This window comes from Cetorhinus maximus, chromosome 22, assembly GCF_964194155.1.
Source record: "Cetorhinus maximus chromosome 22, sCetMax3.hap1.1, whole genome shotgun sequence".
NCBI classification, from domain to species: domain Eukaryota; kingdom Metazoa; phylum Chordata; class Chondrichthyes; order Lamniformes; family Cetorhinidae; genus Cetorhinus; species Cetorhinus maximus.
Genome location: NC_135900.1, coordinates 38,284,390 through 38,551,073, shown reverse-complemented (window position 1 = coordinate 38,551,073; position 266,684 = coordinate 38,284,390). Strand labels below are relative to the sequence as shown.

The following is a 266,684-nucleotide window of genomic DNA, read 5'->3' as shown; positions in this document are numbered from 1 at the left end:
TAACTCCCATAGCCCGGCTCTCCCATATCCCGCTGCATTTCTACCAGGACAGCTGTTTTTCGCTCTTCTTGGTGTTATGCTATCCAACTAACGATGACCAGGGAAAGTATTACATTGGCGACAGCGCCTGTTTCAAGGGTTTCCAAAATGGCGCCGTTGGGTCATCTGTGGTGGTATCATGATCGATATGTTGCCGAAAGCAATGGGCAATTTGCAATGGCTTCTCTGACCATGCCCCCGCCCCCGCCATGTAATATGTCTGGTTACCAGTTCAGAGGGAAAACGGCGATGCTACCGGAGTAGTGGGTCCGGACATGCATGTTTTCTACAGTTGTCGGCTTCTCACTTCCCCAGAGCAAACTAGAACGGCCACCCAGCCGAGGGATTTCTTGTTACGTGTGACCCGCTCATTATGAACCAAAAGCACGAGCATTGCATTTGTTGATATGGAAGTGGTTAGATACTCCCTGCTTGGAGCCATGTTAAGCTGACCAGAAGAGACTCTATGTATATATTTTTGCAGGCAAGCATTGAGCTCCGACAAGAAAAAAAGAACTTGCACATGTGCAGTGTTGTTTTATTTTAATTCTTTCATGGGATGTGGGCGTCGCTGGCAAAGCCAGCCTTTGTCTCCCATCCCCAATTGCTCCTGAGAAGCTGCTGCTGAGCCTTCTCCTTGAACCGCTTCTGTCCATGTGGTGTAGATACACCCATAATGCTGTTAGGGAGGAAGTTCCAGGAATTTGACAGCGACAGTGAAGGATGGTGAGTGGTTTGGAGGTACTGTTCCCACGCATCTCCTGCTCTCGTCCTTCTAGGTGGTAGAGGGTTTGGAAGGAGCTGTCAAAGAAGGCTTGACAAATTATGCAGTGCATGTTGTTTATAGTACACACTGCTGCCATCAGCGGTGGAGGGAGTGAGTTTTTATGATGGTGGATGGGGTGCCAGAGAGCTGCTTTGTTCTGGATGGTGTCAAGCTTCTTGAGTGTTGTGGGAGCCATACTCATCCAGGCAAGTGGAGAGTATTCCTCCTGACATCACACTCCTGACTTGTGCTTTGCAGAATAATAGAATTGTTACAGCACAGAAGAAGGTCATTTGGCCCATCATGTCTGTGCTGGATCTTGGAAAGAACATTTTATGTACTGCCACTCCCCCGCCCTCTCCCTGTATCCCTGCATATTCCTCTTTTTCAAATATTTAGAAAATTTAGAAAATATAGAAAAATTTACAGCACAGAAAGAGGCCATTCTGCCCATTGTGTATGCACCAGCAGAAAAATGAGCTGCCCAGCCTAATCCCATAATTTCCAGCACTTGGACCATAGCCAACATTACAGGACATCAGGTGTAGATCCAGATATCTTTTAAATGAGTTGCGTGTTTCTGCCTCTACTACCCTTTCAGGCAGTGTGCGCCAGACCCCTACCACCCTCTGGGTGAAAAAAATCTTTCCTGATCACCCCTCTAAGACTCCTACCAATTATTTCAAATCTATAGGTCCTTCCCATCCACTCTATCCAGGCCCCTCATAACCTTGTACACCTCAATCAATTCTCCCCTCAGGCTCCTCTGATCCAAAGAAAACAACCCCAGCCTATCCAATCTTTCCTCATAACTGTACATTTACAGTCTTAGCAACATCTTTGTAAATATCTTCTGTACCCTCCCTAGTGCAATTACACCCTTTCTGTAATGAGGTGACCAGAACTACAGTACTCAAATTATAGCCTAACTAGTGTTTTACATCACTCCAGCCTAACCTCCTGGTCTTACATTCTATGCCTCAGCTGATAAAGAAAAGTATTCCATATACCTTATTGACCTGTCCTGCTACCTTCAAGGATCTGTAAACATGCCCTCCAAGGTCCTTAACTTCCCCTACACCTCTCAGTATCCTCCCATTTATTGTGTATTCCTTTGCCTTGTTTGATCTCCACAAGTGCATCACCTCACACTTTCTGGGTTGAATTCCATTTGTCACTTTTCTGCCCACATGACCAGTCCATTGATATCTTCCTGCAGTCTACAGCCATCCTCCCCACTATCAACCACGCAGCCAATTTTTATGTCATCTGCAAACCTCTTGATCGTGACACTCCTACATTTAAGTCCAAATCATTAATATATACCACAAAAAGCAGGGGACCTAGTACTGAACCCCACTGGAATCAGCCTTCCAGTCACAAAAACGTCCGTCAACCATTACCCTTTGTTTCCCACCACTGAGCCAATTTTGTATCCTGCTTGCTACATTCCCCTGGATTCCATGGGCTTTTATTTTTTTTAACCAGTCTGCCATGTGGGACCTTGAGTTAAGCCTTGCTAAAGCCCATGTCGACCATATCAACTACACTACCCTCATCAATCATCCTTGTTACCACCTCAAAAAATTCGATCACATTAGTCAGACATGATCTCCCCATAACAAATCCATGCTGACTGTCCTTGATTATTCCATGCCTTTCTAAGTGACAATTTATCCTGTCTCTCAGAATTGATTCCAATAATTTGCCCACTACCAAAGTTAAACTGACTGGTCTCTAATTACTCAGTCTATCCCTCACTCCATTTTAAAACAAAGCTACAACATTAGCAGTCCTCCAATTCACCAGCACCACACCAGCATCCAGTAAGGATTGGAAAATGATGGCCAGAGCATCTGTTATTTTGTCCCTGGCTTCTATTAACAGTCTGGGGTACATTTCACCCAGCCCTGGTGATTTATTCACTTTCAAGGATGCTAATCCCATTAATACTTCCTCTCTCCCTATGTTTATCACATCCAGTATTTCACACTCCCCCTCCTTAACTACAATGTCCCTCTTTTGTGAAGACAGGTGCAAAGCATTCATTAAGAACCATACCCACATCTTCTGCCTCACCACATGGATTACCTTTTTAGTCTTTTATGTGCCCTACTCTTTCCTTAGTTATCCTCTTACACTTAATGTATTGATAAAACATCTTTGGGTTCCCCATGATTTTGCTTGCCAATAGACTTTCATACCCTCTCTTTGCTTTCCTAATTTCTTTTTTTATTTCACCCCTCCACTCCTTTTGGCTTTCTGTAATATTGAATTCTCGGTATTTGACGGAAGCTTTCCTTTCCTGTCTGTTTGTACCCTGTAAGCTCCTTGACATTCAGGGAGCTCTAGATTTGGCCATCCCAGCCTTTTTCCTTTTGGGAACATGTTTACTCTAAACCCCTTGAATCACCCCTTTGAATGCCCCCCACTGCTCTAACATTGATTGACCTTCAAGTAGCTGTTTCCAGTCCACTTTTGCTAAATCACTCCTCAGCTTAGTAAAATTGGCCTTACCCCAATTTAGAACTTAAACTCCTGTTCTATGTTTGTCATTTTCCATAATTATGCTAAAACTAACTGAATTATGATCTCTACCACCAAAATGCTCTCCCACTGTCACTTCTTCCACTTGCCCAGCTTCATTTCCAAAACTAAGTCCAGAACTGTGTCCTCTCTTGTTGGCCAAAAAAGTTCTGAATGCACCTTAAGAATTCTGTTCCCTCCATTCCTTTCACACTAAAACTATCCCAGTTAATATGGGGATAGTTAAAATCTCCTATTACTGTCCTGCTGTGTTTGCACTTGTCATAGATTTGCCTACATAATTTGTTCCTCTATAATAAAAGCAAAGTGCTGCGGATGCTGGAGATCTGAAATAAAATCAGAAAGTACTGGCCTCTGCATTCCAGGTGCATTCACTAACTTTCTGCCTTCCATTTCCATTTCTGATTTTGTCCCATCTGAATTCACCCTCAGGTTCCCGCCCCCCTGCCAAACTAGTTTAAACCCTGCCCAACAGAAATAGCAAATATGCAGGATTATCAGAAAACTGAAATTGATGTAACCAAAATAAACACTACGGTGATTATTCTTTAGATGGGACAAATACAATTTTGCAAATCAACCAAATTGGGTCTTTCAATTTGATCTGACAAATTGGAGCATCCATCGAGGTTCTAAGGATCAAACGCGTAACCGACCGGAAAGCAATTTCTAAAAATTCCTGCTCTTTTATCTCCCATTATGGATGAAATGGAATGTACGTATAGGTAAAGTTCAGTCTGATCGTTTGGAAGGCTTCTAGAGTATGATTTGTTTCCCCCACTCAGAAAATGAGGTGAGGAGAATGATTTGTCGTATTGTCTGGAAAGCTCGTTCCCCGAGCGTAATAAAGCTTTCGAATAAACATCTTCAAGGACAAAACTTTCTGCTATTAGTCAATCGTCTGCACCGAATGTAGACTTGCTTATAATACACATATGATTACAATTTCCTGTTAAATTACAACCTTATTGTGTGATGAAGTTTGAAGTAATGCAAGGTCGGGAAAAGTGTCATGAGAAATTGATGCAGAACAACGACAATGTAAAGATGTCAGGCCTACATGTTATATTTAAAATAATTCAGACTGGCCGTCTGCGGTTCCCCAGCTAAATGAAGGCCACCTGCGTTTTTTATGGCTTTCACCCTCCTAACTCTGACTTTAGAAGTACACATGGAACCTTTTGAACTGCCATATTTAGAGGTGTTCTGGCAATTTCTAAAGTCCAGCATTTTAATTACTCACCCTTACAACTTCAATCTTCCCAAATCTAAAAGTTACCTCTGAAATATTAATATAAACCATGAAACATGATGATTATGACAGTATGCTTATAACATATGAATACATCACATAAATTAATAGATTGGTATTTACAGCAATTATTAGAGCGGTGATTCCCAAACTGTGGGCCATGACCCCAAACGGGATTGCAAACAGCCAATGAGGTTGCAGAAGTAAAATTATGTTAATTTGATACAGTGTAGTATAATAGTGGGCTTTAAATATTGCTGCAGACATTGGGACAGCTCTTCCTCCAGTGACACGAAACAGAACAAGCCAATACACTGAGCTGGGAATCTGTGTTCTCAGCTGCGGTCTTCCACAGGGCGTTGCCAAGTTGAGCAGCCTGATGGTGGATGCAAATTTTATCAATCGTGCAGTAGAACTGCTTGAATAATCCTCAAGACAAATTCTGCAAATCCGAAGCCCTGAAGGAAACTCTGGTCCCCATGTGGGCAGCCTTCCCTGAGCGCTCAAAGTCTCGACACGTGAATCCGTAGCTCCGGAACTTTCTACAGTGGATAGTTTCCCTGCCCCCTCACCCTATCCCTCCAATCACAGCTTTACTTCCCCCACCGTGCTCGCTGGCACTCCAGTCATAGTCTCGCCCACTCCACCAGCCCATCCACAAGCTTGCACATCTTCCAATCACTTTCCCGCTCTCTACTGCCGCGCATGCTGTTTCGTTCGTTTTGATGCTGCACTATAAGGAATCCAGGTGTGACAAATAAGTCGACAGCAAGGCAGTCAAATTGTAGCAAACTTGGCAGAACCACAAATGGGCATAACATTTTTTCTGGATGGCAGATTTTCCTAAAACAACAGAGAGTCAGAGGTGGCATGTAATTGGCCCTTGCTATCAACCCCATGGTATGCATGACCAGAAAGAAGATTAATTCAGTTGATGTACAGATTGTCTGTGGCCATATACATCAAATAATGCAAGCTAATGCCTAATCACTTTGAAAGGTAGGAGGGGGCACGGGTCGCCTCATCAGCTTCATTTCTCACCAATTCACCATGCTATGTTTATTTGGAAGAAGATGGAGATTTGACAAATGGCTTCTTAAGGACCCATAATATCTTCTAGAGACTTGTTGTTTACTCCCTCAATACAGCCATAAACTGCAAATTTAATGAGACATATATCTATACTAGAGCCCTTAAAGTCAGTAATAACAATCAGAGGTTCTAATGTTGTAGAGGTCAGAAATGTCTTGCAGCAGTTCAGGAAGGCAGCTATCATCACTTTTTCAGGGCAGCGATTGCCAGCAATTCCCACATCTGAAGAATAAATAAAATACTGGACAAGACATCCGAAGACATAGTAGTGTATTGAATGGTGTGCAATTTGCCATGCATTGAGGAGTTGCAGCAAGAGGATGAGGAAGTTCTGCCACAACTGTTGACAGAGAAAGAATGAAGGTGAGCCTGAAGCAATGGATTATGAAGCCCAGTTTCAGCTGGGAAGACTTACGCACTAGGCTGTAATTGACAGAATATTTAACCCAAATCATCCAAGCTTCCCACTGCATAATGAGTCCTGTTCACATGGCATTCGATAAGGTGCTGCACAGGGGCCTCGGCTTTTTATAACCCTTAGACCAAGAGACAGAGATTAATGTATCTATGTTTGCTGATAATACCAAACTAGATGAGAATGCAAGCTGTGAAGTGGACACCAAGAGGCTGCAAAGAGGTATAGTTAGGTTAAATGAGTGGGCAACAAGATGGCAGATGGAGTGTAATGTGAGGAAGTGTGAGGTTATTCACTTAGGCTGTAAGGATAGAAAAGCAGTATATTTTTAAAAAGGCATGAAATTTATAAATGTTGATGTTCAGAGAGACTTATATGTATGTGTACAAATAACATAAAAAGTTAGCATGCAGATACAGCAAACAATTAAGAAAGCAAATAGAATGTTGGCCTTTATTGCAAGGGATTGGAGTCTAAGAATAAGGAACTCCTGCTACAATTGTACAGGACTTTGGTGAGACTACACCTAGAACACTTTGCAATTTTGGTTCCTTAATTGTGAGAAGTTATACTTGCGTTGGAGGCAGTACAGCCAAGGTTCACTAGATTAGTCCCTGGGTTGAGAAAGTTGTCTTATGATGTGGGCTGAGTAAATTGGGTCTATATTCTCTAGAGTTTAGCAGAATAGGAGGTGATCTCGTTGAAACATTCAAGATTATGAAGGTGCTTGAAAGGTAGATACTGACAGGTTGTTTACCCTGGCTGGGGAATCTAAAACAAGGGTGCAGAGTATCAGGATAAGGGGGCCATAATTTAGTAATGAGATGCTCACTCAAAGAGTTGTGAATCTTTGGAATTTTCTACTCCAGAGTGCTGCTGATGCATCATCATTGAAGACATTTAAATGTGAGACAGATTTTTAGTCTCTCGGGGAATCAAGGGATATGGAGAGCAGGCGGGAAATTGGAGTTGAAACACAAGATCAGCCATGATCATATTGAATGATGGAGCAGGCTCGATGGGCTGCATGGCCTTCTCCTGATTCAATCTCTTGTGTTCTTACGAAGTAAAGAAAATAAATCTGTACTTATTGGTGCAGAAAACAGGCTCTGAATATTTAGAATGAAATCAAAACTATTTTAACAGTTAATTAACAGATAATTATTTAGAACAGAGATGAGGAGAAACTTCTTTAGCCAGAGAGTGGTGAATCTATGGAATTCATTGCCACAGAAGGCTGTGGAGGCCAGGTCATTGAGTGTATTTAAGACCGAGATAGATAGGTTCTTGATTGGTAAGGGGATCAAAGGTTACGGGGAGAAGGCGGGAGAATGGGCTTGAGAAACTTATCAGCCATGATTGAATGGCGGAGCAGACTCGATGGGCCGATTGGCCTAATTTCTGCTCCTGTGTCTTATGGTCTTATGGTCTTAACCGAAAATCGCACGGCCAGGGCTTTTGGACACGAATGTTGTATAAAATTACTTCCAGGGGAATCTATCCACTAGTACAGTGAGTCGACTGCAATGAACTTAGTAAAATTAAAATGGGGATAGGCATTATTAATTTGCCAGTGGTCTCTTTCTCTGTACGTCGCCTACACAGTTTGGTAGTTCCAGCTCACGGTCAGTCTTTCCAGGCACCTATTTAGCGGACAACAGTCTCGCTAACTTATCCTCATGAACGGTTACTAGAGAATTTTCAACAATGTTGTCAAAGTACATTCAAGGATGCAGAAAAAACGGTAATTGTTAAAAAAAATTAGTTTGAGAGAGAAAGCGGTCATGTGTGTTCGGTTTCCTTTAGCGGTTGCTCTGATGGCTATTTCTTGGGTGATTCGATTTTTTTCATGTGACTGGTCCAGACTGGCGGTTGCTTCATTCCACTGCATTGGTGACAGTGAAAGCTCTTAAAATCTGTATGACGTTACAATTTACTTTCTATAGTACCCATTAAAGTAACCTGCTCCGGAAAAAATCGGTTTGGTTCTGAAGATATGACATTTTAAAACGTTTAAATGATTTATTCACGAATGACTGATTGTGCCTGTCCCATGTTCCTTGAGAAAACGCCTTTGGGTGGCTGAATCAGAGAGCTGGTTTAAGGCAGAAAATGGTTGAAATTCTCAGGTTCCAAATAACTTTCGTTGTGGCTCTAAACCTGTTCGTTTCCCCCCCTCCGCTGGTCCACCACCGCCCAATATCAATTATCATTCTCATGCGAGACCAATGGCATGCAATCTGTTTTAGAGCCTCTGTTAATGTTGCATTAGTACTCAAAAAAAAAATCTTTATTGGAACTCAATGGCATAGTTTTGTGGCATATTGTCTTTTCCCCTCTGGGACCTAGGAACATATTCAAGTCCATGAGAATTTAAAAAAAATCTCTCTGCTTTCTTCCATGCAAATCAACTGGAACAGTTATGATTTGGCGGTCAACTTGTCTCAGTGTTGTTTTATTTTACCCTCACTCTGGGACAGGTCACAATTAAATTATCATCGCAATGGTGAGTTCTTGGCTAAGATAAGAACAGCCAGGAAAAAGGATTTATTTTTTCATAAGCATTCTATTTAGTGTTGCATAATCTGCAGTATTAGCTCGACTTTTCTCATCTTTGATTGTTTTTTCCGGAATTAAATGGGTAAGAGCAGATAGGATTGACGATATAACAACTTGGTCACACCATGTGTTATCATTGGGTAGTCCTCTTTTCATAACCGTTATAGAGCTTTGATAGACTATTGTAGGGTGGCCGAATTGTACGATTATTGTTAGAGTTGATCAGCAGACACTTCTTGGGTGGAAACTTAAAGTTTATTTACAATTTCTCAGCAGTAACTAGAGGTGTGCTTTCAACTCCAACTCTATTTCTACACTGACTGCTGAGGTAGCCCATGCTACTCTCCTATTGGTTACTACACATCATGTGATGTTTGCCTCACAAATATTATTCTTAAAGGTACATTACACACTAAATAAACCATAATTACTACATTCCTCCCCCCTTAACTCAGCTATACATATTATATTTGCAAGTAAATATTTTTCAAGACAACATAATATTTACACTGGGTAAGGAATTTACAAGTTCAGTTTCTCAGATGGTTTCCTGGTACGAGTGGAACGTCGCAGCTCCACAACTTCAGATGCTTTGCCAGGAACCTCCTTTTCTGGAGTTGCCTGAACACCAGGTGCTTCAGTGGGCACTTGCAGTTCTGTATCCTCAACTCTTACAGGAACATCAGGCATGTCAGTCTTAGGTTGAGTATTCTCAACAGAAAACACAGACCTGGTCAGATCACTGATGGAACCAAATCTTAGTGATTTGTCTCTCTTCATTAAATGGTCCACATGTTTACAGATGATCTGGCCTTCCACCTCCACGTGGTAATATAGAGGTCCAGTCACTGCACTTATTTCACCCGGTAACCACTTTGGCCCTTCCCCGAAATGTTTCACGTACACCGGCTCTCCCACGGTAAACTTCCTTTCGCGACTATGCCAGTCATGTCTAGTTTTCTGGCTTCCCTGACTCATTTCCACCTTCCCCTCTATATTCGGCATTATTAAGCTCAATCTCACCCTGAGATGGCATTTCAACAATAACTCCACAGGTGTGGCACCTGTTGTTGTGTGAGGGGTAGTCCTGTAATGAAAAAGAAAGCGTGCTAGCTTGGTTGCCAAGGAATCCCCAGTTAGCTTTCTCATGCCTGCCTTGAATGTTTGAACCACCCTGTTGGCCAGTCCATTTGAGGAAGAGTGGTATGGCACAGTTTTCACATGTATGATACAGTTGAGGCTGATAAACCATTGAAACTCAGCACTCGTAAACACCGTGCCATTATTGGAAACGACTACTTCTGGTAGTCTGTGAATGGCAAAACTCTGACGTAGTTTCTAAATTGTATCAGCCGACATTGGTGACTCATAAACGTCCAACCATTTTGAAAGGGCATCGGCAATGAGCAGAAACATTGTTCCCAGGAAAGATCCAATGTAATCAATGTGTAACCGCACCCAGGGTCTACCTGGCCCCTCCCATGGTGTAACAGAGCTGTCACTGGCAACTTTTGCAGTTGCTGACATTGTACACAGTGCTTCATTAAACTCTCTATTTCACCATCCATCCCAGGCCACCATAGATGGCTGCATGCTATTGTTCTCATTCGGGAAATTCCTGGATGGGCACTGTGTAGTTCAATTAAAAGCAGCTCCCTTCCCTTTGAAGGAACTATCACTTGTGCTCCCCACAATAAGATGTCATCCTGGCTGGTTATTTCATGTCTTCTGTTGAAGTACAGTTTCATTTCATCAGATGTGCGCTCCTGTAGCACTTGTTCTCATACCTGAGGTAGGACTGGGTCCGGACTTGTCCAGTCTCTGATCTGTCAAGCACATACCGGAGAGGAATCTAAGAAATTTAACAGTAAAACAAGTTCCTGTGGAACTGGGATGTGCTCATCATTTTCTTGTAAAGGCAAATGACTAAGGGTGTCGGCGTTTGTGATTTCATTTCCAGGCCTATGTACGAAATGTATTCATATGCTGCCAAAATTAATCATTGTATTCTTGCTGAAGCTATGGGTGGTATAGCCTTGTCCTCACTAAACAATCCTAGCAATGATTTGTGATCTGAAACAATTGTAAAATGATGGCCATGTATGTACTGGTGAAATTTCTTGACACAAAAGATGATGGACAGGCCTTCTTTTTCTATCTGCGAGTATCCCTTTTCCGCTATGGTGAGCGCTCTTGACACATAACCTATTGGCTGTTCCATGCCACCATCCTCCAATGAGATAGCACTTCTCCCACTCCGTAGGGAGATGTGCCACATGCCAGCATCAATTCTTTTGTCTGGTCATAATGCACTAATTGATTGGACGAGTGCAACAATTGTTTCATCTTTATGAAAGCTTCTTTCTGTGCACCTCCCAAGACCAATGTTGGTTCTTTTTGAGTAGAGAATGCAGGAGCTAGCAGCATAGACAAATTGGGTAAGAATTGTCAAAAGTAGTTGATCATTCCTAAGAATGATTTGAGCTCTGAGGCATTCTTTGACGCAGGTGCCTTTCACTTTCTCCTCAGTCAGGTGGCGGCCCTATGAATCTACCCAATGACCCAAATAGATTGCCTCCCTTGCTTGGAATGTGCACTTTTCTTTTTTTGTAACGCACTCCAGCTTGCAAGAAATGTTTTAAGACTTCTTCTAAGTTTGCCAAATGCTCTTTTACAGTGAATCCTGTCACCAATACATCGTCTAAATAGACTACCACCTGGGGCAGCCTCTGCAGTAAACTTTCCATTGTTTTCTGAAAGATGGCATAAGCTGAGAAGACACCAAAAGGCAATTGTGTATATTGGTACAACCCTTTGTGGGTATTGGTTGTGACAAATTCCCGGGAGGCATTACCCAACTCTAGTTGTAGATAAGCATGACTCATGCCAAGCTTTGTGTACATTGTCCCTCCGGCCAGCTTGACATATGGGTCTTTGATTTTAGACAGGGGTACCTGTCTAGCTTAGCTACTTTATTAACCATCAGTTTGCAGTTTCAGAAGTTTGGACGCTCTGGTTGGGTTTAAGGACGGGGACTATGGGTGTTGACCATCCTGAGAACTGAATAGGGTGTGTAACATACAGTTCCTTCAGCCTGTTCTGTTTAATGTCAACTTTTTCTTGGAGGGCATATGGCACCTGGCTTGTCTTCATGAAGTGAGGAGTTGCTTCCGGATCCAAATGTATCTTGGCCTGCGGGCCCTGGATTTTCCCCACTTTGTCTTTAAAGATAGTGGCATCCTTTCTAAGTAGCTCTGGTAGCCCAATTGCTCTTGACTGGAAAATTTCAGACCATTTTAACTTAACTTTAACCAATGTCACCTCAGGAGACTTGGCCCTTCACCTGCTACCACCAATTCATCAAATTTTTTTGAACTTGGGGCACTGGGTGCTGTCAAACCTCAAATCATGCTGTAGGTTTTGCTCCCACAAGTACTCAAGAGGATCGCTTGCCTCTTCTCTTCCCCCATAATCTAATTTTCTTGAAAAAAGAACGTGAGGCATTCTATGTATTGAGATGAATCGTCTGTGGCTAGTTCAAAAGGATCAATTCTCCCAAATTGTGGCATTTTGAGAGAGGATAATTTCTTCAATTCCAACGGAGCTTGCTACTTACAATCACTGGGTGAAATATAGTACCAATTTCTTTCTAACTTGATTTCTTCTGTTCAATCTTGTTTTATCCTCATTGCCAGTTTGTAGTGGGGTGGCCGATTTGTACTATTAGTGATACAGTTGATCAGCAGACATTTCTTGGGTAGAAACTTAAAGTTTATTTACAATATCCCAGACTGATGAGGGAGGCAAGGGAGGAGATTGCAGGGGCTCTGACCCAAATTTTTAATTCCTCTCTGGCTACGCGGGAGGTGCCAGAGGACTGAAGAACAGCTAATGTGGTTCTGCTATTTAAGAAGGTTTGTAGAGATAAGCCAGGGAACTACAGGCCAGTGAGTCTCACATCAGTGGTAGGGAAACTATTGGAGAAATTTCTGAAGGAGAGAATCTATCTCCACTTGGAGAGGCAAGATTTGATCAGGGATAGTCAGTATGGCTTTGTCAGAGGGAGGTCATGCCTAACAAATTTGATTGAATTTTTTGAGGAGGTGACCAGGTGTGTAGATGAGGGTAGTGTAGTTGATGTAGTTTATATGGATTTCAGCAAAGCCTTTGACAAGGTCCTACATGGGAGACCTATAAAGAAGGCAAATGCACATGGGATACAGGGTAATTTGATAAGATGGATTCAAAATTGGCTTAGTTGTAGGAGACAGAGGGTGATGACAGAAGGATGCTTTAGTAACTGGAAGCCAGTGTCCAGTGGCATACCACAGGGATCTGTGCTGGGTCCCCTATTATTTGTCATTTATATAAATGACATAGATGACTATATGGGGGGTAGGATTAATAAGTTTGCGGATGACACAAAAATTGGCCGGGTGGTCAACAGTGAGATTGAGTGTCTTGGGCTACAGGAAGATATAGAAGGGATGGTCAAATGGGCAGATAAGTGGCAGATGGAATTTAACCCTGAAAAGTGTGAGGTGATACACTTTGGAAGGAGTAATTTGACAAGGAAGTATTCAATGAACAGCATTGCACTAGGAAGTTTTGAGGAACAAAGGGACCTTGGCGTGTGTGTCCATAGATCACTGAAGGCAGAGGGGCAGGTTAGTGTGGTGGTGAAAAAGGCATATGGGACACTTTCCTTTATCAATCAAGGCATAGATTACAAAAATAGGGAGATCATGTTGGAGTTGTATAGAACCTTGGTGAGGCCACAGCTGGAGCACTGTGTGCAGTTCTGGTTACCACATTATCGGAAGGATGTGATTGCACTGGAAGGGGGTGCAGAGGAGATTCGCCAGGATGTTGCCTGGGATTAAACCTTTAAGTTATGAAGAGAGGTTGGATAGACTTGGGTTGTTTTCGTTGGAGCAGAGAAGACTGAGGGGCGACCTGATCGAGGTGTACAAGATTATGAGGGGCATTGACAGGGTGGATAGAGAGCAGCTGTTCCCCTTAGTTGAAGGGTCAGTCACAAGGGGGCATAAGTTCAAGGTGAGGGGTAGGAGGTTTAGGGAGGATGTGAAGAAAAACTTTTTTACCCAGAGGGTGGTGACTGTCTGGAATGCACTGGCTGGGAGGGTGGTGGAGGTGGGTTGCCTCACATCCTTTAAAAAGTACCTGGATGAGCACTTGGCATGTCATAACATTCAAGGCTATGGGCCAAGTGCTGGTAAATGGGATTAGGTAGGTAGGTCAGGTGCTTCTCACATGTTGGTGCAGACTCGATGGGCCGAAGGGCCTCTTCTGCACTCTGTTATTCTGATTCTGTGATTCTGTGAATATACTCAGCAGCAACCACATGTGTGCTTTCAACTCCAATTCTATCTCTGCACCGACTGCTGAGGTAGCCTGCTGTACTCTCCTATTGGTTACTACAGATCATGTGATCTTTCTTAACAAGTATTATTCTTAAAGGTACATTACACTCTCAATAAAACCGTAATTACTACATAGACATTTTAGTCCTTTTTGAGAGATATTGAGGAACATTGCCAATGCTAACGATGGGCAGGATTTTGGGTTGTTGGGCGGACACGGTTGACAGGCCCGGGAGCAGCCAGGAAACTGTCTGCCACCCGCGATCGGCCCTGACCATGATTTCATGCTGGCAAGCCAATTAAGGCATGAAACACGTCTCTGCACTGGCTAAGAAGGGCCAAGCGAACTGGGGGCCTGTCGGCCACCAGGCCCAAAGGCAGCCGGTTTAAAAACAGTTCAGGCAGCACGTGGAATGCTGCCATGGTAGGTTATCTGTTCTGCATTCCCAATGGAGTCGAGTGTGGCTGGACACAGCAGACGGGAGGGCAGGTTGGGTAGGCACTTGGCCCCCCGCTTTTCCGACGCGTGCCCCGCCGTTCTTCTGGAGGAGGTGGCTGCCAGGAGAGACACCTTTATCCCCAGAGATGGGAGAAAGAGGCCACTGCACCTCACCAAGAGGGCATGGGAGGAGTTGGCAGCAATGGTGAGTAGCCATTGCGTGGTGTGGTACACATGTGTGCAGTGCCAGAAGCGCTTCAATGACCTGCTGCACCCAGGAAGGGTGAGTATCGTGTTGGCATGGGTCAGAGTGCAGAAGTGTTACGGTCTGGCCGTCCCCCCTGCTGTGGAGCTCAGGGGTGCTAGACTCTGAGTGCCAACTGTCAATCACGCTGGAGCTGGCCAAGGGGGTGAGCCCTGACTGCTTGGACTGAGAGCCTTGTGGCTCAAGGGCCACGACTCGGATGTGCCCTGGGAGGTTTTCCTCAGCTGGGGTTGGCCAGGCTGCAAGGGCACTGCAGGTAGAGAGTGGATTAATCATTGCTCCTCTGTTCATCCAGGATAAGACAAGTCATAACCAGGCAGAGAGACCATGTACAGTCAGAGGGCAGCCCAACCTTCTGCTGCTCAGCAGGTTCGAGCAAGACACCCTGGAGCTTGAGAGCCAGCACACTCCACATGCAACTGGGCCTGGAAAGGCGGGGAAGCCAGACGAAGGTAAGAGTGCAGTGCACAGAGGTGAGACTTTCAGCTTATGCAACCATTCTAGTGTAGTCTCCTCATTGATGTGAGCCTCGAACCTGGAGTCCCCATTGATCATTGAAAGACGATGGCACCATGATCTCCATTGTCTCACCAGGGTACCTGGCATGCACAGTGACAGTGTGATGACTTTAACTAATAACGTGTCCTTGTTCTCCCTTTTAGGTTCACCAGCAGGCTCTGTGGACCCCAGAGGGCCACGTCTGATGCTGGAGGACCACCAAGCTTCTGTTGCACCTGCGTCATACCATCTGTCTGAAGCAGGCACCACCACAGATACCAGCACCTCGGTGGGCATTAGATCGGTGGCTAGTATCTTGGTGCACATTGGTGAGGGCACTTCACACTCGATTAAGGTGCAGGCGGAGGCAAGGAGTGCCCAGGGCGCTGACAGTCGGAGGACCCCTGGGAACCAGGATGACGCTCAGTCAAAGGCAGGTGATGAGCCTCTGGAGTCGCCCATTAGGCAGCAGATGCTGGATGTCCAGTGGAATGTGCGGGAGGATCTGGCGGAGATCCATGAGGGTATGTGTGCCATGGTGTCCTTTATGGAGGAGTCCATGTGGAGCATCAGTACTGCATTGACCCTCATGGCCGAGCACACTGCCTCCTCCATTGACAGAGTGGCGACTCTCATGGAGGGGCAGCTTCAGGGACAGAATCAGGGGTTCCTGGGGTTGTATTCGGGCCTGCAAGCCCTCACACAGGCACTGACCTCAGGTGGTCAGTGCCAGTGTGGGAGATGGATGAGGCACCCAGTATCCCAGCTAAGCGCCCTTCCATCAATGGTGACCACGGAGGTCCAGAGTTGGCGCACGAGCTGCCTGTCATCTCTGCGGCTCTTCTCAGGGTGCTCTGGATGACGGCAGCAGCTCCTTTGCCCCTCTGCCAGTGACCATGGCATCTGTGTTCAAATGAAAGGGTCCTTTCAGACATCCGGGATGGAAGTGGCAGCCCTGGCATGCAGTTGAAGCTGATATTTGGTAGCCAAGCTGAATGAACGTTGGATCAAGGTGCCCCTGCCTCCTTACCGAAGTCTGTCTCCATGACCTCAGCATTCTCCGCACCGTACCCTTCTGACTCAACACTGGATTCATCATCTCTGGCCTGTGCAGCTGTATCAACGTCCCCTTCCTCCAGTGGATCCCCCCTTGCTAGTGCCAGATTGAGGAGAGCGCAGCATGCGACCACAATCAGTGACACCCGCTTTGTGGGGTATAATAGTTCTCCCTCTGAATGACATTGGAAGTGCATCGTGAGAAAACCTATGGTCCTCTTTACCACTGCCCTTGTGGAGGCATGACCCGTACTGCAACACTGCTCTGCCTCTGTTCTTGGGTGGCGGAGAGGCGTCATGAGCCTCCTCTTCAACAGATAGCCCTTGTCACCCAGCAGCCATCCATCCAGTTGGGCTGGAGCACTGAAGAGCCTCAGCACCTGGGAGTGCCTCAGGATGTATGCATCATGGGAGCTGCCAGGGTACCTTGCACAGACTTGCAGAATCTGTATCCTGTGGTCACACACTATCTGCACACTCATTGATTGGAATCCCTTCCTGTTGATGAAGGTACCCGGCTGACCTGCTGGTACCATAATGGCCACATGTGTGCAGTTGATGGCACCCCAGACACGGGGGAACCCAGCCTCTGGCTCGCTCAGCCTGGCTGGCCTCGCCTGTAGGGTAAAGAATAAAGGTCAGTACCTGCCTGAATGGAGCTTCTGTCACCAGCTTGATGCAACTATGGACAGCTGATTGGGAGACTCCACACAGACCCCCCTTACACTGTTCCAAAGAAGCTCAATGGAACCTCCAGGAACAGCACCTCCTCTTTTAATTAGGCACTTTCCAACCTTTTGGACTCAGCATTGAGTTCAACAATTTTAGACCATCACCACTGCCTGTATTTTCCAGACAGCAGGTGCTGGTAATAATTCTGCTGCTGCTTACAGTCCCTCCAGATTCATCTTTAGTTTATTTAGTGGCCCCATACCACACCCTTTCATCTTGTATCATTGTCTTTTTGTCATTTAATCACTCCTACCTTCCACCCTGTCACAGGTCTTCCCTTCTGTTCTTTCATAGCCCCCTTTTTCTCTGCCTCTGCTCTGGTTAAAATCTGTTACAACTGTAATCTTTTCCAGTTCTGATGAAAGGCATTTTGGGCCCGATTTTAATGCTATGTAAGTGCAGAGGTTTTAAATTAGTTAAAATCTTGTTGTTGACTCTGTTCTCCATTCACAGGTGCTGCTTTATTTTCTGAGTATTTCTAGCATTTTCTGTTCATATTTCAGTTTTCCAGCATCTGCAGTATTCTTTTGTACAATTTCTAGTGTCTAAAAGTTCTAGAATAAACTGTCCATAATTCAGTACAATTGGCATTCACTTAGTACTTTCACTAGGAAGGCTATATACAAGGATGGTGTAGCAGAAGTTAAAAAATTGCTAGTGCAATGTAGAGGGTTTTCCTATAAGGTTAAGGTACATTGTTGAGGCACAGCAGAGGAAGCATTTAGTCAACTGAACTGCACCATTTCGTACTCCTGGAACATCCACCGAACTTCCACCAGCAAGGCCCACCTTGGTTACACCTTGTTCCCTAAATCTCCAAAAGTCCCATCCATTTTATCTTCTTTTTGAGCAGCGAAACAGCTCTCGCCAGCATCCTGGTTGGTTGCTAACATAGCCTTTTCCTGCTCTTCACAGAAACTGCACTGTCTTTCTCTTGGCAACTCTGTCTCCCCAAAAAACAAATGTCCCTTTTCTGTGTCAAGTGGTGAAAACTGTCACTTTATTTTCAGTAGGTTTCAGTGAGGTTTCTTTTCCACGACAACCAGATCACACGGGCCTGTCTGTGGACAGAGGTTTAGGCCAACATCCCCCATTATCCAGAACATTCCGTTTCGCCTTAAATTAAAGAAGACATTTTAAAACATAAGCATTTTGTAAAGTCCTGCATTCGTATCTCAGTGTCCTCTGGTTCGCGACGCTTTTGTCAATGGGAACACTTTCTCCCTATCTACTCTGTCCAGACCCCTCATGATTTTGGACATCTCTATTAACTATGCTTTTAACCTCTTCTCCAAGGGGAACAGTCCCAATTTCGCCAATCTATCCACTAACTAAAGTATCTCATCCTTGGAACTATTTTCGTAAATCTTTTCTGCACCCTCTCCAATGCCTTCACATCCTTCCTAAAATGTGGTGTCCAGAATTAGACACAATATTGCAGTTGAGGCTGAGCTAGTGCTTTATAAAGGTTCGCCATAACTTCTTGCTTTTGTACTATGTATCTCTGTTTAGAAATCTCATAGGAACTTAGGAACAGAAGAAGGCCAATCAGCCCATTGAGCCTGCTCCGCTATTTAATACAATCATGGCTGAACGAACACTTCAATGCCTTTTACCCATACTATCCCCATAACCCTTTATGTTATTGTTAATCAGAAATCGATAAATCTCTACCTTAAACATACTCAATGACTGAAGCCCTTTGGGGTAGAGAATTCTAAAGATTCACAACCCTCTGAGTAAAGAAATTTCTCCTCATCTCGGTCCTAAGTGGCTTTCCCCTTATTTTGAAATCATGTCCCCTGGTTCTAGACTCCCCAACCAGGGGAAACATCTTACCTGCATCTACCCTGTCTATTTTGTAGGTTTCAATGAGATCACCTCTCATTCTTCGAAAGTTTAGAAAATAGAGACCCAGTTTCCCCAAACCCTCTTCATAAGACAGTCCCGCCATCCCCAGAACAAGTCTGCTGAACCTCGTTGCACTCCCTTTATGGCAATAATATCCTTTCTGAGGTAAGGGGACCAAAACTGCACACAGTACTCCAGGTGCAGTCTAATCAAGCTTCTATACAATTGAAGCAAGACTTCACCATTCCTGTACTCAAATCCTTTTGCGATAAAGGCTAGCATTCCATTAGCCTTCCTAATTGCCTGCTGCACCTGCATGTTAGCTTTCAGATCCTTATTGATGAGGACACCCTTTGTACATCTACACTTTCTAATTTCTTACCATTCGTCATACCCAATATCATCTCAGGAACCATTTTTCCCTAATTAACAGCATTCTCAACCTTCCCAGCCACATTCAATGATTTGTGTACATAAACCCCCATTCCACCTCCTGCACTCCCTTTTGTTATGTTTCCTTAATTTTATATCGCCTTTCCTACCAAAATGTATCATTTCACACTTTGCTGCATTAAATTTCATCTGCCACATGCCTGTCCATTTCACCAGCCCGTTTGTCTTCTTGAAGTCTATCATTACTCTCCCCACAGTTCACAATACTTACAAGTTTTGTGCCATCTGAAAATTTTGAAATTATGCACTGCACACCCGAATCCAGGTCATTAATATGTATCAAGAAAAGCCGTGGTCCCAATGCTAACCCCTGAGGAACCCTACTATATACCAACTTCAAGTTCAAAAAACAACTATTCATATTATCTGTTTCATGTCACTCAGCCAACTTTGTATCCATGCTGCCACTGCCCCTTTTATTTCATGGACTTCAACTTTGCTGACAAACCTGTCATGTGGAACTTTATCAAAAGTCTTTTTGAAGTCCACATACACTACATCAACTGCAACTCACCAACCCTCTCTGTTACCCCATCAAAAAACCTCAATCAAATTAGTTAAAAACAATGATGTTATCGAGCTGGAAAGATTGTTTCCATGAGTGATGGGATGGGATTGATGGGAGTGATGGGGTTGGCACGGGAGGAATGGAAGGAATGGAATGCGGGTGGCATGAGAGGGATAGCATGGGAAGGATAGAATGGATTTGGAGGGGAGGATGGTATAGGAGGAGAGGATGGCATAGGAGGAGAGGATGGCATAGGAGGAGAGGAGGAAATGATGGAAATGGTTAAGTGTGACAAAATGGCGGGGGATTGTTATTTGATGCAACTCATCATTCAAAAGCTATCCTTTGTGCTAAAAGTGAAGATTCACTAGATTTTAATGAAAATGTTTTAGAAAAGTTGTCAAGGAAATTAAAAGAATACATCAGTGTTGATTCTGTAGACTAAAAAGATATATATCCTCCAGAGTTCCTACACAGTCTAACTCCAATGGGCATGTTTCATGTCTTGGGTAAAGTAGTTCATTGGCCAACGGAACTCTAACAGCATTCTCAACCTTCACGCCTTCCTATGTTCTCCTCAATTGCTGCTTGCAACCAATAATGGGGAGAGACTGATGTAAGAATAAACAGTGATGGTTTATTGAGACATAGGACAGAGCATCAAATCATACATGCTCACTCAGAAACCTCCAGAACTAGACTTACAGCTCCCAGTTTCCCATGCTGTACAGTGATTCATCAGTCCTGTCACACGATCAGTACACTTGCATTCTCTTAAAGGGACAGGGTACCTCACTTTACCACATCCCTCCCCCTTTACTTAAAAGTACAGCTAACAAGCTTAAAACACATTAACTATTTACACAATAACTATTTACAGGTCAAGTCTCTCAGGAGGCCTTCTTTGATGGGTTGAGCGTCGTAGTCCAACAACCTCGGTTGGTGTTTCCGAGACCTCCTTTTCAGGGGCAGTTGCCCACTATGTCCCTCAGTGGATGATTTCACCATCTTCTGGGTGCAGTCACGTTCACTCCTGCTGTCCCTCCCCTCCAAGCTGAAGCAGATAAAGGGCAACAAGCATAAAGCAACACAGCAATGAGCTACGTGATGCGTGAGGAGAAAGAGGAAAAGGAAAAAAAAAATATTATTTTTGTTTTTCTTTCCGAGGGCTGTCAATAATTTCTCTTTTTCTTCCTGCGTGTCCTTTTCTAGGGAGCACTGACCCGTATCTCTGCCTTCTCCTTAATTTCGCTGTTGGCTGGACTAGACTCAGGCGCGAGCTGAACATGAATGAGCTCAGTTATTGGGTTTTCCGACAGCTCTTCTGATAATTCAGGGCCTTATAGCTTTAAAACTTCAGGGCTTTTACACTGCTGCTGCTTCAGATCTTCCAACTCTTCTTCATATCCTTTTCGTGGTACAAATTGGGAGCTGATCAAATTTTGTAGTGCACGAAAGTTCTGTAATAGATTTTCCATTTCCTTTCAAAGGATGCTGACTTCTGTTTGAACTCTGTCCTGGTGGAACACTTCTACAGGCTTCTCCCGTTGGGTCTTTGCATACTCATTTTTTCTTGTAGCAACACTTCTGGTTTCGAATTGGGAACTTAGTGGGCCCTCAAGATTTATCTCTCGCAGCCAGTTCCTTCCGAGGAGACTCAGTCCCCTACCTGACATTACAAATAGGGATAATTTTGCAGACTGTTCCTCATACTGCACCTTAAATTGAAATACCCCTTTCACATTTATTTCTTCGCCCGTGTATATCCTCAGCTTTGCGTCCGAAACTTCTAACTTCAAAGGATGGGTTCCTTTACTCACATATCTAAATGTATGCTCTCCAATGATGGACATCGATGCTCCCATATCAATTCCCATCTTAATGGGTTGTCCGTTAACTATAATGACTACTTGGATTGGCTCGGTTTTACCCACTTTGAGGTTATATAATGAATGGATGTCTGATTCTATTTCTTCTGGCATATTTCATGATTTTTCCTTCTGCCTTTATAGTGTTATTTTAGCCTTTCTCTGCAGTGCTGCCTTATGTGGCCATAGCAGTGGCAGAAAAAGCACTCGACTTGTTTGAGTTGTCGTTTGCTCACTGGAGACCTGGATGTATTTCTCTCATTTATTTGTGGGTTTTCACTGCAGTACCATTGTTTCTCAATGGTCTGGAGCTAGAGAGCATTTCCCATCTTTCCGTAGAGCCAGAAGTTTTTGCACCTTTTATTGCCAGATTGTACCACTCAGCCAGGTGGACGGTGCCATTTTGTGTATCTTTTATAACTTCGGAACTTCTAATAGCACTCTCCACCGCGGTAGCTAATTCTAATGCCTTATTGAAGTCTAAACTAGGTTTGGCTAGCAAACGCCTTTGGATAGTGTCATCTCCAATCCTGCATATCAGCTGGTCTCTCAACATATGGACGATCTGAATTCGCAATGCTCAGTTAATGCCTTTGAAATGGCCACATAGTCAGCTGTTATCTTTTCTGGAAGTCTGTTCCTTGAATTGAACTTGAAGCACTGCATAGCAACCGAGGGCTTTGGTCTCAGGTGGCTCTGTACAATTTTTATTAACTCGTCGAAAGTCTTCGAGTCTGGGGCACTAGCTGACGTAAGGTTGCCAATCAGCCCGCACGTTTTGCTCTCGCATGAGGGCAAAAGAATTGCCCTCTTCTTCTCCTCCCCCATGATGTTGTTAGGAGTAAAAAAGAACTCTAGGCGTTCAACATACTGAGAACAGTCATCTGAAATGGGGTAGAATGGATCGACATGCCCAAACTGCAGCATCGTGAATGACTGCAAGGGGAGTGCACTTCCAATAGGCTTTCCAGGTAATGATGAATTTAGAAGTTTGGCTTACCGCAGAGTCGCCCTCTCTCTGGGGTCTCTTATAATTTTCTGTCCATTGCCATTTTTCATGTATTTGCTAGTTTAAATGTATTGTCGCTTTAAGAGCAGTCTCTGTTTTTTTAAACTCTATCTCTGCAGCTGTCGACTTTGCTCTGCTGGGCTTTGCGCTCTTTTCGAGTTTTGGCGGGATCCCCATGATCGTGATTCTGCAGGGTTTTTTCCTTTCTAATTTTAAACTGCGGCACAGCTTTCTGCTCCGATTGCTGGCTGTCACCTATTTTATAAGTTAAGTACAGATGCTCTTTCCAATGCTTTGTTCACCCATTTTGAAATTTATTTTCTTTTGGTCTTTATCCTCATTGCCACTTTCATATCTTAGGTAAATGAGTTTGTTGGCCAACCAAACAGTAACTGCACACTATCCTATGTTCTCCTCAGTTGCTGCTTGCAATCAATAATGGGAAGAGACTTATGTAAGAATTAACAGTGGTGATTTATTGAGATATAGGGCAGAGCACCAGATCATACACGCTCACTCAGAAACCTCCAGAACTAGACTTAAACTCCCAGTTGCCTGCGCTGTAAAGTGATTCGTCAGTGCTGTCACATGATCAGTACACTTGCATTCTCTTAAAGGGACAGGGTACCTCACTTTACCACAGCACGCCACCGCACAAACTTAGGATCAAGGAAAGAGCAGCTATAATGTTTCTATGAAACTTGAATCGTAAAAAAGGACCTTGCCATGCAGCAAGATTGGTAGTTAGGAAGCTGTTCTTTCCAATGATAGATGATGAAATTATAACAGGCAGATTTAAAGAAAATAGAGTGTTCAATCCTTGATTAATATTGAGTTCAGCCTGATAAACCTGCATTTTTTTACTCAGGAGAAAACTGTTCCCAATTAGATTTTTATATTGTATGACTATAAACAAGTCACAAGGCCAGACTTTTGACAATTTAAATTCTTGGGCCTGTTTTCACACACGGACAGCTTTATGTTGCTATTTCCAGAATGAAAAGTTTTTATTCTGTTAAAGTGTTTGGTGAAAGAATAACTAGAAATCCTGGCCCAGATCTTTCGATCAGTGTCAGAGAGGGTGTGTCTGACACTGACTCCGATTTGATCAGCCCACTTGCTGGTTTACTCTGGAGCCTTTGCACCTTCCGATGCCGGCTGCAGCAGGGATGCAGGGACAAAGACAGTCGTAAGGCAAATTGTCGAGTGTAATTCCAGTGCAGCTACACCCCCTTTTCTTGTTATGAACTGAAGACATGTCCCTTAAGGTCTGTCTTCAGTTCATTGATTTACAGTGCTTTAAATGGAGCTGTCAACCTCAGAAACTGCGGAGACTCACCCCACTGACATTGCTAACTTCCCCTCACCCCTCAATAATGTTCACCACCCCCCCTCACCCCTGACAGCGTTCATCCCTCTTTCACCCACAACAGTGTTCACGTCCCCTCACTCCCTTTCATCTCACAAAAAACCTGAAAATACTGAACGCCCACCCATCCTCCACTGTTGACTCTTCTGTTATTAGCCAGATAGGAGCCAAGAATTCTGAAGGCAAGGTGGGGGGGTGGTGGTGAGCTCTGTCTGGGGGCACTGATAGCTGGCAAGGGGTGAGCATTGCCCGGGGTGCAGGACGAGGTGAGCATTGTCCGGAGGGGTGGTGGGTGGGGGAGGGTTGGGGTGGGGTGGTGGCGGGGTAAACATTGCTAGGAGGGTGGTAAACATTGGGGTGGGTGGAGGGGTTAACATTGCTGGATGAGGGGGGTGGTTAACATTGCTGTGGGTTCTAGAATGCTTTGACACTCCAATTGATTTACTTAGAGCTACACTGGTTTTATACCTCCTATGAAAAACTCTAAGTAAATCCTTGTAAAAACCAGAGTAAATATAGCCCAAACAGCCCATTTCTACGTGGTTCTGGCCATCTGATCCCACTGTCATTGGAATCCCGGAGCAGTCCGGGTAAAACTGACAATTGGAACTTTAAACTTCTTGCGTAAGTACCACAGGTATGCATATGTTGGGACTTCCTTGGGGTCCCGAGGCACAGCAGCAATATAAGTTGAGTTGGAGGCCTCTCCCCATATTGGAAGATTTGGACCCCTTATTTAACATACTGATGCTACAAAAATACAAACTTGACTGCAACTGTTTTGTGGGTCTCTGCTAGTCTATCAATAATAGGCCATAACTTCTGGCTAACGTCGGAAAGCGCTGGCCTGCGGGAATTAGAAGAAATAACAACCTACTTACCTGGTCTTGAAAATTACGCTGACTCTTCCGTTCGCTGGAGCTGCTTGGGGCCTGCATCGAATTACTCCTTGCAGGCCCCAGTGAATAAGTGCAGCTCGGGCAGATTCAAGGAGGCCATTTCCCCTTTTTTACAGCACTTGTTGCCATAAAGCAGGTAAGTTTAAAGGGAAATTGACAGGCCAGGGGGAATGTAAGTGTCTAAGGTAAGTGGATAGGGTTTGGGGGCTGGGGTTGTCTGGGGATGGTCCAGAGGGGTGGGTCGGAGAGCCAGGGTGGTGGGGGTTTGGCTCAGAGGTACGGGAAGAAGGGGGTTCCATCAGAGGTCTGGGTGGGTGTAGGGGAGTCGGTCAAAGGTCCGGTAGGAGGGGACAGAAATCCATGGGCTGGGGGGGTGGGGTTTAACGTACGGGAGCGGGGGTCCAAGGCCTGGGGGAGTCGTGGGGACGGGGTCCAAGGTCAGGGGTGGGTGGGTGGGTGGGAGTTGGAGGTCCATGGGGTTTGGAGATGTTGCGGTGGGGTTCATGGGGGGGGGGGCTCCGAGATTGGCGGGGAGAGGTTAGTCAAAGGTCTGGGGTGATGGGGGTGACGGGTGGTCGGAAATCCGTGGTGGGGTGGTGTGGGGGGGTCCGAGTTCTGGAGAGGGATGGGGGATGTCGGAGGTCTGGGGGTGGGGGGAGTGGTCTGTCAGAGGTTGAGGGTGGGGGATCAGAGGTCAGGAGAGTGGGGGATCGGAGTTCAGGGGGTGGGGGGGTGGCAGAGGTCGTGGGGTGGGGGGTGTCGGAGGGAGATGTGGGAGGGGTCGTTAGGGTGGTGGGGGAGTCCTGTCGGGGAGTGGTCAGAGGTGTGGGGTCAGTCTGGGTCTTCACAATAGTTACTTAGAAGTTAGAAGAGGTTTTAATTCTTCTAACTTTTTCTGAGTAACTATTGGTATAACCCTGGCAGAATCATCTGAAATTTGCAATTTAAACCACATTTTCTAATGGTTCCCAGCGCAGCGCAATTGTCCAGAGGAAGTGTGCACTTCTTGGCAATTGCCATGCAAACCCTTACCTGGGAACTTCCAAGAGGGATTCCCCAGCGCATCTTTGGGGTACCCACCAAATCAGATGCTGGGGAGCTCGGGAGTTACGGGCCAATATATTATACAAGTTTTGCATGAACATGCACTTCCTTCCTGTCTGATATTTATTTCTTGTAACACATCATATGTAATGAACTCTTAAGCAGGTTATGGCTAATATGCTACATCCATCATACTTTTTCAGGCACATTTGCATTTTCTTCAATGTTCCCATTCATTTTAATGCGGTATTAATTCAGACCTCCTGGTTTAACCTCCAGTCTAGGTGGAACCGTGAATGTTATACACCATGTTATATATACATACTTATGCTTAATTTTGACTCTCTGGAGATGATCACATGATATGGTCTTCCAATTCCAGTTCCCCAGGTTACCGTGTCCCGCTCTGCTATTTTGTTTGGTGCTGGCCGCATATTTTTCTCCTGTTCAGTCCTTGCTATTTTTACTGATTATACCATTCAAGCTTGCAGTCTTGGGCCACCAGCTTCCCACTCCTCCCTTGCCTGCCTGCTCAGTTTGCTGCATTTTGCTTCTGATTTTGCACTTCGGGCCATGACCTATATTTCATTTGGCCTCCACCTCCTTCATTTAATCTTTGTGGCCATTGGCATCCCACTCCCCAGATTTGTTTGTTATGGCCTGATTCTTACTTCACACCTTGATATCTGCAGTCGACATATCTGCTTCCACTTGGTTTACTCTGCTTGTTAGTGTCAGGGTTTGAGCCACCTTTGGACAACTGCAACGCCACTGCCATCCTGCCTCCAAATTCATGAAACCCTGCCCCCCGCCCAACTTTGTGGCTGCCTCTAACAATCCTTAACCCCCTTAGCCAATCAACTGCTGGGAAATAGGCTTCTAGTTTTGCAACCTAGAATCACTAGGGTACCAAAGGAAAATAAGCCTAGCTGGGCGATCCAGAAATGTGTTTAGGGAGGAGGGATAAAATGTATCCAGACAAGATGCAGAACATGGTAGAAATCACACGTGGCAACGGAGAAGAAGAAGGACTCTATTCTTCATACAGATAATGAGGTGCATAAAAAAGGATGGGGAACACAAGGTAAATGACTGAATACATAATTAAATGGCTAAATACTTAAAAAAAAAAGAAACTATAAGTCTTTTTCCTGAATGTGAGTGAGAAACAACTCTTGCATCCGGAAATTTGGGGCACAGAAATGCACAGGGAGGTGAATGAGTGAGAGAAACTTCTAAGTGTTTTTGCTTCTATTAATCCTCCTATTGCTCTTGTGTGTTTGTGCTTCTTTTAGTTTTACACCCTCTCTGATGTTTTTAAAACAAAGAACAATAAAGGTATGGAGTTGTAACAAAATCCACCACAAGAGACTGTGTATGTGGTCATGGGAAAGATTTTTGTCTTGCACCCAAGATATAAAAGTCTGTTTCTCAGCACATATTTAGGAAAAAGAATTATAGTTTATTGTTTTTAAAGTATTTAGCCATTTAATTCTGTATTCAGTCATTTGTCGTGTATTCCCCATCCTTTTTTATGCTCCTCATCCTTCTTGTTCTCTCTAGCCACTTGTGATTTGTACCATTTTCTGTATCTCATTGTCTTGCAGACATTTTATCCCTCCTCCCTAACCATAAATCTGGACCGCCCAACTAGACTTATTTTCCTTTGATACCCTAATGATTCTATGTTAGAAAACTAGAAGCCTGTTTCCCAGCAGTGAATTGGATAAGGGGTGAGGGATTGTTGGAAGCAGTCACAAAGTTGGGGGTGTTAATTTGGAGGCAGGATGGCGGGTCTGCAGGAAAATGAAAGCCAGAAAATCATGGACAACAAGTGGGCCAACGGCATAGGAGTACAAGGTGGACATTAGGTTAACTCTTTAATCTTGTTTAAAAAATTCAAAGCTAGTTTTTTTCTGATCAGTGCTGCAAAACAAGCTTTCATTTTGTTAAGGATAGAAGTTTGAAGTGGGGGAAGGGATTAGGAATGGATCACAGGTCAGGAGACTATGGGTGGGTGGACAAAGCGGGGTAGAAAGGGTAGAGATAATTATGAGAAGGAGTAAGGGAAGATAAGGAGGGGGTGTATGCATAATGTTGGGGAATTGTGATGGGAGAATGATTTTCTGAAAAGAGAGACATGTTGCCCAAAGTTTTTGTCTTGCACTCATCAGGATAAACACACGAATGCCAAATTTTAAACGGTCACAACAATTTACACCACAGGAGAAAAGGGTGCTGACTGGTTAGCAAGTCAACTCTGATTGGCTGAGGCATTGTCATGGCGAAAGCAATGGGGAATTATAATTATAGGCTCCCCAAGTTCCCAGGTAATTGAATCAAACATCATGTTCTTTCATCATGTTCATAATCAGCAGAGTACAGACCGTACTAACCAGCCCATGCTTGCAAAACCCAAAACAAAACATCTACTGTTAGATGTGATCCTGTGGTTGAGCAGCACTTGCTAAACAAGCCTGAGTCTGCTAATAGCTAACAACCAATTTAAGATAATCAGTCAAGTTTGTAACGTGGCTTATTTACACTTGCTAGAAGGGACCTACATTCATGTGCAGGGGCCCAATCTCTATAAACAAAAGGATTACGTTCAAGCCTTGTGCCTTTTTATGAATTACCCAGCAGTTTGGGGAACTCATAGTTACCCATTGCTTTCTCTAATCAGAGCCACCGCCAATCAGAGTCAACTTGTCAACCAATCAGCACCCTTTTCTCCTCTAATATAAATTGCTCTGATTGCTTGAAATTTGGAATTCTTGCATTAGTCCTGGTAAGTGCAAGCTGAAAAGCTTTAGCAACATGCCTCTCTTTTCAGCAATATTCAAGTGCTAGATTTGCTGACTACAAGGTAGACATTTTTAGATCTAAAAACCTGTCTCCTAGCTCTGTACTTGGAAACAGGCTAAACGTTTAAGGACTTGGGGAGGAAGAGGGAAAGGGAGAAAAAGAAAGAAAGGAAGATGGACAGCACCTCCACAGTGTAAAAGTCTTTCAGTACTGCACAAAAATGTCAACCTGGATTACGTGCTCAAGGCTCTGGACAAGGCTCTGGATGCAAAACCCTCCATTTGGAGGTCAGAATCTTATTACTGAGCCAATGTTACTGCCTAAATGGAGGTGTAAAACTAGCACTGTGGACCCACAGCCATTTGTAGAAATCACCTGTTTGTCATTGCCATTATAATCAACCAGAGCAGGGCCATGGAAAATCTATAGGCGGAATTTTCCGAGGTCACTGGCGGCGGGCATGATAGGTGGTGTGCGCTGAACATATGGCGCAACCTGCTTCACAAAGGTGTGAAGGCAGGTCGTGATCGTCCGCTCAGCCTGTCAATGGCAGGCTGCGTTTCCCGCCATCGGTTGATAGGAAGCTAATTGTCATACATCAGCATATAATTAAAGGGCCATCCCACCAGGCTCTTGGAATCCTGCCGTATTGTCCGTCCACGTCGGCAGGAAAGCACACCGATATGTTCCACAACAGCACACAGGTGACATGCACTTGGTGGTCTTCACTTTGGGGGAACTGAGGTGAGTTAGCAGCAGCTTGCCCATTGTGTACAGGCCTCAGGGGCACCAGGGGGCGGGGGGGCTAACTGATGCCTGGCCCCGGAGGTGACTGCTGAGGGGCAGGGTGGCTTTCCGGAGGCAAGTGCTGGCAGCCTTGGAGGCGACTGCTGAGGGGTGGGGTGTCTGGGGGCAAGTGCTGGCCAGCTTCAGAAGCGACCCTTGTCAGTGGGGGTGGGGGGGTCAAGTGCTGCTCTGGCGCTGCATCCCGTGCACAGGGGTCAGGGTAAGGAGGGAAGTGGCCACGCATTAAGGACACCTGTATAAACTGACCATGCCTCTGCAACTGAGATAGATCAGGCGCAGCCACAGTGATGTGATTAGGGTCGGGCTCCTAGCCTGCCTGCCCATGCAAGCAATGCGGTGGCACCAAAGGGCCACCAAGCACTCTGTACCTTACTCCCCCAGCCCCCTTCCCACCGGCACAGACTTCGAGTCCGCCACCACTGTATTGGACCGCGGAGCAGTTGGACTGCACACATTGTCCAATCTCCTCGCCAACGCTGGCCATGTAGCAGTCACTGCTGGAAGCGCTCACAGCCCCTTGCAATCTCAGCAACCTGGTTTGGACCAGTGTCCCCCATGTCGCAGGCTGACAGGGCAGTCATGCAGCGCACTCATCTCTGGCCATCGAGGGGTGACCATCACTCTCCAGGAAGCATTAAGGGGCGGTCACACAGGCCAGGAAAAGTGCTAAGTTCAGCCATGATAATCACGTCTCTCTCTTTCCTGCTGCAGGAGGACCACGTCAGGATCATAGATCCTGGTGACCTAGCTGTATGCCTGATGGCCTACAGAGACTGTAGAAGATGGAGGAAAGAGTGACTGAAGCTTCTGGCTGCGCAAAGGCAGGAGCAGCAACCTTTTGAAGAAGGGGCAGCAGGTGCTCCCACTGTCCAGGAGCGACAGTGGATTGAATGTTTTGCCTGTCGGGCGGGCGGGCCCAACCCAATCTCCAGCTGACGGGGAGCCGATCCCAGCCGGAGTAGCGGGCCCTGCCACCATTTTAAGTGGCTGGGCCAATTAAGGCCCGCCCAGTGTGACGTCCACCGGGAAACGCTACGTGCTTCCTGTGCGGGTGGAGGGCTGATTCCCCAAATGCAAGAGTGTGCTCTTTCGCGCATGCGCATGAAAGAGCGCACATCTCCCTGAGGCTAAGTGCAGCCTCAGGGAGATCACTGACAGGTTTTCAAACTCTAAAAATAGAAAAGTAAAAAAATCATTAACATGTCCCCCTCATGTGACAATGTCACACGAGATGGTACATGTTAATAATTTTCACAAAAACTTCAATAAACTTTTTTAAAACCTACATGAAACCTCATCCCGCCGGTGAAAGCCCGCCGGGGCTCCTGGCCTGCCCAGCATCCTTAAGGTTGGATGGGCAGGTCCTTTAATTGTTTTAATTATCCTGTCAATGGCCTCAATTGGCCATTAACAGGTCGGTGGGCAGACAGCTGATCGCGCTGTGCCCCCGCCCTCCTGCAGATTTAAATGGGGCGGGATGACGTCAGGGGTTCCAGCCCAGTGAGTGTGGCTGGTTGGCGCCTAGCGACACCTAGGGTTTATAGACGCCGCCTGCCATTCTTGCTGATGACCGAGAACCAGTGTCGCTGACGACTGCACATGTCTAGGGACCTGGTGGCTCACATCTGCCACTTACTGCAGGATTTGGCGCCAAGGGGACAGGGAGGGCATCCACTGCCAGTGGCTGTGAAAGTGACTGTGGCGCTCAATTTCTATGCCAGTGGCTCCTTTTAGGGCTCCACAGGTGACCTCTGTGGCATTTCACAATGCCCCACCCACAAATGCATCCATGAGGTTACCGATACCATCTTCTCCATGGCACACAACTTTGTGCATTTCACCTGGGACCGGGATAATCAGGATACAAGGGCCATTGGATTCGCCCTGATCTCAGGATTCCCACAGGTGCAGGGTGCGATTGACTGCACTCATGTGGTGCTCAGGTCTCCGTCATTCCACTCGCTGGACTTCATCAACCGCAAGGGCTTCCACTCATTGAAAGTGCAGCTGATATGCGACCACCAGAAACGCATCCTGCAGGTGTGCTCATGATTTCCAGTGAGTGTGCATGACGCCTACAGCCTGAGTTGCTCACAGATCCCTGCAGTCTTCCAGGGTCCACAGAGGCTGCAGGATTGCCTCCTTGGGGACAAAGGCCACCCGCAGAGGCCGTGGTTGATGACACCCATGCGGTGGCCTTGAACTGCAGCAGAGCGACCCTATAATGAGGCTCATGCAGCAGCTCGCAACTTGGTGGAGCAGACCATTAGGATGCTGAAGATGTGGTTCCAGTGCCTAGACTGGTCTGGTGGAGCGCTGCAATACTGTCAGCAGAGGGTGTCACGCATCGTTGTCGTCTGCTGCACCCTTTACAACCTTGCACTCCAACGGGGTGAGGAACTGGCTGAGGAGGAGATGGAAGAGCTGGAGGTCTCCTCGGATGAGGAGGACGCCGATGGGGATGAGGGTGAGGGGTCCTCGGTGGTGATGATGACGGGGATGATACTCCTGCACTCATCTGGCTCGGACTCAGCAACGTTCTGGCCTCCAGCAGTCCTCCAAGTGCCGGGGATCTGGGAAGTCCCTGTCTTCGCCTGCTGTGGATCAGAAAGTGCAATGTGCTCACCAGATTGTGATCCCAAAGCTACCCTAAAGCTTGGTCCCACTGAGGTGTGTGTCTCTGCACTGGTGGAGGGTGTGGGTGAGCGCTGTGACGGGACTTCAGGGAGGGTGTCTCCACATTCCTCTTGAGAGGTTTCTTCAGGGCTTGATTGGAGGCCCTGGGTCATGGACTCTGTTGGCTGTTTGACAGATGTGCCTGCGAAAGCAAGGGGAGATAATTAGAGAATGGCAATGGCCTGTGAAAGAGGATACATCACTCACAGCATGGTTGTCTGATGGATGTTGCATTGCTGGATCCTCACTTGGTAGAGCAGCGCCAGCCTCACCGTCAGCACAGGACCGGTCCCGGTCATTGCTGGCCAGCTGGATGGCTGTTTTCAAATTCTTTCAGAATTTTGATCTCTGGCATCCCTCCACCTGTCTGCGACCTTTCCCTTCTGTTGTGGGCCAGCTTGCCCTGCATGGACAGAGATGGGGAGAGTGTATCAGGATGCCTGCTGGGCCAGATGATAAGTATGCCTGGCCTATGTGGGTGGTGAGTGGTCCTATGGATGGGCTGAGGACAATGCAGGTGTATGTGAAAGAGTGAATGGTGATGGACCTTGCACTGGCAGTGAGTGAGGGCCCTGTGGATGTGTGATGGGTTTCTGAGTGTGTGGGTTGGGAATGATGAAAAGTGCGACTTACCCTGGCGGGATGTAGATCATTCATCCTTTTACGGCACTGGGTGGCTGTCCTCCTCTGCAGGGCATTTGCGCTGAGCACTGCTGCCGCTGCCTCCTAAGCCAGATTGGCATGTTGCTTCCCATCCTCTGGACAGAGCAGGGGGTAGACCACATCCCAGCAAGCCTCCACGGCATCAAGCAGTCGCTCAAGGGACCTGTCGTTGAAGAAGGGGAGCTGCAGTCTTTTTTCTTTTGCTGGCCATGTCTCCCAGGCAGCGATGGTGAGCTGGTGGCAATGCGCGCTTTGCTGGCAGCTGCCTTTTAAAGATGGCGGCCAGCATGATGCAACAGCGGGGTGATGGTGGGCGGGCGAATGAAAGCGCCCCCGCCATGGAAACGGTGTGTTTCGCGGCAGTGAATATACAATGATGTGGGCTCGGGAAGTTATGGCGTGAAAACCTGCCATTTTCGTCAGCGGGTAGGACTCCATTTTACCCGCCCACTACTGCACTTAGTGCATTATGGGAAAATTCCACCCCATGTATCTACATCTATCATTCACACAAAGATGTTGCTGTCTTCACATGGAATTTGCAGAGCTGTTGTTATGTTTTGACTATTATGTTCGGTACTGTGTTTGTTGTGGATATAGGCTGTAGTGTATGTGTTAAGTTTGGATCAACAATCTCCATTCACTATGAATCAATTGTTGGTATAAGAACAAAAAGTGCTGGAAAAGCTCAGCAGCATCTGGAAACAGAGTTAACATTTTTGGTTGGTGACCTTTCATCAAAACTAAAGAAAGATTAAAATGTAAGGGTTTTTAAGCTAGTGAAAGCGGGGAGGGGGCAGGAAGAAAAAAGGAGGTCTGTGATAAGGTGAAGGCCAGGAGTGATTAAATAACAAATGATTTCATGATGCAACAGCCGAAGGGAGTGGGAATGGATATAGTAAAGAAACAAAGGTTATGCCCAAATGAGGTGTGAAGTGCTACACAAAAAAAATCTGAATGCAACAAGAGGGCACAAAGGAAGAGTCAAGACAAGACCGACTCAGCAAAAAAAAAAAATGAAATAAGAAAAATACACATAGAACAAGATTGAGGCAGAGGTTATGATCTGAAGTTGTTGAATTTAATATTGAGTCCAGACGGCTGTAGAGTACCGAGTAGAAAGATAATGCGCTGTTCCAGGTTGGCAGGTTGGATTTCTATGTTTGGATCAGGGTTCATTGGATTAGGCTTTAATCTGAAGTCAAGTCTACAAGAAATAAGGAATGCACATATATTAAGATACATATTCAGTTGTATCAACCTCCATCTGATTGGCAATCTGCTTAAACAATGATTACTTGATGAACGCAATGAAAATCTATTTTATATGGAAGTTCACAGAATCATATTTGCATATAGTTATCTGACCCATGTACTGGCAGTTGGGATAGGGTCTTTGTGCTCATATTTTGGAAAATGTTATTTCTGAGTTCTGTTGGGATATTGCATTTTGAAAATTAATTGTCCTTTTTGCGTTTAAAGCAACAATATAACATTAAAGAAAAGTAATAGCAGCAGTTCTGGTGCAGCTGGAATCAATCAAAGCTTGCCCCATGAAAAATGGTATCACTCAGCTCTTACCATACTGTTCTCAAGGTCACAGCCTTTGATTAAAAAAGGTAAATAGGAAATTAACTAAATTCTCTATACATCAGGTACTCAGTAGTCTTTGCCCTAATTTTAACTGCAGTTCAAAAGCTCAAAGAGAGATAAAAGCATGTGTAAATATCTATGTAATTGTTGCCAAGCACTTCCCGTTATTAATAATGGTTGTGATGTGAATCTAAAGGTACTTATTATAAAAACATTAGATGATGAGTGAGTCATCATTTCCCGAGGGAGTCCATTCTAAGTTTTTATTGTCCCTGGAGAAAGGCTATATTTAAAACAGTTTACTGAAGCATAGAATTGAATATATTGAACTTTCATCCTTTAGTGATAATTAGTTTTAAACATAATTGAGAATAGGGCGGTGAAATGCCCCAAGATGTTTGCACAAAGAAACTTAATGGACCCAACTTTTCCCTTTAGGGTGCAGGTGCAATTATTGTCGCTGCACAAATTTTCCATCCGGCACAGAGCTATGTAAAATTCCTTAACATTGCATCGCTATATCAATAGCATCACTTACTTTTGTGTACATGTCAAGAAGTAAAAGGAAAGTTTTCTTATTCAACTCCTCATGCAGTAGGTTGTCCACATTTGCATTGGAAATTTCAGACCTTGTATTTTATACCTTTTTATAACCATAAGTAGAACTGCTAAATTAATAGGTTATAATTGTACCAGCTGAGTCAGAGGTCATTTGAGAATGTTAAAACTGAGACACTCATCGAAATATATGTAATTCAAAGCTAAGTCCACTAACTATTGTTTAGCTAACTGACAAAGCACAGCAATATGCATTCTTTTTTAGAGAAATATGAAGACATTGGGCTGGAGTTGAGGGGGGCTGGGGTAAATTGGATGGTGTAGTTTATTTTTTAGATACTACACAGCCAGCTAACACTCAAATGGGGCCTGAGATGCACATGCATACTTCCAATGGGAAATGCACAGCTACCATCCTAGTGAGGGAGATGCGCACATGCCTAATGAGCGCTGTCAGCATGCAGAGCAGGCAGATAATGATGCAATCAGTGTGCAATGCTTATTTGACATCAGTGCTGCCATTTTCAAACTGCACACTTCAGCCAACACCTTGCCTTGACCTCGCATTACCGAACGCAATGTTAAATGGAATGATCAAACCCCACCAACTCCAGATTATTACTTCTGGCTGCTGGTGCCATGGTTTGTGCTTTTGGAACTTCTCACGCTTGACTTAAGTTTGTATAGTCTACAGGGAGTGATCTGGCTTGGTAGGGCTTTCTCTGGGATTTGAACATGATTGGGAGAATGAAGGAAATACACACAAAGCAGAACAAGCCGCTAGAAGAGGGTAGAGAAGGAAGAAAAAAAGGGCTATCAACAGGAGGCAATATCCTCCTGAGCATCATCATTGTGGCTCAGTGCCATTGTCTTGTTTCAACTTCAGTGAGGACAAATGCATGAGATGTCTTCACTTCATTAGAGAGGTTATGGATAGAATCTTCCTACTACAGTATCCACCATTGCAACCTCAAAGCAGGAAAAGAATAGCATTGCTTGTGGCTGTCAAGATGACCATGACCCTTATCTTATATGCATATCTACTTCCATACTGCTTCTGGAGATTTAAGCATCATCCCTCAGTTTGCAGTCTACTGTTGCATAAGGGAGGTCACCAAGGCTGCCTATATACAAAGAAACACTTTCACCTCATTGCCTCTTGCCAGAGACAAACAGGTGGAAAACGCACAAGGGTTAGCATGGATTGCAGGCTTCCACATGTGCAGAGTGCCATTGACTGCACGCATATAATCTTGTGTGTGCCTCACGCACTTGGCCATTTTTCGTGAACTGAAAGGGATTTCATTCCCTCAGTGGGCAGCTGGTGCATGACCACAGCTAGCTCATCATGTAAACCTGATATCCAGGCAGAAGTCACAATTCCTTTATTCTGAGCAGTCCTCTGCACCATCTGTATTTGCCCCACCATGGCTACTGGTCAACAAGAAAAATGCTCATGATGTGGTCATGACTCCAGACCTAACCCACGTGCACATGCACAGCATGCCTACAATGAAAGCCACGATGCCACAAGGAACCTTATAGAGCATACCATCACTCTCTTCAAGCTGTGTTTCCACTCCCTGAACCATTCGGGAGGAGCCCTTCAGTACTCAGCTAGCTAAGCAGGTACCAAGATTCGTACAGCCTTATCATTATGAGGTGGTGGCAAGGGCTGTTCCCTTTCAGGCAAGAGACTGAACTGCAAGAGAATGAGGAAGAGGAAGAAGTGGAGGAACAGGAAATGGGAAGGAGGATACAACATAGACAGCCCCTTTCTGCCTGGGGCTCTCTGTGATGCAATTATTCATGAGCGATACCAGCAGCCTGAATTACAGCTTCCATTCGCCAGCAATTCCACATCCCTTACCTTTCACCTATCACTGTTCATCATATCATCCTTATTCTGACAACACAAATATAATAAACATCGGGAAATGCACATTCCAATTTTAGAAATTTAACCTTTATATAGTACAAAATAATCATCCTTGCATTCCATTAGTGCCTGTTTTCCATGTGCCTTTGCCTATCCTAGAATTCCTATGAAGGGCTTCCCCGGTGGCTGCAATATGGGTGGTGTAAGGGTGCTAATCTTCAATTGAAGAAAATGCAAGTGGCTTTGGAGATCAACCTTGGTCAGCTCTGCGAAAAGGGGGCCTAGCTTCAGACAGTAGTCTCTCAGCCCTGGCAAAAGCAAGGGCACGGGCTGAGTTACACGGATGGGAACAGAAATGCTGTCATCCTGAGAGAGGACAGCAGTTCATGTTACATGAAGCTACTGTCACTCTGCTGGGATTGTCTCAACAGTCCTACTGATCTGTTGGGGAACAGGTTGCTGAATTAGTGTGACAGCAGTATCTAAAGCCATGTAGGCAGCAGTCTGATTTTCCACTGCAGCACTCAGGCTTTTGACGGAAGCTGTTTGTGCTGCAATGGATGCAGTGACATCAGTCGTTACACACTACATCATGTTGTGGTCCATCGGTGTGCTGATGGAAGTACATGTTGCAAAGGATGGACTCCAAGCTCTGCTTGGAGTTGGTGTTGGACTCTTACAGGTTCCTTGACATGGTGCGCAGGCTTTCTGTCAAACCTCTCAGTGCACCATGTACACCCAAAGTCTTTTTCTGTAACCTGACACATCCAAGTCCTCATCTGACTCCTCGGCAACAGAGCTCATGAGTGACCTTGCCCTCCAGCAAGCTAGCACCTGCATTATCCTTTATTCCTTGGCGTCTGCACACTTGTGTCCATTGTTGCACAATGTGAAGACCCCTCCTTTATTCTAGCCTCTAAAATATGTGATAGTTCCAGTTCTTGGGTGTCTGAAATGAAAAGGGGATAAGGAATGGGTTGTGATGAGAGAGGAAAAAGGAAGAAATGTGTGCTTGCATCATCTGCAGCTTGTGAGTCAGAGGGATTGTGGGATGAAGGAAAAGTGGATAAGAGAAGGGGGATTAGGTATGCAGATACCCAGATCATTAAACCCTCCATCTCCGCCAGTGGCCATAGCAAGAGCAATGCCCCTTCCCATGATGACCAGCACCGTCTCCTCCATGGGGTGTAAACCATGCAGGTGGATTGTCCTCCTCCAGTTCTTTGCTGCTGTCTCCTGTTATGCGTTACCTTTTATTGAAAGAAAGTGTCAGTGAATGCCCTGCAATATGTTTGGGTGATGTGGCTGTCACGATTGATTAGCTGCCAATGTGCACAAGCTGTGAGTTGTGTTAATGATCCTTCAACAACACAAAATGTGTGAGGGTGAGGTAAAGCCATTGAATTGAAGGGTTGAGTACTGATTGACAGAGATTGTTGTGGATGTAGTGAATTGAGCAGTGGATAGTGGTACATTTGGTAGGCTATGTCGCATGAACTTAAACTCACTCATCCTGACAACTTGCTTGAAATTGTTAAACTTCTTCCATTGCATCCATGTTCTTGGAGCTACACCCCGTGGATTGCCCTCCATATACTTCTTCCCACTGCCTCCTAAGAGTGTGTTTGGAGGCCGTCCAGAACCTATGCGAATAAAGAATATCTTCTTCTCTCCACAACTTGCAACAAGTCAACCAATGCCACGTGTGAAAACATTGATCACGCTTTCATATGCTCAGCCATTCATCAAAGTATCACAGCAGAGATTCACTTTTCATTAAAAAACTCACTTCTTGCAAGCAAAATACATCTCCCATTTATGAGATGTAGACTGCCTTTGAGTAGTGCCATCCACTCAAGATATGTGATATAAGGGCCCCTGCTGAAGCATGCAGCCAATGAGCAGCACAGTTAGCATGGCTGCAAGCAGCAATCGTTCAAAACAGCAAGCAGCATGAATTTAAAATGTTGCCTTCAGTACAATGAACAGACATGGATTAAACTGCTGCTTTCAGTGGTTATCCAAGTTGACCTCCACTGTACCTGAATAAGTTCTTGTGACACTGTAAATCAGGAATCAAGACCATGTGTGACCTTCAGGTGAAGAAGGGTTATAGATGATTAGGGTACATAAACATAATTTTGTTGCCATTTTAAAGTCATACATATGTCCTAATTTTTATATTTCATTATAAAGTCTTGGGCTGGATTTTCCTCTTGGGAACACATTTTGTGAGTCAAGCAATTTTGAGGCTTGTGAACTGCATTCCCGACTAATGTGCAATGTTGTCCAGGAATTTTCTCTTTTCCTGCAGGATTCGGGTTCACAGTTTGCAAACCACAAACCAGTGCTGGAAAAGTGTGGGTGCAAAGGAGTGTGGGTGCAGAGGTGGGCTGGTAAAGGGCGCCATCAGCGCAGCTACTAATATTGTTTTAGGGCCCTTAAGTTACTTCTCCCCCCACTCCCCGCCTCACTCCCCCACACACTCCCTGCCACCCCGTGCCGCCTCCATGTAATATCAATGGAAAATATTTTACATTCCTTGGGGGAGAAAATAAATCTCTCATCATCTATTAAAAGCCTCCATCAAACACACTATCAGTGATACTGAGAAAAACATGCATTCTATCATGTGAAAAAAAAACCTTTGAAATACTTGTAACCTTATTAACTTGTGTCAAAAAACCATAAACCACATTGTTAGGATCCTTGGCCAGACCCCAGGATGTGGGGGGGGTTCCAGTTAGGGACCAATAACATTTTGTTTAAAGTAGATAAAGTCTGAGAGTCAAGACGCTTACTATGTGAATAAAGCCACAAGATTCCACGGGTTTGTAACTAACAAAAATAAACTTTACTATACAAGTTCAGAAAGATAGAACAATTAAAAAAATCTATCTCTACTTTAACAGTCAGGTTTAAGTATGAGGTACATGTGAATTAACAGGCGAACTGCGGTTGGACACATCACACTACATGATAGATGACAGATGTGACAAAAACAGATTTCTTGGATTTCTCAACAACCCGTCCAGATGTTTGTCACATTGTGAGCCAACCAATCTCACTGAAACTTCATCTTTCTCACACGGGTTTCCAATCTCCACATTTGAAGATCTTGCCTTGGAATTCTCTTCAAAAGTCACTCCCATTCGGACGCCTTCAACAACGACCCACCTTGCAGGATATCCATCTTGCCTTCTGAGATCCTTTTACCCTGGATCTCCAAGTACACTCAAGCTTCACTTTCCATGCACAATCTCAGGATTTCGGCTGTGCCAAGCATAACACCACTGCTCCAAAGGAGTGCCTTTGCCCCAACATCCCGCAGCATGGAGTCACCAAACTTCGGCTGCCTTCTCGGATCTTCAGATCTTCACCTTCTCTTGTGCCCACTTCACTCAAAGTATGCTCCCTGCAGCTCTTTCTTGAATTCAAAACCTATTACTCTGCTCCTTTCTTTAACTTCACATACCGGGAACTATTCCTGTCCCCTGTCTTCATCCCTTACCTCAGACTACCTTTCGGACCTCTCCTTGTCCCTCTTCCTGGTTCTGGACCTACTCCCTGTCTCCCTCCCGTGTCTTGCTCCCTGGAACTCTTACAATGGCATTCCCTTCCAGGTCATCTGACCTGCCTTTTCGCGTTGTTTTCTCTTTTCCCTTCTGTGCAGCTATGCAGGGCCAGTCCCCGGCTTGAAGAACGTAAAACTAACTGAACTGCGCATGTGCAGCCATTTCCCAGCCGGGGCATGCACAAGAGGCTCATGGATCATGGGAAACGGAGGTCCTGATCCACAAACTAAAGTGGATAAGTATTTGAGTTTCTTAACATCAAAGAGGCAATCTGTTATTACAACCTCTTAAAACTGCCATTCATTCTCAGGTGAATGGAACACCTACTGTGCTGAAACCCATTAGCACTTGAAACTTAGCCAAGCAGAATAGGCATAGCCATCCAAACAGTAGAGTACTCTCTGAGATGGAAAAAACATAAGATGCTCATTTCAATTTCTAAGCAGAGTGCCTATTAATCAGCAAATGCAAGCAGGTGGTTATATATTTTCAAGTGTCAAACGCAGTTCTTTTATCAGTCAGAGTTGTCACTCTATTTAAAGCACACTGCAAAAGATGAAAGTACAGACTGACGCTATATTTTTTAACACTTTTCACTGCATTATGGTACTTTCTTGATTGGAAATGTACTGTCATGCATGTGATCAATTAAACAATTTTGGTGAATGTAAGGGTTAATATACCTTTACAGGACTGATGCCTATGATGCATTTAAAATACATCAACATTACAGTACCTAATAGTGACATTTGAAAGTGTGAAAATATTTTACACTTACCTTTCAGAACATTCTTGACTCCTCAGCAGGCTTTCCATTTACTTCACAAACTCTCAGACCTGGCACGCTTTTAATGGGCTTCCAAAACCATGCACCACCAAACAAAAATGGTGTGCGGAAGAAAGTCTGATTTTCATCCCTCATGTAAAATGGGAACCCGACCTCAGTGGGCATGGGTGTACATTTTGCACACTAAGCACTTCCAACCTGCAAAAATGTCTGATGAAAATAATGTGGGGTCAGGAGTGCAGTGGAAAGTCATATTTCCTCCAAAAAACAAAGCGTGGTGCACCGAGATATGGCTTCACATCCAGGCAAAAAATCAGCCCTTTATGTCTACATTTATAAAAGAAACTCTGCTTAAACTTTTCATGACACAGTTGGAACTCCTGCCAGAGTGGAGGGAATGTGGAGTGGGGGATAGAGGAAAAGATAGCAGAGGGGTGGAAGAGAAGGAAAATGGAAGGAGAGACAGAGAGGAGGAAAGGCATAAGGGGGGGACCCCACACTTCGACATCACAGTGTCAGATGTAATATAACTTGTAGTACATACCAGCCGATTCGCTATCTCTCACACTCTAAGCTCAAAATGAGTGTTTACTGGCGGATATAAATGACTAAACGAAGCAGGTATCCCCTTTCCAAAACTCATCAAAGGGTCAAAGAGAAAGCAGATTAAAACCATAGGAACCAGGATAAATCCCTGCCAAGGCACAGGCCGGGTGACTGGAAGCGCTGTACATGTGGTCCTGATGACATCCCAAACCATGCTCAGCACCGTCCATCACCCTTGGAGATTGCAGCGTTGACCTCAGCGGCAGCAGCACAGCGGCTTTTATTCCAACTCTCATCCACTGCAGCGAGGCAGTGTTGAGCTACTCCGAACTAGTTAACATCTTTAAAACCAGCATATAGCGCATAGTGTCCAACCTGCAGGGTAAGTCACTCACTTGCTGTGAGTGTTTTCAGTCCCGGGCAATTGAAACCCTCCGATTCTTATTTTATTTTTCTTCCAGCGTGCATTTGCAACTAACATTTGCTTAACGTTGGAAGATGAACAGTCATTCTTTTTTTAAAAGTTGAGTTATTTATTGCATCATGTTTGTAATTTTTAAGGAAAAAATGTTAAGTGCAATGAATGTTCTCGATCTGATGTTTAGGCCAGAATTTTCCAACCCTCCCCCTCTGTGGTGGGTTCCCTCACAGTGGAGCTGGCACGCCATTGAAATCTAGGTTCTCATCGGAAGGACCAGAAGATCCAGCTAGCGTGAGGGGCTGGAAAATTCCGGCCTTAAAGTTTTCTCCAGTTGGGTTGTGGTGTGTGTTAGTAAAAATGTTATAACGGAATCCCAGAGGGATCATTGATTTCTCCTTAACAAAAGGAGAACCAACAATTATGTTCAGCCTTGGAAGCAAAGTGTAGTTGTACGTGCAACATAGTTATCACAGTCAACAGTGCAGTATGTGCTTGTAACCTCATCTGCTGCTTCAGTAACTCAGTAGCTGGGACGCTGCTGATGCTCCTTTTCACACACATGCTCAGGGGCTCAGCTGTCAGTGGAAACTTGTCTAAAAATGTTATGGGGGGCCCACACAGTGTGATTTGCCCTGGGCCCTGCAGGCCCCCCTCTAGGGACGGCCCTGAGGATGGGAGATTGGAGTTGGGGGATAAAAAGAAGAGAGGGGAAGGAAAAGGGAAAGTTGGAAGAATGGAGAAGAATTGGATGGGGAAAGGAGGGAAGAGGCAGGGAGATGATCGCTTCCTCTACAGCTTTGCAAAAACATGCCTAATATTATAATTACAATAAAAGGTGTTGAGAAACTCCTCCCTAACATTAATCCATCTAAAGCTTGTGGTTCTGATAACATCTCAAGCCATCTTACTGCACCTAAGACTGCTGTAAGTGAATTTGCACCAATGTTATAATATATCTTTCAATGATCCATAAACAAGTGAACTAACCATCAACTGGCTATGAGCTAAAGTCTCCCAAATGACAAGAAAGGGTCCCCTAATGATCCAGCAAACTACCAATCTATTTTGCTTACTAGTATTTGCTGTAAGTTATTACAACATAGGATTGATAGTCAGCTAATGAGACACCTTGAAGGGCAGAAAATCCTTGTTGACAAACAGCATAGCTTCGTAAAGCTAGATCAACAGAATCACACAGAATCCACGATTTGACCTATAACCTTGACAATCACATCACCACAGATCTAACTATTTTAGATTTCTTCAAGGCTTTTGACTGTGTACTACATACAATGGTACTGTACAAACTAGATTATTATGGAGTCTGAGGAAATACTATGCAATGGATAAAAACTGGGATTACCAAACACCAAAAAGGTCACAGTGAATGGGGAAGCCTCAAACTGGGGACCAGTCTTTAGTGGCATGCCCCAAGGTACCATCCTGGGCCCACATTGTTTCTCCTCTTTATAAATGACATCCAGGATGGAATATCAAGCCAGATCAGACTCTTTGTAGATGACCGCTTAGTCTACATAGCCGTTACTGAAGCAGCAGATGAGGTTAACCTTCAGGAAGATCTAAATAATCTCATCAAATGGGCCAATATATGGGGAATTAGGGATGGGCAATAAATGCTAGTCTAGCCAGTGACACCCACATCCCATGAATGAATAAAGAAAATGAATTTCAACATAGAGAATTGTAACATAATGAGAATCAACAATAATTGATGTCTATCAGTACCCAACTGTACAATGCATGATTCACCCCTTGAAGTTACCAAAGAATGCCATTGTTTAGAGATCCACATTCAACATAATTTAAATATGCAGCCTCCAAGGCATCCAAATGCTTGGGTTCATGAAATGGAACTTCAAGTACAGTAAAGGAAATGCTTTGCCAAACATTGCTTGGACATACTTAGGTATGGCATGGCCACTTGGGACCCATGTATTGCTAAAACCAATACCCTCCTTCAGAAATTTTGACACCAGGCAGCTCATTTCGTTACAAACAATTATTCACAAGATTCTAGTGTCTCTCAGTTGGTCACGTCACAAGGCTGGCAAAGACTCTAGAACCAAAGAAAAGCCTACAGTTGACATACCTCTATAAAATTTTGAATGAACAATTAGATATTTCTAAGCAGTACATCAAGCTAAAAAGTGACCAAGCTCAAAGAGTTCATAACCAACAGCTCCAAATGTATACGCCCCAATGTGCTTCCTTTGCTACCCCTTTTTCCCAAGAACAATTAAGGACTGGAACAATCGTCCACAAACCTTAATCTCCATGCTCTCCAAGGATTCATTCAAAGAAAATCTGTTGAGCTTTTAAATTAATGTGGCCATCTACTGCACTCATTTTGCACTTGCTGTGAAAATTCCCTGGTGGAAGACTACGGAGGTACACCTTACCAAGTACAAAGTAACATTCCTTTTCAAGGGCCTGGTTTAGTGAAAGATGAAAGGAGGCACTCATTGTCATTGGTACAGCCAGCCTAACATTCAACTGAAGGATTAATTATTCTAACATGAATTTGTTGAGTGCTAATCAACAGTTGATTATCAGGAAAATGTACAGTCAACTGTTACCGCTGCATATTGTGAAAAATAATGCATGCATTTCCTGTCCAGCTTCTGTTGTTACAATTTTTGACTACACTTTTATGCCAACATTTAACATTGAAACTGCTTGTGTAAACATTTAGATGTGCATTATTACTCGGGGTGGGAATGGAGAGTGGAGAGACAGAAGTAGGCAATGACCCATCTGGTACTCAGGGCATGAGGCCTGGGAGATTTTGATTGACTGGATCTCATTTGCATCTTCTGATATTGATTTCCACTGAAGATGGGAAGGTTGACAGGAAAGCCAGCAACATTACTCAGGAAGAGGAGGTTGAAAATGGTCTCAATAAGCAAGCAGTGAAAGTAAGCCTCAAGCAGAGGAGGCTGAAGGTCTCCATTTGAGACCTGATTTAAAAAAAACTCAGTGTCATATTCACAAACTCATGTTCTGCCATTCAGTGTGATCATGGCTACTCTCTATCTTAACTCAATCCACCTGGCTTGGCTCCATATCCTTTTATACCCTCGGCAATTCCATTGATCTCAGATATAAAAAGATTTACGGCAGATTGAACGTGTCATGCTGACCAGAAGTGTATTAGAATAGTAAGGCCAAGAGGGACAAAGGTATGGATGACTGTTTTAGCAGTAGCTTAGCTGACGATGAGCAATGTCTGATAGATGTTACTGAGGTGTAAATAAACAGGTGCAAATACGTGGTTGGCAGCTTATCTCGGGGTCAAATATGACGTCAAAGTTGCAAGCAATCTGATTTGAAATCAGATTGTTGCAAAGGAGGGATGGAGTTGGCTTGGGAATGAAATTTGTTAAGGGGATTGAAAATAATGGCTGTGGTCTTCCCAATGGGAAGAAGTGGGTTCGAATTCATGGGACATTGGCACCAGTACTGGGGAAAGAGGGAGCTATTCCTTTCGGACGGGCTCCACTTGAATCATGCTGGAACCAGTGTCCTGGCGAATTGCAAAGCTAGGGTCGTAGATAGGGTTTTAAACTAAATAGTGGGGGGGTGGGTTCAGTTGCATGGAAATATAAAAAACCAAAGTTTAAGGAGAGGGTAAGAGTGCAGATTAGTGACGAGGCTGATTGCTATCAAAAAGTGAAAGGAAGGGACAGAGTGTGTGAACGCCATATTGCACCAAAGAATCATATAAGAGTAGGGAAAATTGACAATAGGGCAAACTTAAAGGCTTTGTATCTGAATGTGCATAGCATTCAGAATAAAACTAATGAGTTAACAGTGCAATTAGAGATAAATAGGTATGATTTGGTGGCGATTACTGAGACGTGGTTACAGGGAGAACAGATTTGGGAGTTGAATATCCAAGGGTACTCAGTGTTTCGGAAGGATAGGCAGGAAGGAAAAGGAGGTGGTGTAGCTTTGTTAGTAAAGGAAGAGATCAGTGCCATAGTGAGGAATGATATAGGCACTGGAGAGCAAGACGTAGAGTCAGACTGGGTAGAAATAAGGAAAAGCAAGGGAAAGAAGTCCCTGGTGGGAGTAATCTATAGGTCCCCAAACAGTAGTTTAGCAGTAGGACACAGTATAAACCAGGAAATACTGGGAGCATGTAAGAAAGGCACGGCAATAATCATGGGTGATTTTAATATGCATATAGACTGGACTAATCAAATTGGCAAGAGTAGCCTTGAGGGAGCGTTCATAGAGTGTATTAGAGATTGTTTCTTGGAGCAATATGTTGTGGAACTAACCAGGGAGCAGGCTATTCTGGATTTGGTTTTGTGTGATGAGATGGGATGAATTAATTATCTCATAGCAAAGGATCCTCTAGGGAAGAGTGATCAGAGCATGATAGAATTTCAAGTTCAGTTTGAGAGCGAGAAACTTGAGTCCCATACTAGTGTTCTGGAGTTAAACAAAGGTAACTACATAGATATGAGGGCAGACTTGGCCCTAGTGGACTGGGTAGGAAGACTACAAGGTAGGACAGTTAACAGTGGCAGATATTTAAGGAGATATTCAATTCCTCCCAAATAAAATATATCCCAATGAGGAAGAAAGATGGTAAGGGGGAAAAAGCATCCATGGCTAAGCAAGGAAGTTAAAGATAACTTAAAGGCAAAAACTAAGGCATACCAAATTGCAAAGGTCAGTGGCAGGCTGGAAGATTGGGAAACTTTTAAAGATCAACAAAGGGTTACTAAAAAATAATAAAAATAGCAAAGGTAAATTATGAAAGAAAACTAAGGCAAAATGTGAAAACTGATAGCAAAAAACTTCTACAAGTATATAAAAGGAAAGAGAGTAGCTAAAGTGAATGTTGGTCCCTTGGAGGGCGAGACTGGGGAGTTAATAGTGGCGAACGCAGAAATGGCAGTGACACTTAATCAATATTTTGCCTCAGTTTTCACAGTGGAGGACACTAGTACCACCCCAATAGTAACAGGTAGTGCAGAGGATATAGAGGAGGAACTTAGAACAATCACCATCACTAGAGAAAAAGTACTGAGCAAACTATTGGGATTAAAGGGTGACAAGTCCCCAGGACCTGGTGGCCTACATCCCAGGGTCTTAAAGGAAGTGGCAGCAGAGATAGTGGATGCATTGGCTATAATATTCCAAAATTCTCTGGATTCTGGAAAGGTTCCAGTAGATTGGAAAAATGCTAATATAATGCTCCCATTCAAAAAGGGGGGGGAGGCAGAAAGTAGGAAACTATAGACCAGTTAGTTTAATGTCTGTCATTGGGAAATTGTTGGAATCCATTATTAAGGAAGTAGTAATGGGGCATTTGGAAAGTCAAAATGCAATCCATCAGAGTCAGCATGGTTTTATGAAGAGTAAATGGTGTTTGGCTAATTTGCTAGAGTTCTTTGAAGATGTGACAAGCAAAGTGGATAATGGGGATCCTTTAGATGTAGTATATCTGGACTTCCAGAAGGCCTTTGATAAGGTGCCGCACAAAAGGTTAATACACAAGATAAGATCACACGGAGTTAGGGGTAATATATTAGCTTGGATAGAGAATTGGCTAACTAATAGAAAGCAGAGAGTCAGGATAAATGGGTCTTTTTCTGGATAGCAAGCTGTAACTAGTGGGGTGCCACAGGGTTCGGTCCTTGGGCCCCAACTATTTACAATATATATTAATGACTTGGATTCAGGGATAGAAGGTACTATAGCTAAATTTGCAGATGACATCAAAATAGGTGGGAAAGTAAGTTGCAATGAAGAAATAAGAAATTTACAAATGGATATTGACAGGTTTGGTGAATGGGCCAAAATTTGGCAGATGGAATTTAACTTGGATAAGTGTGAGGTTATCCATTTTGGTCGGAAAAATAAAAAGGGGACTTATTATTTAAATGGAGAGAAACATCAGAATGCTTCAGTGAAGAGGGATCTGGGTGTCCTCATGCATGAATCGCTGAAAGCTAGTATGCAGGTGCAGCAGGTAATAAGGAAGGCAAATGGAATCTTGGCATTTATTGCTAAAGGAATAAAGTATAAAAATAGGTAAGCGTTGTTGCAACTGTACAAGGCATTGGTGAGACCGCACCTGGAGTACTGTGCACGGTTTTGGTCCCCTTACTTGAGGAAGGATGTAGTTGCACTGGAGGCGGTTCAGAGGAGGTTCACTAGATTGATTCCAGAGATGCGGGGCTTGTCTTATGAAGAGAGATTGAGCAGCTTAGGCCTATACTCGCTAGAGTTTAGAAGGATGAGAGCAGATCTAATTGAGTTATATAAGATGCTAAAGGGGATAGACAAAGTAGACGTGGAGTGAATGTTTCCCCTTCTGGGGCATTCTAGAACGAGAGCCCATAGTTTTAGGCTGAGGGGTGGTAGATTTAAATCAAAGATGAGGAGGAATTACTTTTCGCAAAGGGTCGTGAATCTGTGGAATTCACTACCTCAGAGTGCAGTGGATGCCGGGATGCTGAATAAATTTAAGGAGGAGGTAGACAGATCTTTAATTAGTAATGGGTTGAAAGATTATGGGGAGAGGGTGGAAAATTGGAGTTGAGGCTGAAATGAGATCAGCCATGATCATAATGAATGGCGGAGCAGGCTCGAGGGCCTACTCCTGCTCCTAGTTCTTATGTTATGTTCAATGTTTAGTCGGAAGAAATTTCTGCTGATCTAGGACTGGATGTTGGATAGGAAGTCTGACAAAACCTATCTGATATCAAAAACTTCCTCTCCTTTATATTCTAATTCGTTAGTTATAAAGGATAACATTGCACAAGCTTCGATTATTTTTGGTACCTGATCACTACATTTCAGGCAGTAAATGAAGCCCGCTTCGGACCACTCCTATTTCTAGCTATTCACCATTTAAATAAACTTTAGATTCAAAATGGATGACCTCACACATACTTGTCTTGAAATCTGTCTGTCACAGCTTTGCCCATTCACTTGATCTAACAATATCTTTTTGTAATTTTATGCTCCCATTTACACCGTTTAGTATACTGCCAGTCATTGTGTGAATGGAAAACTAGGATATATATTTTTATTGTATTACTAATGTCAATTATAAATATAGTGAATAGTTAAGGACCCAGCACAAATCCTTGGGACACCACTAGTCATATTCTTCTGATTCGAGTCCCACGCTATCATGCTTTCTACCACCTAACCAATGGAGTTGTTGAATCAAACTGCTCCAAAAAAGTACAATAAGAACAAAATCACTTGGCATCAACCTAGGCATTGAGTTTGACATGTCGAAGGCTCTCCAAGCCCAAGAGGCCCAGCAAAGCCTTTTTCACCTATGCAGAAATTGGTGGAGCTGTCCCATAGACGAATGAGGCTACTGATTCTGTCTAATTCACAGAAGCATACCTATCAGTCAATATCCCAGCCTCCTATATTGGTTAACCCTGTCCCTCCAGCAGGACAGGTCTGCCAGAGTGACCTTGGAGTTCTTAATATTGATTCCAGACTCTATGAAGTCTCATGACATCATGTCAAACATGGGCAAGGAATACATCATAAATCTTAGAATGAGACTGCATGAATCAGATTTAATCTCCATTTTAAATTTAACCCTAGCTGGTTAGGTTACCCAGGCCTCAGGAAGAGAGGAAAAGAATGCTTACCTACTTCCCTCCACCCCTGTGATTGGACAAACTCCTTAGCCAAGATCTCTCCTGAGCCGCAATCTCTCATCACTCCCCTCAATCTTCCCGGTCCCTCCCTCCTTTGGTGCTCCCCAGCCCTTTTGATCTTCCTCCTGACCCTTTCAATCTCCCAACACCTCCAATCTCCCTGCTGACCCCCAGCTTCTGATCTATACCCCCACTCCAGCCTTTCCAATTTCTCCCTTCTCTTTGCTCCCCAGCTGCGATATGGTGCCGTTGGCTTACCTGCCCATTAGACAGTCAATCAGTCCCTCAGTCAGGTCCTGTGTTTACTTTGGCAAGACTTGAGGGAAGTTTGTTCTTCCAACCAACAGCACACATCCCACCTCCAAGCTAACTTCAAAGTCAATGGGTGGAATTTTCTGTGCCCGCTGGTGTCAAGCGTGTTTGGCAGAGTGAGCAGACAATATGGCGAGAAGGCCAGAAATTGGTTTCATGACATCGTGAAACCAGTTTGCAATCATCCACTCAGCCCGTCACTGGTGGGCCACATTTCCCACCATTGGATGACGGGAACCTCATTGTAATACATCTGCATATCATAATAAGACCTGTCCACCGGGGAGGAGACAGCAACTGGGGAGGTAGGTGTTGCGGGGTGGAAGGCATAAGGGAAGGTGTTCGGAGGGGGAATGCAGTGCAGAGAGGGGAGGGAGTCCAGGGAATGGAAGGATCGTGGAGAAAGGAGGGAGTCTGGGGGAGAAAGGAATGCGGAGAGAGGAGGGAATCCGGGAGGGAAGGAGTGTGGAGAGGGGAGGGAATCCAGGGAGAGGAAGGGGTGGGAGAGTGGAGAGAGTCCGGGGGAGGAAGGAGTGCAGAGAGGGGAGGGAGTAAGTGTGGAGGAAAAATTAAGGGTGGAGAAAACAGTTGGGAAGCGGAAAGGAGTAAAGCTGGAGGAAGTGGTAAGACTGGAGGAAGGAGTCGGGAGGGGGAAGGATTAGGTGGGGGGGGTGGGGGGGAGTCTGGGGGGTGGATGGGGGTGACAAGGGGGGAAGGAGTTACAAGGGAGAAGGAGTTCCGGGGGAAGGAATCCCAAGGAGGGAAGTGGTCCGGAGGGCGTCCGTGTGAACGTGCAAGGGAGGGCTCTGATGGGTCCATGACTGCTTCCTGGGGAGCGAACTGAGGGTGGGCATGGTAAGAGAGATTGGTGACCGTGACCAAGGGCAGAGTGAGGCGGTAGGGTAGGAATGTGAGTGTTCGACAGTAGCGGTAGAAGGGACAGCGAGAGTGATTGGTAGGGTCTCGGAGGCAGACGCGGACCCTGAGGGTGGGAAGGAGGAGTTCGGGGAGGTTAAAGTGGATGGGGGTGGGATTTTCTTGAAGGAAGGGAACGTGTGCGTTCACCTGGACATCCCCGAAGGAAAAGGGTTGTGGATGGTAGGTCGCAGAGGGGAGGTAGAAGGGGGATCAACAATGATGGGGAAATAAAATGGGTGATGGGGGGAGGGGAAAGGACAGGGTAGCAAATTAAATATAGTATCGCCACCATGCTATCTAAATCGAAAGTGAAATGACAGTCGTGGTGGGCGAGAACAGATGCTGCATGGGAGTGTGATCATTGGGTGGGTGGGGATGCAGGTCAGCTCAGATAGACAACTGAAAGCAAACCCCAGCAGGAAGCATTGAAAATGCTCAGGACATTGAAGTGAGTGTGATATGGGAAGGATCTGTATGCGTGGGAGAGTGCTTGCACAAGGCTCCGAAAGGTCCTGTCACACATACTTCTCCCTCCAGAATCACTCGTTGGCCAGCTGCTCCCTCTGCGGTGACAGAGGATGAGGTTGAGGGGCTCAAAGACAAAGGGGACTTGGATGGAGAGGATGACCCAGAGGTTTCCAGCTGCCGCTCCTCCTCTCTTCGGGTACTTGGGGGCCATGGCCTGACTCCTTGAGGGGAAGGAGCATCTGGAGGGACATCAAGGTGTCCCGTTTCCCTCTCACATTGCCACTGCAGGAACTAACCCATGGCTCCCGCGATGAAGTGCAGGTCTGCACACACCTCTGTGTTCTGCTGGACCAGGGTCTCCATGGTGTCCGCCATCCTTCCCATGGGGACCTCCATATTTGCATATGTGGGCAACATGTCATTGGAGAGCAGGCCAACGCACTCCTTCGACTCACGAGCCACTCTGTTGAAGGCTTCCAACAGCCCTGTATGATGTTCCCACGCCTTCTGCTGACTCTCCAGGATGAGTTGGAAGGCCAAATCCAGAGGTTTGTCACCTGACTGGGACCTCACAGATGCCTCTTCCCCAGCAGTCCTCCGAATTCTGAGGAGCTTGGCCACACCTGCCTCCTCCTGCTGTGAACAAAAGTGTCCATGCAGTGACCACCAGATTGTGTACCTGAGCCTGCTCTAAATCTAGGTCCCACTGAGGTGTGTGCAGGATGTGGGTAAGCGCTGAGACAGTTCTTCCAGGCTGCTTATTTCCAGCTGTTCAATGGAGGAGGTGTCCTCTTGGCTGGAGGTGAAGACGTAGATGGAGCTGAGGGATTAGCTGGCTGAGGGTTTCGGTCGTTTGGCAGAGCTCCCTGTGCACCAAAGTAGAGATAATTAGTGCATGGCAGCAGAGTCAAAAGCAGGATAGAGAGCACTCACATTTGCATTGATTGAGGGATGATGTGGTGCAGGATCCTCATGTGGGTGTTTGCCAGTGACCTCACTGTCACCACAGGCACAGTCCATGTCCTACCAGTCAGCGTGATGGCACACACCTCAAAGTGAGTGAGGGGCCTAATGTGGGCCACTCGACCCCTGGTCTGGGACCTCTCCCTACTGATGTGAGCAGGCTTCTCTTGCAGGAAAACGGATGGAGAGAGTGTGAGCAGGTCACATGGCTGGTGTGGATCAGATTGATGCCAATAGCACAGGGTTTGATCCCCATTTGGGCTGGACTGGATTTGGGTCCTTCCTCCTAGCCTTACCTGTGGTGGAGATTGCGGTGCTGTGCCTTTGTTCAGAAAACTGAAGAAGATAAAGATGAAAGTTTCAAGTGCATTGTTCCAGTCCAGTTTGAAAGTGGTAGAGAAGTGCCCAAATTTAAGCACTGACACAAAGACATTCCATCTGCCATTCCTTAGTCATTTGTTATCATTGTCTTTCCTGGCATCCCTCAAGGGCTCCGCTGATTCCTTTGTCAGATGTTATCCCTGAAATTAATTACTTAAATGAAATTAATCTCATGGAACATAACCGATCACAGGATAAGAATGTAGAATGTAAGATTGGATAGATATGCTGAACTTTTACTGAATTTACTTTTGGAATTGGGGTGGAGAAATCAGGGAGAAAATTTCCTAACAAAGATCAAATTAATTGGATCGGGTCCATAATTGATCAGATTGTATAAAGCCCATTGGAAAGGCTAAGCTTGATATTGCTTGACCACACCAGGAATTTCTGAGGGCTTGCTACTGATCCCAGAGGCATGTGAATTGGGTTTCCGCTGCACTTCCTGTGAAGTTACAAAGATGGTGAGGAAATTTCCAGGCTCAGTTACTATCATGTGCTTAAACTCTGCTGCAGTAGCTTCTTGTAGAAATTTGTTGTTCAGCAAACTAATTATGGTGTTTTTGCATTAAATAATCCCATAAAGATGATGAAAGAACACTGCAGCTTTTTCCAAGATTTTTTGAAACTCAGTGAAAAGAGAAATCCATTGTGGATGTTAAAATGTGATCTACAAAAAGCACTGTACAAACTAAATGTTTGTCAACATGAAGACTTCTATCTGAAAGAAAGAGTTGTATTTATATAGGGCGGAATGGTCCCAGATTTGTACTAAGTGCGGTAGTGGGTGCGTAAAATGATGTTTCGCCCATTGGCTGCGATGTGCCATCCCAAACCTGCCGCATTACTTATGCATTCCCGGGAAACTTGCCGTTTCCATGGCAGCCGGGCTCTCATTCGCTGGCAACTTCATCACGCTGGGCGCTTTATTTAAAGTCCAGCCGCGTGCACACATCAGTGCTTCCAACCCATGACTGCCGTAGGGAAAATGTCTTCAAAAGCCAAAAAGACTGCAGTCCCCAGGTTCAGCAACGCGTCACTGGAACGTCTTTTGGATGTCGTGGAGGCCTGTCAGGATGTCCTCTACCCCCGCTCTGGCCGCAGGATGGGCAGCAGCATGACCAACCAGGCTTGGGAGGTGGTGGCAGCTGTGGTCAGTGCCAAAGCTCTTCAAAAGAGGACCGCCATCCAGTGCCGCAAGAGGATGAATGATTTCCTCCAGTCCGCCAGGGTAAGTCACTCTTCTCATCACTCTCCACTCACGCTCACAAACCCAGCACACAATCACAGGGCCCTCACTCACTGCCAGTTCAAGGGACATATCCATTCACTCTCTCATGCACAGCTTCATTGTCCTCATCCCGTCCATGGGACCACTCATCACCCACACAGGCCAGGCATACTTATTATCTGGCCTAGCAGGCGTCCTGCTTACACTCTCTCCATCTCTATTCATTTAGGACAAGCTGGCACACAACAAGAGAGAGGTCACAGACTGGTGGAGAAATGCCTGAAATCAAGGTCCTCACAAACTTTGAAAACAGAGCCATCCAGCTGGCCAGAGACGATCTGGACTGGTCCGGTGCTGACAATGAAGTTGGCAGTGCTCTAACAAGTGAGGGTCCAGCAGTGCAACATCCATCAGACAACCATGCTGTGAGTGATGTGTCCTCTTTCACAGGCCACTGCCATGCACTAATTATTTCCCCTTGCTTTTGCAGGCACATCTGCCAAACAGCCGACAGAGTCCACGACCCAGAGCCTCCAATCAAGCCCCAAAGAAACCTCTGAAGAGGAATCTGAAGGTACCCTCCCTGAAGTCCTGTCACAGCTCCCACCCACACCCTCCACCAGTGCAGAGACACACACCTCGGTAGGACCTAGCTTTAGAATAGCCTCGGGACCACAATCTGGTGAGCACATCGTACTGTCTGATCCATAGCAGGTTGCAGCAGGGACTTCCCAGGTGTCTGGCACTCAAAGGGCTGCTGGAGGCCAGAACGTTGCTGAGTCCGAGTCAGATGAATAGCCTCTGGACTCGGTCATGTCACAGTTGCTGGAGCTGCAAAGGCAAGCTCGGGAACATCAGGAAGGGATGCCTGCTGCACTCCTCAGATTGCGGGGCACAAAGGAGGAGTCCGACTGCCTTCATGATGAGGTGATAGCACCCGCATGCCAATGCACCGAGGTCAACACTGGTAGGATGGCTGCCGCCAGGGAGACCTTGGGCAACTCCTTTGCTGATACCATAGTTGGCCTCCAACAGTGTGTACACGAGAGGGGTGCAGGGCAGATTGATCTCACTCCACCTACCCCTTCTCCTCAAGGAGTCAGCCTGAGGCCCTTGGGCACCCATAGGGAGGAGGACCAGCAGGTGTCCCTCCTGGGGCCATCCACTCAGGTGACTCCGGGAGTATCCGGCCCATCCAAATCCCCTCTTCCTGTGACCTCCACAGCTCTAGCTCCACAGGCTGAGGAGGGAGTAACTGCCACACAGCAGGACCTTGAAAGCAGGCCAGGGCCCTCCAGGTCTCGGCCCTCAAGAGGACACCCGCCAAGGTCATGACAGTCAGGGCGTAGAGTCAGCAGGCTGCCTCTACCTCCGCTGTGGATGTCTGGGGAGCACCAAGACGTAGTGGCAGGGGTAGGAAAGTTAAGAGATGTAGTTGCACAGCCTGGGCATGGGTGTTAATCACTTGTACATAATGTTCACTATTGTCAATAAACTCCCAAGAGTGTCTCTCTGCCTGTGGCTCCTTGTTCTGATCAGCAGTGTTCCTGTCACTCAGATGTGAAACCTTTCTGCGCAAGATAAAGGCAGGTGTTTCAGTCCAAGGCTTTGTGCAGCCTTCAGACCAAAATGATGGTCTGGCCTCACACTCCCTGGACACATTACTGATGCCTACACGCACGGGTGTCATCAGCCAAGACCTCTGCAGGTAGCCCTTGTCCCCAAGGAGCCAACCCTGCAGCTTCTGTGGACCCTTGAATTTGTCAGGGATCTGTGACAGACTGAGAACGTAGGAGTTGTGCACACTCCCTGGAAACCGTGTGCACACCTGCAGGATGCATTTCTGGTGGTCGCACACCAGCTGCACGTTCAGCGAATGGAATCCCTTCCGGTTGATGTAGTTGACCATGTGTTGTGACGGAGACCTGAGCGTCACGTGAGTGCAGTCAATGTCATCCTGCACCTGTGGGAAACCTATGATCTGGGCAAATCCAATTGCTCTTGCATCCTGGCGGTCCCGGGCAAAATGCACAAAATTGTGTGCCCCCATGAAGATGGCATCTGTGACCTCATGGATGCATTTGTGGATGGAGACTTTTGAGATCCCACAGAGGTCACCTGTAGAGCCCTGAAAGGAGCCACTGGCATAGAAATTGAGCACCGGGGTCACTTTCACGGCCACTGGCAGTGGATTATCTCCATGTCCCTGTGGCACCAAATCCTGCAGCAGGTGGCAGATTTGACCAACCAGTTCCCTAGACATGCACAGTCTTCGGCGACACTGGTTCTTAGTCATCTGCAGGAATGAAAGGCGGCATATATAGACCCTGGGTGTCGCTTCGTGCCAACCAGTGATGGTTCGCAGTGGCTCTTTGGTGGCTTGTGCGGGAGCCCCAGCCGCCCCTTCTTCCTGAGGGTGCTGCTCCTCCTTCTGTGCAGCCAGGTGCCTCAGTTGCACTCTCCTCCGACATCTTTGCTCTCTGTAAGCCATGAGGCATACAACTAGTTCACCAGGCTCCATGATCCTGATGTAAGAGAGAAACATGTGGTTAGCATGGGTGTACTAAGGACCTGTCCTGGTTAAGCCTGGGAAGGCCCCTAAATGCTTCCCAGAGAGTGCTAGCCACCACTTGGATGGCCAGAGTTTAGTGTTCTGCATGGCTGCCTGAAACCCCATCCACCTCCGCCCCACTCCACCTGACCGATTGGCAGCAGCTTTGCCCATTGCACTGCACACTGTGCTCTCAGCTCAGGTACAAGCATTCTCTTAACCCGCACTGCAAGGCTGCGCTGTTAGCTTGAACCATCGGGGAGACTAGTCCAAACCAGGATGATGACATTGCAAAGGGCTGTGAGTGCCTCCATCAATGATTGCTCTATGGTGAACTATGGCATGGAGATTGTACAATGTGAGCAGTTGTCCAGCTGTTCTGCCGTCCACGAAAATGCTCATTAGTTTGCAGTCTGTGCTCGAGGAGTGAAAAGCTCTGGAGCATTTGATGCCTCTGCGTTGCTTGGGTGGGCAGATAAGCTCGAAGCCTGACTCCAATCATGTCAATGGGTACACCTGAACTGTCTCAGCTGCAGAGGAATGGTCACTTTATATAAGGTGTACCTAAGGTGTGGCCGCTTCCCTTGCCCACTCTACCCCCCCCCACCCCGAATGCATGTGCACTACATTCAACTGCAGGGCAGCCCTAGACCAACTTCCCCAAGTCACCTCAACCGTAGGGCTGCACTTGCCCCCACCCCCAGTCATCTCAGCTGCAGGGCTTCCCTTCCCTCACCCAAGTAACCTCAACTGCAGGGCTTCCCTTCCCTCCACAAGTCACCTCAACCGCAGGGCTGCCCTTGCCACCCTACCAAGCTTGAAGTCCAACAGGCGACCCTGGTGAGCGCTGTGCAACGTTACTGTGTACTCACCTCCAAGTTCCCCTCAAAGTGCAGCCCACCAAGCGCACGCCTTTTATATGCTGTTGTGAAACATGTCGGCGGGGGGTGGGGGTGGGGGTGTTACAATTTTGGCGGGCAGGCCTAATAATGATATGCAGATGTATTACAATGAGGTTCCCGACGTCTGATGGCGTGAAATGCGGCCCGCCACCAGCAGGCTGAGTGGACGATCGCAACCTGGCATCACGCGGGCATGGAAAATCCTGGCCCTAGTGTCTTTCACAACCACCGGACGTCTCAAAGCACTTTACAGCCAATGATGCACTTTTTTTAATTGAAGTGAAGTTATTGCTTAGAAGTAAATAGTTGGAACACAAATTTGCTTCTGTTTTTATTTTACATTTTAAAAACATGCCCAAACAACACCAACAACAATTGTAATTATAACATGTCTCAAGGCTTTTCACGTCGGCATAATCAGCCAAAATGCACAGCAAGCCAAAAAAGCAGATGTTAGTTGAGGTAACTAATTAAAATTATTTATTCTGTCACTGGCAAAGCTGGCACTTATTGCCAATCATTATTTGGCAATGTTGAATAGCTTGTTGGGCCATGTCAGTGGGCAGCTAGGAGTCAACCATGTTGATGTGGGACTGGTGTTATATGTATGTCAGACTGGGTAAAGACAGTAGGTTACCTTCCCTGAGGGACATTCATGAACTCGTAGTGTTTTTAAGACAATCTTGCAATTTCATGGTCTCTTTTACTGATACCAGCTTTCTATTTCCAGATTTCCTTTAATAACTGAAATAAAATTCTCAAACTGCCATGCTAGAATTTGAACCAAAAATTTGGTAAAAGAGATGGATTTTCAGCAGGGTCTTAAAAGGAGCAAGTGTGGTTTAGGGTCAATGTTACAGAATGCGGGACCTAGATGGCAGAAGACAAGGTTGTTGATGGTGGGGTGAATGGAGGAGGGATTCATAAGAAGCCAGAATCAGAGGAAGGGCAGGGTGGGTGGGGCTAAAGGAATTTATAGGTAGGGAGGAGGTGAGGCCATGAAGAGATTTAAGCATTGGGATGAGAATTTTAAATTAGAAGTGCTGGGAGACTTTGGGCAGAATTTTAACATGTAGACCTGCTCATGGCAGGGGAGGCTGGTGGTGGGTCAGGAATCCAAAATTTGCTTGAGTGGGCTTTGCTGTGGTTTTTTTTAGCTCAGCCACTGGAATTAGCATTCAGCTTCCAGCAGTTTCTGTGACTTTTCATCAGAACAGTAACTTCAAGGGCAGAAATTTCCACCGTCAGGGGGGTTGTGCGGGGGCAGGTGGGGGCGGGCGTGAACCCGATCGGCGCCTCCGATCGGGGCTGCGCCGCCATTTTACGTGGGTGGGCCAATTAAGGCCCACCTAGCGTGATGCACGCCCGGAAGCGCTGAGCGCTCCCTGTGCAGGTGGGGGGAGTGGGGGGGGTGCGGATTCCCTGAGCTGGGGCCTGCGCTATTTCGTGCATGTGAAATTTTAAATAAAGGAAAGAAAATATTTTAAGACATGTCCCCTCATGTGACAGTGTCACATGAGCTGGGACATGTTTATCAATTGTTTGAAATTTTTTCATTTAATTAATAAACCCTTCATGAAACCTCATCTCGCTCGTGGATGAGGTTTCATGAAAAATGCGAAGGCCACCTGGGCTCTTCGCCTGCCCGCAAACCTTAAGGTTGGACGGGCAGCATTCTTAACTACTTTAATTACTTTTTTAATGGCCTTAATAGGCCTTTGACAGTTTGGCGGGCACGCAGCCAACTCAGCTGTGCGCCCGCCGAACTGAAAATCTAAATGACGTGTGCAGACGTTGGGACACCCGCCCGACGTCATCGTGCATCGCTTTACGCGTTGGCGAGTGGGCCCCACCCCTGCTCGCTGACCTGACAATTCTTCCCTAACTCTCTTTTTCTCTCCACAGTTGCTGCCTGACCTGCTGAGTATTTCCAGCATTTCCTGTTTTTATTTCAAATTTCCACTATGCACAGTAGTTTGCTTTTGTATTACTGGTTCAGAAAAGGCTTTCTAGTCTGTCAATTTCACAGCCCCCATCAATCCCCACTGTACTCTCACCTTGTTGACCCTGGTAGGTTTTAGACAGCTCAGGAAGCTCTGGTGCACTGGTAGGTAAAGTCAGAATGTAGGGTTAAATCTTCCTTCAATTGGCACTTTACATATTATGATTGCCAACCCTCCAGCCCCACAGTGGCTTAACACATGCACCACTTAAATGTGGAAGTGAACAGAATAATATTGGGTTTCCCACACTCTGACATTTTTTTGTTGTTGTTACTTCACTGCCCACACGCACAGACTCCTGCGATCTATCGCCCCACCCACCATTTGCAGGTTAAAATTCCCTTCTTTAGCTTTATAAGTTGTAGTCATGAAGCAGAAATCTAAACCATTTGGGTTTGTCAAACCTCACTTAATGTTTAGTGAGGCTTACTATTTTTGTGAAAGGTATATAATCTGATTTCTATGTGGCTCCCTTTTTTGCTTCATCATTGCCAAGATCAGATTTTCAGAGCAGTGAAGGTTTTTGAGAAAAAGCAGCATCATAGAGTGGAAGCCAATTAAAATTAATACTGTTTTTGTAGTGAAGTGTTCATGGGTGCATTATTTTTCCCCAAAAGACAGTGGCTGTTACAGGATTTAAGTGAGACTACACAGGTCTGCAGCATGATTCATTTTAATAGATTTGCAAGAGATCTTACTGGTTCTCTTAAGGCCTGACTTTTGGCAGTGACCTTGGTAACTCAGCAAAGATCACATTTAAATGCCTGCTCATTACATTCAAATTTTCTGTCTTTGCAGCATGTCTGTCTGCAGGCAAGTTTATTTGTTTTACAATTTTGTATGATGGATCAGGTTTGTCAAAGTCCATAATGAACAGCGTGGTTTGTTGGGCAAGTTGAATTCAGACTCTTACAGCCCCATTCTTGTCTTCAGCATACAAAACAAATGGTATCATAAAATCATAGAAACTTACAGCACAGAAGGAGACCATGTGGCCTATGGTGCCTGTGCTGGCTTTTTCTCTTGCTTTTTCCCCTTTTGTACATATATTGGCCTGGATTTCGTGTTTAGTGGTGCAGCAACATGCTCACCACTAACCTTGAACAAAGCTGCACACAAAGATCTAGTCATCTTTGTAATGTGGATTTCCCCTCTGCCAATGTTAGTTTGATTCTGGCGCCAACTCAAGGGGTCATAAAGCAGGTTAGCAGCCAATCATATTGAAGTAATCTCACAGACAGCAAACCAGGAAGTAAAATGCAATGATTTCCTTCACTTTTAATCAGATTTTACAGAGTGAAATAAATGATTGGAGCATTCACATTGGATTAATGTAGAAGCTGAAACATCATAAACTTGAACTTTCTTATTTTAAAAATATGTGGATTTTTTATATCATAATGGAGAAATTTGATATTCTACTAACATAAAGTTTTTCAGGGCCAGTGCGTTTGTTCAGCAGCAACCGTGAGCTTGGTATACCGTTAAAAATACAGTTATGCCTCATTCAACAAGGTGGTAATTTTTTTGAGGGCTTCGAAAATAAGACTAATTGCCTAAAAGGGTAGGTTCTTGTCAGTCCAATGATTTCTATTTGACTGCAGTCTTTGGGTACTTCAACAATGCACTCTATAGAAAGCATAAAATCATTGACAGCAACTTCTGGATTTCTGCATTTAACTGCACATGTATGGACTCCAGGAATTGCTGCCAGTTTTGGAAATGTAATGATGATGAGCACTGACAGCTTCACATTCGTTACTACCACATAATCTGGGCCATTGAATGATAATATGCTATGAAATTTTTGTAGTGCGATTATTGAATAGATGATAGTATAAAAGAAAGTCCTCTGTAAGTATATGACAAAGTAAAATAAATATTATCAAAGAATATCATTGCTTTGTAAAAACACAAATGCGTTAAGATAAATGCTATTGTGCGCGATTCATCTTTGTTGTTGCATTCATCTTTCCTATGTAAAATAGCTACTCCTTTGAAATTACATTATAAGCATATGGGTACACTGATAAGCACAGGAATTCACTATTCAATCATCTAAAAATGAAACAGTCAGATTAGGAATATTTTCTGTAAGGTTGCACAACAGCCAATGATCAGTGAGGTTTACTAATCATGAGACTTAGGTTGTTTTAGTATGAGGGACAAAGATTAAATTAGCGCAATACAAGCATCACCTGCGGGAGAGCTGTGCACAACTTGTTCTTCCAATGATAATCTTGAAGCTGTAATTTACTTCCATTACAGGCTTGATTTTTCTAGTATATCAGATGTCCATCGTAACCAAACAAATCAGGTGTCCACTGAACTCAAAAGAAAATTCAACTTTGGTGGTAGTGCAAAACATGCTGGTGAATATGCATTTCATATTACACCCCACCAGACTATTGGCTGTGGTGTAGATGGGCTGCCGATTAAGTATCTGTTAGGAATTCCTGCTGTGAGGCAGGAGAGAGCGTTGCTGGTCCTGGGAGAAGATGTCGATAAGAGGAGTCAGGTGAGTACTAACTGTAATAGTTGTCCAACTGGTTGCTGACACTGGAAGAGATGGCCCATGATGGGTCTTCCATAGGAATATGTAGAGATTATTGCTGTCTTTTCACTTTGTAATGAAGGAGTACACTTTCCAAAGTTAAGGCTGGAAAAGCTTCATAAGACACAGCCATGGAGGTGGCAGCATCAACAGCTCACATTTTGTATGGACTCGGATTAGCATAATGCTTCAGAGGATGACTGATAAGACAATTTACCAGAACCTTTGCCTTTCCGCTTATCCTCTTTCCACCCATCTCTCAGAGTGCAATTGAGCCTTGTCCAGCATCCTCACAGCTGCAGACCATGGCATGTCATGGCAGACCAGTGTGACTCAGAGGGAGCAGGCCAGCAAGGTAGTTTTTGTTTGGGATCACAACATGCCATGTGTGAGTGACAGGAACAGATGCCAGGCTGTCCTTTATTCATGCAGTCTGATTCCCACCCCCCCCCGCCACCGAACATCTGGCATTGGTGAGCTAGAGAACATGGTTTGCGTATGTAACCAGACATTTGTTCTGTGTGAAACTAATCAAAGCTGGAAGCCTTATGTGCCCATGGTTTTTATTTAATTGTCATGCCAGAATGTCACAAAGAAGGCCAAGTGCAGGAAGAGCAGGAGGGGTGGCGCCACGCTCAAATGACCAGCACCTCCTGCTCCTCGTCGAGACAATGGCAGACATTATACCCAAGAGACAGCCAGAAGCTGCCCACAGCCATCAAGGGGGCAAGGCAGGAGATAACGTCAACCATGCGCACAGCAGAAGACCTGGATATAGTGTAGGAAGAGGTTCCATGATTGGCTGCACTCCAGAAAGGTGAGTTGTTCATCAAAAACACACAGAGGTCCAAGTGATGGTTCACATCTGAATGATGAACCTATGGTGGGAGACTTGGCACATAGCTCCCCTATCACATGGAGGGTGTATGTCCAAGCTGCTCTTATAGGTGTAGAAATGTGAATGTCCACTGCGATGCACTGTCATATTCAAGAGACTTGTCCCTGGCAGCACTACATAATAAGGTGACATCATTCTGCATGTTTTATTTGCAGGACAAAAGAATGCACAAGGCCAGGGAGATGGCCTGGACTGGGGGAGGATCTGCAAGGCTATGGGCCATTCGAAATGTTGAGAAGGCAACCATTAAGGTAGCAAGGATGCCCTCTCAGCTTATTATCAGGGATGGAAAATCGCCTGTAGCAGGTGCAAAAGGCAGTGTTAGAGGCACTTTGGAACATGGTGCTAATGGTGGAGATGATCCTGTTGGTGCAGGGGAGATAGTAGTGTAGTGATAATGTCACTGGACTAGTAATCCCAAGGCCCAGGCTAATGCTCTGGGGATGTGGATTTAAATCCCACGATGAAATTAAATTCAATTAATAAAATCTGGAATTGAAAGCTAGTCTTAGTAATGAGACCATGAAACAATCATTGATTGTTCTAAAAATGTCCTTTAGGGAAGGAAATCTGCCTTCCTCACATGTGACTCCAGATCACAGTAAAGTGATTGACTGTTAACTGCCCTCTGAAATGGCCTAGCAAGCCATTTTGTTCAAGGGCAATTAGATGGGTAACAAATGCTGGCCTTGCAAGTGATGCCCACATCCTTTGGAGGAAGGAGGACAGTCACGGTGATGCTCCAGTAGGCACTGTGGTAGGGCCTCAGGAGTCACCTTTTAGGGCAGAGTACTTGGAGCATCAGTTGCAGATGTGTGGACATCTGGTGGAGTTCCTTGAGGCAATGTGAGCTCATGCACTTTGAGTGGAGGAATCATTGCAGTGATGAGCTCGACCTTGTCTTGGGCGATCGAATACATGAACTCCATGATGTGTAGTTACTGCAGTACTGTTGCCACATACAATCATATTTGAAGGACGTGAGTCTTATTGGCTCTCTTGGTATAGTGGGCATGGTTTGACTATAGGCGCAAGGCGGTGTTTTCTCGGACTCTTTGACAGCCTGTAACATAAATGTGCACAGTCCAGGTTGTGAAGGACTTCATATTTGTGGACCATGTGACTATGTTGAGGCCGAGGGTTATGATGGTAATGGTTTCAGCCATGTTGATGGCATTGACTTCCAATATGGCCAGAATTTTCAGCTCGGTGAGCAGGGGCGGGGCCTACTTGCTGAGGTGTAAAATGACGTGGGGTGATGTCAGGCGTGTGTCTCGACGTCACCGCATGTCATTTAGATTTTCAGTTTGGCGGGTGCACAGCCGACTCGGCTGCGTGCCCGCTGAACTGTCAAAGGCCTGTTAAGGCCATTTAAAAACTAATTAAAGTAATAAACTGAGCCCAGGTGGCCTTCACATTTTTCAGGGAACCTAATCCACGGGCGGGATGAGCTTTCATGAAGTGTTTATAAATTGAATGAAAATTTTTATAAAAATTCATTGACAAGTCCCCTCATGTGACAGTGACCTGTTTGTCATGCAGGTAGTCCTGTGTTGTAGCTTCACCAGGCTGACACGCCATTTTTAGGAATTCCTGGTGCTGCTCCTGGTTTGCCCCCCTGCATTCTTCATTGAACCAGGGTTGATTCCCTGGCATGATCGTGTTGGTAAAGTGAGGGATATGCCTGGTCATGAGGTTGCAGATTGTGGTTGTATACAATTCTGCTGCCGATGACGGCCCACAGTGCCTTATACATAACACAATGGAGGGTATCCTCAGTGTGAAGGCAGGGCTTTGTCTCCACAGGACTGTGCGGTGATCATTCCTACCAATATGTCATGGACAAATGCATGTGTGACAGGTAGATTGGTGAGGATGAGGTCAAGTAGGTTTTTCCCCTCTTGTTGGTTCCCTCACCACATTCCACAGACCTAGTCTAGCAGCTATGTCCTTTAGGATTTGGCCAGCTTGGTCAGTAGTATGCTACCAAACCAGTCTTGGTGAAGGACATTGAAGTGCTCCACCCAGAGTACAATCTGTGACCTTGTCACCCTTAGTGTTTCTTCCAATTGGTGTTCAACATGGAGGAGTACTGATTCATCAGCTGAGTGGGGTGGGGGCGGATAGCTCTCCCAGGTGTTAGTAAGGAGGACTTTGCTGGGTCAGAAGGTTGGGATTGCATTGTCATTTCTATTGCCTAGGCCAATGCTGGGTGGCATTGTGGGCTTTGTAGCAGTTTGATGCAATTGAGTGGCTTGCTCGGCCATTTAAGAGTCAACTGAATTGCTGGGGGTCTGTAATCACAAATAGGCCAGCCTAGATTTCCTTCCATAACGGGCATTAGTGGGCCAGATGGGTTTTTATGACAATCAGGAATGGTTGCATGGACACCATTACTGAGGTTAGCTTTTAATTCCATATTTGTTAATTCAATTTAAAATCCACCAGCTGCCATGGTGGGATTTGAACCCATGTCCCCAGAGCATTAGCCTGAACCTCCGGATTATTAATCCAGTGACATTACCGCTATGCCACCTCATACCCCTAGAAATGGGAATAGACAAGTTGAGGAAGGTGAAGGAAGACTCTGGGCCATGTGAATGTGAGGGAGGTGTGGAAATTGAGGCAAAATTGATTAATTTTTCTAGAGCAGGGAAAGAGCAGGAAGCAGCACCAATAGATTCATCAATGTACTGGAAAAAAGAGGTGAGGGATGGGACTTGAGTAAGACTGGAACAAAGAATGTTCTACATATCCCATGAAAAAGCAGACATACCTCGGACTCACACAGGTCCATTGCAAACTACTCTCCCATCTCCAACCTCCCTTTCCTCTCCAAAATCCTTGAACATTTTGTCACCTCCCAAATCTGTCCCATCTTTCCCTGACCTGCATGTTTGAATCTCTCCAGTTAGGTATCCATCCCTGCCATAGAAACAGTTCTTTTCAAAGTAATAAATGACATCCAACATGACTGTAGTAAAGGTAAACTTTCCCTCCTCATCCTTCTCGACCTGTCTGCAGCCTTTGACGTTTGACCACGCCATCCTCCTTCAACCCTTCTCCACTGTCATCCAGCCGGTGGGACTGTTCTCATCTGCTTCAACTCTTATCTGTCTAATCATAAGCAGAAAATCACTTGTAATGGCTTCTCTTCCTGCTTCTACACCATTACCTCTGTTGTCCCCCAAGGATACATCACTGAACCCTTCTATTTCTCATCTGCATGCCGCCCCTTGGCAACATCATCCAAAAGCATAGCGTTAGTTTTCACATGTACGCTGATGACACCCAGCTCTACCTCACCATCACCTCTCCCAACTCCTCCACTGTTGCTAAATCATCAGACTGCTTATATGACATCCAGTACCTGATGAGCAGGAATTTCCTCCAGTTAAATATTGGAAAAACTGAAGCCATTGTTTTTGATTTCCGCTCCAAACTCCATTCCCTAGCTACTGACTCCATCCCTCTCCCTGGCAACAGTCTGAGATTAAGCCTGTCTGTTTGCAATCTGGTATCACATTTGACCTTGAGATGATTTTCTGACCTCATCCCTGCACCATCACCAAGACTGCCTATTTTCAGCTCAATAATGTTGTCTGACTTCACCTCTGTCTCAGCTCATCTACTCCTGAAACTCTTATTAATTCCCTCATTACCTCTAGACTTGAGTTTTCCAAAACATTCCTGGCTGGCCTCCCACATTCTACCCTCCATAAACTTGAGGTCAACCAAAACTCTGCTACCTGTGCCTTAACTCATGCCACTTCCCACTCCCCTATCAACCCTGTGCTTGTTGACCTACAATGGCTCCCGGTCAAGCAATGTCTTGATTTTTAAATTCCCATCTTTATTTTCAAATCATTTCATGGCCTTACCCCTCCCTATCTCTGTAATCTCCTCCAGCCTCACAACCCTCTAAGATATCAGTAGTCCTCTAATTTGGGTCTCTTGAGCATCCCCAATTTTCATTGCTCCACCATTGGTAGCTGCACCTTCAGTTGCCAATGCCCTCCCTACAACTCTCTGTGTTGCTTTCCTCCTATAAGACATTCCTTAAAACTTGCCTCTTTGACCAAGATTTTGGTCATCTGACCTATCTATCAGCCCTGACTCAGTTGGTAGCATTTTTGCCTCTGATTCACAAGGTTCGAGTTCCACTCCAGGAATTGAGCGCAAAAATCAAGGCATCAACACAGTAGAGGGAGTGCTGCAATACTGGAGGTGCTGTCTCACAGATAAGAAGAGAAATCAAGGCCCCTTTGCCTGATAGGGTCGATATAAAAGATACAATCAACTATTTCAAAGAGCAGGGGAGTTAACGTCAGTATCCTGACCAATGTTTACCTCTCAATCAACATTATATTAAAAAAATTATCTAGTCATTATCACATTGCTCTTTGTGCTGTATGCAAATTGGCTGCTGTGTTTTGTACATTACAACAGTGACTATACTTCAAAAGGGCTTAACTGGATGTAAAACGCTTTAAAATGTCCAGTGGTCTTTATTTTTAATGTGGTTCGAGGTTAAGTTTTGTTTTACAATGCTCCTGTTAAGTGCTTTGGAATGCTTCAGGCACCAAATAATTAAAAGTTATTGTTGTTCCTTTTTTTTTGGAGGAGGTGAGTGGAGCCAAAGGAGAACTTGTGTAATTAGGTACAAGTTCAGCCAGGCCGTGGAGGGTGGTGGTGTTGGTTGATGGCAACTGTTTGGGCCTCTGTGCAAGAAAGAAGCGTGGGGCTATCAGGAAAAAAACAATATTTCAGGCACAGAAGACCATTCAGCCCATTGTGTCCATGGCAATTGAAAAAGTTATCCAGTTTAATCCTACCTTCCAGATGTTTATCCATAGCCCTGTAAGTTATGGCACCTCAAGTGCATATCCAAGTGATTTTTAAAAGTGATGAAGTTGCTGCCTCCAGCATCCTTTCAGATCGACCATGAGTCACAGACCCCCACCACCCTTTGAGTGAATAAATAACTCAACTCCCCTCAAATCTTTCTACTAATTAGTTTAAGCCGATGCCCCCTGATTACTGACCTTGACGGAAATATGTCCTTCGTATCCAGTCTCCCCACGGCCCCTCATAATTTGATGCACCTCATTAAATCTCCCCACAGCATCCTGTTCTAAAACAAACAATCCAATCTTTCCTCAGGTAAAAATTGCTATTCCTGCCAGCATCTCTTCTGCATCCTCTCTACTTCTATCACATATTGCCTGTAATGTGATGACCAGAACTATGCACAGTAATCTGTGGCATTACTAGTATTTTATACAGTTCTGCAATAATCTCCTGATATGTTATGCTTTGTTTTGTACCGAAGTTTGTCACTTACCATGAATAGCCCATCCACACATTTCTTAATTGTAAATCAGCTACCAACAATCATTTTTTTTTAAGCTATCAGGGTTAAACGTTTCCAAACCATTATTGTCAGCCGAGCAAACATTAAAAATAAAAGGTAATCGAGCTGAAACATAAATTATGTTTCCCTCGCCATATAAGCGATCTGACATGCTGAGTTTTTGCAGCATTTTCTGTTTATAGATTTCCAGCATCGCAGTATTTGGCTTTTGCACGAAAACCCAAGGCATCAGTGATCCCTGTGCTGCCCTGGTCAGTTTTTGATATCATAAACAGCATATATGATAATTCTTTGACATGATGATGCATTATTTTTGGATCTTCTTTTGTTCTATTTAACTTTCTTGCCAGGGCTGCTGAACAGTTAACCAAGTGAGCTCCATGTCTCGCTGGAGAGCTGGCCACGTGCATTGCTGCAAGCACCGTGTTGGCTGCGAACGCTTCCGGGTAGGAGGGCGCGAGCTCGGAGCCATCACAACGGCTGGCGCGAGGCGGGCGTTGGGGAGCGAATAGGTGAGCAGCGCCCTTGCCCCCCCCCCCCCTCCCCTACTAACACCCACAGGGAAACAGGTGAGCAGTCGTCCGTCCCCCCCACCCCCCGGCAGGGAAACAGGTGAGCAGTACCCCTCCTCCCCCCGCAGGGAAACAGGTGAGCAGCCCTCCCCAACACCCACAGGTAAACGGGTGAGCACCCCCCCTCCCCCAACACCCACAGGTGAGCAGCCCCACCTTTCTGGGCCGCACAGGTGAGCAGCCCGCTCCCAATCCTGTTGACCCGTCCCTGGGCCACGCAGGTAAGAAGTGAGGAGCTCTTTCAGTACACCCCTGGGGCCACATGAGCACAGCGTCTCTTGTTACTGACTGTGTTGTTAGCACTTGCAACAGGAGGCTGATGGAGTGAGTCCACTTGGTCCTGTGCCGGAGAATGTTAGTTTAGTTTTGGTTTGTGACCCTTCCTGGGAGGTTGCAGCACTCACCCACATTGTTCAAAAGTCGTTGTCTTTCTATGTTGTTGAAAATGACATTCAATGAAATGGAGCAGGAAAATCAGGGCAATAAACCTAAAATAACATTTATTGTTAGGTGATGTGATTCAGTTTCTTTTTCAGTTTGTAATTGCTTCCATGTATCAAATATCTTCAATGACTAATTTGTAGAAGTATTTTACCTCTAAAGTGGAGTTCACTTCTTTCTGTAATGCTTGTTGTCAAGTAATACATTATACTTCTAATTTCTGTTTTAAAATATTTCAGCTTCCTGGAACCAAATGCAATATTTATTGTTTAGGCTTCTTCCCCATTAAATATGGATCTACTTCATAGGCCATTGCTCTACCTTGCTTGACTGGTTTGAGGATCCTGTACCTCTACTTTCCAGTAACTCTTGCCAAGAGGCAGGCTGTGGCAACCTCTGTAGCATGCATGAAAAGGTCTTCCCACCTGTAATTAAGAGCTTTTTAAATTTTACTTATGGAAGCTATGAAAGGGTTATTGGACCATGAACATTTTGCTACAGGGAACAACTGAGGTAGAAACCATTGCATTCTTTTTACTGGAAAATTTGGATAAATATTTGAAGTACAGAGATTTGGGGAGAATGTGGGACAGACTTTTGTTATAGCAAAGAGCAGCTTGGACAGATACAATCCATATCTTGCTCAGAGTATTGGGATGTAGCTACGGAATAGTGCATTTCAATTTCACAGCTGGCTGTAAGCATTCTTGCCCTGTAAATTTCTATGGAATTGTTTTTTTGGCAGTTTTTCCTGACCTGTGTTAGAATAAACATTGCTGGACACCAGTTCCTTTTTACCCAACTGTTGGTGGACTATTTTACCATAAGGGTATGGCAGCCAAGCTAATTTCTAGTATTGGCTAACATTTACATATGCACTTTCCATCAGCGGTCCTAAGTCAATGTTAGAAGCCTCTGCTCACTTCCTCAATCTACCTGGTTTTAGCTTCCTATTCCCAACATTTATCAGTGCTCCCTCTTAGTGGAAAAGCGGCCAGATATCATTGGTCAACAGGCAATATCTTTCCCAACGGCTCAGTAAGTAAACATCACATGTCGCTGATCAATGCAAACCATCGGGTCCCAGGTTCAATGTCAGGTCTGTGTTCTTAAAAAACAAAGATGAAACTCCAGTTTGTGATCCATACCTTGCCAGGATGTTGAGAGGTAGCTGAGGATAGTTTGCTGTGAGGATTTGATATGCTACAATTTATTCAAAATATATAGATGAACCATGTCTGAATCAATGGAAGGATGGCTACTTTGCTGAGTTTGCTCATACCTTTGTTATTTTGCATCCTGCATATTGGTACATAGTATGTGGGCAAGGCAGTCAAGAAAAATAATTGAAAAATGACACTTAGCCACAAAAGAGCTATATGTGCTTTGTGAGGTACAGATTGGGTAACTGATTTAGAATCTTGCTACAGCTCTGGCCTAGGCTTGAGTGGAAAAGACTGGCTATAATGAAGTACTATTAGACATGAATTCTGGTAAATTTTCTAATGGGAAAAGCTAAATACTGCACTTACATTGTATTGACTATTTATTGCTGCTCTCTATGTGGTTTGTGCACTGATACATTGTTGTTCGGCACCTGACTGTAGTGCAGCAATAAAGTGTGGCACCCTGGATCTACATCCACAACAATTAGGTCCTGGTTAATATAATGCCCGATATAATATAATGGAAGACATAAAATTGTGGCAGCAGATGTCAGTGAGTAAAAACCCAAACATTTTAGATGGATTTAATGCAGGATGAGATTGGAAAAAAATCAACCTGCATTCGGGCCTGAGAAAGAAAAACTGAGTGACTCGTGAAAATGAAATGGCCGCTGCCACAGCAATGAATGCACAGCTACAGCTTGTAGTGAGTCGGGAAGCTGGTGATGTCATTGAGGCATTTGAGAAGTTAAACAAAAGTGCAGATTGACATTCAGTAGCTTTCTAAATGGCACTAGTGAAGTGGAAAGGATCAGCTACATCTTTTTACGGGCAGGAGAGAATAGGTTATATTTGTTTAATAGCTGGGAGATGAGAGAGACCTACGGTAAAAACCTAGATAAAATTTTTGATGAATTAAACACACATCTCCAGCTAAAGTCTAATTACCAGATCCACCAATATGAATTTCAAAGTCGAAGATAGGAGCCAGGTGAACCGGTTAACAATTTTGTGACAAGATTGAAAAATGCAGCCAGAAAATGTATAAGGAAATGGATGAAAGGCTGATAGATCAACTACTTTGGGGTTCTGCACAAGCTCACACTATCACAGTCTGTAGACATTGCTAGAGCACATGAAGCCATGAGTAGACAGATGAACATGCTGACTACCCAAACAGCCAGCCTTCAGTTAAGTCAAAAGAAAGGTAGCAGGGGTGATGCAGTGAAACAGCAACAAAATAATGCACACCAGACAGAAAGATGGATGTGCAGGAGCTGTGAATGACCACATGAGATTACAGACAGAAGGAAGTATTCTGTATTTGGATCAAATTGTAGAGCTTGTTGAAAGCCCAATCGCTGGATAAAGATGTGCGGAACCAGGAAAGAAGATAGTAACTGAGTTATTAGAGAAAAATAGGGTCAATGAGAAGGAATAGAAAACAAAACATCTATACCTTGAAAGATGACAATGAGTTTGAGAGCACAATAGGCATAGGAACCATAGAACTGCATGAAATGGCTGGATGCAATAGTTCCCAGAGAAAAGAAATTCACACAATCATTCAGATCAGGAAGAGGGTGAGAAATAAGCCACAGCCATAAATCTGAAGGTGAAGATTGATATCGGAGTGCAAAGCAACATCATCCCGCTCCGACTATGCCAGAAGATGTTTCCTGAAAATTTAAAAGGAACTGGTCATCTAAGGAAAGATGGTCTGAAACTGAGCAACTTCATGTTGACGGTCTATGGTGGAATTGAGGTTCAACAGCTAGGAACAACCCAGGTTAAAGGGATATACAAAGGAAAAGAGACGTTCTATGTCGCTAAAACAGATGGTTTTGCTATCCAGGGTTGAGTAGTTGCGAAGAGCTGCAGCTTATCCCGGTAAACCATGTGGTGAAGGAAGCAACGCTGAGGGTTGTAGGTAGTACAGCCATTGAAAAGTGCCTCTCAATCGGAAGCAACGAATATCTGATACAATTGTATCCAGGGTGTTTTGATGGGATAATGGGATGCTTTGAAGATTTTGAGTACCACATCATTATCAATCCAGCGAAGAAACCAGTGATTCATCCCCAAAGTAAAATACCAATAGAACTAAAAGGAAAGCTTGAAAAAGAGATCCTAGAGTTGGAAGAAAAGAAAGTGATTGCCAGAGTTTGAAAGCCTACAGATTGAGTAAATTCCATCATGCTGAGAGAGAAGCCTAATGGATGGCTAAGAATTTGCCTGGATCCCAAAGAACTTGAGCAATAAGGAGGAATCACTACCCTATTCCATTACTGGAAGAGATCACACCAGCACTGGCAGGAGCAAATGTTTTCAGCAGGCTTGATGCCAGAAATGCCTACTGGAATGTGAAGCTTGTTGAGGAATCTTAACTGTTGATAACATTCAACACACCCTTTTGTTGGTACAAATTCCTGCATCTATCTTTTGGCCTCAAAGTGAGCCAGGATGTTGTTGGCGGCTTCCCTTCGTTCTTGAAGGTGGCCATTTCCTACAGGTGTAGAAGCATCTGTTGTGCATTGGAATGTGGCTGTGGAGCCGGATTGCAGGCCTGCACAGCTTTCCACTGTGCGGGCAAGGAAGAACTGTCTGATTTTGTTGGGATTTCCCCGTCTTTCTAGCTTTCCTTTACTCCATAGCTGCCTGTATTCTTTGCTGTTCAAAGGAAACAATGCCACTTCTTGAGATTGCTCTCCAGTTAGTTCATTCTTGTGTATTTTTCTCCCATTCTGGTGGACATGCCACATTTTCTGATGTTTTCCTTCAAGGAATTCTTGAACCTTAATCTCAGCCTACCTCGCATACATTACCAAAAGGTGTCATGACGACACCCAAGGTCTAGACATTGGTACGAGACCTGGTCATTACGAGAAGACATGATCTGCTTGGTGTTCTCCACACCCGCACTTACCACAATGCAGATTGCAACACTGACCACCCTCTTGTCACCAGCAGAGTGAAGGTGCAACCCTGAAAGTTTCACAGCTCCAAACAAGATGACCTGCCAAGTATCAACAGCACTTGTGCAAGCAATGATGCCAATTACACGTACTTTGCACTGTTGCTAGAACGATAGCTACCCACGAAGGTTTTATCGGGAAGCGCCGATGATGGTATTGATGAAGCTTAGATGTAATTAAATTCAAACATCTGTGAAGCACCATAAGCATCATTTGGTAAAGACAGAACCCGCAGCTAGGATTGGTTTGAAACCTACTCAGCTGAGATTATATAAGTCATTGATAGAAAAATCAAAGCCCACACGATGCACAACATAAATCCAGCAGCTAAAACCCTGCACAACCTGAAAGTGGCTGAGGCAGATGAGGGAGATACTGCGCAAATAAACACTAGATCAACTTCTGTCAAGAAATCCAAACTGCCTGTGACAATGGAAATCTACGAGCCATGTATGAAGAGGGCACTGGGCCCTGCCATCACCAAATTTGCCCCTCTGAAGTCAGCAAATGGTAAAATGCTCACCGACAGAAGTAAGCAGATGTCCCACTGGGCTGAATACTACTGTGAGCTTACTCCTGTGAGTTGGACATCTCCCAGTCTGCACTTGATACTTTCTCAGAGCTTCCTGACATGAATAAGTTAAATAAAGAACCCTCGTCACTTGAGACTGAAAAGGCCATAGACTGCTCAGCAAACAGAAGGCCACCAGTCCAAGATGGAATCCCAGCTGAATTCAAGCACGGAAAGATCCATCTATTGCAGACCTTTATCACCACCTCCTTCTCTGCTGGATGGTGGGCTCCATTGCACAGGAGATGTGTGACGCCAAAAACAAAGGCAACAAAGGAGATTGCAACAACTACAGGGGCATCTCGCATCTTAGCATCATGGGGAAGGCCTTAGCTAGGGTCATAATTAAAAAACTCCATCTACTTATAGACTGTATCTGGAAGCACAGTGCTGTTTCTGTGTGGGCAGATTCTACTGTGGACATAATCATCTCTTTACAAGAAAAGTGTAGAGAACAGGACACATCTTTTTACCTTATTTCCATAGATCTCACCAAAGCATTTGACACCATCAACAGAGCAAGGCTTTACAAGATTTTAGGAAAAATTGGCAGTCCACCAAAGCTCCTCGGTTTCATCTGCTTCTCCCTTGACAACATGCATTGCATTGTACAGTTTGATGGCTCCACTTCCACCAGTTTAAGAGTGAAGGATGGAGTGGAACAAGGCTGTGTCCTAGTACCCACTCTGTTTACTATCATCTTCTCCATGCTTCTGACCTTCACTTTTCCTGCAGATATAGAAGAAGCCTACTTGCATACTAGGTCAGACAGCAGACTCTGCAATTTGTTAAAACTGAAAGTGAAGTCAAAAACACGACATCCTGATCAGGGAACTCCTATAGCCCGACGATGCTATGCTACTTGCCTAAATGGCAAGTCAGCTACAAAGACTCATGGACTGCCTGTCCCATGCCTATAACTTGTTCTCCCTGACTGAGCATCAAAAAAAACGTGGCCATGGGACAAGGTGTTGCATCTCCACCTCTGATCACATTAAATAACACCCAATTGGAAGTGATTAGGAAATTCTGCTACCTTGGCTCCATAGTGACAGTCTGCCCCTTGATACACAGTTTGATATGTGCATCGGCAAAGCACCTATCACCTTTGGCCAACTCATGAAATGCGCATGGGATAACACCAAGCTGACCCTTAGGACCAAGATAGTTTATAAGGCTTGTGTTCTCAGCACCTTGCATGGCTATGAAACATGGGCGACTTATAGCTATCAGGAAAAGAAGCTCGATGATTTCGACCTTCGCAGACTGCAGTGCATATGGGTGTACCCTGGCAGGACAAAGTCATGATATGGGTGTCCTTTCAAAGGCAGAGCTCCAAAGTGTGTTGGGGCTAATCAACCAGAGGTGGCTTTGGTGGATCGCATGTCTGCAGGATGGGAGGCAGTCACTTACCCAAAGACGTCTTGAATGGTGAGCTAGCCGGAGGTAGATGACGAGTGGGGCGCCCAAGGCTCCGCTTCACGGATGCTTGCAAGCGTGACATGAAGGTCCTAAATATTGACTATTGCACTTGGGAGTCACTGGCTGACGAAAAAGGGAAATAGTGACATGTCCTGTGAGCTGGCATGCACTACCATGATGCCCAGTGGCTACAGCAGCTTGGCAACAGGCGCCAATGCCAAAAACAACAACCCGCAATGTCCCTTGGCAGCTTCATGTGCAACGCTTGTGGCAGAACTTGCCCCTTAAGGGTTGGACTTCACAGCCTTCAGCAAAGATGCACCAAATGAAGACACCCACCCAAATGGATTGTTTGCTGCATGTCCATCATTTCTCATAGATCGAAGGATGATAACAACAATGGTCGTCAGTGCTAGAAATGGCTGAAGAGCTAAAGCCATTGAAAATTTATCTTTCACTTGTCACCAATTTTTAAATAAAAGATAACTACATTGCAGAATATCAAGTACTGGCGATTCTTCTATGAAAGTTTTGACTTAGCTGGCAAAAACAACAACCTGCATTTATACAGTGTCTTTAATGTAGTAAAATGTCCCAAAGTGCTTCACAGGAGTGCAATCAGACAAAAATTGACACCAGGTTAATGTTAGATAGATATTTGCGACTTTTCTGCAAGACAATTGCCTGTGACATGTTTATTTCAGCTCCTAATTGAAACACAGCTTAATTTAAGAAAACTCACTGAAGTGGGAAATTTCTGGGTAATTGTAGCTAGCAAAAGGAGCAATAAAAACCTTTGCTGCCCAGTTCATACATCAAGTCTCATTCAAATTCTATCTGGTTAGAATGGCAAAGAAAATGTTTTTCTTCTTCTCCATCTCTGGATTAATAGTCAGGGGCAAATCAGGTAGAGTTCCCATTCCAGATACTTGTGGAAAACATAGATGTGACAACAGGATTGGGCTTGATTATGATGTTTCTCTCCTTTTGCCATGCATAGCATTGTAACCTTTACTTTTCAGCTTGATAGAAATGCTTTAGTCTGCTGGCCTAATGTTTGGAATAGTGTGTTTAAAAGTAAATTGTACAGCCAAAATACTGAAGTGAAAAGTTTCTGAAAACAAAAGGAAATGTGTTATGCTACATGATTTAAGAACCTTTTTCATTTTTAAAGGCTCTTACCAATTCTGTGTACTCCTAGTGGGTGCACATAATATAATCTCGAGCAAGGTCTTTGGAATGCTTGTTCAATTTAAAACATTCTACAGTGCAACAGTGATTTCAAAGAGAAGGGAAATTGTGCATTTTGACAATGAAACTGAAATTTCAGAATCAAAATTACTATTTTAGATTTTTTAACTTGTCACCTATTGAGATGTATGGGGAATTCTTATGGTTTTATTTTTAAATTACTGAGGTCTGGTATTATAGACTATCATAAAACATAATTTTATGTGAGATAAGGTTGATAAATTTTTGGATATGCCAATGAAAATGCATATAATTTTTAAAAACTACTATGAAAATATTTACGAACATTTGTATTTTTATTGAATGAATATTATGGTATATTGAAATTGCAAAAGTATGTAAAGTAATATTGTTATTTGATCTTTGTAGGTGCACAGTGAAGGATGGATGATGATGAATTTGGAGGATTTGAAGTATGTATTAAAGTGTGCAGAATAAGTTCATGTGTAGCTTTAGACTCTGCCTTTTTGCTGGGTTAAATATTGGACATGTACCATACAAGTGATGGGTGGTACAGTGTAGTGGAATCGTGTGGTTTGTTTTTGGAATCATGTTTTGAATTCAGCCCAGACATATGGGAATAAAAATCTCAGCTAGCTTAAGGCAATGAAGGTTTGAATTGGATTTTGGCAGTCTTACTGCAGTTCCCAGAAGAAACTGGTACACAGAATTGCTTTCACATTTGCTATAAAGGACCTCATTCTGGCTAATTACCAAGACAAGGTGAATGTTAATTTCTTCTGGAGCTGCTTGCGGGGGGGGAAACCAAATGCTTTTCTTGCATCTCCTTATAGGCTGCCCTTATATTTAAGAAGGGACTCTGGATGATATTTTTTTAATGAAAAATGCTTTTAATTGATCTTGACCTGAATTATATTTTTGTGCTTGTCAAATAAAAATTATTGCTAGGGAATGGAACCCATTTCTGTTTTTTTTTTACACACACTCTTGTCATTAGCAGACTCCAACTCATAAACATTATGGATGGAAATCCCTTTTCCCATTGCCGCAAAGATGTGGTTGTATCCCATCCTTTAGTACACCAGCGGGATTCTTTTTCTTTGTGCACATTAGCCAATGTGTGAAATCCTTAGTTTGTAAGCAATTTTCAAGTGTGGCAAATGAGTTGATTGTCCAGTTAATTTCAAGTGAAATTCTTGCAGCCAGCAGAGAGAAGAATGCTTCATTCCATCAGTCTGGCCTGGATTTACACTCTGGCCTTTCCTCTTTGGAAACAATGTGCCAAAACTTAATGTATCATCCAGTATATTAAAAAAAAGTACATCTTTTTCAGCATCCCCTCTATTTACTGTGGGGTGCCATATTGAAATGCGAGGGACTTGAAGCATTGCACTGAAGATTGTGTTTTATAGAAAGGCCCAAAATGTACGAACATGTGAATTAAGAGCAGGAGTAGGCCACTTGGCCCCTCGAGCCTGCTCTGCCATTCAATAAGATCATGGCTGATCTGACTTTGACCTCAACTGCGCATTTCCGCCTACCCCGGGTAAGCTTTCACCCTCTTGCATATCAAGAATCTATATACTTCTACCTTAAAGATATTGAAAGACTCTTCTTCCACCACCTTTTGAGGAAGAGAGTTCCACAGACACTCAACCCTTTGGGAGAAAAAAGTTCTCCTCATCTCTGTCGAAAATGGGCGACCCCTTATTTTTAAACAGTGACCCCTAGTTCTAGATTTTCCCACAAGAGGAAACGTCGTTTCCACATCTGCCCTGTCAAGACCTATGTTTCAATCAAGTTGCTTTTTACCCTTCTAAACTCCAGTGGATACAAGCCTAGCTTGTCCAACCTTTCATGACAACCCCTCCATTCCAGGTCTAGTAAACCTTCTTTGAACTGCTTCCAATGCATTTACAAGACTAACCGCTTCCTTGAGTGTACGTAAATTGACTCTTATGTTAATCTTGGAGTAGATTCTCTCCTCCCACTTGGCTGAAACTGAAATTTATTGAGTAAATTGTTCACATTGCAAGTGTTCGTATTAGTTTTGAAAAGGAAAATCAATCAACCCCTCGGAATAAAAGTTTTTTTTCAATAGAAGTAAATAATTGGCAACTCAGCAGAACTCCTTTGATTGGGAATCTTCACAGTTTTCTTCTTTCTGCCCCTTCCCAAGCTTTGAGAGACAATTGTAGTAGCCAACCCAGCTCAGATCCACTAACACAGCACAGACTGCATGTTGTCTCTGTGATCTTGCTGGTTTGTATGGCTCTGCAACACTAAACAGTGAATTTACCCACTGAACCATCAGGGGAGGCATTATTTTTATTCAGCACAGCACAGAATGTTTTCATAGCTTTGAATATGTGCCTTGAAGACAGTGCGACACAAAAACATTATTGTAAATGTATGAAATTTAGATTACTCTTGGTGCTCTTGTTTTATCTGGTGTTTACTCGCATGGGAGGATAAGATATTTCTTTGACAGCTATTTGGAGTGCAGTTTGGAAGCTAGTTTTGCACTGAGGGCAGAGGATTCAGTCCATAATGAGCAACTGTGTTCAGAAATATCACATCAAGATTGACTTCAGAACATTTAACATGCCTAACTGTATTCAGCTGGACATTTTATAAACTGGGTTCCAAGTCAGCTCCAAGCTAACTTCAACCAAACACTTTCTCATCTTTCATTTGGATTTGCCTTTCTATTCTGAATAAATTTTGATGACTCTTCATTCTTTTGTTAAATATATTTAGGAAGTAAGTTAGCACTGCCAAATTGAACTGTGCTTTTTTAAAAAAAAATGCTTAGGCAGCAGAGAGCTTTGAAGATGGTGAAATGGGAACACAGTCAGTCTCACCAGCCATTCCCTGGGCAGCATTTTCTGCTGGTAAGTGAATCTCATTGATCTATTGGCTCTGCTCTGGTTGCTTTAGACCTATTTTAAATAGTACATTTTGGTTTGGATATATTTTGCACTAAGCCTTAATTTTGAAAACAGAGAACTGAGTAGCTTTGTTGTACATATATATTATGAAAAGAAGAGTTTGTATTTAGAAAATGTAACCTGTCACATGGTATCTCATCACTTGAATTTAGCAGGTAACTGTCATGTGGTGCCATAAATGGTTTATATTTCATAACTTTGTGCTTGTCCTTCCTGTATTGCACTGTGTCTGGAGAGCTCATGTTTGTTTTGTAAATGTGTTATAATAATTAATGTTGCTGCTGTAAACTCTTAGGGGTAGGTCTCGTGACCTTTTATACTGATTGTTCAGCATACTGATGTTTAAACTAGTTCTTAAACATGTTCAGTTACTATAGACTGATAAAATTTCTTCCTGCCACCAATTCCCTGCCTCCCTCTCCACCCCAAAAAAACTGTTGTGCATCATGTGCACAACAATGTCTAGTGTTGCCTATGTGTCAGCATATTTGCACTGCAGTCCAACAATTGCCATTCAGTGATTTTATTTTTTACATATAATCTTCATAAATTCTCTTCAGAAAGTAGTAATCCCATTAGCTGAAAACCCATTAGCTGAATTTGGGGGACATCAATACTAATGTTAGACATAATCTTTAATTGGGTCTGATTTAAATGATGGTGGTATTTGCAGCATTTTGTGGTTTTTTATGTTTGCGGCATTCATTTATTTTCCATTCATCTCAAAATTTGGAAATTTGTGGAGCAAATGTATATCACTGTATATGTCTTAATAAGTGGGTCATGTCTCCCATTAGTTCCAGTCTCTGTAGTTAACTGCACTGCACTGAAAGTTTCTCTTCTCAGTTCTTTTATGTACCTTTGCTCACATTCCTTCACCACTGTCCAGATGCCTGCAATCTGTTTTGCACACTGGGGTCATGAACTGCAAATATGTATATATTAATCTGGCCACTGTTGCTGTAAGCAGTCTGAATTTCCCTAGATTAAAACCTTTTACTTTACTTAGATGAGTTAGAAAAGACTGGAAATTGCAAAAATCAATTATACTAATATAGATATGCCTACCTTCACTGAGGTAAGTCATTAAATTCATTAATGTACAAGTGATTTTTTTGGTCCATTTACTGGTTGGAAATGGCAGCTTAGATGAGCCTTGCAAAAGTTCACTAAAAATGCTTCGACAAAGTTTTCAATTGTCTAACTTGTAGTAGGACTTAGTTACGATTTGGATATACTTAATTCTTAGTAAATGTTGGCATTACATTGATGTTTCACATGAAAGAAAAACCCATTCATCTCTGCTGCAGGACTATTGTATGGCTATATGATAGTTCAGAATGAAACTAATGAAGAATATTGCAATGAGTGATGTTGATACTGTGGGTTGAAAGAGTTGGTATTGGAATAATTTCAGATATTACTGAGGGAATGCTTATTTTCAATGCAAGTATTTTTCTGCTGACTTTGTATCATTTAAAAGTACAGGTATCATGCAATCTTGGCATTAGATTTCCTTTTAAGTAATGATATATGCCAAGAGTAAACCTTGTACAAACATTGAACAGGATATTTTGATCAAGTATCAGCAATATTGAATTCAAGTGAAAAATGCCCCAGGGTTGCATGTGGTCTTTTCAGATTTATAGAACATGCAGATCTTTGGCAGTTGATTTGAATCACTCATGGGGAAAGTGAGTATGAAATTGAATGGGGGTATTCAAGTCTTGATTCCTGGAGTTAACACCTGTGTAGGTGAGTGGCTAGGCTGGGGTTTGAGATGTCCTGTAGGGAAGCATAATTAAATATGTATTCCTGTAATTTTGGTTTAGAGGTTTTCAAAAATTCTGGAATTTTAAGTAACATGTATGCTATGTAAAGAATAAAGGAACTTCAGTTACATTTTGGGCAGGCCAGAATGGAAAGGGGCTCAGTCGTAACCCTGCAATAACATAACTGTTTCTGATCTATTCTGAATTCTGTACTAAACCCTTATCCAGATTTTAAATGGATTCCAGACCTGCTAATAAGTGATGTTCTGTGCTTTTATATACAATAACACCTGCATGTTTATTCAGAGGAGGCCATTGCCTGCCTATGCTGTGCTTGTTGAGAATGGGAGACTGGGAATCCTGGTCTTGAACACATCAACAAGGTGTGCCGAGCTGTATTTTGGAATATCAATGAACTGTAGCAGGGAGCAAAGGGAAGCAAGTTGTCTACTCAGTTCTGATCTTTATATGCTGCACATAGAGATCCAGGATTGGGGCATGGGACCTGCCTTCCCTTGCACCATGTTGCTGTTCACTGCTACTTCAACATTTGGTTCAATTTCACATCCACATGTTAGCAACCAAAATTCTTTTTTCTATATTTTTTTTCTTCTCCACCTTTTTTTAAACCATCATCTTGTGCTATATTCCATTGCACTAAGTGGCCAAGCAGCAAATCTGTTCAAGTTCCACTGTATGATTGGCCACTGTTGTATATGTTAACACCTCAGGGTGATTAATCTTATCCTTCTTCCTTTCTTTTTGACTGGTAGCATGGCTTAGCTCCTTTTGCCCCTGAATTAGAAGATTGTGGGTTCAAACTGCACTTCAGAACTTAAACGTCTAACCTAGATTGATATTTGCATTATTTAGGTTGCCTTTTTTCAGTTGAGTGCCTCTCCAGCAGTGTTTTTTTTCCTCCCCAGAGCATCTACGGACATGAGGCCAGCAGTCATGTGATTTCTTTTGATACCCAGTCCTGTCTCTCCTCTGCTCCCTTTGACCCCTTTACTGTCTCTGTACTGTCAGCCTGTTTATCCAACATCCGGTCTTTGGTGAGTCAAAACTTCCTCCAGCTTAACGTCGAGAAGACGGAAGCTATTGTCTTGAGCTTGTGCTATCAAATTCACTGCCTTGCTGGTGACTTCATTCCCCTTTCTGGCTATATTGCCTCAGGATGAACCATGCCATTCACAGTTTTAGCTTCCAATTCAATTCTATTCTGAGCTCTAAACTCTACATCTTATCAATCACTTGACAGTGTTGTGTAAATCCTCCTCTACCTTTGCACTTAGACTTCTGAAAATCCTATGTGTGATGGATCACCTTCAGATTTGATGACTATAACATGCTCTTTCTTGGCTTCCTATCCCCCACCCTTCATAAGCTCTAGCCTGGCTAAAACTACTGCTGCACCTATCCTTGCCTCACATTAAATTTTGCTTCCCATCGTCGAGTCTTTGCTGACCTATACTGATCTCCCTGTCCTACACCACATTAAATTCATAATCCTTCTCCTCATCTGTAAATTCCACCATGCCTTATGTACACACAAATCTTAAGTTTTTAAATTTCTTCATGGGATGTGGGCACTGCTAGGTAGGCCAGGATTTATTGCCCATTCCTAATTGCTCTCGAGAAGGAATGGCGATATATTTCCTAGTCAGGATGGTGAGTGACTTGAAGGGGAACTTCCAGGTGCTGGTGTTCCCATCTATCTGCTGCCATTGTCCTTCTAGGTGGTAGTGGTCGTGGGTTTGGAAGCTGCCGTCTAAGGAGCCTTTGTGAGTTCCTGCAGTACATTTTGTAGATGGTACACACTGTTGTTACTGTGCGTCGGTGGTGGAGGGAGTGAATGTTTGTTTGTGGATGTGGTGCCAGTCAAACGGACTGCTTTGTCCTGGACGACATCCAGCTTCTTCAGTGTTGTAGGAGCTGCACTCATCCAGGCAAGTGGGGAGTATTCCATCATATTCCTGATTTGTGCCTTGCAGATGGTGAACAGGCTTTGGAGAGTCAGGAGGTGAGTTACACAAGATTTCTAGCCTCTGACCTGCTGTTATACCCACAGTATTCATATGGCTAGTCCAGTTTAGTTTCTGGTCAATGGTAACCCCCAGGATGTTGATAGTGAGGGATTCAGTGATGGTAATGCCATTGAACATCAAGGGGCGATGGTTAGATTCTGCCTTGTTGGAGATGATCATTGCCTGACACTTGTATGGCATAAATGTTACTTGCCACTTGTCAGCCCAAGCCTGGATATTGTCCAGGTCTTGCTGCATTTGAACATGGACTGCTTCAGCATCTGAGGAGTTGCGAATGGTGCTGAACATCGTGAAATAATCAGCGAACATCCCCACTTCTGACCTTATAATGGAAGGAAGGTCATTGATGGAGTGGCTGAAGATGGTTGGGGCTAGGGCACTACCCTGAGGAACTCCTGCAGTGATGTCTTGGAGCTGAAATAATTGACCTCTAACAACCACAACCATCTTCCTTTGTGCTAGGTATGACTCCAACCAACGGAGAGTTGTCCCCCTGATTCCCATTGACTCCAGTTTTGCTAGGGCTCCTTGATGCCACACTTGGTCAAATGTTACTTTGATGTCAAGGACGGTCACTCTCTCTTCACCTCGGGAGTTCAGCTCTTTTGTCCATGTTTGAACCAAGGCTGTAACGAGGTCAGGAGCTGAGTGGTTCTGGCGGAACCCAAACTGGGCATCAGCGAGCAGGTTATTGCTAAGCAAGTGCCGCTTGACAGCACTTTTAATGACCCCTTCCGTTACTTTACTGATGATCGAGAGTAGACTGATGGGGCAGTTGTCCTGCTTTTTGTGTGCAGGACACACCTGTGTAGATGCCAGTGTTGTAGCTGTACTGGAACAGCTTGGCTAGGGGCGCAGCAAGTTCTGGAGCTCAAGTCTTCAGCACTATTGTCTGGATGTTGTCAGGGCCCATAGATTTTGCAGCATCTAGTGCCTTCAGCCATTTTTTGATACCACGTGGAGTGAATCGAATTGGCTGAAGGCTGGCATCTGTGATGCTGGGGACCTCCGGAGGAGGCCAAGATGGATCATCCACTGGGCACTTCTGGCTGTTGCAAATGCTTCAGCCTTATCTTTTGCACTGCTGTGCTGAGCTCCTCCATCATTGAGGTTGGGGATATTTGTGGAGCCACCCCCTCCAGTGAACTGTTTAATTGTCCACCACCATTCACGACTGGATGTGGCAGGACTGCAGAGCTTAGATTTGATCTGTTGGTTGCGGGATCGCTTAGCTTTCTCTATCACTTGCTGCTTGGCACACAAGTAGCCCTGTTTTCTAGCTTCACCAGGTAGACACCTCATTTTTAGGTATGCCTGGTTCTGCTTCTGGCATTCCCTCCTGCACTCTTCATTGAACCAAGGTTGATCCCCTGGCTTGATGGTAATGGTAGAATGGGGAATATGCCAGGCCATGAGGTTACAGATTGTGTTCGAGTACAATTCTACTGCTGCTGATGGCCCACAGCGCCTCATGGATGCCCAGTCTTGAATTGCTAGATCTGTTCGAAATCTATCCCATTTAGCACGGTGGTAGTGCCTCACAACACGCAATCCTCATTGTGAAGGTGGGACTTCGTCTCCACAATGACTGTGCGGTGGTCACTCCTACTGATACTGTCATGGACAGATGCACCTGTGGCAGGCAGGTTCGTGATGATGAGGTCAAGTATGTTTTTCCCTCTTGTTGGTTCCCTCACCACCTGCCGCAGACCCAGTCTAGCAGCTGTGTCATTTAGGACTCGGCCCACAGGGGTACATCCACAATGCTATTCGGGAGGGTGTACTAGGACCTTGGTCCAGCAACAGTGAAGGAACGGCGATATATTTTTCCAAATCAGGATGATGAGTGGCTTGGAGGGGAACTTCCCGGTGGTGGTGTTCCCATGTGTCTGCTGTCCCTTATCCTTCTAGATGGTAATGGTTCTGGGTTTGGAAGGCGCTGTCTAAGAAGCCTTGGTAAGTTCTTGGTACACACTGCTGCTACTGTGCGTCGCTGGTAGAAGGAGTGAATGTTTGTGGATGGGGTGCCAATCAAGTGGACTGCTTTGTCCTGGATGGTGTTGAACTTCGAGTGTTGTTGGAGCTGCACTCATCCAGGCAAGTGGAGCGTAATCCATCGGACAGGCTTTGGGGAATCAGCAGGTGAGTTACTTGCCGCAGGATTCCTAGTCTCTGACCTGCTCTTGTAGCCACAGTAATTATGAGGCTTGTCCAGTTCAGTTTCTGGGAATGGTAATCCCCAGGATGTTGATAGTGGGCAATTCAATGATGGTAATGCCTTTGAATGCCAAGGGTGATGGTTAGATTCTCTCTTGCTGGAGATGGCCATTGCCTGGCACTTGAGTGGCGCAAATGTTACTTTCCACTTGTTAGCCCAAGCCTGACTATTGTCCAGGTCTTGCTGCATTTGGGCATGGACTGCTTCAGATCTGAGGAGTTGTGAACGGGGCTGAACATTGTGCAATCATCATCGAACATCCCCACTTCTGACCTTATGATGGAAGGAAGGTCATTGATGAAGCAGTTGAAAATGGTTGGATCATGCACTCGGCACTTCTGGCTGAAGATTGTTGCAAATGCTTCAGCATTATCTTTTGCACTGATGTGCTAGGCTCCCCCATCATTGAGAATGGGGATATTTGTACAGCCTCCTCCCCCAGTGAGTTGCTTAATTGTGCACTGCCATTCACGACTGGATGTGGCAGGATTGCAGAGTTTAGATATAATCCACTGGTTGTGGAATCGCTTAGCTCTGTCTATCGCTTGCTGCTTATGCTGTTTGGCACACAAGTAGTCCTGTGTTATAGCTTCACCAGGTTGGCACCTCATTTTTGGGTATGCCTTATGCTGCTCTTGGCATGCCCTCCTGCACTCTTCATTGTGCACAAAAATTTAATGTACTTAAATTGCCTGTGCACTCCAAAAAAACAGCGGCTTCATTGCTTATGCACCTTGCCTATGCAATTTTCTCCCATCCTATGTCCCTTTCTGAATGCTTCGATTCCTTGACTCTGGTTTCTGTGCAATTTCCCTCCCTTCACCCGTTCACTGGTGGCAGATACTTCAGTTATGACTATACTTTAGAACTGCAATCCTAAAACTTACTACCCCTCTCCACGCCTTTTAGAAAGATCCTCAAAGTCGATCTGTTTAGAAAAGCTATTTGTCACCCCTTATAATTTCTTGCTTCCTGGTTCAATAGTTATTTCTTTTTGTTAATTGGGAATTATGTTAAAGGTGCTTTATAAATACAAGTTACTGAAATGTTGAACCTATGTCCTGCCTCCTTGCTCAGGTGAATGTCAAAAAAAACATTGTGGTACTACTCAAAGAAAAGCAGGGAGATCAGATATTGTTAAGATTTCCATAGAGCCCATTAACGTTTAAAGAGAAATGTGAACAGAAATTACGGCACAAGATTTCGTGTTTCTAAACAAAAACAAACTTTACTGTATATAAAAAAAAATACCAAAGCAAGCACTACTAACGTAACACTATAGTTTGTTAAGACTTAGAATATGTTCATTTCTCTCTCTGGAATTCACCAAGTATGCCACAATTCTCTGGAATTCACTTTAATCTGTCCTCAGTGTTTCAGCTATTCGCCGAGGCATGAAATTTCATGGGGATCCTTTCGTTAACATATGGCCAACCGATCTTTCAACTTTTCACCAAAAAGACTGTCGACTTCTCAGTTCATGCTTAAGCTTCACTGCATTCTCCAAAGCTAGCTATTTGTTTTCGACTTTGAAGATTACTGTAGATTTCTTCCTCTAGTTCCAAGCTAGACAAATCTTCCAGTTCCTTTTCAGTCATGAACTCTGCCTCCCAAACTGAACTTGACCATGTTGCATGACGAGTGATAAAGATAGTATTTTCTCTGCTAAAGGTGCAGGCCTTGCTAACATTTATCTCTTACTGCTTCAACTCAGTGAGCTACAATTGTCTCTGTCTTTCCTAAATTGAATTGCTGGCTGCTTCCTTCTGTCAGCAAATACACATACATATAAATTAAAAAAAGGAACCTCCCTAAACCCCGCAGCCGATCCCCATAACAAGGTGGCATACATGGGATGTTCCAGACAGAAATGTCAATTAACTATGTTTTATCTTCTAAACAACCTCTTTGATTCTGGGACCCACATGGATAATTTGCATCTCTAATGAAGTCAGAGTGATTCCCTTCAGCTGGAAAATTGGAGACAGTAAGTCCAAGTCAGTCCACCTGCCATTTTATAGCACTCTCTTCTATTCTGACCTTGTTAAACATGCACCGCTCACCCTTTGAACTGTTATTACTCGAGGTGGCCTGGCAATTGTTAAAGCCCAGCATTTTAATTACTTTACCCTTACAAATGTCATCTCCCCAAAGCTAGGGGAGCTAGGACACTAGATGATTCTGAGAATATATAGAATTACATGGAATATACAGTGCAAAAACAGACCATTTGTCCCAACTTCTAACCGTCTTATAAATTGGATGAATCAAGTTGGCAAAAATTGCTAGGAGTTGAGTTCTTAGAGTGTATTTGGGGCCGTTTCCTCAAACAATACATTCTGGAACCAACCAGGGAATGGGCTATTTTAGACCTGATAATGTATAATGAGACAGGATGAATTAATGACCTCATAATAAAGGATCCTCTTGGTAAGAGTAATCTTAACATGATAGAATTTCACATTCAGTTTGAGGGTGAGAAATTTGGGTCTGAAACTAGTGTTTTAAAGTTAAATAAAGGCAATTACAAGGTCATGATCAGAGTTGGCTAAATTGGAGTGGGAAAATAGATTGAAAGGTAAGATGGTAGAGAAGCAGTGGCAGATATTTAAGATATTTCATAACTCTCAACAAAGTTGCATTCTCTTGAGAAAAAAAGATACTACTAGAAAATTGATGGTTAAATAAGAAAGGTATGGATGGTATAAAATTGAAAGAAAATATTTACAATGTTGCAAACATTAGTGGTAGGCTAGAAGATTGGGAAAATTTTAGAAACCAGCAAAGGATGACTGAAAAAAATTAGGAAAAACTGGAATATGAGAAAAACTGAGAAATATAAAAACAGACAGCAGAAGTTTCTACAAGGACATAAAAAGGAAGAGAGTAGCTAATGTAAGCATTGGTCCCTTAGAGGGTGAGACTGGGGAATTAATAATGAGAAATGGCAGAGACTTGGACCAAATATTTTATATCTGTCTTTACAGTAGAAGACACAGAAAGCATTCCATGAATTGTAGAGGATCAAGTGGCAAAAAGGAGAGAGGATCTTAAAACAATCACAATCACCAGAGAAAAAGTACTAGGAAAGCTAATGAGATTAATGGTTAACAAGTGCCCTAGACCTGATGGCCTGCATCCTAGGGTCTTAAAGGAAGTGGCTGCAGAGATAGTGGATGCATTGGTTGTAATCTTCCAAAATTCTCTAGATTCTGGAAGGGTCCCAGCGGATTGGGAAACCCTAAGTCTAACACCGTTATTCAAGAAAGGAGGGAACCAGAAAGCAGAAATTATAGGCCAGTTATTTTAACATCTGTCATTGGGAAAATGCTGGAATCCATTACTAAGAAGCAGGGCATTTAGATCATCAGAATACAGTCAGGCAGAGTGAACATGGTTTTGTGAAAGGGAAATCATGTTTGACAATTTATTGGAGTTCTTTAAGGATATATCAAGGAGGGACGTAAAGGAGTATCAGTAGATATCATGTCTATGGATTTCCAAAAGGCATTTGATAAGATGTCACATTAAAGGTTACTGCAGGTTACAGGTAAAACGGATGAGTTAAGGGTGAGGATTGACGTTTGGAATTGTGATATAGTAGCCATCACTGAGACGTGGTTGAAGGAAGGGCAGGATTGGCAGCTCAACATTCCGGGATATAGAATGTTCAGGTGAGACAGAGGAGGTGGTAAAAGAGGAGGAGGCGCTGCATTATTAGTTAAGGAGTCAGTTACTGCTGTAAGGAGAGATGATATCTTGGAGGGGGCATCGAATGAAGCTTTGTGGGTAGAGTTTAGGAATAAAAAAGGTGTTGCCTTATGAGGAAAAGTTGAGCAGGTTGGGCACTTACTCATTGGAGTTTTAAAGAATGTCTTTGTTCCCGTGTTAGCATAAAACATACATTTCTCCTTTATGTGTTTATATAGGTGTTTCTTAAATGGAACTATGCTATTTGCCTCAACTACTTGAGGCTGGGAATTCCACATTCTAACCGATTTCTGGGTAAAGAGGTTTCTCCTGAATTCCCCATTGGATTTATTAGGGGCTCTCATATTTATGATTCCTAGTTTTAGACTTGCCCAAATTTGAAACATCCTGACTGTTTACCTTGTCAAATCGTTTCATAATCCTAAAGGTCCCTATCAAGTCACCCTTTATTTTCTCTCTTATAGAGAAAAGGGCCTAGCCTGTTTCATTTTTCCTGATGGGTATAATCTCTCAGTTCTGATATCATTCTTGCAAAACTTTATTGGACCTTCTCCAGTGCCTCTCTGACTTCTCTTTAGTATGGAGACCAGGCGCATAACACAATGCACAAATGTTGGCTCTAGTTGTGATGGGAATATTTAAGCAGTTGCCCTGAGGATTATACTAAATGCTATGGAATGCTATTAATGCATTGAAGATAGTTCAAAGAGCAAAAACCAGGATAATTACAGGATTTGGAGCTCCAAATTATGAAGATTTGCTCTCCGAACTGCACCTGTTTTTATTAGAAAAGAGATTGAAAGGATATGGTTCCGATCTTCAACTTGATGAAAGGCATAGGTAATGAAGATAAAAGCAGACTATTTTAACTTGTACATTAAGCACATAGCTACAGTGGTGGTGACTTACTCACAAGAGCAATTCTGTAACTTGAGTGTCAAGTAGCTTATTGACTAGAATGAAAAGTTGTTCATTGCCTGTATTTATTGTGCCTTAGGGTTAAATGCTCCTTTATAAAGAAGAAGAAATCACTGTGATGTTAGGGAAAGTATCTATTGTCTTCTGAAGTCAGTTGTTAAAAAGGAAGGAAAGTCTGTTAAGCTCAATGAATAGCAACAGTTCTACTATATGATGGTTCTTTGCTGCTTGCATTATCTTTACCATATGAGAATAAGTGCTTTCATTGAAGGCTGTACATTGGGAATAATAATGGTACAATAAAAGTGTAGATACCAAAATTATTTTTTCTATTAGTTCATAGGATGTGAGCAACATTGGCAAGGCCAGCATTTGTTGTCCATCCCTAATTATCTTGGAGAAAGTGGTGGTGAGCCGATGCCTTAAACCCTTACAGTTTATGTGATGTAGGTACACCCACAGTGCTGTTATGAAGGGAGTTCCAAGTTTTTGATAAAATGACAATACAGTTTCTGGATGGTGTATAGTTTTGGGGCAATGTGCAGGTGGTGGTGTTCCCATGCATCTGCTGCTGTTGTCCTTCTATTGGGTTGAGGTTGCAGGTTCGGAAGTGCTGTGGAAAGAGGCTTGGCAAGGTGCTGTAGTACATCTTGCAGATGGCGCACACTGCTGCCACAGTGAGCTAGTGGTAGACAGAGTGAATATTTAAGGTGGTGGATGGGATGTCGATCGAGCGGGCTACTATGACCTGGATAGTGTCGAGCTTTTTGAATGTTGTTGAAGCTGAAGTCATCCAAGCAAATAAAGATTATTCCATCTTGTCTCAATGGTGCTGAACACTGTCCAATCATCAGCAAACATCCCTACTTCTGACCTTATGATGGCGGAAGGTCACTGGTGAAGCAGCTGAAGATGGTTGGACCAAGGACACTACCCAGAGGAACTCCTGCAGCAATGTCCTGGGACTGAGATGAATTGACCTCGAACAACCACAACGACCTTTCTTTGTGCCAGGGATGACGTCAATCAGTGGAGAAACTTTCCCCCATTTCCCATTCATTCAAATTCTGCTAGGACTCCTTGATGCCATGCTCTGTCAAATGCTGCCTTAATGTCAAGGGCAGTCACACTCATCTCACCTCTTGAAATTGGCTCTATTGTCCATGTTTTGACCAAGGCTGTAATGAAATCTGGAGCTGAGTGTCCCTGGCGGAACCCAAATTGAGCATCGTTGAGCAGGTTATTGCTGGGTAAGAGCCATTTGAAAGTCCTGTCATTGACACCTTCCATCACTTTGCTGACAATTGGGAGTAGACTGATAGGACAGAAATTTGCCAGATTGGATTTGCCCTCCTTTTTTTGTTTGACCTGATACCAAGAGACTGCAGAGTTCCCGGGGTTGCTCCCTCCCAAATGTATACCATGGTCCCTCTGGTGGGTTTATCCTGATGTTGGGGCAAGATGTATTCAGGAATGTTGATGGAGGGGACTGGGACATTAGCTGTAAGGTATGATTTAGTGAGTATGACAATTGTCACTGTTGTTTGACTAGTCTGTGGAACAGCTCTCCTGGCATAAATCCCCAGATGTTAGTGAGGAGGATGCTGCAGAGCCGACTGGGTACGATGTCCTTTGTCGTTTCTGGCGCCTAGGTTGATGTTTAGGGTCTGTCGATTTTTAACCTTTTTCAGCTTTTCTGTAGCTGTTTGATACAACTGAGTGACTTGCTAGGCAATTGCAGAGGGATGCTAAGTGTCAGTCATGTTGCTGTGGGTCTGGAGCCACAGCTAGATAGGCCAGACCGAGTAAGGTTGGCAGATTTCCTTTGAGAAAGGGCATGAGTGAACCATGTTGATTTTTGCAACAATCTGTAGTCTTATGGTCATCATTATTGAGATTAGCTTTTACTCCAGATTTCTTAATTAATTAAATTTAAATTCTACCAGCTGCTGTGGTGGGGTTTGAACTTGTGTCGCTGGAGCAGTAGTCCTGGCCCCTGGATTACTAGTTCAGTAACATAAACACTATGCTACTGTTCCTGTATTCTTTGGAGGAACTGCATTTAAAAAAAACACAGAATTATGGATTTAAGCTTAATTGTCATCAATTTTGGTTTGAATGGCGATCTGTTCTATTTCATTATTTTGAAACAACCTTCAGTAGAAAAGTAATGATTAGAAAACACTTCATTTTTTTCAGCAATTATTAAAGCTGTATAGGCTACCAGTTGGGCAGCTTTAATTTGTAAAATTGGTGTATTTTGTAAACTGGTAAAATTTAAATAACAAATGTAAACAATATATTCTGGAAATGCTCAGCAGGTCAGGCAGCATCAGTTTCTCTCTCCATGGATGCTGCTAGATCTGCAAAGTATTTCTAGCATTGTCTGTTTATATTTGAGATTTCCAGCATCTGTGGTATTTTGCCTTTTGAATTAACTTTACATAGTGGTTTGGGTTAGTGTTTAAATGTCATTATCAACTGTAAAATACAAAAATTGACTTTCTTCAGTTGCCATGGATTCATTTGACTGAATGGCCTCCTTCTGTACCATAATGACTTTAAACTGCCAGCTCCTTGTCTTGATGGAAATATCTGGGTGTTACTGGGGGAGATGGGATGATGAAGGTAGCTGGGAAAGTTGGCAGCAGAGTGGGAATTCAGATTTTGGTTGTTGCATTACAGTCTATGTTTCTAATATTCTATAATGTCTATCTCTGGCCAGTGGCAGGAGATTGTAGACCTATTTGGTAGGCAATAGGGAATTCTTTGCCCTCTCTCACCAATTCATGCTCTAGTCTATCCTCTATAACTTCATGAGGATGAAAGTCTTTCACAATGTTATTTTATGGCAGCATCATAAGACTCAACAGCACTTAAAGGAGGTGAAAACATTTTGTGTGAAGTACTCCTTTATTGCCCCTAGCCCAGATCAGGCAAGTGATGCACAAATATCAACTTGGGCTCAGTTGCTAGTACTCTTGCTTACTAAGTGAGAAAGCTTTTGGTTCAAGCCCAACTCTGGAATTGAATATTTAATCCAGACTGACGCCAAGTGAAGTTCCATCTTTCAGTTGAGACCTTAAACCAAGACCCATTTGCTGGTTCAGTGATGGGAAATCAATAATTTGATGCTGCTATTAAAAAAAAAGCAGAAAGTTCTTCTGGTGTCCTTGTCAAGAATTCTCAAATTTAACAAATACAAAATATTAGCAGATCATTGCAGTTTGAGGTACTTTGCTGAGTGTTTTGGGATATCCTGAGGGCATGGTAAAGTGCTATGTAAATTAGTCATTTTGTGCTCCAATTTTGTTCCAGATTTGCTTGTGCAATGGATTCAATTCATTATGAAAATTATGGTATAAACCACTGACCCTCTGTCTGATCCAATTTCACCACTTCTACAGAGGATTACTCTTCAGGGAGCTCTTGGCCAAGGAGTGAAGCTGTGTTGGCTCTAGTTTAATAGCTGGAATCGAAACAACAGCCTGGAATACAATATTCATTTTGCTGTGCATTAAAAACTCCCACTGTTGGTGTGAGTGTGAATCAGACACCTCAGCTAGGGCACAAGCTCCAGTAAATGGATGTAGTGCATCTATATTCATTGTCCTTTCTGCATATACGGTGTTCCATCTTCCTTTGAAACACTGAATGCTGTTCAGTGTACACTTGCGTTTAAAATTTTGTTTACTCAGAAAGGTAACCTGGCCAGCATAAGTTAGGTGGCAGTGTTTAATGTACCTCGTTTGCTGCAACTATGGAAGTATAATAATCATATATCATTTTATATGGAAGCAAACTCCCCTCCATGAAGATCTGTCATTTTACTTGCCAAGGGATCTTTCAGCTTGGCCTCTGAACCTGGAAACTTCAGTAACAGATGACTGGTGCCACATACCCAATCAGTATTGAAGTTTATAGGCTTGGAAAGGAAGAAATGCTGTACTATATTGTTCCCTTCGGAGCTGCTTGCTGATGGAATCTTTAGTTAACTTCATCTGGCATGCTGTTACATATGAAGACCTAGACTAATGGTTCTCCATGGAAGAGAAGAACTTTGAACTTAAAATGTCACATGCCAGGTAGACTATTTTTGAAAATTAGCCTAGGTATTTGGGAGGCGAAAGGGAGAGTGAGAGAGGATTGTTTTACACCAAAAACATTACATAAAATATGGCAGGAATTTGTGGTGTCACTTCAGTATTCTGTATCAAGACTGGACATTAAGCTTAATAGTTTTTTTTGCTGTGCTCCTTGAAGGGCGAGATTTTCAGATGACTCTTAAGAATAACCTTTATCACTCTATTTTGAAGCATTGCTGACCAGTGGGATGTGAAGTACTGGACTCTTGGGTAAATGCCTAATTTTAAAATGAGCTTTTTTTTCCTGCCACTGAAGAAAATCTATTACAAACTAAAATTTAATGAATCTGCTCCTTGTAGTTGATGAATGGATTCAGATATGTACAGTTTCAAAAAGAAAGTAGTACTCTGCTTCTTAATGTGTTAGCTCTGGCTCAGTCGGCAGCACCCTCATCTCTGAGCCAGAAGGTTCTGGATTCAAGTCCCACTCCAAGGGTGGAATCTTCTGCTTTGAAGTCTAAGTTTGGTGGCGGGTGCAGCGTTGGAGTGATTCCTGCTGGGGTGGGGGTTGCTGGTGGGGTACAGCAGACCACGAACGATCTTTTGTGAACAATAAATATTTATCCATATGGTGCTTGCTTATTCTCGCCACAGGGCTGAGCAGGAAGTCACCATCCCCGCCGTTATCTTATATGCTTAAAGGTTCAGACACCATATTTAAAGGGCACCCGGACAGCCATTCACTCACTGCAGGCCAAGAATTCTGGATTACTCATCCAGGATGCCACAGAGAACAAAACAACATACAGCCCCACAGTTCAGCGAAACCTCCCTGCAGACTCTCCTCCAAGCTGTCTAGGAAAGGTGGTTTCCCTGGGATAGCTGCATGAGGCCCTCCCAACTGACCACAGTGGCCTGAATGGAGGCCACAGTGGGGGTTAGCGCCTGTGGGGTCCAGCACAGAAACACCCAGCAGTGTCGCAAGAGGATGAATGATCTTCCACGCTTCGCCAGGGTAAGCGTACCGTCTCCTCTCACTGCAAATTGACAATCTCATGAGGGCATCAGGCAGTGTAAGTGTGCGAGTTACAGAGGGATATCACACAGGAGTTTGAGTTGCAGCACTCGCCAGCAGATGGGACATCTGCACTCAATGTGTGCCAGTCACTTTATGCTCTCAAACTCTTATCAGTTGCAGGACAACTGGCTTCTTTATCACTTACTGGTGAGGGCTCAGCAGCTGCCATTGCATACGTGCATCTGAACTGCTCATGCAACCATTGCCATGATGATCAATCCTTCTGTCTATCTGCAGGTGAAGAATGCCCACAACAAGCGCAAGCAATTTCCCGCCCCACCTTTCCCAGACACTACCCCTCCCCCCTTCCCAGATACCCTCTTCTACCCACCATTCCTGGACACACACTTCTCTCCCCACTCTTCCCGGACACGTACTTCTCTCCCCACTCTTCCCGGACACGCACTTCTCTCCCCACTCTTCCCGGACACGCACTTCTCTCCCCACTCTTCCCGGACACGCACTTCTCTCCCCACTCTTCCCGGACACGCACTTCTCTCCCCACTCTTCCCGGACACGCACTTCTCTCCCCACTCTTCCCGGACACGCACTTCTCTCCCCACTCTTCCCGGACACGCACTTCTCTCCCCACTCTTCCCGGACACGCACTTCTCTCCCCACTCTTCCCGGACACGCACTTCTCTCCCCACTCTTCCCGGACACGCACTTCTCTCCCCACTCTTCCCGGACACGCACTTCTCCCCCCACTCTTCCCGGACACGCACTGCTCCCCCCACTCTTCCCGGACACGCACTGCTCCCCCCACTCTTCCCGGACACGCACTGCTCCCCCCACTCTTCCCGGACACGCACTGCTCCCCCCACTCTTCCCGGACACGCACTGCTCCCCCCACTCTTCCCGGACACGCACTGCTCCCCCCACTCTTCCCGGACACGCACTGCTCCCCCCACTCTTCCCGGACACGCACTGCTCCCCCCACTCTTCCCGGACACGCACTGCTCCCCCCACTCTTCCCGGACACGCACTGCTCCCCCCACTCTTCCCGGACACGCACTGCTCCCCCCACTCTTCCCGGACACGCACTGCTCCCCCCACTCTTCCCGGACACGCACTGCTCCCCCCACTCTTCCCGGACACACCCACTTCCTCCAAAACTTGAGCACAAATATCTAGGATGATGCTCTGCTGCAGTGCTGAGGGAGTGCTGCACCTTCAGAGGTGCTGTCTTTCAGATGAAATGTTAAACCAAGGTCCTGTCCACCCCCTTGTGTGGATGTAGAAGATTCCCACAGCACTATTCCCAGAAGATTTGGGGAGTTATGCTGGTTCCCTGCCCATTGTATATCCTGTCAATTGACATCCCAAAACTAAATTATCTGGTTGTTATCACATTGCTCTTTGAGGGAACTTGCTATGTACAAATAGGTTGCTGCATTTCCCTACCTTATAACAGTGACTATGCTTCCAAAGTACTTCATTTGCCTGTAAAGCACTTTGGGATGCCCTTTGCTCATGAAAGGCACTATATAAATACAAGTCGTTCTTTTTCTTGTAGCTTTATATGTTTATGATATCACAAGTTGCCAATGTGTTCAGAAACTATTTTTGTAATTGTTATTTACATATAATCTTGTTACCTTAATTTATCTCTCTGATGCTTATAATGTCACTGGATCTCTTTGTATTAGGGCCAGCAGTGGAGCTGGCACAAAGTTCTTCTGCAGATATTATCATGGACCAGACTGCACAATCTGTTGGAAACTACACTTCAAAACCCGCCCTCTTTCCAGAAGATGAGTCTGACTCTACCCTGAGAGTTGAATCAGCAGACAATGCCTTTGTGGAACAAGTGGTATCAACAAAAAAGGGAAAGCATGTAAGTTTACTATTGTATTTAAGAAAATTGATAACTGAAAAAAAATGATGTGCAGACTACTTAAGGATCCCTTAATTGATTGGTCCAGTGATGCATAAGTTATACAATATTATCATAGGTACTATCCACTTCTCTGCTCTTGCGCAATATGTCCTGTTCTCAGTCGTACAATCTGGGGGTTAGCTGACCTTTGCAAGTGGTGAAGAGAAAAGCAGGAGAATCATCCTGTGCTCTCACACTGATCAGTTAAGAAGATGCATTGACAGAGAATTGGAGCAGGTAATTAAATTAGAAAGGTTGTCTAATATGAAAGATCAAGAGAGGAAAAATAACTAGAGAATTCCACTGAAGAAAAATCGATCAATTGAGAACAGATAACATGCAATATCATTCTCAGAGTTGTGATTGGGGGCAGAAAAAGTGTCCTTATTGTGGGTGATTTTTTTTTGAGAGACAATTTGTTACTCCTGAAGCAATTGCTTGTTTTGTAAATTATCTTGCATGAGAGCCTATTTATAGACATTGAAAATCATTATAGTAATTATAATTATAGCCCATGGGGTGTGGTCAGTGTGACTTTAGAAGTAGAGAATATATTAAGCCTGCTTCCAAAATGTATGCTACCTAATTTAAGCTGTTTCTTTGGTAAGTGCTTGGGCTCTTTATGTGGCAGTTTTGGATGTAACTGAAATACTGTGGTTTTGATTTCAATTATGTCATATAAAGCTTTTTGGAAGTTGTCTGCTCCATAAAGTGGTCCATTTAAACTATGGTTCAAATACACATAGTACAAACAATTGGTTTTCTGTGTAGCAGAGGTGGGCAAGGAGGAAAGAGATGAATATGGAATTCATTGCCACAGAAGGCTGTGGAGGCCAGGTCATTGAGTGTATTTAATACTGAGATAGATAGGTTCTTGATTGGTAAGGAGATCAAAGGTTACGGGGAGAAGGCGGGAGAATGGGGTTGAGAAACTTATCAGCCATGATTGAATGGCGGAGCAGACTCGATGGGCTGAATGGCCTAATTTCTGCTCCTATGTCTTATGGTCTAATATGGTGACATGCTAATCTTCCCTGACCTCATGATGTGCTTTAATTTCTTTCCGCACTTTTTTATCAGGTGTGAGGGAGTAAGGAGTCAGTGCTATCTCCTTGCAGGTGACCTGACTGATGCCTGGCATGGAGAAATGCTTAGGGGTGTGAAGCTTCTGTCTTGTACCTGTTGGGTGTGTACGGTTTGGGCATGTATTAGATATTCAACAAAGGCTATTGTGTCGCTTTTGCTCGCTAGCCTAGCAAGCCCATTGGGTATAGCCGATAACTAAATGGGCATGCTGATGCTATTTTAGACTGATGCTGATGGTTCTATATCATTAGGAGATTTGGTGGAAATAGCCAGCGCAACCATTTGTCAGCTGGTTACTTTGGTTCCAGACAGTATCCTGCTGCTGCCAGAAATCAGTGGAGTGCTTTTGAAGAGTTGAACCATTGTTGCATGGAGATTTTTTGAGGGGGATGGTCAGCAACTTATACAGTTTCTATACTAGAGTTGCAAGAATATTTAAATTAACTTCTTTTTATATTCATTTACAAAAGTGGGCATCGCTGGCTAGGGCAGCATTTATTATCCATCCCTAATTGCGCTTGAGAAGGTAGTGGTGAGCTGCTTTCTTGAACCACTGCAGTCCCTATGGTGTAGGTACACCCACAGTGCTGTTAGGAAGGGAGTTCCAGGATTTTGACCCAGTGACAGTGAAAGAACAGCGATATATTTCCAAGTCAGGAAGGTGAGTGGCTTGGAAGGGAACTTCCAGGTGGTGGTGTTCCAGTGTATCTGCTGCCCTTGACCTTCTAGATGGTAGCAGTTGTGGGTTTGGAAGGTGCTTCCTAAGGAGCCTTGGTAAGTTGCTGCAGTGCATCTTGTACATGATACACACCGCTGCCACTGTGTCTTGGTGGTGGAGAGAGTGAACGTTTGTGGATGGGGTGCCAATCAAGTGGACTGCTTTGCCCTGGATGGTGTCAAGCTTCTTGTTGGAGCTGCACTCATCCAGGCAAGTGGAGAGTATTCCATCACACTTGTGACTTGTGCCACGTAAATTTTGGGGAGTCAGGAGGTGAGTTACTTGCCGCATGATTCCTAGCCTCTGACCTGCCCTTGTAGCCACAGTATTTATATGACTAGTCCAGTTCAGTTTCTGGTCAATGGTAATCCCCAGGATGTTGATAGTGGGGGATTCATCGATGGTAGTCCCATTAAATGTCATGGGTTAGAATCTCTTTTGTTGGAGATGGTCATTGCCTGGCACTTGTGTGGCGCGAATGTTACTTGCCACTTGTCAGCCCAAGCCTGGATATTGTCCAAGTCTTGCTGCATTTGGACATGGACAGCTTCAGTATTTGAGGAGTCATGAATGGTGCTGAACACTGCAATAATTAGCAAACATCCCCACTTCTGACCTTATGATGGAAGGAAGGTCATTGATGAAGCAGCTGAAGATGGTTGGGCCGAGGACACTATCCTGAGGAACTCCTGCAGTGATGTCCTGGCACTGAGATGATTGACCTCCAACAGCTACAACCATCTTCCTTTGTGCTAGGACTCTAACCAGTGGAGAGTTTTCCCCAATTCCCATTGACTCCAGTTTTGCTAAGGCCCCCTGATGCCACACTTGGTCAAATACTGCCTTGATGTCAAGGGCAGTCACTCTCTCCTCACCTTGGGAGTTCAGCTCTTCTGTCCGTGTTTGAACCAAGGCTGTAATGAGGTCAGAAGCTGAATGACCCTGGCGGAACCCAAACTGAGTGTGATTGAGCAGGTTATTGTTAAGCAAGTGCTGCTTGATAGCACTGTTGATGACCCCTTCCATCATTTTATTGAAGATCGAGGGTAGACTGGTGGGGCAGTATTTGGATGGGTTGAAATTGTCCTATTTTTTGTGTATATGACATACCTGGGCAATTTTCCACATTGCTGAATAGATGCCAATTAACCCAGGAAACTTATGTGCTATTACTCCTCTTGATGAATAACTCAGCTATGATGTAACAATGGCATAATTAACTTTGAGGTAATTCAAGACAATTGACTCAAAGTTTCTTTCACTGTAATTTCACCTGACTACTGGTGGGGAATCTTACTGGTTGGCAGCATATATCATTAAATTTGGGTACAGCTGCATTTGGCTGACGCCCTCAATTGGAAGTGCAAAGTTGGAAAATTAACTTTAAAATGTCTATGCCCAGAATAAAAAAACAAATTAATGATGGAAATCACAAATGACATTGAAATGTTAACCCTTTTGGTGTTGGTAGGATTTTCTTAACATCAAAGTAAAGCCAGCAAAATCATAACCTGATTGTAATTGTAATTCAGAATCCTATCAAGTAAACAGCATTCAGTAAACTCTTTTTCTCCAATGTTTTGTTCAGTGTGGAAATTTTGGGGGGAAAAGTGGAGAACTCAAATAAAATCAAATGCATTAAGTTAAATGATCTTTCTGTTTTACAATAGTTCATTTTTTCACCACTTGTTGAGTTGTTCATTGAAGCAGGTCAGAAGAGACACTCAGTAGCTTGCCCCTAGAACCTATGCATTTGACTTGGATAAACTGTATGGTGCTCTGATTAGATTGCAGCCTTAGGTATTGTGTGTGTCCAGTGGGTCGATGTGATGAGTCTAGTGTGCTGATCAAGGGAGTTAATCATGCTTTCTGCTTTTGTGTGCTTAATGTGTAAGCCTCTGCCTGTCAGTACACAGCTTCTCTATCGGCAAATCCTTAACTGTGCCTCCTCATGGTGACACATGGAAATTTGGTTCCTCACAGTCCTAGGCTAAAGCTTCAGAGGTTTGTCCGCCAGACATGCTGTGTGCAGGTTCACAACCATGCCCTGGCACTCATGAACCAAGCTCAGAGTTATGGGCAAATAGCTCCGTTGTCTTGTGGATACTGCGGGAGAATAAAGATTAAGGGAGTAAACTCTGAATATCCGGAATGGAACCCAAAGGCAAACTGATATCTAAATATGCCATCTTTCTGGCAATTCTTGAAACCAAGCTGCCGTCAAATGTCATGCTTTGCATTCCTTTGGACTCAACTGGGGAAGTTGAGAGGGGAGCCCTGAAGTTTGGGCAACCCAATGTCTCCATAAATTTTGCCCAGGCTTACGTCTGCAGAGCAGTAATACAACACAGAAAACAGCAGTTACAAGTGATAAGCCCAACTCAGTTGGCATATAGAATGGATGCTGCAGGCTGTCTCAAACGATGGGAGGGACCATTGTGTCTCACTGGTCAGCTGCCGTCAACCTTAAGCTGGGTAGCCCGGACTAGTAAGGTGCTGACCTGCTTATGGCTCATCTGCATCAAAAGATGCTTGGAGTTTATGGATTCTGCTCAAAAAGTGGACCCAATCCATCGCACCAGGCAGAAAAAAAGATACTAGCTCTTGCATTGGCAAGCAAGAACATCAGGACTATGTGAATGGGACTGACAAACAACTTTCGTGTGTTTTTGACTGGCTGCAAGACAGCTGTGATTGACATGGAATTTGATGGGCTGAACAGCGATATTGCATTCCTACAAGTGATTAGGCTCGCCAAGAGCAGATTACTGAAAGAAAAACATTACACGTTCATCTGGCAGGGGAAGAGGTCAGAGGAACACGTGAGCAAGGTGTAGGCTTTACTGTAAGGAACACTCTATTCTAGATAATAGAACACCTCACAAATTATTCAAAATGTATTCTCTCTATCTACTTATCAATTCCAAGAGGGCTAGCTAACCTTATTAGTATCTATGCTCTAACGTGTGTTCCACTACAGAAGTGAAAGACCAGTTCTATGAGGAGCTTGACACTGCCAGAATTCCTAAGACGGAACGTCTTTACCTATTGGAGATTTCAATGCGAATGGCCACAGACCATGAGGCATGGCCCTATTGCCTTGGATATCAAGGCTTAGGAAAGATAAATGAGAATGGTTAAAGACTACTTGAACTTTGCTGCCACCACAAGCTTTGTGTAACACCACCACCTTTCAGAATAAACCATGCCAACTGGTATTCTGGAGACCAAGATCAAAGCATTGGCACCAGCTAGATCTGATTATCACCTGATGTAACTCTCTGAACAGCATTTTCAACATATGCAGCTATTAAAGCACTGACTGGTACAGATCGCTCCCTGGTGTGCACTAGGGTTAGGATGCAACCCTTGAAGCTTTTTTTCATTCATAACAGAAATGCCATCCTCATATCAATGTCAGCTATACTCCCTACCCAGATAAAAACAAATAGTTCCTTGATTTGATTGAACAGATGCTCTCTGACATTACTGTGCAGAAGCAAAATGAATACGCTCAGAGGCACCATCTACAATACCGCAAACTCTACATATGGGAAGCAAGAGCGGAAATATGCTGACTGGTGGGAGGGTTATGTTACTCTCATGGAAGCCAAGCAGTTTGATCTCATTAATTACAAGCAATCCGAGTGAGAAGACTCTGAATGCATTATGAGCTGCTCGAAGTAAAGTCCACCAGACCGCTAGGTGGTATGCCAGTGACTACTGTTAAAACTTTTCCAGAATATCCAGACTTTGACACAGCAATGCTGGAGGCATGTATGAAGGGATCAAAAAGATGACCGGCCCATCAGCCAAGAAAAGGGCTCCATAGAAAGGTCATAACCGACTGTAATAAACAGTTGGAGAGACGGTTGGAAGAATACTTTGAGTTGTACTTGAGGGAGAACACTGTCACTGAGGAAGCTCTAGACATCATAGAAAGCTTGCCTGTTATGCAATAGCTGGATATTGAACCAACAGTGGAGGAGCTTGGCAAAGCTGTTTACTCGTGTGCTATGGGCAAAGCTGCAGGTGCTGATGCTACATTTCCTGAACTCCTAAAGCACGGGAAACTGCCATTCCTGCAGCACCTGCACAAATTTCTGCCTCTGTTGGAAGGAGGGGACAGTGCCCCAGGATATGCGTGATGCAAATATTGTGGTCCTGTGCATGAACAAGGGCAACTGCAACAATTGCAACAAATATTGAGGCATCTCCCTGCAGAGCACTATGGGGAAAAGTATTTACCTGTGTTTCCCTTGTCAGACTGAAATCCTAGGTGAACGCATGTACCCCAAATCCTAGTGTGGTCTCAGAACTGGAAGATCTGCAATTGACATGATCATCTCAGTCCGGCAATTACAAGGGAAATGCCATGAGCAAAGGAGACCATTAGATAGTGTCTTCATCGATCTCAACAGGACATTTGACCATATAAGTAGAGAAAATCTATTTAAGATGCTGGAGAAAATTGGCTGCCTGCCGAAGTTGCTCAATGTGATCTCTTTCATGACAATATGATGGGTAAGGTCAATGGTGCAACATCGGAATCCTTTGAGATCTGCGGTGGGGTCAAACTGGGTTGTGTTCTGGCACCAGTGCTCTTTGGCATATCCTTCTCTTTTCAGCTGTCATATATCTTCAGGTCATCCACAGCGAGTGTCTACTTACATACCAGAGCTGACGGAATGCTGTTCAGCCTTGCTTGCCTGAGATCCAAGACAAGTTTGTGCCAAGTTCTCATCAGAGAGTTAATCTACGCAGATAATGCCGCACTAGCATTCCATATCGAGTAATATCTTCAGTGGCAAATGGATAGATTTTCTCATGCCTGTAAAGATTTTGGTTTGATCATTAGTATCAGGAAGACAAATGTCATGGTCTAGGATGTTGCCATGCTGCCATCGATCAGCATTTATAATGTGATGCTGGAGGTTGTGAAAAGCTTCACATAGCTAGGCTCCACAATCACCAGCAATCTGTCAGTTGATATTGAAATCAGTGCACACATTGCAAAAGCTGCAGCTGTCATGTCCAAGCTGAGCCAGAGAGAGTAGAACAACAGCAACCTGACTGAGAACACCAAAATGAGTCTAACAAACCTGTATCCTCAGTGCACTCCTCTACAGTGGTGAGACCTGGACAACATATGCTAGGCAGGAGAAAAGGCTGAACAATTTCCACCTTCGCTGTCTCAGATGTGCTGTCAGCATCTCTTGGCAGGATGAGGTCACCATCTTAGAGGTCCTGGTGTATGCTAATTCCATTGGCATAGATTTATTGCTAAGCCAACAATGTCTGCGTTGGTTCAGCCATGTAGACCGGATGGATGACGACTGTATACCCAAAGAACTTCTGCATGGTGATATGACCATTGGGTCATGACCTCCTGAGCACCCAAACCCCCACTGCAAGGACACCTGTAAGTGAGATATGAAGATGGCGGACATTGACAGCTGAGATCCAGTTGCTGACAGCTGTGGCCTCTGGAGGCTGACTGTTTGGAAGGGCATTGGAAGAGGCAGGCAGAATCGAAAAGCTCAGCTGGCTGAGAAGAGGGCAAAGAGAAAACAGGTCAGCAAATTGTGCACCTTCTCAGCCCACTGTCTCCCTCTTCAGCAAATGCATCAGAGACTGCCATGCCAGAATGGGGCTCCTGAGCCACACCAGGCAAGGCAATACTTAACAAAGAGTCGACCACCACAGCGCAAACCATCATTTTGTGAGACAGAAGGCTGGCATCACAATTAGTTATTATGATCAGTTCTAATCACCTGAGACATAAGGTAAACATTGAAGGTATAGAGGTGGTGCACAGAATAACTGAGGCTGATTTCTGGCATCAGATGATTGAGTTATAAGGAAAACTGGAGCATTTTGAACCATTTGCACTTTTAAAGAGCTGACTATGGGAGGACCTCGTAGAAATAGTGACTTCTATAGAATAAGTAATTTAAGTTATTACAAGACCTTGTGATCAAAGGGTTTTAAATCAAACTAATGCAGCCAAATTTAGGAGAGATATTGGGAAATTCATCTTGCGAAATGGGATCTGCACTCGGACTTTTGAGTAGAACAGTGGAGGTAAAAATTATGGACTCATTCAGGAAAGAGTTTGAAGTTGTCTAGGTTTTTCTGGATGGGTGAGGTGGAATACACCAGATGGCACTATACTTTCATATCAATGTTGTGGAAAAAATTTTCAGAAATTTCCCCAGTCTTGCGGCTGGAGAAGTACCTTGTACGCGTTGCCCAGGCAGCCTAGTTGAGATCGAGAACTATCATTCTCTAATGCAGTGCACTATTACAATTTACTTCGGGGAAGGGATGCAGTACAATATGGTGGCACCTCCTGATCCAATGATTTAATTTTGAAGCAGTTGCATAAGCAATGATTGGTCTGAGGAAGAATCTTAAATTTAAACAGAAGTATTAAGTCAATGAATCTTTGTATACTTTAGGAGTGCTATACCAGGTTCTGTCCCTATTTCATGCATTTCCTGGAAAGACAAGGTGGCAAATTTAAATGCAGCTGTGTAAAAATAATGGCCAAAAGCAAACATTCAAAGATGCAGGATTAATGTAGTAAGGTACTCTGAGAAAATCAATGTTGGAAGACTTTTGTTACAATAAGCCTTTCAAAACTGCATTCTCATATCAGAGCCAAAACTCTACATAGATATATATATGACAGTAATGCAGAGCTATAATTCCATCTCATTTTCTGGGTCACATTTAAAATCTTCCTCACTTTTGAGTTTCATTCAGTTCAGCAGCTGGCATTAATGTTAAACATTTTGTGCCTACTGTTTACATTCAATGCTGCTAAATCTGTGTGCGAAATGTCGCAGCTTTGCAGGAGGAACTTAGCTGCTTGTTCCTAGTGTATATAATGAATCATTGGTAAAACCTAATTCTCATTTGGTAGCTCAGGAGTCACAGATCTGTTTCAAAATAAAAGTGGCAACACTACAGATAATTTCATGTTCTAGTATTTGTCAGATTATGAATTTATTTTTTATTTTTGTTGTTTCTTTATCTTTATAGTGTGGAGTTCAAGTTAATCATTAAATATGGTTTTATACTGAAAATACAGGTTCAGCAGACGTCCCAACTATCACTGAACATTGTATCTGTACCAACAAGCTTATGTGAAGAAATAGACCCACAGCAATCTGCATCTGCAGATGTCCTTGCAGGCCACGTGGTGCCGATAGAAACAAACAAAACTGAAGCACGCTACAAAGAATCACTAGAAAATATGGAAGCAAAGCTTTCTGCTGCGGAAGAGGAAAAACTCAGAATGAAAGAGGTACTGTTATACTGTGTATAAAAGTGTATGTTGTGTTTCATAGTCATTGGTTAAAGAATATTCCACAGTTAAATAGAAATTATTTTCACTGGGAAGATGTTCCTATATGGTGGCACTTAGCAATATTGGGTCTGAACTTCCTCGGAGTGGCAATCAGTGTTGGATTGTTGGTCCATGTAATAGTTACCCAGAAGGAAACGTGGTTTTAATAATTCTAACTTTTTCTGGGTAACTATTGGTGTAACCCAGTCGGAACCATCCCAAGTTTATAATTTAAATCGCATTTTCAGATGGTTTCCAGTTTAGGACCATTGGCCAGGGAGGTTTGCACTTCTGGGCAATTGCTGTGCAAACCTTATCTGGGAGCTTCCGAAGGGGATGGGATTCCCTAGCTCACCTTTGGGGTAAACCCCCACCCTAATACGACGCTGGGGAGCTCTGAAGTTACAGCCCATTACTTTAAAAGTTAGTTAGTAATTGTCTGAAAATTTGAAAGCTGTAAAAGTTAAGGGACAAGTTTCAAGAAAGATTTTTTTTAAAATATCATTGCGTCTCCTGTGATGTTACTCAGAGATATTTTGGATCTTTTAGCACAGTGTTCTGTATAGTTACTTAACATTGATCTGATATTATGACCTTCTTTATTATCAAGATCTTGGCTGTTTCTTGAGGGCTTTATTTATTTGACTGGGTGACTGAAAAGACTCGGGGGGTGGCTACTTGGCTGCAAAGCTGAGGTTGGAATGGTTCTGCTGGACAAGGCCAAACCTGTTCCACTGCGTGCCACTTGTCAAGTGTTTCGTTATCCCTGAACTGCAAATCTGGGAGTCCAGGAGAATTTGCTGCCACTTGTGTGTCTGGTGTGCATGACTGCGTTAACGTTTTTTTCTGCCAAAGCTACTTTGTGGCCTCCTGTGCCTGTTGCTCTTTTTTTTTGTTCTCTCTACTTGTATCACTGTTTTGTCTCTTTATTTTGGTGTCTTTCTGACTCTATCTCTCTTTCCCTGTATCTTTACTGCTTTTCCTGCTTTTCTCTGTAACTCTATCTTTGTACTGCATTGGCCTCTACTTCAATGATCTCTGTTGCCTGCTTTCTGTACATTCTGTTAGCTGCTAGCATTGCCTTTTCCTCCAAGGCTCTCATTTAGTGGGATCAGAAACAAGTGGAGAACCATGGGGAAGAGGAAATGTGAGGGATAATGTAGAACATCTGGAAGTAGCATAGGTGTGTGAAGTTGGCCATATGTACATACCTTTGGTTTGTTGCCAAGTACGTTCTTTGCTCCGGGCCATAAACAGTTGGACTTGGCTCTGTAGAATAGGAATAGGGTACATTTAGTTATGTCTGCTAACGGAGGAGGTACATGGTTGAAGCTGTCGGTTTTGTGTGTGTTGAAGGAGTCATTGGAAGCTGACATGGGGAAGTTTGCCAATGTTTAAACCTTTGTGTGCTAGTGTTATGACTGATGCAGTTGGTAAAGCTGAGTTATTTAAAAATCCCAGAGAGAGACTTTAAACAACTGTCATAACCTATAATTTTAAGTGTTATGTTTGAGATGTGACTCTAAGTTCAGGAATCAGCCCACCAGTTCTCGAGGTTTTACATTAGACTAAATGAAACATTTTATTAATTTACACAGGTTAAAATATATATACACATGGCTTCAAATTGCTACTATTATAACTCTTAACAAATTCCCAAACTAATCTCCATTAAGGCAACAGCAACCCATAGACTTAACAAAACACCAGGCAAAGCATTTTCACCTTACGAATTCAAAGTGAGGTTCTTTTCACTTTGGTTCCTGTGGAGACAGTTGGAGGCTTACAGCTGCCTTTTGATCTCAAATTGCCTCTGCTCTGCACACCTGAAAACTGCTGAAGTTATACCTCCCCCAGCCCATTGAATCTAAATTCTCATTGTATCAACAACCTCTGAAGTAAACCTCTTTAACAATAAAACCTGTTTCATAGTACCAATATTATTAGTAATATAAACATATTGCTTGGTATCTGCTAGATAGGTGTCAGTGTTCACCTCACTTCTTGAATGCTGTATTCAAAAACTGCAAATGCACGCTATTTCTCTTACATATCAAAACTAGTACACATCAAAGCACCCTGACCTAGATGGTTTTAATCCAATTAAGACACACCCACAGACTAAACCTCTATTTTAAAAGAAAAATATTTTCCAATAATATATACATAAATAGCTGCAAGACAGTTCATAAGAGTCCATTCTTAGTTTGACATGGTAGGGTTGGTTAAGGACTGTCATGATGGCTATATCTCAAATTTTATTTTTGTAGAGGGAACTTTTCTTATGCAAAATGATTTTAGTGAATAACAAATGTAGCAAATAAACAATTAGAAGAAATTAACAATAAGAAGAAAATTGGGCATTCTAAGGAAAAAATGACTGACATTTACTACCGACGCAAATTTATAAATATAGATTCTTGAAAAGAACAGCATTCAATCCATGTCACAAAATGCAAGATATGCTGCAAGTTAGCTTGTAACCACTTCACTTTGTTTTCCTCCTTTTCACTTTGACCTCCTGGGCTCATCATCTCCTTAAGGCAAGAGAGTGGGATTAGGCAAATCTGCTGTCAGGCCACTATCAATTGTACTTTAACCAGCAATGGACAACCTGGTAACTTAACCCTCCTGGTAAGGAAACACTTTTCCTTTGCACAGCTGTGTGCTGAGATGGGAAATCAGCTGAGAGTGGATGATCAAATTTCATCCTATCACTCTGGAATTGACATGAGCTGGGACTTTGATCTGTTGTGCCGCTTTCTTCTCTTACATTTAGAAATTTCTTATTTCTCCCATGCATTTTTCCGTATCTTCCGTGTTCTAAAGCTGCAAGTAATAGTTTATTTAGTAGTTGAAAGCAGTGTCATTGGCAGTGGCATATATTTCCTGAATAGCAACTCCGATAAATGCCTGTCACTGCGTTTCTGATGCTAATCTTAATGGTGGTTTTCATTTGATAGGATAAAGGTTGAAGCTACAAAAATGTTGTTCTGAATAAAGATGAAGAAAGCTATGCAAGAGTATTAGTTAGAATAATGTACAAAGTAAGGTGCTAGGACAAATACCGGTGTTTGAGCTGACAATAAACATCAACTTTTGTCTTTCTTGTTGTTTGGATCAGTTTTCATTTGCACATTAACTTCTTACAAACAACTAAATTTTAGGGTTTATATAGCACAGTGTGCCCATGCCTGCAGAAAAGGGAATTACCCAGCCTAACCCCACTTTCCAGCTCTAGGTCTGTAGGCCTCTAGGTTATGGCATCTTATGTGCATACCACATGTGCTTTTGCCTCCACCACCCTTTCAGGCAGTGAGTTCCAGAACTCCTCCAACCTTTCGGTGAAAAGAATTGCTCCTCAACTCCTTTTTAATTACTTTAAATCCTTTTGCTAATGGAAAAAGGCCCTATCTAGGCAACTCATAATTTTATACACTCAATTAAATCTTCCCTCAGCCTCCTCTGTTCGGAAGACGAAAATCATGCTGTGCAATCTTTCCTCATAAGTAAAATTCTCCATTCCTGGCAACATCCGCATAAATCTCCTCTGTACCCTCTCTACTGTAATCATATCCTTCCTGTAATGCAGTTATCAGAACTATATGCAGTACTGATGCTGTGGTCTAACTGGTGCTTTAAAGAATTCCAGCACAACCCCTTGACCTTAATGAAAGTATCTTAACCACCTTATTTACTTGTTCTGCAACTTTCAGAGATCTATGGACATGCACTCCAAGGTGTTTCAGAATCCTACCATTCATTGTGTATTCCTTTGCCTTGTTTACCTCCCTCAGATCATCATCTTGCACTTAGAACCATAGAAAAGTTACAGAAACGAAGGAGGCCATTCGGCCCATCTTGTCCATGCCAGCCCGAGGACACCCAGGTGCCCTTTCTAATCCCATCTTCCTACACCATAGCCCTGCAGCTTACAGCACTTTAGGTGCAGATCCAGGTACTTTTTAAAAGAGTTTAAAGTTTCTGCCTCTACCACCAACTTGGGCAGCGAATTCCAGACACCCACACCCTCTGCGTAAAAAAGTTCTTCCTCATGTCCCCCCTACACCTTCTGCCACTTATCTTGAATCTATGTCCCCTGGTTCTAGAATTCTCCATCAAGGGAAACAATTTTATCCTGTCCACTCTATCTATTCCCCCCATAATTTTGTACACCTCAATCAAGTCACCTCTCAGCCTTCTTTGTTCGAAAGAAAATAACCCCAACCTATCCAATCTCTCCTCGTAGCTACACTTTTCTAACCCTGGCAACATTCTTATAAACCTCCTCTGCGCTCTCTCCAGAGCTATTACGTCCTTCCTATAATGTGGTGACTAGAACTGCACACAATACTCCAGTTGTGGCCTCACCAGTGTTTTATACAATTCCAACATTATATCCTTACTTTTATATTCTGTACCTCTGCCAATGAAGGAGAGTTTTCCATATGCCTTCTTTACAACCTTGTCTACTTGAATTGCTGCCTTCTGTGTACTTTTCCGCTAAGATCTCTCACTTCATCTACCCTCCTTAGTATATTCCCATTTATTTTGTAATCCTTGCAACTGTTTGACCTCCCTAAATGTATGACCTCACACTTCTCTATGTTAAAATCCATCTGCTACTTTACCACCCACTGCACCAACCCATTGATATCGTTTCGGAGATTATCCCCTACACTATCCACTACTCGGCGAATCTTTGTGTTATCTGCAAATTTCCCAATTGTGCCCTTCACATTCACGTCCAAATCGTTAATATATAACACAAACAGCAAGGGTCCCAACACCGAGCCCTGTGGAACACCATTTGAGACAACTTTCCATTCGCAAGGGCATCCATCGACCATTACCCATTGTTTCCTGTTACAAAGCCAACCTTTTATCCAGTTTGCCACATTACCCTGAATTCCATGGGCTTTTACTTTCTTGACCAATCTGCCATGTGGGACGTTGCCAAATGCCTTGCTAAAATCCACATACACAACATCCACTGCACTACCTTCATCAATCCTTCTTGTCACTTCCTCAAAGAATTCAAACAAATTTGTGAGGTAAGACCTTCCTTTAACAAATCCATGCTGACCATCCCTGACTAGTCCATGCTTTTCCACATGACAGTTAATCTTATCTCTCAGGATTGATTCTACTAACTTGCTCACCACCGATGAAAGACTAACTGGCCTATAATTGTTTGGCATTTCCTTTGATCCCTTTTTAAACAATGGAACTAGGTTTGCATTTCTCCAGTCCTCCGGTACCTCCCCTGTATCTAGTGCAGATTGGAAAATCATCCTCCAAGCATCTGCTATCTCCTCCCTGACTCCCTTCAGCAGCCTCGGAAACAATCCATCCGGCCCTGGTGACTTATCAACTTTCAAGGATTTCAACCCTTTGAGTACTTCCTCTCTCATTATGACTATCCCATCCAATATCTCGCAGTGTTCCTCCTGGACTACTATATCTACATCCTCCCTTTCCTTTGTAAACACGGACAAAATATTCATTCAAAACCCTTCCCACAGCCTCTGCATCTACACACAAGTTTCCATCTTCACCTCCTTAACTAACCTTTTAGCATTAATGTATGGTAAAACATGTTTGGGTTATCTTTAACTTTACTTGCTAATCTTTTTTCATGCCCTCTCTTTGATTTCCTTATTTCCTTTTATACTTCGTCCCTGCACTTCCTATATTTGTCTAGGCTATCTGCAGTGCTTAGTTCTTTGTGCCTACTGTATGCTTTCTTTTTCTGTTTGATCTTCCCCTGTATTCCTCTAGACAACCAGGGGGGTCTAGATTTGGTAGTACCACTCTTATTTTTATAGGGGACATGTCTGCTTTGTACAATTAGGATCTTGCTTTTTAGTGCTCTGTGGATTCAATTCCATTTGCCACTTTTCTGGCCACCTGACCATCTGTTGATATCTTCCTGCAGAATACAATTTCTTTGTCATCGTTAACCATATGGCCAATTTTTGTAACATCTGCAAACTTCCTAATCATGCCCTCTACATTTAAGTCTAAATTCTTAATATATACCGCCTCTAGCCTGGAAGGAACCCGAAACATAAAGGTTCATTGCCATAGCCGTTGACAGCGTTCTCCTTGGCCTGCACTTGTGGTTGAAGCAGTTGAGGAAGTCCTTACTGAATTGCAGACACCTGCCACTTTGCTCCCTGCTTAGGATAAAGCAGAACACCTGAACACCCTCATGGATATGCCCTCCTGCTGAGAGCCATTCTACTCCTCTTCCATCTCCCTCTTCTGTGTTGCCACTTGTCATTCGCCTAGCATGTATTCAAAGGGGAATGCCTATTACTTCAACCATGTCTAGGAGGTTTGTGCTGAAACCTTTAAGTCAGGACCAAGTCCGTGAGCATCTGCTGCAATACTCTCTGTAGACTTTAGCCACTTGAAAGAACTCTAGAAAGCACCTAACACTTCCATAATTTTAGCACAAGAGCCACTAGAAATCAGTCAGCAATAAAGGTAAAAACAAAAAGCTAAAAGCTACTGCGGATGCTGGAAATCCAAAACAAAATAAAAACAGAATTACCTGGAAAAACTCAGCAAGTCTGGCAGCATCGGCGGAGAAGAAATCAGTCAACATTTCGAGCCCTCATGGCCCTTCAGCAGAACTGAAGCATAGTTTCAACAAGGGAGAAATATAAATTGGTTTAAGGTGGGTGGGGGGGAAGAGACACATTGAGGGTGTGGTGTGAGCAGATAATCAAAAGATGTCAGAGACAAAAGGGTCAAAGAGGTGTTGAAGGTGGTGGTCTTTGTCTGAGAAAAGTGCTAATTAAGAATGCAAGACAGGATATTCAAAGTACAGCTCTAGTGGGGGTGGGGTGGAAAGACTAAAGGTTTTAGTTTTAGATTTAAAAATAATGGAAATAGGTGGGGAAAGAAGAATCTATATAAATTATTGAAAAAAAAGGCGGGTGGGGGGGGAAAAGAAACGGGGTGGGGATGGGGGGAGGGGGGTTTAAGATCTAAAGTTGTTGAATTCAATATTCAGCCCAGAAGGCTGTAAAGTGCCTAGTCGGAAGATGAGGTGCTGTTCCTCCAGTTTGCGTTGGGCTTCACTGGAACAATGCAGCAAGCCAAGGACAGACATGTGGGCAAAAGAACAGGGTGGAGTGTTAAAATGGCAAGCGACAGGGAGGTTTGGGTCTTTCTTGCGGACAGACCGCAGCAATAAAGGTAGTTGATGATCTCTTCAAATGGCACTGATAGGGCACCTGCTTGCTGCTGAACAGGTGTTCAGCCTGTGTGATTAAAAGAGGACATTAGCTGGAACATTGAGCACCAAAATGGTACTGTTGGAATCATATTCAACCATTATAGACTGATTGACGTAATGATTTGCCTTTTCTGTATATTTCTGGCAGATGCTTGTGTATGCGGCAGCACTTTCACCAATATGGCGTCTGGCGCAACTCTCACTAGAAATATTCGGACACACCGTGAATGCTGTTTTGGACTTTTAAGACCACCTATAGTACCCAAAAGAATGGACGCTCTGTATCTGAGTTTTGCAGCTGAAGTCTCTGAGAAGTGACCTTGCAGAAGTATTTGAGATTGTTAAGGCTATATGAAAGGGTAACACTTAAATTCAATTGTGAGAGTGGAACAAGAGGACTTGCATTAAGACAGCTAAAGAAGGATTTTAGGACTGAAATCATGAAATTTATGTTCATACAAAGAATGATCAGTGAATAGAAAAGGTGGTGAAGGGAAAACCCTAGAATGTTTTGTATCGCTGGGCCAATTGATTTCTTTTTCAAGAACCATATTGTGGGCATAAAATCACTCAAAAATCTGGTACACTTTTATTACTGTAATATTTGTCTGCACTGCTAATCTCTCCCTACTGTCAAGTGTTAATTTTAATTTTACTTTTTCTAACATGTTTACTTTATTTAACATATTTTATGTGTTTCGCAATAGTTTCTCTCAGATTAAACTTTTTCCTTAACTCTTTTAATCTCTTTCAGTGCTAGCGCATTCCATTTTAGAAATGTGATCTAGTTTCTAAAAATTATCATTTGATTAATTGGCTAAAATTTGAGTCCGAGTACCCCACCCACAACCCCCCATCAAATAGTACTGATATGGAGATTGGTGGGGTTAGGTTGCAGACAGGGCCCTGTTAAGGGGCCACAATTATCAATATCAAAGCCAAGAAGAGTTATTGAGCGTACACCTTGGCAGCATTACAGTGCTTACACATGTATAATGATCTGTGGTCCTTGAAGCGTTAATATGTGAACCAATGAAGCGAAAGATATTATTAAGAGTGGATGTTTCAGAATCTTTACAGTGCAGGAGGAGGCCATTTGGCCCATCTCTGAAAGAGCATTCTACCTAGCCTTACTCCCCTGCCTTATCCCCATAACCTTGCACATTCATTCTTTTCAGATAGCAACCCAATTCCCTTTTGAATACCTTGATTGAACCTGGCTCCACCACTCTCTCAGGAAGTTTTTTCCAGACTCTGACCATGCTCTGGGTGAAGAAATTTTTCCTCATAACACTTTTACTCCTTTTGCCAATTATTTTGAATCTATGCCCTCTAGTTCTTGATGCTCCCATGACTTGATTTGATTTTGTTTTTGCTACAGAGGAAATTGGAATGAATGTGACTCTGCCTTGGGTTTTGTACAGAGTATGGATAGTGTGGCACAATGTTTATTGTCCATTCTGAGATCCGAGTTTTGTGTGCATTATGGTGTTCCTTCAATTTTACTCACTCCTCACCATGCAAGCATTGCGAGTTAATTGATATTTTTGATTTTTATTTTATTTTTAGGACTTTGGTAATGTGGAAAAATCTGTGTTTGTTTTCAGTAGTGTCATTGTGTAGTACTTAAAACATTTTTACAGTTTGTACTCCTGAGATTATGGAAGATAGCAAGTTGGGCAAAGTGCAAAACTGGTCCTGTTAAAATTCTTCTGACAAATGAGTGTGACACAAAGAAACTTGACAATTTTTGAGGAGCCACGCTTTATTGAAGCTTGGCCCTTCAACTATGCACAAAATATCTTAAAATATTTACCTTATGGGCAGGATCTTTAGGTTGGCAAGCGGGGGTGGGGTGCCTGCTTGCTGACACGTAAAATGACGTGGGATGACGTTGGGCGGAATTCCTGAAGTCACTCCGCGCCATTTCAATTTTTAGGTCGGCAGGGGCGCAGCTGAATCAGCTGTGCGCCCGCCGACCTGTCAGCAGCCTATTGAGGCCATTGACAAAGTCATTGACCTCATTACTGGACCTGCCCATCCAACCTTAGGGTTGGCGGGCAGGCCAGGAGCCCTGGCGGGCTTCAGAAAAAGCATGAAACCTCATCCAAAGGTAGGATGAGTATTCATGAGGGTTTTAAAAAATTTAATAAATGTATGATTTAAAGTGATGGATATGTCCCAACTCGTGTGACAGTGTCACATGAGGGGACATGTCAGGGAAATTTTGTTTTTGTACCTGTACCATTTTTAAATTTGGCACCCATCTCCCTGAAGCAGCACTTAGCACTTGCCTCTCAGCTGAGGGAATCCCCGCCGTCCGCACGGGGAACACATAGTGCTTCCTGGTGGACGTCACGCTGGGCAGGCCTTAATTGGCCCACCCACGTAAAATGGCAGCACGCCCCCGATTGATCGGAGGCGCACCTGCCCACACCCGCTCCTGCACTTCTCCCCCAACAAGGGGAAAATTCTTTCCTATAATTCTGTGGAAAATGCTATCAAAACTATTCTTTGATAGTTGAAACTTAGACCTTTTTCACTGAAAGTATAAAATCCTTTCTTCTCCCTCCTTGACCTCACAGATTGTGTGCTACCTGTGGCAGAGAGTGAGACTACTTGTTGCAAAGGTATTGTTTAGTATTACTTTTCTCTTCAACATGGGTAGGAATATCACCCAAGTCATGTGAAGAGTTTGTAGCAATGATCAAGCCTTAAGACTGAGGTTGGGATCTTGGTGGAGTAAGGGATTGAACCCCCATTTCTCCACTGTGTGGCATTGTACCACCCAATTAAACACTGGAAATTATTTTTTTCCTGTGACATTCCATTCCTTTGCACTAAGAAATTATGCCCCAGATTTTGGCCTCCGGGTCATTGGAGACTGGATGTATCCCCCAAGATGCGCTGACTTCGTGGGAATTGGCTGGGAAGTTTGCATTTCCTATGTGCAATTCTCCTAGCACCCTCCAATGAAATCTCAGTTCAGATTTACTTACCTGAATAACTGCCCAAGAAATGTTAGACAGAGAAATCATAGCCTAGCTCCTGGGCAACAAACAACTATTGCCCCCGATCCAACCTGACTATCCCCACCATCTGACTACCCATCCCCCGATCCAATTTGACAATTCCCCAAGATCTTATTCCTCCCTGACTCTCACCTGTCCCCGGCTCCACCCCCCCCAACCCTGACTAGCCCCCACCACCTGACTTCCCCTCCTTATCTGCCGACCAAATCTGACTAGCCTGTGAACTGACAAACCCTCCTGACCTGACAACCCCTGCCCCACCTCTCCGCTCTCTTACTTACCCAGCTGCCACCCTACCTGCTTCACCCGCCTCACCCACTTGCTGCCCCACCCACCTGTCCGCTCACCTCACCCACTCGCCCACCTCACCCACTTGCCCAATCACCTCACCCATCCTTCCACTCACTCACTTATTCACTAATATACTGAGAAGCTTGGGGATATTTAAACACTTAGCAGAATACGGCAGCTAATGCTGTGAAAAGGAGGCATGGCTTCTGCGCAGATTCTCTTCACTGCTTTCTGCAAGGATTTCTGCATTGAGTGTGTTCTGCAAGATCCTCCATCGGAAGTCAGAGCCTTTTCAACATAAATGGGTAGTTTTCTGTTTGATCAGAGTCTGATGTGGGTTCTGACTTTCATCGGATGTTTTGGGCCTAATATTCTGTCCAGTTGATGCTCCTGTAGGCTGATGGTGCTAGTATGTTGTCTGTTAACATAAGGTGAATTGACTATGAGTGGACAGCAAATCTGATCCATTCATTGGATTTTACCAGACTTGATAACTGCCTTTAAGCATTGTATTTACGTTTGGTATAAAATTGGTGTGTTGGATACCATTGCGTACTTGACACATTCTTAAATGGTGTACCTTTGTACATTAGTTTCACATCTCACTAAGTCCTGTCAAATCTGAATAACCATTCATTCTCCTCTAAATCCGTTTCTCTGAAAATTGACTTCTCCTCAATGACAAGATCAATTCATTACTTTGCTGTTACGTGGCATCGTAGAATACATAGCCTCTCCAGAGATCTTCCCAGGTAGTTCCCAATTTTAGTCGGGATAAATAGAGGAAGTGCAAGGGTGGGGTGGATTGGATGAAATGCTTCTTCCTCATGTCAGCGGAACGGGAAGGATGTAAAAGAGGGCGAATAAACTTGTGTCACTATAGTGTACTTCATGATAAGCAGTCCAACAATGGCATTGGAAGAGACCCTTTTTGGTGAAATTACTTCTGTGAAATCTGCATGGACCAACATAGGAGGGTGTTAAAGGAAATTAAAATTCGAGTATAATATGTATATGCAGTGGTCTCTTACCACAAATTAACAAAAGCGAAATTGATATTTTCACTGCACTTGATACATGACTTTCTGTTGTCAAATGATTATGAATCTTCTCATACATTGCATGACTGGCAGCCATGACAGACATAATTTAATATATATAGCATAGGGTAATAAATTTTATATTCTTAAAGTATGGCTGCATAGGATTGAAGTTGAGTTTAGTTGTGTTCTTTAAATGTAAAACATGAAACCAGTCTGATTTAAACATTTACATTTTGATTTTTAAAGCGTTTTTTCAGTTGCTTTTGGTGCTGTAATAAGGTCGATTTGCATATTATAGTCCTTTACTCCATGATTATAAATTTTATTATGTAGTGTCAAATTCATAACAACTTGGCTGTCCAACCATTTGACTTTGTGAGCCATCTATGAAAGTACAATGGAGCTTCAGGGGCCACATATAAAAAGTTAAAATTTATATTCTATTACGCTCATAGATTGGTGTTCTGATTTCATATTTATGTACTGTTGAGGCAAAAGCATTTTTTAAAAATCTCCCCAGACCACAAGGTGCACGAATTCCAAACAAGACAAATCAGGAACTAAGCAAAGGCAAAATTGAGTTGATTTTAGGACCACCTTGCCAGCCCTTACAGGTTCCATTTGGCTCTGCTTTGTAGGCTGAGCTCATCGATGTGACTAGTGCTATTTCTACTTCAGACTGACTTGGGTCTGCAACCCTTGACTGACTCCACATAAGCACGTAGGTTATTTCTCCAAATCACAGTAGCCATAACATCCCCATTATTCAGATCATCCCCAACAGAACCATTAATGGTATCAGCGTAAGGACCTCAACTTCTTTCACCCTCAAACATGAATTATACTTTTGCTGTACTTCAACCAGCAGTGAGAATGTGAATGTGGACAACCTTACCATTTAGGTACAGGTCATTCTGCATAATATTTTGGTGGCTTTGCCCATTCACCGAGGTCAGACACAAATACCATTTGAATTTATTGATCACTTGCAAAGAAAACAAGTGGTTAACAAATTGTTTCCAATCTGATCAGGTGAAATGGTTTTGTCATTGACCAGTATTCACGTATTAATGCCAATTTGCCTTATACCAGCCACTTTGTAGCTGGAAGTAGATACACTAGCAGAATGGAATATACAACACTTCATACTGGGTTATTTCTTTAAGTGAACCTGGCTTTATACCCAAAAGTATCATAATAAAGAGAAGAGAACAGAAAGAACCATGTGAATCTAGTCCATTTTGTCTTACCTATTTGATATTGTGTGACTTTGAGAACATAGTATAGAATGTAGGTTAGTTAATTTTCATAGGTTGATGATTTTGTTGCATATGTATGTGGCAAACTATGTGTTTTGTGTTCTTGATTGCCAGATTCTTCTATTTGTTTTTTAAAAGGAATTGCAGGAGATGTTTGAGAAGTACTCAAAGTTAGAGGAACATCTGCAAGAAAAAAAAGCAGAGGAACTTTCATACGAAGACCAATACAGTCAGCTCCAGGTAATTAAGGCTTGCATAAGTACATGAATAATATTTGGATTAGTAAAATATGCAGTTTGCACCATATTTGCAAGGTCTGAATTGGTCATGTTGCACCCTTGAATCGCCATTGACATTGTTTCCTAATTTTAAAATGGTCACCTTTGACATTTGGAGGAACTAGATTGTTCTGTGGCTTCAGTACAATTTGTCAATTTAAATGCATATAAGCTACGCTAACCCTGTTCCTTTGGGAAAGGGCATAGTGACTCATTTGAATTGTCAATTGTATTGACTTTTTAAAAAAGAGAGAAGGAAAGTATTTGTAAAGCGCAGCACTCTAGTGCAACAAGACAAGATACATCCCTTGTGTTTACTGATTCACCCCTTTGTGCAAGTAAGTTGAAGCTGGATTTTAGATTTTTGCTTTTAAAGTATTGGAATTGATAATGCTGTTAAGTTAAAAATGTGAAGTTTCAAGGCAGCTCAGTGACACAGTTGCAGGTCACTGTTTTATTTTCATAATGTCCTCTCTAGTGAGCTTCCTGCCAATTTAAGAAAGATGGAAGGAAGAAATGATGGATTTTCATAGTGGAGGTGAAAAAAACAAAAGATGACCACAAGTTACATCCAGGGTGTTTGCACCATCAAGCTGCTGGAGAATAGGTTATCCTGGCTACCAGCAGGTCAATCAGAAGTAATGCTTGTACAGAAAAGAAGAATCCTGGAAGTTTGGCCTCGTGATATTTTTTGACAGCTGTACATTGTTTTATGTGCCACCTAATATTTACTCCTCTCCTTCCAAACATTATGTTACTTTCTCACACCTCCAACCCATCAATTCAAGTCTACATCAGATTACTCTGGAAAGGTAAGGTGTCTCAAAACATTTGAGCAGGTGAAGCTAGCTGTTGCACGCTGTTACTATTCAATAACAACACAAGTGGTATTCTCCACTAACAGGATGCTGGCATCTAGCCAAAAGATGTTCTGCCTAACGCACAAATGAGAGATGTGGTATATGATTTTCAGAGCAGGTGTGATGCTGGGTATATCAGCTGTACATCCCAGTGATTGGTGGATCGTATCAAACAGCACTTCCCTCCGGCTGTTCGCAACAGGCAAAGTACTGACTGTACCCAGCCAGGCTGTGCTTGCAAAACTCAAAACATAGTGTCCAACATTGGTTGTGATTCTGCGATTGGACAACACCTGCTAAACAATCCTGATTGTGTTAAAAGTTACACTGAAAACTAATTTAAGATTGTCAGTCGGGCTCGCACTGTGGCTCACTTAAGTTTAAAAAGGTTATTTGTTTTCACTGTTATGACACAGCAGTTGGTAAAGCTGAGTTATTTAAAAATCCCAGGGGGAAACTTTAAACAACTATCATAACTTATATTTTTAAGTGGTATGTTTGAGATGCAGCTCTAAATTCAGGAATCGGACCACCAATTTCCGAGAGGTTTTATATAAAAATACATGAGACATTTATTAATTTACACAAGTTAAATATATACACATGGCTAAAAATTACAACTATCATAACTTTTAACAAATTCCCAAACTAATCTCCATTAAGGCAACAGCAACCCATAGACTTTAAGCAGACACCAGGCAAAGCATTTTCACCTTATAAATTCAAAATGAGGTTCCTTTCACTTTGGTTCCTATGCAGACACAGTGGTAGGCTTACAGGCTTTGATATTACATTGCTTCTGCTCTGCACACACAAAACTGCTATCTGCTATACCTAGCACATCTCATTGAATGTAAATTCTCATTATATCACCAGCCCCTTTGAACTCTACCTCTTCTAACAATGAAACCCCTTTCGTAGTACCAATTTTATTCATAATATAAACATTGCCTGGTCTCTGCTAGCTAGGTGCCAGATTTTACTCCCCTTCTTGAATGCTCTCTTCAACAAAATGCAAATACACTCTACCTCTCTTACTTATCAAAACTAGTATACATCAAAGTACCCAGACTAGCTGGCTTTAATCCAATGATGACATACCCACAGACTAAAAAAAAATTTCGTTATATACACTAATAGCTTCATGACATCACTATTAACTTAATAAAGTGCTAACCGAAAACAGGAAAAGTGTTAATTTTGAGTTTGAAAATTTGTTTCTCTGGTAGGGCCCTGCTATGAATAGTATTATGATAAACATCAACATAACCAGTGCACATACCACAAGTAAGCAATTGCCTCATAACCTATGATTGATTGAAAATCTAACTAGAAGTTAATAAAGTTATCTTGGTCTTCCTGATTTTTATTTTATTTATATATTATTCGTTCATGGAATGTGGGTGCTGCTGGTGAAGCCAGCATTTATTGCCCATCCCTAATTGCCCTTGCGAAGGTGCTGGTGAGCCACCTCCTTGAACCACTGCAGTCCATGTGGTGTAGGTACACCCACAGTGCTATTAGAGTTCCGGGATTTCAACCCAGTGACAGGGAAGGAACGGTGATGTATTTCCAAGTCAGGATGGTGCATGGCTTGGAGGAGAGCTTGCAGGTGTTGGGTTCCCATGCATCTGTTGCCCTTGTCCTTCTAGATGGTAGAGGTCGCGGGTTTGGAAGATGCTGTCAAAGGTGCATGTTGTAGATGGTACACAGTGCTGCCACTGTGTTGGAGGGAGTGAATGTTTAGGGTGGTGAATGGGTTGCCAATTAAGCGGGCTGCTTTGTCCTAGTTAGTGTCATGCTTCTTGAGTGTTGGAGCTGCACGCATCTGTGGAAGTGGAGGGTATTCCATCATACTCCTGAATTGTGCCTTGCAGATGGTGGACAGGCTTTGGGGTGTTAGGAGGTGAATTACTCGCCACAGAATTCCCAGCATCTGACCTGCTTTTGTAGCCACAGTATTTATGGCTGTTCAGTTCCTGGTCAATAGTAAGCTCCAGGATGATGATGGATGAGTAGGAAATTGTTAGTGGAAGCAAATCACTGCGTAGAAGTGATTGCAGGTACAGATAGACACATAGAAACTAGGAGCAGGAGTGGGTCAGTTGGCCCTTCCAGCCTGCTCCACCATTCAATATGACCATGGCTGATCCCCTATCTCAATGCCATATTCCTGATTTCTCTCCATGCCCCTTGATGCCCCTAATATCCAAAATAATTATCAGTTTCTTTCTTGAATATACTCAGTGACTGGCCTCCACAGTTGTGCTGTAGAGAATTCCACAGGTTGACCACCCTCTGAGTGAAGAAATGTTTCCTCATCTCAGGCCTAAATGGCCTGCCCCGTATCCTGAGACTGTGGCCCCTGGTTCTAGACTCCCCAACCAGGGGAAACACCCTCCCTGCATCCATTCTGTCTAGCCCTGTTAGAATTTTATACGTTTCAATCAGATCCCCTCTCATTCTTCTAACCTCTCATGAATACAGGCCCAGAACTCTAGCGAATACAGGCCCAATACAGTGAATAAAGAGGGATTGGTTTCAATAAAACTTGGCCCATGTCCAGAAAGGCTCATAGCTATTTGGCAACTCATCCAAGGCCAGTTTATGGTCAGAGGTAATCCCCAGGATGTTGATAGTGGGGGGGGTGGGGGGGAGCGGTTCAGTGATGGTAATGCCATTAAATGTCATGGTGAGATGGTGACTTTCTCTCTTGTCATCAGAGGTGGTCATTACCTGGCACTTGTGACATGAATGTTACTTGCCACTTATCAGCCTAATCCTGAATGTTGTCCAGGTCTTGCTGCATATGGAACAGACTGCTTCAGTATCTGAGGAATCGCGAATGGTGCTGAAGGTCATTGATGAAACAGCTGAAGATGATTAGGCCTAGGACTACCCTGAAAAACTCCTGCAGCAATGTCCTGGGACTGAGATGATTGATTTCCATCAACCACAACCATCATCCTTTGTGCTAGGTATGACTCCAACCAGTGAACATGTTTCCTCTGATTCCCATTGACACCAGTTTTGCTAGGGCTCCTTAATGCCACACTCGGTCAAATGCTGCCTTGGTGTCAAGGGCAGCCACTCACCCCTTGAGTTTAGCTCTTTCATCCATGTTTGGACCAAGGCTAAATGAGGTCTGGAGCTGAGTGGCCCTGGCGGAACCCAAACTGTGCATCACTGAGCAGGTTATTGATGAGTACGTACCGCTTAATAGCACTGTCGACGACGCCTTCCCTCATTTTGCTAATGATCAAGAGTAGACTAACGGGGCAATAGTTGGCCGTAATGGATTTGTCCTGCTTTTTGTGGACATGACATACCTGGGCAATTTTCCACGTTGCTAGGTAGATGCCAATGTTGTAGCTGCACTGGAATAGCTTGGCTTGGGGAGTGGTTAGTTCTGGAACACAAGTCTTCAGTACTTTTGCTGGAATGTTGTCAGGGCTCATAGCCTTTGCAGCATCTGGTGCCTTCAGCTGTTTCACTCATGTAGAGTGAATCGAATTGGTGGAAGACTGGCACCTGTGTTGCTGGGGACCTCAGGAGGAGGCTGAGATGAATCATCCACTTGGCATCTCTGGCTGAAGATGTTTGCAAATGCTTCAGCTTTATCTTTTGCACTGATGTGCTGGCACCCCCTTCATTGCAGTTGGGGATATTTGTGGAACCACCTCCTTCCAGTTCGTTGTTTAATTGTCCACCACCGTTCATGACTGAATGTGGTAGGACTGCAGGGTTTGGATCTGATCCATTGGTTGTGGGATCGCTTAGCTTTGCCTATCACAAGCTGTTTATGGTGTTTGACATTTGTGGAGATAGAATTAGAATTAAAGTTTCAGATTGATGACCCTTTGTCAGAAATTGAGAAAGTTAGATACATAATGGGTTTTAAGCAAATACAGAGGCAGGGAAAGGGGAAAGAACAAAAGAGAAGGCTGTGACAACGTGTAAGGCAGGAGAGATTAAATGACAAGAGGGATGATGGTGCAAGGCAAAAAAGGGTGGTAATGGATGGATCCCCAAGAATCCCATCCATTCTGTAACTGAATATACTAGTGCTGTCTGATACACCCTTGGTGCTGAAATTCACCATCCAGTTGAATCTCATATTCTTTCCCTGTCAAGCAACTGTTGCCCATTAACTTTCAAACTAAGATTGAATATGTTCATCTACAGCAATTTTAATAATATAGTTCTCCAAATAAAAACTTATAATTCAAGACTTGTTAATGTCACAATCACATTTAAAAACTGAAGACCTTTCTGTTCTTTATGTACACTAAATAATACCTCACAAATGGTTTCCAATGGAAATTTAAAGTTTACAAAATAGACACGGAGAAATATAAAAGACCTCCAAACAGTTTCATCAATTCAAATTATTCTTTGTATAGACTGGAAAATTATATTGTTGTATTTTGGCTTGCATTGTAAAATGATTTTGCAGATGTTGGCTGGTTACCAAACATCTTTACTAAATAACTGATTTTCAGGCTTGAGTAAGTGGGTAAGATTTGCTTTTGGATAAATTACCTTTGACATCTTATTGTAAACATGCCTCCCTTCTTTATTCTTTAATTAGCCATATTATTTCCCTGCATTTTAGGTATAGGTTGGAATAAAGAGGTGTTTTGGGGGACCCGGGGCGCGAGGTGGTGATGATGGAGGAGAAATTTTTCAATGCCATTCAATTTGAAGCAGTGCAAATATTGGAAATTCCAGTGAAAATTGGGACAAAAGCTTAAATATGTTGACTGAGACACATGGATATTAATTCCTGGCAGTCCCCAAATCATTCTTTAAAAAATAGGAATCTTCTGAGGAGAGGCAATGACTGTCAGATTGTTATTCTGCTCCTACTTGTACTATGACTGAGCTCTGCATTTCTGGCCTTTTAATCCCGTTTCTTCAGGAATGCAGAGTGTACCTCCAGTCCAGCTATTTCCTCGTAGCGGATTATTGTTGACAGAAGACAAGCCATGCCCCCATTTTACAGCGCTAGCTGTCATATTCTTGTAAGTGAAAGTTTAAATGCCCAACAGCTTGTGTTAATTGTGCTATTTCCAGCTGTTTCACAGTAGAAAATATGATTTTTAGAAACTATAATTATTATCCTGAGGCCTGCAATTCTAAATCAAATGACTTGCCATTCATATTTTTAGTAATCTTTGAATGAACACATTGAGACTGACGGAAAAACCTGTGCATTTAAGATTGCCTCTGAAACTGCACAGTCTCACCCCACTTACATTGCGAATGCTCCCTCACTCCTGACAGTGTTCACCCCCTCTCTTACCCCTCCGATAGTGTTCACTCCTCACTCCTCCAACAGTGTTCAGCCTCTTTCACCCAGACAATGTTCTCCTCGCTCCTGCGCCACCCCCCCACCCTCCAACCGGTATCCGGGCCCACCCACTGGTGTCCGGGCCGCTCAGCCCCCGCCCCACTGGTGTTCTAATCCTGCACCCTCCCCACTGTATGAAAAACGGCCCCAAACCCCACCTCCGCCCCCCGACAACACTGACTCTTCTGACATTGGCTGGACAGGAAGCAGGGTTTCCAGATTTGGGATGGGGGTGCGGGAGGGGTGAGCACTCTCCAGATGGGGGGAAGGGAGGGGTGAGGATGGTCAAGAGGGGTAGAAAGGGTGAACACTGTCTGGAGGGGTAGAGGGGGTGAGCACTGTTTGGAGGGGTGTGGGATGGGGAAGGGAGTGAGCAATTCTTTCCAAGTTCACTGCTAGAGGAGACAACCCCTTCTATTTTCTTGGCCCTTCACCTTGCATGTATAGCTCTGTAACCTGGATAATCTTTTAGCCATCATTAATTGCACTTGTGAATCAGGCAAATGCATAATCTTGTCAACAGAAAGGCATCTTTGTGGCCTTATCTTTGTCCTCTCATTACTCCTCCTCCTTTGAAAATGGAATACTCCATTCATGTACATGAGATCATAAGATGCAGAAGCAGGCCATTTGGCCCATTGAGTCTGCTCCGCCATTCAGTGAGATCATGGCTGATCTGATAATCCTCAATTTCACTTTCCTGCCTTTTCCCCATAATCCTTGATTTCCTTACTGATTAAAAATCTGTCTATCTCAGCCTTGAATATACTTAACGACCCAACCTCTACAGCCCTCTGCGGTAAAGAATTCCACAGATTCACTACCCTCTGAGAGAAGAAATTCCTCCTCATCTCTGTCTTTAAATGGGTGACCCCTTACTCCGAGATTATGTCCCCTAGTCCTAGACTCTCCCACAAGGGGAAACAACCTCTCAGCATCTACACTGTAAAGCCTCCTAAGAATCTTATATGTTTTAATAAGGTCGCCTCTCATTCTTAAACTTCAATAAATACAGGCCCAACCTACACAACCTCTCCTCATAAGAAAACCCCTCCATACCTGGGATCAACCTAGTGAACCTTCTCTGGACTGCCTCCAAGGCCTGTATATTTTTCCTTAGATAAGGGGACTAAAACTGTACACAGTATTTTAGGTGTGGTCTAGCTAGCGCCTTGTATCATTTTAGCAAGACTTCCTTATTTTTATACTCCATTCCCTTTGAAATAAAGACCAACATTCCATTTGCCTTCCCTGCTGAACTTGTATGTTAACCTTTTGTGATTCATGCATGAGGACTCCCAAACCCCTCTGTGCTGCAGCTTTCTGCAGTCTTTCTCCAATTAAATAGTATTCAACTCCTCTGTTCTCCCTGCCAAAGTGCATAACCTCATATTTTTCCACATTATATTTCGTCGGCTAAGTTTTTGTCCACTCACTTAACCTGCCTATATCGCACTGTAGACTCCTTGTGTCATCCTCACCATTTGCCTTCCCACCTATTTTTGTGTCATCTGCAATCTTGACGATAGTACATTCACTTCCTTCATCCAAGTCATTAACATATATTGTAAATAATTATGGCCCCAGCACTCCACTAGTTACAGGTTGCCATCCTGAAAATGCTCCCCTTATCCTAACTTTCTGTCTTCTATTAGTTAGCCAATCCTCAATCCATGCTGATATACTACCCCCAACACCATGGGCTCTTATCTTATTAAGTAGCATTATGTGCGGTACCTTATCGATTGCCTTTTGGAAATCCAAATATATTACATCTACTGGCTCCCCTTTATCTATCCTGCTTGCTACCTCGTCAAAGAATTCTAATAAATTTGTCAGGCATGATTTCCCCTTCATGACGCCATGCTGACTCTGCTTGATCATATTAAGCATTTCTAAATGCTCTGCTATTACATCCTTTTTAATGGACTCTATAACATTTTCCCAATGATGGACGTTAAGCTAACTGGCCTATGGTTACCCGTTTTTGTCTCCCTCCCTTCTTGAATGAGGGCGTTACATTGGCAGTTTTCCAATCTTCTGGGACTTTTCCAGAATCTTGGGAGGTTACTACCAATGCTACTATCTGTGTAGCTACTTCCTTTAATATCCTAGAATGCAACCCATCAGGCCCAGGGGACTTATCAGCCTTTAGTCCCATTAGTTTCCCTAGTACTTTTTTCTCTAGTGATAGTTATTGTATTGATTTCCTCCCCTCCTTTTTTCCCCTTGATTATTTAGTATTTTTGGAATGCTACTAGTATCTTCTACAGTGAAGACTGATGCAGAGTATTTATTCAACTCCTCTGCCATTTCCTGATTCCCCATTATTATTTCCCCAGCTTCGTTTGCTAAGGGGCCTATGTTCACTTTGGCCTCTCTCTCCCTTTTTATATATTTAAAGAAGCTCTTACTGTCCGTTTTTATATTACTTGCTAGTTTACCCTCAAAGTTAATTTTCTACCGCTTTATTATTTTTGGTCATCTTTTGTTGGCTTTTAAAACTTTCCCAATCCTCTGGTTTACCAATAATCTTTGCCACATTGTATGTTTTTGCCTTCAATTTGATGTTATCCTTAACTTCCTTGGTTAACCATGGTTGGTTTATCCCCTTCCTAGAATCCTTCTTCCTCACTGGGATATTTCTTTGTTATGAGTCATGAACTATTTTCTTAATTGTCTGCCATTGTTCATCAACCGTCTTTTCTACTAAACTCCTTTCCCAGTCCACTCCAGCCAACTCTGCCCTCATTCCTTTGTAATTACCCTTATTTAAGTTTAGCATAGTTGTTTCCGACCCAAGTTTCTCACACTCAAATTGAATGCTAAATTCAACCATGTTATGGTCAGTGTTTCTTAGTGTATCTTTTACTCTGAGATCATTTATTAAACCGGCCTCATTACACATTACCATATCCAAAATAGCCTCATCCCTGGTTGGATCCACAACATATTGTTCTAGGAAACTGTCCTGAATACACTATGAATTCTTGCTAGTTACTAACTTTACCAATTTGATTTTCCCAATCTACATTAAGATTAAAGTTACCCATGATTAATGTACTGCCTTTTTTACATGCCCTTATTATCTCCTGATTTATTCTCTGTCCTACAGTATGGCTACTGTCAGGGGGCCTATAGACTACTCCCACCAGTGTCATCTTCCCCTTGTTATTTCTTACCTCCACCCATATGGATTCTGCATCTTCCAGTCCAAGATCATTTCTTGCCATCATACTTATTCCGTCTCGTACTAACAAAGCTACCCCACCACTGCTCCCTTCCTGCCTGTCTTTTCGAAAAGTCACAAATCCCTGAATATTTAGTTCCCAGCTTTGATCTCCTTGTAACCATGTCTCCGTAATGGCTATAAGATCATACCCATTAACCTCTATTAGTTCTGTTAATTCATTTATTTTGTTCCGAACACTATATACATTTACGTAAAGAGCCATTAATTTGGCCTTTTTACCATTTTTTCCCCCTTTGATCCTATTTGCTGCTGTTTTTTTATGTTTTACATTCTGTCCCTTCCTGTCTCACTCTGGGTATCATTGCCTAAATAGCTGCCCTGCAATACAGCCATATCCTTTTACTTTGTAAGTGTACGTATCCCCTCCCCAGAATCCTCCCCCCCTCCATTTAGTTTAAAGCCCTATCTACAGTCCTAGTTATTTGATTTGCCAGGACACTGGTCCCAGCACAATTCAAGTGAAGCTCGTCTCACTGGAACAGCTCCCTTCTACCCCAGTATTGGTGCCAGTGCCCCATGAATTGAAACCCATTCCTCCCACACCACTCTTTCTGCCACACATTTAATTCCTTGACTTTATTTACCCTATGTCAGTTTGCCCATGGCTCAGGTAGCAATCCTGAGATTATTACCTTGGAGGTTCTGCTTTTTAACTTGGCTCCTAACTGTTCAGATCCTTTCAGCAGAACCTCCTTTCTAGTCCTATTAATGTCGTTGGTATCAACTTGGACAATGACAACTGGATTCCTCCCCTCCCACTCCACGTTTCTGTCCAGCCCTGAGGTGATATCCTTAACCCTGGCAACGGGCAGACAACACTGCCTTCGGGACTCGCACTCACGGCTGCAGAGAACAGTATCTATCCCCCTAATTATACCGACCCCTACCACTACTACGTTCCTATCTCCTCCCCCCACTTGAATGGTTCCCCATGCCATGGTGCCATGGTCAGTTCGCTCATTCTCCATGCAGTCCCTGCCCTTATCCACACAGCTTGCAAGAACCTTGTAACTGTTGGACAGTTGCAGGGACTGAGGCTCCTCGAACGCTACCCCCCTGGGTCCCCATACCTGCTTCACCTGCAGTCACATCCTCCCGTCCCTGATCACAGATCAAATTTGAATGACCTCATCTGAGGGGTGTGACTGCCTCCTGGAGCAAAGTGTCCAGGTAAGTTTCCCCCTCCCTGATGTTGTGCAATGCCTGCAGCTCAGACTCCAGCTCCTCAACTCGAATCCGAAGTTCCTCGGGCTGCAAACACTTACTACAGATGTGTTCGCTCTGGGTCACCAGTATCGATCCTATATTTAACAAGCTATTTTTAAGAAAAAGAGAAAAAAAAGACTAGAGGCCTAAACACAAACTAAAGACCTTACTTTTACTTTAAAGCCTAGAAATACTCACCAATCCGCTGCTCTCCGCACTCTTTTCCCTCTCGTGAGATGGCCTTTAATGGCCTCTCGTCTCTCTCTCTCCACGCTCTTTAATGGCCTGTTGTCTCTCTCTGCGCTCTTTAATTGTCTCTTACCTCTCTCTCCCCGTGCTCTTTAATGGCCTCTCGTCTCTATCTCTCTCTCCGTGCTCTTTAATGGCCAAAATATATTGGATGATATCCGGGTTTCAGCCAGAAACTGCAATGAGAATAGACTGGTTCAAATTGTATTTATGGTTGGGGTTGAAAGTTGAAATTCTCAACTTCCACCAAATAGTGCACCATGTTGATAGTACAACTGGGCTTTCCAGAGGTAAATGATCTATCAGCTTTATAAACCTTGCATCTTCATGTGCACCGTTCCTTTTTTAAATGTTTAATCTTGTAAATGAAGAGAAGGAAAAGGCATGGTTAAAAAGGAGCCATTTGACCCAACAACTTCAACCCTCTAGAATTTCAACTTTCACAGCCTGGCCAACAATTGCCAGTTTATAATTAAAAGTGGGTGCAACTCATACCAGTTTCTACCCCATGTTCTTTAGATAATTAGTCTTATGAACTGTTAATATTTTTTGTCCATTTTCATAATTACCTCTGTTTATCATCTAGCCTTTGAGCTTTCTATCTGAAGAATCTTAAATAAACTCAGATCCCAGACAACAAGACATTCATTTGGCCCTGCTTTCACCTGGACAGTTGTGCATTTCATTCTTAAATATTGATAAATACTGCCCCAATGCCAACTACATCTATTTTTATTTAGCTGATGTAGAGAATCATAGGTCATGAATTCTCAACATGAACTTTTAAAGGAACTTTGTAACACTACTTTTGTCCTCAAGTACTTAAACTACTACTTGCTCCAGTTAAGTGATGCAAGAATATACAGAAAAGAAAGGCTGCCAGCCAGTTAGTTGTGTAATTGGAGTCGTGATAATGTTGCTTAGTGACGTGTTAATGTTACGCTGAATGTTCCCTATGTATGTCTGTTTCTCATCAAGTACGGATTAAATATGATTCAATGTTAAGGTTTCATGGTGAGTGCTTGCAGTTTGGTGTAGAAAAAGTGTAGTATTAAGTACTGTTCATTCATAATGGTATGATGACAGGTTAAAGAGTTATTTGCATTTCTATTGAATATGATTTTGTTTTTTGTCACCTTTCTCCTTTTTTCCTAATTGTGTTTATTTGCCTTTTTAGGCATCCCATTCATTATCATTCATGTTTTCCTAATTGAATGGGATGGAAGGTGCCTGCTTCCAGGCCTCTGCTTTCTGTAACAAACTGTTATGAACAATTAGGGCAAAATAGTACAGCTTTTCCCTTCCCTTGTCTCTACTTTCCTCTATCAAATTCTGTTTGTTAAACATTCCTGTGAAGTGCCTTGGGATGTTTTACTACCTTGAAGCTATTTAAATGCAAGTTCTTGTTACTATCGTACTATCAGTTCCTGTGTGGAAGTGTTCTCATTTTAATGGTCAGTAGGGGTTTGAACATGGAGTGGCCATAGTACTGCTGTTAAGTTGATTTACTTAGCTGTGCTCTCTGTCAAGATTTTCCCCTTTTTGTCAGGGGAGCTCAGCTATTTTAAGATGGGCTTAACTGATGAATGTCCATCATGTGGACCTTTTGTGATTAATCCTGGTGGTTAAATACTGACCATAACTGCCCCATCTCAATTGGTAGTTTGTAAGCCATTTACACCTTGTAAACATTTCAGGCACTTGCATAGTTCAAAGCATAAATGCATCAACACTGAATTTGTTCCAGGTGTGGCTAACAATGGTATAGCTGGAATTGCATCCCTGTTATCTTTTCACAGTTCATTACTGGTTGTTCCATGAAATTGATTCTTATCTTCACTTTATAGCTTAGCCCTTATCATTCACCTTTTGATAACATTTTAATTTTCATTTGGTGATCATAACATGATAGAATTTCACATTCAGTTTGAGGGTGAGAACCTTGGGTCTGAAACTAGTATGTAAATGTAATTACAAAGCTATGAAGACATAGTTCACTACTGTAGACTGTGAAAATAGGTTAAAATGTAAGATGGTAGATTAGCAAGCATTTAAGGAGATATTTCATAATTCTTACCAAAGATATATTCCATTGAGAAAGAAAGACTCTATGAGAAGGTTGTATCATCTGTGGCTAACTAAGGATGGTATCAAATATGAAGTAAAGGCTTACAAGCTGTGAAGGTTACTGGTAGGCCAGAAGGTTGGGAAAATTTTATATATCAGCAAAGGATGACAGAAAAAATAAAGAGGGCAAAATTAGAATATGAGAGTAAACTGGCAAGAAATATAAAAACAGACAGTAAGAACCTCTACAAGTATATAAAAAGAGAATATTTAAAGTAAACATAGCCCCTTGGAAGATGAGACTGGAGAATTAATAACGAGAAATAAGGAAATGGCACAGACTTTGTACAAGCTTTTTGTTTCTGCTGCCTTGATACAAGACACAAAAACATACCAAGAATAATAGAAAATCAAAGGCAAAAGGGAGGCAGGAACTAAAACAATCACTCACTAGAGAAAAAGCACTAGGAACCCTAATAGGAATAATGGCTGACAAGTCCCCTGGTCCTGATGGCCTGAATCCTAAGGTCTTAAAGATACTGGATGCATTGGTTGTAACCTTCCAAAATTCCTTAGATTTTGGAAAGGCCCCAGCTGATTGAAAACCACAAGTGTAACACCTCTATTCAAGGAAGGAAGGAGTCAAAAAGCAGTACACTATAGACCAGTTAGCCTTACATCTGTAGTTGGGAAAATGCTGGAGTCCATTATTAAGGAAGTAGTAGCAGGATATTTAGAAAATCAAAATACAATCAAGTCACGAGTCAACATGATTTTATGAAAGGGAAATGGTGTTTGGCAAATTTATTAGAGTTCTTTGAGGATGTAACAAGCAGGGTGGATGAAGGGATACCGGTAGATGTAGTGTATTTGTATTTCCAAAAGGCATTTGTTAAGGTGCCACACAAAAAGATTACCACATATGATAAGTGCTTATGGTGTTGGGGGTAATATATTAGTATAGTTAGAGGATTGGCTAACTGATAGGAAACAGAGAGTCAGGCTAAATGGATTGTTTTCAGGTTGGCAAACTGTAACTAGTGGAGATCAGTGCTAGGGCCTCAGCTATTTGCAATCTATATTAATGACTTGGATGAAGAAACAGTGCATTGTAGCCAAATCTGCTGATGATACAGTAGGTAGGAAAGCAAGTTGTGAGGAAGATACAAAGTGTGTGCAAAGGGCTATAGACAGGTTAAGTGAGTGGGCAAAAATTTGGTAGCTGGAAAATGTGAACTTGTCCATTTTGGTGGGAAGAGCAGAAAAGCAGAGTATTATTTATATGGAGAGAGACTGCAGAATAGAATACTGCAATGCATTAGAATCTCCCTGCCCTCGTACATGAATCACAGAAAGTTAGCATGCAAGTGGAGCAAATAATTAAGAAGGCAAATGAAAGGAAATATGCCCTGAAGGACATTAGAATCAGAATCACAGGATTGTTATGGTGTAGAAGGAGCCATTTGGCCCATCGTGTCTGCACCAGCTCTCTGAGCATTTTAACGTAGTGCCAATCTCCTGCCTTTTCCCTGACATTAGTGAACTAGGTGGGTTTTTACACCATTGCTGAGTCTAGCTTTATATTCCACCAGCAGCTGTGGTGGGATTTGAACTCATGCCCCAAGGGCAATAGCCTGGGTCTCTGGATTACTAGTACAATGACATCACCACTACACCATCATCACCCCACCTGCTATTCTGTATTTCATTTTAAATCAGCATTTGTTTTAGTTATAACAAATTATTATATATCTTTAAACTCTTTCAGCAGAAACATAAACTACAGAATAAAACCTGCTAAACAATGTTCCCTTTATTTTTCTCCATCTATGTGCAGAATGAATTTTATGTGCCCCATTATCAAGGTAATGTGCAGATGAATGCCACCAGTAGAAATAAAAAAACAATATATTTTTTTCTTGAAAAGTTACCATAGATATGAAAGAAGAATAAAGAGTACAACCCCCAGCCATTGACACACTAGCATGCTAGTCCACAAATTACCAGATTTTCTGAATTTGATTTTAAATTTACCATGGTGGCATTTGTACTCATGACCTCTATGTTTTAATTTCAGTACCATAACTACCATCTACCATACATGAGAGAGGTATTTGTTAGGTTTTATATTGTAGCTTGATTTTAGTCATTTAGCAGAAGAAAAGTAGAATTGGTAGTGATGGCTCAAGACAAGAGAAAGATATCTTGTTTCAATTTGACAAACTCAAATTAGAAAGAGCTAAGGAGGCTTACCTTTTTGAGTTCTTAGAAAATGTGGAAAAGGCAACTTTGATTTTTTCAGCTTATTGAGTATTTTCTTTACTGCTAAGAATAGTGAGAAAAAAGGTCAGTATTACCTTCACATTAACAAACATAAACAGGTAGAGGTAAAGTGTCTGTGAATTTGCTCTTATGAACTGGAGGGTGAAGGTCAGAGAGACTGTGTCTATGTAAATTAAATGAATATTGAAGGGGAAAACTACATGTGGGAACTGGGAAAAAGAGTGTTGTGGTGAAGAGAGAAGGAATTCCAGGAGGGAGAATCTCTTTTAGATTAAAAATCTATGAATTGTGAAGTAATAAACCAGTCCACTATTTTTAAAGTAAACTATCTGTCACAGTGCATACAAAAATGAATGGGGAGTGGTAGTATTTTAAAGTATATGTGGTTTAAAATGTCCTATGAGATAACTTCACAAGAACCTTTGCATTATTCATTGGAGACCTGGGCTCGGTATCTAAAACTTTTTACAAACGCCTAGAAATGCCATTGTGTTTTTAATGTGTTGAATATCTTTGGGATCAATCTTTCTTTAATAATTCTACAAAACCAGCTGCAACAGAATGACTCAATCAGTGGTATTAACTACCCCAAAAATCCTCTTACCTACTCTTGGTAATTTGCTACTAGTTGTTAAGTTATTCATTCTTAACTTAGTAACTCTTCATAACTTTCTAAATCTTTCAATTTACCTCCTGCTCGCCACTGCCCACCTCCAGCTTGCCGCTGTCCTGACTTGCCCCTTCCCTCCCCGACCCTTCTGGTCGTTGTTTCCCTCCTGCTTGCTACTACCTTCTCGACCCTCCCATTCACTACCTCACTCCCCGACTCTCCCGCTTTGCTGCTTCTCCAGCTCGCTGCTTCCTCCCACTCGCTGTTTCTGCTCCTCATCCTCCTGCTTGCCACTTCTTCCCCCAACTCTCCTGATTGCTGCTTCCCTCCCATTCGCTGTTTCTGCCCCTCATCCTCCTGCTTGCCACTTCTCTCCCCAACTCTCCTGCCTGCTGCTTCCCTCCCTGACTCACCTGCTCACCATCACCCCCTGTCACCTCCCCCCCTCCTGCACACTGCTTTGCTCTCTAGAATACTGGCTGTGAGTGAGGACTCAGATGGGGGATCAAGAAGGAGGAACCGAGAAAGTGAATGAGAGAGGCAGAGAGCAGGAGGATCGTGGAGGGAAGCAACGAATGGGATGGAAGTGGCGAGCAAAAGGCTCGTGGAGGGAGGTGGTGAAAGGGAGGCTCGGGGAGGGAGGCAGCCAAGGGGAGGCTCGGGGAGGGAGGCGGCCAAGGGGAGGCTAGGGGAGGGAGGTGGCCAAGGGGAGGCTAGGGGAGGGAGGCGGCGAAGGGGAGGCTCAGGGAGGGAGGCGGCGAAGGGGAGGCTCGGGGAGGGAGGCGGCCAGAGGAAGGTGGGGAGGGAGGCTCGGGGAGGGAGGTGGGGAGGGAGGCAGCCAAGGGGAGGCTCAGGGAGGGAGGCGACCAAGGGGAGGATCGGGGAGGGAGGCGACCAAGGGGAGGATCGGGGAGGGAGGCGGCAAAGGGGAGGGTCGGGAAGGGATGCGGCGAAGGGGAGGCTCGGGGAGGGAGGCGGCCAAGGGGAGGGTCAGGGAGGGAGGCGGCCAAGGGGAGGCTCGGGGAGGGAGGTGGCGAGCAGGACGGTAGCGAATGGAGACGACGAAGTGGAGGTTTGGGGAGGGAGGCGGTGAAAGGGAGGGCCGAGGAGGGAGACGGAGAAGGGGAGGGTCGGCGAGAGGAAGGCAGCGAGCAGGAGGGTCGGGGAGGGAGGCAGCAAGCGGGAGGCCCGGGGAGGGAGGCAGCAAGCAGAAGGGTCAGCAAACGGAAGGGTTAGCAAGCGAAAGTCTGGTGCCCACAGAGCTTCGGGCTCCAGGAACTGACGCAAGTTAATTTTGGCTATTAATTCCACCTGATTAATCATGCCAGACTTGGCTGTCATCCGTTAAGTTCCTGTCATAGGAGATTCTACCGTTCTTTGCTTATGGGCTAGAGTGGTAGTAAATCTAATTTAACTATCAGGATGTGCCGGGGACTAAATGGACTGTTGCATGGCCCCACAGGCATGCAACTTAGAGGCATCACTGCTGCCAAATATAATCCAAGAGAAGTGTATCTGATTTTAAGTTATTTATATAGTGATCTGGATCTTTGGCTAGCAATTATAAATATTCCCTGTGATTTTATCCAGTATATACATATGTGTGTCTGTCTATATAACAGGCCCTTGCCTGTTTAATTTCCATGATGCTTTGTGCTGGAGGTGTGAGATGACAATGATGTGGTGACTTCTACAGGGCATTTGGGACTGAATAGAGGCAAGCAACTGTGTATCTCCTTTTCCAATCAGATTGAAGGATTGTGAAATTAGCAGCACAAGGACTGAGCAGGAAGTGTAAATTTGAGTGGGTGAAATCAATGGTAAATCATAGAATTACAGAGTTTGAATTATTTTATTAGAATTTAATGCCTTCAGAGTGTTGTCTGCCTATTATTAAATAATAAAACATCAGAGTTTTGCAGTTTTAAATTATTGCCATTATCATGCTTATCTTTCTATGTTGATAACTGAAAACTTGCACATTGAGCAGATATAATGGTATTATTTCCACGTACAACACAAAAATCTTGTTACCAAAGTAGTATTGACAGCTAAATTCTGTAGTAAAATCTTTAAAAGTCTCCATTATTGAAACATTAACAACATGTAATACTCTATTTGCAGGAGAAACATAAACAAGAACTGGAAGATCTCAGAAAAGCTGGTCATGATGCTCTAAGCATCATCATTGAAGAATTTAAGGTTAGTATCTTGAATGGCAGAACAGGCTGAAGGGACTAGATGGACTACCCTCGTTCCTTTCAACACCCAATCTGTAAAGCCCCCTCAGGATCTTACTACATTTCAATAAGGTCACCTCTCATTCTTCTAAACTCCAATGGATACAGGCCTTTCCTCATAAGATAACCCCCCTGCCCCTATCCCAGGTAACAGTCGAGTGAACCTCCTCTGAACTGCTTTTATTGCAATTATGCCCTTTCTTAATTACAAAGACCAAAACTATATGCAGTACTCCAGATGTGGTCTCACCAATGCTCTGTACAACTACCTTTATATTCCGTTCCTCTTCCAGTAAACAACATAATTCCATTTGCCTTTCTAATCCCTTGCTGTACATGCTTACTAACTTTTTGTGATTCATGTATCAGGACACCCAGATTCCTCTGTACCTCAAAGTTCTGCAATCTCTCACCATTGAAATAATTCAAATAAATAATATGCTGTTTTTCTATTCTTCCTGCCAAAGTTGACAAGTTCACATTTTTCCACATTACATTCCATCTGCCAATTTTTTTCCCATTCACTTAACCTATCCTTTTCAGACCCCTTATGCCCTCTTTACAACTTACTTTCCTACCTATCTTTCTGTCATCAGCAACTTTGACAACTATGCATTCTGTCCCTTTATCCAACTCATTGATATAAATTGTAAATATTTGAGGCCCCAGTGCTGATTCCCTATGGCACTCCACTTGTTACATCTTGCCAACCTGAACACGACCCATTTATGTCTACCCTGTGCTTCCTGTTGGCTAACCAATCCTTTATTCACACTAATATGTTATCCCCTACACCATGAACTCTTCTCCACCCTTTACTGCACAAAGTAAGTGGGTTTTGTGGAAGGTTTTAGAGGAGAGGCAACATTGGAGGAAATGCCAGAGTGTGGAATCCAGGTGGCTGAAAGCACAGCCTTGGATGGTGAGGTTAAGGGTGTTATTGGGGTGGGGAATGATGCACAAGTTACAGTTGGGAGTAATGTTTGTGAGCTGGAGGAGATTTAAGACTTTGAAATTATGCAGTGTTTGAAAATGAAGGATGAGTACTTTAGGTTTGAGGTGCTGGGAGTACCAGAGACAAAATAAGTTAACCATAACATGAAGAGCAATCAAGGTAACCCAGAAATTTGACTAAATTCAACCCTGTAAAATGCAGGACGGAAAGGTACTGATGTAGCCCTAGTTATTACATGGCTCAGGTCCTCAATGAAGTACTTAAATGATGAAATTTGTATGTAATTCACTGCCTGTAATGTAGAAATAGTGTATTGATTGTAACTTTAATTCAATTTTATCCTTTTAATATCCTGCCCACCATGTCCCTGTTACCTGCCGAATTTTTTTTGTCTGTTTGTGTTACTTTGATTGTTACATGTTTGTATGTTTTGAACCTGATTGCTTAATTTATATATTTTTTTTCATGTAAGCTACACTGCAATTCAGCCTTCAGGCTGCAAATGTGTTTCTTGAATAAAATGCCATTATTAATAAATCTTTATGCAATTGAGGTACTGGACTGAATTCAGACTCTACATGGAAGGATAATGCATTTCAGTCTGTTAAGGTATAAGCAATGAATTACTTGATTCTAGAAACAAAAAAAAATACTGTCTAGTCTTTAATTACAGATGTAAAGATCAATACAAAAATTTGTGACACAGCCTTCCTTGCTTCTCCCCCTTCCCATAACCAAAGACTTTTTGTTTTCAGAGGTGCTCCATCTAGTGGTCTGTCTGAAAATTTAATTGTCCATTTTAAGACCTGGTTACTGGCCAGTTATTGGTTGTGAATGTTGCCACTACATATTTTTTACTATTTGAGGTAAACATTTTTGGCAAACTGGTCCACATTTGTGAAAGATTACTGTCATTGTTATCGTATTTGTGGTGCTACACACGGAATCAACAATTCTTTATCTGCTGGTGTGTAAATTTTAGAGGAAAGGATAGTTACAGTAATAATAATACAGGCAGCATTGTACTGTGTGTTGAAGAATAGGCTTGCATTCTCCAGCATATTGATACTAAACTGCAGCTTCAGTTTTGTTTCAAACTTTACCTTGCTTGGCAAGAGGTCACTTGAACTTATGTTTTAAACGTATGGTGATTTAGTAGTTCACAATGTAGGATAAGGTAATTATTGTTGCTTAGTGGCTCTATACAACATTTGTGGCTTGACTCTCTGGCAGTAAAACTGCCTGGTGTATCCTGATAAGTTACAATCAGCAAATCAGCTTTTAGTCATTTGTAAAAGTAAAAGAGTAAAAGTCTGGAAAGAATGTAAAAATTGTTCATTAATTAAGGTATTAAAATTCAAATGCCCTGTGATTTAAAACAAACTTTATGTATGTTGTCAGCAAATAATGTGGTTAATTACATGACATCATAAGTCATGCATATTTCAAAGTTTCCATTCTGGGCAGAACATTCTTAAAGGGACACAGTCATCCTTTCAGGAAGAGGTATGGGCCAACTCAATTCCTGGAGCAGATTATTCCAAAACCTCTCTTCCCACAGCCACTGGGAATTATCCTGTGCTATTTCAATTGAATAGATTTTCCTTCTCAGAGATATAGATATGATCTCTGATGCCATAATTGGTGACATTGCACTACTAGTTGTGCAATTTTGTATTTTCGGTTTAGAATCTTATCATTTCATATCTCCACTTTACAACGATAATTATAGCCAAATGTTAATGAGTCACTTTGGCAATATTCTCATGATGTGGCTTTGCTGCTATTTTCATGGAGGTGTGGACTGTTGCAAATATAAACAGAATAGAATGAACATAATGGGGATTGGGTTGTTTTGTTGATCTCAAATTGACTTTCGAACATGGGAACAGGAGTAGGCCATTCAGCATCTAGAACTTGATGTGCACCTCAATGCTATTTACCTACATTGTTCCATATCACTTGATACTCTTACCTAACAAAAATCTATCAATTTCAGTCTTGAAATTTCCAAATAACCTAGCAGCACAGCCTTTTGGGAAAGATGTTTCTAGATGTCTACTCTGTGTGAAAAAGTGCTTCCTGATTTCTCTCCTAAAATACCTGAGCTCTAATTTTAAGATCATTCCACATAATCTTGCTTTTTCCCACTGGAGAAAATTATTTCACTGTATCTAGTGAACCCAATCCTTTCAACATTTTAAACACCTTGATCAGATCAGCCATCAATTTTTTGCACTTGAGGGAATACGATCCAAGTTTATGCATCCTGTCCTCAATTTAACCCTCTAAACCCTGGTATCATTCTGTTGAATCAGTTCTACATCTAGATCAGTATATCCTTCCTGATGTGTGGTACCTAGGAATGAATGCAGTACTCCAGAGCGCTCTTTGCAACTGAAGCATCACCACTTCCTGTTTGTATTCCAGCCCCTAATTACATTAGACTTTTTGATTGCTTTTTGTACGTATTTACTTGCTTTAAATGATTTGATCACTTGGCCTCTCAAATCACTTTGCTGCTCCTATTGTTCCTAATTTCTCACCATGTAGAAAATACTCCGATCTCTCTTTCTGATGTCTGAAATTGATAACCTCACACTTGCTCACATACCATCTGCTATAGTTTTGCCCACTCACTTAACCTGTCAACAATAACAGTTTGCATTTATATAACATCTTTAACACAGTAAAAGCTCTCAAGGCGTTTTACAGGAGCATTATCAAACAAAATTTTATGCCGAGCCACATATGAGGACAGATGATCTAACCCTTGGAAAAAAAGTAGGTTTTAAAGAATGTCTTCAAGGGGGAGAGTGCGGTGGAGAGTTTTAAGAATGTTTGTGGATGGGGTGCGAATTAAACGGGCTGCTTTGTCCTGGATGGTTTCAAGTTTCTTGAGTGTTGTTGGAGCTGCACTCATCCAGACAACTGGAGAGTATTCTGTCACACTCCTGACTTGTGCCTTGTAGATGGTGGACAGGCTTTGGGGAGTCAGGTGGTGAGTTACTCACTGCAGGATTCCTAGCCTCTTCCTGATCTTGTAGCCACAGTATTTATATGGCTAGTTCAGTTTCTGGTCAATGATAACCCCCAGGATGTGGTTAGTGAAGGATCCAGCGATGGTAGTGCCATTGAATGTCATGGAGCGATGGTTAGATTCTCTCTTCTTGGAGATAGAAATTGCCTGTTACTTGTGTGGCGCGAATGTTACTTGCCATTTGTCAGCCCAAGCCTGGATATTGTCCAGGTCTTGCTGCATTTGGACATGGACTGCTTCAGTATCTGAGGAGTTGCAAATGGTGCTGAACATGGTGCAATCACCAGAGAACATCCTCACTTTTGACCTTATGTTGGAAGGAAGGTCATTGATGAAGCAGCTGAAGATGTTGGGTCGAGGACACGACCCTGAGGAACTCCTGTAGTAATGTCCTGGAGCTGAGATAATTGACCCCCAACAACCACAACCATCTTCCTTTGTGCTAGGTATGACTCCAAGCAGCGGAGAGTTTTCCCCCTGATTCGCATTGACTCCAGTTTTGCTAGGGCCTGAGGTCAGGAGCTGAGTGATCCTGGTGGAACCCAAACTGAACATCAGTGTGCAAGTTATTGCTAAGCAAGTGCTGCTTGATAGCACTGTTGATGACCCCTTCCATCACTTTACTGATGATCGGGAATAGATGATGGGGCGGTAATTGGCCGGGCTGGATTTGTCCTGCTGTTTGTGGACGGGGCATGCCTGGGCAATTTTCCACATTGCGGGTAGATGCCAGTGTCAAAGCTGTACTGAAGTAGCTTGGCTCGGGGTGCGTCAAGTTCTGGAGCACAAGTCTTCAGTACTGTAGGTGGAATAATGCCAGGGCCCATAGCCTATGTGGTATTGAGTGCCCAGCTGTTTCTTGATATTACGTGGACTGAATCGAATTGGATGAAGACTGGCATTTGTGATGTTGGCTGAAGACTGGCATTTGTGATGCTGGGGACCTCTGGAGGAAGTTGAGATGGATTATCCATTCGGCACTTCTGGCTGAAGATTGTTTCAAATATTTCAGTCTTATCTTTTGCACTGTTGTGCTGGGCTCCCCTATCATTGAGGATGGGGATATTTGTGGAGCCTCCTTCTCCAGTGAGTTGTTTAATTGTCCACCACCATTCATGACTGGAGGTGGCAGGACTGCAGAGTTTAGATCTGATTCATTGGTTGTGGAATCACTCAGTTCTGTCCATCACTTGCTGCTTAAGCTGTTTGGCACGCAAGTAATCCTGAGCTGTAGCTTCACCAGATTGACACCTCGTTTTTAGGTATACCTGGTGCTGCTCCTGACATGCCCTCCTGCACTCTTCATTTAAATTCCAGAGCTTAGAACCTAGGCAGCTGAAGACATGACCATCAGTTGTGCGTTGATTAAAATAGGGGATGCACGAGAGGCCTGAGTTGGAAGGGTATAGAGATCTTGAAGGTTTGTAGAGCTGGAAGAGGCTACAAAGGTAGCGAGGGGCAACACCATGGAGTGATTTGAAAACATAAGGGTGAGAATTTTAACATTGAAGTATTGATGGACTGGAATTCATTGAGCATAGGGCCGATGGTGAAGGGGATTTTGAGAGTTAGGATACGGGTTACAGTGTTATGGATGAGCTCAAGTTTGTGTTGAGTTAAAGATGGGAGGCTGGCCATGAAAACATTGGCATAGTCAAGTTAGAGGTAACAAAGACATAGATGAAGTTTTTATCAGTATATTTGTTGGGGCAGTGGGTATTCAGGCAATGTTATGGAGGTGGAAGTGGTGTTCTTGATGACACGAATATGTGGTGGATAAATCATCTCAGTGTCAAATTTGACACCAAGGTTGCAACCAAATTAGTTCAGTGTCAGACAATTTCCATGGAGTCGGTGACTATGGAAAAGTGTTTGTGGCGGGGTTCAAAGATGATGGCTTTGGTTTTCCCAATATCTAGCTGGAGAAATTTTTGCTTGTCCAGTACAGAATGTTGGACAGGTAGCGTAAAAAATCAGCGCCCGTGTCGGGGTTGAGAGAAGTAGTGATGAGGTAGATCTGGGTGTCATCAGCATACCAATGGAACCTGATGATGCATCGAAGGACAGCATGTTGATGAGAAATAAGAGGGGGACCAAGGATAGATCCATGGGGGATTCCAGAGGTAACAGTGCCGGAGCAGAAATCCCTGGCTGTGACTGGTTAGGTAAGAATGGAACAAAAATACCTGGAAAAACTCAGCAGGTCTGACAGCATCCGCGGAGAGGGATACAGTTGACGTTTACGAGTCTGTATGACCCCTCATCAGAACTAAAAAATATAGAAATGAGATGAAATATAAGCTGGTAGAGGGGGTTGGGAGGGACAGGTAGAGCTCAGTAGGGGGCCAGTGATAGGTGGAGGCCAAGAAGAGACTGCCAAAGATGTCATAGACAAGAGGACAAAGGGGTGTTGACGGTGGTGATATTATCTAAAGGATGTGCTAATGGGGAGATTAAGGGTAGCAAGCAGGACAAGCTAGTGGCATATGGCCTTAGTGGGGGTGGGGTGGGGGGGAAGGGATCGAAATGGGCTAAAAGGTGGAGATGAAACAATAGATCGAAATAAATTTAAAAATAGGTGGGAAAAGAAAAATATATTTGTAAAAAAAATTATAAATTATTGGAAAAAGGGGGATCGGAAAGGGGGTGGGGATGGAGGAGAGAGTTTATGATCTGAAATTGTTGAATTCAATATTAAGTCTTCTGGACAGGCCCCCTATCGAGCTCTACCTGTCCCTCCTAACCCTCTCTATCAGCTTATATTTCATCTCATTTCTATATTTTTTAGTTCTGATGAAGGGCCATTCGGACTCAAAACGTCAACTGTATCCCTCTCCGCAGATGCTGTCAGATCTGCTGAGTTTTTCCAGGTATTTTTGTATTTGTTCTAGATTTCCAGGATCCGCAGTATTTTGCTTTTATCTTAGGTAAGAACGGAACCAGGCGAGGGCATCTACATGACTGAGAAGAGGTGTTGGAGGAGGATGGTACAGCCAACCATGTCAAAGACTGCAGATAGGTAGATAAGGATGAGGAGAGATAGTTTCCATGGCCACAGCCACATAGGATTTCATTTGTGACTTTGATGACGGCCATTTCAGCATTATGGCAGGGCGGAAACCTGTTTGGAGGCATTCAGACGTGGAGTTCAGGAAAGATGGGTGCAGAGTTAAGAGCTTTGGAGAGGAAAGGGAAATTGAAGATGGGGCAGTAGTTTGTAAGAACAGAAGGGTAAAGGATGGATTTTTTGAGAATAGTGGTGATGACAGTCAATTTGAAGGGGAGGGGCCAGTACCTGAAGGGAGAGAACAATTAACAATAGCAGCTAACTTGCTGGCTAGAAAGGGGCACTAGGTGGCCAGCAATTTAGTGGGAATAGGGTCAAGGGAGCAGGAGCTGGGTCCCTTGGACAAGATGAGCTTGGAGGGAGCATGAACAGAAATAGGAGAGAAACCTGAGAAAGATGCAAGTTCAGACCTAGGGCAGGGGATAACCTCAGAGTAAGTTTGGCCAAGTGGACTTGGGGAAGGGAGTGAAATGGCATAGACAGCCAAACGGATAGATTCAATCTTTGTGCCAAGGAAGCCCATGAGCTCCTCGCGCTTGTTGTTGGACATGAGGGTGGAGGAGATAGAGAGGGGTTTAAGAAGATAGTTTGAAGTGAAGAAGAACCCTATAATGCTTTGTGTTTTACCCACATCAGGTGATTGAATGTTGAAACCAGTCCCCTTTACATTTCCTAATTTCTCAATATTTCTTGTGTCCAATATGGATGACCGCATAGTAAACATTAAGTTCCACCTACCATAACTTTGCCCACTCACATTTGTCGATATCCCTTTGGAGCTTCCTGCTCCTATCTGCAGTACATGCTTCCCTTCTAATTGAATGTAATCTTCAAACTTGAATATAAAACTTCCTGTTCCTTCATCCAAGTGGTTAATGAATGTGAAAAATTGACGGACCCAGAACATTTCCCTGGGGGATACAATGTGTTACAGGATGCTACTCTAAATAAATACCATATATCTCAACTCTCCACCTCCTATCTCCCAACCAAGTTGACAAATGAATGATTAATCTGAAGCACAGTCCAGTGTTTTAACATTTCTCTTGCCTATTTTTAAAAAAAGAGGCGGGGATGAAAAGGATAAGGACAAGTCGCTTATCAGATGGAAACCTGAAAATTCAAAACAGATGGAATTTAATTTGAAGTCATGAAGCAAACACCATATTTGTTATGTTATACATATAGAGTCCTGTATTAAATACTGATAAAAGTTGATTATGTGACTGTGCCCCCTTACCACAGATATGCAAATTGGAAATATAAATTCTGCACAGGCATTTCACTTTTTAAAATAAACTTAATTTACTGGGGTGGGGAGAATGCTTGCCAACAGGAATTTTTAAAAAATCATTCAAAATTAATGTTGAGTTGCAAATCAAACTTGTATCTGCATAATTATTGCCTTGTGACGTCAATAAGTTAAAAAGTTAGATTTTAAACTAAGGTATGAGTAACTTCCTGTCATCAGTGGAATCATTGAACAGAAACAAAGTGGATGGGAAGTTAACATAGTTGGAACTTTCCATTTGTGCACAAGCAATTGTCTTGAAAGCACAAGCTGGGAAGATTGCTGTTTGATGAAACTTGATTGTTGCAATTTAGTAATATTTTTTATAAATAAAAGCTGTTCTGTGTTAAGGCAGTTGCCTTTTGTTCAGGATTATCTATCTCATTCTTTTAAATTTGGTGTAGATGTTGAGTTATTTAGATCTTTAACGGCTAGCAGATCTCCTCTGATATTGCTCATGAAGATTTGGAGAGTCTATAAGTACAGGGGTATTAAGCCAAATTGCATTACCAAGCACACTGACTTATCAACATTTGGAGTCATCCAGGAGTCATCCTAGGATCATTGGGAAGCAGAAATGGTCTGTTGGTGATGGGGCCTCAGGATGGCCAGTATTTTAAGTGGAAAACCCTGGGGCCCAGGAACATGGGAGGGCATAGGGACGCGAGAATAAGGGAAGTAAACACGTGGCTAAAGGAGTGGTGCGGGAAAGAGGGGTTCCATTTCGTGGGGCACTGGCATCAGTATTGGAACAGGAGGGATCTGTACCATTAGGATGGTCTCCACCTGAACCGAACTGGGACCAATGTTCTAGCGAAAAGGGTAAATAGGGTGGTCAACAGGACTTTAAACTAGAAAGTGGGGGTGGAGGGAAGGGTAAAACTCCAAGAAGTATGACTAATGGGAAACAAAGCAGCAGGTTAGCATGTGGGGGGTGGTGGATTCAACTTCATGGAAAATTATGAAAAAACTGAAAAGAAAGGAGAGCCCAGGAGAGGCTATTAAAGTCCCCAGAACACAAAATAGGACAGAGTGTTTGGAAAGGGCTAGGAATCTAACTTCAAGCACATCAAATAAAGGGACGACAATGAGAAAGGGGACGGGAAATACAGGACTGAAAGTGTTGTATCTAATGCACGCAGTATACGAAATAAGGTAAATGAGCTTGAAATTGAAATTGAAATTGGCAGGTATGATGTGGTGGGCAGCACGGAGACATGGCTGCAAGGGGATCAGGACTGGGAGCTAAATATCCAAGGATATACATCTTATCGAAAAGATAGGCAGGTTGTAGAGGGGGTGGGGTTGCTTTGTTAGTAAGAAATGAAATTAAATCGATAGCAAGAAATGACGTAGAGTCAGATGATGTAGAATCTGTGAGGGTAGAGTTGAGGAACCACAAAGGTTAAAAAACCATAATGGGAGTTATGTACAGGCCTCCGAACAGTAGTCAGGATGTGGGGCCCAAGATACACCAGGAGATAGAAAAGGCGTGTAAGAAAGGCAAGGTTACAGTGATCATGGGGGATTTCAATATGCAGGTAGACTGGGAAAATCAGGTTGGTAGTGGATCCCAAGAAAAGGAATTTGTAGAATGTCTACGAGATGGCTTTTTGGAGCAGCTTGTGGTGGAGCTCACTAGGGAACAGGCAATTCTAGATTTAGTGATGTGTAATGAGGCAGTTTTGATAAGGGAGCTTAAGGTGAAGGAAACCTTAGGAGGAAGTGACCATAATATGATAGGATTTACCCTGCAATTTGAGAGGAAAAAGCTGGAATCAGATGTAATGAGCGGCCCAGTGAAGGAGTGGAGCTTTGAGGCTTTGGCTCGAGAGGCTTCGGCGAGCAGAGGCTGAGGACGAGCTTGCTCCCAGTGAGGTAAGACCGGGTAAGTTCCTTTAATTGAATTAAGAGTAGGTAATGGAGGCAGCAGTTAGGGCAGTTGAGTGCTCCGAATGCAGCATGTGGGAAGTCTAGGAGAGCACAATTGTCCCTGATGACTACACCTGCAAAGGATGCATCCAGCTACAGCTCCTGACAAACCGAGATAGGGAACTGGAGCTGGAGCTGGATGAACTTCGGATCATACGGGAGGCAGAGGCAGTAATAGACAGGAGTTTCAGGGAGACAGTCACCCCTAAAAGTCAGGAGGCAGGTAGCTGGGTGACTGTCAGGAAAGGAAGGGGAATAGACAGAAAGAGCAGAGCACCCCTGTGGCCGTTCCCATCAACAATAGGTATACCGTTTTGGATACTGTTGGTGGGGATGACCTACCAGGGACAAGTTGTAGTGGTCACGTCTCTGGCACCGAGACTGGACCCTCAGCTCAGAAAGGAAGGAGGGAAAAGAGGAGAGCAGTAGTGATAGGGGATTCGATAGTTAGGGGTACAGATAAGAGGTTCTGTGGGAGAGATCAGGAATCCCGGATGGTCTGTTGCCTCCCTGGTGCCAGGGTCCGCGATATCTCGGATCGAGTTCTCAGTATTCTCAGGAGGGAGGGTGAGCAGCCAGATGTCGTGGTCCATGTAGGGACCAATGACGTGGATAGGAAGGAGGAGGAGGTCCTGCAAAGAGAGTTTAGGGAGTTAGGTGCAAAGTTGAAGGACAGGACCTCCAGGGTTGCGATCTCAGGAGTGCTACCTGTGCCATGTGCTAGTGAGGCTAGAAATAGGAAGATAATGCAGCTAAATACGTGGCTAAGGAGATGGTGCAGGAGGGAGGGCTTCATGTTTCTTGACAATTGGGCTCTGTTCCAGGGAAGGTGGGACCTGTTCCGACGGGACGGTTTGCACCTGAACTGAAGGGGGACTAACATCCTTACGGGTAGGTTTGCTAGTGCTGCTCCGGGGGGGTTTAAACTAGATTTGCAGGGGGAGGGGAACCAGAGTGTTAGAGCAGATAGTGAGGTGGAGGAGGATAAAGGTCAAGCGAGGAATGCATGTTTAGACCGAAATCAAAGGTTTGTACGTGATAGAAATGTTCTCAGATCCATCTATTTCAATGCAAGGAGTATTGTCAAAAAGGCAGATGAGCTTAGGGCGTGGTTTGGCACGTGGGATTACGACATTATTGCTATTAGTGAGACTTGGTTGCAGGAGGGGCAGGACTGGCAGCTCAATGTTCCGGAGTTCCATTGTTTCAGACGTGATAGAGGGGGAGGGATGAAAGGGGGAGGAGTGGCATTACTAGTCAGGGAAAATATCACAGCTGTGCGTAGACAGGACAGCCCGGAGGGCTTGTCTACAGAGGCCATAATGGGTGGAGCTGAGGAACGGGAAAGGTGTGACCACACTAATAGGGTTGTATTATAGACCGCCTAATAGTCAAAGAGAATTGGAGGAGCAAATCTGTAGAGAGATAACAGACTGATGTAAGAAACAGAAAGTTGTGATAGTAGGAGATTTTAACTTTCCACATATTGACTGGGACTCCCATACTGTAAAAGGGCTGGATGGCTTGGAGTTTGTCAAATGTGTTCAGGAAAGTTTTCTAAATCAATATATAGAGGTACCAACGAGAGAGGATGCAATACTTGATCTCCTATTAGGGAACCAGACAGGTCAGGTGACAGAAGTATGTGTAGGCAAACATTTTGGGTCCAGTGACCACAATGTCATTAGTTTTAAGTTAATTATGGATAAGGATAGGTCTGGTCCTCGAGTTGAGATTCTAAATTGGAGAAAGGCCAATTTTGTGGAAATGATAAAGGATCTAGGAAGAGTGGATTGGGATAAGTTGTTTTCTGGCAAGGATGTGTTCAGTAAGTGGAAGGCATTCAAAGGCGAAATTTTGAGAGTGCAGAGTTTGCATGTTCCTGTCAGGATTAAAGGCAAAGTTAGCAGGCATAGGGAACCTTGGTTTTCAAGGGATATTGGCGATCTGGTTAAGAAGAAGAGAGAGGTGTATAGCAGGTATAGGCAACAAGGAGCAAATGAGGTACTTGTAGAGTATAGAAAATGTAAGAAAATACTAAAGAAGGAAATCAGGAAGGCAAAAAGAAGACATGAGGTTGCTTTGGCAGATAATGTGAAGGTAAACCCGAAGGGTTTCTACAAGTATATTAAGAGTAAAAGGATAGTAAGGGACACGATTGGTCCCCTTGAAGATCAGAGTGGTCGTCTATGTGTGGAGCCTCACGAGATGGGGGAGATCTTAAACAGTTTTTTTGCATCAGTATTTACTCAGGAAACTGGCATCGTGTATAAGGAAGGAAGAGAAACAAGCAGTAGTGTCATGGAACATATAGAGATTAAAGAGGTGGAGGAGCTTGCTGCCTTACAGCGAATAAAGGTAGATAAATCCCCTGGGCCTGACGTGATATTCCCTCGGACCTTGAGGGAGACTAGTGTAGAAATTGCAGGGGCCCTGGCAGAAATATTTAAAATGTCCTTAGCCACGGGTGAGGTGCTGGAGGATTGGAGGGTAGCTCATGTTGTTCCGTTGTTTAAAAAAGGCTCCAAAAGTAAACCAGGTAATTACAGGCCAGTGAGCCTGACCTCAGTAGTAGACAAATTATTGGAAGGTGTTCTGAGAGATCAGATATACAATTATTTGGACAGCCAAGGGCTGATTAAGGATAGTCAGCATGGCTTTGTGCGTGGTAGGTCGTGTTTAACGAACCTTGTAGAGTTTTTCGAGGAGGTTACCAAGAAAGTAGATGAAGGAAAGGCTGTGGATGTTGTCTACATGGACTTTAGTAAGGCCTTTGACAAGGTCCCACATGGGAGGTTAGTTCAGAAGGTTCAGACACTTGGTATCCATGGAGAGGTTGTAAACTGGATTCAAAATTGGCTGTGTGGGAGAAGACAGAGAGTGGTAGTGGATGATTGCTTCTCAGACTGGAGGCCTGTGACTAGTAGTGTGCCTCAGGGATCTGTGCTGGGATCATTGTTGTTTGTTGCCTATATCAATGATCTGGATGATAATGTGGTAAATTGGATCAGCAAGTTTGCTGATGACACTAAGATTGGAGGCATTGTGGACAGCGAGGAAGGCTTTCAAAGCTTGCAGAGGGATCTGGACCAACTGGAAAAATGGGCCAGAAAATGGCAGATGGAATTTATTGCAGAAAAGTGTGAGGTGTTGCATTTTGGAAGGACAAACCAAGGTAGGACATACACAGTAAATGGTAGGGCACTGAGGAGTGCGGAGGAACAAAGGGATCTGGGAGTTCAGATACATAATTCCCTGAAAGTGGTGACACAGGTAGACAGGGTTGTAAAGAAAGCTTTTGGCATACTGGCCTTCATAAATCAAAGTATTGAGTATAGGAGATGGGATGTTATGGTGAGGTTGTATAAGACATTGGTGAGGCCAACTTTGGAGTATTGTGTGCAGTTCTGGTCGCCTAACTACAGGAAGGATATCAGTAAGATCGAAAGAGTGCAGAGAAGATTTACTAGGATGTTGCCGGGTCTTCAGGAGTTGAGTTACAGGGAAAGATTAAACAGGTTAGGACTTTATTCCTTGGAGCGTAGAAGAATGAGGGGAGATTTGATAGAAGTTTACAAAATTATGAGGGGTATAGACAGAGTAAATGCGAGTAGGCTCTTTCCACTTAGATTAGGAGAGATAAACACGAGAGGACATGGCTTTAGGGTGAAAGGGGAAAGGTTTAGGGGGAACATTAGGGGGAACTTCTTCACTCAGAGAGTGGTGGGAGTGTGGAACGAGCTGCCATCTGGCGTGGTAAATGCGGGCTCACTCTTAAGTTTTAAGAATAAATTGGATAGATACATGGATGGGAGGGGTCTGGAGGGTTATGGACTGGGTGCAGGTCAATGGGACTAGCGGAATAATATTTCGGCACAGACTAGAAGGGCTGAATGGCCTGTTTTTCTGTGCTGTAGTGTTCTATGGTTCTATGGTAACAGTATTACAGTTGAATAAAGGCAACTACAGAGGCATGAGGGAGGAGCTGGCCAGAATTGACTGGGAGATGAGCCTAGCAGGAAAGACAGTGGAACAGCAATGGCAGGAGTTTCTGGGAGTAATTTGGGAGACACAGCAAAAATTCATCCCTAGGAAGAAGAAGCATACTAAAGGGAGGACGAGGCAACCATGGCTGACAAGGGAATTCAGGGACAGCATAAAAGCTAAAGAGAAAGCATACAATGCGGCGAAGAGCAGTGGGAAACCAGGGGATTGGGAAGCCTACAAAGACCAAAAGAGGACAACTAAAAAAGAAATAAGGAGGGAGAAGTAATATAAAAGAAGATTGCAAGAGTTTCTTTAGATATACAAAGGGTAAGAGAGAGGCAAAAGTGGAAATTGGGCTGCTGGAAAATGACGCTGGAGAAGTAGTAGTGGGGAACAAAGAAATGGCGGAGGTACTGAATAGGTACTTTGCGTCAGTCTTCACGGTGGAAGACACGAGTAACATCCCCAAAGTTCAAGAGAGTCGGGGGGCAGAGGTGAGTATGGTGGCCATTACCAAGGAGAAGGTGCTAGGAAAACTGAAAGGTCTGAAGGTGGATAAATCACCTGGGCCAGATGGATTACACCCCAGAGTTCTGAAGGAGATAGCTGAAGAGATAGTGGAGGCGTTAGTGGTGATCTTTCAGGAATCACTGGAGTCAGGGAGGGTCCCAGAGGACTGGAAAATCGCTAATGTAACCCCCCTGTTTAAGAAGGGAGTGGGGCAAAAGACAGGAAATTACAGGCCGATTAGCCTGACCTCAGTCGTTGGTAAGATTTTAGAGTCCATTATTAAGGATGAGATTTCAGAATACTTGGAAGTGCATGATAAAATAGGGCAAAGTCAGCATGGTTTCATCAAGGGGAGGTCATGCCTGACAAATCTGTTAGAATTCTTTGAGGAGGTAACGAGTAGGTTAGACAAAGGAGAGCCAATGGATGTTATCTACTTGGACTTCCAGAAGGCCTTTGACAAGGTGCCGCACAGGTGGCTGCTCAGTAAGATAAGAGCCCATGGTGTTAGAGGCAAGGTACTGGCATGGATAGAAGATTGGCTGTCTGGCAGGAGGCAGAGAGTGGGGATAAGGGGGTCCTTCTCAGGATGGCGGCCGGTGACTAGTGGAGTTCCGCAGGGGTCAGTGTTGGGACCACAACTTTTCACTTTATACATTAATGTTCTAGATGAAGGAGCTAAGGGCATCCTGGCTAAGTTTGCAGATGATACAAAGATAGGTGGAGGGACAGGTAGTATTGAGGAGGCGGGGAGGCTGCAGAAGGATTTGGACCTGTTAGGAGAATAGGCAAAGAAGTGGCAGATGGAATATAACGTGGGGAAATGTGAGGTCATGCACTTTGGTAGGAAGAATAGAGGCATAGACTATTTTCTAAATGGGGAGAGAATTCAGAAATCTGGAGTGCAAAAGGACTCGGGAGTCCTAGTCCAGGATTCTCTTAAGGTTAACTTGCAGGTTGAGTCGGTAGTTAGGAAGGCAGATGCAATGTTGGCATTTATTTTGAGAGGACTAGAATATAAAAGCAGGGATGTGCTGCTGAGGCTTTATAAGGCTCTGGTCAGACCACATTTAGAATATTGTGAGCAATTTTGGACCCTGTATTTCAGGAAGGATGTTCTGGCCCTGGAGAGGGTCCAGAGGAGGTTCACGAGAACAATCCCAGGAATGAAAGGCTTAACATATGAGGAACGTTTGAGGACTCTGGGTCTATACTCGATGGAGTTTAGAAGGATGAGGGGGGATCTGATTGAAACTTACAGAATACTAAAAGGCCTGGATAGAGTGGACGTGGGGAAGATGTTTCCATTAGTAGGAGAGACTAGGACCTGAGGGCACAGCCTCAGAGTAAAGGGAAGACCTTTTAGAACAGAGATGAGGAGAAACTTCTTTAGCCAGAGAGTGGTGAATCTACGGAATTCATTGCCACAGAAGGCTGTGGACGCCAGGTCATTGAGTGTATTTAAGACCGAGATAGATAGGTTCTTGATTGGTAAGGGGATCAAAGGTTACGGGGAGAAGGCGGGAGAATGGGCTTGAGAAACTTATCAGCCATGATTGAATGGTGGAGCAGACTCGATGGGCCGAATGGCCTAATTTCTGCTCCTATGTCTTATGGCCTTATGGTCTTAAATCAGGGGTACTGAGGGGTGGGGGGTGGTCTTGCAGCCTGGAGGCATTTTAAGGATGAGGCAATGTTGGAATTGTGTTCTAAGATGGGTGATCACAGAGAGGGTTTTTTGCGATTGCAGGAGAAATCGGTGGAGAAGGGATCCTGAGGTCAAGTAGAGATGTTAGGATTTTGGAGCATGGAGGGAAGTAATTGATGGGGATTGGGAGAAGAGTCTCACAATGTTGAAAATTTGCTGGAATCTGACTGTAGGCATAAGCAGGATCTGACAGCCTATTGGGGATGTAGCTTATGAGAATGAAACCTATAACCCGCCATGTAGTCCTACTATTTTCAACCTTCTTTGGCCTGTCTACAGCTCGTTTTGAACTTTCAGGTACACGACTACCACACTCTCACTTGTTAATTGGTTCTTGTCGTTATATTCCCACCTGAAAGCATGAAGCATACATTTCTATTACTTACAATTAGTGGATGGAAAGTCAAGGTCTGTGATTGTGCATTTTCCTGAAATGCCCCTCTGGCTTGCATGAGAACTACAGAAAAGGAAAATTTAACGAACGATCACTGAATTTGGCAACTTATGGCATCTTTATAAACATATCTAAATAAACAAAAATGACCTCAAAATGCTCAAAGGTCCATCTTTTATGCAGTTAATACATGTATAAAAAATCTAGTCTTAAAAGTAGTTCTGAAGAGGAAGATGTTTAATGCAGCTCAATATTTTTTTTTTTAACATTTTCTTATGTGAATTTCCAAATTTTCAATGGTCTCAAAGGTGACAGAGAGAAAACTCATAGTTCGTGACCTCAGGACAGCTCAAAGCACCTTACTCAATGAACTATGACTGCTACAATTGTACATAGTTTTTGAGAGACCACACCTGGAATACTTTGTGCAGTTTTGGTCTCCACATTTAAGGAAGGATTTACCTGTATTGGAGGCAGTACGGTGAAGGTTCACTAACGTGGTCCCTGAGATGAGGGGGTTATCCTATGATGAGAGGCTATGTAAATTGGGCTTATATTCTATAGAGCTTAGAAGAATGAGAGGCGATCTCATTGAAACCTACAAATTTCTGAAGGGGCTTGATAGGGTAGATGCTGAGAGATTGTTTCCGCTAGTCAGGGAGTCTAAAACACAGGTACACAGTCTCAGGATAAGGGGCAGATCTTTTAGGACTGAAATGAGGAGAGATTACTTAACTCAGAGGGTTGTGAATCTTTGGAATTCTCTACCCCAGAGGGTTGTGGATGCTCTATTATTGAATTCGTTTAAAGCTGGGATCAACAGATTTTTGGTGTCTCAGGAAATTAAAAGATATGGGGTAGCAGGTGGGAAAATGGAGTTGCAGTCCAAGGTCAGCCATGATCATATTTAATGGTGAAGCAGGCTTGATGGGCCATCTGGTTTACTCCTTCTATTTCTTGTGTATTTTTGTGATTTGAGGTGTAGCCACAATTGTAATAGGAAACACTACAACCAATTTGCACATGACAAGTTCATACAAACAGCATTGGATAAATGACCAGATAACCTGTTTTAGAGATGTTACCTGCCCGGTGCCAAGGTTTGGGACACCTGCTCAGGGCTGGAGAGGAACTTGCAGTGGGAGGGGCAGGATCCAGTGGCAGTGTTTCATGTAAGTACCAACGATATAGGCAGGATAAGGAAGGAGACTCTACATAGTCAGTATGATGAGGTAAGCATAAAATTAAGAAGCAGAACCTCAAAGGTAATAATTTCTGGATTATTACCTGAGCCATGTGAAAATTGGCATAGGACAAATAAGATTAGAGATATGAATGTGTGGCTCAAAGACTGGTGTGGGAGAAGTGCGTTCTGGTTCGTGGGGCACTGGCACCAGTTTTGGGGAAAGCGGGATCTGTACCGTTGAGATAGTCTGCACCTGAACCATGCTGGGGCTGGTGTTCTTGTGAGCGACATAGCTAGGGAAGTAGAGAGGGTTTTAAACTGAATAGTGGGAGCAAGGGACCAAATTTGGGAAGATGTGGCAAACCAAAGAGTAGAGACAAGGCAAGAGAGAAAGGTATTAATATGAGAAATGATAAGTAGACCATTACAGGAAGGGACAGAGAGTACAAATCTAAGAGCAAATCAGCAGATAAGGCTAGACACTATAAAAATAATAAGACAAAACTAAAGGCTCTGTATCTAAACGCATGTAGCATTCGAAACAAAACAGATTAACTGATAGTGCAAATAAAAATAAATAAGTACGATCTCATAGCCATTACAGAGATATGGCTGCAGGATGACATAGATTGGGACCTGAATATTGAAAGGTACGTGACATTTAGGAAGGACAGGAAGCTAGGAAAAGATGGAAGTGGGGGGTGGCTCTGTTAATTAATGATGGCATTAGCACATTAGAGAGGGATGATCTAAGTTCAGGAAACCAGGATGTAGAAGTGGTGTGTGTTGAGATGAGAAATGATAAAGGCAAGAAGTCACTTGTGAGAGTGGTGTACAGGCCCCCTAATTGTAACTACATGGTAGGACAGAGTATAAAAGAAGAGATAATGGGAGCTTGTCAAAAAGGTACAGCAATAATCATGGAAGATTTTAATCTACATGTAGACTGGAAAAATCAGATGGGCAAAGGTAGCGTAGATGAGGAGCTCATAGAATGTTTTCGGGATAATTTCTTAGAGCAGCATGTTCTGGAGCCAACCAGAGAGCAGGCTATACTAAACTTGATATTGAGCAACGCAATAGGAGTAATTGATAACCTCATAGTGAAGGCAACCCTAGGTAGCAGCCATCATAATATGATTGAATTTTACATTCATTTTGAGGGGGAAACTAGTGCATCCAACACTAGTATTTTAAACTTGAATAAGGGCAGCTATGAGGGCATGAAAGTGAGGCTAACTAAAATGAACTGGCAAATGAGGTTAAGGGATAAGTCAATAGGGGTTCAGTGGCAGACATTAAAGGGATATTTCAGAATACACAGAATAGATACATTCCAATGAGAAAGAAAAACTCCAAAGGGAGGGCCCATCTTCTGTGGTTAACTAAAAAAGTTAAAGACAGTATTAAACTTAAAGAACTTATGCAACGGCGAATGCCAAATCAGAAGATTAGAAACAATATAGAGAACAGCAAAGCATAGCAAAACAATTAATAAGGGGGGAAAATTAGAGTACGAGCAATAGTAAGAGTTTCTATAGATATTTAAATAAGAAAAGAGTTAACAAAGTGAGCATTGGTTCTAGGGAAAGTGCATCTGGGGAATTAATAATGGAAGTTATGGAGATGGCGGATGAATTAAACAGGTATTTTGCTTCGGCCTTCACTATAGAGGACACAAGTAACATCACGGAAATAGCTGTAAATCAGGAAATGGAAGGGAGGGAGGAACTTGGGGGGAAATTACAATCACCAGGGAAGTGGCACTGAACAAATTGTTGGGGCTGCGGGTTGGCAAATCCCCAGATCTGGATGGACTTCACCCTAAGGTCTTGAAAGAAGAAGCTAGTGAGATAGTTGATGTGTTGGTTTCAATTATCCAAAATTTCCTAGATTCGGGGAAGGTTCCGTTAGATTGGAAAATAGCAAATGTAACTCCTTTATTCAAAAAGGGAGGGGGACAGAAACTAGTAAACTACATCCCAGTTATCCTAACATCTGTCATAGGGAAAAATTTGGAAGCTATTATTAAAGATGTTATGGCAGGGTACTTAGAAAAATTCAGGGCATCAGGGAGAGACAGCATGGTTTTGTGAAAGAGAAGTCATGTTTAACCAATTTATTGGAGTTCTTTGAAGCAGTCACGTGCTGTGGATAAAGGTGGATGTACTGTGCTTAGATTTCCAGAAGGCATTTGATAAAGTGCGACATCAAAGGTTATTGTGGAAAATAAAAGCTCATGGTGTAGGGGTAAACATATTGGCTTGGACAGAAGATTGGCTAGCTAACAGGAAGCAGAGAGTTGACATAAATGGGTCTTTTTCTAGTTGTCAGGATGTGACGAGTGGTGTGCCACAGAGATCTGCTGGGATCTCAACTGATTACAATTTATGCAAATGACTTGGATGAAGGGATCGAAGGAATGGTTGCTAAATTTGCTGACGACACAAAGATAGGTAGGAAAGTAAATTGTGAAGAGGACATAAGGAGGCTACATAGGTTAAGTGAGTGGGCAAAGATCTGGCAAATGGAGTATAATGTGGGCAACTGTGAAATTGTCCATTTTGGCAGGAAGAATAAAAAATAAGCTTATGATCTAAATGGTGAGAGATTGCAGAGCTCTGAAATTCAGTGTCCTCGTGCACGAATCACATGAGGCTAGTATGCAGGCACAATAAGTAATTAGCAAAAATAATAGAATACTGTTGTTTATTGTGAGGGGAATTGATTACAAAAGTAGGGAGGTTTTGCTTTAGTTGTACAGGGCACTGGTAAGACCACATCTGGAGTACTGTATACAGTATTGGTCTCCTTATTTAAGGAAGGATGTAACTGCGTTAGAAGCAGTTCAGAGAAGGTTTACTAGACTAATACCTGGAATGGGAGGCTTGTCTTATGAGGAAATGTTGGACAGGTTAGGCTTGTATCCACTGGAGTGTAGAAGAGTAAGAGGCAACTTAATTGAAACCTTTAAGATCCTGAGGGGCCTTGGCAGGGTGGTTGTGGAGAGGATGTTTCCTCTTGTGGGAGAATTTAGAACTAGTGGTCACTGTTTAAAAACAATGGGTCGCCTATTTAAGACAGAAATGAGGAGAATTTTTTTCTCTGAGGGTTGTGAGTGTTTGGAGCTCTCTTCCTCAAAAGGCAGTGGAAGCAGAGTCTTCAATATTTTTAAGGCAGAGCTAGATAGATTCTTGATTGACACGGGGGGTGAAAGGTTATCAGGGGTAGGCAGGAACGTGGGTTGAAGTTATAATCAGATCAGCCACGATCTTACTGAATGGCGAGCAGGCTTGAGGGGCAGAGTGGCCTTCTCTCACTCCTAATTTGAGTGTTCGAATGTCATTTACATACATCTGAGAAGGCTGAAGGGGCCTTGGTTTAATGTCTCATCTGGAAGATGGCCCCTCCAACAACGCAGCAGTGCGCTATTACCTCACTTGGGAATGTCAGGCTGGATTATGGACTCATGTCTTTGTAGTGGACTCATAACATTCTGATTTGAAGGTGAGTGTGCTACCAACTGAACCACAGCTGATACCTGAGTGGGATAGCTTGTTTCAGACAGAATTCGGTTTCATAGACTTTGTCCATTGTTAGTAATTTTTCTTCCTGTGTTTATTTTTATAATAAACATGCTGTAAAGAGCTGGAGATGTGGAAAAATACCACGAGAGGTTTTATTGGTCTGAAAAATAAACTTAGAAGTCACTTTTCTGTGCCAAACTGTCCATGTTTTTCAGTTATTTATCAGAATGCAATAGTTTTGAACTCGTGAAATTATATTATTCATTACTGTATTTATTGAATTGTAGACTGATAATTTCAAACAAAAAAAACAAAACCGCGGTGAGTCTCTGCTTGTAGACTGTTATGCTACTTGCATCAGAAAGGTCTGTAACAACATATGAATGGTATCCAAAACCAGCTGGCAAGTTACTTAAAGTAACCTTGGATCAGACATTCTTCTCAAACCTTTGTTTCTTGTTGATGAAAGATGACAGAAACGTCTGCTGTGAACTTATATGAAGTAATTAACAGCACCTAACCAGACATTGAAGGAAACAATGTGTAAAATGGGGCTGAATTTTCGGTTTGTCGGGCGGGCAGGCCCGACCCAATCAGCGGCGGGCGCGGAGCCGATTGCCGCCGGTGAAATGCGCCATTTTGCGCAGGCAGGCCAATTAAGGCCTGCCCAGCGTGTTTCAGACTCCCGTGTACAGCGGGAAATTCAAGTGTGCAGCGGGCGTGTACAGACCGCCGGTTCCAATGGGGAACCGGCAGTCTGTATAAAGAAAGGCCAGGCAGCCTCCTTTAGGCTGTTCACCATGGCCAGCAACTGGGCTCCAGAGGAGGTCAGGGCAGAGGAGGAGGAGGTGGGGCAGACTGCAGAGTAGGCCAATGTGCCCCTCGGTTCTCCGATACCTGCCTTGCTGCCCCCCTGGAAGAGGTGTCAGATCGTCCGGAGGTGTTGTTTCCCGGGGATGGGAGGAGGAGGGCTCCACACGTGACCAGGCAGGCGTGGCAGGAGGTGGTGGAGGCAGTAAGCTGTCAAGATGCTGTGGGGCTCACAGGATCCCAGTGCCGCAAGCACTTCAATGATTTGTTGCGCTCTGGAAGAGTGAGTACCATGTCGGCCTTGGCCATTTTACCCAGCAGATAGCCTTAGCCTTTGAAGCACCCCCCCGCCCCACGTCTTAGTGTCGTTACTGCATTGGGCATTTGGCGCATGCTGGGTGGGCAAACAGATAGTGACCATGCTTACATCAGCCTTAGTGGTTGATGAGAAGATGGGTTCCATATGTTGGTGTTTGTCACATTTGAGTAGTCTGGGGGGGCACCCTGCAGGGGAGGCAGCTAGACACATATTCAGAACTCCAACACATGTCTTATTGATGGTGATGAGATGGTGGAAGGGGAGCCTCAGGGTGTCGTGGCCAAGAGCCATCTGCCGGCCTCAGTGCCGCACCTAATTGCGCCTCCTTGCCATGGGCGCGAAGACCCGTGTGTTATTCAAAGTGATGGACACCGAATGTGTCCAAGGTGGCCGTTGGGGGAGGGGGTTGGAAGCAGCCATACTATCTTCTGGTAACTGATCACCAGTAGTGTGGACAGGAGCTGCTGGAGGCCTCAGATGGGCCACTGTGGTTGGGGTGCGGCGTGAGCGTGCAGAGTACATGAGCGATCAGCCCCAATAAATACTCTTCTCTGTTCTGCAGGCAAAAACAGAGCACAATAGCCGGGAGCATTTGCTGACTGGTGGTGGGCACACTGTGCTGCAGCACCTAACCACGCATGAGGAGCAGGTCATGGAGCTGGGGAGGAGGCAAGCGGCCAGGTCAGCGAGGCTGGAGTGCAGTGGCCAGGTATTTGAGGGCCACAGTCCCATCCATCCTGTCTGCCCACCACCCAAAGCACTGATGATTGCTGCAATCGTTAACGCAGCAGTACTGCTCATTCACAGACTGATACAGTCAGACGTGTGGGTCATACACAAAGGTCCCTCGTCCCCTTGAGGATGCGCGTCTCTAGCACCTTCCAAAGTCGCCTTATCCCACTTGTGACCACTATCCCCATGGCCTAACATGCCATGGCATCGCTGCTGCACATCCAAAGACTTATTGCATCTTAGGAGGGTTTGTACCTCCACCACCCTTTCAGCCAGTGGGTCCCACATTATTCTGTCCAAAAGGTCCTCAGCACCTCACCTGTCAACCTCATGGCACTCAACTTAAATAAATGCCACCATGTTAGTCATCCCTGTGCGAAGGGGAAATGTTGCCTTCTGTCCACCCATTCTATGCCCCTCATAACGGTATGAAGGTCAATAATGTGACCTGTCAATCTCCTGTGCTCCACGGCAAATGTCGCAAGTGTTTGCAATGTTTCCTCATCACTCTAACTCTCCATGCCAGCATGCATCCAGGTCAGGAACCTCTGCACTCTCCCCACTCCAGTGCCATCCCTCCCATGAAACGCAGGTCACAACTGAACACAGAAAGTGTAGATGTGGCCTCGACAGTGTTTTCTGCACTTGCAAATGACCTCCCTTTTCCTACATTCTATTCCTCGGCTAATAAAGGCAAGTCTGGCTTTGACCTTGTAAAACGCCTTATGTTCCCGTTCTGCAACCTTAACGGGTCTGCCCAGCGAGGTCCCTGTAATCGTCGTGACTTTCCACAGTCCTACAATTACTCATGTACTCCCGTACCTTGTTTGTCTTGCCCAAGTGCTTAACCACACACTTATCCACATAACATTCCATATGGCATTCCTTAGGCCATCTGACTAGGCTGTCTGTATGCGCGTGTAATGTTTGGGCCTCCACTTGACAATTTACCACCCCGCCAATGTACGTCTCCTTAGGTTCTTGAAGGTTGAGCGCATTATGAACCTGGGGGAGAAAGGGATGAATGGTGTTACTGATTGAACGCTAACTGATGCACTGACCTTGTTGTTAATTTCAGCATCACCACCGCATGGCCGCCAGGAACAAGTCCAGAGCCCCCCCTCCACACCTGAGGGGCATCACTTGCAACTTGCGTCACATCCTTTCAGCGAGCCAGGCACCAGCACAGTGACTACCACATCGGTGAGGATTATGACGTCGGCTAGTGTCCCGGGGCACATTGGAGAGGGCACTTCACAATTGCTGGAGGAGATGGCACGGACAGAGAATGCCAATGGCGCCAGCAGCCGGAGGACTGCAGGGGACCAGGCACATGTTGAGTTGGGCAGTGATGATATGCCTCTGGAGATGTCAGCCATGCAGCAGCTGCAGGACAAGCGGCAGGGTGCGCGGGAGCGTCTGGCAGGGTTGCATGAGGGTGTGCTTCACTTGGTCTCTGTGGTGGAGGAATCCAGGCAGAGTGTCAGTGATGGCATGAACCTCAGGATAGAGCTTCAGGCTTCCTCCTTTGAGAGATTGGCGACTCTCATGGAGTGGGGCTTCCAACAGATTGAGAATCATCTGATTGGGTTACGCTCTGACCTGCAAGCCCTCACAGCGCTAATGTCCACAGGTGGTCATTGGCAATGTGGGAGATGTTCTGGGCACCACGTGTCGCAGCTTGGTGCCCATCCATCTGCGGTGAGCAGGGAGGTCCAATGTGACCTCACGTTGGTGTAGCAGCTGCCTGTCGTTGCTGCGAGCTCCTCTCAGGGCGCTCCGGATGAGGGCAGCAGCTCCTCCGCCCCTCTGCCAGTGACCGTTGCATCCGTTGAGGCTGCGACAACTGGGGAGGTGCCAATTCTGGAACTGGCCACTCCCTCCCAGGCAGGGCCAGCACTGGCTCCACGGGCCAGAGGACAGCCACCAAGGTCATCGAGGCCAACAGGGCAGCAGAGTTAGCAGGCTGTCCCACAAGCCACTCCGCGCAATGGTGCGGCACCAAGACGTAACACCCGCCAACGTAAGCAGAAGGCACGTTAGGCACTCCACGGGTTTGTCACTAGTGATTTTGTGTTGGCCCTAGACTACGGAATGTTTCATTAACTGCATCAGAGTGACGTTTGTTGTTTATTTTGGTGGCAATGAAGTCCACTTTTCTGACCATGGCTGAGGGTGTTTCCTTTGTGCTGCATCTGTATATTTCACAGACGTCTCATGAATGTTTGAGTGGACATTGATGTTTCTGTACTAAGCCCTTAGTTGCAGCTGATGAGGTGGAAGATATAGCACCTAAGTGCCACGTGTGGAAGCGCCAGGCAATGCTTGTCCTGCAGATCCATGTGTGTGGAGCTAGCTGAAGGTTCGTTGAATTAAAGTGTCCCAGATGTCCCTGCCTCCTTGGTGTAGTAGCAGTTCGGTATGCTGCCCCTCATCATTGCCCTGTGCTTCTTCATCCTCTGAGCCACTGCTGGATTCATCATGTGCAGCCTCATCCAGGGCGTCAAGGTCTTCATCGTCAACTGCATCCCCCCTTTTCAGCACAAGATTGTGCAGAGCGCAGCATGCTACCACTGTCACAGAGACGAGATCTGAGGGGTACTGGAGTGCGCCCCCTGAGCGGTCCAGGGAATGGAAGCGCATCTTGAGAAGACTGATGGCTCTCTCCACCACAGCCCTTGTGGTGCCGTGGCTCCTATTGTAGTACTTTACAGCTTCTGTTCTTGGATGGCGGAGAGGTGTCATGAGCCACCTTCTGAGGGGATAGCCCTTGTCACCCACCAGCCAACCATCCAGCCGAGCCAGAGCACTGAAGAGCCCCGGCACCTGGGAGTGTCTGAGGATGTAGGCATCGTGGGAGCTGCCTGGGTACCTTGCTCAAACGTGCAGAATCTGCATCCTGTGATCACACACTATCTGCACGTTCATGGAGCGGAAGTCCTTCCTGTTGACGAAGGCACCGGGCTCACCTGCTGGCGCCTTGATGGCCACATGTGTACAGTCTATTGTACCCTGGACGCGGGGGTTTGCAGCAATGGCTGCAAAGCCTCTGGCTCGCTGTGCCTGACTTGCCTGGTCGCAGCGGAAGTGGATGAAGGTCAATGACCATCTGAACAGAAAGTCTGTAACCTGCTTGACACAAGTGTGGAGAGCTGATTGGGAGACACCGCAAAGATCACCCACCGAGTCCTAGAAGGAGCCAGATGCATATAAGTGGAGGGCAACTGTGACCTTCAGAGCCGCTGGCATGGGGTGTCCACCCACACAGTTAGGGGAGATCTCAGGGCCAATCATCTGACAGATATAGTTCACTGTCCCCCTTAACAGTCGGAGCCTTCTTCGGCAGTGCCCCTCAGTCATATTGAGATAGCTGCTTCGCCGCCTGTATACCCTGGCAGCAGGATAGTGGAGTTTTCTGCAGCCCCTTCCACCTTGGACAACCTCTTGGCACTGCGCCCTTTGTGCCTGCGCCTGGCCTCCCAAAGGTAGCTCCCCTGGAAGCTGATTGTCCAGTCCGGGCCTCCTCCTTATTCTACCCCTCCCTTCGTCCTCAGAGGAGCTGCCTCCGGTGGAGATGTCAGAACCCATACCCCCAAGCTAAATAGAGGCCTTCGGAAAGCTGCAGGCCCGATAAAGATTACTGTCTGCAGACTGGTGAGCTGAAGATTCAAAGCACAGAGAAAGCTGTTGGAAATCGATCTGAACTGCTAACAATCACACAGGCAAGTTTAAAACACTTTCTGCAATAAATACTTCAGATAAAACATTAACAACCTCTCTGAGCCTACATATCCCGCCCGTGGATGAGGTTTGTTAAAAATTCAGTTACCCGTCTGCCCGTTGTGTCCGTCTGCCGAGGCGAAGATCGCACGGGCTCCTCAAAATCAGCGTCGATTGCTGAGTTAAGGGCCTTAACAAGGCCTTTAATTAATGGCGGGCGCTTCATCATGCGCCCGCCCAGCTAAATATCATGATGCCATGCGCTAATGTCGGGACGCTCGCCCGACCTCAGCGCATGACATTTTAAGCGCTGACGTGCGGGCTCCGCCACCTGCACGTCATACATAAAATTCTGCCCATGATCTTTTTTCTCTTGCTCTATGGATTAAATTATATCTGTCAATTTTGACATATGTTTTTCAAAGTAATTGCCAGGGAGTGTACTACATACTTTGTGAAGTTTTCATTGTAAACCAAGAGTGTGCATCTTGAGATACAGCAAAAAAATGAAATGCATGTGTTAATATTAAAAATTCATCAGATTTGTGTGCCGGAGAAAATGTTTACAATTATGGCCAATACTTAATTTCAAAGAAAACCTTTTAAGTGATTATGAAACAGTATTAAGAATGTCCAATAGAAGAGTAACGCATGTAAGGACAATAGGAAATTAGCTGAGAGTTCTTAGAATGACATTATTTGTCATGCTATTGTTCATTTATTGGCAAGAATTTCTGTGCTGCTTGAAGTGAACAAGTGTTGGTACTGATTATTGGAGTCCAGTGTCAACACACACTTGAACTGGATCAGCTTTAACATGAGTTACATGCAGATTAAAGCTCCCATTACTTTGCCCTGAATGATGTTTTTTAACATCAGCCTTGAAAAAGCATCCTCTGTGCATCAGTTAGAATCTCATGTTTCCTACATCAACCATCTTCTCTACCCTGAGTGAGGTTGCCAATTTAGCGGAACAAAAAAAATAAAAGAAGTCCGTATGTATATATTGGTGGTTTCAGTGTTGATTTAGTCAGTTGATGGACTAATTTTGATCTTCCCAAGATTAAATAGATTACAAACAGTAAAATCTGTATTATATCTTTGAGTCTTAGCAAAATTGCTAAGTCACCCTGGAAAATTAATTTCTGGCAGCTTCCAGGTGATTCAAATTATGGATCACCTTTAGCTTTATGCTACTGCTTTGCCTGCTACTTAGCAAAATCTAGCAACTTCTTGTGGTTTTTGGTACTGTTTCACAGTGCATAACTGGAAGCAGAATGGTTGCTTTTACACTTCATGACATTCTGAAAAGATGTTGGAAGAAATAATGAAAGCTGTTTTTAAAAATATTATTATTACTTAATGTATGGGTTATGATGTAAAATAAAATATAGTTGCATACCAGTTTGGTGAACTACCAAAATGTACAGTGAGTGAACAGACATTCTTATGAAAGTACACTGGTACGCAAACATAGTTTTATGAGTCATGTTTTTTTTCCCTCCATAAGTGATTTGGCAAACTGACTATTTTGGTAAGTAATTGAGTTTGCTGATTATAAATTCTTATCTATCTATATTATAGACATTTTTATTTCAAAATTACCTAATGTATCTGAAAAGTAAGCGAGTAACTACAATCAAGCAAGAGTAAGTTCCAAATTAATTTTCTAATTAAACCTTGTTGTGCACAGTGATTGTAATGTTCACTGTGTGACATCATGAAACATTTTTAAAGTTCAGCATTTTTTAAAGATGGACAAGTTGGGTTAGATGCTTTTTCACCTGTCACCTGGGCCATATCCAGTTCAGCATGGTGATGAGTTGAAGATTTCTCTGTGCCGGCAGTACTAGCCATAAACGGAATGATCATGGTTGTTACAACGTAATTAAAGGTGGACATGGAACCAAAGGTCAGAATTACTCCTGATTTGACATGAGATTGGTAACCTTGGTGTGAGTGTGCTTGCACACGAACAGGGGAGAGAGCACATCCTGTGTGGGTATTGGCAATTTGGTGCAAAGCGGGAATTTGGTGTATAGGGGACGAGGTGCTCTTTGCATTTTTCCTTGCTATCCAACTTCTTAAATCTTCAGAGCATGGGTCTTGCCCTGCTGCAGCAGTAGAGGCTACAAGGGAAAGGAATCACTGGTAAGTAGTGGGTAAGGTATTTACTACTTTAATTGCTTATAGTCTAAGGTCTTTTTGTGGTTTATAGTTTGTATGTTCTACAGTAATGAGGATCAGGAAAGAAGGGACCTAGAGTAATTGACTTAAAAGGCTTAATTTAAAGGGATAAGTCATGGCAGGAGCGCTCAAAGCCGTGGTGTGCTCCTCATGCTCCATGTGGGAAGCCGGAGACATTTCCAGTGCCTGGGACCAGCATGTGTGCAGGAAGTGTGTCCAGCTGCAGCTCCTGGAAGCTCGGGTTTCAGAGCTGGAACGGTGGCTGGGGATACTGTGGAGCATCCGCGAGTCTGAGAGCATCGTGGATAGCACGTTTAGAGAGGTGGTCACACCGAAGATGAAGGGACTTGAGGAAGGAAGGGAATGGGTGACCACCAGGCAGTCCAAGAGAAACAGGCAGGTAGTTCAGGAGTTCCCTGGGGTCCCACTCGCAAATCGGTATTCCATTTTGGACGCTGATGAGGGTGCTGGTTCCTCCAGGGAGTGCGGACAGAGCCAAGCTTCTGGCACCACAAGCAGCCTGTCTGTACAGGAGGGGAGGAAGAGCAATAGTAATAGGGGATTCTATAGTCAGGGGAACAGATAGGCGCTACTGTAGCTGTCAACGTGACTCCAGGATGGTGTGTTGCCTCCCTGGTGCCAGTCACTGCATATCACTGAACGGCTGCAGGGCATCCTGAAGTGGGAGGGTGATAAGGCAGAGGTCATGGTACATTTCTACCAATGACATAGGTAGAAAGAGGGATGAGGTCTTGCATCAAGAATTCAGGGAGTTAGGTAGTAGACTAAAAAGCAAGACCTCTTGGGTTGTAATCTCTGGATTACTCCCAGTGCCATGTGCTAGCGAGCTCAGAAATAGAATAGCGCAGATGTACACGTGGCTTAAGAGTTGGTGCAGGAGGGAGGGTTTTAGATTCTTGGATCACTGGAACCGTTTCTGGGGAAGGTGGGACCTGTACAAGTGGGATTGTCTACATCTGAACCAGAGTGGGACTAACATCCTTGCGGGTGGGTTTGCTAGTGCTGTTGGGAGGAGTTTAAATTCATTCGGCAGGGGGAGGGGACACAGAATGTTAGCAGAATAGGGACACATCATAATACAGTAAAACAATCAAGTCAGAGGGAGTACAGCTGCATTAAGCTTCATGGGAGTAAGGCAAGGCTGGATGGCCTCTAATTTAATGCCAGGAGTATTACACATAAAACGGATGAGTTAAGGGTGAGGATTGACACATGGAATTGTGATTATAGTAGCCATCACTGTTTGAGGGAAGGGCAGGATTGGCAGCTCAACATTCCGGGATATAGAATCTTCAGGTGAGACAGGGAAGGGGGTAAAAGAGGAGGAGGCGTTGCATTATTAGTTAAGGAGTCAGTTACTGCTGTAAGGAGGGATGATATCTTGGAGGGGGCATTGAATGGAGCTTTGTGGGTAGAGCTTAGGAATAAAAAAAAGGGGCAGCCACATTGTTAGGTGTTTATTATAGGCCCCCAGATAGTCAGTGGGAAATTGAGGAGCAAATATGTGCACAATTTGTGAGGTGTGTAAAAACAATAACATTAGGGAAATTATATTAGGTGATTTCAACTTTCCCAACATCAATTGGGATAGACATAGTGTTAAGGGCTTGGATGGAATGGAGTTCTTGAAATGTGTACAGGAGAACGTTTTAGGTCAATATGTAGAGGGTCCAACAAGGGACGGCGCAGTGCTGGACCTAATTCTGGGGAATGAAGCCGGACAGGTAGCTGAGGTGGTGGTGGGCGAGCATTTTAGTGATAGTGACCACAACATGGTACAGTTTAAGTTTGTTATGGACAAAGAAATCGACAAGTTGCAAAAAAATGTTTTGGACTGGGGGAGAGTGGATTTTAGTAAAATAAGGCAGGATCTGACCAAGGTAGACTGGGAACAGTTACTTGTGGGGAAATCTACAGAGTAGCAGTGGGGAGTGTTCAAAAAGGAAATGGGGAGGGTACAGGCATGACATGTTCCCTCTAGAGTGATAGGAAGGAGTAACAAACCCAGAGAACCATGGATGACCAGAGATATTCAGGTTACGATGAGAAGGAAAAGAGAGGCTTTTAGCAGGTACAAGAGAAGCAAATCAGGAGAGGCATTAGTGGAGTACAGATGGTGCAGGGTAGAGCTTAAGAAAGCAATTAGGAGAGCAAAGAGGGGATATGAGAAAGCTCTGGCTGGTAAAAATAGGGAAAATCCCAAGATTTTCTATAAATATATCAATGGGAAGAGGATAACCAGGGAAAGAGTAGGGCCCAAAAGGGACCAAGGGAGCAATCTATGGTTGGAGCCAGAGGACATTGCTAGAGTGTTGAATGAATACTTCACATCCATCTTCACCCAAGAGAATGAGGATGAAGGTATTGAACTCTGGGAGAGAGACTGCGAGGTTCTTAAGCAAATTGAGATAGGGAGTGTCAAGGTATTGGAGGTGTTGGCAGGCTTAAAAGTGGACAAATCTCTAGGTCTGGATGATTTGTGTCCCAGACTGCTGAGGGAGGCAAGGGAGGAGATCGCATGGGCTCTGACCCAAATTTTTAATTCCTCTGTGGCCACGGGGGAGATGCCAGAGGACTGGAGAACAGCTAATGTGGTTCTGCTATTTAAGAAGGGTTGTAGAGATAAGCCAGAGAACTTCAATGACCTTCCCTCCATCATAAGGTCAGATGTGGGGATGTTCGCTGATGATTGCACAATGTTTAGTACCACTCATGACTCCTCAGATACTGAAGCAGTCCATGTCCACGTTCAGTGGCATTACCATCACTGAATCCCCTACTATCAACACCCTGGGGGTTACCATTGACCAGAAACTGAACTGGGTGAGCCATATAAATACTGTGGCTGCAAGAACAGGTTAGAGGCTAGGAATCCTGCGATGAGTAACTCACTTCCTGACTCCCCAAAGTCTGCCCATCTTCTACAAGGCACAAGACAGGAGTGTGATGGAATACTATGCACTTACCTGGATCAGTGCAGCTCCAACAAAACTCAAGAAGCTTGACACCATCCAGGACAAAGCAGTCTGCTTGATTTGCACCCCATCCACAGACATTCACTCCCTCCACCACTGAAGCAAAGTAGCAGCAGTGTGTACCATCTACCAGATGCACTGCAGGAACTCACCAAGCCTCCTTAGACAGCACCTTCCAAACCCATGACTGCTATCATCTAGAAGGACAAGGGCAGCAGACACATGGGAACCATTCTGACTTATAAATATATCGCCGTTCCATCACTGTTGCTTTGTCAAAATCCTGGAACTCCCTTACAGCACTGTGGGGGTATCTACACCACATGGACTGCAGCAGTTCAAGAAGGTCACTCATCACTACCTTCTCGAGGGCAATTAGGGATGGGCAATAAATGCTGGTCTAGCCAACGACGCCCACATCCCATGTACAGAATTTTAAAAAAAGGTGCTCCAGAAATCCTGATCATCTCTTTTGTAGCTAATTTTACTGTGTCCTTTTAACCATTTTAACTTTTCATGAAGTTTTTCTGATTTTTCTCTATTTGCCAGTAGTATTCTGATTATTGATCTTTGTCAGTGTCTTATTAACAACATTGTTAAGGTCCAGCGGCAATCACTTTGTTAAATGGCAATTACATTGTAAAGGTTTTATGACAGTTGCATTGTTAAAGAGGTGATGGGTTTTTCTTTTGATTTTTATAAATATTTAAACAGAGGGTATTGCAGAAGTTACAAAGCCCCCTTGCCACCTCCTACGTTGTCGTTCTATTTTACAGAATCATATGCACATTGAAAGCTGTTCAGCTGTGTTCTCCGGCCTCCACTCCACTCTTGGCCTCTTCCTCCACTCGAGGCCAGGCTCCTTCGGAATATTTCTCCACCGATAAATCCGTGAACCCCTGGAGTTTACAGAGAGCTTCCAACACCGTTCGGATGTTGCCCTTAACCTTGGCTGAGTCTTTCGACAGCTTCTCTGTCAACTCAGTCAGCTGAAGGGACTTCCTCTCGATAAAGCTCAGCGCTTCAGGAAATTTGAGCTCAACGAAGAATCCATACCCCGCTGATACGAAAATCATCGACTTGTCAGGCACTTTGGCCTGCATGTAGAAGTTACAGCCCAGATCGACCCCTGATTTCAGTTCCTTGCTCTCTGACTCCAGTAACCATTCGGTGACATTCTTCAGCTGGAGATACTAAGCAATTTTCTCGTAGACTTCGTCACGCTGTTCCAGAACTGTCTGCAGGTCTCTCTTTAAAACCTCATTGACAAAGCCTTATAGTCTAGAACCTTCCTCCCCACCCCCGCAGCCATTGGTGCACCTATAGCTGGAACACTGAGGGAAGGTGGAACTGGGAGAGTGTTGTTTTGCTGCCTTGGAAATAAACCTGTTTTAAGGTACAGGCTAGCTTCAGATTCATTCTTCCTCAACATACAATTATTGGAGCTAGCAACCTGACTTCCTGCTTTAGTTCTTCCGAAGGCCTAAATACAATATCTTCTGTGTTCTACTCTGACTCGTTCTCTGCACCTCAGAAAATAGATTGCTTACAATTACTTCTCTGACTTCTATAATCTAAAGTTTTGAAACCCTGCTTGATACATCACTTCTTGGTTTAACCTAGTCTTTGATCTAACGTTTCTATCTTGGTAATGTTCTGCATTATGGACCATGAGATCTTGACTTATCTCAGTTGTTTCATTGTTTTTTTTTTGTTTTTGTAAAATCTTGTTCTAATTGTACTGTTGCACATTTAGGGATATATTAAGTGGGAATAATCTTTTTAGCTGTTTAAATAGTTCTGTTTACTTTTCATTTTCTCTAGAATATTAGGCACAATTTATAATTCCTCCCAATAGTCCATACAAGTTTTGCTTTTCAATTTTTTTGGAACCTGATAGCATTGCTCTTTTTATTAAAAGGTGCAGTATGATTTTGTCTTTCAGATTGGTGTTAATAATAACTTTCAAAGAACACTAATACATAAAGGATCATTTTCCACTCTGTGCCAATCAAATCCTCTGCTGCTGATCCTAGTGGATTTTTGTGGGCCAGCCTAATGAACATAATTTTGGTGGGTTCCCTGTGGCATTCCTGCTTCAATTGGGGAACTTGCCTTAGGGGTTGCAAGTGAGGAAATTGACTGCTGCAGGCTTCTTGGCTACAAGAGTGGAACAGGCTAGCTGCTCAGAAGCAGTTTGAAAGGAGGATCAAATAGTTTCAAATAATTAAAAAAAACAGATGCAGCTCCAGATTGCAATTATGGGATCTTTTAAAAATGTAAATCCCTTACCATTACTGTGGGGGTAAAGCTGGAGAGTTATTGTGCTATTTGAATATACCCTACTGCATTGGAGAAGACCTGTTCAACTGCTGCCACCACATCTGACAGAAATGGCAACAGATGGCAGGGAGCTTGTGGAAGGACCCCTTGACCAAATATTTGGCCCTGCCTATCATGCATCCGTTCAGATTCCTGCTATCGTGTCTGAGTGATTGAAAATGCTGGTATCATGAATAGGGGGAAAAAAAATTATTTTGAGAATATTTTTGTAGTTTTTCTGTGCCACCTTCAATTATGCTGATCTGTAGCAGAGGCCCATGAGAGCAGCCCAAGTGAAGGCTTGGGAACATCCCTTTATTGGCATGAGGTTGGTATTATTTAGGTCATCAGTGCTGCAAACATGCATCGTTCCATTTTGTGGCACAATAATATTAGAGCTGTGCTGTTGCCACGTTGCCCAAATTGTACTATCTTAGAAATTTAAAGAAAAAGAATCTTTTGGGATTGATGCATTTTGCAAGATTTCTATTTCCACAAAATGACAGGCAAGTTTTCTGGCGTGTTCTAGATACATTGTGCTGTGTGTAGAATGATCATGTTTCTTATATTTAAAAAAAAGCTCTAAAATTGTTTAACTTCTGGCACTATCTCCATATTCCTTAATTTCAGTTGTATCAAAAACCTATTGTCCTCTGTTTTGATTACATTTAATGACTAAGCATCCACAGGGGTAGAGAATCCCAAAGATCCATAATCCTTTGAGTGAAGAAATTTTTCATCATCTGTGCCCTAAGTGGCCAACCCCTTATTCTGAGACTCAGATCCCTAGTTCTAGACTCTCCTGAAAAGGGGAACATTCTCCCAGCATCAACCCAATTGTTACGACTGGCCCCCGGGTGAGGATCCCCCAAATTGTTATGAACTAGGACGAGGTGCCCCAAATTGTTATACTCCCGGGTGAGGAGGGATGAACAGGCTCTCCTTCTTTATTCAACCTCCTTGGTTGGTTGCAACAAGTTTAATTTAAAAAGGATCCCTTCCCTTGTAGATACTGTTCCCCAGTCCAATCAGAGAGAGAGCACTTTTTTACCTGCAGGCGCAGGGATGCCTAGTTGATGTTCTTCAGCTGTGACCTTCACAACACACCCTTGCACACCAGGCCAAAACTAGCGCACACAGACCAGGGTTGCAATTGGCTTTTAATCCTTTTCTTGTATATTCCTGGAAGGGAAAAACAAACATGTCTTTCGTCCAGATCTGCTTTATTTTCAACTCACACCAAGTCCACGGCCTGGTATATAACTGACAGGAGGTGATTCCTGCTGAGATGGTATTCAGCCTTCATTATCTCCGCAACCACAGGAGATCGCAGTTCAGTTTTTGCATTGCATCTCTTCCTTTGAAGTTTCCCTGTCTGAAGTAGGCCTTGACAACTTTTTAGGTGCGACATTCCATTCTCTGGGCTAGTTGGTCAAGTGTAATCTGCATAGGAATTTTCCAGCAAGTGGTTACTTCACGGCCCTAGCCAGCTTTTGCTTGTATATCCTTTTTTAAACAAGCACACTCAATAAAAGCTCGATATGTCCGCAAGTAATTCGGGGCTATGATCTGTGGTCATGACGCTTATCAAGCCCCTTAAAAAATTTATATGTTTCACTGAGATCACTTTTCATTTTTCTGAACTCTAGAGACCATAGGCCGAGCCTTTTCAATCTCTCCTTCTTGGACAATCCCCATATCCCTAGAATTAGTGTGGGGAAACTTTGTTGTACTCCCTCCAAGGGCTGATATGACCGTCCTTATGTAAGGAAGCCAAAACTGTACAGGTATTCCAAGTGTAGGCTCACTAGGGCCCAATACAATTGCAATAAGATTTCTTCACTCTTAGAATTCTATCCCTTTGTAATAAAGGCTGACATACCATTTGCAGGAGATGTAATTTATCTAGATTTTCATAAAGCCTCCAATAAGGTACCATATAGACTAATGAATAAGGTCAGAGAATGAGGGATTAGGAGACGAGCAGCAGAATAGGAGAACTAGCTGGCTTCAAGGCAGGAAAAAGAGAGGGGGGTAAAGGGTACTTATACACAGTGGTGGAAAGTGGCGTTCCACAAGGATTAGTGCTAGGATTCTGTGTTCAGAATTTATGTGAACGGTTTAGACTGTCAAATCAAAAACACAATTTCTAAATTTGCAGATGACATCAAATTGGAGGGAATAGTCAATACTTAGAAGAACTGCAACAAATTATAAGATATTAACTAAGTTGCATAATGGGAATATAATTGGCAAATGAATTTCAACATAGATAAATGAGAGGTATTACATTTTGGCAAGAAAGATAAGGAGGTTGCATATTACATAGAAAATAAGAATCTAAATGGGTAGAGGAGCAATAGATCTGGAAATATAAATACACAAATCACAAAAAAGTAGTGGCACAGCTTAACAAGGCCATTAAAAAATAATCAAGCCCTCAGATTTGTATCTAGAGGGATAGAATTGAAAAATAAAGAAGTTATGCTAAATTTGTATCACAGCTTGGTTAGACCACACTTGTTGCCATATAAAAAAGATACAGAGGAACTGAAGGGGATGCGAGAAGAGATTTGAAAGGATAATATCAGAAATGTGGGCATATGCATGTCAGGAAAGGATGAACAAACTGGGTTTCTTTGCTCCTGAAAAGAGAAAAGGAATGACCTAATAGATATCTTTAGATTTTGCTAGAGTGGGCACAGAATATTTCTACTTGTGGGGAAGAGCAAAACTAGAGGCCATCAAGCCTCCAAAAAAATGAAATAGAGGATTCAGAAGATATTCCCTTACCAAGAGAGTGGTGAGAATGTAGAATTCACCAGCACAGGGAGTGGTTGAAGTGAATAATATAAATGCATTTAAGGGGAGGCTAAATAAACATGTGAGGTAGAAAGGAATAGAGAGTGATGCTAATAGTTAGATGAGGAAAACAGGAGGAGATTAGAGTGGAGCATAAACACCAGCATTGACAGGTTGGGTCGAGTGGCCTGTCTACGCTGTATATCCTATGTAATTCTTCATTTCCACGAGATCCTTGGTTCCCCACTATTTCTGAAATATTTTTTGTGTCTTCCACTATGAAGACCGGTACAAAATATTTGTTTCATGCCTCTGCGATTTTGTTACCCCCCGCCCCCATTATGATTTCCCCTATCTCCCTTTGTAACGGAACCCACATTTACTTTTGTTAATCTCTTCCTCGTCAATAAATGTTGTCATCATTCTGAGTAGAAATTGAAGCCTGACATTTGTGGGTTGTTTTATAACCGAAACTCTTGAAAAAAAGAAATGTGGTCCAATGAAAAATGTTAATTAGCAAATAACTTTTCAAAAATTGGAAAATAATCATTAAATTTTACATTTTGCAAAATTAGAATATTGCAATTTAATCTGGAGAAGGGATGAAAGGAGTTACACATTTCAAAGTTATGTACTTGGATTAGAATATGATCTGTGGACACCTGTCCAACTCGATCACTTGCCTTTTGGAGCATCTTGTAGTTCTTTTCCCACAAAACCAGAGCCCTGGAATGGTTTTGCATAGGATACTATAGTTGTCCTACCACACCCACACCATGGCGTGTCTGCCTTATTGCCTTTTATGCTCCGCTTCTCAGAATTTCCATCTGCTTTTACTTGACTTGACGTTTTTAGCATCATCCTGTCCCATGGGATTTCACAGCATGCAGATTGAATGTGCAGAGGATGTGGTATTTGTCAGTTGGTGAAATATGTCTGGTGGTTCTTCCTTCAGCAGCTTTCATTTGCCTGCATCCTGTGTGGTCTGCCTTTAGATCACTAAATCGAGCCCACTTTAGTCAAGTGAACCCACTACCTTCCCAGCTGCTTGTGATATGTCTGGATTTTCAGAAGAAGCAGTCTTTGAAATGGGAATGCTGACTGTGATATTAAGCATGCAGAAACTTCAGTTGGGTCAATTAATACGAGACTGAATTTCATTACTTTATATTAATAACCTGCAAATCAAAAGAGTAAATGCCCTAATAGATGTTTTCTGAAAGATATAAATTTAATTGTGATTGTATTTTCTTTAGTCTTTTAAAATGAATAAGTTGAAAAAATAAATGATAGTGTGCTTGAACATATAATCTGTTTTACTTGGCTTGTTCTCTTTGTTCAAGGCATTAACAAAGTCTGCTGTGCAGCAGCAGCAAGAAGCAAGTGGAAAACACCTTCAATCAACCATAGATAATCAAATGCAGAAATGTGAAGAACTGCTCAACACACAGGTAATGTTATTAAATTATGTTATTGGCAAATGTCATGCTATGAGACTATGGCAAAGGTAAACTTTCCCTCTTCGTCCTTCACCTGTTTGCAGCCTTTGACACAGTTAACTACACCATCCTCTCCAATACCTTCACTGTCATCCAGCTGGGTGGGACTGCTCATCTGGCACCATTCTTATTCATCTAATTGTAACCGGAGTATCATTTGGAATGACTTCTCTTCCTCTTCTTGCATTGCTGCTGTTCCTATTTCTTATCTACATATTGTCCCTTGGCAACATCATCTGAAAGTACAACGTTAGTTTTCACAAGCCTGTTGACAGCACCCAACTCTACCTTAGCGCTACCTCTCTTGACTCCCCTGCTGTTGCCAAATTATCAGACTGCCTATCAGACATCAAGTAATGGATGAGCAAAAATTTTCTGCAATTAAATATTGGAAAGACTGAAACCGTTGTTTTTGGTCCCACCTCCAAACTTTGTTCCCTAGCTGCCAACTCCATCTGCTCCCTAAACAGTCTGAGATTAAACTAGTCTGTTTACAACCACGGTGCCACATTTGATCCCATGATTAGCTTCTGAAGGTGCCCCTAGGTAGATCTCATAGTAAAGGAGCTACTAGGTAGCAGTGATCATAACATGATTAAATTTTACGTTCGGTTTGAGGAAGAGTGTATTTACAATCTATATCAATGACTTGGAAGAAGGGACCAAATGCACAGTTGCTAAATTTGCTAATGACATGAAGATAGGTAGGAGAGTAAGTTGCGAATAGGACATTAGGAGCCTGCAAAGGGAGGTAGATAGGTTATGTGAGTGGGGAAAATATATGGCAGATGGAGTATAATCTGGAAAATGTGAACTTGTCCACTTTGGTAGGAGAAATAGAAAGGCAGAATGTTATTTAAATGGAGAGAGAGTACAGAGGGATCAGAGTGTTCTAGTACATGAATCACAAGGTGTAGCAAGTGATTTGGAAGGCAAATGGAAGTTTTGACTCGTTGTACAGGACATTGGTGAGACCATATCTGGAGTACTGTGTACAGCCTTGGTCTTATCTAAGGATGCAATTGCAATAGAAGCAGTGCAGGGAAGGCTCACTCAACTGATTCCTGGAATGAAGGGTTGTCTTACAAGGATAAGTTGGACAGGTTGGGTCTATATTCATTAGAAGTGATTGTACTGAAACATTTAAAATCTAAGGGGGACTTGACAGGGTGGATGCTGAAAAGATGTTTCCCCTTGTGGGAGAGAATATTTTTCTCTCTGTAGGTCATCAGTCTGTGGAATTCTTTTCCCCAGAGAGCAGTAGGGACAGGTCATTAAATATTTTTAAAGCCGAGTTAGATCGATTCTTACCTGACAAGCGAGTCAAAGGTGGTAGGGGATAGGCAGGAAAGTAGAGGTCGCAATTGGATCAGCCATGATCTTATCAAATGACAGAGTAGGCTCGAGGGGCTGAATGGCCTACCTCTGCTCCTAATTTGTTTGTTCGTATGTACCTCCATAACATCACCTGACTTCGCCCCTGCCCCAGCATGTGCTGTTGAAACCCTCATTCATGCCTTCGTTACCTCTCGATTTGACTAATCTAACACACTCCTGGCTGGCCTCCCACATTCTACTCTCCTTAAACTTGAGCGCATCCAAATCTCTGCTGCCCGTGTCTTAACTCGCATCAAGTCCTGTTCACTCATCACCCCTGTGTTTGCTGATCTATATTGGTTTTGGTCAAGCAGCATCTTGATTTTTAAATTTTCTTCCTTGTTTTCAAATCCCACCATGACCTCACCCCTCCCTATCTCTGTAATCTCCTCCAACTGCACAACCCATGCGAGATATTTGCATTCCTCTGGTTCTTTGAGTATTTATCAATCGTTTCACCATTGGTGGCCGAGCCTTCAGTTGCCTAGGTCCTATGCTCTGGAATATCCTCCTTACATCTCTCTGCTTCTCCACCTCCGTTAATACATTCCCTAAAACCTACCTTTTAGTTTTTGGCCATCTGACCTAATATCTCCTTATGTGACTTGGCGCCGTATCTTGTTTTATAATGCTCCTGTGAAACACCTTGGGAAGTTTCATTACATTAATGGCAATATATAAATATAAGTTCTTGTTGTTATTGCTGCAAACACAGACACCTTGGTTTTTGTGTGAAGTTGAAGTGTCCTGAGTAATTAGTTCAGTGTGAGTTTGAGAAACTTAAGTTTTACTGCATCATTTATTGTTACTTTACTCATGGTGCTCCTAATTCCTGCTGCTTTTTACATGCTGGATGTTAAACAAAGTAGTTTTATCACTTCCAGTGGCCAATAGTAGACTGATGTCAGACAGGCCCATTCGTATTTTCTGAATCAAGCAATTAAATCTACAAATTGCTATTGGTCTTGAAATGAAATTGCCCCAGTGTTTCTTAACTCATAGGCTGGTCACACAGGTAATTTGCATTAATTTGATATATTTCTCTCATCAAAGCAGTATTAAGTCTGTATACAACTCCAGTTTAAGCTGATCATCTTGGCCTTCTGAAGGTAGACCCTTGTACAGCACCAGCTTTATATTAGCTAAGGTATAAGAAAGAAAGAGACAGAACTTGTATTTATATAGTACCTTTCATGACCTCAGGATATTCGAAAGCGCTCCACAATCAATGAAGTACTTTTGAAGTATAACCACAATCTTCAGACTCGGAGGCAAGAGTGCTAATATTGGGGCAAGACTGACATCTGATGCACAGCAATAATTAGGAAAGCAAAATGTTTAAATTAAAATAAAGAAAATTTGAAAAAAAAAGTTTTTAAAAATTTGCAGTTTGTCTACTAGATCACTTTATTTTATTTTATCCACACCTTGCTATTCCGTTCTTAATGTTACTGTATAGAATTTTATGATCACAGGAGGAACAGTATTCTGTAACATGTTTGTCCCATGCCTCCCTCAGCCAGCAGTTTTGTAGTATAAAACAGGGTAACTAGAATGTGGTATTTAAAATTCCAGGACAATCCAGTCAATGGTATGGGTATTTTTCAAACATTGTGCAAACTGGTCGATACTGCTGATGGGTGAAATTTCTTGCTGGAAGCGCACAAAATTGGAAAAAAAAAGACTGACTTGCATTTATATAGCAATTTTAGTACTATACACTTTTCTGAAAATTGGGGCTGGATTATATACTGAAGGTGGGCTCCCCGCATCCCAGCGTACATGTCGGTGTTCCCATGCATCTGCTGCCCTTGTCCTTCTAGTGGTAATAGTCGTACGTTTGAAAGACGCTGTCAAAAGAGCATTGATGAATTGCTGCAGTGTATCTTGTAGATGATTCATGTTGCTGTCCCTATACTTCGGTGATGCACGGAGTGAATGTTTGAGGTGGTGGATGGGATTCCAATCAAGCGGGCTGCTTTGTCCTGGATAGTATCAAGCTTCTTAACTGTTGTTGAAGCTGCACTCATCCAGGAAAGTGAAGAGTATTCCATCACACTCCTGATTTGTGCTTTGTAGGTGGTGGCAGGCTTTGGGGTGTCAGGAGACGAGCTGCCCTTCTCAGAATTCCTAGCCTCTGACCTGCTCATGTAGTCACAGTATTTAAATGGCTGGTCCAGTTTAGTTTCTGGTCAATGGTAACTTCCAGCATGTTGATAGTGGGAGATTCAGTGTAGTAATGCCATTGAATGTCAAGGGGAGATGTTTGGATTCTCTCTTGTTGGAGATGGTTGTTGCATGGTACTTGTGTGGCAAAGCAGCCCACTTGATTGGGACCCCTTCCACAAACATTCACTCCCTCCACCACTGACAAACAGTGGCAGCAATGTGTACCATCTACAAGTTGCACTGCAGAAACTCACCAAGGCTCCTTAGGCAGCACCTTCCAAACCCATGACCGCTACAATCTAGAAGGGCAAGGGCAGCAGATACATGGGAATGCCACCACCTGGAAGTTCCCTTCCAAGCCACTCACCATCCTGATTTGGAAATATATCGCCGTTCCTTCATTGTCGCTGGGTCAAAATCCTGGAGCTCCCTCCCTAACAGCAGAGTGAGTGTACCTACACCACGTGGACTGCAGCAGTTCAAGAAAGCAGCTCACCACCACCTTCTCGAGGGCAATTAGGGGTGGGCAATAAATGCTGGCCTAGCCAGTGACGCCCACATCGCGTAAATGAATTAAAAAAATGTTATTTGCCCAAGCCCTAATGTTGTCCAGGCCTTACTGCATATGGACATCTGAGGATTCGAGAATGATGTTGAACGTTGTGTAATTATCCACTTCTGACCTTATGATGGAAGGAAGGGACATGATCCTGAGGAACTCCTGCAGCGCTGTCCCAGGACTGGAATGATTGAGGTGCTGACTGGATGATTCAGGTGCTGAACAAGTTTTCTTAAATGCAGTGGAAATAGCAAATCATGTTTTAAAAAGAACAAACAAGTATCAAAATAAGGACAGCAATATTGGACAATTAAGTGTTACCCAGTGGGCTGAATAGTTCAATAAATGGTATTAAGAAATTGAGTACTGGTGATAGCTTTCCGAGAAAGCTGATCATATTGTCCACTATTACATGATAGAAAAACTTTGGAGAGAAGGTTCAATTCTCAAATTTGATTGAAGAACATTTGACTTTGTGGAAAGCAAAATAAAAGTGCATTAAGAGCACTTCTCATAGTGAAAGCATGCTGTGATGCACACCATTGCCTTGACCATGCTTGTGTTGGGGCATGATGGGGAATCACTGAGTGAGATACCAACAGTAGATGAAATTTAATATGGACAAGTGTGAACTAGTGCACATAGTAAAGAAAAATGGATGGCATGCACACCATGAATGGTGTTGAAACAGCTAACTATATGCATCCAAAGCAGAACAGCAATTTGTTGACTTTCAAATGAGAGATTAGAACAAGGCCTTTTAAACCACCTCTCTCCTCCAAAATGAATGTAGAATATCCTTTGGCATTATTTGAAGAAGAGCAGACAAATCCTCCTGCTGTCCTGGTCAACATTTACGACTCAGTCATCATCACTAAAATAGATCAATATCTCATTGTCATTTGTGAGCCCTTGTGTGCAAATTAGTTGCCTGTATTAAAATAATGGCTACACTTCAAAAAAATATGTAATTAACCCCTAAGCATTTGGGGAAATCTTGTAGCCACAATAGGTATTGCATAAAAACAAGTTCTTAATGTTTCTGTTTGCCATTCTGGAATGCACACTCTCTTCTATCTGGAAATACATGGCAATTACAACATGGGAACTGTGCACAGATATCTGACTCTGACACTTCCTTCTGCACTCAAGTGCGGTGATTTTCACGCTGTGCCACTGACTCTACATGTGCGCTACACCCCTCCACTGTGCTTTATCTGAGTTAGTGGAGTGTGGGCTAACATGGTGTAATGCTGCCTCCTTGGACTTCCCTTCCTCCTCTTGATGTCCAAGGGATGGTCTGGCCTGGGGGCGGTGAGGGAGCAGAGCTGGGACCTGTGTGAGACACAAAATGAGTTATTTAGATATAGCACTTCTCATAGTGAAAGCATGCTGTGATGCACACCATTGCCTTGACCATGCTTGTGTTGCCCTTATGATGCAGCCCCATTGTTGTGCTCCCTCTCATGCTAACGTCCCATTGAATTCAGCAAAGTAACAACATGACCTCCATCATTATCAACATGTGCCAAGGTGATTTCAACACTATCTTTATCACCTGCTCACGGTGATTCACCATCACCAACAAGCAGCTTTTCAGGCATCCTGGCAATCTCCATGGCCATCTGTTCTATGGGACGGGTGTGTCTCAGTCAGGCTGATCCATCCCCAGTCTGGGTCATCTCCACGCTGTTCTTCGCCTTCTTGATTGCAACAACAGAATGAATTTATGTTAACCTGATATATAGTGCAATAGTGCATGGAGAGATGTTGCTCTTGTATCTGTGTATCACTGCTCATTCACATGTGTTCTGTGCATCTCTACATGAGCTGCGTACACATATAAGCCTCAATGCTGAAGCAGAGGTATGTGCCCATGTCTCGCACCTTAGCTGCTGCATGCAGATATGACTCTTACCTTGGAGGTGTGGATGAGTCAAGCTACTCACTGTGCTGGAACGCAGCAGGTCATTGAACCTTTTTTTGCACTAAACTCATGAGCGCTGATGGCAGCAGCAGTGAGTGCAGCAGGAGACTATTTGAATCCAGGCCACCTTGGTTGCTGTAGAGGCATTATGGCAGCCAGGAGGGTGGAGGACTGGACTAATCTTCTGGATCTCTTCCACCAAAACATGAAGGTCCTGGACAGAAAAGCATGGGGCATGACATTCTATCAATAAAAATGTAAGGTGAAAAGAGTCAAGAGCCATTCAGTTTACAATGCTCTCATTCACTTTTGTGTCCTTACACACACTAACCATTTTGACCATATCACAGAATCATAGAATTTTAACGGCGCAGAACGAGGCCATTCAGCCCATCGTGTCTGCACCGGCTCTCCAAATGAGCATTATGACATAGTGCCATTGCCCTTCCTTTACAGGACCACAGAATTTTAATGATGCCAGGTACGGTGTGGTGGAGAAACTGGCTCTGTGCAAATACTTGGCGCCATGTATATTGCAGCTGTGATTCCACGGTAGCATGCTGTGCTTCGTGACCACTGACAGCCCTGCTGATCTCTTTCCTCTTGGTCACACTGTTATGCTGTGACAGTGTGCAGCTGAGGGACCTGGTCAGGGATCAACAGTGTGGACGGATCCTGATAGATGGGTGACAAGGGGGCAAGTGGATGGGATAACGAGCATAGCATTGTTCATCATTCATCCACCCATCTTCTACTCTCCCAGCAGGGGGAATCATGACGGGTGGGGAGCAAGATTTGGCAGGAAGCCAAAAATCAGTTTCCCGATGGCGGGAAATTAGTTTGGAATCTTGTTCTCGACTTTCATGGCAGCATGAAGGTGGGTTGAGTGTCTCCGGAGCTATGTCGGGGACTCCATTTACATCTCATGAATATTCATTTAAAGGCAAACACACCAGAATCTTGTTCCCCCTCCAAATTAAGCACACCGCCAGTGGGAATTTAGAATGTTCACTTTCACAACTGTACATGAGTGGCATGCACCTGACGAGGTGGACTTCTTCCTGGACTTTTGAGGTCAGTAGACGCTGCTTTCTCCTCCCATTCACACCATCACTGAGATATTGACTGCCTGTAGCACCAGGTGTACCAAGGCTGGGCACAGGGGAGGATGAGACCGCGGCAGAACAGGGGACGAGGGGTGGGACTAGTCCAGGAGCAGAGTGAATAGTTATCCGGGTGCCATTTAAATATGGTGCCCAGGCGTTGGAGCCTATGAGGTAATGTTGGGGCAGGCCACTTCCTGCCTGCCCTGCCATGAGATTCGATGTGCTCCTCGTGGATACATAATTAATGAGCTGAACAGTGCAAAATCTTGCCCTGCTCTCCAGGAGAAGTCACCCGGACCTCTGCTCCTGCCACTGGACTTAATCTACAGAACGGAAAATTCCACCCACTGAGTCTTGGCAACTAACTACACGCCTGCATAATGTGTGTACTAGGCAATGGTGGCCAGACGATGCCATCTCCGTGGCTGTGTCTTGAAATCCACTCCATGCTTTCAGTGGTTCAGTAGAGTACACTTTGATTAGGCCACAACAATGACTATTCTTAATAGGGAAAGCTCATGATGGGCCATCCGTTCCAGGGTCAGCTAAGAGTTGGACAACATTTACAGCTTGAACCATCACCTGACAAGCCAATAATGTCTCCTCCGAGGCACAGGGACTTCACTGTTGACCAACTACTTCTCAAAATGTTCTTTCAGAAGTTCATGAGTCATCCAGCCCAACCACTACTTCTGGGGTCATCTGCCCGACTTTTATTGTAGTCCTCCCCATGGACCGAAAATCTGAGTTCGGGCAAACATTTTTAGAGGTCAGGATTGTGAAGCCAGGCATTCTTCCACCTCTGTACACTGGACACCGGAGTGAAAATCTGGACCTGGGTGTTGGTTAGGGAGGAGGCAGACATCTGTAATGTTGCATTCTGTAAATAAATTTAGTATTAAGTAGAAGATTGGTGTCTGGTTTGCGACTTCACCTGGCTATCAAAAATTCAACATAGCACCTCATCCTTGACCTCTCAATTACATTCAATCTGCTTCCGTTTATGCTGTCGGATCCTCTCATAATTTTAAATACTTGTATTATATTGATGCGCAATCTGCATTTTCCAGATGAAAATAGGCACAATTCTCAAGTCTTTTTTGTGTTTCCTCATACCAGCCAGCACCCTAGTGAACCTGGGTTGTACCCTCTAAAGCCTCAATATTTTTAGTAGTGTGTGGAGTTCAATACTGCACACAGTAGTTTGGTCCTGGTAAGGTCTTACAGAGGCTTATCATCCTCTCTTGGCACTTTTGTTCTATTTCTCTGGAAATAAAACCTTGAGTTGTTGGATGTTTTTTTTTTGCAGCCTTATCACCCTGGGATGCTGCCTTTAATGTTCTATAAACTCGTACCCCCAAGCCTCTACACAGCACCAAACCTATTTTCATTTAGAATATAATTATTTTTTTGTGCCATAATACCTCACCTCTCACTTAACTGACATTAAATTCTGTCTGCCCAATGTCCCATTTTAACATTGTTCAAAAACAAGTTCCTTTGGTCTTCTAAAGAACTAAATGCCCAGTTTTGATATCATCTGCAGATTTCCACTCAGTTCTTCCTCTATCCAAATCTTTTATGTACACCATGAACAGAATTTGCTCCAACTGAACCCTGAGGGACACTACTAACCACTTCAAACCCCTCTAGGAAAATTGCCTCTAGCTGATTCTCTTTTTCTTTTCCAGCTAATTTTTTATCCTGTTTTCTATCTTATTGTAATTCCATATTCTTAAAATACCTAATAGTCTCCCATGTAATACCTTATCAAAGGATTTCCTAAAGTCCATGTACACTACACCCAGTGTAATCATTGTAGAGTTATACCTCACTTAAATCTGTAGAGAATATATACAAGTTGGAAAGAGGTTTAGAAAATACTCAGGATGTGGTGGAATTTTTTTTTTCATTCATCAGCTAGGCCAGCATTTATTGCCCATCCCTAACTGCCTGTGTTTTTAAGAGTCTCCCACATTGCTGTGGGTCTGGAGGCAGATTTCCTTCCCTAAAGGACATTAGTGAACCAGATGGGTTTCATGGTCATCATTTTAATTCCAGATTTTTATTGGATTCAAATTGCACCATCTGCCGGTGGCGGGATTCGAACCCAAGTCCCTAGAACATTACCCTGGGTTTCTGGATTACTAGTCCAGTGACAATACTGCTACGCCATCACCCCCCATTGTTATATTAAACTAACTAATTAAACCCATGCTGCCTACCAGCACAGTACACTGATAAGCTTCTTAGTGCTTTTCCATCTAAGACCACTTATTAAGACATTATTGTCAACATTATCTAAATTGTGTGGGAGAATGCAGGCCTCCAATGATGTGTCTATCCCTGCAGTCTCATTAATGAGCTAGGCTTGTTGGACAGTCATTAACACTGCTCCAGAGTACTGTACCTGCTTGACTTGGATGTCAGATTGACTAAGTTTGCCACAGGCGATTGACTCAATTTTAATCATGCATCATTTAACCTCTTAGCTTTGAACTAAATTGACTGAAAATAAGCCTATTTAATTTTACGACCCCACCCACTAGTAGGACAACCGCTGGTTAATTAGACAACTAACTAGCATTGGTTTGAGCTGTCAGTTGCCGCGTCATTGTCCTGAGTAGATCTTTCCATCAGGCTGAAGACATTGCATAAGGAAATTGAAGCTTGGCAGAACAGCTGCTTTAAGCTTATTTGGGCACTGGATATGAGACCATATGCTAATATGGCCAAGGTCTGGTGCATATTATGATTGGACTACAGAGAGGAAAGCCATTGCTGAAGCTCTACCTCCAACCTTTGAATTATCATTTAGTGGAGTATGTCATGTGCTCCCTCTGTAGAATACCAACAATCGAGTTAGTGATGAATGCTGCTGTTCATCATGTCACTTGTCAAAAGCTGCTGATATTAGAAAAAGAACATTAGAGTAGATGGACAGGTAAGGATGTGTGACCCAAATGGGAGTTCTTATACAAACACACCAAGTATAAGGAACAAATTGAATAAATTGCAGGTGCAAATTCAACCTCAAGCGTACAACTTTGTAATAATTACTGAGACATGGCTGCAAGATGATCAGAGCTAGGGATTGACTACAGGTTATAAGGTCTACAGGAAAGGTAGGGAAACTGGTAGAAGGAGAAGAAGTTTTAGTAGCTAAAGATGAAATTAATGATAAGCAAAGAAACAGCAAGAAATAAGCAGGCACTGGAGACATTATGGGTGGAATTAAGACACTAAAAAGGAATTGTAGGAATTGTTATAGGCCCCTGGTGAAAGTTATGAAGTGGCAGAATGTATAAATGTAGAGATTAGACAAGCATGTAGTAAAGGCAGACTGGTTTAATTGGGAATTTTAACCTTTTTTCTTTATTCTTTCCTGGGATGTGGGCATCGCAGGCAAAGCCAGCATTTATTGCTCATCCCTAATTACCCTTGAACTGTAACAGTTTAGGGGACAGTCAAGAGTCAATCACATTACTGTCGGTCTGGAGTCACATGTAGGCCAGACGGGGTAAGGACGGCAGATTTCCTTCCTTAAAGGGCATCAGTGTACCAGATGGGTCTTTATGACAGTCGATTATAGTTTCATGGTCACTATTACTGAGATTAGCTTTATATTCCATTCTTATTAATTGAATTTAAATTCCACCAGCTGCTGTGGTGGGATTTGAACCTGTGTCCCCAGAACATTAGCCTGGGCCTCTGGCTTACATTAACACTGCCACCATCTCCCCCTATTTTATGTAGAAAGTGATAAGCAGACCAGCACATTTCAGAAAGGTAGTGAATTTCTCGAGCATGTTCGGGATAGTTTTCTGCAACGCTGTCCTAGAACCAACAGGGAGGGATGCAAATTAGATTTAATAATGAATAATGAGCCAGATTTATTTAGAGCCTAACAGCATGTAAACCTTTATCTAATAAAAGTCATAATCAATATCATAATACTTAAAAGGGGAATGCTTGAAAGTGAGAACATTACAGATGCCCTAACTATGATCTTTCAACATTCTCTGAATTCAGGAACCATTCTTTTAGATTGGATAATTGCACATCACTCCACTATTTAAGGAAGTTAAGAGAGGGGAAACTAGTGAATTATAGTTCAGTTAGCTTCACATCTGTTGTTGGGAAATTACTGGAATCTATAATTAAGGATAGACTGACTGAACACCGTGAAAAATTTCAGCTGGTCAGAAAGCCAGCATGGATCTATAAAGGGTAGATCATGCTTGATGAACCTGACTGAATTTTTGTTGATGTGACTAAAGTAATGGACAGGGGGTTGCCTACAGATGGGATTTATATGGACTTCCAGAAGGCATTCAATTAAGAGGCTGTTACCTAAAATTGCAGCTCATGGAATTATAGATAAGTTATTGACCTGCTTACAAAATTAACTAAGCAGCAGGAAACAGAATAGGGATAATGGACAGGTGCTCTTATTCACAGGATGTGACTAATGATACCCCGTAGAAATCTATGTTGGGGCCTCAACTATTCACCTTATTTATTAATAACATAGATGATGAAATAGTGAATCACATGCCAAATTTGCCAGTTGCCTTTGTAAGCAGTGTAGATGGGACTAAAAAAGGACAAAACAATGTTAATGGATTAACTGAGCAAAACTGTGACAAATGGATGAAAATGTGAAATCATCCACTTTGGACCTAGAAAAGATAAAACGAGGTACTTTCGAAATATTGAAAAGCCTGACTCAGTAGAGGTCCAAAGGGACTTGGTGCTACACAGATATTAAAATGTCCTGAGCAGGTACATAAAATAATCAAAAAGACTAAGGAAATGCTGGCCTTTGTATCTAGAGGGCTTGGAAATCATGCTACAGTTATCCAAAGCCCTGCTTAAACAACACCTGAAGTACTGTGAGCAGTTGTGGGCATCACACCTTAGAAAGGATAATATTAGCCTTGGAGGGAATGCAGCATAGATTTGTTAGAATGGCACCTGGACTCCAAAGGTTAAATTACGAGGAGAGATTGCACAAATTAGGGTTGTATTCCCTAGAGTTTAAAAGGTTAAGGCATGGCTTGATTGAAATTTTCAAAATATTATGGGGTACAAATAGGGTAAATAGTGGGAGACTATTTCCAGTTGTCTAGGAGTAGGAGACATAACCAAAAAAATTGGAGCCAGACCTTTCAGGAGTGAAGTTAGGAAATGCTTCTACAAGCAAAGGGTGGTAGTTTGGAATTCTCCTCAGCAAGGGGCAGTTGATGCTTGATCAGTTGTTAATTTTATGCCTGTGATTGATAGATTTTTGTTAACCAAAGTTATTGAGGGATCGAAGGCAAACGTGTATATGGAGTTAGATCAAAGATCTGCCATGTTCTCATTGAATGTGGTGGAACAGATTCAAGGGGTTAAGTGGCCTATTGCTGTACTTATCATATCTGTCGCTACCTATTGCTCAAATACATGTTTATCAGTAACCCATTTGAAACTGTGGTAACTGTAGCAGAGTTATGATCTATCTGAGGGCAGGTCCCCTGCACATTTTTCCATGTGTTACAGTCTTGCACTTTGCTCACAGGAGCCTCCCATTTACAATTTCATGTTGTCTAACATCATTATCCTTTTTCTTGCTCTTGGTCTACATCCCTCTAATTTTCCTTCAATCACCTCCTTCAGCAAGTTCTCACCCATTAGAATATGACCAGTTCAACCTTGTTGCCTTTTCATGATGATATTCACTAATCTATTCCCTCCTCCACCATCCTGAGAACTTCATTGCTCGTGTTCTCTCCAACTGACCCACTCCATCCTTATCCAGAACCATATTTCATAATTTTCTAATCTTTGAGCATTAATTTGAGAATTATCAAAATTGTGTAAGAAGATGTACACTAAGGGAGAATGGCCAGAAGACTTTTTGAGGAGCACCATGGGCCAATTGGAAAAGGAGGCAAACATCATGAAATGTGAAGAGTATCGAATCACAATTTTGATTACACATGCATCCAACATAATGTTAAAAATCCCGGCAAATAAATTGGAAACCAAAGCAAACTATTACTGTGATCAATTCAGATTTGGGAATGGTTGTGGAACTAGAGAGGCTGTGGCAGTGATGAGAGTGTTAAGTGAAAGAAGCATACAGGTGAACTGGCAAAAGCTGTTGAAATTGCTGGAGTGCATTGGAGTTCACTGGAGAGCTGAATGATTGCAGCTCTGTTCGTGGGACAGGCTGGAATAATCAGGACAGTATTTGGTGCAACTGATCCTGGTGTAATCGGGCGTGTGGTGAGAAAGGATGTCAACTATCACCATTTTGATTCAATAGATGTTGTTTGTATGTTAAAGAAGCATGATGCATACTAGGCATGAAGGTGAAAGAAATTGTTTTGCTGTTGGTACCTGGGTTTCCCTCAAATTGTTATTGCAAAGGAAAAACGGGAGATTTGCATTTATGTAGTGTTTTTCACAATCACCGGACATCTCAAAGCACTTTATAGGCAATGAAGTACTTTTTGAAGTGTAGCCACTGTTGTAATGTAGAAAACGATGCAATTGTTATATAAATCCCACTATCTTTGTGGGTTTTTCCTTCTGCTACCAAAACAAAAGAACCCATGGTTGTGCTGCTAAACTTGTTGAGGCAGTTCAGTGCATCTGCACCTTTGCTTGCATCTCCAAAAAGATTGTGTCATGATATATGTACGATGCATCATGCTGGCTTATCATCTGTTACCTGTCCCGCTGCTCCATTTTTTTTAATCAAGAGGAAAGAACTATTTATATTTTTTGCATGCTCTGCCATTTACAGAAGACTGAATCTCCATTTTCCAAATCATTCACCAGTGGTTTACATGAAGCATGGTAGTGTGTGATTTTAACATCAGGTTCCCAAATGACATAATATGAGTGCTTATGGGGAGCAGGGAACTCTAGCTGTGTGCAGTGCTTCCAGCTAATTAGCCAATTGATTGCCCATTGATCCCAGTTCATAGCACCCTCGCCTTTGAGTCAGAAGGTTGTGGGTTCATGTCCCACTCCCGGAAAAAAAAAGTCAAGAACTGTGAATGTACTCGAAAGAGTTACCCTTGTTTTAAGCCAGTTCACTAATTTTCATATTACAGTTGACTGAGCAGTTGCTAGATCAACTATGACGTTCTTCTGGCACAGATTCAAAATACTATATATTTTCCCTTTGCTCTTGCTTAGTGAAAATTATTAATTATTGTCTAATGGTCAGTGGTCATGCTAAGCATTATATAAATGCAAGGCTTTTAAAAATTAGACAGGGGTTTCTTTCAGAAGGGAAAATCAAAACACACGTCTTGTGGATAAACACAAGCTATCCAATCTCAGTTTTTGGACTCAAGGCAACAGTGCACAAAACGTGTGTTATGGCATTCTTGTAATTTGCAGCATCTGCTCAAAAGGACTAGAAAATCAATTTTTTATACAATTACTATTTCTCATTGATTATTTATCTTGGCCAGCCTGTTGTAATGAGCATGACACTGTTGTGTATATGCAGCATATTTGTGTGGCTCAGCAAAAAGCCTGATTACAATAAGAATAATGAAATACTAGCCTTTTTTGTTTTTAGATGAACAGTTAGCATCTCTATTGACTGGAAAAATACAATCAATAGTTTTTCACTGCGTACATCTTTTACAGTTGACCTAGCACTAAATGAACAATTTTACCAAACAATTCCCTCCACCAATGGCACAATTTGGACAATATAAAAGCAATTATTCCTTGTAAGTTTTCAAGGTGTAGGATTGTACTCAAATGGTAATTGGGTGTGTTGCATTGAATTTGTAGTCTCTGATTATCCAATTACTTAAATAACTAATTGATATTCAAAGTGGTATGAATTTAGGGAATAAAGTATATATAGTTGCACCTTGGTATTTTGTTTTTAATTAGCAGTTAATACTTTAGTCCATTACAAACTTTGTACTTTACATCCATAAAATTCCAGAAGAATTTTTCCATACTTCAATGATTTAAAGATAAAAGATCTGCCTACATTTAGAGGAAAAGTCTGGTATGGTTTACTGGAAATAGTAAAACCAAATAAATGGTTCTCTGGAGTGTTTTGCAGACTCTAAATGTTAGAATGTGTTATGATGGAGATTGTATTGACAGCTGCTGCTCCACATGTGTTTAACTTGGAAGTACCATCTAAATACAACCTGTGTTATACAGTGCAACTGTTAAGGACATTTTTAGTTGGATTTATTAAACAAAGCTGAAAGAATAAATAGTTACTTGACTTTGTCTTTTTGGTAAGTTTTTTTTGTACAATTGCTTTGAGATTATTGCAATATATAGTGCTTATGAGGGAAAAAGCCATAAACCATGTTTTAATTGCTCTCCTTTTCCAGGGTCCCTCAGATTTTTGGCTCTTTATGTCAAAGTTTCTTAATAAACAGCAGGTTAATGAGAATGTTGTCACCATTTTATAAACCAGTGAATTCAGGCTGCCGAATGGAGAGAAAAGGTTGCAGTATTACACAGAATTTGAGTTAATATTTTTGAAGACAATAGCTTTTTAAATATAAACATTCAGTCCTGAATAACCTGTGCAACATAATGGACCTCAAACTGACTTAAAAACATAAATCTATAAAGTTAAATTACTTTGTTCATTTGGGTGAAGCAGAAGTTGCCGAAATGTAAGGACTGTTTAGATTGTCCAAATGTTGGCATTCACAGGATACTATGCAAAAAATTCATGATAAAAATAGTATGTATTTAATGTACGGGCTCATCGATGACTCAACACAGCTTTGTTAAAAGCAAATTGGGTTTTCAAAATTTGGTAAAGTTCTTTCTAGAAATGTCTGCATTGATAAAAGTAAATGTGGTAGATGTAGCATATATTGATTTTAAGGAAAATAAAAACACCTGGAAAAACTCAGCAGGTCTGACAGCATCTGCAGAGAGGAACACAGTTAACGTTTCGAGTCCGTATGACTCTTCAACAGAACTAAGGAAAAATAGAAAACAAGTGAAATATAAACTGGTTTGGGTGGGGGGGGGTGGGAACAGGTAGAGCTGGATATCCAGTGATAGGTGGAGATAGCCAAAAGATGTCATAGACAAAAGGACAAAGAGGTGTTGAAGGTGGTGATATTATCTAAGGAATGTGATAATAGGTGCCATTAAGGGTGGAAAGCAGGACGAACAAGGTACAGATAGCCCTAGTGGGGGGGATCGAAATAGGCTAAAAGGTAGAGATAAAACAATGGATGGAAATACATTTAAAAATAATGGAAATAGGTGGGAAAAGAAAAATGTATATAAATTATTGGAAAAAGGGGGTGGGGATGGAGGAGAGAGTTCATGATCTAAAATTGTTGAACTCAATATTCAGTCCGGAAGGCTGTAAAGTGCCTAGTCGGAAGATGAGGTGCTGTTCCTCCAGTTTGTGTTGAGCTTCACTGGAACAATGCAGGCCAAGGACGGACATGTGGGCATGAGAGCAGGGTGGAGTGTTGAAATGACAAGCGACAGGGAGTTCTAGGTCATGCTTGCGGACAGACCGAAGGTGTTCGTATGTTCATATGTATGATCGTAAAAATAGAAGCATTGAGTACAAAAGCAGTGAAGTTCTGCTGAACCTTTATAATGGTTAAGTCCCAGCTAGAGAATTACTGCAGTTCTGGCCACCATTCTTTAGGAAGGATGTGAGGGTCCTTTAGAGGGTGCAGAAGAGATTTACCAGAATGGTTCCAGGGATAGGGAATTTTACTTACAAGGTTAAGTTGGGAAAGCTGGGTTGTTCTCCTTAGGGCAAAGGAGATTAATGGGAGTTTTGAGAGAGGTATACAAGATTATGACATGCTTGGATAAGGTAGACAAGAAAAAACTGTTCCCATTAGCTGATGGCACAAGAACTAAGGGACACAAATTTAAGGTCTTAAGGAGTGGTAAAATGAAGAAGAACTTTTTTACGCAGTGAGTGGTAATAAACTGGAACTCGCTGCCCACGAGCATGATGCAAGCAAAAACTTGAAGGAAATAAACTTTGAAATCGAACTGGAGAGTGGGATTGACTGGATTGCTCCATAGAAAGCTGGCATAGACTCAATGGACAGAACGGCCTCCTCTGTGCCATGAATGATTCTATGGCCCATATTTTTGCTAAGTTGTAGAGACTCCGCGGAGCTTTCAAAACGGTGGGTGGGACCTGGATGCAGAAGTCCTGCCTTCATTTCTGACCAGCTCTTCTTTTTCCAGTAAGGGAAGGGGAGCAGGGTCTAATTGACACGAGGGAAACCTGAACTCAGCTGGGCCATTTGAACTCAGTGCTGAGTTCAACCATTTTGGTTGTCGCAAAGGTCCTCACCCACAGCGTGAGAGTCATAAATTTATGAAATAAATGGAAAGGTTCTTGAAGATTGGATAAGGTCTGTATAACTGTCAGGATGTGAAGTTATTTAAATCTCCAGCCCTTTAAAAATGAAAAAAAGGCTACAGGTATCAGTGACATTTTTTTTTTTAAACTGTGTTCTAGCAATTATAATAGCAGTTTGTTGACATTTCCCTAAGGACTCTTTATGAATTACCACAAACTATAATTGTCTCAGCATGGGTGTTCTAAGTTCAGTTTGATTGACAGCTCAAAGAAGTCTTTAAAGGATTAGCTGCCTTTGATGTGGGGTTATGAAAAGAAGTCTTTTTTTTCTAACAGATTAACCACTGAGATGTAAAAGCTTTGAATTTGCTTCCATGAATGGGATCTTTTTAATATAGTGAAGGCTTTATTACAATTTCTGACCTTTATTTCATCTCAACATGGTTTCTGGGGCCTGCCCATTGTGAATACTGGGTGAGTTGGCATGGAGGGTGTAAGGGCCAAGGGTGGTGGGTGGGTTGGCTTAAGTTGGCATGGGAGCTATAAAGAGCCATGGGGGTGGCTGAGGGGCGTGGGTTGGCATGGAGGGTATAAGAGGCATGGAGGTGGCAGAGAGAATGGGTTGGGAGATGATGGGTTGTGGGTGTTGAGGAATAGAGGGGCTAAAATTTAACAGAACAACTGGGACATAGTCCCAGAGAACCAAGGCGGGCCTTCTAACCACTTGCCTCGGCACTTGGCTGTCCCGTGGATGCCTCTGAGCTGTTTCTGGGGACGGCAGGCCTGACTCTATCCTGCACCTGCCCTCCCGGTGCGAATATTGGATCTGATGGGGCACCTTCTTAAGGTCGATCTGCCGATTTGGGAAATTTCCTGACTCTAGCTACCTGCCTCAGTAGTGAAAATGTGGCCCTATGACTACTTATGACAAATATGAGAAGCACTGTAAAAGTCATCAGGAAACAGGTTCGCGAAATGGGCAGATGGTATCAGTTGCAATGTACTTTGCACGCTGAGGTCGTACATTTTAGGTGAAAAAAGGCAGAGAGATGGGAGTATATAGTTAATGTAAGGACACTTAATATTGTGAATGAAAAGAGGCACGTAGGGACACTTTGTCTGTACACGTTATAAGTAAACATCAGTTTATTGTAGTAATACAGCATTAACGGGCAGTTTATTCCATAGTAGTAAATGGCTATGAAATTATTTTTGGGCACTCAGTTGGCAGACTTTGTTTTGCTCAGTTTTAATTATAATTTAAATGAACAAAAAAAAAATCCTTTTTTTTTGGAATAATTGTCTAGTATTGCAGCAGATTCACCAAGGGCTTATACTCATTTTCAACATTCGACCACCTTGTCAATGCCTGTCCTATCATCTATTTTGATGGTGCAAATTTTATGCTATTTTACAAAATGCATGCTCCAGATCTTCAATACAATCTACCCAATGTAGAAATAGTTACAGCTCTAAAGGCAAAATATAACTGCATGAAAATCTGAGTAAGAAGGGTCCTTTTATATTTGCTATCTCAGGCACCCTTTCAATATACATGTTTCACTGAGCCTCCATCTCTTGTTCTCCAGGAATCAACTGCCTGGTATCATAGCAGCACGACCAAACTCACCACGGCACACCCCCGCCTCCCCAAAACCCAGCCCCTTGTTAGTCACAACCTTTTCCTAAATTAGAGCTTCCACCCCCTTCATGTAGCAGAAATCTGTTTTTTGTGATAAATCTACAGGTTCTGCATTCTAAGCAGCAGGTGGCAGCTTATTCCATAAGCCAACAATCTTCCATAAGAGGTTTGCTCTTATTTTAATTTCACTTTCCACTCCATCCTTTCCCAGCTACTTTTATCTGCACTGCTGCCACACTTTTTCTTGGTGGGAGATCTGGCTTTGGTGAGAAGTTGACAAAGAGACTGAAGAGGAAAGCAAGGGAGGTGGGGGAAAAAGGAGAAAATCACAGAATAATCCTAGTTTCCTTTTAACTTGTTCAGATTCCTTTTATGGTGCTTTTACTTAGCTTTCTAGATTTCTTGTCACAGTGTTAACCTTCCTAAGAATAGGTAGACAACTTAATACAAGACTTCTGTTAATAGTGCTGTTGAATTGTCAGTTTAGGGCTATGTGCAGATTGCCTGGAGTGACCATCCAAAAACAGAGGGTGTGTGTGTGTTTGTCAGAGCTCTGGAGCATCCACACGCCATGTCAAAGTACTTACCATCTCACCTGAACCTTGTTACGCTATAAATACAATCATATGCTGGCACATAATGAAAAGGAAACTACTTAAAAATATTTTCTGCTTTCTCAAGCGACAAGATAAGTGCTAACGCTCAGCTCTAATGTGAAATTTTTATATAATACATTGTGTAAATTTGAGCTTCATGCAGACTTTTATAGCTTGTGCTTCAGGGAATGTAACTTGTCTGCCATCCAACTTAAAGCCTATAGGAGAGACCTTCATATTGTCCTAACCATAATGTTAAAAAAGTAAAAAATCAGGATGATTAATGGCCCTTTGAAGCTGAACTTTCTGCTTTAACTCCCCTTTCATGAATCAAATTTATTTTTGCATCTTGGTGTTCATTAACATCATAATTTCTTGTATTTTTACAGTGCAAGCAGGTTTGAAGGAGGCAATTAAGTCCGTAAATTTGTTGAACTATATTAAAGCTGGAATATGTAGTAAATATTAATTGTATTTTCATATATTCATTAAGCATGTTTAAAGTGAGAAGAACCCTACTAAATATATTCTATTCAAAAGGTAGTGGGGTGCTATTAGTCCTTGCAACTGGCAGTCAGAAAGTTGACTGAATCCCCCCAACCGAAATTTTTATTTGTGCTTGTGGGTTGGGAGCTCTGCTGCTTGCCCAAAGTTGACAGAATTCTTCTTTAAATATGCAGGTTGGAGTAAATGGCATTATTGGGTCCTTATCACAATTTGAACTACAGCCTGAGGGGGACAAATCACGCAGTTTTCCTGCCTGGCTGAAGAGAGCCTGGACTGCCAGAAATATGAAGAGTCCTAAGTATTTTTCGCTTTGCTTTATGGAACTGGGAAGAACAAGAGTGTTCCTCCAAGCCCCACAAAGAAAATCACGTGCCCCTTCCTACATGACCCACCCAGAACTCTCGCACACCTACTGCCAGATTTTCTGGAGGTTGTTAGCTGCTTCCCATCCACCTTCTTGCCTGGGATGGTGTGGAAATTGGTCTGGCAATGTGTAAATGATGCCCAGGAGTGTGTTTGGAATCCATTCAGAGTTAAAATCAGTAATTGCATCTTCTGAATAACAATTTTGAATATAATTTAAGGGAATCATTTATTGCTTTATATCAGAAAGATCACATGTTATGTGATTTGTTGCTGATGCTGTTAACTTGTATGATCTTCCAGCATGAGCGACTGCTTGACTTACTGGAGAAAGAAAAAAGTGTATTGCAAGACAAGATTAACGAAGCTTTGGAGGAACAAACAAAACAGCATGAGGTAAATTCAGTTCTTTTGTAAAATAATTCTATTTTAACATTGTCCTTGGCATGTATAGAATCTGAACATTTGCTGAATTATTTACAGGATGCACTAGAAAAATGTGTCGCTGAAGAAAGACTGCGAAGCACACAGGCAATGGGAAAAGTTGTAAAGGTATTTTTAAAATCGATCTTGCTTACCTGAATTCCTGTGTTAATGTTTTCCTTTTTGAAGAAGCGGTGCTGATATTTTTCCTTTGCTTGTCATGTTTCTGGTGCATTGCAATAATGAGTGACTATATAATTAGCTATAGAATTTTGCTGTAATCAGCTCTAGATAAACTTCCAAAAACAATGGCTGTGTTTTTATTTAAGTTTATGCTTTGGTTTTCCTACCCACTATCTGTTATATATTTTATACAGCTAAATGAAAAAATTCTGTTGTGAATGAGTTAATGTATTTTTGGACCTTTCAAAATCAAAAACTGTATACACCATGTGGAGTTTTCATATCGCATGAATAGAGGTTAAAATTAAATTTATGAACTGCAGTAACTACCTTATTCATTCTGCTGGGCTGATATTTTTTGCCCAGATAATAAGAAAACAATTTAGGAATGAGTAGCAAAGTTTTAGTGGGTTTTAGTTTGGTATCATAGTGAACAGTATTTAGATGATGGTATACACTGCAGGCATGTTACAAATATTCATGATTTCTCTCCTTTAACTTCTACAAGGAGGATTTTCCATATATCATCTTTCTTAACTCCTGCATGCACATTGGTTGATAGAAATCCTAGTATTGCTAATTGAAAACATGGAGTTTGACGCTCATAGTGTTTTTAAAGTAAAGTCTCTAGCTTGAGACTATGAATGAAGTGTTTGGTCAAAGAAGGTTGATGTGGTGCAGCATACTGATGTACCAAGCTATGGAGTCTTGGAATGGCAGGTCATACTGCAATTGCTCACTGTTCATTTCTGATGTACCCTTGCATCTTATTGTAGTTGTGGCCTTTTTAGCACTTAATCAATATTTGGCATCATTGAAGAGAGAGGAAGGATAACCAGATGTGATCAATTCCAAGTCCTGTCACACAACCCCAAATAGGCAGGTTTACAGTAGGTTTAAGACCTACACCTTTGACCAAGCTTTTGAGTTATCTTTCCCACTGTCTCCTTTTTTTGGCTTGCTATCAGTTCTTTTCTGATTCGGCTTCTGTGAAGCTCCCTGGGACATTTTACTACATTAAAGATGCTATTAAGTTGTTGGAAACTTCAAAGTAGTCAATTTTCATAATCACCAATAATAATTAACATGGAGGGTAATTAGAATATATCTATATAATGTTTGTGTAAGTTGATATTAGATACTATTATTAACTTCGTGTGTCCTCAATTATTCAGCCTAATATTTAACTTGATACATTAGTACAAAGTAAATTGTAGAATGATGATTCATCAGAAAAAATTGTAACCTTGTTATAATTTTTATTTGATGCACTAGTATTCTTGTCATCTGTTTTACGTAGGCTTTTGAAGATTTATTCTTCTCTTGAAATTGTAGACTGCTTCTGTGGTTGCCAGTGGCAGCCATTTTCCTAACATCACCACTGTAACAATATTGTAACAAGAAAAATTTGCATTATTGGCAAGTAATGCTATAATAACACGGACAACAATATTTCTGAAGCATCTGCTTCCAGCTTTGTAATCCAATTCCTGTTGAAGTTGGCAGGCGCATTTCATTTTTCAACATACAGCATTTGTTAGTTTCTCTGATCTTTTATTTAGTATATGGCCATGGATTTTTATGTGGTATTATATTTGGTTTAAATGTCTTTTGATTTTTTTTCTTAAAATCTCTTTTGAACAATGCTCTGTTACACAGGCAGAAAAGGAAATCATTACGGAGGCTGTTTTGAAAGCTGTGCAAGAGGAGAGGGAGAGGATGGAAAAGATCCAGTTGGAGAAAAGAGAACTATGGGAAATTGAGCGTTGTAAGGACCAAGAGAAATTGGAGCTGACTATCCAAGAAGCATTGCAAGAAGAGAGGAACAAAAGCCAGGTAAAATGTAAATTGCGCAAATTAGGATATTTCAAATCTGTTTATATGTTGCTCTGTAGAAAATCTGAAGTGACAATATGCATTACTCTCTGGTTGCTCCGGTTAATTTTAATGTATAACTTGGAAAATATTTTAGCATGGAATTATATGAGAGAAATATTTGAAAAGGTGAAAATATTAAAATACCTTTGCTTCATAAATGGAATAAGAATGTAGATTGGAATAGTGTCATGTCAGTCATTCATAGATACAACCAAGCTGGGCAGAGACTCTACCAAAACCTCACCATCAACTTCTCCCTCTCAGCTTATGCGGTTGACTGCTAGTTCGCCCTTTTTCATTCAGGCAGTCTTGTATGTAGCCCTGCCACCTCAGTTTTGGCCTTATGTGCAGCCTCTTACTTTGGTTCCATTTTATTACTTTTCACCCACATCCAGGCTCAGTCTTAAGGTATTCATGTACTATCATCACACCCATTCTAATACCCTGTATTCTCGCAAGAAACCAACTTCTTCCCATTGTTTCCATGTTGTTCATTGCCCTCTCAGCTTGGCCAGGGGTTCATCGTTGAAATTATGGTGTTCAGTGAGGGAAAGATTGGACCCAGTTCTGTTTCCCCAAGCTATTTAATAGCCTTCCTATACTGTATTCACTATCCAGGCACACGTGAGGGTCCATATAGGTGAGGCACCTGTGCATTGTCAGAATGTGTGTAACTGTAAACCAATATAAGTAAATGCCTTCAGGAGATGAGAAAAGTGCGGAGGAAGAAATTCTCTCTTTAATGGCTTGCAGTGTTCTAATGTAAGAGGATTCAGAAACTGTTAACATTATTTATGTACTTTGCATTTTTTCTTATAGTTTTTCAGAAGGATTTATATGGAAGGATAGCTTATAAGAAAGGGCGCAGGAAACTGAGTGTAAATCACCTTTAAAGGCTGCTTACAGTTGGTGGTGGGTAGACTTAAAGGAATGCAGCCGCTAAATGTAATTGGCCGCATTTTGGGAATAAAAATTCTTGTTAGCTTTATAAAGGCTGTTTTTACATTAAAAATGTCTGGTAAAATCCAGTGGCTGGCAAACTAAATGTGGTGTTAAGAATCTATTTGTGTGACTGAATGATGGAGGAGCATACCACTGCAACCCTGTTTGATTGCGTGCAAAGTGAAATACCGCAAAATGAGATATTAATACAGATAGTGACCATGCATGCCACTCTAAGACACCCTGCCCAAAGAAGAACTTTGCAGCATGCCTAAAAGAAGACAGTGAAAGAGGCATGTGTAAGTAACAATTATTGCTATTGGCAGTGCCAGCCTTATGGCCTGTTTTAACTTTAGGTGCCCTTGACACAGATGGCATAACTCTGCATCTGTCTGCCTGCAGACACAAAGTCCTCCTAGCCAGCTCTGTGTTCATTGTCGGATAGACATGCCTTTGTCTGTAATTGCAGATCCAACCTTGGCTGGTAGGATGTAGTCTGTTGTGTGGCTTGACCCACCGTCTATCCCACCATTTCTCCTTTTATTTCTCCAAAAACATAAATAGAATTTCCCTTTGAGAACACCTCTCACACTTTGCACAAAGTCACCTGATCAGCTAAATCGAAATAAATTAACCCCCTCAAAAAGCAACAAAATGAGTTCAGAAATAGTCACAGGCCTTTTTAAATACATTTCCGTAAACATTGCGTCCTAACAATCTTGAACACCCATCCTAGAAGGGTGGATATCTGACTGAGTGCTAAACTCACACAAATGTTGGAAAATTGCATGGACCAAGTTTTCCAAATGTGCCTAAATTTTAATATGATTAACTGCAAACTGACGGGTGCTCCTGGTACCAGTACAGTAGCAGAAAATTGGGAGAGCAGGAAGTGGGCAGAAATCTGGAATGCCAGGACTCTAATTCCTGTCCTGCCTCTCCTCATGTCCCATCTGAGCTAACTTGTCAATGTGCCACAACTCCTGTTGTCTCACCCCTACTCAAACCAAACTGCTGACTCTTCTGAAGAAGAGGACTCAAAACGTTAACTCTGTCTTTCTGTCCACAGATGTTGTCAGACCTGCTGAGTTTTTCTAGCACTTTTTGTTTTTGTTTCAGATTTCCAGCATCCGCAGTATTTTGCCTTTATCTTGCTGACTACATAACTTCCCTTTCTGGCCCCTATGTTAGCTGATATTATTAGTTCTTTCCCCTCAGGTACTGTTCACTCCCCTCTTCAAATCTGCTGCCAGCACCCCTTTGCTCACAAAACCCACCCGTGACCCCTTTTTGCAAACTACTGCCCCACCTCCAACCTCCGTTACCTCTCCAAAGCCTTGGAACATGTTTGCTGCCTCCCAAATTCATGTACATTTTCCCTGCAAACCCATGTTTCAATATCTCCAATTGGTTTTCCACTCCTGCCGCAGCACAAAAAGGCCTTTTTCAAAGCCACAAATAAAATGCCTTGTCACTGTGACTGTGGGTAAGCTGTCCATTTTCATCCTCCTTGACTGCAGCTTTTGAAATGGTTGACCACACCTTCTCCAACACCTCTCCTCCTTTGTTCAGCTTAGTGGGACTTCTCTCACCTGGTTCCTGTCAAATCATTGTCAGAAAATCACCGAACTTCTCTCCCTGGCCCTGCACCCATACTTATGGAATCCCCCTAAGATCTATCCTTGGCTGCCTCCTATTAGTCCTCTTATGCTGCCCCTCAATGACACCATCCAAAAATATGTCAGGCTCCACATATACATGGATGACACCCAGTTCATCACCACCTTGCTCGACACCTCTACTGCCTCTGATTTGTCATGCTGCTTGTCTGACATTGGGTTTTGGATGAGCAGAAATTTCCTCCAATTAAATATCGGGAAGGCTTAAGCCATTATCTTTGCACCCCCCCCTCCCCCCCAGGCACAAACTTTCCTTAGCCACTGACTTCGTCCCTTTCCCTGGCTAAACCAGACTGTCCATAACTACGCCATCCTATTTGACCCTGAGTTGTGTTCCGACCCCATATCCCCTCCATTATCAAGACCGTCTTCCTTGACCTCCATAACGTTGCACATCTCAGTGCATCTGCTGAAACCGTCATCTGTGTTTTTCTTACTTGTAGACTCAACTATTCCAATTCTGTCCAGACATGCCTCCCATTCTGCACCCTCTGTGTTCTTGAGCTCATCTAAAACTCTCCTGCCTATATCCTTTCTTGCATCAAGTTCTGTTCACCCATGATCCCTGTTCTTGCTGCAGTCCTCTAATTCTGGTCTTTTATGCATCCCCAATTTTCTTCACTTCACCATTAGCAGCTGTGCCTTAAGCTGCCTATGCCCTATGTTCTGGAATTCCCTCCCTTAAACCCCTTTGCTTCTCTGCCTCTCTTCCCTCCTTTAAGGTGTTCTTTAAAAACCTATCTCTTTGACCAAGCCTTTGGTTATCTATTCTGATATCTCTTTATTTGTTTTGGTGTCAAATTTTGTTTGATAATCACTCTTACGAAGTGCCTTAGAATGTTTTACTCTGTAAAGGTGCTTTATAAATGCAAGCTGTTGCCTCCACCCATTTTTCCAATTGATTGTGCCCACTTGGCACCTGTTTCCTGGTCTCAGTGATTTTGAGAAGCACTGCAGTGCTGATGAGATACTTTTCCTTTGGCGAGAATTGTTGCCTGTGGCTCCTGGGTGCTTCATAATAAAATAGTATTCAAAGTTCTGTGAGCAGTTCGCAATTGTCCAGACTTAATGGATCCAACATTTTTGCCGAACTGTTTTCATCTTGTATGTGACACGAGTTTAGTTTAATGATTTGACAAGTCACCAATCTGCATTCTGGTCATTTCATTTCAGTTTAGAATACTTTGTTGTGCTGTGATGATGACATCAATTCCAATGCACATAATACTGTTTAAATGTGGGGAGCAGGGGATCTAATAAACAGAAGATGCTGGGTTGATTATCTGCCTTTCTCTCTCTCTCTTCCCCCCCCCTCCCCCCAACCAAAACAGGAAGCCATAAGAGAAGCTGTAAATCAAGAAAGAAGAAGAAGTGAGAAAGCAATAGCAGAGGCAATTCAAAAAACCAGAGAAGACATGATTAAATATACCAAAGAGCAAAAAAGGGTAAATGATTCCAATCATATGTTCTACTAACTAGAGAATGACTTATAACTTCTACTTTTATCTCACTTTTTAACTATTGTTTGATTGATGTAAACCTGTTTTTGAGCCTGTAAGATGTATACACTTACACTTATCTCAACACTTGCTGTAATAAGCTAACTCAGCACAAACCTGGGACTTTCCTGATTTGTATGGTTCAGGACCATATAAAGTAGCAAATTTAGCTGATGAATGATTGAACTTATGAAAATTATGATTTTGAACACAGAGTTATGAATTTGATTGTTTTGTCAGTTTTTTAAATTCCTCCTTCTCCAAGCCTCCTAAATGAAGGATACTGAATTCTACACTGTGATACGACCTTTTATCTAACTGTGGCACTGCACAGATTTATGAGGGATGCAAGTATCAAGTAGCACAGCTGGCATTTGCGCATTGTTTAAGTTATGGTTCATTGTCTGTACTTAAGCAACCCCACCCCAATAACCTTGAGCGTGCATCAAAAGGCTCTTCTGTTGTGTAATTTTTATACCACAGGCTAGAACTATGGGATAATTAATGTTGTCATTAAATCATCATCATTTGCTCATTTTCAGAGGCTCTGTGGTAGATCCATTCAGATTATTGCATGGTAAATTGCCATTAAACACAGATCTTGCCTTTGGGATGTAGCGTAAAGAGAACCTAATAGCTGCCTCTGTACCACTCATTCAGTCCTGATCTGATCTTCCTAAGTGTTGTGGCATGTTGTCAATGTGTGTAGAAGAAAATAATTTTCTCCCAGTAAATGGAACAGTGCTAGAAATAAATGATGAAAGTTTTATCAAGTTTTCTTTCCTATTAAATAAAATGATCATTGCTGACTTTTTGCTGGGTAGGATGAAAGAAAAGAACTGTTTGAAAGAAATTCTCCTACACCATGTCAGCTTTGAAGGGGTGTTGTAGATCAGTAAAAGTCAAAGTTTCATCCAAATTCTCTCTCTCACTCTATAGAGAAAGGAGGATACTGTTGCTGCTTCCATTGTGTTTTGCCAAATGAGGTGGTGGTGATGTCCTGACAGGCTGTCAGTTTTCATTTAAGTAGGAAATGCATACACCTCTGCATTGTTTGCTGACCTGGTAACAAACCAATTTTGTAGTACTTTCCCTGACTCATTCCTTTTTTATTTGAAAATATGTATGAGGTCTCTATAAAATTCTGCAGATATTCACTACTATATTTGAAGATTTAAATTAAGATTTTGGAATGCAAATCCTCAAAGCATTGTGACTGCTTGGTCATTATAATAGCATCTGGGCATATCCTAGCCAGTTGCGAAATTATTTTTATTTGTCCACAGGGACTATTTTCAATGTTATAAGCCAAGACACTGCAGGAGATGCAGCATTTGTATCCCGAGTTCTCTGATGGTCTGGAAGAAAACCAGTTGAAGTTATTATTTAATCATAATAGAACACCTGCTGCCCTAGTGAATAATCTAAATTAGTAAGTAATTGAGAGACCCTATATGGAAAATCATAGAACAAAAGGAATACTCTAACTGAAAAATAATAATTGGGCTTTATGGCATTATTAGGACACAGTGCCACCCTAGCAGAAAGTTTTGCTATAGGGCTGTACAATCACATGCAAATTTCTGTATTGGAGTTTTTTTAGAAAGAATACTTAACAAAGAAAGTCAGTGATTTCCACTCAACAGAAAATAGCTTCCGTTATAGAATCCCCTTCTTTTCAGTTGATATGCATCCTCTGCATACCACAAACCCATCCAAGTACACTTTTTAGCTTGCGATTTTGGTACTCAAAGTTTCAGTTTAGCTTTGTGCCAAGATGTAACTGGCACTGTGGTGTGGGTCCTGGCACTTTGCAGTATAGGGCATTATAGAAGAGCTAAAGCTGTACCTAACTGCAACATTGTGACAGCTTTATGCCCAAACATATGGTTTTCTTCAGAGCTAGTCAAATCACACTTTACTCCTGTAATGTATATCAATTGAAGAATGAAAGATCTTACAAGAGTAGGTAATGTATCTTCCATGTGTGCAGTTCACATGTGGCAGTCATGGGTCATTTGCATCTTTAGTGAACTGTAACCCTTCCTGTTCATGTAGGTAAGGCATCATGTGCAGGTGCTCAAAAGGCTATATCTTTGCACTCTGATTTTCTTTACCCCAGAGAAATTGTACTGTGTGCAGTATTGCATCTGCCTTTCCTCCTGTTTTCCATTCCAAAATTTGTGCACGTTTTCCAATAGTGAAAAGGGCATCCATCAACTCCTTGATGCTGTGGCACATGGCAAACTGATTTACCCTGTGCAAGTTTATTGTGGATGGCTTCAGTGGTCCCGTTGCACAGAAATTGATAGCCACGATAATTTTCACTACCACAGATAGAATATTCCAATTTGTTAGCTATGACTACCAGTCTCATCCAGAGCCATTCCAATGAACTTCAACCTCCTCAGATAAATCCCTTCTGATGGGGGTACAAATAGCTCATAGTTTCGCAGTACATCCAATGGCCAGGGTATGGGTGGGTGTGCCTCCAACCCTTTTATTCCTTTTTCTAGAAATGGAAGCAGTAATGCGCACAGGACCCATATCGTCCTTCCAACGAAGCAAACCACCCTTCTACAAAACTTTGTCATCAATCTTGTATTTTTGTACATGTTGCAGCTCAAATAACAGTTTTAGCCACTGCCACTTATGCAACATACTTAAAGTTCTGTTGCTAGAGTGTAGCAAGCTAAATTTGATTTGCACATGGAAATTGTTTTTGTTTGCGGTGGCCAAGAACTCCACAAAGCAATTTTTTGGGAAGTGCACACCAACGCTATGTTGACTACATCAATTGGTATTGGAACTGAATTTCTGTAAACAGTGATTCTTAACACACTGCAAAAATGTAGTTCTGTGGTGGTATTTGTTGAATCTTGCATCTGTTCCAGAGCTAGATTAAGTGGTGCTGAGGCTCTAAAAGCCTGAGTATTTCTTCCCCTTTCCCCATCTCATTGTACAGAGAGAATGAAGTTAAATCTGTCAGATAAAATTACAAACTCACTCGGTCCTTGTTTTTGTCTTACCTTTATTTTAATGTTCAATTTCAGTGCAATAAGCAGGATACAGTCAAATCTTGATACAATTCATCAGGCAGTACCATAGTTTTAATGGAATCATTCCTTTTTATACATTCAAATCTCCCACTTACTTCCCTTACCTCAATGATTGATTGTAAATTTGTACATTGTCTTTCATGGTGCATCAGCGGTGAGAGTTTAAATGGCAAGCCTGAGAGGGAGCAGTGAGACAGCAGCAAGAGCTTATAAAGCTAGTGGGGAGTTTGTGGGTTCAGAGTGTACTATCTGCATTCTAACAACTCAAATTATGGTATTAAGTTACATGTGAGAACCACTCCCTGGATAAATTTCTCATGAATTCCTTATTGAATTTATTAGTGATTGTCTTATATTAATGACCCCTATTTGTATGGACTGCTCTTAAATACATCCATTGAGAAAGAAAGACACTACAAGAAGAATGCACCCTCCGTGGCTAACTAAGGAAGTTAAGTGTAGTATCAAATTTAAAGGAAAGGCAGTTCCAGAGATGAGGAATTTCAGTCACGTAGATAGATTGGAGACATTAGGACTGTTTTTCTTGGAGAAGAGAAGGCTGAGAGGAGATTTGATAGAGATATTCAAAATCACGAGGAATCTGGACACAGTACATATGGAAAAACCCTCCCCATTGATGGAAGGATCAAGAGCAAGAGGGCACAGATTTAAGGTAATTGCCAAAAGAAGCAAAGGAGACATGAGAAGCTTCTTCATGCAGCGAGTGGTTGGGATCTGGAATGCAGTGCCTGAATGTGGTGGGGACAGATTGAATCAAGGCATTCAAGAGGGAATTGGATTATTATCTGAAAGGAAAGAATTGGCAGGGCTATGTGGGAAAGGTGGTGCAGACATGACAGGCTGAAAGACCTCCTTCTGTGCTGTAATGATTCTTTGAATTGTGATGTAACAGGAAAGAAGGTAAGTGATTGGTTGGTGAGCATTTTTTATCTTTTCGCTCTAAGCTATGATCTCTCAGATTAGGTGCTGGGAAATTAAAAATTTTTGAAACCCAGTAGGTTAGATGAAACATAATAAGGGTGGCATGGCAGTTGATGTGTTGCGCAGCTGTAGCATGTGGGAGCTGGTGGACAACAGTGTCATCCATGGCGACCGCATCTGCAGTAAATGTCTGTACCTCAAAGAGCCTCGGCTCTGAGTTGGTGAGCTCCGAGTTTAGGACACTTTGGTGCATCAGGGACGGGCAACTTTATTCCAGGAGGCAGTCACACCCCTTAGGCTAAGATCTTTAGGTTTGGTCAGGGACTGTTTGGTGTGACTGTGAGTGAGGCAGGTATGGGGATTGAGAAGGTGGAAGTGGAGGAGCCTCAGTCCCTGCAATTGTCCAACAGGTTTGAGATTTTTGTAGCTTGTGTGGACGAGAGCAGGGGCTGCATTATAGATGAGTGAACTGACCTTGGCACTGTGGTACAGGGAGCCATTCAAGTAGGGGGGAGTAAAAAGGAATGTAGATGTAGTAGGAAACTGTATAGTCAGGGGATAGACACTCTGCAGCGGAGAGCATGAACCCTGAAGGCTGTTTTTTTTTAATTTTTTTGTGGGATGTGGGCATCACTGACAAGGCTAGCGTTTGTTGCTCATCCCGAATTGCCCTTTCAGCAGGCAATTAAGAGTCTACCACATTGCTGTGGTTCTGGAGTCACATGTAGATCAGACCAGGTAAGGATGGCAGATTTCTTTCCCTAAAATAAAAGTGCTTTAGCCAAGTGGGTTTTTATGACAATCAACAACAGTTTCACGGTCGCCATTACTGAAACTAACTTTACATTTTATTTTAATTAAATTTTATTAATTGAATTTAAATTCCACCAGCTGCCATGGTCGGATTTGATCTCATGTCTCCTGGGAATTAGCCTGGGTCTCTAGATTATGCAATCATTGACATTACCACTATGCTGCCATCTCCCCTGTGTTGTCTGTCCAGTGCCAGGATTCGGGACATCGGCTCCAGGTTGGAGAGGAACTTGCAGTTGGAGGGGAAGGATCCAGTTGTCGTGGTCCACATGGTAAAATGACATAAATAGGACTAGGAAAGAGGCTCTGCTCCAGGATTATGAGAAGCTAGGGTTTAAATTAAAAAGCAGAACCACAAGGTATTAATCTCCAGATCACTACCCAGAGCCACAAGTGAATTAGCATAGGGTAAATAAGATCAGTGAGTTGAATGAATGGCTGGCTCAAAGATTGGTGTGGGAGAAATGGGTTTTAATTCATGAGTCACTGGCTCCAGTACTGGGGATAGAGGTAGTTGCACCATTGCAACCGTTCCCGCAACCTGAGAGTTCCCACGCAGGCTGCACACAAGTTGGCAGCTTTAAGTTGCCTCATGTGCATGGTCTGTCTGAATCTGCCATATGCAAGAAAAAAATTACAATGCACAATGATTGTTGGTATTGCTGTTTAATTCCTAATTCTAGGATTAATTTTATAACAAAATCTGAAATGTTTAATTACCACCTACAAACGAGAGACCAACAAAGAGGTTCAGCATTGTACAGGAGTCATTCGGCAACTTTCTGTGACATGGGTTGAAGTGTCATTAAACCCTTGAAGTGTGCAAATTCAGGCTGGTTAATATGTACATTGTGAATTCTAAAAGGAGGAAGCCTTAGAGTTTTAAACCACATGTCTGATGTAACCTAATTTGGTTTCAAATCTTTAAACCGTTCTGTAGTCTTTATAAATAGAATAAATTGGGATGATCTCATTTGAAATCTACATCAGACATCAAAAGATGCTAACCTTTAAGTATTCATTATGATGTGCCCAAAGGGTCAATCATGCCCAAAAGGAACTTATCATTGTAGATTGAAAACAAAGCCAAATTGGAGATGGAATGAAATTAAATCTGCATTCGTACTGCAGATTTAGAATTGTTCTGCATTTCCTGTGGTCTACCATCTAGGTCCATTTTTTAAAATGATTTTCTCTTCTTACTTCGGAGTGTCATTGTTAACATCCCTTAAAAAATCAGATGACACTAAAGGATCATCATTGATCTTTAGCATATATCAGTTTGTTTTGAGTTTCTTTTGATTCAACTTTTTTAGCTGTCTAATAAACATCATTGTAATTCAAACTGGATTAACTGTGTCCAGAAAACTCGATGTTAAAAGCGGAAAAGCAAGGGCAAAGCCTTTAATGGGATATTGTACTAAAAATTCAAGTTCAGCAGGTAACAGGGAAGGCAAATGGAATGTTGGCCTTTATTTCAAAGGGAATGGAGTATAAAAATAGGGAAGTCTTGCTAAAACTATACAAGGCACCAGTTAGACCACACCTAGAATACTGTGAACAGTTTTGGCCCCCTTGTCTAAGGAAAGATATACCAGCAATGGAGGTAGCACAGAGAAGGTTCACTAGGTTGATTCTGGGTATGGAGGAATTTTCTTATGAGGAGAGGTTGAGTAGGTTGGGCCTTTACTCATTGGAGTTTAGAAGAATGAGAGGCGACCTTATTGAAACATATAAGATTCTTAGGGGGCTTGACAGTGTAGATGCTGAGAGACTCTTTCCCCTTGTGGGAGAGTCTAGGACCAGAGGGCATAATCTCATAGTAAGGGGGCGCCCATTTAAAACAGAGATGAGGAGGAATTTCTTCTCTCAGAGGGTAGTCAACCTGTAAAATTCTTTACCGCAGAGGGCTGTAGAGGCTGGGACGCTAATTATATTCAAGGCTGAGATAGACAGATTTTTGATCAGTAAGGGAATCAAGGGTTAAGGGGAAAAGGCAGGAAAGTGGAGTTGAGGATTATCAGATCAGCCGTGATCTCATTGAATGGCGGAGCAGACTCAATGGGACACTTCTGCTCCTACGTCTTATGGTTGTGGTCAATGGTGAAGGAACGGCACTTGCCACTCATTATGCTAACAGCTGCCCACAGAGCTTCCGACGGCTGTTGAATGAAGACTTGAGCCAGGATTTTCTGTGCCCGCTGCCGTCGGAGCGTGAGCAGACAATATGGCGAGAGGGCCAAAAATTGGCTTCATGACATTGTGAAACCAGCTGTGATCATTTGCTCTGCCCGCCGATAGGCTGCGTTACCCATCATCGGACATCAGGAACTTCATTGCAATATATCAGCATTATCATTATGAGGCCAGCCCGCAGGGTGTGAGGTTGGGATGGGGGAATGAAGGTGTCGGGAGATGAGGTTGGGAGGGGGGTGGAAATGAAGGTGTCGGAGGTGAGGTTGGGAGGGGCGGAGGGAGTGCGGAGAAGGAAGGGGTAAAGCGGGAGAAGATGGCAACTGGGGAGGTAGGTGTAAGGGGATGGAAGGTATAAGGGAAGGAGTTCGGAGTGGGGGAGGAGTGAGGGGAAGGGGTCCGGGGGGGAGGAAGGAGTGTGGAATGGGGAGGGAGGGAGGGAGTAAGGGTGGAGGAAGGAGTCAGGAAGGGGGAAACCATAAGGCTGGAGGAAGAGGTGAGGCTGGAGGAAGGAGTCGGGAGGGGGAAGGACTAAGGGTGGCAGAAGATGTAAGGGTGTCTGAGGGAGTCAGGAATGGGGAGAGACTAAAGGGGGTTGGGAGGGAGCACAGGGCGGGTGGGAGGTCTAAGGGTGGGGAAAGGGCTTCCGGAGGGGGGGCTGGTGGTGAGAGGGGTCTGGGGTGGCATGGGGGAGATGTCCAAGTGAACGTGCAAAGGAGGGGTCTGATGGGACTCATGACTGCCTCCTGGGGAGCAAACTGAGGGTGGGCGTGGTATGAGGGAATGGTGACAATGACTGAGGGCAGAGTGAGGTGGGAGGGTGAGGGTTTGATGGTAATGGTAGAAGGGACAGTGAGGGTGGTTAGTGGAGACTCGGCGGCTGACACGGACCCTGGGGATGGGAAGTGGGCTTTTCGGGAAGGAGCGTGTATGTTCACCTGGACATCCCCAAAGTAAAAGGGTTGTGGCTGGTAGGTCACAGACAGGAGGTGGAAGATGATGCCTGGGGTTCAATAGTGCTGAGGGAAAGGAAATGGGTGATTGGGCGAGGCGATAAGATGGGGGAACGCACAAAAAACCAAATCCAGACCACGCTGTCCAAATCGAAAGGGAAACAACAGTCATGGTGGGCAAGATCAGGTGCTGCATGAGAGTGTGATCATTTGGTGGGCAGAGATGCAGGTCAGCTCAGATGGACAAATGGAAACGAACCCCAGCAGGCAGCATTGAAAATGCTCCGGACATTGAGGTGAGTGTGATACGGGAAGGACCCACGTGTGTGGGAGAGTGCCTGCAAGAGGCTCTGAAAGGCCCTGGTGCACGCACACTTCTCCCTCCAGATTCACTCGTTGGCCAGCTGTTCCCTTTGCGGTGACAGAGGATGAGGTTGAGGGGGTCACAGGCAAAGAGGACTCGGAGGGAGAGGACAGCCTCAGATTCCTGAGTGGATGACTCAAGGCTGTCCAGCTGCCGCTCCTCCTCCTTTTGGGTGCCTGGGGATGCCGGCCTGACTCCTTGAGGGGAAGGAGCTCCTGGAGGGACGTGGAGGTGCCCTGTTTCCCCCTCGCGCTGCCTCTGCAGGAACTCACCCATGGCTCCCGTGATGGAGTGCAGGTCTGCAAACATCTCTGCATTCTGCTGGACCAAGATCTCCATGGTGTCTGCCCTCCTACCCATGGACACCCCCATACATGCATATGTGGGCACCACTTCATCAGAGAGCAGGTGGATACACTCCAACTCACATGCCAGCTCTGCAGAGGGCTTCCAACAGCTCTGTGTGATGTTCCAACACCTCTGCTAACTCTCCAGGATGAGTTGGAAGGCTAAATCCAGAGGCCCATCATCTGGCTCAGACCTCACAGGTGCCTGATCTCCAGCAGTCCTCTGAGTGCCGGGGAGCTCGCCTGAGCCTGCCTCCTGCTGCTGTGGACATCTGTCCATGTGGTGACCACCAGGTTGTGAACCCCAGCCTACTCTAGATCTAGGTTCCACCAATGTGTGTCACTGTGTTGGTGCAAGGTGTGGGTAAGTGGTGGGTAAGTGCTGTGATGGGTCATCCAGGCTGCTTATTTCCAGCTCTTCAATGGAGGAGATGTCCTCTTGGCTGGGTTGAGGACATGGATGGAGCTGAGGAAATGGCTGGCTGAGAGCGCCGGTTGGCAGAGCTCCCTTTGAACCAAAGTAGAGATTAAATAATGCATGTCAGCGCAGTCAAAAGTAGGAGAGAGAACACTCACATTTGCGTTGAGAGAGGGATGATGTGCAGGATCCTTACCAGGGCATTCGCCGCTGACCTCACCATCACCGCAGGCATGGTCCGCATCCTCACCAGTCAAATGATGGCACAATCCTCAAATTCAGTGAGGGGCCTAGTTTGGGCCACTACACCCCCCCAGCCTGGGACCACTCCCTGCTGATGTGAGCAGGCTTCTCCTGCATGAAAACAGATGGAGAGTGAGCAGGATACATGGCACTGCGTGGAATGTTTGTGTGGTGAATGGAGCCATGGACAGGATGAGGATGCGAGCTTGAGAGCGCATGAGCTTGATGGAGATGTGAGGGTGTGTGAGAGAGTTAATGGTGTTGCCGTTTGAGGTGTAAGATCCCTGCGGATGTGTGATGGGTTTGTGAGTATGTGAGTTGCAAGTGATGAGAAGAGTGAATTACCCTGATGGAACGGATGAGGCCATTCATCCTGTAGTGGCACTGGCTAGTTGTCCTCTTTCGCAGGGCATTGGTGCTGACCACCACAGACATTGCCTCCCAAGCCGGATTAGTGAGGTTGCTGCCCATCCTGCAGGGGGTTTAGGACATCGTGGTGAGCCTCTACTGCGACTAAAAGGCGCTGGAGGAATGTTTTATTGAACCTGAGGGCTGCAGTCTTTTTGCCTTTCAGGGCCAACCTGTCTTCTTTGCAACAGTTGTGAGTTGGAAGCACTGAGAGGTGTGCGAATGGTTAGACTTTAAATATGGTGCCCGGAGTCATGAAGCGACGAGGTGGTGGTGTGGTGGGTGAATGAGAGCCCGTTTACCATGGAAGCGGCGTATTTCCCGGGAATGCGTGATTAATGTGGCGGGTTTGGGACATTATGGCATGAAAAGCCGCCGTTGCAGCCGGTGGGTAAAATGTCGTTTTACCGCCTGCTATTGCACTTAGTACAAATCTGGGTTGATTCCGCCCTTGGAGCCGTCAAGCCTCTGCTGTGACCTAGTGCAGTGCCATCTACAGGGGACGTGTGACTTGTGTGAGCAGAATAGGACAGCAGTATAGCAAGGTTTCTCAACCAACCAGGTTGAAGAATTCTCACTAAGACATGTAGAGTCTAAACCAAGAAGTATAAATTAGGTTTCAATCATGAACAGAGCGAAATAAAGAACAGGGATGAAAGATGGAATTAAGAGAGCGATAAAAGAGACAGAAACAATTAAAAATATATTAATTTTTAAAATCTCTTAACACTAAATTCTGAAGAAATGAGACTCTGCATTTGCAAAATCACATTTTCAGTGCTAGAGAGGTAATTATGATCTATCCCATATATGTTTAAAAATTCACTTACACCTGAATACACCAGCCCTACTAACATGTTTAGTAGGTAACTAGTGGGTATTTACTACACCTTCATACCATCACATTGATTTTAGTGTTGAATCTATCGGTGAGATCTCGTTATTGTGCAGGGTATCTCGGACTCAACTTCTGAATTTTTGTGTTTAACTGTTCATGTGCATGTTCCAGAAGTTGCTGTCTGCTTTACTGCATAATAACAGTTGGCTTCATTGCTCTCAATGTAAAATCTGGGCCACTGTATCATTACACCCCCTGGTGAGAACAATCTCATCCTATTGCTTTGTATTATCTTCATTTCTGTGCCTAAATGCTACAAGACTGAAAATTGAGAAGTTTTGATTGTACACCACAACAAGGCAAATGATGTCAATTATGGGGAAAATATTCCTGACAAAATTCAATCTTTACAATCATAGTAGAACCCACAGCCTCTATTAAATTCAAATGAATCGTATGTTGTCATTATCGACAATGATGGACAAAAAACATCATAGTCAGCAACTACCTCCTGCCAAGTATTTTTGTTCCTAATTTGCTCTGTGCATTTGCTCCAGTAATATTTTCGCAGCTGCATCAAAAAAGCAAGATGCCTTGCCATTTTCTCGAGCCACAAGACATGTCTGTAAAGCACTTTAGCTATAAAATATCTCCTTTAAGATGTTGCAGGCATTTGCGTGAGCTGTCAAACCCAGGTATTGTTCACATGTAGGATTTGCCCACATTTTGTTTTATGCTAAACTCTGGGCTCGTAATCTCAGGCGGATGCCAACCCAGTTGCACAAAACTCCTGTGTGTTCTGCACTGGACCCAAAATCAACCCTATGAGTCTAAAACTGTGCTAACCTTCAGCTGGTTCACTGAAGCCTGAAATACAGAAAATAATAAAACTAGATGAGTACATGAGAATGTTGGAAAGTTATAGAGAATGGAGGGAAATTGGTTTAATTAGTTGAAATAATTCATGTGCAATGATGGAATAAAACATGCAATATTAACTAAATTAAATGTGGCATTACCAAAGGGAAAATCCCAAGCATTAGTTAAAGAAGTTCAAAGATAAAAATATCTATGATCAGTTTGAAGTATGATGAAAGAAACAGATCAGAGAAGTGAATTAATGTCCTCATAACTTGTAGCTTGTTGACTTATTTGCTTCAGGTCAATGAATTATGCTTGATCTAAAATTATGGCTGAGATTTTCCAGAGGCGGCAGGAATCCCACCACCAGGGCTGAAAGCAGGGGCTAACCCCGCTATGGTGGGACCCGGGGCTGTATTTCACGGGCGGCAGCCAACTAACAGGTTCCCACTGGGCCTCCTGTCTCATCAGGTATAGCGAACCTTGGAGCCATCAAGCCTCTGCTGTGATCTAGTGCAGTGCCATCTACAGGGGATCTGTAACTTGTGTGAGCACAATAGGACAGCAGTATAGCGAGGGCTGGGCCTCTTGTCTCATCAGTCCACAAAAGTGCCAGCAGCTCAGCAGCCTCCGCAGCACCACCGGTAATAGTGGTGACTGCAGGGGCTACACTTGAAGGAAGAGGGTGCAGCAATGGACGTGCACCCTCACAAATCAGGTTTGTGTGGCCAGTCAGGAAGTCCCTGGTGATGGGGTGGTCGCTGAGGGTAAGCAGCGCTGATGATGCCAGGGCACCTTCGTGAACTCAAGCATGCCCCAAAAGGAGGGCCTCCTGCTGGAGCCCACTGGGAGGCCACGATGGTTTAATTGTTGGCCTCCTTATTTGGTGGAGGCTGGAAGAGGCCCTTAATTAGCTACTTAAGTAAGCTCAATTGGACTCCAGGTGAGCTGGACGTTTGCCTCCTTTCCTGCTATTGGCAAAGTGGCATGGCAGCAGGAAGGTGTCAGGCACGCCACCCGAAGACTTCCCACGCCATTTCACCAGCCTTCCTGCCACTGAGCCTATCCCCCAAAGGCCCTGTAAAATTCAGCCTAATGTACTTGCATTAGCTTCTGATGCCTTCGCTATTAGTTATGATGGGAAGAGGATAGGCAAAGGAACAATGCTATAAAATGGTACGTTGTGAACATGTCACACAAATAATCTTGTTATATCTTTTCAGTGATTTCTGCCTTGTTAACCACTGGTGGTGAATGTGGAAAATTTTTGAACTACTCAGACGTGCTTATTTACCCAACTGGGAGCTGGGAAATATGTAGTTATTTAGTTTGGAGAGTAGTAGTATTTTAGTTCCGCTTTTCTTTTGTTGTGGCACATAACTAAACTAGCCTTTTGCTTGTCAGTGCCAGGTACTTAAACTATAACTAGAGGAAATGAATCCTTAAAAAATAAGGCTAGTTCATACCTTTGATATATACAAACAAATCATTATGGTAGGAGGGGACTAAAAGTGTCAGCCACAGCAAAACAAATAAGTTAATTTTAAGGGCCCGAAATATATGGTAGTGACTAACCAAACCCATTGGGGAGTTCAAGAGAAGCTTCTTTACCCAGACTGGTGAGAATGTGGAACTCACTACCACAAGGGGTAGTTGAGGCACATAGCATGAGAAAGAAAGTAATAAAAGGATATGTTGATGGATTAGATGAAGAGAGATTGTAGGAGGCTCAAGTGAAGCATAAGCACTGGCATTATCCTGTTGGCCTGAATGGCTCTTTGTGAGTTCCTTTGATTTTCAGTTTGCTATCAAGAAGTGTGTCAACATGAGATTCCTTTGGAGATTGGTTTGGTGTGCAATATTCTATAACTCTAGCTGTCTCCATAACTAAACCACATTCTTAGAAATTAGGAATACTAAAAAGTGACACTTTTTTCAGATTGTGACTCTAATCTTCTGTATTAAACACTGAATTATTGGTACATACACTTAAACTTTCTATTAAACTTTCACCCAAGATAAGGGAACCTTTCAGTCTTATAAACACCGTAGATAAGATTTTAATAATTTATAATTGATTGATCACATTTGTTTAAAATGATCCATATGGCACAAACTTTCTATTTCCATTTGCTTCGTTATTTACAACTCTCTAAATATTGTGCTAAATTTGCATTGCACTAAAATAACCTTTGAGCGTAAAATGAAGTGCACAACCACCAAAACACTGTAAATTTATTTTATTCCCCACATTAGTTCTAACAAATATTTGGGCAATTACTGAAAGACATTTAGGCAAGTACTAAGTTGTTGAAAGTTGGCCATTGCAATGTACAGTAACATATAACATTTATGTTTTCATTAAATTTTGAAAGATTCCAAGATCGCATGAGTTGGGACATGTCCATAACTTTTAAAAACACTTTAATTAAATTTTTAAAAACCTACATGAAACCTCATCTCACCCGTGGATGAGGTTTCATGCTTTTTCTAATGCCCACCAGGTTATGCCCGCCAGGTAAATGCCCTTAAGGTTGGACGGACAGGTTCATTAATTACTTAAATGACTCTGTCAATGGCCTCAATTGGCTATTGACAAGTCGGTGGGCACACAGCTGATTTTGCTAAGCCCTCGCCTACCTGAAAATTTAAATGGGGCGCGGTGACGTTGGGAGTTCTGCCCGATGTCACCGAACGTCATTTTATGCGTCGGCGAGTGGGCCCCGCTCGCCGACGGGAAAATCCTGGCACAAGTCTTGTAATGTATGGCATGTAGAGTTTGGGCTGAAAACACGGACATTTTGTAATGTATTATACTGTATGTGTTTAGACATTTCTTTTATATATGTATTTGAAAGAGAACCTGAAAGCATATTCTTGAAGGATTTTGTGTGAAATTTAATTGGAGGATTGGTGAACATAATAAATTAAATTGTGATTTAGGTTCTTATAAAATTTAGATATGTCAGTGTTCAGTCATTCCTTCACAATTGATTATGAAGTGGCATGTGTAAAGAAAAACCTATACTTAAGTGCCACCTTATTTTTGTCCTCTGGTTACCTAAACTACTTTACAGCCAATGAGTTATCTTTGAGATGCAAAGTTATGTAGTGTTAGAAATAGATGAAGATGCTCAAGAAAAGGAAACTGAGATAGTTACTATAAAAATGCTATATCCCTCCATGGCCTCGGCACTCTGCAATCTCTTCCAGCTAATAACCCTCCCAATCTGCACTCCACCATCTGTCTCCTGAACTTTCCCGATTTTAATTGCCTTTAGCTGCCAAGGCTCTAAGCTCTAGGGTTCCCTCCCTAAAACACCACCACCTTTCCACATCTCTTTCCGTACTTAAGATGTTCTTTAACACACAAAAACACAAGAATTAGGAGCAGGAGGAGGCCATTTGGCCACTTGAACTTGCTCTGCCATTCGATAAGATGGCTGATCTGAATGTGGACTCACCTCCACTTTACTGTCTGCCCCCCCTCCCCCCCACCCCACCCCTCCATGATCCTTGACTCCCTTACTGATCAAAAATCTATCTAACTCAGCCTTGGACATACTCAATGACCCAGCGTCCATTGCTCTCTGGGGAAGAGAATTTCACAGACTAACGACCATCAGAAAAAAATTCTCCATACCTCAGTCTTAAATGGGAGACACCTGATTTTTAAACTGTGTCCCCTGGTTCTAGACTCACCCACAAAAGGAACTATCCTCTCGCTATCCAGCCTGACAAGTCCCCTCAGGATCTTATATGTTTCAATAAGATCACCTCTCGTCCTTCTAAACTTCCATGTATAGGCCCAACCTGCTTAACCTTTCCACATAAGATAACCCCTTCACCCCAGGAATCAGTCGAGTACATGTTCTCAGAACTGCTAATGCAATTATATATTTTCTTAAGTAAGGAGACCAAAACTGGTGTACACAGTACTGTACAACTGTAGCAAAACTTCTCTACTTTTATACTTGATTGTTCTTGTAATAAATGCCAACATTCCATTTGCCTTCCTAATCACTTGCTACACCTGCACACCAAATTTTTGTGATCCATGTACCAGGATGTCCAGATCCCTTTGTACCATAAGGGAGAATTTTTCCTATGGCGGGCGGGTTGGACAGGGGCAGGTACAGAGCCGATCGGCTGCGCGCCTCCATTTTATGCTGGCAGACCAATTAAAGCCCGCCCAGCGTAACACGCTACCTGTGCGGGCAGGGGGGAGCAGGGAGAAGAAAGAACGCAGCAATCTCCCTGAGGCACAGAGCTGCCTCAGGGAGGCTGAATGGTTTCGAAAGCTTTTTAATAAATGAAGTGAAAATGTATTTGAACATGTCCCCTTGTGTGACAGTGTCACATGAGCTGGAACATGTTTGTGAAGTCTGGAAAATGTATTTAGTTATTTTATAAAACCTTCAGGAAATCTCATCCTGCCTGTGGATGAGGTTTCCTGAGAAACACAAAAGCTGCTTGGGCTCTTCGCCTGCCCTCCAACCTTAAGGTTGTTAACAAGTTAAATTACTTTTATAATGGCCTTAATAAGACAGACACACACACTACCTGTTCAACACTTCTGCCATTTCCTTGTTTCCTATTATAAATTCTCCAGCCCCACCCTCTAGGGGACCAGTACTCACTTAGTGTACTTAGTTTATCCTTTTCCTTTTTAAATACTTATAGAAACTTTTACTGTCTGTTTTTATATTTCTCGCTAGCTCACTCTCACACTCTTATTTTTCCCTCTTTTTTTTTAGTCATTCTTTTGATCTCTAAAATCTGTCCAATCTTCTGACCTACCACTAATCTTCACACTATTGTAAGGCTATTCTTTCAGTTTGATACTATTGTTAACTTCCTTAGCCACGGATGGTGAAAGAAAGAGTCTATATTTCTCAATGGAATATATCTTTGCTGAAAGTTGTGGAACATTCTCTTAAGTGTTTGCTACTGTTTCTCTACTGCCCTACCATTTAACCTATTTTTTCAGTTCACTTTTGCCAATTCTGTCCTCATACCCTTGTAGTTGCCTTTATTTATGTTTAAGATACTAGTCTTAGACCCATACCCGTTCTCTTCCTTAAACTGAATGCAACATTGATGTTATGATCACTGCTACCTAGAGGCTCCTTTACTATAAGGTTATTAATTAAACCTGCACCTTTTTTCCCAGTTTTCCCAGTACCTTTCTCCTAATGATTGTGATTGTTTCAAGTTCCTCCCTCCCTTTTACTACTTGATTTCCAAGTATTCTTGGGGTGTTTTTTGTGTCTTCTACAGTGAAGACAGACACACACACACTGCCTGTTCAACACTTCTGCCATTTCCTTGTTTCCTATTATTAATTCTCCAGCCCCACCCAGGCCTAGAAAAGCTACCTCTGACAAAACTTTTGGCCATCTACCCTATTGACCCTGAATTTGTTATGTTTTTGATGGCAAACTGTCAGCACTCACTGTTGTTACCCATTTAAATCTGACTTGCAATCTCAGTATTTAGGGCAAGCCGAGAAAAAGTTAGACTTGTTCAGTGAGGCGTAACTGGGTTTGTAACAATGATCTGAGTAACAATTATTGCTGAACAACTGCTTTGGCCCTAAAAAAAAACATGTATTCGTGGAATGTTGTTAAATGTCTCCATTATGATTTAGATTAAATTACTGGATTTTTTAGATTTTTAAAAATAATTAATCCTTTTTTGTAAAGTTCATGATATTTCAGATTCTACCTTAACCCCATGTGTATATCCCAATTTTTATTTTGCTCTGTGTAAATTTTTTAAAGGGTGATTTGATTATTAGTGCTTTTCATTTCCAGATTGGCTATCTGTGAGAAAACTTTCATGTGATTGGATGCTTGGGCAACTTGATGACAACACTGCAGCTCATGTTTAGAATTCCTGTTTTGAAAAAAGCTATAATCAATTGCACATCAAGAAAGTTAAAGCTGCCACCACAGAGATCGTGAGATAACTCAGCTAGGCTTTTTTTGTAGGTCAGCAGCAACCGCCCTGGCTTCACTGCTGACCGCAAAATCTGGGCCAAAATCTCTCTTTGTGACTTTGGTTGATAACAGTCCCATGAAATGCTTTGGGACATTTTACTATCTATAAGGCACTATATAAAGACTGTTTATATATTGCTGTTATTATTAGGTTATATAAATACTATGTAACAAGAACAACTCGCTTTATATAGAGGGCCTATTGATTCTTAAAGATCCAATCTAAAATAGGTCCCCACCTTACAGAAGCAGCGTCTCCCTCTTGGTCTGTTCTCAGGTAAGTGTAGGAGCACATTGTGAGTTTGTCCTCTTTGAATCATAGATAATTTATGTGCTTTATGTTTTTCTTTAGGGTTTTTGGGAGAAGGATTGTACAAGTTTTGTAAGATGGTATTCACTCTTTGTTTTCTTTTCGGTCTTTCCTGTGCCCTGCACAATCCTTGGGTGGGTAGGTAAGTGGCCTTTTCCTCCCATCAGTGTAGCTCTGCAAATCAACAGGGAGGTCTGAGTGACAACAGCTTGGGTGGCCATTGTCGTTTTTTTGCTCCTTCCGTCTACTTGGGTTGTAACTTGCTTTTACTCAGTGCTATTCTACAATGGGCATGGTTCAAATTGGAAATTCAATGTATGGAACGTGCATGGTGAATTTGAGGCAGGAGATGCAAGTTGTGCATTATCTCAAAGTTTATAACGTGGAACATTGTAACAGCTCATCCATCCTCTTTTTAGGCCTTGGGAAGATTGGGCTGTTGAGGGCGATGGGTTTTGTTTGAAATTAACTTGCTTTTTTTTTTGCAAGGAGGTGAGTTGTGGAGAGGTGGGTACTCTCTTCAGGAGTCAGTGGTCAATTTCAGTGATTTGACCTTGGAAGTAAAGCACTATACTGCGGTGAAAACAAAGTGCTGGAAAGCACTCCAGGTTAGCAAGCAACTGTGGACTCTTCAAAGAGAGGTTTAGTATGTTTCTGTGAACATCATTTGGCTTTGCACTGAGACTGGAGCATTTATAATATGTGCTCTCTCTTCCAAAACAAAAGCTAAAAATCTGAACATGAAGTACATAACCCATAGACAAAGGAGAAATATTCTATTCACCAGTTTCTTCAGTAATCTGTTTTCTTACATAATGCAATTTATGCTTTCCTCCCTTCCAAGTTCTGTAATAAACTCTCAAACGTTATTTAGCCATATTTGTACAGGATACCATAATTCATCCAGAAAGGTTCTTCACAGTGTTCGGCCAGGGAGCTGTGATAATTTAAAAATAGTTTTATAGCCTCTGTAGTGATCTAAGTTGATTCTTTATCTCCTTCAAATAAATTATTCACTTTCTCCACACCAATAATAACTGCTCCAACAGGCACCATTCATTTTAGTCCTAGTGATAGTAGTGCTCATCTAAATATGCTAATTCCTGGGTAATAATAGGACAGGTTAGAAATAATTGAAATTGTTATATGTATAGATTTCAGTGTCCCCACATGTAAGTCTTCGCTATTTCCAAAAAGGCTACTGCCAGGAAGTGGCTAGTAGGTTCATATGTTTAGATTATAGGATTTTTTTTTAATAAGCAGCCACTATTTAATCTGCTAATACCAATTTTTTTGTGTTGTGTTTATTGAGGGCCCCCAGGGTTTTTCAAGTAAGTGATGTTTGGAGGATATTGGGAATCAGATGTGTAATCGTGCTAGATAAAAACTAAGAGATGTCTTACTGTTATGGGTGGCTGTCGTTTTGTCATTTGCTCTCATGAACAATTTCCTGGAGTAGGCTGCAGCAGCTAATGTGGGATAGATACTGTGGCAAATGTATTTGCTTTGTAGCAGAAATAAATTAATTTGAAATTCTTGCCAGAGGTCCTAATATATATGAGCTCCTAAATTTAGTTTTTCCACACTGATCAGTTATGTACTGCCAGGATACCCTGAACTGCATATCTTGTCCATTGATGTTTTCTTTAACATGCATTTTCTTACATGGAGATATTCCCCAAATTGTCTGAATTAAGTAAGTGTACTGTGTTATGACTCTTTGATCTCTCAAATGTTGGTGGAAGTGTATCCAGCATGCACCTTACCAGGGAGGGATAAAATATAGAATAAGTTTGTGTCATTTATATATGTTATGTACTATACTGAAAGCTAACATGCAGGTACAGCAATCAATTAAGAAGGCAAATAGTATGTTGGCCTTTATTGCAAGAGCATTTGAGTATAGGAGTAAAGATGTCTGACTACAATTACATAGAGCCTGGTGAGACTACACCTGGAGTGTTGTGTGCAGTTTTGGTCTCCTTACCTAAGGAAAGATGTAATTGTCATAGAGGCAGTTCAACGAAAGTTCACTAAATTAATTCCTGGGATGGAGGGATTGACCTATGAGGAACCATTAATAGACTGGGCCTTTATTCCCTGGAGTTTAGAAGAATGAAAGGCAATCTCATTTAAACATACAAAATTCTTACAGAGCTCAACAGGGTAGATGCAGGAAGGATGTTTCCCCTGGCTGGGGTGTCTAGAACAAGGGGCCACAGTCTCTGAATAAGGGGCAGGTCATTTAGGACTGAGATGAAGGGGTTGGGCGGGGGGGGTTGGTATTTGGAATTCTCTGCCCCAGAAGTGCTGTGGAGGCTTAGTCATTGAGTATGTTTAAGACTTAGATTGATAGATTTCTACATATTAAAAACATCAAGGGATATTGGGATAGTGCAGGAAAATGGTGTTGAAGTAGAAGATCAGCCATGATCTCATTGAATGGCAAAGCGGACTCGAAGGGCTGAACGGCCGTCTACTCCTATTTCTTATGTTCTTACTATATGGAATTTTTCTTCCGTAGATATGAGAACTTGAGAATTGGAACCATGTTTGCACGAGTTTGTTTGCACTGGTTACACTAGGTTTTCAAAAAAAATTCGCCTTGGTAAAGGAAATAATGTGGAGCTTTTGTCCTTAATTTTATTGTTGTGAATTGTAGAGTTAATGTAAGCTTTGGACTCTATACAGAGACATAAAGCAACATCTAAACAATTTTCTGAATTTGTCTTTTCTCCTATCCTTGGAAGGGTTGGAGACCTGCCCTGAATCTGTCACCATTGTGTCTATATATCTGTTCACCAGAAATTGTGTTGTGTTACGAATATCTAGTTCATAATTCAAATGTTTTAGAATATTACATTTAGTTTTAGGAATTAACGTTTTAATTGTGGATAAATCAGGGCATCTGATTGAGAGACTGATAAAAACGGTTCTGATGTAAATGGAAATCAAGCTTGGCGTTAATTACAGTTAAACGCTAACCTATGTTTATCTTGCAAGGTCAGAGTTGATACTGAGAAAACGTTGAACAATAAATGACACATTTCTGGACCTCTTGGTAGAACCAATGTGTCTATTGTTATCTCAATAAAATATGCTAAAAGCTAGTAATTCTGGGAAAGAGAGTTATAAACTCCATAAGAAATATAAATTATTCGTATTGGATGCAGGATCAAAGAACTATGTTGAAGATGAAATAATTTTTTGCATTTCTGGTTGAATCAGCCCAAAGCTTGCCACATTGCACTAGTGATAGGAATTCTTTTGTTTGTTTTTTCTGTGTATTTGCAAACAGGAACAGGCAGTTCGGTTTGGAACAAACAAGGACAGTTGTAGCTTTGCTCTAGTGAAGACTGTGTCTCACCAGATTGAGAGAGCCAATAGGAATTGATAGGTCTGCATTTCAAGCAGAGAAATTATTAATTTTGTTCACTGTGTAGAATGTGGCTGGGACTCTATCTCAGTTTGAATTTTGTGAGGGAAAAGCAGCTGGACATTTTGATTTAGCTTGCAGCTAGTGAAAGAAATCTACAGTGGTTCTCTCAGAGCCTTGTGGCAGAAAGCAGTCAGAAAAGCTAGCTTGGGATGCTGTAGGAAGGCAGTTGGATATCTGCTGGCAATGCGAACAAGGAGCTGAGACATCCACGGTCGTGAGGCCGATAAAGGAAAAGATGGGGATGTCACGTAACCGAAAGCTAATGGAAGGACCCCCATAGAATCTTACTTCAGAGGGATAGCTGGAATACTATGGAGAATTAAAGTAAATTCTGGAGGGCTGTGGCATACCTTTTAGGGTTAGTCCCAGGAAAAGTGAATGAACTTTCAAGATTTTGTAAGACAAGAGAACTCTAGGTGCCAAGTAAAAAGTAAAACTAAGTTCATAATATACATAGTTGTAAACTAAAGTGTTAGTTAATACTGCTTACTTTGTTTAATTCTTTTTGATATGTAATAAAGTTTGAATTTGGTGAAAAACTTGGAATTCTTGTGGTGTAGTTCTGACAGTTAATTGATGGATATTTGGATTTCTTCTTTAAATGTTAATGGTTCCTACGGGATCGTAATAATATAAACTACCAAAGTTGTCCAGTCTGTTGATTTTTCCCTTTATTTGTGTACATCTGCAAATTTTGTTGAGCAATTTCCTACATGTAGCAGTTGAGATGAGTAAGTTATCATGTTGGAAAAATTTGGCCAGTAACATGCATCCTGCTGAGACGTTGTGCCCCCAGAAAATGTCATACTTTTTTCAAAACTGGATTTCTGCTGTTGTATGAAATTAAAGTGGTAACACATTTGAATTCCATGAACTGATTGGATTCCAATTTGAAAAGTATATTTGAATTATTTTTGCCTTCAGTTTATCATAAATTCATCCCGACTTTGTTCTGTTTAGAACCTAGAAAGGCATATGCATCTTTTACCTTAAAATCTAGATACAGCTCAAATGGCACACTCAGCTGAACAAATTTACCTTCCCTATAGATAATAGTTTACAAATTTACACTATTGAATAATATGGAAAATTATGGAACCAGATTCATTTTGCTTGCAAAAAGACTTTGATTTCTCACTCATGCAGTATTTGGTCATCCTTCTTCCTCTTAAAGCAGTTTTTCACAATTTCCTCTTGACTATGTACTATTTTCTCTCTTTTTTTATTTTTATTTTTAGCCTCTTGTGATGGGGAATGCCAGATATTGGCTTTATCCTTCATAAGTCATAATCCACAAAACATAATCTGGTCTGTGGTCTTTCTCTCGTCTTTGTTGCCTTCTCTCTTACAGGAATAAATGTTCCTTCATGTCTGTTTTATCAGTAATGGCAAAGCATTGATCATCGCAGTCAGCTGGCCTCTGTAGCAAATATTTCATTTCATGGCCAACATCAGTTTTTGCCATTATTCTGGAGTATCTGACCATTCTCTATTTCATGCTAGTGGAACATAATAGGCATTTATTAATTGTGATGTTTCACTCCTCCAATGGATAAATGTACTTCTTGCGGTGTGAGATATATAGTTTAAAAAGTCATAGATTAATACTTGGTCTATGCTGAGTTAAAATTAGCTGGGACAGTGATGAAGACAATGCAGTCATACTCTGTGTCATTTGACAGGAGTTGAAAATACATGTAGAGTTTTTGTTCCCGATGGCTATACACTGAGCCCTGTTGGGAAGCATGTGGGAATGTTAGATGAGGAAAGGTTAGGGGTCAATTGTGATATCTCTGCACTTGAGTTTCTTGCAGACATTCAATGTCCAATCTTGCACATGAAAAATAACCACTTGGGAGAGGTACTGAAGTGCTGCCAGCAAATGTAGAACTATGACCTATCAAGAGTCTGTGCCAAATTGAGAGCAGAAAATAGGAAGAGGGAAGAAGTAATTTGGTGAGTACAAAGTCACATCATTAAAGGTTTTACTTTGGCAGAACATTCTTGTTCTATTAAAAACAACACTTAAAGATTTCAAACAAAATATGTTTGACATAACTGGGTATAACTAGTTTGCTGCATATTTCCGTTATCGTGATTGCTTCCATTTGCTAATGGCCTTTTTTCATCATTAACATTCCAAATAGTTGGAAAGCAACTTCTTATTGGAGGAGAATGAAATACTGTACACTAATAAATGTGAAGCCACTTGCAAATGTGGTCATCACTTGTAGCGTTACCAGATATTGGCGGACCTACCTGCTGCTACCACGATATAGAGCCTAAACGGCAGAGTACACTGCCAGCAATTCACAGTAAAACTAGGACATTGGCGGGAGGCTAATAATATTCTTGAAGAAGCAGTGTTTATACTTTCTCAGGAATAAGTTTAGTGGGAATCTGAGCACCGGAATCTACCACCAACAGCCAGTCGATTTCTTTTTAAAGTTGTAAAATGAAGGTATCAATTTCAGTGTTCTCAAAACAGTTTTCTTTTCCTTTAGGTTACAAAGAAACAACAGCTTTAAAGTCTGAACATTTCTTTTTATTGGCGTGCATAGATTATATTTCAAATCATCAAAAAAATTAAATCACCACCAAATCCTTTTTAATACAACTCAGCTACTTTACAAAAGGTTCCCTATAAATTATTTTTTTTATTTCTTTGATTACTGAATTTTGTTGCTACTGGGAGACTTTGAATAGGATTTTCATCGTGTATTGTAAAAATATTTTGTAAAATTAAATTGCTGCAATGGAATACACATGATGCATAGATCATATCTTTTTCAAAGGAATTCTAGCCTTTTGTTTTTCTGATTTAGTGCAATAAATATTCTTATAGTCTGAGAGGTTTTTTAAATTCATTTGAAGTTAGTGTTTTCAGTTACAGATTCATTTTAAGTGCAATCTTTTCCCAAATTTATTTATTTTAAAATGTTTATGCAAGACAAATAGCTAGTATACACAAGAGAATCATCCAATAAGTCATCAGTCCAGTGTAATTTAGAAGTTTAGCAGCTTTGATAAGCTGAACACTGTTTTGTGTTTATTCACTCCTATGAAATAAGCTACCGTCATTGGCTTTCAAAGCCATTTGAGTAGAAGCATTAAAGAATAAATTGGACAAGTTGCTGATTCAACTAAAGGGAAATCGTTGCAAAGGGAGGAAGGATGTGAAACGATCTGTTCAGCTCTAGAGCAAAGATCTATGATTGAGTGAAAGGTCTTTTCTCATTCTATTTTTCAGTGACTTTTGAAATATTTATGCAGGTATGACCATAACACAAGATTCAAAACACAAAAAATACCTGCAGTAGAAAACCCTCATACAGAATAAATTGATTTAAATGGCGACAATTATAACACGGGTTTTTCCATAATTTTGGGTTATCAATAAGGTTTTGTGCTTTACAGTAGTGTAAAGTAAATGGATAGGTAATTACAAATTCAAGAGGTGTATTGAATATGCACTAGTTTATTTGTTCATGGGCTGTGGGCATCACTGACAAGGCCATCTTTTATTGCCATCACTAATTGCTCTAGAGAAGGTGGTGGTGAGCTGCCTTCTTGAACCACTGCAGTCATTGTGCTGTAGGTGCTTCAACAGTGCTATTAGGGAGCAGGTGGATGGTGGAGAGGCTTTGGGGAGTCAGGAGGTGAGTTAATTGCCACAGAATACCCAGGCTTTAACCTGCTTTTCTAGCCACAGTATTTATATGGCTTGTCCAGTTAAGTTTCTGGCCAGTGGTGACCCCCAGGATGTTGATGGTGGGGCTTCAACATTGATAATGCCATTGATTGTCATGGTGAGATGGTTAGACACTTTCTCGTTAGAGATCGCCATTACCTGGCACTTGTGTGGCCCAAAGGTTACTTGCCACTTATCAGCCTACTCCTGAATGTTGTCCAGGTCTTGCTGCATGGGGGCACTGACTGCTTCATTATCTGAGGAATTGCGAATGGAATTGCAAACTGTAATCATCAACGACCATCCCTACTTCTGACCTGGTGTTTGAGGGAAGGACATTGATGAAGCAATTGAAGATGGTTGAGTCTAGAACATTGCCATGAGGAATTCCTATAGCAATGTCATGGGGCTGAGATGATTGGCCTCAACAGTTACAACCATCTTCCTTTGTGCTAGGTATGACTCCAACCAGTGGAGAATTTTCCCCTTGATTCCCATCAACTTCAATTTTGCTACAGCCAAATGTTGCCTTGATGTCTAGGGCAGTAACCCTCAACTTATTGCTTTAGAAATATAAAATAAAACTCAAGACGAATAAAGCATCCTTTCTAGGAACAACAAAAAATAAATAAAAAGGGAATTGCTACACAATTGAAGTGTATATAGTACCACATATAGTACAACTGCAGTGAATTCAGTCTTTACATGCCAGGTTGCTAATTGCTTTGAAAAGTCTAGCAGTCTCTCCTCAGGAAGAAACAAACCCAGCTGGTAAGTTTTCTCTGGCAATTGTTATTCATGTCCTTGTGACCATTTAATGAGCAACATTGATAGGTGCCAAGCAGTGAGATGCTTCCTTGTTTGCAGTACCTGATTCATATGATAAGTTAATACTCTGGAAAGAATTGAAAATATAACGTTTTGTAGCCTCAGCAAAATCATTATAATAAACATTTAACTGTCATAAAAACCCCATCAAATCACACCTGAACATCCATAGTTTTCAAATAATTTAACATTCAATACTAACGTATTCCATTCTAAAATTGAATTCTGCAGCGCCATGGTCACTTTTAATAATGTTACTTTTTCACCTATTTTCTGTAATTTTTTTAACTGGTTTATTTGAAACTAAGTACCAATAATTTCATTGGGGAAATACTAGATTAAGGGAGCAATTGTACTGTGCAGATTGAGGGAAACAAGTCAAAAATTTTGGATGATGTACCAGAGGGCTGTCAGGTAGCCAGAGAACTGGACTGCATGAGCCTGTGTTTCAGTGAAAGTTGAAAAATTACACAAATAGAATTGTTCTGTGAAAACATGCTGAATTACTATCCCGCCTAATAACTTTAACCGCTCACCTCATCAAGATGCACAAATTTTGTCTGTCTGTCCCCTTGGGTTGTATCATCAGAATTTGCCTATCAACAAAGGTATTTTGTTTAGAAGTCATAAAAAACAGAATAAAATACTTTATTAGTTACTTTTTTTAACAGGCCCTGTTGATCAATCTTCCTCTCGATATTTTTTTCCAGGATTAAAATAACTGGTGGTGTTAGAAGAAAAGGAAATCATAACAAACTGTAAGAGACACTATTCAAACACATGTGACTGAATTCTAGAAACAAGGGAAGAAAATCTGCCAATCATGAAAGGAACCATGCTGTGTCCCGACTGGGTCTAGGAATGCAAAAAAACACCAGTAGTAAAAAATTATAAAAATACCAAATTAATACACAAGTTTCTCCTTTTAAGTAAAAAGGTTAAATAGAGTGTGTACCAGCTTAAATACCATAGCACCTACAAAAGACATACAGAGAACAAAAGAAAAGCGCACGTTTTGCATCCGTACTTAGGAGCAGATTTTTGCTCCTAAGGCGGATAACATGAGTCGGGAGATTTCCCAGCTCACTGCACCCACTTCAGGATAAACGCCACTGAATGGCGGGATCTTTCTTCTGGAGTGGGGGTGGCGCAGTATGGAATGAAGTTGGGCTTGCCGCCCCCAGATACAGATTGGAGGTAGCTGCAGGCGCTGCCAAGTGCCGAGGTGGACCATTTAAAGGCCCACCTTGGTTCTCTGGGACTTTGCTCATATGTTAGGCCCTCTGGCTTTCATTCCTCGCACCCCATCACCCACTCCCATATCTCATCCATGCCAACACACCCACCCCCAATGGCCCCTCATGCCAGCCCATGACCCAACTCACCTTCAATGGCCCAGCATATCGTCCATGATAACCCATCCCCAAAGATCCCTCATACTCTCTATGCCAACCTATGACCCTTACCCATCTGCAATGGCCCTTAAAGCCCCCAATACCAGCTTAATGTCAACTCACGCCAGCTCAGTATCATCATTTGCCCTTACGCCCTCCATGTCAACTCACCCAGTATCCATCATAGGCAGACCTCAGGGGCAATATTGAGGTGAAAGATAATTTTTAAAAATATACTACAGCCTTTAAGAAAAACACTCCCATCCATGAAAGCCCATTTAAAACTTTTCAATCCCCTCAATTGCTTAATCCCTTATAAAACAAACACTTGTGTTCATAACCCCACATCAAAGACAACTAATCCTTTAATAAGCATGTTTAACTGTCAATCAAACTTTAAACTTTGGTAGGATAATTTTAGGTTATGGGAAGCAGCCAAGCATAAATAATGACATTATGATAACCCTTTGGGTGATGTCAGCAAACAGCTATTGTAACTGCTGGACCAGAATTTTTTTTTAACCTCTCGGACACAGGCAGGCTGTTTTTTTAATTTTTAAGGGACTAGGAATTTAAAGAACTTCATAGCTTCTGCCCTTGTTTGAACAAGTTTGTAACATTTGCAGCCCTCCAGTCTTCTGGCACCACCTCTGTATCTATCAGTCCTCAGTGATTTCAATTTCCATCTCAACTCACCTTGCACTCTGTCTTCTGATTACATTACTCTTGTTCTCCCTCAACCTTTCCGTCCATATAAACTGTCATTCCTATAATCACATCTACCCTATTGACCTTACTATCTCACATGATCTCTCTACTTGCACAATCTCCATCACAGGAAAGGCATCCCTGACCATACCTTTGTATCATTTAGCACTCAAAGGCCCCCTTCTCCCTTCTAACCCCACTTCCTCCGCGTCTTCCCCTTGAAAAACTTCCTCAGGATACATTTAGTGGCACTTTCAAATTTCCAACTAGTTAGTCTTTCACCACAAAAATTCTGCAGCTGTCGGGCTGCTCAATCACTCCCTCACCTCTGCCTTCAATGCCCTTGTCCCCAGTAAAGCCCTTGCACTGCCCCACCCTGGTGATTCCCCTGGTGCAACCACCATCTTTTCTCAAATATGAAGGGTGCAGACAAGAGTGTACCTGGTGCATTACTGGTTCAACCATCCGTTACCAGATGTGGCAAGAACATTATTGGAATAGTTGAGGCTGGAGGTAACAAAGGCATGAATGAGGGTCTCGGCAACAGATACACTGAGATGGGTGAAATCATAGAGGTGAAAATAGGTGATCTTGGTGACGGAGAGAAAATGGTGTCAGAAGCTCAGCTCTGGATCAAATAGGATGTGAGAATGTGAACGCTCCATTTCAGCCTGAAACAGTAGCCATAGGGTGGGGGATGGAATTAGTAGCGAGGGAGTGGAGTTTGGGGTGGGGGCCAAAGACAATTACTTGAGTCTTCCTAATATTTAATTGGAAAAAATTTTGACTCATTTAGCACTGGATGGTCTGACATCACAGAGGCAGTAACAGAGACCAAGTAGTTGCCACAATTACCTTCATTTCAGAAAATTATAAGACAGGCGTTGCCTTCCTCGATCTACCAGCTGTTGTATGCCACTGTCTGGCATACTATTCTGGACATTGGACAGCCTGATTGGTTGAAATATGTTATGGGCTTGAAATTTCACATACATATGGCTGATTGCACCATAAAATAGAAATGCCAAATAAATGGCTTCCTCAGAGATCAGTTCTAGTGCCAGTCCTTCTCGAGCTGTCCATAATGACCTAGCTGCAACCAGGTAGTGGAGATTCATCAATGCTAATGACAGTACCTTTGATATTCAAGTGAGTGACTTGTCCACCTTAGAAAACATACTTAATAATGATATGTAACTTATGGCAGAGTACTGCCTGAAACCAGTACCTCAAAGGCTGTCTCCTCTCGGGTTTTTCACTTGTACAATTCTAGCGTCTCTAGTGAACTCAACTCAAATGTCAACTCCTCAAGCATAATCCTCACCCAATCCATTTATGCACTGTCCTCAACAGGTCACTAACCTCCAAAACCATCTATTGAAAATTTCTGAAAAAAATAAAACCCCCAGATCAGTTAGTCACCAAACTTGCATGCTGTACCTGGAGAACAAAGGCTTCCACTGTATGCTCATCTGCTCTTGCACTTTGCTCCACCTGGGCTTGCTTACTGCACTCCAAACTTGTAGATCAGTGCTTCCCAACTTCTTCCTGGTGTGGCCCCATTTTAATGCCCCAGACTTTGCTTGACACCAGAATGTGCTAGCAAAATTGGTGAATAGACTGTGTGACAAAATCATGTTGCCAATTTAGATTTGTTCTATTCACCAACAGTACAGCTTTGTTTGAGACATCCTTTATGTTCAACCTTTCCTGATGCATTTAACTTTTCTTGAACTCTCTAGCATGAAGGGTGCTCCTATAAATGATCATTTCACCTCTGATCTTACAGACCTTCAACTGAGTTTTAACTGGCCACATTGTAGTTGGGTCACTTCTCAACTGCTTTCTAACTGGACAGGATCAATGCAGCTCTAATCTTCACTCATGGGGCCTTCTTGACTACAATAAATGTCCTTGTGGATAAATACATACCACATTCCACATCATTGAATCAAACCACTATTTTATCTGGTGGTCCACACACTTTTCATGCTGATTACGACTATATTTAACATGTTTAAATCCTAGGAATTGATTCAAAAACAAAAAATGCTGGAAAAACTCAGCGGGTCTGAGCTAGCTCTGAAGAAGAGTCATATGGACTCAAGACGTTAACTCTGTCTTTTTCTCCACAGATACTCAAGACGTTAACTCTGTCTTTCTCTCCACAGATACTCAAGACGTTAACTCTGTCTTTCTCTCCACAGATACTCAAGACATTAACTCTGCCTTTCTCTCCACAGATGCTGTCAACTCTGCCTTTCTCTCCACAGATGCTGTCAGACCTGCTGAGTTTTTCCAGCATTTTTTGTTTTTGTTTTAGACTTCCAGCATCTGCAGTATTTTTGCCTTTATCCTAGGAATTGGTTATTGTTTTGGTTTCCAGTGGCTTATTTGCAGACTGGAAAATATTGCTCAAAATTCCTGATTTCTTGTCTCATCGATGGCTGATTCCCTGTTTAACTTGGCCTGTTGATCCCAGCAGCTGGTTTTCTTTAACTGTTCTCTGGAGACTGAATGCTGATAATTGATACCACTTCATTAATGAGCAGCAAAGGAGTAAACATTGTGGTTGATAACGTCTCCCATTCAGCTGCAAATATTCTATGCTTCAAGTCCTTTCTTATTCAGCTGGCTCACTGAACTCTGAGGTGAAGTGGCCCAGGTGCAAATCACCATCACAGTCACTATGGTCCCATGTTGTTGAACTGTTGCAGTAAAGCAGCATGCAGTTGTAAACTGACTTTACAATTTGATCTGGGGGATGGAAGAAGAGTGGAAGTTTGAAAATTGATCGACATGGCACTGCTATACCTGCTGAAAGACTAATGCCAAAAACATTTAATGCCAATCCTGAGAGGTCTTTTGGATATTCTAAAAGTCTGCAAATGAAGAAAAGAAACCTTAAATGCTTGCTGGAAAGAATGAGATCATTGAGTGAAAATGAACAACTGTTTAGAGCACTGGGAAAGTATCCACAAATACCACATTAAATGACTGATGAAGTTTTAAAGAACCTGACAACCTGCATTTGTTGCAAGCCCACATAGAAAGCTGGCAAGCTCTCAGTTACCCAACTGCTGTAAAGGTATTTGAGACCTTCATATTTCACCATTACTTTCAAAAACTATTTCAAGGTGCCAGACATCTTATGTACCATTATTACTTGTATAAACATGTTTAATTTGAAATTCTTGTTAACTAGATAATTATATAAGTTTTATCTTTGTATTAAAACACTACAGGGTTCTTTTAATTAAAGGATAATTGTAGTAATTCTCTTTGTTAAATCAGCGTCACAAATCCAAGATGTCTATATGTACATTGCAGTTTCTGTGGCATTAAATTTCAATACTCTATCCAGTAAAACTACTTTTATTGTTAAATGCTTTAACGCTTTACAGCTGAAGTGAAGGTGACATACAAACCCCAAGGTCTCAGATTAAACAGGCAATTCATATTAATATTCCCAGTAATCAGACTGTGACTACAACTGTTCCAGACTCTTCCATATCATTTAAAATGAATCTGACTCAAATTAATGTGCACCTGTGGACTTCACAGGTGTTTGTGATAAAAGAGTAACATACCTCTCTAATAGTTTAATCTAATAGAAGGTTAATAGGACAGTATCAATTTTTGGTTCCTTCAGGGTAGGTTATGTGTAAACTTGTTCTCCTAGGACCTTGAGGAGTATATGGGGTATTTAAGGAGAATTCAGACATGCCACATGATCATCCACACGCTATTGAACTATATCCTTCCCAACGGAAAAATAGCTCTTTCTTGTACTTCTGCAGTAAATTTGCTTATGGTTATTACTGTATTCTTTTGCGTTAATTACATGCTCTTAAGTTCAACGTATTATCACTTTGGCCAGGAGAAGGGCTTGTTTTCTGCAAATGGCGGCTGCTTACTTGTCATCTTAAATCCTCAGCATTTCGAATTGTAACACAGGTAAAACAGTACAGAATCCTGAAATATTTGTATATGATTTGTAGTTCAGTTCTTGGATTGAATGCTTAGTAAAACAGAAATTCATTACAAATCAATATTTTGCTTAGATCCAGGTCTCTGGTATTGTTTATCCAGTGAGTATCTGAGCTTTATAGGTCAGAAAGGTTCCAGGTGCTGGATTAACTGATCTAAGCCTGAGCAACAAAAGTTGGTACTACAGTTGGCTTTAGTGCGCCTGCATTAGAGAGGAGAAAATGGACTAGGGTTCTTCCCCCTTATTGAAATCTGGTGTCTTATGGAGGCACATGTGTGTGGCTGTTGAGAAAGGATTGGGCTTAGACTGTGATGGCCACTATGATTAAATAGCCTGCCAACACATTCAATCTGAGTTCACAGCATCCTAATGTACTGGAAGACAACCAACATCCATGTAACTGTATGCCAGGAAAGAATCAATACCCAGAGAGGAAAGAAAATTCCTAGGGAGCCAATTTTCAAGAAAGACCTGAAGAAAGAAACTGTATAAATGAACATTTTTTTTTCAGGCTTAGTTGCACTACCAGTCCTGCATCCAAGTGGCCATTTCTACATGTGTTCTTCTGAATACTCAAATGTCTGCGGATTATTTTACTATGGGGAATATCATAGCCAAACTCAGTTTGGTTATCACCCAACATGCACACCCATGCACTTTCAACCACTCTGCCAAAGATTTTAAGTTTCCCGCAGAATGTTGCTGTGTTATTGCAGTACAACCTGTAGCGCTTTATACTTCTCATGATTTTGTTTCTGAATTGTTTTACTGTGAAGAAAAATTATTTTAATTAGTAGTTTCAGTTGGTTGCTCATGATTTTGTTTAGGATTTCAGAATGTCTGTAGCAAGAGTGAAGTTCTTTAACACTCTGCCCTCCTGTACTGCCTATTACAATGACCCAGGGAAGGAATTCTGGTCAGGTCAGATGTACTTTTTCTGTGATACTATTAATGCAGTAAAGTTGAATTCTAAGGGAACTGTTTTCAATATTAAATTAACTTTTTTTTGTCTGCCAGAGAATGACTGTGTAAAATCCTAAACATGGTGGTAGTTTGCTTGAATCCCGTGTTATTGCTTCCCTTGCTCCTACTTACTGTATATGCATCAACAACATATGGCTTCCTTTGCAAGTCATGCGGGTGTTTTGTTGCACATTTATGTTTTATTTTTGAATATTTTAATATGTGAAAAAATAGATTATATCTTAGGATTCAGAGTTGATGTGACTTACCAGTTTCTATTGGTTACTCTTATGTTCCACAAAATTGGATAAAACATTTGATAAATCTGAATACTGGGACATTTTAAGGGCAGAAACAATTTCCTTTATAAAAATAAATAATTCTTCACCTCCAAACAAATTACATATTTGTAATACATAAGGTGTTGAAGGGAGTAATGTGTTTTAGGATTTAACTAATATTTAGAATTAAAACAAAACCTAAACTCAAATGTATGTAAATTGTATCTTCATTCTGTTCTAACAAGTTTTTCTTTTTACAACCTTAAAATCAACTTTTGGTCATCTGCATGACAGCATAGTTTTGGATAATAAGGGTAGAAAATTAGAAAAGTTTAAGAACAAGACCCAACAACAACACAACCTGCTGTTCTGCTTGATCTCTAGTTTGTCTCCTGCCTGTTCACCATTCCCTTCTATCTCCTTGCTTTTCAGAAATATATTTACATATCCCTTAAGCCCTTCATATGCAAACATATGAAATGGTTAAAAAATCAAGCAACCCATTCTTGTTTACATTATCTATCAGATGATGCAACTTAATGCACAACTGTCCCCAATTACTAGTGTTGTAACTCCTAGGAATAGGAAAAGAGAAATATACTCTGGAAATTTCAAGAAAACTCCAGAAAAACTCCAATAAACTCCAGTAAATCAATGGCACCATAACTCATCAATAGACATACTTAACTAAATAGGTTCCTCCCCCACATTGCCTGATTAACTTGTTTGAATCAATTTTACCAGCTCTTGTATTTAATTCAACTTCAGTTGAACGAGGGATACAAGCTCAAAAACAAAAATTCCTGGAAAAACTCAGCAGGTCTGACAGCATCTGTGGAGAGGAATACAGGGTAGAGGGCCAGTGATAGGTGGAGGTTGCCAAAAGATGTCATAGACAAAAGGACAAAGAGGTGTTGACAGTGGTGATATTAGCTAAGAAATGTGCTAATGGTTGGCAATCTCCACCTATCACTGGCCCTCTATCCAGCTATACCTGTCCCACCCCCCCACCTTAAACCAGCTTATATTTCACCTCTTTTCTATTTTTCCTTAGTTCTGGTGAAGAGTCATATAGACTCGAAACGTTAGCTGTATTCCTCTCCGCAGATGCTGTCAGACCTGCTGAGTTTTTCCAGGTGTTTTTGTTTTTGTTTCGGATTTCCAGCATCCACAGTTTTTTGCTTTTATCTGAGGGATACAAGTTACTGTGTTTCTAAAGTGGACTTTCTAAATTGCTTCAATCATGTTCCCAATTCAATTACTGTGAGTAGTTGAGTTGTGAGAGTATCAGAGCGCTGGTTGGAATTTTCTAACTTCATCTGTCCTGATTTTGTATGCATTTTATGGATTGAGATTAGGAGAAATTAATTCCCTCAAAGGGTTGTGAATCTTTGAAACTCTCTACCCCACAGGGTAGTGGATGCTCCATTATTAAATATATTTAAGGCTAAGATAGGCAGATTTTTGGTGGAATCGGGGATATGGGAGTGGAGTTGAGGAAGGTCATCAGCCATAATTGTATTAAATGGTAGAAAGGCTCGAGTGGCCATTCGGTCTTTTCCTACTCCTATTTCTTATGTTCCTAAGTTAAGATGATCTTGTCATAATCACGCGAATTTATAGTGTTTTTGCCTACATGGATGCCAGGATTAAATTCTCTATGTTTGACAGATATTTTGCTTTTGCTATTGGAAGGATTATCTGAATGTTAGAGTGAAAGGATTTTGAAATTATGGTTGTTATTAATTCCTAAATTGTATGCATGATGTTGTGAGTATACAACCCAGAGTGGGTGAAGGAAAGTCCAGTGGTGACCTTTTTTAATTTATTCACTGGGTGTGGGCTTTGTTGGCTGGGCCAGCATTTATTGTCTATCCCTAGTTGCCCTTCAGCAGGTACTGGTGAGCTGCTTTCTTGAACCGCTGAAGTCCATGTGGTATAGATACACCTGTTAGGAAGGGATTCCAGGATTTTGACCCAGTGACAGTGAAGGAACGGCAATATAGTTCCAAGTCAGGATGGTGAATGACTTGGAGGGGAACTTCCAGGTGGTGGTGTTCCCATCTATCTGCTGCCCTTGTCCTTCTGGATGGTAGTGGTTGTGGGTTTGGAAGGTGCTGTCTAAGGAGTTTTGGTGAATTCCGGCAGTGCATCTTGTAGATGGTACATACTGCTGCTACTGTGCATCGGTGGTGGAGGGAGTGTATGTTTGTGGATGTGGTGCCAGTCCAGCGGGCTGCTTTGTCGTGGACGGTGTCAAGTTGCACTCATCCAGGCAAGTGAGGAGTATTCCATCACACTCCTGACTTGTGCCTTGTAGATGGTAGACAGGCTTTGGAGAGTCAGGAGGTGAGTTACTCATTGCAGGATTTCTAGCTTCTGACCTGCTGTTGTAGCCACAGTATTTATATGGCTAGTCCAGCTCAGTTTCTGATCAATGGTAACCCCCTGGATGTTGATGGTGGGGGATTCAGTGATGGTAATGAAATTGAACGTCAAGGGACAATGGTTGGATTATCTCTTGTTGGAGATGGTCATTGCCTGACACTTGTGTGGCTGAATGTTACTTGCCACTTGTCAGCCCAAGGCTGGATACTGTCCACGTCTTGCTGCATTTGGACATGGGCTGCTTCAGTATCTGAGGAGTCATGAATGGTGCTGAACATTGTGCAATCATCAGCGAACATCCCCACTTCTGACCTTGTGGAAGAAGGTCATTGATGAAGCAGTTGAAGATGGTTGGGCCGAGGACACTACCCTGAGGAACTTCTGCAGTGATGCCCTGGAGCTGAGATGACTGACCTCCAACCTTTGTGCTAGGTATGACTCCAACCAGCAGAGAGTTTCCCCCCTGATTACCATTGACTCCAGTTTTGCTAGGGCCCCTTGATGCCACACTCGGTCAAATGCGGCCTTGAAGTCAAGAGCAGTCACTCTCACCTCACCTCTGGAGTTCAGCTCTTTTGTCCATGTTTGAACCAAGGCTGTAATGAGGCCAGGAGCCGAGTGGCCTTGGCGGAACCCAAACTGGGCATCAGTGAACAAGTTATTGCTAAGCAATTGCCACTTGATAGCACTGTTGATAACCCCTTCCATTACTTTACTGATGATTGAGAGTAGACTGATGGGGCAGTAATTAGGTCGGATTTGTCCAGCTTTTTGCGTACAGGACATACGTGGGCACTTTCCCACGTAGCCAGGTAGATGCCAGTGTTGTAGCTGTACTGGAACAGCTTGGCTAGGGGCGTGGCAAGTTCTGGAGCACAAGTCTTCAGTACTATTGCAGGAATATTGTCAGGGCCCATAGTCTTTGCACTATTTAGTGCCTTCAGCTGATATCATGTGGAATGAATTGAATTGGCTGAAGACTGGCATCTGTGATGCTGGGGACCACCGGAGGAGGCCGAGATGGATCATCCACTCAGCACTTCTGGCTGAAGATTGTAGCAAATGCTTCAGCTTGATATTTTGCACTGCTGTGCTGGGGTCCTCCATCATTGAGGATGGGGATATTTGTGGATCCGCCTCCTCCAGTGAGTTGTTTAATTGTCCACCACCATTCATGACTGAATGTGGCAGGACTGCAGAGCTTAGATCTGATCCTTTGGTTGTGGGATCGCTTAGCCCTGTCTATCACTTGCTGCTTATGCTGTTTGGCACCACAAGTAGTCCTGTGTTATAGTTTCACCAGGTTAACACCTCGTTTTTAGGTATGCCTGGTGCTGCTCCTGACATGCCCTCCTGCACTCTTCATTGAACCAGGGTTGATCTCCTGGCTTGATGGTAATGGTCGATTAAGGGATATGCCGGGCCATGAGGCTACAGATTGTGGTTGAGTACAATTCTGCTGCTGCTGATGACCCACAGCACCTCATGGATGCCCAGTCTTGAGTTGCTAGATCTGTTCGACATCTATCCTGCTTAGCACGGTGATAGCGCCACACAACACGGTGGAGGGTATTCTTAATGTGAAGGCGGGACTTGTCTCCACAATGACTGTGCGGTGGTCACTCCTACCAATACTATCATGGACAAATGCATCTGCGGCAGGAAGATTAGTGAAGATGAGGTCAAGTATGTTTTTCCCTCTTGTTGATTCCCTCGCCACCTGCCACAGACCCAGTCTAGTAGCTCTATCATTTAGGACTCGGCCAGCTCGGTCAGTAGTGGTGCTACTGAGGCACTCTTGGTGATGGACATTGGAGTCCCCCACACAGAGTACATTTTGTGCCCTTGCCACCATCAGTGGTTCCTCTACGTGGTGCTCAACATGGAGGACAACCTGTTTGCACAGGGTTCAATAAGTGGTGAAAAAATGAAATGCAGCCAGGGCTTGTATTTGGCTTGTTTTGTAAAATAAAACAATGATTTATGTTATATTTCTGACCTCAGTTTTAGCCACATTGATTTTTTATATTGTGCTGACATGGTCTTGGAAGTAACAATTTTGGTTTTTCTACCTTTATTTTATTTTTTTAAAAAGCCTAAAAACTCCCGTGCCCTTCTATTCTCCATTGATTAAAAGAACTGAATGGACTAAGGTAGGTAAATGAATAGCATTTCATATATGGTTTCAGTGCACTTGCACAGCGCACTTCTGTGAGAGGTTGCATACAAGGCAGGGTAACTGAATAAAATAAAAGCAAAATATTGCAGATGCTGGAAATCTGAAAAATAAAAAATTCTGGAAAAACTCAGCAGGTCTGGCAGCATCTGTAGAGGGAGAAACAGTTTTTTTTCCCAAAAATATACTTTATTCATCAAATATTGAAAAGAACATTTCAAAATGGTAATTACAGAGAGTGCAATTACATTCAATTTTTTTTCTCTTGAGCATGTTGCACCCTGAGGTGCCTCAATACAATTGCATTTATGATATACATTCAACGACAAGCTTTACAGCCCGAGGGATTCTACATGCTTACCAGCCTCTCGGTGTACTATGGCTGAAAGGCTTTAGATAGTGGTCTTTTGCCTTTGCGGCAGCTGCCCTAAGCTTTAGTGTGTCTCTCAGCATGTAGCACTGGACCTTGGAACTTTCTGGTCTGCAACACTTGGTTGAGGACAACTCTTTGCACTGGAATATCAGTAATTTGGGGTAGACCAAAATATGTCTTTCACCGAGTTGATGACCCTCCAGCAGCAGTTGATGTTTGTCTCAGTGTGGGTCCCTGGGAACAGCCGGTAGAGCACAGAATCCTGCGTAATGTAGCTGCCCAGGATGAACCTTGACAAAAACCACTGCATCTCTTTCCAGACCTGCTTTGCAAAGGCATGTTCCAGAAGGAGGTGTGTGACAGTCTGTTCCCCACTGCAGCTGCTTCAATTGCAGCCTGCAGGGGCTCAGAGACTCCGGGCGTGCATGAAGAATCTGACAGGGAGTGCCTCTCTCACTACCAGTCAAGCTACGCCTTGGTGCTTGTTTGAAAGTTCTGCCGATGAGGCATTCTGCCAAATGACTTTGACAGAAGCCTTTGAGAGAAACAGAATTAAAGCTTTGAGCTCAGAAATGTGATGGGTTTTATGCTGTGAAGGGGGGAGGCGCGGTGGGGGAACGGAGCAAAATAGAAGGTCAGGGATAGGTTGGAGATCACGAGAGATTAAATGACAAAGATGTCATGGACACAAGGCAAAGGGAGTGGTAATGATACTATTAAAGTCTAAAGCAGGTGTTAATAGTGGCATAAAGGTCAGCCCTGTATGCTTGACCCAGAGTGGGTAAATAATTGAATAGTTTGATCAGAAATGGATAGTTGCACCATGGAAAAATTGGCCACAGGTACAAGTGTGTTTCTATTTCTGCACTGGAGTTGAGGTATGTGATCAGATAAACAATAAGTGATACTTAGCTGGGCACCTGTGTATCGGCAACAAGGATATTTTTGGGGCGTGGGGTGGTGAGAAACTGCATGCATGCTACTTGTAAGGGAAGTTTTTGAAAGAGTTTAAAACTATGAAGGACAAAGCTGCCGAATGTTTTGTAGAGACATTTTGGAGAGATTATTGGGAACAGTAAACCGACCTTGACTTCATTTTCATTTCATTCATTTTCTTTCCCTTCACTTTTATAACCCTTAGTACCATCGAGCTCTGCTCAGTTAATAGCCCACTTTTCTCTGAGCTAGAAGGATTGTGCCCGAACCTCCCTCCAGTATGTAATCCAGGCTGATACTGAGAGAGGACGGCTTCAACTTTGCACATAAACACCCTTCACGAACTTGACCTCTTGCAAAAGTTTGCACCCATACCCAAACCTGCACCACATCCCATTCACCAACCAGCGGATTCCTAGGATGAGGGTTTGTCTTATGAGGAAAGGCTGAGCAGGTTGGGTGTATACTCATTGGAGTTTAGAAGAACGAGAGGTGATCTTACTGAAACATATAACATTCAGGGGGGGCTTGACAGGATGCTGGAAAGATGTTTCCCCCCGTGAGGGAATCTGGAACTTGGGGGCAGTTTTAAAATAAGGGGTCTCCCACTTAAGATGGAGATGAGAAATAATTTTTTTCTCTAAGGGCCGTTAGTTTGTGGAATTCACATCCACAGAGAGCAGTGGAGGCTGGGTCACTGAATATATTCAGAGCTGATTTAGACAGATTTTTAATTAACAAGGGAGTCGAGGGTTATGGAGTAGAGACAGGAAGTGTTGGAGGAGCTCAGCGGGTCTGGCGGTGTCTGTGGAATGATAGGCAGGGCTGACGTTTCAGGTCCGTATGACACTTTGTGCAGACTCACTGTTGACTCTGTTTCTCTCTCCACAGTTGCTGCTGGACTGGCGAGTTTTTCCAGCATTTTCTGTTTTTATTTCAGATTTTCAGCATCCGCAGTGTTTTGCTTTTATTTAAGGGTAATGGAGGACAGGCAGGATAGTGGAGTTAAGGGCATAATTAGATCATCTGTGATCTTATTGAATGGTGGGGCAGGCTTGAAGGGCTGAATGGCATCCTCCTGCAACTATTTCTTGTGTTCTATGTTACACCTTTTAATGCAGTTTTCACAGTTATGCCTGTGATTATTTTTTTTTCACTGCCTAATTATGATTTTGTGAGGTTGAAAAAGCAGATCATTAATCGCATGTACTCAAGTTGATGTTGTTCATCAGCCTCTGGCTAGTGCTGTTTAATTTTTATTGGCTGGAACAAGATAATGAGGTAGTTGAGTCTTCTCGATTATAGAAGTGTCACTGGCATAAAAGTGAACTTTCAGAGTTTGTTTTAAAATTCAATAATTTTGGCTTTTTGTGAAGCCTACTACTTACTGCTTGAGCAATATTCTGTCGCTGTATTGTAAGAAAATTGTGTCATGGTTTATATATATTTATGTTAATATGCTGATGGCATCTGTAGTGCTCTGTTTTCATATGTGTGTTTTGAACCAGATTTTAATACTATTGTGGTCTGTAGCATTGGTTTATTTTACATCTTTTTGTCTTGCAGCTTGACCATGTGGCTCGTCAACGTAACCTAGCCAGTTTGGGACTGTTTCTATCATGTGCACAAAAGCAGTTATCTGCTCTGTTGGAAGATATGCCAGTAGCTATGGAACAAGACAGCGAGTAACTTTAAGTAGATCAAACAGATGAAGCAAGTAAAAGAAAACAGTAATACAATAAATCTGACACTATCCACTTTGTTTCTGTATGTTTGGAAATGCCATTCCTTATTGTGCATCCTGGTTAAAAATCTGTGCTAATCAATAACAACTTTACAGACTGTCACAGACTATTCTGTACCAGGGGTGGGAACCTTTTTCTTATCATAGACCTTTCACACATAGACAAAATCAGTCACGGGCCACACACAAATAAAAATCAACTTCATTTAGTTTTTTTTTTAGAGGATACAGAAACGTTTGATTCACCCGCTGTTTTAATGCGGTGGCTGAATTTAAATATCACATTGTTAAATATTATCATAGTAATTTAGCTAACGCTTTTATCCAAAACAAATTCGTAACGATGATGATAAATGCTATTGTGAAGGTGCTACTGTCATAGGCCTATATTTTTAGAAATCTTGTGGCATGGATGAAATTGAGCAATTGGGGAACCCAGGTTCCCCACCCCTGCTGTTTACAAAAACTCTCATACGTACACAGCACAAGACCATTGAACACTGATTTAATAAAGGAATCAATGTTAAAAGCCTATAAACACTAACTTTACACAAAAGATGCCACCCTTGTGTACGTATATACATTGTTAAACTTTGGCTTTACAAACACTGTAATATGTAACTTATAAACACCAGCTTTACTCAGATACCAAAATTGCTTTCAGTTGCTACCTGGTGTATATTTCTTGGCCATAGATGTCATTTGCAGCAGACTGAGGGATATCAGATGAAAAAGACCTTAACCTGATCTTGAGTTCTGTGCATTGACTGTGAGATATCTTTAGTTTTGTGAATTTGTTCTTGCCTGTGCATCTTGAGAAATAACATTATGCTTTTTAAACAGGCAGATCAGTGCTTTTTTTTTTTGTAGCTTTGGAATCAACCTTGGGATGCACTTCAGACCATTTAGTTCTTGGTTTAAATTCAAGTTGAGTCCATCACTGTAATGTATAAAACTTACATTTTATTTCAGGTGAAATATTCACTCAGGCAGCCTTAAAAAAGGTGACATTATTGGCCTGGGTTATGTGATGATAATGGCAATGGAACTGTCAGCATTCACCATCATTATTCCATTGAAACTGAGAGAAATTTCAGGAGTCTGCAAATATGCAGAAAAACATGAAAATCCAGAAGTTGCTGTCAATGAATCCATACTCCATAAGACCATAAGACATAGGAGCAGAAATTAGGCCATTCGGCCCATCGAGTCTGCTCTGCCATTCAATCATGGCTGATAAGTTTCTCAAGCCCATTCTCCCCGTAACCTTTGATCCCCTTACCAATCAAGAACCTATCTATCTCAGTCTTAAATACACTCAATGACCCGGCCTCCACAGCCTTCTGTGGCAATGAATTCCATAGATTCACCACTCTCTAGCTAAAGAAGTTTCTCCTCATCTCTGTTCTAAAAGGTCTTCGCTTTACTCTGAGGCTGTGCCCTCGGGTCCTAGTCTCTCCTACTAATGGAAACATCTTCCCCACATCCACTCTATCCAGGCCTTTCGGTATTCTGTAAGTTTCAATCAGATCCCCCCTCATCCTTCTAAACTCCATCGAGTATAGACCCAGAGTCCTCAAAAGTTCCCCATATGTTAAGCCTTTCATTCCTGGGATCATTCTCGTGAACCTCCTCTGGACCCTCTCCAGGGCCAGCACATCCTGAGATACGGGGCCCAAAATTGCTCACAATATTCTAAATGTGGTCTGACCAGAGCCTTATAAAGCCTCAGCAGCAGATCCCTGCTTTTATGTTCTAGTCCTCTCGAAATAAATGCCAACATTGCATTTGCCTTCCTACCGCGTCAACCTGCAAGTTAACCTTTAGAGAATCCTGGACTAGGACTCCCAAGTCCCTTTGCACTCCAGATTTCTGAATTCTCTCCCCATTTAGAAAATAGTCTATGCCTCTATTCTTCCTACCAAAGTGCATGACCTCTCACTTCCCCACTTTGTATTCCATCTGCCACTTCTTTGCCCATTCTCCTAACCTATCCAAATCCTTCTGCAGCCTCCCTGCCTCCTCAATACTACCTGTCCCTCCACCTATCTTTGTATCATCTGCAAACTTAGCTAGGATGCCCTCAGTTCCTTCATCTAGATCATTAATGTATAAAGTGAAAAGCTGTGGTCCCAACACTGACCCCTGCGGAACTCCACTAGTCACCGGCCGCCATCCTGAGAAGGACCCCCTTATCCCCACTCTCTGCCTCCTGCCAGACAGCCTCCATAGGTTGTGCTGTAGATGCTTTGACCAACTGCAACCTCTATTGCAATCATGAATTAACAAAATCTTGCACTTCTGCCCTGTTAATCTAGCTGAAAAGTTCATGAAAAAGTTACACTTTGTTGAATGAAGTGTAACTATGTTTTTAATGGTGTACTAATTTCAGAATTACTGCTAAACACCATTGCTGGCCCTAGAAGCTAATTTTATATTTGTGGATTGTCAAATTTCTTCATAATAAATTCTATGTATTTTGAAAAAAACTTATTTTCACTTCTTACAAGTTTGTTTATTTTAGCTTGCATCATAATACATTTATTTCACTATATGAAAATTTGAATTAAAAGTGAAGGATATTAAGTGTTTTTAACTTCCTGGTTTGCTGTGTGAGAGTACTTCAATGTGATTGGCTCCTTACCTGTTTGCTGGCATCACTGCTGCTGCATGCCAAGAATTCCCCTTGGCACCAGATTTAAACTGCCGTCAAGACAGGGAAAATCCACTTCTCAAAGGTGGCTAGATTTTTGTGAGCAGTTTTCTTTGAGGCCCCTTGCTTCACTGTTGAAGAGAAAAACTGGGCTATATAGTTTTAAGGAGCTGCAATTGCACAGTCCTGCACTGAACCTGATGGAGAAGAACTGCTTCAAACATTGAATACAAAATTGAAGGAGGAAGCTACATTATAAAAGCAAAGGAAAGAATTGATGGTTGCTTAAAGGAGCATTCTTTCCACAGGGCTTATAAACATTCTAAACAATGAAATTTGCATTGCAAATTTTTTTCTAAATAAAAAATAATGATTCATTATAAAAAAAACTTTTGTGTTGTTTATGCTTGATGTTATTGGGATGCACTGTGTCAAAGAAGTCTCTTTTCCAAAACAGTGAAACTCCCTCTTCAAAATACTCTGGCTCATGCTGGCTTTGTTAACACAGTGGATCAACATGTCTAGCAAGTGTAATAACAATTTGATTTTCAGCTTATGGAAAATGGGCATCTTTCAATGATTTTTACATGCTAAGTTTGAGACCAATTACATTGATCTCAATGTAAAGATTAAAATAATTCAATAGTGTACTATTACCTACGCAGGCAAATTGATAAATTAACTAGCATGCTTAACTACATTAGCATAGCTTAACAGCTAAAATCGGTGGTCAGTTGATCTCTGTTGTTAGTGAGAGTTACTATCCTGATTTTGGCTAAAGTTTGTTTCCATGCTGTATTTCACTAATTTTGGTTATGTTTAAGAAAGACCTAGGATTACAGAAGTAGTGTCCTTATATTTCAATCATGGACAAATGCTCACGCTGAACTCATTCTTCTCATGATCTCGGCTTGTTTTTGGCAAGGGAAGAAGTTGGAGGTGAAAAATCCAGCAAGTCACCATTTAATATTTAAAAAACATAATTAACTTCTGGCATAACATTCAAATTAACTTTATGTAGATAACACATGCAAAATAGAAAACCCAATATAATATGGCTGTATAATCTGAAAATATGATTGTTATCCCACTTTTTAAGCAGACTAATGAAAACCTGTTAGCCACTAGAATCTTCTATTGTGCATAAAACATTAGGATCCACTTATGGTGAGATGATGAATTCTATGGCTGGAATACAGAAACCTTTATTTTCTTTTTCTGCCACGTACTTATATACTGTACTTCACATTATATGTGCACGGGTGCAACTATTCCATGCCACCATCAATCCCATAGAATTTAATAAGTGTACTGAAAAGTATGTGAACAAAACATTTATGGTGGAAGCTGAGCAATGCGTAATGGTAATTAAAGCTTCCCTGTTCCTCTTTCCTTTATCCCACCTTACCAGCTTTCCCTACCCCACCCATACAAATGTGAAAAAATGACATCCTGATTAGTGATTCCTTTACAAAATCCATCTGACCAACTTGCAAAACATCTGAAGTACACGGTCAAATACCAGCAAATTATACAGCCATCTGTCAGCACTGTCATTCATCACAAATTGTTGCAATGTTCAGGAATATCTAGCACATGGAAAAAGGAAAAGGTTGTCACTTCAGTTATATAACTGAATGATAAAGTATGGCAAAAGGAAATATGTGAGGCATGAGAACATGGGAAATGTTGTATAAGAATCTTGTTTAATTCAGGGCCACTGCAGAACAGAAGACCATGACAGGAAGCTTGGTAATGTTAAAAGCTATTGCTAGATACTAAACCTATAATTGCAGTGGAAAGGTACATAGCTTGCCAAAGAATGCTGATGGGTTTTTAAACTTCAAATACAATAGCTTGTATTTATATGGTGCCTTAATGTTGGAAAACATACCAAGGTGCTTCACAGGAACATAATTAGACAAAAATTGACACCAAGTTGAAGGAACAATTAGGAAGAGTAACTGAAAGCTGGATCAACGAGGTAAGTTTTGATAAGGGTCTTTAAGTGGGAAAGAGGGGTGAAGAGGTTGATGAAAGAAATTACATGAGCTTAGGGCCTGTACATCTGACTGCATGGCTATTAACAATAGGGTGAATTGGTGAAGCATGTATAAAAAGTCAGAGTTAGGGCAATGCAGAATTATTGGACGGTTGTAGGGCTGAAGGAGGTTATAGAGCCATGGTTGGGAGTAGCGAGGCCATGGAACAATTTGAACACCTGAGAATTTTAAATTGGAAGTGTTATCTACTGAAAGCAAACTTAGGTCAGCAAGCATAAAGATGATAGACAAGTGGGATTTGGTGCAAGTCAGGATCTTGCAGCAGAACTTTGGATGAGATTAAGTTTATACAAGGTGGAAGATGGGAGACCAATCTGGAGAGCTATGGAATAGTTGAGAATGGAGTTAACAAAATCATAGATGATGGTTTCAACAAAGAAAGTCTGAGGAAGTAGCTGATAGGGACGATACTATAGAGAAGGAAGTAGACTGCTTATGGTGGAGTGGACAGGGCTTGGAAGCTCAGCTCAGGGGCAAGTAGGATACCGAGGTTGCAAACAATCTAGCTCAGCCTGAAATGGGAGAATGATTGAAATGCAAAATTGATAAATGTTAACTGTCAAGTCTCTGTGGAAAATCAAATGCTAGCATAGGCTTATTACATATTGCAACTAATAAATATCAGTTGATCTCAGCAAATTTCATAGTGGGTTTTCATTGCACACAATATTAGAAAATTGACATATACTAATTAAGCTGACCAAGGTTTGTGAGAAAATTTGTTCAAATGGTCTAACTTCATTCTGTAAATAAAGTTGTATAGTCCTCATCAAATCAGAAGACTTTTGACATTATTCTGCATCTCCTTGTAAAAGCTACCAAAATGTGATGAGCAGAATCTACTTAGAAGTTGTTTTTCCCCCTGCAGTATTATATAGTTATCTGCAGTTTATAATCTACATGCACTCTGAAATAGTTCAAATGTAGTTCTATTTTTGTACCCACAAATTTGCTGGGAAACTTAGTTGGTAAATAAATTTCAGTTAGCATTTTTGCTAACTATCCTTCGGATTCTCACCTCAGGACTTTGTGAATGGTCTTTCCAAACTCACTGAAAATAGATTCCTATTGTCAGGATTTTGTAAGTCAGTCTAATCCATGATTAACTTTTGTGTTTTTCTTTTAAGTTATTTCTGTTTAAATTATGAATCAGTTGATACAATTGGAAAGACTAGGAGAACGGTTACATGATATAGTCAAAAAGTTAACATTGCTGAAGTTCAACTGGATGTGCTGGTGTCTGTCAGCACCCTCAGGGTTAAAACCTATTTTTAGTTTCCCAGTGTTGTTACTCCTAGTAATTGAATTATTTTATGTTAATTGAATTTTGTTATCAAATGACATGTATTTATTTTAGTTACTGTGACAATTTGTAACTATTTGTTACATAACTTCTAATCTTTTAACATTCTATTAAATTACATTGCGTACTCCATGTACTTCACTTAGTGTTAAATCATGTTTGCCAAATTTATTAGAGTTCTTTGAGGATGTAACAAGCATGGTTGTTAAAGGGGAACCAGTTGATTTAGTGCATTTGGATTTCCAAAAGGCATTTGATTAGGTGCCACATACTACACAAAACAAGAGCTCATGGTGCTGGGAGTAATATATTGGTATAGATAGATGATTGGCTAACTAACAGGAAACAGAATGGGGATGAATGGGTCATTTCCAGGTAGGCAAACCCTCGACAGACCTGTGCTGAGGCTTCAACTATTTGTTATCATCCCAGCTGATGTTACTACTGGACAAGTTGGATCCCAGGGCATAACCTGGCTTCATAGATCCTAAAATTTTTTGTTTAGAAACGTGGAAAGTGGCTACTGAACATAGTGACAGGAGTCAGCTAATGAACTTTTAACAAAAGAACAAAACATTTATTAAACAAGAGATGAAGAACTATATTACAATACTCCTTTACCCACAGCTACACTTTTACAGATATATACAGATCTGTAAGGATAACACAAGTTACAAAAGCTATCTTATACTCTCAAGTTCACAGTAAGTACGCAGCCCATGTAGACAAATAGATGACCTGTGGTCAGACACACCGCACTCTGAAACCAAGTGACAGATGCCACCCTAAACAGATGCTATGGATCTCTCATTAACTCCCCCACATGCTTGTCACACCGTGAGACAACCGAACTGAACTCTGCCTTTCACACGAGAGTTTCCAATCTCACCACTTGAAGTACTCGCCTTGGAATCTTCTCCAAAACGATGCTTTCACTTGGATGTCTCAACAAGGTTCCACCTCCAGTGTATCAACCTCTCCTCCTGATGTTCCTTTGCCTTTCATGCACCCTTAGATACTCAGCCGTGCCAACAGAACACCATCGCTTCACAGGCCCATATTAAGGAGTTACAGACCTTTGACTGTCTCCTTGGATCTCTGGCTTCTCACAGCCTATATTGCTTTACATCTGCCTCCTGCAGCTTTGCCTTTTACCTTGGAGCCCTTTTCCTCTGCTTCTCTTAACTTCGCTTAACAGGACCTTTTCTAGATTCCTGTTTTTTTCATTTGTCTAGAAGGTCTTCTTGGGACCCCTCCTTTCTGTCCCACTCCATGGTTTTGGGACCCCTCTGTTCTTTTGGGAAATCTGATCTCTGCAGTTCCCTCTGCTGTGTCCAGCTGCTCCTGGCTCCTGGTTTTGACTGACATTGCTTTTCTGTTGTTCTCTGCCTCTGTGGGCCACCTATTGCTAGGCAACAGCCCAATTTTTTCTATTAAAAATAAAAGCAAATACTGTGGATACTGGACGTCTGAAATAAAAACAGAAAATGCTGGAAAAATTCAGCAGGTCTGGCAGCATCTGTGGAGAGAGAAACGGAGTTAATGTTTCGCGTCCGTATGACTCTTCATGGCTGAAGAGAAGTAGGAATGTGATGGATTTTATACTGTTTAAGAGGTGTTGGAGGAGGTGGAGCAAAATAGAAGGTCAAGGATAGGTGGAAGCTAGGACAGATAGACAAAGATGTTATGGACACAAGACAAAGGGAGTGTTAATGGTAGTGTTGAAGACATGGAAGGTGCTGTTTGTGGCATAAAGGTAAGATAGCAGAATGTGTTAATAGCAGAACAAGGGTCAGCGCTCTGTGAAAGCACAACATAGGCTTGAATTTCACCTTTGGCGGGCCCACCCAATCAGCAGGCCAATTAATGGCCAGCCAGCATGAAACGCGCGCTGAAATGCTCAGCATTGCCAGGGTGGGGCGGGAAGAAGGCGGGCGATGACATCACTGCGGGCATGGGTGAACACTGCGAGAAAACTCTCTGAAGGCAGACAGCTGGCTCAGGGAGGTGCATACCTGAAAATCATCAAATGCAGGTTTTAAAAGCTGAAAAAAATGTCCATGCAACACAATCAATCACCTGAAAATATAGCTGATAAAAATGCTGCCCACAGATATTTATATTTATTTTATTTTATAATGAAAATCTCATCCCGCTCTTGGATGAGGTTGGGTGAAAAATGCAAAGTCCGCCTTGCCGATTCGCCTGTCCGCCATCCATAAGGTTGGGCAGGCCACGAAAAATCGGAGACAATTGCGCTGTTAATGGGCTTAATTGCCCTCTTAATTGTTGTTGGGTGTGCTTCCGACTTCCACGCATGTCCACCGAGCGAAATATTGCACGAGTGTGCGATGACGTCAGGATGCTCGCTGGACATCTGGCACAATTTTACGCCCAATCTGGTCGGGCGCAGGCCCACCCGTGGGACCTAAAATTCAGCCCATAGAAACAAGTGACAGATGACCCTGTTGTTGAGGGTGGGGTTTGGGAAAAAGTGATTTCAAATAAATAGATAAATAATTGTAATAAAAAAGGGGTAAAGGCGGAGGAGAGAACTCATGGTCTGAAGTTGTTGAATTCAACATTAAGTCCAGAAAGCTGTAAAGTGCCTAATCGGAAGATGACATGCTGTTCCTCCAGTGTGCGTTGGGCTTCACTGGAACATTACAGCAGGCCAAAGATAGCAGGATGGTGTGTTGAAATGGCAAGCGACAGGAAGGCCTGGGTCATGTTTGTGAGACTACACCTAAAATACTGCATACAGTTTTTGTCTCCTTATTTAAGAAGAGGTAAACTTGTATTGAAGGCAGATGGAGGACGTTCAATATGTTGATCCCTAGGATGAATAGGTTGTCTTCTGAGGAAAGATTGAGCAGGTTGGACCTATACACATTGGAGTTTGGAAGAATGAGAGGTGATCTTATAGAAACATAAGATTCTGAGGGACCTTGACACGATAGATGTCCTCTCATTTCCTCTCATGGGGGAATTTAGAACTAGGGGTTACAGTTTCAAAATAAAGGGTGTCCCATTTATGATGGAGATGTGGAGGAATTTCTTCTCCCAAAGAGTCATTAATCTTTGGAATTCTGTACCCCAGAGAGCAGTGCGGTCATTAAATGTATTTAAGGCTGCGTTAGACAGATTTTTGATCTACAAGGGAGTCAAGTGTAATGGGGAGAAGGCGGGAAAATGGAGTTAAAGCCACAATCAGATCCACCATGATGTTATTTAATGGAGGAACAAACTCAAGGGGCTGAATGGTCTCCTACTATTTCTTATGTTCCTATATAAACTGTAGATAAGTGATCTGAGACTACCTGCTCCAAGGATCCACATTCTGCTTCTATATGGCCAAGTGATGAAACTGGATTTACCCTCCTAGTTTAAATTTAGTGTGAAGACAAATCTCTTGCGCTAAATTTAAACTGGAAATGAGTACATCCCTAAATTGCAGAAGTAGAACTATGCATATATCCAGGCATCCTTTTAACACATGGAGAAGTTGCAAGGAATAATTTATCCATGTCTTACAGTGAACTGAGCAACAGAAATATTATTAAAATGCATTTTTCACTTAATGGGGACTTCATGTTATAGACAAGTGACAACTTTGGCACAGTAGTAGCATTCTTACCTTTGATTCAGAAGTCCGGGTGTTCAAGTTCTACTCCAGAAACATGAGTACATGTTCAGTGCAGTACTGATACTGTGCTGCACTGTCGAAAGAGCCATTCTTCAATCGAGGGCGTGTTTGGGGGAGGGCGGGAGGTAAGAGTGGGAAGTTGGAAGGGCTCAGTCGTCAAGTGAGGTGGAGATTGAAAGCTGGATTGGATGTGGTACATTTAGGTAAATATATTTTTACATCCTACCGGTTGCCACCTAATGGACAGGGCCTTTAAGAATCACCGGTTAGGTCACCAGTTAGGCCACACGTAGGCCAGATTTTTCTGAGTGCAGCTGCTGCTGATGCTGGTTGCCTCAGGGAAAGCCAACATTACAGCAGAGGCCTCACAGACGTTAGATCCCTTATTTGCTTTGTGATGGAATCTATGGGCAAAGCTTGTATTTTTTGAGACATACCCTAATTGAAAAAGGAGACTGAAAAGGGAACCCTCCCAGTTGCTAAGGAAACTAAGACTAAAACTGAGATTGGAAACCAAAACTTCTTGTTGAAACTAAGGAGAAGAAAGCCATCAGAGCTCTGTAATAGCTGATGGAGTCCGTTGGTGCAGTACAGGCAGGGTGGAGAAGACAGAAGCTGAGAATAAGCAGATATATTTTCTGCAGCTGTTTCTGTTACTTGAAGATAACATTGGTGGATCTATGCCATCCAGACCACTGAAAGCAGAGTTCAGAAGATTTCACAGACATGTGCCATTTCTGGTGAAGACCATGCTCGTGGAACTCGGCTTGGTTGTATGCTGCCTTTGGCTGAGGATCAAGTTAAATCCGAGAAGAGGAGCTGAAATGTAGGGTGGAATCTCCTGGTCCCGTCAGTAGCAGGAATCATGGCAGGTAGGACCAGAAAAGTTGGAGTGCAGCCAAAAGTCAGTTTCCTGTCAGCATGAAAATGGGTTGCAATTTTCTGTTCGTGACTCTCATGGTGGGTTGTATAGCCCGCCGCACCATGTCAGGAACCACATTTGCATGTCTTTGCATGTCATGAATGCTCACTTAAAAACCCAGCTTGTCGGAATCACATCCCCCCACTACCCCCTCTTCCCACCCACCCCCCCACCCCACCCCCATTAGACCAGTGTGAATCATGACTGGATATAACAAATGTACACCTGGTAAACTACGCTTCACTCGTGACCTTGAGGTTTGTGTGCACAGCAGTCGCCTACTTTTCACTATACTGCATTCATAGCTGCTATGACTCTGTGCCAAGGCAGCTCAGGCAGGACCAGCAGGAAGGCAAGGAGTGTCTGGAACATACATACTTGACTAAGAGGGGATGGGGGAGGTGGCAGTGAGACCAGACAGAAACAAGGCTGGAAGGCACATGCTTGACTTGGGGCGGGGTTGAATGGAGCCCCGGGAGGGAAGAGTGGGAAGAGACACATGACTGGGGGGCTGCAGTTGGAAAGGAAGGGAGAGCATAAGGCAGAGACAGTCCTAGGGCAGTGCGCACCATGTAGTCAGGGCCAGAAAGCAAAGGCAGCCCTGGAGCAGTGCACCCCATGCTACAAGGCTGTGCCTGGCATGCATGCCTGGTCCAAGGAGGAGGGCCTGTCGTCCTGTGTAAGGTGTGCACAGTATGATGTGCAGGGCATGGTCAGTCCCTCACACGTTTCAGTCCTGGGGGTTGATAGCTTGGTACTGAGCCGCAGATGGCACAGTCACAGTCAGGGGAGACATCTGCAGCCTGTAAATGAGGAACTGGTAACTAAGAGGGGGGCACTCGATGATTTCATGGGGGCCCTTGGTAGGCTACCATGCATAGGGCCTCAAGATGGGGAGGGGTCAGGGTCGACATGGGGCATCGGGACATCAACAGAAAATGGTTCAGTGGGGAGGACAGGGATATCTACAATAATTACAATAGGCTCCAGGATTAAAGGGAGAGGCAGGAGAGTGATTGGAGGAAGGGAAAATTGCACATGGTGCTCTTCCAGGATGATAGGAGGTACTTGGATGGTTGTGGGTGGGGTGGGGGTGTTGTGGTGGTGTTGGAATCTGGTCTCATAATAGAAGCAGAGTGGCACCATTTCACCAGCCGATGGAATGATGCTGTTGAAAAATAACCTAGGAAAAAGATTGCCAGGAGGGGGGTCTGAGGACTTGTGGGAGAAGTCGACTACTGCACTTCTGGGCTGATTGAAGGGGTGCCCTAACAATTTCTGCTTCAGGATATGGAAGAGGTGTCAGCTGTGGCTCAGTTCATAGCACCCTCGCCTTTGAATCAGAGGGTTGTGGGTTCATCTCCCACTCCCGGAAACCAAGAACTGTGATTGTACTCAAAAGAGTTGCAATCTGTGACTGTTGAGAACTCGAAAGAGTTTCAGGATATGGAGAGCAGGGCTCAGCTGAGACATGTTAGGAAGATTTAAATGCCAATTGAAAGATTTGGGCACCTTAACTCATGGTGTGCATTCTTGTAATAATCCATTGCAGCTTGGGGCCAAATGTTGATTGGGTTTGAATAACCATTTGTTCCCCTCATAGGAACGTGCAAAGGTCAGAAGGATCCAACTGGAAAAAGGTCAATGGCTAAAGTGCATATGCAAAATGCTCTAAAGACCTCTACAGGTTGTAGCTGAGAGGTTCAGGCTTTATCTGCCTCAACGACTGCAGTCGTTACATTAATGCAGGTTTGGGCTCTAGCCTATTCCAAAGAAGGCAGCCTGACAGTGCCCTGACTGAGGCTGATAGCACCTGGCTGTATTCATCGATATCCAACACCCGGGGCATTTGAGGGTGGTGGTGGGGGCGGCGAGATTAGCTTCCAGTGATCTTTAAGGCTGTGTGATAGCTGCAAGGAAGGATCTGGGAATGGAATGCCTGGAATGAGGGCAGCCCAAGGGCTTCACAATGAATTCCTAGCTAGGTGATGGTAGGTGATCATTGCAGGGTTATGTTCAATCATGTCTCTGTTCAATTTTTCAGCAGAGATGAGGAGGAGTGCACAATGGAGGCAGCTGGCAAAGCTGCCTTTTTCATGGCTTTCATCCATCAGGCAGGGAAGAGCCTTGCCCTGAGGAACATGGGCCAGCAGGGCCCCATGAATACCCAGAAGCTAAGGTGGAGAGACCAATTCCACAGAGGTGTTTGGCTAGACCCAGGGTGTAACAAAGATGTCACTCAGACTTGCAGATGTGCGGGGGACAGTGCCACAGGTACTTACACTTGTCAAGGGATCTGATGGCTCACATCTGCCACATTCATCAGGAGGACCTGACGGCCGCACAGGCTGGGAGGCCATCCATTTCCAATGGTTCTTAAGGTGACTGCTGCACTCGACTTTTTAGTGAGTGGCTTGTTCTCGGGCTCCATTGGGGACCTCTGTGGAATATCACAATCCTCCACTCATAATTGCATACGAGAGGCCACCTATTCAGTAAGGCACACGATTACATCCAGTTCTCCCTGGATGAAGCCAGCCAGGCTGCCAGAGCAGTGGGATTTGCAGCGATCTCTGGCTTCCCACAGGTGCAGGGTGTCATCGACTGCAAACGTGGCTTTAAGAGCTCCCTGGCATTAATAGAAAATGCTTCCACTTTCTCAACATGCAACTCATCTGTAATCACTAAAAGCAGATTGTGTAGGTCTGTGTGAGATACCTTGGGAGCTTGCACGATTCATACATCTTGATTCACTCGCAGTTGCCACAGATCTTTGAGGGCCCTCAGCACATCCAGAGTTGGCTCATCAGTGACAAAGGCTACCCCCAAAAGATGTGGCTAATGACGCCCATTCAGCAGCAACAAGGTGCTTCAGGGGAGAGGTACAGTGTGGCTCATTCCACAACACTCTACTTGATTGAGCAGACCATTGGCATCCTGAAGATGCATTTTCAATGTCTATACCGCTCAGGCAGTGCTCTCCAGTACTCTTCCCAGTGGGTGTCTGGCATCATTGTGGTTTGCTGCGCTGTACACAACCTGGCACTCCAAAGGGGTGGATGAGTGGAGAGATGGAGGAGCTGCATGACTCCTCTGATGAGGAGGACGTTGACAGGGATGAACTCAATGAGGGTGAGGGTGTTGAGACCTCAGAAGAAGAGGCCATAGCATGGGCCAGATGGGGCAGATGTGCCCGTGGGATCCTTATAGCCACAAGGTTCCAGGTTGTTGATGACCACTAGCTCATAGGGGCCTCTTTCACCTGTGCCCTCCATGCAGACTCAACATTAACACCTTCTTTGCCAGCCTCAGCATCTCAATGAAGGATATAAATCTCAGGATGAATGGTCACAAACTTGCGTGATGATAGCTTCCTCCTTGGAATGCTAGTCAGTCTCTGGAGCATGTGGCTATTCTGTTTGGAATAGGAGCTTCAGTGCACACTGTGAAGAAATTAGACATGGTGCTGCCTTTTCAAACATCGCACCAACATTTCACTGCCTATGGTAGCCTTCAAGAGGAAGGAGCAGCACTGCAAACCTCAGTGCACTTGTGGCCTTGCAGTCTCACAAGGTGCCCGAAGGAGGACAATCATCACTCACTGGTTCTTGCGTGAATATCTGAGGACAGATCTGAATCCTGACTGTGTCATCTCTCCACAGGCCGTTCTTCATGCAAGAATAATGTTTTGGCCTCATCTTCATACATAGTGCCCAACCTGAAATCGTATTAGGGTGCTGTGATCTGTCACTCACAGTCACGGATGCAAGCCTGTGCGTCAGGTCACCTTTGTGTGCACAGGAGAGAGCTTCAGCAACACCATCATCTGATCATTGACAAGCATTCATGACCCAGCCTTTGTATGGAGAGTCCTGGGTGGATTGTCCCAGTATCCGGCTGATGCTCCCCCGCCCTTTGGGTGTCTGAGGGCCCCTCCCTGGCTCCTCGAGGAGAAGGGGCTTCAGGGGGGAGATTTTCCCCTCCTCGCATATGGATGCCACTCATGGCTACAGTGATTATGCAGGTCCTTGCAATTATTCGGCAGAAACTGAACATTTTGCTGGACCAAAGTCTCCATGAGAGTCGCCAACTCCAATGGCGACCTCGCTGTGCTGGCATGTCAGTGCCACAGCATTAGACAGAACGCGAATGGATTCCTCCATCCTCCATTTTAATCTGGTGACAGCATCTGACAACCTTGCCTGTTGTGCCCCTGCCTGTCATTTGAGCTCCAACACCTCTCTGAGGGCCAATTCCAGAGGCTCATCATTAGACTTGGACTTAGTGGGGGCCTGGCCTCTAGCACTCCTCTAAGTGTAAATGACCTTGGCTGCCATTGCCTCCGTCTGCTGTGGACTTGAATCTGTGCTGTCCTGATCCCAAACCTGTTCTAGAACTAAACCTCTGCACTGGTGGAGGGTGCTTGTGAACGCAATGAAAGCTCTACATCTAGCGGGTCATGTTTAACATATTGATTCTGGGTTTTAGAGTACAAGTGGTTACCTAAGACAGTGTTTAGTGTTTGCTTTGTTTGACTCTTGTGTAGTAAAATTATTTTGTTTTAAATTATGGAATCTTCTGACTTCACTCTTTCAGTAAATAACTGGGATTTTGGAATTCCTCTTTGCAAAAAATAATACCAGTCTCAACCGAGGTAATAGCAGCTTATGCAAAAGGTCAAAAGCCCATTTCACGTGGGCACTCCACACAGTTATTGTCGCCTTTACCAATGGCTGGGTGATGCACTTTTGGCATGTCCCTGCTGCCTGCATTATTGGGGGCTTATGAACTCGTCTTGTTCTCGAGAAATGAATGCTACACAGTTGAATTTCTAGGTCTAGGTAATGTCCCATTGAGAGAGAGGATAGTTCTGAAAGTGAATTATCCTTCTCTGCCCTAGTGCACCTACAAGCAATTTGTCTTTTCACCTTTTAGTTATGTTAGAACCATAACTTTCAGGACAATGTTTACTTTTAAAATATGGAAATGCATTGTATTATCTAGACACCTGGAAGCTGACCTGTTTTTTTTTTAAAGGGTCATAAGTTCACCTTTGGACTGGGAGTAAGCATGCCTTTTCCAATAAGTCACCTGACTAACATGGTACTTGAGGGGGAGGAGGCGTTTGCTTGTTTGCAGTTATTTTAATGGATAGGAAAAACCTGGATTAAAGGCAAAGGCTAGTGATTTACTGGAAATCACATGACAGAGATGAGCTTTAAGTTTTTTTTTTAAATTCAGTTGGGAATGAACTGAGAAAGGGAAAAGCTGCCCAGCTTGCACTCTCTTTGCCTTGTCTGAAATCATGTGATTGTCAGCATCCGGCTAAGAATCCTCATCTCAGAGGAACTTGTCTGTATTTGGAAACCTGAGAGGCTGAGACAAGAAGGATGGACCTGGCTCTATTTTTCTCCACGCCGAAGTTCCATTGGTGAGAACTTCCAGTCATCTACTGGGGCTAGCAGTCTGCCTTCACACGAGGGTGCTCCAGATCAACAGTGTCAAAACCCTTCTAACTTTATCCTTTTTTTAAATAAAGTCTACTCTTCAACTGCCTTCTCTGCAGAGATCGCTATCTGTGTGAACTTTGTTTGTTTATGTGTGTGTGTGCTGGGGTACTTATAAAAGGGGTGGATAGTTATACTTCCAGATTACAATTGTGTGTTAACCAGTTCTTGCAATTTGTTTTTAAAAAATAAGTTTTGCTTTATAATAAATCAATCATGCTAAGTTTATTGAAAGAAGCCTAGTTAAAGTCTCTTTTATTCTGGGTCTAACAGTAGTGAAGGTAAATAATTGGCTATTTTGGAAATTGTATTAAACATTTGCACTGATGGTATGACCTGTGGAGCAGTGGGGCTAGGTAATCTGTGCACTCCTCCCATCCCAGTCGTAACAGTTATCTGTAGAATTTGGAGATCTGAAAGGTTGGGGGTGGGTTGGGGTGAGGGGGTGGGGCAAGGGGAGCAGGCCAATCAGGTTTCAGAATAATAATATACATTCAAAGTCTCTTAACATAGGGCTTAGGAGCAGGAGCAGACTATTTGGCCCTTTGCGCTTGCTCCGCCATTCAATATGGTTGATATGGTTGCAGTCTCAATCCCACTTTCCTGTCTGCCCCCCATAACCCTTGACTCTCAATCCAACTCAGACTTTAATAAATTTAATGGCCCAGCATCCACTGCCTTCTGGGGTAGAGAATTCCACATATTAACGACTGCCTGAGAGAAAAATTTCACCTCATCTTGGTCTTAAAGCTGAGACCTCTTATTCTTAAGTGTCCCCTAGTTCTAGTCCACCTCACTAGAGGAAACATCCTCCTGGTAGGTCCCCTCAGGATCTTATATGTTTCAATAAGATCACCTTTCATTCTTCTAAACTCCAATTGTTACAGGCCCAACCTATTCATAAGATAAGCCCTTCATCCCAGCAATGAGTCACGTGAACCTTCTCTGAACTGCATTTAACGCAACTATATCCCTTTTCAAATAAGGAGACCAAAACTGAACACAGTATTCAGTCGTGGTCTCGCCAAGGCCCTCTACAGCTGCAGTAAATCTTCCCTACTTTTATGTTCCATTCTTCTTATAATAAACACTTACATTCTATATGGCTTCCTAATCATTTGCTGTACTTTCCTATTCTTCCTGCCAAAGTGGACAAGTTCATATTTTCCCACATTATACTCCACCTGCCAAATTTTTGCCCACTCACTTAACCTATCTATAACCCTTTGCAGACTCTCTACCTCCTCTTAACAACTTACTCCTACCTACCTTGGTGTTATTGGCAAATTTACTACCCTTTGGCCCCTTCATCCAAGTCATTGATATAGATTGTAAATAATTGAGGCCCCAGCACTGTTCGCCATGGCACTCCACTTGTTACATCTTGCCAACCCGAAGAAGATCCATTTACCCCTGCCCTCTGCTTCCTGTTAGCTAACCAATCCTTTATCCATGTTAATATGTTACACCCTATACCATGTGCTTTTGTGGCACCTTATCAAATGCCTTTTGGAAACCTAAGTACACCACATCTAAAAGTTCCCCTTTATCCACCTTGCTTGTTACTTCCTCAAAAAACTCTTTAACTTTAACTGAAGCAAAACTGCCAGTCTGGGGATAACATTCAAAAACATTTGGCTAGACATCAAGTATTGAGCTATTTGGGTGAATGTGCCACCTATAATGAACGAATTCTTTATGTTTTTTTAATTTCTTAATTCTAACAGCTTCCCTTAATGGAGGAGCTCAAGTATCTTGGGATCTTGCTCGCAAATGATGGCAGGGGAAGCATGAAATTGACCAGCGGATCGGTGCAGCGGCTGCACTTCTGCTGGCGCTCTACCGGTCGGTGGTGGTGAAGCGGGAGCTGAGTTTTAGGACGAAGCTCTCGGTTTACCAGTTGATCTACATCCCCATCCTCACCTATGGCCATGAACTGTGAGTAAATACCGAAAGGATAAGATTGTGGGTACAAGTAGCGGAAATTAAGTTTCTCCGCAGGGATGCTGGGTGTACTCTCTGGGACAGGGTGAGGCATTCGACAATCCGGGAGAGCTTTGGAGTAAAATTGCTGCTCCTCCGAATCGAGAGGGGCCAGTTGAGGTGGTTTGGGCATCTGATAAGGGTGCCCCCTGGTAGGCTCCTGCTGGAGCTGGAGCTGTACCAGGCACAGCTGGGCAGAGACCTCAAGACTGACCCAGGAAATGCTGGAAGGACTATATCTCTCGGCTGGCCTGGGAATGCTTGGGAATCCCCCAGGAGGAGCTGGAATCTGTGGCTGAGGAAAGGGAAGTCTGGTTGGCCCTGCTCAGCTTACTGCCACTGTGACCCACACCAGGAGAAGCGGTGTGAGAATGGATGGATGGATGGATGTACGTAGATGGAAAAGAAGCACTGGCTGAAAAATAAAGCAAGTTTCCTGGCTTTAAGTTGTTCAGTCACACAAGTTAAAATTTTCAAGAAGTTATTTTAATATGCAAGTTTATGAGTTGCGAATTTAGCTCTTACTTTTACCTAAACCAATCCAGTAAATAAGTGGCTGGCTAATAATTAATGGGCTTTCCAACTGAATTAATTAACTTTATTTGAGGTAAGAATCAACTTAAGGATGATTGTTGAATGTAGCGGGTGAAATGATGGGCTTGTGATTTAAGAGCAACACCTATGTCCTTTGCAATGGGTGAATAGAAAATTCTTGTTAGTTTTATGACTGTCCACCAATCACAACAAAACAGCTGACAAATGCTAAGATATGCATAGGTAATGCTACATATCCAAGAATGTTGGTCTTATTTCAGGAACACTCATTAAAATAGCAAACACCTTTTTTGAAAAAATAATTTTACTTTTGCAAGTTTGATTTTAAAATTAAACATGACCGCAGGTATTTATAGTTATTGCAGTTATTGATCTGACATGCCTGTACTTGTGCAATATAGGAAATCACAACTTTAAAGTGTTCCTCATGAATTAGGAACTAATTGAAGAAGCAATTTCTTATTAATTACTGTTAAAGATTGTAGACAATGTTTCTTTGACCTACATTGGCTCTCGGTTAAGCAAAGTTTTTATTTTAAAATTCTCATTGCTGTTTTCAAATCCCTCCAAGACCTCACCCCTTCCTATTTCTATAACCTCCTCCAACCTCTCAACCTATTTTCGTTAGTCGAGAGGTCAATAGCCGGGGGGCATAAATTTAAAGCAATTGGAAGAAGGGTTAGGAGGATACTGAGGAGAATCTTTTTCATCCAGAGGGCGGTGGGGGTCTGGAACTCACTGCCTGAAAAGGTGGTCCTCATATTTTTAAAAAAACCTTGTATATGCACTTGGGGTGCCATAACCTGCAGGGCTATGGACTAAAAGCGAGAAAGATGACTAGGCTGGATAGTTCTTTTTCAGAAAGCATAAATGGCTCCTTCTGTGCTGTATTTTTTCTGTGTTTCTGATCCTCCAATCCTCCAATTCTGGCCTCCTGAGCTTCACAATTTTAAATGCTCCACCATTGGTGACCATGCCTTCAGCTACCAAAGCCCTAAGCTTTGGAATTCCATCCCAAAATCTCTCCATCTCTCTACCTCTTTCCTCCTTTAATGCATTCCTTAAAATATGCTTTGAGAAAGCTTTTGGTCATCTGTCCTAATATCAACCTAAGTGGCTTGGTGTCAAATTTTGTTTTATTATGTGCCTGTGAAGCACCTAGGGGCATTTTATTACATTAAATGTGCTCTATAAATGCACATTGTTGTTGTTTAACACATTTGTATGACTTCTTTTCATCACCAATTTAATGTCTGTTTTCCTAAGTGATCTTGAAGCTCTTCTGCAATAATTTTGAAAAATTGGGTTGTTTTCGACAATTTCTGATATGTGGTAGTGATGCTTGTAAAACTGTTTTATTATCTTCATTAACAGTTAAATTATTTGTGTCCCACTATATCTAAACATCAGCAGTCATCGTATCCACGGGAAAAGATTGAGTTCAACCTATGTGGTGATGGTGCAATACAGGCAGTGCGTTCTTTTTCCTATCAAACTTGTGCAATGTTTACTGCTTGGCGTATTGTACCCCTCGAAATATGCACCTGTTTGATTCAAAGCCAAAAAAAACCTGACTTTTTTTTTCATTCTAATGGGGGTCACTAGGAAATGCAATGACAGAAAAAGCATTGATTTCTGGTATTAATCAAATGAACCAGTTAACTGGTTATGTTGTTTCATTTAGTGTGGATGGTCTCACAGGGTTAGATTCCAAAAACAGTTTATCCATTTTGTATGGATTTTCTTGTAGAAGAGAGATAGTTGGAAGACTTGCATGTTTATTTAAGAAATGGTGCAAAGCAGAAGGCTGGCAAGCACCTCCGGCTACAAGCAGACCTGACAACTAAGTTCAGCTTTGCTACACATGGTCTATGATAAACACCCATCCACTGTGCTCAACTATTTTTAGGAACAAACTGAAAACTATTCATTCTTTAAATTGTTTAAACTTCCTGTTCCAAGGTCCACCAGACATTAAGCTTGAGGTGGAAAGTAACATGCCGTAACATAGGCAAGTATGTGAGCATGTAGCTGGTGAAAGGGTTCTCCTCTTGTGTCAACAATTACTCTCCAGCAGCTTGAATCGTTGGGTATTAGAGGCACATTTGATCTGGAGTGAGGAATCCCAAAAAACTCCTGCACCATTTTGGGAAATACTAGTCTAAACTTCCTATCTGTTTTGCAGTTCACTCCTCCACTCTTTTCCTTGGTGTCCAGCTCACTTGAACTTGAGGATCAAAATTTGAAGTAAACTTTGGTGAATGTTTTTTTTTCTTCTGATGAGTTTTGCTGTAACATCTAATAGCTACATTGCTTCAAGCTCTGAGGTATCTCCTGTGTGGAAATGGTTGCTACATCTAGCTTATGTTTCATCATTGGACTAGATTTCCAAAGTTTTTTTTTGTTCATTCATGGGAATGTGGGCATCGTTGGCTAGGCCAGCATTTATTTCCCAACCCTAATTGCCCTTGAGAAGCTGGTGGTCAGCTGCTTTCTTGAACTGCTGCAGTCCGTGTGGTGTAAGTACAGCAGTTGAAAGCAGAATGCCCCATTTCAGATGTTACATGGCTGAACATCAGTGACAGATAAATAGGATATTGAAATGGACTTGCTGACAGCAAATTGCTGTGGGAGGTCAGTTTTATTTTCCACTCAGTTGTAAGCTGTTTATTCAGCTCCCAGAAACTGTCAGAACTACCAACCCTGGAAACCTGACATTGTCCAAAGCAGATTCTCCTGATTCGGGTTTTTTTCTGACACAGCGGGGAAGTTTTAATGTGGGTGAGTGTTGGGTCCGGGTGCAAGCGAGGAGTGAAATCCTGTTGGCAGCAAACCTTAGCTTCCACATTTCGCTCCAGCACGTTAAGCTGCAAGCTGCAACCTCCTCGGGAGAAGCAGGTTGTCAATTTATAGAGTCATAGTTGTAGAGTTATGCAGCACAGAAACAGGGCTTTCGGCCCATTGTGTCCATGCCTGCCATCAAGCACCTATCTATTCTAATCCCATTTTCCAGCACTTGGCCCATAGCCCTGTGTGCTATGGCATTTCAAGTGCTCATCTAAAATGTTGTGAGGGTTCCTGCTCTATCACCCCCTCAGGCAGTGTGTTCCAGATTCCAGCCATCCTCTGGGTGAAAAAACTTTCCTCAAATCCCCTCTAATTCTGCCCCTTACTTTAAAT

At 42.9% G+C, this 266,684-nt stretch overlaps 1 protein-coding gene across 4 annotated transcripts; it reads left to right on the top strand.

Moving 5' to 3' along the window:
- Positions 1–69,015: 69,015 nt before the first annotated feature.
- On the top strand, positions 69,016–246,026 carry LOC144696609 (coiled-coil domain-containing protein 91-like). Of its 4 annotated transcripts, none has more exons than XM_078568117.1 (13): positions 69,016–69,089; positions 77,345–77,388; positions 79,752–79,830; positions 97,367–97,554; positions 106,497–106,712; positions 119,767–119,868; positions 137,912–137,989; positions 176,856–176,963; positions 197,909–198,001; positions 198,089–198,157; positions 199,871–200,047; positions 204,042–204,155; positions 244,695–246,026. In XM_078568117.1, the coding sequence occupies exons 2-13, from the start codon at positions 77,359–77,361 to the stop codon at positions 244,815–244,817; spliced, it is 1,377 nt and encodes a 458-aa protein (XP_078424243.1). In that variant the 5' UTR covers positions 69,016–69,089; positions 77,345–77,358; the 3' UTR covers positions 244,818–246,026. The 4 variants fall into 4 exon arrangements, with proteins under 4 accessions (XP_078424243.1, XP_078424246.1, XP_078424244.1 ...); XM_078568118.1 differs by lacking the exon at positions 69,016–69,089 and adding an exon at positions 69,163–69,189; XM_078568119.1 differs by lacking the exon at positions 69,016–69,089 and adding an exon at positions 69,349–69,370.
- Positions 246,027–266,684: the final 20,658 nt, after the last annotated feature.

What these genes read in the sequence shown, in the direction of transcription:
- LOC144696609 (XM_078568117.1), top strand. Translation starts at nt 77,359, where the DNA reads ATGGATGATGATGAATTTGGAGGATTTGAA. An exon ending in ATGAATTTGGAGGATTTGAA is followed by an intron (nt 77,389 to 79,751) that starts GTATGTATTAAA and finishes AAAAATGCTTAG; the next exon opens with GCAGCAGAGAGCTTTGAAGA. An exon ending in AAGAACTGCTCAACACACAG is followed by an intron (nt 176,964 to 197,908) that starts GTAATGTTATTA and finishes ATGATCTTCCAG; the next exon opens with CATGAGCGACTGCTTGACTT.